This window comes from Crotalus tigris, unplaced genomic scaffold (assembly GCF_016545835.1).
Source record: "Crotalus tigris isolate CLP2741 ecotype Arizona unplaced genomic scaffold, ASM1654583v1 scf7180000019767.335678, whole genome shotgun sequence".
NCBI classification, from domain to species: Eukaryota; Metazoa; Chordata; class Lepidosauria; order Squamata; family Viperidae; genus Crotalus; species Crotalus tigris.
In genome coordinates, this window is record NW_024097702.1 from 4737 (window position 1) to 293094 (window position 288358).

Here is a 288358-nt window from a genome sequence, read left to right on the forward strand (position 1 = left end):
AACACTTTCACCACTATATTACTATGGCTAGGGGTTTCTATAGGGAAGGTGGTCAAAAAAGTCAAAATGGCAGCCAAATCATACAAAGACCCTTTTTAAGTGTATCAGATCTTTCTGTGGATGCCACTGATCCTGGCTTTTGAACCAAAGAGGATCTTTTTTTAAATCCAATTGCTAGCCCAATTTTAAATAGGTTTAGCAACTTGTACATGGTCCAAGATACTCATTCCTGATCTTTATGCTCTATCAATGTATCCAGTGGTAAATTAGGGTGAGATTCACTCCAAATCAGTCACTTTACTTTGAAGCCAAGGGAAGATTTTAATCTAGGATTTTTCTAGTCAGATTTCATGATTGCCTTGGGAAATTTGCACCTGTTCAGGTTCAAGTGAGCATCAAATAATAATACTTCAAAAGTTTCCTGGATGGATAGTGTCATACCATGATTTAAGCACTAGGTGGAGCCAAGCTTGATTATTTATTAATCCGATTCATAGAGCAGCCCATCTCACAAAAAATTCTCTGGGCACTGTACAACAATCATTGTGTATAGATAGTCCTCAGATTATGGCCTCAATTGGGACTGGAATTTTGGTCGTTAGTCATGACAGACATAAATCAAGGCATCCACCTAACCGGATCCAATTTTATAACCATTTATATGGTGGTCATTAAATGAGCCATGCAGACATAAGTTTGAATCTATTCTCCTGAATGGGCTTTTCTTTCCCCAGAAACTGGCAGAAAACAACACAAATCATGAATGTGTGACTATACAGGATGTTGCAATTAATCGTAAATGGGAAATGTGGAATGTGGTCCTGTGGCTGCATGGGGGGGAAAGGAAATGACATTTTATGACAGTCAAAAATGTTTTTTGAGCTATAAAGCATGCTTCTGAAGCTGTGGTAACTCCAAACAGTCGTTAAGTAATCGGTCATAAGTCGAGGACTACCTACAGGTTGGAATGAGAAGGCTTTTGTTGGTTTCGTTCTTGTTTGAGAACGTTTTTCTTCTTCTAGCGCTTTCCTCCAATATGCTGATGTTCTCTTGAGTGTCCTCTTTTTCTACTGTCGAGCGTGCAACAAAATGCAACCACATGGAGAAAAATAATGCGTGGATTTTATTGAGCAGAATATTCATAGAAAAGGATCTGTGACAAAAAGCTAAAATACCAATCTCCTGGTCTCTTCTTCTTTGCTTTGTAGCTTTCTCGCTGCAGTTGCATGCAAAAAACCCAGAGGGCAGAAATTTTCAATTTTAAAAATTCCACTTCCAGTGTGTGCCTTGAATCCAACAGAATTTAACAGAAAACAGAGTTGGAAGGGACCTTAGAGGTCTTCTAGCCCATTCCCCTTTTCATGTAGGAAACTCTATATTATCCCAATCAAATGGCTATCCTTAAAAACCTCCAGTGATGGAGCAGCCATAACTTTTGAAGGCAAGCCATTCCCCTAATTAATTGTTCTAACTGTCAGGAAATTTCTCCTTGATTCTAAGCTGGTTCTCTTCTTGATTAGTTTCTCGTCCTGCCCTCTGGTGCTTTGGAGAATAGTTTGACTCCCTCTTCTTTTCGGCAGCCCATCAAATAGTGGAAGACTGCTATCATGTCCCCCCTCGTCCTTCTCTTCATTAAACTAGACATCCCCAATTCCAGCAACCTTTCCTTATATGTTTTAGCCCAGTCCCCTAATCATCTTGTTGCTCTTCTCTGTACTCTTTCTAGAGCAGTGGTTCTCAACCTTTTTAATGCCGCGACCCCCAACCGGTCGTAAGTCGAGGACTACTCAACTGGTGCAGCACCGTTTGCAGAATGGGACTTTTGGCAGGCTCAGCAGGGCAGAGACAGCCTGGACAATTCCTATTGGCTTTTGAAAGCCAATAGAATTAGACTCTATTCAAGAGAGTCTAATTCTATTGGCTTTCAAAAGCTAATAGAATAAAAAGGAGTAACACAACTAAGGAAAAGGGGAAAAAAATGGCGGACTGCATTGTTTGGCGATCCCCGTGAAATGGTCATTCAAACCCAAATGGGGTCCCGACCCACAGGTTGAGAACCACTGTTCTAGAGCCTCAACATATTTTTTATATTGTGGCAACCAAAACTTAAATCTAAGTTTTAAAATTTAAGCATCATAAAAAACAAAGGGAACAAATTCAGTGCTGAGGAGATTGTGTTAACTCCCTAAGACAAGGTGGGCAACAGGCCAAGGGCTGACCTCCGAAAAATCGATGGATTCAAAACAAACTATTAAAATGCCTGCCATTTCTTTTCAGTTAAAATGTAATTAAGTTAAACACAATCCGTATCATCTTAAAAGGGTGGCCAGTCTTTTCTGAGATTGAAACTAAGCAGGAATAGGGCTGGATGGGAGGCCACAAAGTGATCCCAGTGCTTTAGGCTAGGAGGAGAATTTTTAAAAGGTGCTGGAAGAAGATAGAGGCGACCCGCTTCTATCTTGTGCTAAGAAATCCACGTGGATACATCGATGTAGGAATTTCACAGTTCGTGTTTTGATTTCTTCTGCATTACAAACCTCCTGTTTGCTTTAAACCTGTCCCCTCGGAGTGAGATGGCGGCAAACACATTTAATAAAAAGTAAATGGTTGGAGAAATTTAAATGGGCACCACCAATCTTGAATCTAAGGCTGTCCACCAGACTAACAACTTTGAGGAAAGATACCCATTTTGGGGCAGCTAGATCAGTGCCTCAGCCACTTTAATATGTGTGGACTTCAACTCCCAGTTCCCCCAGCCTGCTTGTACAAATTTCAGTTCCCATAATTCCTCAGCTACCACACCTGATCTTCAACTCCCAGAATTCTACTGGGAGTTGGATTTAGTTGAAATACCTAAATTTCAACTTCCCAGAATTCCGTGGCCAGCATGCATAGACTTGAACGCCCAGAATTCCCCAGGAAGCACATGTGGACTTCAACTCCCAGAATTCAAAGTTGCTCAGGCTGAGAAATATTGAAAAACACTTCTTTCTCCTTGTGCATTTTCTTGTTAGTCAGATTCCTGTGTTTCTTTCCACCTCGATGCTTAATGCAACAAAAACAGCACTCCTTCTCTTCTTCCTACAACCACCCTGCGAGGTAGGCTAGGTTGCGCTTGAGAGACCAAAAGGGCTCTCCAAATATCAGTGAGCTTCCACCACTGCGTCAACATGACCCGCGACTCTTCAACCCCAGTTCCCCCAAAGTAGAGTATGATGGAGCATGTGCTTCCTTCCTCCAGATTCCTTCTTGGGCCCCCACAAACTGGCCCAGTTGCCTGGAAAAGGAAGAACCGCCCCCACCCCCCGGTTCCCTCCGTCTCCCTCTCAGCCAGATCCCCGTTACCTTCAGGACTCGCAGCTGGAAGAAGGAATCATCAAAGCCATGAGAATAGTGACTGTACGGCGCGCACACACGCATACACGTGGGATTCCCCCCTTCTTCCCCACGGGGGGGGGAGTGGATTAGCCCTCAGCCAATTGCCAGGTTCTGGGGCTGCTGGAGGGGGAGGGGGGCGAGACTCTGCGGGTGGGGCCGAAAGCCCCTTGCTAGCAGTTCCTGCCGTGTTATTGGTTCCCATCCTGCTGGTTTAAGGAACCAGAAAGCTTCCTTTCCATCTCACACGCCTGCCTACCCAACCTCTAAGACTCAGAAGCGCTGAGCTTTGGGGGGGGGGGAGAGATGCACCCCCAGAAACCTGGAGGGGCAGCTTGGCTTTGATTCGGAATCTCCAAAGGCGGGAGGAGAGACGCACAGCCACACCTGGGAGAAAGTCAGAATTCTTGCCAAGACTAACCATGAATAAAACCACCATCCTCCACTTTTTCACTGAGGACTGGGATGTCAACTGCAGCCTCTTCGACGCTCTGCAGGAGACCTTGGAGGGTAGGGTGGAAGAAGGGGCGCAGGACAGGGGCGGTGGGGAGAACCCCAGTTTGCAGGGCTTCGGCTTTGCACGCCTGAGAGAGCTGGAATGAATTTATTTTATTTTTTTCCCCTCCCTTCCATGTTTCTCTTCCTCCCGTTCCCTCCTCTTACGGGGCATTAAGGTCCATCCTGTCGGGCCACCACGGACCAGATTGGGACCTGCTGGCCACGGAGCAGCGCCGGGGATCTGGTGGCGCGACCTTGCCCTGAGTTTGTCAACGGAGTGAAGTACAACACCACTCGTGAGTAGCCTGAGACCCTTCCTCATTCGGAGAAGATGAGCCTCCACAACTGCAAAAATGTTTTGCCCATCTCCACCCAAGTTACTTTCCTATATAAATCTCTTCCCCCCCATCCAGATGTGACTTATAATCAGTTGGGTTTCTTGCAAGTTGATGGGACGTACTTAACTTTGGAAGAAAATTAAGGCTGCTGTTAACAATGCAGGAACGTGCATCCTCGTTCCAAATTCTCTCTTTGTATGGGTGTAAATGGGTGTCTTAGGTATTTATGAGTAAACAATGTAAGGGTCCCAATTTCTGTAACGTGTAGAAATCTCTCTGTGAGTTTGTGTGCAAGGCTAACTCTATCTAGAACTCCTTTCACCCGCCCAGACAGCAAATTAGTCCCTGTTTCTCAATATTATGTCTGGTGTGGTTAATCTTCCTTCATTCTGAAGTGGCAAGCTTTGATTGAAAGAGGCCACAGTGCTGTTTCTAGACAAGCTCTTGAATTTCAGCTTTGCATTGCCAAGTGCCTAAATTGTCAGTTTGTATTCTGTATCACACAAATGTAAAAACTAGTTTTATTCGGGGAAGAAAGCCCCCCTCCCATTGAATTTGGATAAAATGACCATCCACAAAGAGAATGAATGTTTAGTTGTACAGGTAATCCTCGATTTACGACCAAAATGGAGCCCAACATTTATGTTGCTAAGTGAGACATTTTGTCAAGTCAGCTTTGCCCCATTTTATGACCTTTCTTGTCTTAGTTGTTAGGTGAATCACTGCAGTTGATAAAATAGTAACCCGGTTGCTAAGTGAATCTGGGTTCCCCATTGATTTTGCTTGTCAGTAGGTCACAAAAAGGGACACAGCAACGGTCGTAAATATGAACCAGTTGCCAAGCACTTGAATTTTGATCACATGACCACAGAAATGCTGCAACAGTTGTAAGTGTGAAAATTGTTCTTAAGTTACTCTTTTCGGTGTCGTCGTAACTTTGAACGGTCACTAAATGATCTGTTGTAAGTCGAGGACCATCTGTACATGTCTGAAAAGAGTGGGGAGAAGTATTTATTTGTGGCTGATACAGATAGTCCTCAACTTACAACTGATCACATATTGATAGTTACGATGGACCATAAAAACAGAATTTATAACCCAGGCTTAAAGGTCACGAGTACAATTTACATTTTTTTTCTAGTTTTTGGCCAAAACCATCCCATAGCGAAGAAAGGGTCTGCTTAACGACTGCAGCTGCCACAAAAAAGGTCTTAAAATCAGGTGCAGTCATGCGATGACCTACTTTACAGCCATCACCACTTAACGACCGAAATTGCCAGCTCAATTACGATTGTAATTCAACTACTTGTATTAGAATTTTTCTAGGGGAATGTTATTTGTGTGTGAAACTTAACATTTATGACATGGGCTGGTGGCAAAGTTGGACAGAAAGGCAGAATCAGGTATTTCTTCCAGGAAGGAAGAATTTCGTGAATAATTGCAGTTTTTCCATGGGACAAAATGAATAAACCAAGCAACATAATTACATAGCTGAGCCTTTAGGGTTCAATTTTTAAAAATCAAAAGGCAAGCGATTCTGGAATCCTTTTTTCTCATTTCCGAGTTACTGAGAAAAAGAGAGTGAAACAGCTTCTCCTTATGGGAAATGATTGTGTATTATTTCACACTGCCAAAACTTTCAAGTGCAGGATCTGAAAATGCATCCTGGTATTTAGCAGAACCCATGAACACCAAAGGCTGGAAATAAACAAGCCACGTTACAGATAGTCCTCGCCTTATAACGACCATTTAAAGTTACAACAGCATTAAAAAAGTGACCTATGACCTTTTTTTACACTTACCACGATTGCAGCATCTCCATCGTCATATGGCCAATGCAGATGCTTGGCAAATGGCTTGTATTTATGACAGTTGCAGGAGTTACGTGATCTCCTTTTACGACCTTCTGACGGGCAAAGTCAATGGGGAAGCCAGATTCACTTAACAACCGTGTTGCTAGCTTAACAACTGCAGTGATTCACTTAACAACTGTGGCAAGAAAGGTCGCAGGATGGGACAGAACTGATTTAACAACTGTCTTGCTTAGCAACAGAAATTTTGGACTCAATTGTGCTGATAGGTTGAGGACTATCTGTAGCTTATGATAGTGAATTCCAAGGGTTTTTTTAAAAAAAATATGTTATATAAAAATATATTTTCTTTTGTCCTGATTCTTCCCAGGGTTCCATTTCATTAGGCTACCTTTGATTGTAATATTTTGGGAAAAGGAAAATAGCTTCTCTTTTTCTACTTTATTCATAACATGCTTAATTTTGCGTGCTTAAATCATGTCCCCGCTCGTTTGCCTCCTTTCCGGACTTTGTTGTTGTTGTTAGTTGCAAAGTCGTGTCCGACCCATTGCGACCCCATGGACAACCTTCCTCCATGTCACAACTTTTTTCATCCTAGAAGAAGCTCTTCCAACCTCTGGATCATCTTAGTTGGCCTCCTCTGAACTGTTTATATCTCCACTTTTAACCCTTTGGGTTGCAGTGACCAGGAGCGTACACAATAGTGGTAGTCCTCGCCTAACGACCTGTCACTTAGCGACCGTTTGAAATTACCACAGACACTCAGTGGTATGAGTTGGTTCTGGAAGTCCATCAGTGGCGTACGTGCACACACAAACACACACACACACACGCACGCACAACATAGCCGTCTTTTTTTACCATTTTCTGGCAAATAGCAAACAGGAGTGCTATTGTTAAGCCTTTGCTTAAGAAATCCAGGATTTGCTTTACCAGTGTGAATGCCTTACTTCCATGGTGATTGCTTATTGACCGCTACATAAAAAGGTCATAAAATAGGGTCAGTCATGTAGGTGCCTCCACTGAACAACGAGCATGACTTACAACAGAAATTTTGAGCTCCATTAATGTCATAAATTGAGGACTACTTATATTCCAAATGCAGGCAGGCAAATTAATTTCTATAAAAGCATTTTTATTTATTAAATTTCTGTGCCACCCAGCTCACCAATAAGGCAGCTCTGGGTGGCTATATGATTATGATATTGATATCTGTGATTATCCTAAGCCTTTTTTTTCTTTCTTAACTCCTTTTTCTGCCTAATTCCACACTCATAAAACAATCTGAGAAATTACAAACCATGCTCACACGCGCGTGCTAATTCTCCAGAGGAAAAAGGGCCCTTTGGAATCTTCTTAAGGGTGAGAATTGGGGTCTGTGTATGTGTTTAAGGATGCTAAGGAACAATTATTCAGGAGGAATTATTCCAAGGGATCTGGACTTGGTCAGAAATATGAATTATATTGCCACACGCTGACCCTAAGACCTCCCCAAATGCTTAATTTAAAATTAATTTTGCAAACAAATATTCAGTGGATATATAATAACTGTGCTATTATATTGTGGCACTGCTTCCATCTCACTGTCTCCCTGAGATTCTCAAAGCCCACTGAACAGAATAACAGAGTTGGAAGGGACATGGGAGGTCATCTAGTCCAACCCCCTGCTCAGGTAGGAGACCCTATACCATTTCAGACAAATGGCTGTCCACAGCTTCTGGAGGCAGGTTGTTCCACTGGTTAATTGTTCTAACTATCAGGAAGTTTCTCCTTAGTTCCAGGTTGCTTTTCTCCTTGATGAGTTTCCATCCGTTGCTTCTTGTCCTGCCTTCAGGTGCTTTGGAGAATAGCTTGACTCCCTCTTCTTTGGGGCAGCCGCTCAAATACTGGAAGACTGCTATAAGATCACCCTTCTTTCCATTAAACTAGACATACCCAATTCCAGCAACCGTTCTTCATATATTTTAGCATCCATTCCCCTAATCATCTTTGTTGCTCTTCTCTGCACTCTTTCCATAGTCTCTACATCTTTTTTACATCGTGGTGACCAAAATTGGATGCTGTATTCCAAGTGTGGCCTTACCAAGGTGTTATAAAATGGTACTAACACTTCATGTGATCTTGATTCTAACTTGAAGGGCCAAAATGCAACATAGGAAAGTTTTCAAGCTTATAATCTGAATTTTGCTGAAACTTCTTTAAACGTACAACTCCATTGATTGTTTCAAGTGAACTTATTCTTTTTTTCTCATTTTTTCCTCTTGGTTAAAATTCCTTTCCTGATTCATGGAATGGATATAATTGACTTCTTAAAGAATAATATCTTATCTTGGCTTCCGATAACCATAGGTTGCTTCCACCGTAAACTTGAAGTCATCTCTCTCCAGTGCAGTTTTGCAAAGGACCTTAAAACAATCTTTTTCTTCATTTTAACCAACCTGGTTTGCCTCTGCATCTTAGTTGGCGACTGGGGCTGATTTAAATAATGGAACTTTGATCCAAGCCAGATCAGAAGCAATGTTTTAATGTCACCTTAGCTCAATAAACTACAGCTGAAATAGTAAACAGGCTGCCTAATTGTTCCTGCAGTCTGTGGAGTTTCATCCCCAGCCAATTTTAGAAAGTAAGGAAAATTCTTAATCCTAAATCCGAGTCAGGAAAAGAAGAAGCATCTGCGCGACATGGTTGAGTAAGATCTGTGATTATCCAGTGTCTTAGCTGGAATGGAGACTAAGATGGAAAGAGGCCACAAAACAGAAATTATTACATTGTTGTTGCAACTATGGAATGCTTCCATAAATCTGTTTGTTTGTAAAATTGCACTAAGTCCAGAGTTTTTTCAACAAAAAAACCCAGAAGGTATTTTTTCCCCAGAGAAACATATTATTGAATTTACACCATATGCTAGAATGAGGTGGTGGATTATGAGCTGTTATGCTGCAGGGGCTGATTGTCTTATGAGCCCATAAAGGGGTTTGATTTGTTCGTGGCTTGTTTTGTTTGGAGAAAGTATGTAATGTGAATGCAGTCGTTGGGATTTATGATTCCAGCAGGGGGCAGCACCTGGCTTACCTTAGAATACAGAATAACAGAGTTGTAGTATGGTCTAGTAGGAGACCCTATATCAGGGTTAGGCCACCTTGGCTCTTTTATGACTCGTGGCCTTCAACTCCCAGAATTCCTGAGCCAGCCATGCTGAGGGGAAAGGGAGAGGTTTCCAAGCTGAGCTATGCTGGCTCAGGAATTCTGGGAGTTGAAGTCCACGAATCATAAAACGGCCTAGGCCTAGGCCAGAGATAGGCAACCTTGGCTCTTTTATGACTTGTGGCCTTCAACTCCCAGAATTCCTGAGCCAGCCATGCTGAGGGGAAAGGGAGAGGTTTCCAAGCTGAGCCATGCTGGCTCAGGAATTCTGGGAGTTGAAGTCCACGAGTCATAAAAGAGCCAAGGTGGCCTACCCCTGGCCTATACCATTTCAAGCAAATGGTTGTCCAATCTCTTCTTAAAAATTTGAACCATTCACAACTTCTGGAGGCAGGTTGTTCCACTGATTAATTGTTCTCAATGTTAGGAAATGTCTCCTTAATGATTGTGGTCGTCAGCACAACCATTTGTTTAATGACTGTTCAAAGTGACAACGGCATTGAAAAAAGTGACATGACTTTTTCACACTTAACAACTCTTGCAGCATCACCAGGGTCACATGATCAAAATTCATATGTTTGGCAACTGACTCATACTTATGACGGTCGCAGTGTCCTATGGTCATGTGATCCCCTTTTGCGACCTTCTGACAAGTAAAGTCAATGGGGAAGCCAGGTTCACTTAACAGCTGTGTTACTATCTTAACAACGGCAGTGATTCACTTAACAAATGTGGCAAGAAAAGTCGTAAAATGGAGCAAAATTCATTTAACAACTGTCTCACTTAGCAACAGAAATTTGGAGTTCAGTTGCGGTCATAAGTAGAGGACTCCCTGTATAGAAATGTAAGTAGAGACATAAGAGAAGATTAAACCATTAGGGCAGCAATGTCTTCCTGATTAAGCCAACCATTAAGAGTGGGCTTGTATGAAAAGCTGAAAAGAGAACATTGTCATTACTTTTCCAAGCTGTCTAAATTAAAATTTGTTTATTTGATGCAGTTTGAGAGGATACAGTTTCGATGGGCCCAGCTATTGAGAATCTGTTGACTGCTAAACCATGCCTTAGATATTTTTATTTTATTTAGCAAGCAGCTATTTTGTTGACCACAAGTGAAAAAATAAACAAGGGAATGTACAATGGTTAAAAAGAAACAAATCACAAAAAGCAGCATTATTTAGTGCAGAACACTAAATGTAAATAAGTCATACTAGCAGCCAGTAAAAATATTGTAGGAGATATCCACATTCAAGGCATAAATTGCTGGGAAAATCCAGAAGAAGGCCTTTAATAGAGGTAAACAAGAATGACGGAAATTTCAACTGAGATGGAGGAGAAGATCACGTTTTACCAACTTTAAGACATGAGGACTTCAATTCCCAGAATCCCCCAGGGAGCACAAGTGGACTTCAATTCCCAGAATCCGCTAGTCAGCATGCTTCCCAGGGAATTTTGGGATTTGAAGTCCACACATCTTAAAGTTGCCACTGATGAGAAATAGTGCTCTAGCAGTATCTAGAAATGTGAACAACATACAGAGGCATTTAATCATGCTTGGTGTACATGTGAAAAAGTGTTAAAAAAATGGATTCAAATGCATACCTTGACACGAAGGATTTTAAAGATTAATATTCAACTAAAGCCAGAACTTTTCCTTCTAGGATCGGTGGATAAATAGAAAAGAGGCAAGGAAAATTATTTCAATATATGATTTTTGTGAAAAGATTCAGCATCACATACCAAGGAGGGATGGTTGGTGAAATTGACAGAACTGGCTGAGATGAACAAATAGACTTTGATCAGAGAAAGGTTATTATTGACATTCCTCAGTGATTTGCGATCTCGTATGGACTTTTTGTGTGAGAAAGAAAATAACTTTGTGATTTATGATTTTGATGATTACAGAGAGAAGGGAGTTAGGATGAAATTGGAGCGATTTTGTTAGAATTGTATATATAACTGCCAAGAAGGGTATTGGAAGGAGTATTTTTATATATGCTTTCCTTTTTTTTATTTTGTTTTTATTTCCTATATGTTCTCTGCAAGCTTCTTACATGTTTGAAGATGCACTTTTTCAACAGCTAATCTACAGTCATGAACTGGGAACGGTTGAAAATTTCCTAAGAAATGATCTCACAAAATCAATGTTTTCGGTATAATACAGATAATCCTTGACCCTATTTTAGCCCAAAATTTCTGTTGCTAAGTGAGACAGTTGTTTAGTGAGTTTTGCCCCACTTTATGACCTGTTTTGCCAAAGTTGTTAAAGGAATCTCTGCAGTTGTTAATAGCACGGTTGTTAAGTGAATCTGGCTTCCCCATTGTCAGAAGGTTGCAAAAGGGGATCACATGACCCCGGGACATGGCGACCGTCATAAATTCGAATCAGTTGCTAAGCATCTGATCATGTAACCATGGGGATGCTGCAACGGTCATAAGTGTGAAAAACGGTCATAAGTCACTTCTTTCAGTGCCTTTGAACTTTGAATGGTCTACCTACCAAATGAACTGTTGTAAATCAAGGACTACCTATATATACTTATTTATTTTATTTATTAAATTTCAGGGTGACTCTGAGCAGCTGTTTCACCCTGTCAGAATCAACTAGGAACTGGGATCACGTATAACAGTAGTTCTCAATTTATGACTGGTCACTTAATTCAAAGATACAATCTGTAGGAACTTATGATCCGGATCCACACTTCTGACAGTTGGCCTCCCCTGCAGTTACGTGACTGCATTTCAGATGCTAGGCAACACAGCAATATTACAACTGTTTGTAGCATCCCACGGTCACATGACCACATTTTACGACTGTTTTGTCGAAAACTTACTCCTTACTTAACTCCTGATTTCTGGCAAAATCACACCACAGTGAACAATGAACTTGCTTAATGACTGCAGTGCTCGCTTGACTGTGGCGTTTGTTTAGCAACCACTATGTTCACACTTACAGCCACCGCAAAACATTATAAAATCATGTTGGTCACATGACCAATCCGTTTTATCACTGTAATGCAGTGGTTCTCAACCTGTGGGTCGGGACCCCATTTGGGGTCGAACAACCATTTCACAGGGGTCACCAAACAACACAGTCCACCATTTTTTTCCCCTTTTCCTTGGCTGTGCTACTCCCTTTTATTCTATTGGCTTTTGGAAACCAATAGAATAGACTCTCTTGAATAGAATCTAATTCTATTGGCTTTCAAAAGCCAATAGGAATTGTCCAGGCTGTCTCTGCCCTGCTGAGCCCGCCAAAAGTCCCATTCTGCAAACGGTGCTGCACCAGTTGAGTAGTCCTCGACTTACGACCGGTTGAGTGTTCTCGACGTACGACCAGTTGTGAGTCGCGGCATTAAAAAGGTTGAGAACCACTGCTGTAATGTCTTATGATGATAATGGACCGACTCCATTATGGTCAGAACTTAAGGTCTAATTTACAATCCAGAGTTTTTCATAATCAATATCTCTACTTTCCATAACTTCTTGAAAAATGCACCAGGATTTTGCTGGATCACGAAGCTGTGCTACTTAGGTGAATTTCATTTTCAAGGGCATCGTTGTGTCATAGTCCTTATTGTTTCCTGGCCTTGAAAAGATGAAATTGTGAATTACGTTGCTAGGTTTTTTTTAACACTTTGGTGGGTTTCTTTTAGATTATCGACTAGCAAAAAAGCATTCATTTCATGTTTTCTCTTGGGCAATCCTTAATAAATACCAAAATCAAATTGCTGCCTAAAAATGTTAGTGATTTTCTCTTTTTCCCTGCCTATAACAATGCAAAACCTCCTAGATAGTTTTTAGGAAATCATTAAAATAGATCTTTTTCCCAAGAAGAGCGTTCAGTAACACTAGCTGCACCTCTTCTTAAGATTTTTCACTCCTTCACTGTGGTTTTTCGCACTTCAAATTGTGCATGGTTCTACTGGGTTGTGACTGGGCTTTAGGTTTACATCTGCAAAATAGAAAGAGCCCAGAAACTCTTATTTCCACTCATAAATATGATTAAAAGGGAGAAGTTTTAGTGAAATGCAGCTCCCTTCACCACAAATAACGCAAAAATTAAAACTAGCAGCTGGTTTTTCGGTTCACCAAATATTCTGTCTTTTAATAAAATTTACTGATAGTTTAGTGATCATTCACAGCACTGAAAAAGGTGGCTTACAATCAGTCTTGCATTGACAATCCCACAGATATGTGATCAAAATTTGGAACTTAGTATTGGTAGCTTACTGGTAGGACGCCTGTATCATTTACCTGTAGTTTAATCTTGGTTTATTGATTCAGCCACAATCAGGTAGATTTAAATGTCAATTAGGAAAGATAGTCTACGGTTACAAAGCAATGAAATTGAAATCAAACTACAGAAGGTATTTTATGTGCACTAGGCCTATATCTCTTATATAAAAATATATAACCCGGAAATATAAGGTCTATTAAAGTTGAGCAGCCAGATCCAGTTGAAAAACTCTTGATGACCACTAGATGGCAGTAAAAGGTTTCTTGTATCTCTCATCTGCGCTCTGATGAGCACTGGAGCTTTGTAGCTTTATTTTATTTTATTATTTTATTTATTATTTTATTTTATTTATTTTACAGGTAGTTCTCAACTTATGACCACAATTAAGCCACAAATTTATGTTGCTAATTGAGAAATTTGTTAAGTGAGTTTTGCTCCATTTTACGACCTTTCTTGCCACATTTATTATGTGAATCACCACAACTGTTAAATTAGTAACACTGCTGTTAAATGAATTGGCTTGCCCGTTGACTGGGACAATACGACCGTCATAAGTGTGAGTCAGTTGTCAAGCATCTATGTATAAATCACATGACCATGGGGATGCTGCAATGGTCATAAGGACTACCTCTATTTGATTTTAAAATTTTAATTTTATTTTTTTGCCACCCCTCTGTTCAAGGTGACTCAGAGCAGCTTACTGTCTCATAATCTTAAAATTATCTCATATCCCTGAGTCCCCAAGAAGAATTTTCTAGACTCCCCACAAGCAGGAGATGGACTCATTCACGTCCTTGGGAGGGGGCATATCTGGCCTTCTATTATAGGTAATCTTGACAACTAGCATGCATGCACAATGGTGGCAGTGTCCCAGGGCCATGTGGTCATCATGTTTGACCTTCCTAGCCGCTTCCACCAAGCAAAGTCAATAAGAGAAGCCAGCTTCGCTTAACAACCCACATGATTCATTTAACAACTGCAGTGATTCAGTTAACAACCATGGGAAAGTAGTTGTGAAATTGGGTGTGGCTCACTTAACAACTGCCTTGTTTAAGAACCAGAACAGAAATTCTAGTCAAGAATTTGTGGTCATAAGTCAAGAACTATCTGTATTAATCGGCTTCTGATTTTGGGCCACCAATTCAACCTACAATATTTACATCTACAAGGAACAAATTTCTATTTTATGGAATTCCACTTGCTGCCTGCCAGTTAGAGGTAGTCCTCAACCTACAACCATTCATTAGTGACAATTTGAACTTACAACAATGCTTTAAAAAATGACTTACAACGCATCTTCACACTTATGACCACTGCAGCATCCCCATGGTCATGTGATCAAAATTCGGGCACTTGGCAGCTGGCATGTACTTAGGACAGTTGTCCTATCCCAGGGTCATGTGATCACCATTTATGATCTTCCCAGCCAACTTCCAGCAAGCAAATAAACTTACAACAAGTCAGTGGGGGAAGCTGGATTCACTTAACAACGGCGTGCTTCATTCAACAACTGCAGTGATTCACTTAAGAACCGTGGCAAAAAACTAAATTGGATGGGGCTCATATAATCACTGCTTTGCTTAGTGTGAGCTTTGAAAACTTCTGGATGTACAAGTTGCTGCCGACGCCTGTCCCACTTGTAGTCATAAGTTGAGGACTGCTTGTGCTTAATTTATCTAGTGAGCATCCTAAAAGCAACTCCAAATTTCCTTCTCGAACTTTTTATTTCATTATCAAAACCTCTTATCAGACAGCTTTATCGAGCTTCAAGGACTAGTTATAAGTCCCTGTCTTCAGCCCCATCATAACTTTGAAATGTCACTGAATGAACAGTCATAACTTGAGGATAAGTGTATTATAAAAACAATATGGAATGATCTTGATGACATTTAAAAAAATGACCATTTTCAAATATATTTTCATACATGGGGGGATTTTTAAGTCAGTTTAAATGTCTCTGTTGTGATGGGTTTGTTTGTGGTTATCCAGAGAAGAACCACTTTTGCCAAATTTTCAGTTATTTAATAATAATAATAATAATAATAATAAACCGCCCCAATAGCAGAGGAACAAAAGATCAACTGCTAATAGACAAAATGATCTTGGAAAACTGCAAGAAAAGGAAGACCAACCTGAATGTGGCATGGATTGACTACAAAAAGGCATTTGACTCTCTGCCACATGATTGGATAATAAAGTGCCTAGAAATAACAGGAGTCAGTAGAAACATCAGAAAATTTGTGCAAAGATCGATGGCACAGTGGAAGACACAGTTGCACATCAATGGTGAGAGACTGGGAGAGGTTAATATCAAGAGAGGAATATTTCAAGGAGATTCATTATCACCATTACTATTTGTTATTGCACTGTTTCCTCTGTCAACAATACTGAATAACTCAGGACATGGCTAGCAAACATCAAAAACATCTGCCAGACTATCCCACCTCCTTTATATGGATGATCTGAAGCTGTATGTAAAAACATCATCTGAAATAGAATCGCTGCTCAACACTGTCCGTATATATAGCCAAGATATTGTAATGGAGTTTGGCTTGGACAAATGTGCCACACTTACTATCTAACAAGGAAAAATAGTGAAAACTGAAGGAATCAAGATGCCCCATGAAAATAACATTAAGAATCTGGATGAGGAAGATTACTACAAATACTTGGGTATCCTTCAAGCTGACAACATCAAGCACACTGAAGTCAAGAAAAAGATTAGAGGTGAATATATCAAAAGAGTGAGGAAGATCTTAAGGTCCAAACTCAATGGAAGAAACACCATAAAGGCAATCAACACCTGGGCAATTCCAGTCATTAGGTACACAGCTGGAATAGTGGACTGGACTCAAGCAGAACTAAAAGCAATGGATAGGAAGACCAGAAAAATAATGACAAGGAATCATGCCCTTCATCCACGCAGTGACATTGTCAGACTTTATCTACCAAGGCAAATAGGTGGGCATGGAATGCTGCAAGTACATCAGATGGTTGAAGAAGAAAAAATGGCTTTGGAAGAATATCTGAAGGACAGTGATGAAGATGCACTGAAATTAGTATATCAGGAAGGCTTACTGACTACTGGAGAGACCAAACTGGCCTACAAGAAAGATCAAATGAAGAACAGAATAGAGGCATGGGAAGACAAAGCACTACATGGCCAGTACATTAAAAAATAGCTGGGAAAGCAGATAATAACAAGACCTGGCAATGGCTAAGAGCAGGAAAATTGAAGAAAGAGACCGAGGGACTAATTCTGGCTGCACAAGACCAAGCCTTAAGGACAAATGCATATAAAGTCAAAATTGAGAAGACAGCAACAGACAGTAAGTGCCGCCTATGCAAAGAAGCTGAAGAAACAGTGGACCACCTGGTAAGCTGCTGCAAGAAGATCGCACAGACTGACTACAAGCAGCGGCATGACAAAGTAGCAACAATGGTGCATTGGAAGATCTGCAAGAAATATCATTTGCCTGTAAGCAAGAACTGGTGGGATCATAAAATAGAGAAAGTCATAGAAAATGATAAAATTAAACTGCTCTGGGACTTCAGAATTGAAACAGACAAGCACCTGCAACATAATACCCCGGACTTAACAATTGTCGATAAGAAAGACAAAAACGTCTGGATAGTGGACGTGGCAGTGCCTGGAGACAGCAGAATAGACAAGAAAGAACTGGAGAAGATAACAAAATACAAAGACCTACAAATAGAAATAGAAAGACTGTGGCAAAGGCAAGCAAGAGTAGTACCAATAGTAATAGACGCTTTGGGTGCAATCCCAAAACAACTGGAGCATCACTTGAACACCATTGGCATTAACAAATTTGCCATTAGTCAATTGCAAAAGGCGGCCTTACTAGGAACTGCTTCCATCCTGCGACGATATCTGTAATATCATCCAACATCCACATCTGCCTATCCCAGGTCCTTGGTAAGGACTCGATAGGTAGACAAAAATGCCAAGTCCAGTCTGAACATCTGGCTGACTTTGCGATGATTAATAACAACAACAATAATAACAATAATAATAAAATTGAAAGTGACCTTGGAGGTCATCTAGTCCAACCCCCTGCTCAGGCAGGAAACCCTATATCATTTTGGACAAATGGCTATCCAGTTTCTTCTTAAAAACTTCCAGTGTTGGAGCATTCACCGCTTCTGGAGGCAGGTTGTTCCACTGGCTAATTGTTCTAACTGTCAGGAAGTTTCTCCTTAGTTCCAGGTTGCTTCTCTCCTTGATTAGTTTCCACCCGTTGCTTCTTGTCCTGCCTTCAGGCGCTTTGGAAAATAGCTTGACTCCCTCTTCTTTGTGGCAGCCCCTGAGATATTGGAATACTGCTATCATGTCCCCCCTCGTCCTTCTCTTCGTTAAACTAGACATACGGTACCCAATTCCAGCAGCCTTTCCTTATATGCTTTAGCCCCCAATCCGCTAATCTTTGTTGCTCTTCTCTGTACTCTTTCTAAAGTCTCAACATCTTTTTTATATCGTGGTGAGCAAAACTGGATGCAGTATTCCAAGTGTGGCCTTACTAAGGCATTGTAAAGTGGTTTTAACACTTCACGTGATCTTGATTCTATCCCTCTGTTAATGCAGCCTAGCACTGTGTTGGGTTTTTTGGCAGCTGTAGCACATGGCTGGCTCATATTTAAATGATTGTCCACTAGGACTCCGAAATCCCTCTAACAGTTGCTACTATTGAGCAAGGTACCCCCTATATTATACCTATATTTTTCTTGCCTAAATGTAGAACCTTACTTTTTTCACCACTGAATTTCATTTTGTTAGATAGCGCCCAGTGTTCAAGTCTGTCCAGATCCTCCTGTATCCTAAGCCTGTTTTCTGGAGTGTTGGCTATTCCTACCAGCTTGGCGTCGTCTGCAAATTTGATGAGTTCCCCATCTATCCCCTCGTCCAAATTGTTGATGAAGATGTTGAAGAGCACTGGGCCCAGAACAGAGCCTTGGGGCACCCCACTACACACTTCCCTCCATGTAAATGTGGTTCCATTGAGGACCACACGCTGAGTATGGCCGGTCAGCCAGCTACGGATCCATCTGGTGGTGATGCTGTCTACCCCACATTTTTCTATCTTATCAAGTAGTAGGTTGTGATCTACTTGGTCAAATGCCTTACCCAAGTTTGAGACGTCCAGTCTCCAAAGCAATGTTTCCCAACCTCAGCTACGTGGACTTCAGTTGCCAGAATCTTCCAACCAGCTGTAGTTGATAGAGAAAGCAAAAGGACGTGAGTTCAGATTCTACCAATTAGAATTTGATAAGTTGACAAATTAAAGAGAAATGGGAGGGGGAAAAAAACCTCTTGAACTCAGTTGTCTATCATTTCCTTCTTGATCAGGGTTTCCACAATTTTTTTTAAGGAAAATTAGTCTGTAGCCTGAAAAAGTTTAAATCCCACTGATTTGGGCTCGGCATGCTGCAGGATTTCATGTCACATTTGCGCATCTAAAGGTACGCGGGCTGTCGCAAGCCCCTCGTGTGTGTTGTGGTGAATGTGCCATTTGCTTCCCTCACAAGGTTAAGCTTCTGTTTACTTTTTTGTTTTACAGTGCTTATTTTAGCATTTACATTATGTACACAATCTGTTCTGAGTGCAATAAATTCGAGGTGCTGTAACAACAACAAAAAAAAAGGCAGACAGGAAAAGCTGCTGGTCATTTCCTAAATTCTTGGGGAAAATAGCAAGTAGAACAGGGAGAAGCAGATGGATCCAAGATTGTAGAATTGTTGTTGCAGAATTTTTTTGGCTTGTCCAGTTAGAAGGGCCAGTGGATGCAAATGCCCTAGGATTAGGCCTAGCCAAAACCCAGTGCAATTTATATCTCAACTGTCTGGCTGTCTTAATAGTTTCCCAGGGTGAAGGAAGGAGTAATCCACAGGGAGAAAAAACTGTGTTTAAATTCAGGGCCGTCTAGGCTGAATAGAGCAGGGCTTTTCAACCTTTTCACCCATTGTACCACTTTTAGGATATGGCAACATCCGAGTACCACCAGTCGCCTAGCAAGGTGTCAAAAACTTGATGACCCCCCCCCCAAAAAAAGGAAAAAAGTGATGAAGACTTACAACAATTCGCTTAGTGACTGTTTGAAGTTACAATGGCGCTCTTCCTCCCGTCCAAGGTTTTCATTGTTGTGAGCATTTCTGTTGAAGATTGGCAGCGGGGATGGGGTGGGGTGTTTGGTTTGTTGGGTGGTTGCAGCAGGTTTTGGTCACTTCACATGACCCTGGGACACTGTGACCATCATAAATATGAATCAGTTGCCAAGAATCTGAATGTAAATCACAAGACCCTGGAGGGGCTGCAGCATTCCAGCTGATCGGCGCTTCTTCTGGGCTCAGCAGAAGCCCCAGGATCAGTGCTGCTTTCCAGCTGATTGTTGCTTCTTCAGGGCTCAGCAGAAGCACCAGGATCAGCGCCGAGCTCCAGCTGGAGCCTGGCGCTGATCCTGGTGCTTCCACTGAACCCTGACAGCCCTGAAGAAGCACTTCCGCTGAGCCCTGAGAGCCCTGCAGCTCCAGCCATCTCTCGCTCAGGCTTGTGCGGTGCTGCCACCGGTTCAGCTCATTCCCCTCCCCACTACTTTTCTAGGATGGTTGTGTACCACCTGCCAGGTGCCAATGTACCACAGATGGTACCTGTACCACTGGTTGAAAAGCCTTGGAATAGAGAACCAAATCATGTTTAAAGCCTGATTTTCCTCAAAACCGTCCAGTTTCATCAGATGAACAAGAAGCTAAGAAAATGGGTGGGTGAGCATGAATGTCCCTAAAATCTGCCTTTGCTTTTTTATTTGAAGAGTTGATAGCCTAATATTTTGCCAGAATGGGGGCTGAAACACTGGATTTATTTCTGTCATCCTTGCTATGTGTTTCAATAAATCAGATTTCCCCCAAACCCGTAAGCTGTATTATAGTCCCCAATTTACAACTAAAACTAGGTGCCAGAATTTCCATTGCTAAGCAAGGCATTTGTGCCTGATTTTATGACCTTTTGTACCTCATGGTTGTAAGTGAATCGCTGCAGTTGTTAAGCGAATCACGTGGTTATTAAGCAAATCCCATTGACTTTGCTTGTTGGAAGCTGGATGAGAAGGTCACAAATAGCGATCACATGACCTCAGGAAATTGCAACCGTCGTAAATGCATGTCGACTGCAATTTGATCATGTGACTTTCAGAGGGAATGTTACGATGGTCGTAAGTACAAGGACCAGTAATCATTTTTTCACTGCCGTTGTAACTTTGAACGGTTGCTAAATGAATGTAAGAACTACTGGCAAATAGCCCATTGATAGAGCTAGCTCTAGAGCAGTGGTTCTCAACCTTTTTAATGCCGTGACCCCCAACCGGTCGTAAGTCGAGGACTACTCAACTGGTGCAGCACCGTTTGAAGAATGGGACTTTTGGCGGGCTCAGCAGGGCAGAGACAGCCTGGACAATTCCTATTGGCTTTTGAAAGCCAATAGAATTAGACTCTATTCAAGAGAGTCTATTCTATTGGCTTTCAAAAGCCAATAGAATAAAAGGGAGTAGCACAACTAAGGAAAAGGGGGAAAAAAATGGCAGACTGCGTTGTTTGGTGACCCCCGCAAAATGGTCGTTTGACCCCAAATGGGGTTCTGACCCATAGGTTGAGAACCACTGCTCTAGATCACTTGATCTCGGAGGTCTGGGTCTTCAGTTCCTCCACATTCAACATTATTCTCCCAAATTTCTAGGTGACTCTCCTTTTGAGTTTTGCACCTCACACGGCTTCCTTACCATTTTGTTAATCACACTCATATTTTGATTTAATTGCTTTTCAGGAACTATGTTCCAGGCACGAGCAAAGAGCCAACATCTTACATTATTCTCTGAAGTATTATTTGCATAAATTGGTTCATTAAAGCGGCACCGAAAGCTGCAAGTAGGGGCTGTGTAGTTGTTCTTTTTTAATTGCTCACTTTCTTTGTTTGGGGGGGGGCGAGAGGATTGCGCCTCTTAATTGGAAACAGCGAAGAACAGGATCAAAGAATGCCACGTTCCCAACAATGAGGAGCTCTTGGAGAGAACATGATTGAAATGCTTTCCTTTGGGATTTTGTGTTGTTGTTGTTGTTATTAAAGTAGCAGTTAAGGTGTTACACAGCTGTAATGGGTGCATTGTAGGAAGATCTGAAGCGCCAGATTGAGGACAGACCATCGTGGGGAAGATCTGCCCTCGTGAATTAAGGCAAATTTATGTGTCTCAGGATAACGTTGCAGGATCCAATCTGGGTCGGTCACTGGGATCAAAGATTTAGTCATCCGAGCTTTTGGAATTGTGCTGGAGCCTGTCTTCAGGGGAGTTCTCTCTAGCCTGTAATCCTGGCTGCTAGAGTTGAGGTTGATCACCAAGTCAATCAATCAATCAATCAATCAATCAATCAATCAATAACTGACTGTGTTCAGCAGGTCAGCGATTCAAATCTCACTGGCTCAAGGTTAACTCAGCCTTCCATCCTTCCGGGGTAGGTAAAATGAGGACCCAGATTGTTGGGGGTAATGTAAATATATATATACATTGCTTACTGGTGTACACCGCTTAGAGAGTGCTTGCACTTAAAGCGGTATATAAGTCTCATAAATAAATAAATAAATCAGTGCAAAGACTCCATCCCTTTGAGAAGACCATAAAGCTAATAAAGGTGGAAGGAAGGACAACCCGCAGGAAGGTAGATAGACTCACAGTAGTGATGAGCGCGCAATTAGAAGAACAACTTGGAGACAGAACCTTCTGAAGAACATCTGGGTGGTCACTAAGAACTGATACCAGTTTGATGACACATAATCAGTCAATCAATCAATGAATGCAAAGATTCATTTCTTTTGATAATGCTGGGAAAAAATGGAAGGAAAGAAGAAGAAGACAACCAACAGGCTGCAATCAGATCAATGTGGGAAAAAATGATCTAGGCCAGTGGTGCCGTTGCCCCAGCCTTGCCTCTCCCCGCAACCCCCTCCTTATCAGCGCCCCCCCCTGGAGGAGAGTCTCCCCTGAGTGTGGCCCACAGTGAGCAGCACAGCCAAGGACATGGCATCATAGACAAGACTCTTCCCTCACACCATCGTGCACAGTTGATGCTGCAGAGCGCGGGCAGAGGGCATGACCGCCATAGCGCTGCTGGGCTGCCTGGGGGATCTGTGGTGGGCCCTGGAGGCAGTGAGTGGCCCTGTGGGGGCGGGGCAGTGGGTGGAGCAGGGGTGGGGCCAGTTTTTGGGCACTTGGTCTCTAAAAGGTTCACCATCACTGATCTAGGCAGTCACCAAGAGCTGATATGAATTTGGTTGGCCCATCACTAAGGAGATTAAGACAGTTTTGCTCCTCGCTGGTGAGAAAGCAGGGAATAAAAGTTTGTTGTTGTTGTTGATAATTGTGAAGTCGTGTCCGACCCATCGCGACCCCATGGACAACGTTCCTCCAGGTCTTCCTGTCCTCTACCATCTTCTGGAGTCCATTTAAGTTCACACCTACTGCTTCAGTGACTCCATCCAGCCATCTCATTCTCTGTCGTCCCTTCTTCTATTGCCCTCAATCTTTCCCAGCATTAGGCCCTTCTCCAGTGAGTCCTTCCTTCTCATTAGGTGGCCAAAGTATTTGAGTTTCAACTTCAGGATCTGGCCTTCTAAAGAGCAGTCAGGGTTGATCTCTTCTAGGACTGACCGGTTTGAACGCCTTGCAGTCCAAGGTACTCGCAGGAGTCTTCTCCAGCACCATAGTTCAAAGGCCTCAATTCTTTGGCGCTCAGCCTTTCTTATGGTCCAACTTTCACAGCCATACATTGCAACTGGGAAAACCATGGCCTGGACTATACGCGCTTTTGTTGGCAGGGTGATGTCTCTGCTTTTTAGTGTGCTGTCTAGATTTGCCATAGCTTTCCTCCGCAGGAGCAAGCGTCTTTTAATTTCTTGGCTGCAGTCCCCATCTGAGGTGATCTTTGAACTCAGAAAAATAAAATCTGTCACTACCTCCATTTCTTCCCCATCTATTTGCCAGGAATGGAGAAGGCCGGATGCCATGATTTGTTACTAAAAGTTGGTTACTGGCTAATCTGCTGGTGAGAAAGTGATTGAAGTGAGAAATAAAAGTTGGTTACTGGCTAACCTGGTGGGGATCAAGGTGAAGCTGGAATCCACCTTGGATGAGATCAGAGGATCAAGAACAAAAATCCGGAGACATTAGAAGGGACACTGCTGCTGAGGAAATCCACTTATGGAAGCAATTAGGAAGGACCTCAGTACATCCTGATGCAACAAACAATATACAGAGCAGGCATTGACTACAAAGAAATGCTCCTATGACTGCACGGAGGGGAGGAAATGACATTTTATGACAGTCGAAAATGTTTTTTGAGCCATAAAACACACTTCTGAAGCTGTCGTAACTCCAAACAGTCGTTAAGTGATCGGTTGTAAGTCGAGGACTTCCTGTAGGTTGGAATGAGAAGGCTTCTGTTGGTTTCGTTCTTGTTTGAGAACGTTTTTCTTCTTCTAGCGCTTTCCTCCAATGTGCTGATGCTCCCTTGAGTGTCCCCTTTTTCCACTGTTGAGTGTGCAACAAAGTGCAACCACGTGGAGAAAAATAATGTGTGGATTTTATTGAGCGGAATATTCATAGAAAAGGATCTGTGACAAAAAGCTAAAATACCAATCTCCTGGTCTCTTCTTCTCTGCTTTGTAGCTTTCTTGCTGCAGTTGCACTGCAAAAAACCCAGAGGGCAGAAATTTTCAATTTTAAAAATTCTACTTCCAATGTGTGCCTTGAATCCAAGAGAATTTAATAGAAAACAAAGTTGGAAGGGACCTTAGAGGTCTTCTAGCCCACCCCCCTTTTCATGCAGGAAACTCTATACTATCCCAGTCAAATGGCTGTCCTTAAAAACCTCCAGTGATGGAGCAGCCACAACTTTCGAAGGCAAGCCATTCCCCTGGTTAATTGTTCTAACTGTCAGGAAATTTCTCCTTAGTTCCAGGTTGCTTCTCTCTTTGATCAGTTTCCATCCTTTGCTTCTTGTCCTGCCTTCAGCTCCTTGGAGAATAGCTTGACTCCCTCTTCTTTGTGGCAGCCCCTGAGATACTGGAACACTACTATCCTGTCCCCCCTCGTCCTTCTCTTCGTTAAAATTTTATGTTATTATGTTATTAATTAATTTTATTTTTCTGGGCTCAAAGATCACCTCAGATGGGGACTGCAGCCAAGAAATTAAAAGACGCTTGCTCCTGGGGAGGAAAGCTATGGCAAATCTAAACAGCATTCTAAAAAGCAGAGACATCACCCTGCCAACAAAAGTGCGTATACTCCAGGCCATGGTTTTCCCAGTTGCAATGTATGGCTGTGAAAGTTGGACCATAAGAAAGGCTGAGCGCAAAAGAATTGAGGCCTTTGAATTATGGTGCTGGAGAAGACTCCTGCGAGTCCCTTGGACTGCAAGGCGTTCAAACCGGTCAGTCCTAGAAGAGATCAACCCCGACTGCTCTTTAGAAGGCCAGATCCTGAAGTTGAAACTCAAGTACTTTTGCCACCTAATGAGAAGGAAGGACTCACTGGAGAAGGGCCTAATGCTGGGAAAGATTGAGGGCAATAGAAGAAGGGGACGACAGAGAATGAGATGGCTGGATGGAGTCACTGAAGCAGTAGGTGTGAATTTAAATGGACTCCAGAAGATGGTAGAGGACAGGAAGACCTGGAGGAACATTGTCCATGGGGTTGCGACGGGTCGGACACGACTTCGCAATTAACAACAACAATGTTATTAATTGGGAAGTCGTGTTCGACCCATCGCAACCCCATGGACAACGTTCCTCCAGGTCTTCCTGTCCTCTATTTATTTATTTATTTATTTATTTATTTATTTATTTTATTTATGAGACTTATATACCGCTTTAAGTACAAGCACTCTCTAAGCGGTGTACATCAGTAAGCAATGTATATATATATTTACATTGCCCCCAACAATCTGGGTCCTCATTTTACCTACCTCGGAAGGATGGAAGGCTGAGTCAACCTTGAGCCGGTGAGATTTGAACCGCTGACCTGCTGAACACAGTCAGGTAAAGTGGCCTGCAGTACTGCACTCTAACTGCTGCGCCACCTCGGCATCTACCATCTTCTGGAGTCCATTTAAGTTTACACCTACTGCTTCAGGGACTCCATCCAGCCACCTCCTTCTCTGTCGTCCCCTTCTTCTATTGCCCTCAATCTTTCCCAGCATTAGGCCCTTCTCCAGTGAGTCCTTCCTTCTCATTAGGTGGCCAAAGTATTTGAGTTTCAACTTCAGGATCTGGCCTTCTAAAGAGCAGTCGGGGTTGATCTCTTCTAGGACTGACCGGTTTGAACGCCTTGCAGTCCAAGGGACTCGCAGGAGTCTTCTCCAGTACCATAGTTCAAAGGCCTCAATTCTTTTGCGCTCAGCCTTTCTTATGGTCCAACTTTCACAGCCATACATTGCAACTGGGAAAACCATGGCCTGGACTATACGCACTTTTGTTGGCAGGGTGATGTCTCTGCTTTTTAGTATGCTGTCTAGATTTGCCATAGCTTTCCTCCCCAGGAGCAAGCGTCTTTTAATTTCTTGGCTGCAGTCCCCATCTCAGGTGATCTTGGAGCCCAGAAAAATAAAATCTGTTACTACCTCCATTTCTTCCCCATCTATTTGCCAGGAATTGAGAGGGCCAGATGCGATGATTTTGGTTTTCTTAATGTTGAGTTTCAAGCCTACTTTTGCATTCTCCTTCTTCACCCGCATCAAGAGGCTCTTTAGTTCCTCTTCACTTTCTGCCATTAGAGTGGTATCATCTGCATATCTTAGGTTGTTGATATTTCTCCCGGCAATCTTAATTCCAACTTTTGATTCATCTAGCTCTGCCTTTCTCATGATGTGCTCTGCATATAAGTTAAATAGGCAGGGCGACAGTATACAGCCTTGCCGGACTCTTTTCCAATTTTGAACCAATCAGTGGTTCCGTGTCCAGTTCTCACTGTTGCTTCTTGACCCGCATATAGGTTTCTCAAGAGACAAATGAGATGGTCTGGTACTCCCATCTCTTTAAGAACTTGCCACAATTTGTTGTGATCCACACAATCAAAGGCTTTTGCATAGTCAATGAAGCAGAAGTAGATGTTTTTCTGGAACTCCCTAGCTTTCTCCATGATCCAGCGTATGTTGGCAATTTGATCTCTAGTTCCTCTGCCTCTTCGAAATCCTGCCTGTACTTCTGGTAGTTCTCGATCCACATACTGCTGGAGTCTAGCTTGTAGGATTTTAAGCATAACTTTACTAGCATGTGAAATGAGTGCAATGGTGCGATAGTTTGAACATTCTTTGGCATTGCCTTTCTTTGGAATTGGAATGTAAACTGACCTTTTCCAATCCTGTGGCCACTGTTGAGTTTTCCAAATTTGCTGGCAAATTGAGTGTAGCACTTTTACTGCATCGTCTTTTAAGATTTTGAATAGCTCAGCTGGAATACTGTCACCTCCACTAGCTTTGTTGTTGCTCAGATTTTCTAAGGCCCATTTCACTTCACATTCTAGGATGTCTGGTTCGAGGTCAGTGACCATCTCATTGTGGTTATCTGGGATGTTAAGCTCATTCTTGTATAGTTCTTCTGTGTAGTTTTGCCATCTCTTCTTAATCTCTTCTGCCTCTGTTAGGTCTCTGCCATTTTGGTCCTTTATCATGCCCATCTTTGCATGAAACGTTCCCTTCATATCTCCAATTTTCTTGAAGAGATCTCTGGTCCTCCCTATTCTGTTGTTTTCTTCTATTTCTTTGCACTGTTCATTTAAGAAGGCATTCTTATCTCTTCTAGCTACTCTCTGGAATTCTGCATTCAATTGGGTGTATCTTTCTCTTTCTCCTTTGCCTTTCGCTTCCCTTCTTTCCTCAGCTATTTGCAAAGCTTCCTCAGACAGCCATTTTGCTTTCTTGCATTTCTTTTTCTTTGGGATGGTTTTAGTTGCTATCTCTTGTACAATGTTGCGAACTTCCATCCATAGTTCTTCAGGCACTCTGTCTATCAGATATAATTCCTTAAATCTATTTATCACCTCTATTGTATATTCATCAGGAATATGATTTAGTTCATACCTGAGTGGCCTAGTGCTTTTCCCTACTTTTTTCAATTTAAGCCTAAATTTTGCAACGAGAAGCTCATGATCTGAGCCACAGTCAGCTCCTGGTCTTGTTTTCACTGACTGTATACAGCTTCTCCATCTTTGGCTGCAGAGCACATAGTCAATCTGATTTCTATGTTGACCGTCTGGTAATGTCCATGTGTAGAGCAGTCTCTTGGGTTGTTGGAAAAGAGTGTTTGTTATGACCATCGTATTCTCTTGACAAAATTCTATTAGCCTGTGCCCTGCTTCATTTTGTACTCCAAGGCCAAACTTGCCTGTTATTCCGGTTATCTTTTGGCTTCCTACCTTAGCATTCCAATCCCCCATGATGATAAGGACATCATTTTTTGGTGTTAATTCTATAAGGTGCTGTAGGGCTTCATAAAACTGGTCAATTTCATTCTCTTCAGCACCAGTGGTTGGGGCATAGATTTGGACTATTGTGATATTGAATGGTTTGCCTTGGATTCGAATTGAGATCATTCTGTCATTTTGGGGATTGTATCCCAGTATTGCTTTTCCTATTCTTTTATGGACTATGAAAGCTACTCCATTTCTTCTGAGGGATTCTTGCCCACAGTAGTATACCTGATGGTCATCTGAGTTAAATTCACCCATTCCTGTCCATTTTAGTTCGCTGATTCCTAAGATGTCGATGTTCAGTCTTGTCATCTCTTGTTTGACTACGTCTAGCTTGCCTTGATTCATGGATCTTACATTCCAGGTTCCTATGGAGAAAAAATCTTTACAGCATCGGACTTTCCTTTCACCACTAGATATATCCATAGCTGAGCGTCCTTTCGGCTTTGGCCCAGTCGCTTCATTCTTTCTGGCGCTACTAGTACTAGCCCTCTGCTCTTCCCCAGTAGCATATTGGACACCATCCGACCTGAGGGGCTCATCTTCCAGGGTCATATCTTTCTGCCTTTTAGTACTGTCCATGGGGTTTTCATGGCAAAGATACTGGAGTGGTTTGCCATTTCCTTCTCCAGTGGATCACATTTTGTCAGAACTCTCTGCTATAACCTGTCCGTCTTGGGTGGCCCTGCACGGCATAGCTTATAGCTTCATTGAGTTACGCAAGCCCCTTCACCATGAGAAGGCAGTAATCCATAAAGGGGTTCGTTAAAATAGACATACCCAATTCTTTCAACCATTCTTCGTATATTTTAGCCTCCAGTCCCCTAATCATCTTTGTTGCTCTTCTCTGTACTCTTTCTAGAGTCTCAAAATCTTTTTTTACATCGTGGTGACCAAAACTGGATGCAGTATTCCAAGTGTGGCCTTACCAAGGCATTGTAAAGTGGTATATTCTTCATAGATTCTTTCAGTGCTTTTTTTTGTAAAAAAAAAAAAAAAAAAAAAAAGGTGCCGGAACTCACACATGTCATACAACCCCCCTTGTCTACCCTACAAGGTTCCTCCAAAAAAGGTGCCAGAACTCCGTTCTGGGCGTTCCATGACAAAAAAAGCCCTGGATTCTTTCCCTTAAAATATTTCCTATTTTGGTTTTGATAAATGGCCACGGGAAAGCAAGAGGCGGAAGTGCTTACTGTGTTCTAAATCTCCTTTTATTTCTCTTGATTGATATTACAATGAAGTGGTTCAATGATTCACTGAAAAACCAGGAAGTAGCTTCTCAAATGTTTTAATTATGATCGGTGTAGATCCCAGCTCATTTCTTTATGGGGAAGGGGTTTTTTTAAAAAAAAAGAAGAAGAAGAGAGAATGAGAAGTAGAAATACAGGGAAATACAATCTGAAATGTTTTAATGAATGCCTTTTATTCATTTGATCGATTGGGACCTTGCGGCTAGAACACATCCTTGAATCATGAGAAAAGCTCAAATTATTCCATTTTATAAGAAAATGAAAGATTGTTCGTTGCTTGAAATACGCAGTCCATCTCCTCTGTTGAATTAGGCTTTTGAGATTTAGACTGCAGTTCTGGAGAGGGAAATGTGCTTTTTTTAAAACACGGATTTCATGACTGCACAGTTTTTATTTACGGAAAAAAATAAAACTAAGGAGAAACTTCCTGACAGTGAGAACAATTAATCAGTGGAACAACCTGCCTCCAGAAGCGGTGAATGCTCCAACACTGGAGACGTTTAAGAAGTGATTGGACAACCATTTGTCTGAAATGGTATAGGGTTTCCTGCCTGAGCAGGGGGTTGGACTAGATGACCTCCAAGGTCACTTCCAATTTTATTATTATTATTGTTATTCTTGTTGTTATTAATCATCGCACAGTCAGCCAGATGTTCAGACTGGATTTGGCATTTTGTCTACCTATCGAGTCTTTACCCAGGACCTGGGATAGGCAGATGTGGATGTTTGATGGTATTACAGATATCGTCGCAGGATGGAAGCAGTTCCTAGTAAGGCCGCCTTTTGCAATTGACTAATAGCGAATTTGTCAATGTCAATGGTGTTCAAGTGGTGCTCCAGTTGTTTTGGGATTGCACCCAAGGAGCCTATGACTATTGGTACTACCCTTGCTTGCTTTTGCCACAGTCTTTCTATTTCTATTTGTAGGTCTTTGTATTTTGTTATCTTCTCCAGTTCTTTCTCTTCTATTCTGCTGTCTCCAGGCACTGCCACATCTACTATCCAGACTTTTTTGTCTTTCTTATCGACAATTGTTAACTCCGGGGTGTTATGTTGCAGGTGCTTTCTATTATTATTATTATTATTTATCATCACACAGTCAGCCAGATGTTCAGACTGGATTTGGCATTTTTACCCATCATGTCCTTCCCAAGGACCTGGGATAGACAAATGTGTTGTTGTTGTTAATATTATTATTATTATTATTAAGTAGCTAATGCAGTACAGGTAGTCCTTGACTTATAACAGTTCATTTAGTGACCATTTGAAATCACAATAGCACTGAAAAAAAAATGACATGACTGTTTTTTACAATTACAACTGTGGCCTCATCTTCATGATCCCATGATCAAAATTCAGATTTTTGGCAACTGACTCATATTTATGATGGTTGCAGTGTCTCAGGGGGAGGTGTCATGTGATCCCCTTTTGCGACCTTCTGACAAGTAAAGTCAATGGGGAAAACCAGATTCACTTAACAATTGTGTTACTAACTTAACAACTGCAGTGTTTCAACTGTTCCCAGAAAGACTGTAAAATGGATCAGAACTCACTTAACAAGTGTTTTGCTTAACAATAGAAACTTTAGGCTCAATTGAGTAGTCCATAAGCTGAGGACTACCTATATTTACTAATCTGGGCAGTCTCTTGATGTATGGACTTCAGCTCCCAGGATTCCCTATTGCTGGAATTCCAAAATCACAAGTTCAGAAGAATGCAGAATGATGGAATAATTGACAGTTATGAAGGATGGAATCTCGGTACCCTTGATCTAGATCAGGGATTTTTTAAACTTGGCAACTTTAGGACTTGTGGACTTCAACTCCCAGAATTCCTCAGCCAGCAAAACAAACTGGCTGAGGAATTCTGGGAGTTGAATTCCACAAGTCTTAAAGTTGTCAAGTTTGAAAGACTTTGGTCTAAAGCAGCGATCCCCAACGTTTCCAGCTTTGAGGACCGACATAGGGAGAGAGGGGATGATTTCACGTGTGCAGAACTCCATTGTACATGTACAATGGGCATATGCCTACACGCAAATGGAGCTGTGGGTGCGCTCGCTCAAGTGGAGCTATATGCATGTGCACATTCCCCCACACTTCCACGGCCCAGTTTGAATGGGCATGGCCCTGTGGTTGTGGACCCCTGGTCTAGAGTACTTTCATAAAAGAAAGGCCAGATTGTACTACATTGTTACGATGGTTTTGGTCTTTATAGTTTGCCAAGGGCCATTGCTACGAAGGTGGGTGCTCTGGAAATCCTTTAAATAAATAAATAAGATTGCATGTGGTTGGGTAGAATGAGATTGACCAGATTTATTAGAGAATAAATCTTAAGAATTGTCACCTGTCATAACAGAGAAATTTCATCCAGCCACCTCATTCTCTGTCGTCCCTTTCTTCTATTGCCCTCCATCTTTCCCAGCATCAGGCCCTTCTCCAGTGTGTCCTTCCTTCTCATTAGGTGGCCAAAGTACATTGAGTCTCAACTTCAGGATCTGGCCTTCTAAAGAGCAGTCAGGGTTGATCTCCTCCAGGACTGACTGCTTTGATCGCCTTGCAGTCCAGGGGACTCGCAGGAGTCTTCTCCAGCACCATAGTTCAAAGGCCTCCATTCTTTGGCACTCAGCCTTTCTTATGGTCCAACTTTCACAGCCATACATTGCAACTGGGGAAACCATAGCCTGGACTATACGCACTTTTGTTGCCAGGGTGATGTCTCTGCTTTTTAGTATGCTGTCTAGATTTGCCATAGCTTTCCTTCCCAGGAGCAAGCGTCTTTTAATTTCTTGGCTGCAGTCCCCATCTGAGATGATCTTGGAGCCCAGGAAGATAAAATCTGTCACTACCTCCATTTCTTCCCCATCTATTTGCCAGGAATTGAGAGGGCCGGATGCCATGATCTTGGTTTTCTTGATGTTGAGTTTCAGGCCCACTTTTGCACTCTCCTTCTTCACCCGCATCAAGAAACTCTTTAGTTCCTCTTCACTCTCTGCCATTAGAGTGATATCATCTGCATATCTTAGGTTGTTGATATTTCTCCCGGCAATCTTAATTCCAGCTTTTATATATACAAATAATATATATAATAATAAAAAATAAGAGATAAATAAGAGATAATAAATAAGAATTATCTCCAATGATGTTGGTTGGAGATTTTCTAGTGTGCTATTTTTGAAGTGATCTGGCCTAGTATATAACTGTATTTTCATTACTTAACTGCCTTTTTAGGTCAGTTCTTTTGGACACTGGAAACATTGTTGACTCTACTCTTCTGGGACAAATTCAAATTTTGGAGGTGTAAAAACAGTATTTCTCAATCTCAGCAACTTTATGAGAGGTTGACTTCAACTCCCAGAATTCTGGGAGTTGAAGTCCATACCACTTAAAATGGCTGAGATTGAGAAATGCTGCTTTAAAAGATTAAAAGAAGCACAGCCTGACCTATTCTTTTCATTTCTCTCCATCATCTCTTTAAAATATTCCTTTTTCTTTGAAAGAGTGAAGTGAACATCTCTCTCCCTCCACATTCAATTTCCAGAATAATAGTTAGCAATCCTTCTCCCATTGTTTCTGCAGAGGTATCTCCGCACTGATAACAAATCTGGCATTTAGTGACATTCTAAAATTACACCTTCAATCAAGGAGATCCTATCTTTCCTAACTGAAGCAACATATCTCTCTGGGTTGTTGACAAGAGATACTTCAGGGGTGCTGATTAGCTGAAAACCTGCATTATATAAGTGGCAAAATTTGAGTTCCAGCTGTCCTGAATTTTCATGAGCCTCTGTTTAATTTCGGCTCTCTACACACGTGCAGACTTCTCTCAGTGGGTGCCACGTGCGTATGTCAATTGGCATTCACCAGGAAGACAAATCACAAAATCACATCTGGCAGTCCAGTTGGTTGTGTTAGAGTTGTTTTCTTCTCTCCTTAATAGACTACGCAACATTGGTAGATGTATAACAGTTAATCCTGTTGGGCCATTACATATCATTTAAGATAGTGTTTTTCAACTTTGGCAACTTTAAAAAGTGTAGACTTCAACTCCCAGTATTCTGCAGCCAGCATGTTGGCCAGGGGATTCTGGGAAGTGAAGTCCACTCATACTGGCTGGGGGATTCTGGATGTTGAGGTTTACACAGTGCTGGCTGGGGAATTCTGAGTGTTGAGGTCCACACAGGCTGGCTGGGGAATTCTGGGAAGTCCACTCATGCTGGCTGAGGGATTTTGGGAAGTGACATCCACTCATGCTGGCTGAGGGATTCTGGATGTTGAGGTTTACATAGTGCTGGCTGAGGAATTCTGGGCACTGAGGTCCACTCATGCTGGCTAGGGAATTCTGGGAAGTGACATCCACTCATACTGGCTGGGGGATTCTGGATGTTGAGGTTTACACCGTGCTGGCTGGTGGATTCTGGGAAGTGAAGTCCACTCATGCTGGATAGGGAATTCTGGATCTTAAGATCTGCACAATGCTGGGGGATTCTGGATGTTGAGATTTACACAAGCTGGCTGGGGGATTTTGGGTGTTGAGATCTACACAATGCTGGCTGGGGGATTCTGGGTGTTGAGATTTACACAAGCTGGCTGGGGGATTCTGGGAAGTGAAGTCCAATCACCTTAAAGTTCCCCAGGTTGTGAAACATTAGTATGAATTGTAAAATTGATACATCCCAAATAAAAAGCGAATAGCTGAAGTTCTTCCTAAATAATCCATTGTCGCCTAGAAGTGCAATATAATCTTCACCCACATAGTGGTTCTCAAAATATTGAATTTTAATCCTTGACTGTGTAAAAGTGCCCAGCTGCTCTCTACCGTCACCTTCGCCATACTGTGACCATCAGCTGGTCTGACGCTTAAAATCATTCAGTGATAGGAATAGCAATGTTATTTTTATTTTTATGATCTTTTGAATTAAGGTACAGATAGTCCGTGACTTACAACAGCTTATTTAGTGACTGTTCAAAGTTACAAAGGCACTGAAAAAAGGGACTTATGACCATTTTTCATACTACGACTGTTGCAGCATCCCCATGGTCATGTGATCAAAATTCAGAAGCTTGGCCACTGACTCGTACTTATGACCGTTGCTGGGATCATGTGATTCCCTTTTGCGACCTTCTGAGGAGCAAATTCAATGGGGAAGCCGGATTCACTTAACAACTGTGTTACAAACTTATCAGCTGTGGGTGATTCACTTAACAACTGTGGCAAGAAAGGTCGTAAAATGAGGCAAAGCTCACTTAACATATGTCTCTCTTAACAATAGAAATGATGGGTTTGATTGTGGTCGTAAGTGGAGGACTACCTGTATTTTCAGGTCAAGAAAAATATCTGGCCAAGGTTTTTGAATTTCTATGATATTATAAAAGGAATAGAAAATCTGAGCTTAAACGAAAATGGGCTAAACCGAAAATCAAATTGGAGGATGCTTCGACTGCAAATTCAGATATGGCCTTGCTTATTGCTCCTATATTAAATGTGATTCCCAGGAATACATTTTAGATTAGTGGTCCCAGCTTGCTATTACAAGAATGAAGGTGAATAACATTTATTTCTGACTTTCTGGCCTTTTTTTCCTGCAAGGAGAATCCATTCCAAGATTAAAGTTATTTTATTATCTGTGCTCGTGTTTGGCCTAGTTTTCTGCTTCTGTAAAAGTATTCATTTCATACACTTTGCAATCCCTTTGGGGAGCATTGCAAGCTTGATTGAATTGTTAAAAGAGGGGGAATTTCATTAAAAGCCAATGGAAATGCAAAATTCACTAAGTAATTGAGCAAAACGGTGACTGCAAGGATTTGATATCCATTGTTTCCACTTTGAACTTTTTCTTGGTCTACCGTTGATTATCTGACCCTGCCCAAAACTTTTGTTGAAAAAAAACAAATAAAACTGAGATGTATTGGAAAATTTGCCTGCCTTGAAGAAGCAAATAAATAGGGAGCATAGAGATGTTGTTGTTGTTGTTAATTGCGAAGTTGTGTCCGACCCATCGCGACCCCATGGACAATGTTCCTCCAGGTCTTCCTGTCCTCTACCATCTTCTGGTGTCCTTTTAAGCTCATGCCTACTGCTTCAGTGACTCCATCCCAGCCACCTCGTTCTCTGTTGTCCCCTTCTTCTCTTGCCCTCCATCTTTCCCAGCATTAGGCTCTTCTCCAGTGAGTCCTTCCTTCTCATGAGGTGGCCAAAGTATTTGAGTTTCAACTTCAGGATCTGGCCTTCTAAAGAGCAGTCGGGGTTGATCTCTTCTAGGACTGATCGGTTTGATCGCCTTGCAGTCCAGGGGACTCGCAAGAGTCTTCTCCAGCACCAGAGTTCAAAGGCCTCCATTCTTTGGCACTCAGCCTTTCTTATGGTCCAACTTTCACAGCCATACATTGCAACTGGGGAAACCATGGCCTGGACTATATGCACTTTTGTTGGCAGGGACCACAGTTGAGCCCAAAATTTCTGTTGCTAAACGAAACATTTGTTAAGTAAGTTTTGCCCCATTTTATGAGCTTTATTGCCACGGTTGTTAAATGAATCCCTGAACTTAATTAAGTTAGGAACATGGTTGTTAAGTGACTCCAGCTTCCCCATTGATTTTGCTTGCTAAAAGGTTTCAAAAAATGACCCTATGACCCCGGGACACAACAATGGTCATAAGTATGAGTCATTTGCCAGGGGTCTGAATTTTGATCACATGGCTGTGGGGATGCTGCAGTGGTTATAAGTATGAAAAAGGTCATAAGTCACTTTTTTCACTGTCTTTGTAACTTTGAATGTTGCAATTTGAGGACCACCTATATATAGTAGTCTTTGTTTAATGACCATTCAAAATTAGGACAGATCTCCCCAGAGCTACTAACACCCCAGTTCCAGAATGCTGAGCGCCACACACATACACACAGTCACGTGATCCCATTTTCAGTATCTGGTACGGTAAATAGTTCACAATTACGCCATTTGCAAAAATGTTTTTTTTTTTTGCTGGTTTCTAATGTATACTTCGTGTTTCTGGCAAAAAAAATACTGCCTCTAATAAAACACGTTTGTTTAATGACCTCAGCATTCACTTAACGACTGTAGCATTTGCTTAGTGACTGCAGTGTTTGCTTAACAACAGCAAAAAGGTTTAATCCATCCGCAAGTATCCATATTCATTCCGTGATTAAAAATTCAATCTTCTTTCCAATTAAGTTCCTTTGAATGAAATACAAACTATTCCACCACCACCCTATCTGTTTAGCTGGAAGTAAATTCTATTTAGAATAGAATAGAATAGAATAGAATAGAATAGAATAGAATAGAATAGAATAGAATAGAATAGAATAGAATAGAATAGAATAGAACAATCTTTATTATCATTGTATAACTCACAACGAAATTAATTGCCATCCACAGCGCACACTACACACAAATAAAAATCACAAATAAGAACACACATTATATACACACCTCCTGCACATTCTATTCACCGTTGCTGCCCCTAATATTGCACCTCGATGTTGCCCTGTGGTATTTAATAAGCACGCATAGGGTTGCATCAACAATATTTTAACAAAGGAGAACTTGCATTGCATTTTTAATTATATATATATATATATATATATATATATATATATATATATATATATATATATATATATATATATATATAAAAAAAATCTGCAACTCTGTGAAATTCAGTGCAAAGTTCTAGAAATATATAGATGTTACTTCTAAGGCCTAGGGCTTAAAACCCAGAGCAAATTCAATTTATCAGGCATGTAATTTTAGTTCAACTGCAATATCCAGCTGGAATTAAGAGTTCTGAGCCATAAAAGTGAAATCAAAGCATGTGGTTTAAAACCCTCTCAAAACCCACCCAAGTGAATAAGAGCGAGGCCTGCAGCTAATGACTTTTGAGAGCACTATCAGCATCCCTGTTAAAGGCATCATTATCATTTTTATTTTATCAGCCTACCTACCACTTTTTTTTTTTTACCCAGGGGTTGTCTTTTATCATAAGGTGGAAAATAATAACATGACAAAAGAAATGCAATAAATAGAATCACTATGGAAACCTATGCCATACCGCAGGTCTTTGGGAAAAGAAAGAAAGAAAAATGCCTTTCTATTCTCCTTTAGTAATCAGCAAGACGGGACAGAACCACGAAACATGGCTAGAATTAAACCCTGTTGGAATTAAAGGCTGGATAATAATACTTGGGGCCCTTAAATCTTAGTATTAAGAGCTGTCGGTCAAAAGCTGGAAAGAGCTCTAGAATTGCACCCTTTCAGTTCTGCTCAGAGGAATACAGGAAATCCTCAGCTTACGACGCCCAACGAGCACATAATTTCCGTTGTTAAGTGAGACATTTGTTAAGTGAGTTTTGCACCATTTTAAGACCTTTTTTTGCCACAGTTATTAAGTGAATCACTGCAGTTGTTAACTTAGTCACACTGTCCTGGTTCCGATAGACGAGATCAGTAAAAAGAACTCCCAAGGCCAGTCGTGGCAAACCTATGGCACAGGTGCCAGAGGTGGCATTCAGAGCCCTCTTTGTGGGCACATGCATCATGCCTCGGAGATGGCAACCGTCCCTCTTCAACCAGCCGCCCGCTAACTCGCCGAGGTCCCACGTGGCTGGATGCATCCCAGCATGGCTGGTTTCCCTCCCCCCCCGTCCTGTCCCTCCTGGCTTCACATGCTCTCCTTTTCCCGGGCACGACCCACTGCATCGCCTCCTCAGCTGTTGGCCGGTCGTCGAGCTCAGGGGCGCTTCTCTGAACTGCTGGTGGTGAGCTGCGGAACCCCAGAGTGCGTTGGTTGAGGGGCTGGCAGGCTATGGCTGCTGACAGACACTGTCATCCCCCATGTGCTCGCTGGCCTCAGTGTGCGGGGACCGATGGTGTCAGGCAGCAGCCGCCCCGGCCCTTGCCTTACCCCATGGCAATGACAACCCCACCCTGCCTCACCTCACCCCACAGGACAAGCCTCCTGCCTACCACCCCACCTGCTAGAGACCCCCTGGATCTCCCCCAACCCTTCCCACCCCCCACAGGCATCCCTCCCCACGAGCAATGTTGAGGTGACCACGCCTACCTTGGCCACACTCACCCAATCTGCCATGACCACGGCCACGCCCACTCAGTGGGCCACGCCCACCTGTCGCCCGACAATAAATAAGTGGGCTTTGGGTTGCAGTTTGAGCATTCGGTCTCTAAAAGGTTCGCCATCACTGCACAAGGCAAAAAAGTTTCCTTAAATAATATATTTATTTGGCTACATAGTATTGGCACGATCAAAAGTGAACCCAAGACTGAAGTTCCCTCCCCAAGGTTACAATGTTACAAAGTTGAACTTCCCACCCCAGTAATATGTCATAAATTACAATCCCCAATTAACTCCTTGCACGGGCTTTCTAACGGAAGCTTCAGCCCACCAAAATGCAACCAGCAATGACTTTGGTTCCCACAGAACAATTTTATTGTTTTGACTAGGCAAAAAAACACTCATTCCCTCTCCCAAATCTGTGGCAACCAAAAACGACTGGAAAATGTCTACAGCCTAATTTGTTTGTAGACTTCACACACACACGCACGCACGCACGCACGCACACACACACATGGTTGCTAAGTGAATCTGGCTTCCCCATTGAGTTTGCTTGTTGGAAGGTCACAAAAGGGGATCACGTGACCCAGGGACATTGCAACCGTCATAAATATGAACCAGTTGCCAAGCATCTGAATTTTGATCACAGGATTATGGGGATGCTGCAAAGGTTGTAACTGTGAAAAATGGTCATAAGTCACATTTTTCAGTTTTGGACGGTCACTAAATAAACTGCTGTAAGTTGAGGACTTACCTGCATTTTTGGTGCAGGGGGAGGGGGCTTCTTGGAAAGATGCATCTGTTTTTTGCAACTTTCAGCCCCCTCCTCTTTTGACCACATTGCACCAGCTTCTGAAAAGGAGCTGGCAAAGTTGAAGAAAGAGACATAAGAAAAATAAAATAAAATTGTACAATTTGCCCATCACCAATCCCCAGCCAAAAAAAAAAGGAAGAAGTCCTATTAAAATGCAAAACTTAGGATCCACATAAGAAAGATAATTCTCTTCTATCTTGACTTTTTTTTTTTTTTTTTTACTGCGGATGGGTCATTAAAGTAGTGTTTCTCTGCTTTGGCAATTGGAAATGCAATTTGAAGATGTTGTGGACTTCAACTCCCAGAATTCCCCAGCCATTATGGCTGTCATAAAAACTGGGATTGATGTCAAGCATTAGTTGAACGATGACCACTCAAGGGTGGTTGAATTGTCTTTCCTGCCATGTTGAAATGCTTCACTCTAGATTAGTATTTCTAAACTTGAAGAAGCATGAACCACAACTCCCAGAATTCCCCAGTCAACTCCCAGAATTCCCCACGGCTGGCTGGGGAATCCTGGGAGATGAAGTCCACACATCTTCAAATTGCCATGGTTGAGAAACACTGCATGAATGGACTGACATATCATGAGAACGTTACCTAGCTGGATGATGAAATATCTACAAGCAATTAACCAAACCCCAAGGAGTCCATAGTAGACTGACTTATATTTTAATAGGGCCACAAGAGTTTTTGTGAAGGCTGTTTTCTAGAAATGACGCTTGATCAGCTTCTTACCAATAAGATCTGGGGTTGAGTATCACATGCATAACTTATGCACTCCTATGAATGGAAGTTTTTAAGAAGAGCTGGACACTCACTTCTAGTCCTTTTTCCCCATTGTACCACTTTTAGGATATGGCAACATCCGAGTACCACCGGTCTCCTTGCAAGGTGTCAAAAACTTGATGACCCCCCCCCAAAAAAGGAAAAAAGTGATAAAGTACAGGTAGTCCTCGACTTACAACAGTTCACTTAGTGACTGTTCGAAGTTACGTGGCACTGAAAAAATTACCCCCCAAGCTACAGCCGAGCAAGACACTTGTCTGCCCACCCAGTGGCGCTCTTCCTCCTGTCCAAGGTTTTCATTGTTGTGAGCATTTCTGTTGAGGATTGGCAATGGGTGGGGTGGGGGGTGTTTGGTTTTTATTCCCCCCGTCTGCTGGGTGGTTGCAGCAGGTTTTGGTCACCTCACATGACCCTCGGACACTGACCGTCATAAATATGAATCAGTTGCCAAGCATCTGAATGTAAATCACAAGACCCTGGAGAGGCTGCAACATTCCAGCTGATCGGCGCTTCTTCTGGGCTCAGCAGAAGCACCAGGATCAGCACCGAGCTCCAGTTGGAGCCTGGTGCTGATCCTGGCACTTCCGCTGAGCCCTGACAGCCCTGCAACTCCAGCCATCTCTCGCTTAGGCTTGTGCGGTGCTGCCACCGGTTCAGCTCATTCCCCTCCCCCGCTACTACTTTTCTAGGATGGTCGCGTACCACCTGCCAGGTGCCAATGTACCACAGGTGGTACCCGTACCACTAGTTGAAAAGCCCTGTTCTAGAGGATAGCACTTAGCACTCATATAATGATGATGATGATGATGATGACGACGACGACACCTAGGATGCTGGTAGCAACCTGTGTCAACCATCAGCGCCAGCCAATTTGAATGTTCAGTTGACTGAGGTTCATGTTTAAATAATAATAATAATTATTATTATTATTAGAGGTCATCTAGTCCAACCCCCTGTTCAGGCAGGAAACCCTATACCATTGCAGACAAATGGCTGTCCAGTCTCTTCTTAAAAACTTCCAGTGTTGGAGCATTCACAGCTTCTGGAGGCAGGTTGTTCCTCTGATTAATTGTTCTGTCAGGAAATTTCTCCTTAGTTCTAGGTTGCTTCTCTCCTTGATTAGTTTCCACCTGTTGCTTCTTGTCCTGCCTTCAGGTGCTTTGGAGAATAGCTTGACTCCCTCTTCTTTGTAGCAGCCCCTGAGATACTGGAACATGTCCCCCCTCGTCCTTCTCTTCGTTAAACTAGACATACCCAATTCTAGCAACCCTTCCTTATATGTTTTAGCCTCCAGTCCCCTAATCATCTTTGTTGCTCTTCTCTGTATTCTTTCTAGAGTCTCAACGTCTTTTTTACATCGTGGTGACCAAAACTGGATGCAGCATCCCAAGTGTTTCATAATGCTTCATAGTGCTTTACAGCCTTCTCTAAGCGGTTTACAGAATCCACCTATTGCCCCCCAGCAATCTGAGTCCACATGTTTGGAAGGATGGCTGGCTGAGTCAGCCTTGAGCTGGTGAGATTCAAACTCCTGGCAGTTGACAAAATTAGGATGTGTTCATTATCTTTGCTACGCTTTGCAGAGGGTTAAGCTAGATGATCCTCATGACCTCTTTCTACAGGTAGTCCTCAAATTACAACAGTGACTGCTTGAAGTTACAATGGCACTGGAAAAGTGGTTGATGAACATTTTTTACACACATGACGATTGCAGCATCCCCAGGGTCACATGATCAGATGTTTGGCAACTGGCTCCTATTTAAGACGGTCGCAATGTCCTGGGGTCGCGTGGTCCCCTTTTGTGACCTTCTGACATGGAATGTCAATGGACAAGCCTGATTCACTTAGCAACCGTGTACTAATTTGACAACTGCAGTGATTCACTTAACAACTGTGGCAAGGTCATAAAATCGGGCAAAATTCACCGAGCAACTGTCTCGCTTAGCAACAGAAATTTGAGACTCCACTGTGGTTATAAGTCAAGGACTATCTGTACTCTGCAGTTCTTTGCATCTGTGGGCCACCAGCCTGCGTTTCATTCTATCTGTTCTGTTAAGAAACAGAACAATGCCTTGATTGTTGACAGCATTGTTATTGGAAGTGCCAAAAGTGCATTGATTAATTAAAATGGTCAGAAAAGTTGACTGGCTCAAAAGGAGAGCTGGCTTGGCATCACTTGCCTTCTGGGCCACTGTATTTTGATGTCCTGTTTAAAAATAAATAACTGTTTTTTGAAATCTGTACGTCCTCATTTGCTGTCTGGGAACGTGAGACCTTTCGCAATGAGACTGTTTCCACATCCTTTTACGGTGAAACTAATCCGTTCTCTTTTTCAGATTAAACTCTTGAGAGCTACATAAGGCATCTCAGGACTTTTTTTTTCTGTATGATTTTTTTTCTAGCTACTAAAAAAAAAATGATATATGACTCAAAAGGCAGTTTATTTCAAAAGGTATGATTTTAGGAATCATAAATCAATTTTCCTTTGGAGGAAAGTTGCTTTTAAAGATTGAGGTAAGACTTTGCAAATATAACTCCCAAATAAAGGAATACAGAATAACAGAGTTGCAAGGGACCTTGGAGGTCATCTAGTCCAGTGGTTCTCAACCTGTGGGTCGGGACCCCATTTGGGTCGAACGACTATTTCACGGGGGTCGCCAAACAACGCAGTCCGCCATTTTTTCCCCCTTTTCCTTAGCTGTGCTTCTCCCTTTTATTCTATTCGCTTTTGAAAGCCAATAGAACAGACTCTCTTGAATAGAGTCTAATTCTATTGGCTTTCAAAAGCCAATAGGAATTGTCCAGGCTGTCTCAGCCCTGCTGAGCCCGCCAAAAGTCCCATTCTGCAAACGGTGCTGCACCAGTTGAGTAGTCTTCGACTTACGACCGGTTGAGTAGTCCTCGACTTATGACCAGTTGAGGGTCACGGCATTAAAAAGGTTGAGAACCACTGATCTAGTCCAACCCCCTGCTCAAGCAGGAAGCCCTATACCATCTCAGAGATATGGTTATAGAATCACTTCATTAAATTCTCCAGGGATGGAGCACACACAACTTTTGGAGGCAGGTTGTTCCATTGGTTAATTATTCTCACTGTCAGGAAGTTTCTCCTTAGTTCCAGGTTGCTTCTCTCTTTGGTTAGTTTCCACCCGTTGCTTCTTGTCCTGCCTTCAGGCGTTTTGGAGAACAGCTTGACTCCCTCTTCTTTGGGGCAGCCCCTCAAATGTTGGAATACTACTATCATGTCATCCCTGGTCCTTCTTTTGATTAAAAAAAATGAATCTCTGTAGTTTAGGGTTGAAATATCCTCTGAGCTTGGCTATTTTCCTGCAGATGTTTCTGATGATGTTACCTGGTTGGGTATTGAGACATCTGCAAGAAAACAACCAAGCTCAGAGAGCATCAAGGACCCCTCATAATTCCCCAAAGTTATAAATACACCTAATCCTCAACTTATAACCAAAACCGAGCCCAAAATTTCTGTCGTTAAGTGAAAGATTTGTTAAGTGAGTTTTGCACCATTTTATGACTGTTCTTGCTACAGTTGTTAAGTGAATCATTGCAGTTTATAAGTTAGTTAATGTAATATGGCTTCCCTGTTGAATTTGCTTGTCAGAAGATCTCAAAGAATGACCACGTGACCCGGGGACACTGCAACCATCATAAATACAAACCAGCTGCCCAGCGTCTGAATTTTGATCACGTGACCATGGGAATCTGCAAAGGTCGTAACTGTGAAAAACGGTCACAAGTCACATTTTTCAGTGCCGTTGTAACTTTGAATGGTCACTAAACAAACTGCTGTAAGTTGAGGACTACTGTACCTATACAAAAATTGGCGGCCAAATGGACAACTTTGATTAATTTTAGTACTGATTCATAACCTCTTTTTGCATGAAACAATAAAATGAATATGCGACACACGGATTTGATGATTAGACAAAGTGGTGAATAGAAAATGAACGTTATACAGATAGTCCTCAAATTACAGTTCGCTAACTGATTGTTCAAAGTGACAGTGGTACTGGAAAAAAGTAATTTTTCCCACTTATGACCATTGCAGTATCCCCTTGGTCACGTGATCAAAATTCAGATGCTTGGCAATTGATTCACATTTATGATGGATGCCAGTGTCCCAGGATCATGCAATCCACTTTTACAACCGTCTGACAAGCAAATGAAGATTCATTTAACAACCGTGTTACTAGCAGTGTGCTGCAGCTGCCAAAAAAGCCAACCACAGTTCTAGGCTGCATAAACAGAGGGACAGAATCAAGATCACGTGATGTGTTAATACCACTTCACGTGGTATTAATACCAGTTTTGGTCACCATGATGTAAAAAAGGTGTTGAGACTCTAGAAAGAGTACAGAGAAGAGCAACAAAGATGATTAGGGGACTGGAGGCTAAAGCATATAAGGAACGGTTGCTAGAATTGGGTAGGTCTAGTTTAATGAAGAGAAGGACGAGGGGGGACATGATAGAAGTGTTCCAATATCTCAGGGGCTGCCCCAAAGAAGAGGGAGTCAAGCTATTCTCCAAAGCGCCTGAAGGCAGGACAAGAAACAACGGATGGAAACTAATGCAGGAGAGAAGCAACCTAGAACTAAGGAGAAACTTCCTGACAGTTAGAACAATTAACCAGTGGAACAACCTGCCTCCAGAAGCTATGAATGCTCCAACACTGGAAGTCTTTAAGAAGTGACTAGACAGCCATATGTCTGAAATGAGCCGGGGGGGGGGGGTTGGACTAGATGACTTATAAGGTCCCTTCCAACATCATTATTGTTTTTATTGTTAACAACAGCTGCAGCAATTCACTTAATAACTGTGGTGAGAAAGGTTGAAAAATGGGGCAAAATTTGCTTAATAGCTGTCTCACTTAGCAGTGTAAATTTTGGGCTCAATTGTCGTAAGTTGAGAACTACCTGTATTGTAAAAACACGACCCCAGTGGAACTACCCATTATGGTCGATGTCATGACGATTGTAAATTAGGTAGGTCATGTGACCAACCAAGATTTTATGATCATTTTTGCGAACGTTATTAAGTGAGCACAGTGGCTATAAAACAAATGTGGTAGTTGTAAAAAGGACCCATTGTTCACTATGGCCTGATTTTGCTGAAAAACAGAAATAATTTCAATTTTTGGCAAAATCAGAAGAAAATGCAGTCATGTGATCGGTGAATATGTGTGAGGCTGTCAGAACTTCGGAACTGTTTATAACTCCTTTTTTTCAGGCAAGTTGTAATTGTGAATGGGCGTAAGTGAAGGACTGCCTATATCAGTGATGGTAAACCTTTTAGAGACCAAGTGCCCAAACTGCAACCCAAAACTCACTTATGTATCGCCAGGTGCCAGGTGGGTGTGCCCCACTTGGCGAGTGCAGCTACAGTGGGCTTGGCAGATTGGGTGGACATGGCCACTGGATGGGTGTGGCTGCAGTAGTCATGGCAGATTGGGTGAGCATGGCCGGAGTGGGCGTGGCCACCTTGATGTTGCTTATGGGGAGGGACACCTGTGGGAGCCGGGCAGTATTGGGGGAGATCCAGGGGATCTCTGGTGGGTGGTATAGTGGGCTCCCCAATGGCGGCTCCAGGCTGGCTGGCCTTAGGCCAGTGATGGCAAACTTTTAGAGACCATCTATGCTGGGGTGATGGCACGTGCCCACAGAGAGGGCTCTGCATGCCGCCTCTGGCACGCATGCCATAGGTTCACCACCACTGGCCTATATCGATATTCCTAACTGGTTTGAGAATGTTTCAAAGGTGCTTTTTCCAAAGGCAACTGGATTGTTTTTTCCTTTGAGAAAGAAGACATTTTGCTTCTCATCTAAGAAGCTTCATCAGTTCTGGCAGGATGGTAGGGGTTGGAAGGATTATATTTTTTGCAGTCATCTGGTCGTTAGTACTCTCTCTGAGAGCCTTTGAGGCCATTTGGAGAACTGTACCCTCAGAATCACTCGAATCAGGGTGCAATTTGTTGTGGAACTTTCTTGGAACTACTGCAAGGGCTGTGTTGTGGACAGGAGACAAGTGGTGTCGTATCCTCCCCCTCTGTTGAGAGAGGGGTGTTCAATTCAGACTCTTAACCCCTCTTTCAAGTCAATGGTCCTCTCTGTCCAGCATGTGGCTAGCTAAACACCGGAGCCTTAAATCTCAAGCTTCCTCTTCAAGGAATCCTAGTTCTTATGAAAGGAAAGGAAAGTGAGCACTGTAGATGATCACGCCAAATATTATACGCTGCTGCTAAATACAGATTTGGTGCACACCATGAGCTGTCAAGTGCACGCTGAGTAAATGATTACAAAAATCATGACTTATTCCTCTTCTTGGTTTCTCTGCCCAATTTCTGTGCTGAGATCTCTCTTCCTGGAGAGAAATTTTCTCTTTAATGCAAAATAAGTCCCTTTGTAGGTTATGCATCATTCAGACCAGAGTTTTCTCAAGCTTGGCAACTGGAAGACCTGTGGACTTCAACTCATGCAGGGCTGGCTGGGGAATTCTGGGAGTTGAAGTCCACAGGTCTTCAGTGGCCAAGCTTGAGAAACACTGATTTAAATGGTGTTTTCCTGACTGTTAGAACAATTAATCAGTAGAACAACCTGCCCCCAGAAGTTGTGAATGCTCCAACACTGGAGGTTTTTAAGAAGAGACTGGACAGCCATTTGTCTGGAATGGTATAGGCCAGTGGTGGCGAACCTATGGCACAGGTGCCAGAGGCGGCACTCAGAGCCCTCTCCGTGGGCATGCACGCCATCGCCCCAGTCCTAGGCCTTCAGCTGGGTTTTATAAAACCTTTTCGCTTTTAGGCCTCCGCCGCCATGTGCAAAAAAAAAAAAAAAGGTTCAATCAATCAGTCAATTTTAACTTCTCAGGGGAAAAAAAAAGATCTTGCAAGGTTGGAATTGATTGATTGAACTTTTTAGTTCCACCCAGTCTGCCGTTACCACCGCAGCCACGCCCACCCAATGAGTCACACCCACCTGGTACTCGACGATGCATAAGTGGGTTTTGGGTTGCAGTTTGGGCACTCGGTCTCTAAAACAGCGTTTCTCAACGTTTGTGTGACGGCGACCCCTGTCACACGGATGCACCGTGCATGCACGGCGGCGCCCCCTGAGGGGGGGAAATGGCGGATCGCATTGTTTGGCGACCCCCGTAAAATGGTCGTTCCACCCCAAATGGGGTCGCGACCCATAGGTTGAGAACCGCTGCTCTAAAAGGTTCGCCATCACTGATATAGGATTTCCTGCCTGAGCAGGGGGTTGGACTAGATGACCTCCAAGGTTCCTTCCAATTCTGTTATTCTGTTCTGTTCTGTTCTGTTCCGTTCCATTCCATTCCATTCCATTCCATTCCATTCCATTCTATCATTCCTCTATTCTATTCTATTCATTTCTATTTCTATTCCTATTCCTATTCTATTCTATTCCTATTTCCTATTCTATTCTATTCTATTCTATTCTATTCTATTCTATTCTATTCTATTCTATTCTATTCTCAGGGGAGATGCATAAAGCACTCCTTACTATCAGATGCCCCTACTTTTTTTTTTTTTATCCTTGCAGACAATTTCTGTAGAATTTGGCCCATCAAGAGGAACCATTCTGATAGTACTTGTAGAAAAGGGGAGGCATGCAAGCTGATTTTATTGCCTTAATGCTGGAAACCTGGACTTGATTTAGAAATAGGTTGTCTTCTGGGAGACAGATTAAGTTCCCAAATTGGCTCTTGCTGTTGAATAAATTGCATATTACAAAACAGCAGCAAACAAAAGGAGCTGATTGAATTACTTCCTCCATCCTCTTTTTGTGGCTGAAGATGTTTGGAGGAGGGAAAAAAAAAACCAGCAACCTCTAAGGAATCTTTACAGAAGGAGAATATCTTAAGAAGAGATCAAAGCTCTGGCTTCTTTGTTAAGGCTTTTTTTGTCCACAAAAAGGATTTGGACTTTTCAGATTGAGCCAGCCAGAAAATCAGAGGGAAGGGAACTTGGAGGTCTTCTAGTCCAGTCCCTGCTCAAACGGGAAACCCGTTTGAGACAAGTGGTTGTCCAATCTCTTTTAAAAACCTCCAGTGATGGAACACCCACAACAGAATAACAGAATAAAACAGAAGAGCAACAGAGGAACAGAATAACAAACAGAATTACAGAATAACAGAAGAATTGGAAGGGATCTTGGCAGGAAACCCTGTACCATTTCAGACAAATGGTTGACCTATCTCTTCTTCAAAAGCCCAGTGTTGGAGCATTCACAATTTCTGGAGGCAAGCCATTGATCAATTGTGCTGTCAGGAAATTTCTCTTAGTTCCAGGTTGCTTCTCTCCTTGATGAGTTTCCATCCGTTGCTTCTTCTCCTGCCTTCAGGTGCTTTGGAGAATAGCTTGATCCCCTCTTCTTTGGGGCAACCTCAAATATTGGAAAACTGCTATCATGTCCCCCCTAGTCCTTCTCTTCATATGACATAATGCAATTCTTGCAACCATTCTTCATATGTTTTAGCCCCTGCCCCCCCAGTGCCCCAATTATCTCTATTACTCTTCTTGGCACTTTTTCCAGAGTCTGAACATCTTTTTCATATCACGGTGATCAAAATTGGATGCAGTATTCCAACACAATTCTTTCTGATTTTCCTTCCCTTTTTTGCTTGTTTCCCTAAGAGATTGCTCCATAATCACGGAGGTTTTTGTAGGCTAAGCAAAGTGTATCCTGTGTCAATGGTTTCAGAGGCATTCCAGCATGGAAATAGTCACATAGGTGGTCCTTGACTTACGACTGGTTGATTAACTATTGTTCAGAGTTATGAGTTATCTGGAAGAAGGTCAAAACACCAGTTCTGACATCCTCAGAATCATGTGACTCCACTCCAGCCACATTTTACTTCCAGATTTCAGCAAAATCACATTATAGTAAAGTTTGGGGAGAGTGCAGAGAAGAGCAACTAAGATGATCAAAGGCCTGGAGACTAAAACATATAGTAGAATGGTTGCAGAAACTGGGTTTGCCTAGTCTAGAGAAAAGAAGAAACAGAGGAGACGTGATAGCAGTATTCCAGTATATGAGGGGCTGCCATAAAGAAGAGTGGGTTCAATTTATTTTCCATAGCACCATAAAGCAAGACAAGAAGCAACAGATGGAAACTAATCAAGGAGGAAAGCAACATAGAACTAAGGAGGAATTTCCTGACAGTGAGAACAATTAATCAGACTTCTGACTTGCCTCCAGAAGTTGTGGGTGCTCCATCACTGGAGGTTTTTAAGAAGAGACTGGACAGCCACTTGTCTGAAATGTTATAGGGTCCCATGCTTGAGTAGGGGGCTGGACTAGAAGATCTCCAAGATCCCTTGCAGTTCTGATTGATTGATTAAACAATGGGTCCTCTTAACTATCTCAGCATTCATGTAATGATCACCATGTTTGCTGAATAACTACCACAAAAGAGATCATAGAATCAGATCAGTGGCTTAATTGACCCAGTTTACAACCATTATGGCATACAACTATAAAGGGCAGGTTCCATTATGGTCATATGTAGAGAACTACTTATAATTCTTTCCACCTGTGTCCTGAATTCCTTGCATGACTGATACGTACAACTCTTCCTTGTACATCTTCTTTGCAAAGTTAAAACTGTTTAATGCATGAAAAGGAGAATTGATGCAGGAGATGGAGAATTTGGTCACCCAAATGTGGCCAAAAATAGACTCCTAGATCTTCCTTCATACCAAGTTACCCTTCTGCAGATAGTCCTCAACTTATGACCACAATTAGCTAACAAATTTATTACTTGTTAGTCTTCTAAGAAGAAAGAAGGCAAACCCCATTGGTAATTTTCTCATTACCATTGGAGCTGTTAAATGAGTTTTGCCCCATTTAATGACCTTTCTTACCACAGTTGTTAAGCAAATCACTGCAGGGTTAAGTTATTAGCAGGGTTGTTAAGTGAATCTGGCTTCCCCAATGAATTTGCTTGTCAGAAGTTTGCAAAAAGGGATCACGTGACCCCGGGACGCTGCAACAGTCATAAATACAAGTCAGTTGCCGAGCATCTGAATTTTGATCATGTGACCACGGCGATGCTGCAATGGTCGTAAGTGTGAAAAACGGTAATTACTTTTTCAGCGCTGTTGTAACTTCAAGGACAGTGCTGTTGTAACCTGGTTGTAAGTCAAGGACTACCTATAGTCCAGTCTGGAGGTGACTTGGACACAAGTGATTGTAGTCAACTTTAGCTCAAGGTTTCAAGATCTGACCTTCACGGAGAGATCAAACCCATCTTGAAATGTGGTTCAGCATCCTTAATGCGTTTTGGGGTTGTGAGGATAGCTCTGTGGGCCGAATGGATGTGAGGATGTCAAGGTTTCCAAAAATGCAGACTTGAACACAGGAGAGAGATGGGAGGTGACCTTGGCAGCAAAGAACTTGCAAGCTACAGAAATAAAGGGGCCTATTCTTTTGAAAAGTCAAGGAAGGAACTGACACGAAGAAAACAATAGATATAAAAAAATATCCTTCGCAATGAAGTGAAGGCTGGAGAGCACTCTAAGGAATTTTTCAGTGGGCACCGGCTGGTTCGAGTTGTCGTTTGCGATTATGAGTTTTATGATAATGTCATGCAAATATCAGGACATTCATTTCCTAGTAATTTATTACTGGTTATTTTTCTGAGAAGAAAGAAGGCAAACCCCACAGGTGGTCCTCTCGTTCCCATTTGAGAGACGGGTACAACTGCAGATTCTGTATATAAATGAAGCTGCAATCTTTTGACCTGCTAATTTTTACAGGGGTTTAATAATAATAATAAAAGTTGGAAGGGACCTTGGAGGTCATCTAGTCCAACCCCCTGCTCAGGCAGGAAACCCTACACCATTTCGGACTAATGGCTGTCCAGTCTCTTCCTAAAAACGTCCGGTGTTGGAGCATTTACCGCTTCTGGAGGCAGGTTGTTCCACTGATTAATTGTTCTCACTTTCAGGAAATTTCTCCTTAGTTCCAGGTTGCTTCTCTCCTTGATTAGTTTCCATCCGTTGCTTCTTGTCCTGCCTTCAGGTGCTTTGGAAAATAGCTTGATTCCCTCTTCTTTATGGCAGCCCCTGAGATATTGGAATACTGCTATCATGTCCCCCCTTGTCCTTCTCTTCGTTAAACTAGACATATCCAATTCTAGCAACCGTTCCTTATATGTTTTAGCCTCCAGTCCCCTAATCATCTTTGTTGCTCTTCTCTGTACTCTTTCTAGAGTCTCAACATCTTTTTTACATCGTGGTGACCAAAACTGGATGCAGTATTCCAAGTGTGGCCTTACCAAGGCATTGAAGAGTGGTATTAATACTTCACGTGATCTTGATTCTATCCCTCTGTTAATGCAGCCTAGCACTGTGTTGGCCTTTTTGGCAGCTGCAGCACACTGCTGGCTCATATTTAAGTGATTGTCTACTAGGACTCCGAGGTCCCTCTCACAGTTACTACTATTGAGCATGGTGCCACCTATGCTGTACTTGTGCATTTGGTTTTTCTTGCCTAAATGTAGAACCTTGTTTTTTTCACCATTGAATTTCATTTTGTTAGTTAGTGCCCAGTGTTCAAGTCTGTCCAAATCCTTCTGTATCTTAAGCCTGTCTTCTGGAGTGTTGGCTATTCCTGCCAGCTTGGTGTCGTCTGCAAATTTGATGAGTTCCCCATCTATCCCTTCATCCAAATCGTTGATGAAGATGTTGAAGAGTACTGGGCCCAGAACAGAGCCCTGGGGCACCCCACTACACACTTCCCTCCATATAGATGCAGTTCCATTGAGGACCACTCGCTGAGTACAGCCGGTCAGCCAGTTACGGATCCATCTGGTGGTGATTCTTTCTACCCCACATTTTTCTATCTTATCAAGTAGTAGGTTGTGATATACTTTATCAAATGCCTTACTGAAGTCCAAGTAAATTATGTCCACAGCATTCCTCTGATCCACTAATTTTGTCACTTGGTCAAAGAATGCAATAAGATTTGTCTGGCATGATCTATTTTTGACAAACCCATGTTGGCTTTTAGTAATGACTTTGTTTGCCTCTAGGTGTTCGTTGATTCGTTGTTTGATTATCTTTTCCAGGATCTTCCCAGGTATTGAGGTCAGGCTGATAGATCTGGAGGGAGAGAGAGAGAGAGACAGACAGACAGACAGACAGATAGATTGGATACATGGATGGATACGGATGGATAGATGGATGGATAGATAGACAGACTTGATAGATTAGATATATAGACAGACAGACTGACTGACTGACTGACTGAATGACTGACAGACAGACAGACAGGATAGATTAGAGAGAGAGAGAGCAATAGACAGACAGATAAGTAGTTAGACAGATTTAAAAGGTTTAACTATGCAAAGAAGGGGACCATATTATGATTATGCATGATTTAAATTATAACTGTCTCTAAGCACTGGCTATTGCCACATCTTGCGCAGATATTCCACTATTAAAATTATGTTTTTATGAGAAAATAGCTTTCATTTTGCTCAAGACAGCCAGAGGAAGCCAAGCTAGATCGCATCCAGCTTCCTTTCAACCAACTGTTTCTCTTTGAGGGTCAACAGCCCCCGGTGCCCCTGGACTGGAAAGGACATTTTTAATGGGCAATGTTAGTCTGCAAGACATTTTGTGGTTTCATCCCCCCAATAAACAAGGTTTACGGCCTTGTTTTCTCAGCTATGCATAACTAAAGTTAAGAACATGTCTCTTCACCTTAATTATGGTGACCAGCTATGAACCCTGGTCAGAAAATAATTGGCACATAGCCCTTAGGTCCTGGTGCTTTCTGCTTCTACATCTCTCAATCATAATTTGATTTGTCCTAAGCGGCTACAATGCAAAATATGTCACAATAATTTAAAATTTACCACTGGGATTCATCTCTTCTTAAACGACTGGCCTTCAGCTGCTGGAATACAGGCAAGTAAGCATCTTTCCCGCCTGCCGGAGATACAGCTAAAGCCCAGAGCTTTGGATTTATTTTCTGGGACTGATAAAATTTGGTTAGTAAGTATGAGCTGCAAATTGGCAAGGAAGGTCCTTTTTGCAGTCAGGGCTAAGGGCCATCTCGAAAACAAGTCAGAGAAGTTTGGGCTTATCAGAATGTCAAAACTGCATCCAGTTTTGGTCACCACACTACAAAAAAGATGTTGAGACTTTGGAAAAAGTGCAGAGCAGAGCAACTAAGATGATTAAATGCCTGGAGACTAAAACCTATGAAGAACAGTTGCAGGAATTGGGTTTGGCCAGTCTAGAGAAAATAAGGACTAGGGGAGACATGATAGCAGTAGTCCAGTATTTGAGGGGCTGCTGCAAAGAAGAGGGGGTCAATTTATTTTCCAAAGCACCAGAAGACAAGAAACAATGGAGGAAAACTAATCAAGGAGAGAAGCAGCTTGGAATAAGAGAAACTTCCTAACACAGTGGTTCTCTTTTTAATGCCGTGACCCCAACCGGTTGTAAGTCGAGGACTTTCCCTGCCCGGGAGCGCCGCGTATGCGTGGTGCCGCCCCCCTGTGCCGGCTGAGGCGTAGCTGGCAAGCGGCAGAGACGGCGCAGGCCGACCACCGGCTGGGCCACCAGCTGGCCCAGCCCAAGGGAGGTAAGGCACCTGCCGGGCCCATGCATGCCAGCAACCCTCCCTGCGCCCACCGGCCTCCCACCTCCCACCCCTGGCCCTCTTTTCCTTACATTTTTAGTAGTTGCTCAGCAGGGAGGGGTGGAAACTTCCAGACAGCTCGCCTTCGCTGCAGACAACTTGCAGCACCGTTTGCAGAATGGGACTTTTGGCGGGCTCAGCAGGGCAGAGACAGCCTGGACCATTCCTATTGGCTTTTGAAAGCCAATAGAATGAGACTCTATTCAAGAGAGTCTATTCTATTGGCTTTCAAAAGCCAATAGAATAAAAGGGAGTAGCACAGCTAAGGAAAAGGGGGGGAAAATGGCGGACTGCATTGTTTGGCGACCCCCGTGAAATGGTCGTTCGACCCCAAATGGGGTCCCGACCCACAGGTTGAGAACCACTGTCCTAACAGTTAACCGGTGGAACAACTTGCTAACAAAAACTGTGGGTGCTTCATCACTGAAGGCTTTTAAGAAGAGACTGGACAGCCACTTTCTGAAATGATATAGGGTTTTTTGCTTGAGTAGGGAGTTGGATTAGAAGACCTCAAAAGTCCCCTCCAGCTCTATTATGTTCTAAGAGATTCTAAGAGTGGATCTGATTAAATCTTGTTTGTTTTACATCGGAAGCTTCTTGGGGTGGACTTTTTTCCCGCAAGAATTGAGATGTTGAGAACGTCAGATCCTGTCACTTGAAATACAGGATTTGAATTACAGCCATTTGTTTAGTGACCATTCAAATGGCACTGAAAAAAGTGATTTATGATCAGGGTTTAAATGAGGTGTCTTTGGTGCCTCAACCTGGAACTACAAATATTGTGCTTTATGGGTATGAACCTATGATCATTTTTTTACACAACTGTGGAGTGTGGTGGTTCATGTTGTTAGGACGCTGGGCTGGAGGCTAGCAAGCTCGCGTTTGAGACCCGGGTGCCTCTGCATGGCAGGGTGAGCTCATGTTCTTCGCTCCAGCTCCTTGATGGGAACGTGAAAGGAGGACCACACAGGCGTCTCTTGGGCAACAGTGATGTCACCAGCTAATCTTTGAACCCGGAAGTGTCTTAAACTGTGCCTCTGACACAAACAGGACTTATAACCGGTGCAACATCCTCATGGTCACATGATCAAAATTTTGCCCACTGACTTGTATTTATGACTTGGGTCATAAGATCTCCTTTTGCGACCTTCTGACAAGCAAAGTCAATGGGGAAGCCAGATTCACTTAACAACCATGTTACACTTCACAACTGCAGGGATTCACTTAACACAGTGGTTCTCAACCTTCCTAATGCCGCGACTCCCAACCATGTGGTTGTAAATCGAGGACTACCTGTATTTCCCTGCGGGCGGGGCAGGAGGAGGTGCGCACGCTCCGCCTCCTCTCCTGCGGCTGGAGCACACGCTGGGCAGGCCAAGGGTGCACGCAGGCCGTCGCCAGCAACCGTCTCGGCCCAGGAGCACCGTGCATACGTGGTGCCGCCCCCTGTGCCGGCCGAGGCGTAGCTGGCAAGCGGCAGCGATGGCGCAGGCCGACCACCGGCTGGGCCACCAGCTTGCCCAGCCCAAGGGAGGTAAGGCACCCGCTGGGCCCCACGCGCAGCAGCAACCCACCCTGCAACCGATGCTGCCCTGCTAGCCTTACCTTGGCCACCGCACGTTTGGTGCGGCGGCAGGCAGGCCCAGGCACTCCTGGGCCACCATGGCACGCGGCAGCAAGGGCGCAGGGCGACCACCAGCTGGGCCACCAGCTGGGCCAGCCCAAGGGAGGTAAGGCACCCGCCGGGCCCCACACGCGCCAGCAACCCTCCCTGCACCCGCTGGCCTCCCACCCCTGGCCCTCTTTTACTTACATTTTTAGTAGTTGCTCAGCAGGGAGGGGTGGAAGCTTCCAGACAGCTCACCTTCGCTGCAGACAACTTGCAGCACCGTTTGCAGAATGGGACTTTTGGCGGGCTCAGCAGGGCAGAGACAGCCTGGACAATTCCTATTGGCTTTTGAAAGCCAATGGAATTAGACTCTATTCAAGAGAGTCTATTCTATTGGCTTTCAAAAGCCAATAGACTAAAAGGGAGTAGCACAGCTAAGGAAAAGGGGGAAAAAATGGCGGACTGCGTTGTTTGGCAACCCCTGTGAAATGGTTGTTCGACCCCAAATGGGGTCCCAACCCACAGGTTGAGAACCGCTGACTTAACAACTGTGGCATGAAAGGTCGTAAAATGGGGGCAAAACTCACCTAACAACTGTCTTGTCTAGCAACAGAAAATTTGGGTTCAGTTGTGGTTGCAAATTGAGGACTACCTGCAACTTACCTGGTCTTTTGCTCCTTAAGTAACATTCAAAACAAGTAGAGTCAATCTATGACTGTAATTGAACCAGGTATTATGATTGTAAGTTGTGCTGGTTGTTAAGCAGGCCACCGCGTGACCATGCCCAATTTTATTACCTTTTATGTGGCAGTCGTTAAGAGATTGCTGAATCCTTCTGTCCCATGACTGCCATTTGCGACCTTCCCAGGTGGTTTGTGACAAGCAAAGTAAATGGGGAGATCAGATTTGCTTAATGACAGCGTGATTCACTTAACAACCACAGGGATTTGCTTAAAACCATGGCAAAAATCGGACACAACTCACTTAAGAATGCTGCATAGCAATGGAAGTAGAACATAGAACATAGAATAACACAGTTGGAAGGGACCTTGGAGGTCATCTAGTCCAACCCCCTGCCCAAGCAGGAGACCAGATGAATGGCTGTCCAATCTCTTCTTGAAAACTTCCAGCGATGGAGCACTCTCAACTTCCGATGCTAAGTTATTCCATTGGTTGATTGCTTTCACTATTAGGAAATTTCTCCTTAGTTCTAGGTTAGTTCTCTGTTTGGTCATAAGTTGAGGACTACTTGAATTTGCTTGTCTGGAATGGCAAAAGAGAAAGCCAGACTGTTCCCATTAGAAACTATATTCTAACTATAAGCATTGATTTCTACTTCACCCCCATTCCACCCTCTGTGGAGAAAATAAATCATTTATTTTCTCTTCCTCAAGAAAAGTCCACCTCCTTCTTGTTCGAATCTGTGTGAATCATAATAAAAATTAGATTACAGATAGTCTGCCTTCAACATGAATATATTCATCACTGAGGAAATGGATTTAAGGCTTTTTATTTTGCTGGCAAAACAAGGTGAGGGGGCCAGATGCTTAAAAATTAATTCCTTAGATGGAAAGAAAAGTCCTGTCACTTAGAAATGGGTTAAACAATTACAACAATTGATACAATTCAATTTTTTAAAATGTCACGATTATCATAATTTTATGCTTGTCTAGTGTGTGTGTGTGTTTGTGTGTGTGTTTGTATGTCTCTGTTTCGCAAAGTCATTACTAAAAGCCAACAAGGGTTTGTCAAAAATAGATCATGCCAGACAAATCTTACTGCATTCTTTGACCAAGTGACAAAATTAGTGGATCAGAGGAATGCTGTGGACATAATTTACTTGGACTTCAGTAAGGCATTTGATAAAGTAGACCACAACCTACTATTTGAAAAGATAGAAAAATGTGGGTTAGACAGCATCACCACCAGATGGATCTGTACTCGGCATGTGGTCCTCAATGGAACCGCATCTACATGGAGGGAAGTGTGTAGTGGGGTGCCCCAGGGCTGTGTTCTGGGCCCAGTGCTCTTCAACATCTTCATCAATGATTTGGACGAGGGGATAGATGGGGAACTCATCAAATTTGCAGACTACACCAAGCTGGCAGGAACAGCCAACACTCCAGAAGACAGGCTTAAGATACAGGAGGATCTGGACAGACTTGAACACTGGGCGCTATCTAACAAAATGAAATTCACTGTTAAAAAAAATAAGGTTCTACCTTTAGGCAAGAAAAACCAAATGTACAGGTATAGTATAGGGGGTACCTTGCTCAACAGTAGTAACTGTGAGAGGGACCTCGGAGTCCTAGTGGACAATCATTTAAATATGAGCCAGTAGTGGGCTGCAGCTGCCAAAAAGGCCAACACAGTGCTAGGCTGCATTAACAGAGGGATAGAATCAAGATCACGTGAAGTATTAATACCACTCTTTAATGTCTTGGTAAGGCCACACTTGGAATGCTGCATCCACTTTTGGTCACCACGATGTAAAAAGGATATTGAGATTCTAGAAAGAGTACAGAGAAGAGGAACAAAGATGATTAGGGGACTGGAGGCTAAAACATATAAGGAACGGAACTGGGTATATAATTGCTGGAATTGGGTATGTCTAGTTTAATGAAGAGAAGCGGGGACATGGTAGCAGTGTTCCAATATCTCAGGGGCTGCCACAAAGAAGAGGGAGTCAAGCTATTCCAAAGCACCTGAAGGCAGGACAAGAAGCAATGGATGGAAACTAACCAAAGAGAGAAGCAATCTAGAACTAAGGAGAAACTTCCTGACAGTTAGAACAATTAGCCAGTGGAACAACCTGCCTCCAGAAGCAGTGAATGCTCCAACACTGGAAGTTTTTAAGAAGAAACTGGACAGCCATTTGTCCGAAATGGTATAGGGTTTCCTGCCTGAGCAGGGGGTTGGACTTGATGACCTCCAAGGTCCCTTCCAACTTTATCATCATCATTATTATGGATCATCGCACAGTCAGCCAGATGTTCAGACTGGATTTGGTATTTTCTCTACCTGTCGAGTCCTTATCAAGGATCTGGGATAGGAAAATGTGGATGTTTGATGGTATTACAGATATCGTCGCAGGATGGAAGCAGTTCCTAGTAAGGCCGCCTTTTGCAATTGACTAATAGTGAATTTGTCAATGCCAATGGTGTTCAAGTGGTGCTCCAGTTGTTTTGGGATTGCACCCAAGGCGCCTATTACTATTGGTACTACCCTTGCTTGCTTTTGCCACAGTATTTCTATTTGTAGGTCTTTGTATTTTGTTATCTTCTCCAGTTCTTTCTCGTCTATTCTGCTGTCTCCAGGCATTGCCACGTCTACTATCCAGACTTTTTTGTCTTTCTTATCGACAATTGTTAAGTCTGGGGTGTTATGTTGCAGGTGCTTGTCTGTTTGAATTCTAAAGTCCCAGAGCAGTTTAATTTTATCATTTTCTATAAAAAAATAGCTGGGAAAGCAGATAGTAACAAGACCTGGCAATGGCTAAGAGCAGGAAAATTGAAGAAAGAGACCGAAGGACTAATTCTGGCTGCACAAGACCAAGCCTTAAGGACAAATGCATATAAAGTCAAAATTGAGAAGACAGCAACAGACAGTAAGTGCCACCTATGCAAAGAAGCTGAAGAAACAGTGGACCACCTGGTAAGCTGCTGCAAGAAGATCACACAGACTGACTACAAGCAGCGGCATGACAAAGTAGCAACAATGGTGCATTGGAAGATCTGCAAAAAATATCATTTGCTTGTAAGAAAAACTGATGGGATCATAAAATATAGAAAGTCATAGAAAATGATAAAATTTAACTGCCCTGGGACGTTATCTCCTTTCCCAGCTATTTTTTTAATGTACTGGCCATGTACATTGAGCCGAGGTGGCGCAGCAGTTAGAGTGCAGTACTGCAGGCCACTTTAGCTGACTGTGTTCAGCAGGTCAGCGGTTCAAATCTCACGGGCTCAAGGTTGACTCAGCCTTCCATCCTTCCGGGGTAGGTAAAACGAGGACCCAGATTGTTGGGGGCAATGTAAATATATATATATATATACATTGCTTACTGGTGTACACCGCTTAGAGAGTGCTTACACTTAAAGAGGTATATAAGTCTCATAAATAAATAAAATAAATAAATAAATAAATGTAGTGCTTTGTTTTCCCATGCCACTATTCTGTTCTTCATTTGGTCTCTCTTGTGGGCCAGTTTGGTTTCTCCAGTAATCAGTAAGCCTTCCTGATATTATACTATTATGGATCATCGCACAGTCAGCCAGATGTTCAGACTGGATTTGGCATTTTGTCTACCTATCGAGTCCTTACCCAGGACCTGGGATAGGCAGATGTGGATGTTTGATGGTATTACAGGTATCGTCGCAGGATGGAAGCAGTTCCTAGTAAGGCCGCCTTTTGCAATTGACTAATAGCGAATTTGTCAATGCCAATGGTGTTCAAGTGGTGCTCCAGTTGTTTTGGGATTGCACCCAAGGAGCCTATGACTATTGGTACTACCCTTGCTTGCTTTTGCCACAGTCTTTCTATTTCTATTTGTAGGTCTTTGTATTTTGTTATCTTCTCCAGTTCTTTCTCTTCTATTCTGCTATCTCCAGGCACTGCCACGTCCACTATCCAGACTTTTTTGTCTTTCTTATCGACAATTGTTAAGTCTGGGGTGTTATGTTGCAGGTGCTTGTCTGTTTGAATTCTGAAGTCCCAGAGCAGTTTAATTTTATCATTTTCTATGACTTTCTCTATTTTATGATCCCACCAGTTTTTGCTTACAGGCAAATGATATTTTTTGCAGATCTTCCAATGCACCATTGTTGCTACTTTGTCATGCCGCTGCTTGTAATCAGTCTGTGCAATCTTCTTGCAACAGCTTACCAAGTGGTCCACTGTTTCTTCAGCTTCTTTGCATAGGCGGCACTTACTGTCTGTTGCTGTCTTCTCAATTTTGACTTTGTATGCATTTGTCCTTAAGGCTTGGTCTTGTGCAGCCAGAATTAGTCCCTCGGTCTCTTTCTTCAATTTTCCTGCTCTTAGCCATTGCCAGGTCTTATTATTATCTGCTTTCCCAGCTATTTTTTTCATGTATTGGCCATGTAGTGCTTTGTCTTCCCATGCCTCTATTCTGTTCTTCATTTGGTCTTTCTTGTAGGCCAGTTTGGTCTCTCCAGTAGTTAGTAAGCCTTCCTGATATACTAATTTCAGTGCATCTTCATCATTGTTCTTCAGATATTCTTCCAAAGCCATTTTTTCTTCTTCAACCATCTGATGTACTTGTAGCATTCCACGCCCACCTATTTGCCTTGGTAGATAAAGTCTATCAATGTCACTGCGTGGATGAAGGGCATGATTCATTGTCATTATTTTTCTGGTCTGCCTATCCATTGCTTTTAGTTCTGCTTGAGTCCAGTCCACTATTCCAGCTGTGTACCTAATGACTGGGATTGCCCAGGTGTTGATTGCCTTTATGGTATTTCCTCCATTGAGTTTGGATTTTAAGATCTTCTTCACTCTCTTGATGTATTCACCTCTAATCTTTTTCTTGACTTCAGTGTGCTTGATGTTGTCAGCTTGAAGGATACCCAAGTATTTGTAGTACTCTTCCTCATCCAGACTCTTAATGTTATTTTCGTGGGGCATCTTGATTCCTTCAGTTTTCACTATTTTTCCTTGTTTGATAGTAAGTGTGGCACATTTGTCCAAGCCAAACTCCATTACAATATCTTGGCTATATATACGGACAGTGTTGAGCAGCGATTCTATTTCAGATGATGTTTTTCCATACAGCTTCAGATCATCCATGTAAAGGAGGTGGGATAGTCTGGCAGATGTTTTTGATGTTTGATAGCCATGTCCTGAGTTATTCAGTATTGTTGACAGAGGAAACAGTGCAATAACAAATAGTAATGGTGATAATGAATCTCCTTGAAATATTCCTCTCTTGATATTAACCTCTCCCAGCCTCTCACCATTGATCTGCAACTGTGTCTTCCATTGTGCCATCGATCTTTGCACAAATTTTCTGATGTTTCTACTGACTCCTGTTATTTCTAGGCACTTTATTATCCAATCATGTGGCAGAGAGTCAAATGCCTTTTTGTAGTCAATCCATGCCACATTCAGGTTGGTCTTCCTTCTCTTGCAGTTTTCCAAGATCATTTTGTCTATTAGGAGTTGATCTTTTGTTCCTCTGCTATTGGGGCGGTTTCCTTTCTGCTCAGGTGGAAAGAGATTGTTTTCAACTAGATGCTGTTGTACTGCATCAGCTACCACACCAGTTAGTAATTTGAAAGTTGTTGGTAAGCAGGTAATTGGCCTGTAGTTACCTGGTGTTGCCCCTTTTGCTGGATTTTTCATTATTAGGTAGGTTTTCCCAGTTGTTAGCCACTTTTCAATTTCTCCTCCTTGTAGTATATTGTTGAATTGTTGGCAATGAGTGGGTGTATAACAGTTAGATGTTTCAACCAAAACCCATGCAGTTCATCTTCACCTGGTGCTGACCAATTTTTGATTTTCTTTGCTCTTTTTTCTACCATTTTTGTTGTTATTACTAGTTCTTTCATTTCAACTTCTGTTTTATTTGCATCCACCTCTTTTAACCAAGCCGCATCCTTGTTGTATTTCTTTGGATTATCCCATATCTGCTTCCAGAACTGCACTGTTTCTTCCTTGTCAGGTACTGACTGATTCCTTGCAGTTTCTCCATTGATGGATTGGTAGAAACGTTTCTGATTGGATTGAAATTGGAGGTTCTGCCTATAGTTTGCAATTCGAGCTTCATATCTACTGACTTTCCTGGCTATAGCTGTTATTTGTTGCTTTATTATTTCCAGTGCTTCCTTGATTTTCCTTGTTTCTAAGTGGTATTTCTTGATTAGGTATTCTTTGATCTTCTTGTTCTTCAGCTTCTTTTCTTTCATCTGTTCTAGCTTGCTTGCATGTGATCTTAACTTGCTGATCTTATTTTCTAGTCTAACCTTCCATTTTTCTGGTGCACTGTTTGTTTGTTTTTCTTCTTTGTTGATTTTGCATCCCAGGTATTCTGTTATAACTGCAGCTGTGCTGTACATTAGTTGGTTTGTTTCTTGCAGTGAATTGGTGCTTATACTTGATATTGCAATATTTGCATCTTTTAATGCTTGTGCTAGCTGTTTCTTTGGAACAAGCTTCAATGCAGGTAGCCTTATTCTGTTGTTTTTGTGCTGTTCTAGATGCTCAGTTATTCTTTGTTTCAATTCTTTTATTTCTTTAGTTAGAGGGTTTTGTTCTTTCTGAGGAAGAGGTGCCTGGTTTCCAAATGAGAACAGTTGTATATCTCTGCTGGATTCCTTCACTGCCAACTCCCCCTGGTTTGCCTCTACATTCTGGATTACTTCTGGTAAGGCTTTGATTTCTTTGCCCTGGGTAAACCTTTGCAGTTCGTCCAATTCTGTTTCTGTGAATACTTTATTTCGTGTTATAAATCGGCGTTGATCTGCTAGTCTCTGTTCTGTTATTTCTGATTCTGGATGTTGTTCTTTCTAGAACTGGTGCATTCGTTTTAGATATCCTCTTCTTGTTGGACTTGATCTGTAGTAACAGATCATTATTTCTTTGTTTTCATCACTGTGTATCTGCGACGGGTAAACACCTTTTCTTCCAGTAGTTCTGCAGCTGCTGGCCCTGGTTGCTCAGCCAACAGTCCTGAGTCCTGTAACCCATTTTTCACCAGATATCCAGGAACTCCAATATCTAGTGCGGACCTTGTTAACCCGGGCGACGTCCGAGCCGGTATGGCATTCTGAAATTTACGTCTCACCATATTTTTTATGGTAGAGACACTCTTTGTCTGACTCCTCTGATGAGACCTGTCCAGTATGGTTGAACCTCTGGCATAGCTCTCATCTTCCTCAGAGTACACAAGCCCCACAACTATTATTATTATTATTATTATTATCATCATCATCATCATCATCATCATCATCACTTGTACAGGTATAGTTTTGATCTCCCCAAATTATATTTTTTCTAACTCTAGATGATTTAGGAAATGTGAACCTTTTACAGTAAATCTAATATTCAAGAAAACAGTTTCTCTGCATTGCTCATGATTATGCATGGCTGGAGAAAATGAAAATGGGCAGAAAAAATGGATTCTATTGAAAGCTGTCTGCAGAAGGATAGACCCTCACAGGAGAGGGTCAAAAAAGGCAAAATGGCATTATAGCAGCACAAACAAAATGTAAGCAGAGAGCTGATGCTGGCTCATTCTCCTTTAAAAGAAAGTATACAGGTCGTCCTTGCTTTACAACCATTCATTTAGTGACCGTTCAAAGTTAACAACAGCACTGGGTCTCATTACACTGTCATACATGTAGTCCTCAACTTATAACCATTCGGAGTTAAAGTGGCATTGAGAAAAGTGACTTACAACCAGTCCTCGCATGTATGACCATTGTAGAATCCTTCCAGTCACATGGTCAAAAATTTGGGTGCTTGGAAACAGACATGTACTTAATGACACTTTCAACATTCTAGAGACATGTGATTGCTGTTTGCAAGCTTCTGACAAGCAAAGTCATGGGAAGCTGCATTCATTTAACGACAGTGTGATCCACTTAACAACCATGGTAAAAAAGATCATAAAATAGGGCATGATTCATTTAACAACCACCTTGATCAGCAATGGAAATTCAGATCCCATTTGCAGTTGTAAGTCAAGGCATATCTTTACATATTTGAGAAATTATCTCAATATGAAGCATGGTGCATTTTCTCCCTGTTTCAGATTTTTGAAATATTGGCTCAAGGTCTTTGCTCACATCCCTTTCCCCCAGTGCATATGTGATCAATGTCACTTTGGCAGAAAATTACAATTATTTTGTCATATTTGCAGCCCCTTGGCAAAGCTTCCGAGTGAGGGCAGGGCTGTTTTTTATATTTCAGACTTTTATTTTGTTTTAAGTCAGAGTTGTGTTATTTTGTTTGGAAGCTGGCTTAATGTTTCTGTTGTGTTTCTTTCCTCCCCTTAGGAAATGCATATCGAGAATGCATGGAAAACGGGACGTGGGCTTTCAAAGTGAATTACACGCAGTGTGAACCAATTCTTGACGAAGAGGTACATTGATCTGCCATTGATTGGTTTTCCTGGCTGGATGGAAGAGGGAGGAGGTGGTGTTCAGGTGGGCTCAAAGACACCAAGATGGATCAAAGCCTTGCCCCTTTTGATCATGTGATTGCACCCATCATCTTCAATTTTTTTCTACACTTTCTAAGCAGGCGCATCTAGAAAGAGAATCAAAATCTATAAGATGCTAGTTGCAGCCTCACATTCAAAATCTTTTGCACCAGACATAAGATAACTTTTACTGCATTTTTTTACTCTGAATACACTGGCACACATTAAAAATAAAAATCTGTTGCCCGCTCTCAAAAGAATATATATATATATATATATATATATATATCCTTGATAGCTGCAAAAATGCAAATCCCGGGTATATTTGTTCAATAACACAAACTTTGATCCCAGGAGAGGTATAAACCAGTTGTTTATTGCTAAAAAGATATTTAAAAACAATAAAAACAACTATTTACAATGTTAAAAGAAACAACTTAGCTTTCGCTGGTCCCCTGCCAGCGTCCTCAGAGTGAGGCTCAGGGTGGGGAGATTCTTTTTATACACCTTGCAGTTAGACCAGCAAGGTGTATAAAAAGATCTCCCCACCCCCTGAGCTTCACTCTGAGGATGTTGGCAGGGGACCAGCGAAAGCTAAGTTGTTTCTTTTAACATTGTAAATAATTGTTTTTATTGTTTTTAAATATCTTTTTAGCAATAAACAACTGGTTTATATCTCTCCTGGAGATTGAAGTTTGTGTTATTGAAATATATATATAACAAGGTCTAGGAGCCGTGCGCAAAGAACACCACATCCATAAATAGCTTCCCCCATCGACTGGAAGTTACCCTGATGCTGACAGCTGCCAGCAAAAGCTTGGTCTTTTATCTCATTAAAACTTTTTTATAGTTTTATAATTTCTTGGTGTTCGTGCATTTTTGCTAGTTAAACATGAGTTTACCCAGGAATCACCTTTTTGTTTTTAGCATTCTTAAAAAATACACACACACACACACACACACACACACACACACAGAGAGTGGGGTTTTTTGTTTTTTTTTGTAAAAAAAAAAGTGCCGGAACTCATACATGTCATACAACCCGTCTTGCCTGCCCTACAAGGCACCAAAAAAGGTGCCGGAACTCCGTTCTGGGCGTTCTATGACAAAAAAACCTCCCTGTATTTGAATACCACAAAGCTGGAAGCAATCATAGAGAGGGTGTGTAGTGTCCCCGACAATCTTGCAGACCCTGCTCAAGCAACATTTATGTGCCATGTCCTGGATGGAAGGGAGGGCATTGCCAATTATCTTTTCAGCCATCCTCACCACTCCCTGTGCCACCTTCCTGTCCGAAGCAGTAATGTTACCAAACCAGACAATAATGCAGGCGGAAGGGGCAGGCACCTTTATGCACGTATACACACAGAGGCAAATGTGGCTGTGTGTATATGCGTGCAAATGGGGCTATAAGCATATGCGCTCCGCAAATGGGGCTGCTAGCACCAGCGCACGGCTCGGCTAGCACCGGCTTGTGCTTCAGCTAGCGCTGGCATGTGGCTCGTGGCTCAGCTAGCCCCGGCACACAGCTTGCAGCTCAACTAGCGCCAGCAAGAGACTTGTGCCTCGGCTAGCACCGGTGAGAGTCTTGTTACTCAACTAGTGCCGGCGAGAGGCTTGCGGCTCAGCTAGCGCCAGCACAAGGAAAGGTGCATGCACACAGATGCACACCCACACTGGCCAGCCACTTACATGGCCCAGTGGCCAAGAAGCCATAGGTTGGGTATCACAACCCATAGGTTGGGGACCTCTGCAATAATGCAATATGACAGGATGCTCTTGATCGTCCCTCTGTGCTTTTCTCATGCGACGCAGAAAATGCAGGCACTGCTGTGCCCGCTTTATGTAAACAATGATGTGCCTTTGATGAGGTGTCTGCACTGAGCATCTTAGGTATGACCGCATCACCTAAGTGCTCCTGCTAGGAACGATGAAAAATAAATTGAACAATTACAATTACACAACAAGGCGAAAATATGTGATTAATATTTATATGTTACTTATACATAAGGATTTAGGTCTATACATATGTTGTATATAGCATGTTTTAAATGTGTGTTATGTATGTATACACTTGAGAGCAAGCAACTCAATTTCATTTTTAATGTGTGCCGTTGTGCCCACAGGGGAAAAAAATGACAATAAAGGTTGTCTAATCTATCTAATGTAATCTAATCAAAAGAAAATGTGAACTTTCTCTTTGGACTTCAAGAGTACAGATCCTACAGTTCTTAAAAAATACTTAGAGGTTGAGATCTGACTTCCCCTGAAAATAATCACCATTTTTATTTTGCACAGCCTGCTGAATCTTTAATTGATTTAATTGAATTAAATTAATCTTTAAATTGATTGCTGGATCTTTAATTGGGCACCACATGAAAAAGAGTTGAGGCTTTGGAAAAAGTGCAGAGAAGAGCAACTAAAATGATTAAAGGCCTGGAGACTAAAACATATGCAGGATTTGGGTATAGCTAGTTTAGAGAGAAAAAAAGGACGGGTGACATGATAACAGTATTCCAGTATCTGAGGGGCTGCCACAAAGGAACTAATTTTCCAAAGCACCAGAGAGCAGGACAAGAAACAATGGATGGAAACTAATCAAGGAGAGAAGCAACTTGGAACTAAGGAGAAACTTCCTAACAGTGAGGACAATTAACCAATGGAATTACTTGTCTCTAGAAGTTGTGAGTGCTCCATCATTGGAGCTTTTTAAGAAGAAACTGGACAGCCACCTGTCTGAAATGGTATAAGGTCTTCTGCTTGAGCAGGGGGCTGGACTAGAAGATCTCCAAGATCCCATCTAATCTGATTGATTGATCTAATATTATATGAATGCAACTACCATATATGCCGGCATATAAGGCGACTTCCGCGAGCGCTAAAATCGGCACCAAAGATGGGGGTCGTCTTATATGCCAAGTTGTCTTATACGCTGGAAATACTGGTAGTTTCCGGTGTATAAGACGACGTTCTAGGAATGCAGCCCGGCAATAAAGATGGGGGTCGTCTTATACGCCGGGTCGCCTTGTACGCCGGCATATACGGTAACTGGGAGAAAGAAAGATACAGAAACATAATGATCCTCATAATCAAAGTTCTCCGAAGTGGTCAGTATCAAACCCTAAGAGTTGATGGGTCTATCGAAGAGGTCAATAAATGGCTGAGGGTCTATGGCAGGGGTCTTCAAACTTGGCCCTTTTATGACGTGGACTTCAACTCCCAGAATTAGCCAGCCAGAGTGCCTGGCTAAGGAATTCTCGGAGTTGAAGTCCACAAGCAGGGGTCTTCAAACTTGGCTCTTTTATGACTTGTGGACTTCAACTCCCAGAATTCCTCAGACAGGCCCGCTGGCTGAGAAATTCTGGGAGATGAAGTCCACAAATCATAAAAGGGCCAAGTCTGAAGACCCTGGTCTATGGGAACAGACTGAACCTGTAACCTTGTAGCTAAAATTCACCAATGTCCAAACAAATACAGGTGGTCCTCAACATACAACTTTACATTTAATACCCGTTCCAAGTTACAAAGACACTGAAAAAGTGACTTATGAATATTTTTTACACTTAACGAACATTACATCATCCCCATGGTCACATGATCAAAGTTTGGCTCCTTGGCAACTGGCATGTACTTATGATGGTTGCAACGTCCCGGGGTCACATGATCCCTTTTGCAACCTTTGACAAGCAAAGTCAATGGGGGAAGCCAGATTCACTTAGCAACCATGTGACTAACTACACAACTGCAGTGATTCACTTAACAACTGTGGCTGGAAAGGTTGTAAAATGGGGCAGAACTCACTTAACAATTGTCTTGTTTAGCAATGGAAATTTTGGACTCAATTGTGGTCATAAATCGAGGACTACCTAAATCAGTCAGTGCTCTTGTTAGCACTCAAACTCAACTGGAAAAAAAATCAAATGATCAAATTTGGGTGCTTAGCAACCGCAGTGTTATTTACGACAATTGCAGCCTTCCAGGTCATGTGATCTCCATTTTGTTTACCTTCTCTGCCGGGTTGATGGACGAAGCTGGACTCACTTAACAACCTTATAATTCACTGCAGTGATTTGCTTAACAACCATAGAAATAAAAGTCATGAAAGTTAGCATAACTGATTTAACAACTATCTTGCTTAAAAACAAAGATCATGGTTCCGGTTGCAGTCATATGTTGAAGAATAGCAGTATATTAAATATTACATTTTTCAAATTTTAAATATTACATCTTTCATTATTATTAATTATTTGTTTGTGGTACCATTAGCTAAAGTAGTATTTATGAAATTATTTTCATGTAACAAAATACGGGGGGGGGGGGTAGGGAACCATCTTAAACTTCGTGAAGGGATCAATGGTATAGCGGGCTAGTTGCATTTTGACTAATCAGCAGGAGATGGTGAGTTTTAGTCCCACTTTAGGCATGAAAACCGGTTGGATAAGTTTGAGCCAACCCCTCTCTTTCAGTCCAGCCCACCTCAAAAGGGTTTTGGTGCGGGGTAAAAGAAGATATTTAACTTATATGCAGAGCACATCATGAGAAAGGCAGGGCTAGATGAAACAAAAGTTGGAATTAAGATTGCCGGGAGAAATATCAACAACCTAAGATATGCAGATGATACTACGCTAATGGCAGAAAGTGAAGAGGAACTAAAGAGCCTCTTGATGCAGGTGAAGGAGGAGAGTGCAAAAGTTGGCTTGAAACTCAACATTAAGAAAACCAAAATCATGGCATCCGGCCCTCTCAATTCCTGGCAAATAGATGGGGAAAAATGGAGGTAGTGACAGATTTTATTTTTCTGGGCTCAAAGATCACCTCAGATGGGGACTGCAGCCAAGAAATTAAAAGACGCTTGCTCCTGGGGAGGAAAGCTATGGCAAATCTAAACAGCATTCTAAAAAGCAGAGACATCACCCTGCCAACAAAAGTGCGTATAGTCCAGGCCATGTTTTTCCCAGTTGCAATGTATGGCTGTGAAAGTTGGACCATAAGAAAGGCTGAGCGCAAAAGAATTGAGGCCTTTGAACTATGGTGCTGGAGAAGACTCCTGCGAGTCCCTTGGACTGCAAGGCGTTCAAACCGGTCAGTCCTAGAAGAGATCAACCCCGACTGCTCTTTAGAAGGCCAGATCCTGAAGTTGAAACTCAAATACTTTGGACACCTAATGAGAAGGAAGGACTCACTGGAGAAGGACCTAATGCTGGGAAAGATTGAGGGCAATAGAAGAAGGGGACGACAGAGAATGAGATGGCTGGATGGAGTCACTGAAGCAGGAGGTGTGAACTTAAATGGACTCCAGAAGATGGTAGAGGACAGGAAGACCTGGAGCAATGGTTCTCAACCTGTGGGTCGGGACCCCATTTGGGGTCGAACGACCATTTCACGGGGGTCGCCAAACAACGCAGTCTGCCATTTTTCCCCCTTTTCCTTAGCTGTGCTACTCCCTTTTATTCTATTGGCTTTTGAAAGCCAATAGAATAGACTCTCTTGAATAGAGTCTAATTCTTTTGGCTTTCAAAAGCCAATAGGAATTGTCCAGGCTGTCTCTGCCCTGCTAAGCCCGCCAAAAGTCCCATTCTACAAACAGTGCTGCACCAGTTAAGTAGTCCGCGACTTACGACCGGTTGAGTAGTCCTCGACTTACGACCAGCTGGGGGTCACGGCATTAAAAAGGTTGAGAACCACTGACCTGGAGGAACGTTGTCCATGGGGTCGCGATGGGTCGGACATGACTTTGCAATTAACAACAAAAAAAGAGGATGAGTGAGGAGTATTATATGTGTTTGCCACTTTTAAGCTCTAGATAGTCCTAAACTTAGGACGACAATTGATCCCAACATTTCTGTTGCTAAGTGAGTTTTGCCCCATTTTACGACCATTTTGCCAGAGTTGCCAAGAGACACACTGTAGTTAATTTAGTAAAATGGTTGTAAAGCGAATCTGTCTTCTCCATTGACTTTGCTTGTCAAAAGGTCACAAAAGGGGATCACACGACCCCGGTACTCTGTGACCGTCATAAGTATGAGTCAGTTGCCAAGCGTCTGAGTTTTGATCACGTGACCATGGGGATACTGCAATGGTCATAAGTGTGGAAAATGGTCACAAGTCACTTTTTTGTTAACTTTGAATAGTTGTTAACTTTGAATAGTTACCAAATGAACTGTTGTAAGTCAAGGACTAGCTGCACATAAGTTAATAAAGGCAGGATAAAAATGTCTAATAATAATTCAGTCAAGGTTATTGAGTGAGCCGAAGAGATTGTGTTGAAGATCTATCTGACAATGAGCAAGTGTGGTCCCCGCGTGGAGATTTCCAGGTTTTTGTGCGGTTTTTCAACCGCACCTGGGGTTGAATCTATTCTTAAATCTCTTTGATTGCATTGTGAGTGTTGCCAAACGTTGAGTGCCTCTTTTCCAAAACCTCTCGTCCCTGGGGTGTTGAATGTCCTCTCCAGCTAGACAGTCCTTAAACTGGAAATGTTCCCAAAAGTTATCTCAGTTTGAAAGGTACTCACGATTTCGTTTGTTAGTTCTTTTGCCCTTCGGATTTGCTAAAAGGGCTTGATAAATATCAAACATGGAATATTCCCTGAGTGTTTTAGAGTTCAGATGCATTTATAGCCAAACAATTGTCAGAAATCTCATCTTTGATTAAAGCTCAGGTTTCTTTTTTCTATTTAGAATGACCTTTTATTGCAGTTTATTAGTTGTTAATCTTAAGAGTTGGCATACATTGCATAAGCTGACTTGTTGCCAGAAAAACTTGTTATCTCTGAATTTTTAAAAGCAGCATTTATTCCCATCCATCTCCTGAATTTGTATAAATATAATTTAATGTCTAGAGACAGAAATAAAGCGTTTCTAGATTATTTTGATGAGGGCACGCATGTTCTCTGTTAACATTCCAACTCTCTGTAACAAAAACATCCATAGAAATGATATGCAAATAGATTGTTACTATTATTATCCAACTCAGACATTCATTTTCCTGGGTAAATTGTGCTTTGTAGCTTATTAGGATCAAAAGCAGAAGGATGCTTCAAAGTGCACGGAGGCACAGATGCAGCTTCCGTCTGCTGCAGTTTTAAAATAGCCATGCCAAATTCAGTGATTGAATGGTTCCTCTTGAGGAACAATTCTGATTGGTGTGTCCAAAGAATCATTAAAGAAATCAACCCATGGATTCTCCCTTGAGGCACAAATGACCAGGCTCAAATTATCCTACTTTGGACACATGACGTGAAGATCCAGTTCTCTGGAGAAGACCTCAAAGCTGAGGAAGGTAGAAGGAAAGAGAAGAAGAGGATAACCAGCAGTAGAGTGAATGGACCCAGTTATGGTTGTGACGATGGTGGAACCCCTGGAAGATCAGAAGAGCCAGTGGTCACTAAGAGTCACCAACTTGATGGCATCCAATTCATTCAATGTAAAGATTTAGCATGCTGAGAAAGACCACGATAGTGGAAAAGATCAAAGGAAAAAGAAGAAGGGGCAACCAAGCAGAAGGTGAATGGACTTACATTGGTTACAGTGGAGATGGGAGGCACCAATGGAATATGTGAAGGATCAGTTGAGAACAGATAATCCAGGGGAAGATTAGTCTATCAGGTTATTAGTGTGGACACATCATGGATAGTGGCTTACCACCAATCAATCAATACAAAGACCTATCTTCCTTGAGAAGCCAATAATACTGGGAAAGATGGAAGAAAAGAGGAAGAGGAGGAGGAGGAGGAGGAGGAGGAGGAGAAGAAGAAGAAGAAGAAGAAGAAGAAGAAGAAGAAGAAGAAGAAGAAGAAGAAGAAGAAGAAGAAGAAGAAGAAGAAGAAGAAGAAGAAGAAGAAGAAGAAGAAGAAGAAGAAGAAGAAGAAGAAGAAGAAGAAGCAGCAGCAGCAGCAGCACCAACATGGTGGCACATAATCATTCAGAATGAAGATCTAACTCTGTAGAAATCCATAATGATGGGAATGTTGGAAGGAAAGAAAAGAAGGGGAAACCAGAAACAAGATGGAACGTGGTGATGGAGACACTGTTGGAAGAGCTGAAAGGCTCAGTTGGGTACAGATCATCTTGGAGAAGGTTTACTTCCAAAATTCAGGAATTGCAAATTCTAAACAAAAAACTTTTGGTGTGAACACTGGCTCAGAAAGATGAAAATAAAAGTCCATTCAAATATGAAAGTAAGTGAATGTAATAATCTGGTTCTCTCACTCAAGACACAAATGACTAAACTCAGATTGTCCTAATTTGGAGAGCCAGCTGTCTGGACAGGGCCCTGATGCTGGGAAAGATGGAAGGAAAGCAAAGACGAGAATGACCAGTGGCAAGATGGATGGACTCAGATACAGTGGCAATGGGGACTCTGTCAGAAGAACTGAAAGACTCAGTTAGATACTGATCATCATGGAGAAGCTCTGCCTTGGTGGTTGGCAAGGGTCAAGGTACTCCTCGACTTACAGCCACAATTGAACCCAAAATTTCTCTTGTTAAGTGAGACGTTTTGCCCCATGTTATTACCTTTCTTGCCATAGTTGTTAAGGGAATCACTAAAGTTGTTAAGTAAGTAACACGGTTGTTAAGTGAATCTGGCTTCCCCATTTGCTTTGCTTCTCAAAAGGTCACAAAAGGGGATCACATGACCCCAGAACATTGCAGCTGTCATAAATGTGAGTCAGTTGCCAAGTGTCTGACTTTTGATCATGGGGATGCTGCAAGGGTCGTAACTGAAAAACTGTCATCAGTCACTTTTTTCAGTAGTTGTAAGTTTGAACAGTCACTAAACAAACTGCTGTAAGGCAAGGACTACCTGTATGCTTGGAAATAATGGAAGGAAAGAGAAGAAGAAGAGAACTAGAAGATGGTGGATGAACTAATTTACATGGTGATGGGGACAGATTGGAGACAAATCATTAGAGGGAAATATCTTTGAGGTCTCTAAGAGTCAAAAACAATTTGATAGCACATCATGCTGGTGACCTTATACAGATAACCCTTGACTTAACAACCATTTATTTAGCAACCAATCCACTCCAACAAAATGGATATCCATGGAACTTTATCAAAAAGTCTTTGACCACTCAACTCAATCCAGCATAACCAACACAAACCCTAGAAAGAATTTCATTGCCATACATCAAGACTATCTCAGACTACTACAACCACAAAAGTTCCGTCAAAACATTCCAGACAACAAGCCAAGAAGAAAAACCAGGAGTCATTTACAACATACAATGTAAGGACTACAACAATCACTATGTAGGACAAACAGGCAGAAGACTGGCAGAACACCAATTAGCAATCAGAAGACACGATGAAAATTCTTTAATTTCACAACATATAGACTCTAGTTTCAATTGGGAAAATGTGACCATCCTAGACTAAGCTAAGCCAAGTCAGGGAATTTCTAGAAGTCTGGCACTCTGGCAAATCAGCCCTCAATAGACACATAGATATTAACAACATCTATAGACTGTGCAAAAGAGACTATCACCCAGCCCAAAAGGGAACAAAAAGACCCAAGAACCTTTGAAACATCTTCAAAGGAAAACAAGAAAGTCTAGTTGCCTCGTGAAATCAAGTAAACAATCAAGGAAACAATACCCCAATCAAGAAACTACCAAAGAAGCCAACAGGCCAACTTAAAAACCTCTAAGACCACCCCAAAAAACACTGACAGGGCAAACCACCAGAATATAAACCAACAGCAAACAGCATTCCTTACCAGCACAGATGATGTTCCCTAGTTGGGTCATGAAACGTCTACAAGAAAACAAACAAGCTCAGAGAGCACCAAGGACCCCCACAGTCCTCCTCCTCCTCCTCCTCCTCCTCCTCCTCCTCCTCCTCCTCCCATTCTCCTTCACTCTGCAAATCTTCCTTCCTTCTAGCACTGATGATGTTCCCTAGCTGGGTCATGAAACGTCTGCAAGAAAACAAGCAAGCTCAGAGAGCACCAAGGACCCCACAGTTGTCCTCCTCCTCCTCTTCCTCCTCCTCCTCCTCTCCCCCCCAGTCTCCTTCACTCTGCAAATCCTCCTTCCTTCTAGCACTGATGATGTTCCCTAGCTGGGTCATGAAACATCTGCAAGAAAACAAGCAAGCTCAGAGAGCACCAAGGACCCCCACAGTCGTCGTCCTCCTCCTCCTCCTCCTCTTCCTCCTCCTCCTCCTCTCCCCCCCCCCAGTCTCCTTCACTCTGCAAATCCTCCTTCCTTCTAGCACTGATGATGTTCCCTAGCTGGGTCATGAAACGTCTCCAAGAAAACAAGCAAGCTCAGAGAGCACCAGGGATCCCTCTAGTCAACTCTGAACTGCAAATATTCTCCTTTATTATTTAGCAACCATTTGAAGTTACTATAGTATTTTAAAAAGTGATTTTACAACTGGTCCTCACACTTATGACAATCACAGCATTTGTAGTCACATGATCAAAATTTGGCCAACATATATTTACACAGTTGCAACATTCTGGGTTGGCGTGATGGCCATTTGTAACCCTCCCAGCCAGCATCCAATAATGGGGGAAGTCAAATTTCACGTAACGATTGCATGATTCATTTCACAACTGTGGCAAAAATACTGTAAAATTATGGATGATGCGTTTAACAACTGCTCTGCGATGAGAACTGTGGTTGTATGTCAAGGACTACCTGTTTAGCTGCAGCACGATCCTAAGAAAAGACACACTTGGTGTGAGAAGACAATTGCTACATGCTTGCCTCAAATATTCCAAAGTACCTTTTTGCCTTTCAACCTGAAATGTTAGTTACCCAGCTCTAATAAATATCCAGTAATGGATAATAATTCATCAGCAGAACATCTGCTTGTTGACTGGTTTTGAAAGCACCAGAGTCACCATTAAAACCTGGGAGGGGGTCTTCCATGCAGATGGCTCCTTTCACAATATGCATTAATTGATTGGAATCACATGTCCTGCTTAAATTGCTCATGGGCAGGATTAGCATCTGGTGCAGAGACGAAAACCCCAATCAACAGTGGAACTGGAGGGCTACTTTTAATCCTTAATGGCTTGGGGATTTTTTTGGGGGGGGGGGTAAGCCTGCTCCCTTCCAGAAAGTGGAAGAAAGAGAGATCCTGGACATAGAGACAAGTGCCTAGAGCAGTGGTTCTCAACCTGTGGGTCGGGACCCCATTTGAGGTCGAATGACCATTTCACGGGGGTCACCAAACCATGCTGTCCACCATTTTTTCCCCTTTTTCCTAGCTGTCCTACTCCCTCTTATTGGTGACCACACCCACTTGGGGGTCACCACAACATGGGGAACTGTATTATGGGGTCACGGCATTAGAAAGGTTGAGAATCACTGGCCTAGAGCAGCCCCACAAAACAGGCTTCTCTAGGCAGTTATTGGAGATAGAGGTGGGTGTAATGGAATTAGGAATATGGGTTATTTGGTCTGCCTTGTCCCCTCTATAATGGCTGCAACCTGGGGCCATAAAATAGATGTCCTTATTTATTTATTTTTTTGCATTAGAGAAGAAAATCTAGGAATACCCCAGAAGAAAAAACTTTGGAATTGTCATGGAGGAGAAAGGATGGATACCAACCAATAGGAGCCCTCCTCATTGGATATGGATAGTCCTGCTTTCTCCCCAGTACTTTCACGCAGATCATTAGAGTGTCACATAGCAAAGTGGGTTAGAATCTGTGAAGAACGGTTGCAGGAATTGGGTATGTCTAGTCTAGAGAAAGAAGCATTAGGGCAGTGGTTCTCAACCTGTGGGTCGGGACCCCATTTGGGGTCAAACGACCATTTCACGGGGGTCGCCAAACAACGCAGTCCGCCATTTTTTCCCCCTTTTCCTTAGCTGTGCTACTCCCTTTTATTCTATTGGCTTTTGAAAGCCAATAGAATAGACTCTCTTGAATAGAGTCTAATTCTATTGGCTTTCAAAAGCCAATAGGAATTGTCCAGGCTGTCTCTGCCCTGCTGAGCCTGCCAAAAGTCCCATTCTGCAAACGGTGCTGCACCAGTTGAGTAGTCCTCGACTTACGACTGGTTGAGTAGTCCTCGACTTATGACCAGTTGGGGGCCGCGGCATTAAAAAGGTTGAGAACCACTGCATTAGGGGATGACATGATAGCAGTCTTCCAGTATCTGAGGGCCTGCCACAAAGAAAAGAGGGAGTCAATCTATCCTCGAAAGCACCTGAAGGCAGGACAAGAAGCATCGGATGGAAACAATCAAGGAGAGACACAACCTGGAACTAAGAAGAAATTTCCTGATAGTTAAAACAATTGATCAGTAGAACAACTTGCTTCCAGAAGTTATGGATGCTCCATCAATGGAGGTTTTTAAGAAGAAATTGTCTGAAATGGTATAGAGTTTGCTGCTTGAGCAGCGGGCTGGACTAGAAGACCTCCAAGGTCCCATCCAACTCTGTAATTCTGTTCTGTTACTTTATTTCATGGTATGTGTGAAAGACCTTGGGAAACTGGACACACAGGTGAGGGAATGGTCAGATAAGAGATAGCAACCCCCAGTCCATGGGTCAGTACCGGGCCACGGCATGCCAGCAATTAATCCACACAAACAAGCAAAGTCCCATCTGTGAGATGCAGACAGCACACAAAACCACACCTGCTCCGGTCCGTGGAAAAACCTCTCTTCATGGAACCGGTCCCTGGAGCCCAAAAGGTTGGGGACCTCTAGCATAGCCCACGGCTGGGCAGTGGGAGGGGCAAGAGGCTTGGAAGACACCCTCTCTAATTTTTTCAGTGGTGAGGGAGATTTGGGGGAGGGAGAAAATTATAAATACCAGTGATAGCGAACCTTTTAGAGACCGAGTGCCCAAACTGCAACCCAAAACCCACTTATTTATTGCCGGGTGCCGGGTGGGCGTGGCCCACTGGATGGGCGTGGCTGTGGTGCTCATGGCAGATTGGGTGGGTGTGGCCAAGATGGGTGTGATCACCTCAATGTTGCTTGTGGGGAGGGACGCCTGTGGAGGCCGGGCAGGGTTGGGGGATCCAGGGGGTCCTGGCAGGTGGGGCGGTGGGCAGGAGGCTCGTCCTGCGGGATGAGGTAAGGCGAGGCAGGACGGGGGTGCCATTATCACAGGGCAAGATGAGGCAGGGGCACACAGAGGCCTGCACACAGAGGCCAGCAAGCGCATGGGTGCTGGGATACATCCAGCCATGTGGGACTTCGGTGAGTTAGTGGGCGACTGGTTGAAGAGGGATGGTTGCCATCTCTGGGGCATGGCGCGCGTGCCCACAGAGAGGGCTCTGAGTGCCGCCTCTGGCACCCGTGCCATAGGTTCGCCACCACTGATATATACTTTCAGTCTTGCAGGATTAATGTCAGCCCTACAAGGTAGACCCAGACAGATGAACTAGTTCTACTTTATTATAAAGCTACATTAATAGAATCTTGCAAGTCTGGAAGTACAATTCCACCCTCCCCACCCACCCACCCCTTTAGCCTCTCTGATAAACTAGAGAGGGTCTTTTCTGCACCTCCTCCCCACCCATTAATACAGCTGGGGATTATGCTGACTCTTATCAGATTATTCCTCTTTGCTGAAATCTTTCTCGCCTATCGTTGCATCTTGATCTGCAGTGCTATATTGACTTGTTCCATAAATATTACATTACATCTCTGTGGATGACCCGCTGTTATTCTATTTTATCTTATACTTAGTTTAATGGAACATAGATATCTGCGTTATCCCAAGATACAGTCTTGCTGAGTGGGCTGCATTTGCACTACTAAATGATTCATAGCCTTGGGAACTTCAGAAACTGTTCAAGGGATTGTGCAATGACAGAAAGAGGAATATTAGGGAGTTCCAGTTAATGCTGGATGGGGAATTCTGGGAGTTGAAATCCATACATCTTAGCGCTGTCAAAAACATTCAATCTTGGAATAGAGCTGGAGGGAACCTTCAAGGTCTTCTAGTCCAGTCCCCTGTTCAATTTGAGAGAAGTCAGGCTCAATCCTGACAAGACCGAGTGGCTTTGGATGTTGCCTTCCAAGGATCATGTCGACTGTCCAGTGTTGACTCTTGCAGGGGAAAATATACCCCCTTTGGAACGGGTTCGCAACTTGGGTGTCCTCCTTGATCCACAGCTGAATTCGGAACATCATTTGACAGCTGTGGCTGGGAAGACCTTTGCACAAGTTCGCCTGTTGCACCAGTTGCGACCCTACCTGGACCAGGAGGCTCTCCTTACAGTCACTCATGCCCTTGTCACCTCACGGCTGGACTACTACAACGCGGTCCACATGGGGCTACCCTTGAAAAGTATTCGGAGACTACAGTTGGCCCAGAATGCAGCCGCGCGAGTGATAGCGGGTGCTCCTCGATACACCCACGTTACACCTATCCTCCGTGAGCTGCACTGGTTGCCTATTGGTCTCCCGGTCCAATTCAAGGTGTTGGTTATTACCTTTAAAGCCCTATATGGCTCAGGGCCAGGCTATTTGCGAGACTGCCTACTACCTCATAGTTCCCTTCGTCCGGTTAGATCCACAGACTAGGCCTCCTTCAGGTCCCGTTGGCCAAGCAGTGCCATTTGGCCGGGCCGCGGAGGAGGGCTTTCTCTATGATGGCGCCCACGTCTTGGAACCAGCTCCCCCGAGATTAGGACCGTTCCCACCATGTTGGTTTTCCGCAAGCTGCTTAAGACCTGGCTTTTCCGGCAGGCCTGAGGTTTATAAAATCTGACCCCTGGATGACTGTAATTTACTGTTCGTTTGTCATGTTTTATGTTGTTTTTATTGTTAGCCGCCCAGAGTCCTACGGGAGTGGGGCGGCTTATAAATTTTAAAAATAAAAAAATAAAATGGCTGTCCAGTCTCTTCTTAAAACCTGCAGGGATAGAGTATCCACAACTTCTGGAGGCAAGCTGTTCCACTGGTTAATTGTCCTCACTGTTAGGAAGTTTCTCCTTAGTTCTAGGTTGCTTCGCTCCTTGATTAGTCCCCTCTCTAAGCAGTTTACACAGTCAGCCTATTACCCCCAACAATTTGGGTCCTCATTTTATCGACCTGGGAAGGACGGAAGGTTGAGTCAATCTTGAGTCCCATTAGGATCGAACTCCTGACTTGTGGGCAGAGTCAGCCTGCAATGTTGCATTCCAGCCACTGCGCCACCAAGGCTGTTAAGTTATTTATTAAGCAAATAACAAGTGTATCATGCAGTTGATAAATGAATCATGCATTTGTTAAGTGAATTCAGCTTCCTCCATTGTTGGAAACCTGTTGGGAGGGTTACAAGTGGTGATCATATGATCTTGTCATGCTTGCAACTTTCATAAAAACATGCTGATTGTCAAGCACCCAAATTTTGATCACATTGATTGTGGGGACATCACTTTTTTTTTAGTGCTGTTGTAACTTCATACAGTTGCTAAACGAATTATTGTAATTCAAGGGCTTACTTGTGTATGCTTTGATGCACTTGCATGAATCCAGAACCTGGTTTAACTCAGTGCATGAATTGTACATGCCGTGCGCAGAGGCTGGTTCTCCTAAGTAGAACAATTTGACAAATGGCAGGAAATACATTTTTTTCCTTTCATTCCAGAAGCCCATGTTTCTCAAAATAAGAAGTAGAAGTATCTCCCACGGGTCAGGCAGTTCTGGTGGGAAATGTGTAGACTGGTGTTTCTCAACCTTGGCAACTAGTGTGGACTTCAACTCCCAGAATTCTCCAGCCAGCAAGCTGGGCTGGATTCCATAAGCAAATTGGCTGGGGAATTCTGGGAGTTGAAGTCCGGATGTCTTAAAATTGCCAAGGTTCAGAAACACTGGGGTAGTCCAAGGATTAGTTCCTCAGTGACACTTTTATTGAAAATCCGTCCTGCCCTCAGAAAGAGCAGTTCTTCCTGGTTAACCAGGTCATGGATCTGTCTTTGCTACGTTCAGACTAATTCACCAAGAAAACAGCCTCAAAAAAAGAACAGACGAGAAAGAGGTCAATTTTGAGATGTTAGGAAGTCAAAATAACAGAATAATGGAAGGTTGCTTGGAGGTCTTCCAGTCCAGCCCCCTGCTCAAGTAGGGGACTCTATACCAGGGGTAGGCCACCTTGGCTCTTTTATGACTCGTGGACTTCAACCCCCAGAATTCCTGAGCCAGCATGACTCAGCTTGAAAACCTCTCCCTTTCCCCTCAGCATGGCTGGCTCAGGAATTCTGGGAGTTGAAGTCCACGAGTCATAAAGCGGCCTAGGCCTAGACCAGGGGTAGGCCACCTTAGCTCTTTTATGACTCGTGGACTTCAACTCCCAGAATTCCTGAGCCAGCCATGCTGAGGAGAAATGGAGAGGTTTCCAAGCTGATCCATGCTGGCTCAGGAATTCTGGGAGTTGAAGTCCACGAGTTGTAAAAGAGCTAAGGTGGCCTACCCCTGCCCTATACCGTTTCAGGTGAAACAGTTGTCCAATCTCTTCTTGAAAACCTCCAGTGTTGGAGCACCCACAACTTCTGGAAGCAAGTCACAATTTTTGTTTTCCAAACCAGGGTTGCAACAGAGCCAGATTCCTCCTTAAATATCTGAAAGTTTTGACCCACTTGAATATATCTGGCCCTGATCAGCTCTGGCTTCCTTTAGTAAGTTACCCATAAGTATCCTTTCCGTTGTTACTTGCCTCTTGGCCGAGCTGAGGATTCTGTGTCTCTTCATTTCGTGGCTTCCACCATTCAATAAATGACACTCTGAAGGGTTAAGGCAGTGGTTCTCAACCTGTGGGTCGGGACCCCATTTGGGGTCAAATAACCATTTCACAGGGGTTGCCAAACAACGCAGTCCGCCATTTTTTCCCCCTTTTCCTTAGCTGTGCTACTCCCTTTTATTCTATTGGCTTTTGAAAGCCAATAGAATAGACTCTCTTGAATAGAGTCAAATTCTATTGGCTTTCAAAAGCCAATAGGAATTGTCCAGGCTGTCTCTGCCCTGCTGAGCCCGCCAAAAGTCCCATTCTGCAAACGGTGCTGCACCAGTTGAGTAGTCCTTGACTTACGACCGGTTGAGTAGTCCTCGACTTACGACCAGTTGGGGGTCGCGGCATTAAAAAGATTGAGAACCGCTGGGTTAAGGAGATAAAGCTCCTGATCTAGGTTAGGATTCTCTTATTCCTTGTTGGATCCTGGCTGGATACAGAAGCCTGGTGGACAAAGCGTGATTGTTGGTGGTACATCTCCTAGTCTTCTTGTTCTACATTTGAAGGGGCTTCTTGAGACCAAGAGGATCAAGTTCTTAGTTTCCAGGTTCTTCTTGATCCAATCCATCAATGGTCTCCATCTGTCCACCTCACACATTCAGACCACCCTCCTCATGAGCTTCACTCTTCTTCTCGGCCCCTAGTTCTGCCCACCTCATGTCCCCAGTAAGAATAATTGCTGTTGACCAACTCATCTCCAGTCTTTTGGTTTTATGGGAGGTCCCATCTTTCCCTTTCTTTCCCCACCAGACCAAGCCTGCTCTCCATTACAAGGTGGCCATGATCATCAACTACTTGGGGCACTGCATTTCTATCGGGGCTCTGATCGTGGCCTTCTTATTGTTCCTCTGCTTGCGGTGAGTAACCCCCTTTTTCATTGAGAGAGTCCCAAGGCTTGATGCCAAGGGCTTGACTGAGCAGGAGTCATTGGGGGGTGACGGGAAACAGCAAAAATGAAATGCGGGTTGCAGATAGCAGTGGAAGGATGTTCCTCTTCCCAGAGATATGGAGGGATGGAAAGATGGATGGAGTGGTAGAGTGGGATGGATGAATGGATGGATAGAGAGAGGGAGGGAAGGAGAGAGGGATGAGCAGAGAGTGGGATGGATAGATGGAGGGAGGGAGGGAGGAAGGGAGGGATGGGCAGAGGGATGGATAGAGCGAAGAAAGGAGGAAGGGATGGGCAGACAGGGATGGATAGATGTACTGAGGATGGATGGGAAGACAGGGATGGGTAGATGGATGGAGGAAGGGAGGGATGGGCAGAGGGGTGGATAGAGCGAAGGAAGAAGGGAGGGATGGCAGACAGGAATGGGTAGATGGATGTAAGTACGCACGTACATACGTACGTATGGATGGATGGATAGAAAGGAGGGAGGGATAGATGGATGGATGGACGGGCAAAGGGATGGAGGGATGGAGGGTGGGAGGGATGGATATACGGGAGGGATGGGCAGACAGAGGAATGATAGATGGATTGAGGATGGATGGGCAGACAGAGAGAGGGATGGATAGAGGGACACACGGATAGCTGGCTTTTGCAAAGCATCAATGGATTGGATCCTCCTGCGGACAGCTGGGTGGAGAGGTTGGACCATGCCTGTTGGCGGGTTTGGTGGGCATGGATCGAAAATGGATTTGAACTGAAAATGAAAAATATTTTTAGACCCAAGTGTACTTTTGTAAATTATATTTTTATTTTCATGCACCCTTCAGAGTCACTGCTTTATGAGATCAGCGGCTTTATCAATAGTTTAAATAAATAAATAAAATAAATAAGTATTTATCCTCAGATTAATCTCTTCTGCAGCTGTAGAGCTGCAATAAGAGCTAGTTGGATCTAGCGATTAATAAACCAGACTAGAAACAGGGAGTTGTAGGCACGAAAGCCAGCTGAATGATTTTCGGCCAATCGCCAGGAGAGAGTGAGTTTTAGTCCCGCCTTAGACATGACAGGCAGCTGAGTAACTTTTGGCCAATCACCAAGAGATGGTGAGTTCTAATCCCACCTTCAGCATGAAAGTCGTAGGGGTGACTTTGGTCCAATCACCCAGTGACTATGAGTTCTAGTCCCGCCTTAGTCATGAAAAACAATTGAGTGACTTTGGGCCAGTCCCTCTCTCTCAGCTAAGCCCACCTCACAGGATTGTTGTTGTGCAGAAAATAGGAAGATGAAGAAGTATTAGAGATATTTGCAATTAGCTTCCATGCCTTAAGGCAGGACTAAAACTCACTGTCTCCTTGTGATTGGCCCAAAGTCATTCAGCCAGTTTTCATGCCTAAAATGGGATTAGAACTCACTTCTAACTTTGTGCTTTAACCACTAGAGCAATCTTCCTTCCTTCCTTCCCTCCCTCCCTCCCTCCCTCCCTCCCTCCTTCCTTCCTTCCTTCCTTCCTTCCTGAAGGAACCATCTGTGCCAGAGAAAAATATTATTTTAGGGACTGATTTGAGATGCTGGGTTTCCCCCCCCCCTCACCTTTGCCTATCTAAAAACTAGCTGGTGAATTTGGAGTGAGCCAGTTAAATATATATCTGTCCTTAAAAATCACATTTTTATGTGTGGGCAGATCAACCATACAATCAAGCAATTTTGCGCAGCCAAGCCATAAAAAAAAGAATTATAATAATACTTTGAGTCTATTTGGAAAGGTTTATTTTTGAAAAGAAAAAAAAATGACAAAAAGAATTTGAGCCCAACTTTCTATTTTTGCTACTGAGTTTGCCTGGCGTAGAATGACCCAAATCAGAAAAGGATACTAAGAGATCATGTTGACCGCAGCTAAACAATAGTCAGCCCTGAATGAATAAAGGCAAAATTTGTCAATAGACATATCCCTAATTAATGTTAAGGTTGGATCAGAAATGTGCTGAGCTGCTTAATGTGACAAGGAGCAGAATCCAACCACATCATTAACAACATGTTTCCGGGGAGTTTTAGAAGCTAAAAAATATTTGAAGAGCAAAGAAAAATATTTCTCCAGCAAGATCACTCAGGTGAGGTTTCCATATCCTAAACCAGTGGTTCTCAACCTTTTTAATACCGCGACCCCCAACCGGTCATAAGTCTAGGACTACCCAACCGGTCGTAAGTTGAGGACTACCCAACCCGTCGTAAGTCAAGGACTTTCACTCCCCGGGAGCGCCGTGCATGCGTGGTGCCGCCCCCTGCGCCGGCCAAGGCATAGCTAGCAAGCGGCAGAGATGGCGCAGGCCGACCACCGGCTGGGCCACCAGCTGGCCCAGCCCAAGGGAGGAAAGGCACCCGCTGGGCCCCACACACACCAGCAACCATCCCTGCGCCCGCCGGCCTCCCACCCCCCACCCCTGGCCCTCTTTTACTTACCTTTAGTAGTTACTCAGCAGGGAGGGATAGAAACTTCCAAACACCTCGCCTTCGCTGCAGACAACTTGCAGCACCGTTTGCAGAATGGGACTTTTGGCGGGCTCAGCAGGGCAGAGACAGCCTGGGCAATTCCTATTGGCTTTTGAAAGCCAATAGAATTAGACTCTATTCAAGAGAGTCTATTCTATTGGCTTTCAAAAGCCAATAGAATAAAAGGCAGTAGCACAGCTAAGGAAAAGGGGAAAAAAATGGCGGACTGCGTTGTTTGGTGACCCCCGTGAAATGGTCGTTCGACCCCAAATGGGGTCCCGACCCACAGGTTGAGAACCGCTGTCCTAAACAGCTGAAGCAGAATAAATAAAAGCCAAGAATGAAATCCTGGGGAAAAATTATGGGGTGTTTTATAAATAAATATTTTATAAATAAATATTTATAAATAAATATTTTATCCCTCATTTATTGCTTTAATAAATAGCTCAAAACAGTGAATTTTCCTAATACTTGTTTCTCCTCCTATTTTTACTATAACATGAAGTTAGGTTGGGGTGGTCCAATGAGAGAGAAGAGAGAATGAGAGAGAATGAGTCAGTCTGCTTTCATGTCTAATGTAGGACTAGAACTCACAGCCTCTTGGTGATTGGTCCAAAGTCACCCAGCCTGCTTTCATGCCTAAGGCAGGACTAGAACTCACTGCCTCCTGGTGATTGGTCCAAAGTCACCCAGCCTGCTTGCAAGCCTAAGGCAGGACTAGAACTCACCATCTCCTGATGATTGATCCAAAGTCACCCAGCCAGCTTTCATGCCTAAAGCAGGACTAGAATTCACCATCTCCTGATGATTGGACCAAAGTCACACCCAGCTGACTTTCATGCTTGCAAGATTAGAATTTGCAGTCTCCTGGTTTCTAGCTTGGTGCCTTCACTACTAGACCAAACAGTTCCTGTTTTATAAGAGAGAATTCGTTGTAATCATATTTTCTCTCCCTCTTAGTGGAAAAAATATAAGTAAAATGCCTCTTCTTATTAAATGCATTATTCACTTTCTCGCTTGGCAATTTCATTTTTCCACTCTTTAAAAAAAAATAGGTGTACATTTCCAAAATCAAAACCTGACCTTTTTTTTTTAATATCCTGGGTTATCCTGGAGTTAATATGCTTGTATCAGTAATGGGCTTTTTGTTCATCAATAATTCTTCATAAAATTACTGGCATCATCTGTGCATCAAGCATGTAAGCTTAAAAGCAGATGCTTCACAACTGCAAGATCAATGAATATTTATCAGGTGGGGAATAATAACTAAATAAGCATCAACACTGCCAAGATTTCAGAACTGTTTTGTATCAAAGATGCATAATTTTTCTCATCCAACAGAAGAGTTTAGCTCTTGGGCTGTTAAGAAATTTAACATCTCTTGCAAACAAGAAAAAAAAACAATAAGCCTTTATTTTAAATTCTGCATTTGGAAGAAGTGTGGCACTTTTTTTTATTTTGCCCTACTTTCTTCTTTACAGCATTGTGTGATCCAATATTGTGCTGTAAGTACATTTTAAATAAATAAGGCAATGAGAACAAAGGAAATTGCAGCAACAATGTAGGAGGAAACTCAGCAGCCAAGAGGTAGAGTTATTAACCGTGATTAAGAAGAGTGGGGGAACAAATGATTCATAGTTCTTAATGAGATCTAGCCACTTAACCAAAGTCTTGAGGCATACAAACAGGAAGAAGGTCAAAGCATCTAAATTTGAGGCCAGGCAAAAGTCAGTTTTAATTGAGCTTCATCTTAGTGGACTAAAGGCAAAGTCAGTTTGCCATTGTTTGGAATAAATAAAATAGACCTCAGCTTACAGCTGTTTATTTAGCAATCGTATGATATTACGACAAAGAAAAACTAGTCCTCGTACTTATAACCGCATCCACAGCACCCCCACAGACCACATAATCAAAATTTGGATATTATTATTATTAATAATAATAATAAAAAACAAATTCACTATTAGTCAATTGCAAAAGGCGGCCTTACTAGGAACTGCTTCCATCCTGCGACGATATCTGTAATACCATCAAACATCCACATTTTCCTATCCCAGGTCCTTGATAAGGACTCGACAGGTAGACAAAATACCAAATCCAGTCTGAACATCTGGCTGACTGTGCGATGATCCATAATAATGATGATGATAAAGTTGGAAGGGACCTTGGAGGTCATCTAGTCCAACCCCTTGCTCAGGCAGGAAACCCTATACCATTTCAGACAAATGACAACCGGCGTGTATTTACAACATGTTGCAACACGTTGGCATCATACGATTGTTTGCTTCCAACAAGCTAAGACAATGGGGGAAAACAGATTCACTTAAAGACTGAATGGTCCACTTAACAACTGCAGTGATTCACTTAACAACCATGGCAGAAAAAGGCAAAATCAGGGGTGACTTATTAACAACCACCTTACTTAGTAACGGAAAGTTTGCTCTCAGTTATGGCCATAACTTGAGGACTGCCTGTTTTTTGAGTGAGGAGATGTAAGTATGTATGTTTCACTAGTTTCTGTGACCCATTGCAAATAACAAAACACAAATAGTCCTCAACTTGCAACGGTTCCTTTAGTGACCATTTGAAGTTACAACGATATTGAAATAATTAACTTAAGACCATTGCAGCATTCCCCACCGTCACGTGATCAAAATTCAGACACTTGGCAACTGACTCATACTTATGACGGTCACAGTGTCCCAGGATTATATGATCCCCTTTTGCGACCTACTGACAATTGGGGAAGCCAGAGTCACTTAACAACCATTTTACTAAGTTAACAACTGTAGGGATTCACTTAATATCTGTGGCAATAAAGGTCGTAAAACGGGGCAAAATTCACTTAAGAAATGTCTCACTTAGCAACAGAAATGTTGGGCTCAACTGTGGTCATAAGTGGAGGGACTATCTGTGTGTTCTAGGAAGGATTTTGAAAAGATTAGGGTTTGTTTTTAATCACTGCCTGAATACCGAGTGAATGGAATGATGGATAACCCTAGATTGCGTCAAGACTAGAATTTCACTTAGCTGCAAGTTCATTTTTGTCGCCAGTGTCCATTTTTTTAACCGCTCTGGCTCACGTTTGTGAGAATGCTCAGCATTCTCCATCATAAGGCCTTTGTCTGCCAAAAATAGGAAATAGAAAAAAAAACAATGAATAGGCTCCTTGGCTGCAAAGCAACTAGATCACCATTTGATCATCAAGGTCATTGACAAATTCACCATCAGTCAATTGCAAAAGCTGGCTTGGTGGGCAGTCCATGACTTACAACCTTCATTTAGGGCAGTGGTCCTCAACCTGTGGGTCGGGACCCCATTTGGGGTCGAACGACCATTTCACGGGGGTCACCAAACAATGCAGTCCGCCATTTTTTCCCCCTTTTCCTTAGCTGTGCTACTCCCTTTTATTCTATTGGCTTTTGAAAGCCAATAGAATAGACTCTCTTGAATAGAGTCTAATTCTATTGGCTTTCAAAAGCCAATAGGAATTGTCCAGGCTGTTTCTGCCCTGCGGAGCCTGCCAAAACTCCCATTCTGCAAACGGTGCTGCACCAGTTGAGTAGTCCTCGACTTACGACTGGTTGAGTAGTCCTTGGCTTACGACCGGTTGGGGGTCACGGCATTAAAAAGGTTGAGAACCACTGATTTAGGGATTGTTTGAAGTTACAACGGCACTGAAAGAAGTGATTTATGACCGTTTTTCACACTCACGACTGTTGCATCATCCCCATGGTCACATAATCAAAATTTGGACACTTGGCAACTGACTCCTATTTATGATGGTCGCAGTGCCCTGGGGTCATGTGATTCCCGTTTTCTGACCTGACAAGCAAAGTCAATGAGGAAGCCAGATTCACTTAACAACCAGGTTTACTAATTTAACAACTGTCATGGTTCTGACAGATGAAACTCTTCAAAAGAACTTCGAGGCATTGTTTACCTTAAAGAATCTTTTATTTGAGAAGCATAATATCGGCACTTACATAGTTGAAGCCAAAATCTGAATTCCCCTCCTCTGAGCACATAGTATCAAAGCACAATTCCCTCCTTCAATTAACAATCATAAATCACATTCCCCAATTAGCTTGAAGCAGCAGCCAATTCTTTATCAGCTCTGAGTTCAGTAACCTTGATTCTCACCCTAGGTTTAGTGTTGTTAAGTCTAGCTGAACTCCCATTCGCATCCCGTCTCCCAGCATCATTTAACTCTAAAAGCAAAAGGGAAAAATGGCTACATTTCCATCTGTTGTCAATGGAAAAACATCCAATGTTAGCAGCATTGACAAACCGCAGTGATTCACATAACTACTTTGCTAGGAAAGGTTGCAAAATGGAGTGATATTCATTTAACAACTTGCTTAGCCACAGAGATTGTTCCTTTAAGCAAGCGTTCAAAATTTGATCACGTGACCATAGGGATGTTGCAACGGTCATAAGAGTGAAAAATGGTCACAAGTCACATTTTTCAGTGCTGTTGTAACTTCAAGTGGTTGCTAAATGAACGGCTGCAAATTGGGGACTACATGTATCACCAGCTGTTTTCCTTTAAGAGCATATCACATTTATGTGCATATATGTGTCAAATGTCAGATTTGTGCACATACAGGATGTGTCAAATCTTAGCACAGCTGCTTTATCAGCTATAAAGCTGCATCAAATGTAATGCTACCTTTTCCTTGTTATAATAACTGTGCTGAAATTACAAGGAATTGCATGTTTCTTTCGAGAAACACAGACAGATCTAAAGCTTAGCTGATTTTTTTTTCTCATTATCCACCCACTTTTAATAATAGCAAAGACAACATCTGTTCTGTATCATGAGAATAATTTCCTGTGGGATTAATTTCCATTACCAACACCCCTGAAATTTATACAGGTAGTCCTTGATTTACGAGCCAAAGGTTCTGTTGCTAAGCAGAACGTTTGTTAAATGAGCTTTGCCTCATTTTACGACCTTTCTTGCCTCCGTTGTTAAGTGAATCATGGAAGTTTTTAAGTTTGTAACACGGTTGTTAAGTGAATCTGGCTTCTCTCTTGACTTTGCTTGTCAGAAAGTCACAAAAGGGGATCACGTGACCCCGGGACACTGCAACCGTCGTAAATATGATCCAGTTGACAAGCATCTGAATTTTGATCACGTGACCACAGGGATGGTGCAGTGGTCATAAGTATGAAAGTCACTTTTTTCAGTGCTACTATAACTTCAAACAGTCACTAAATGAACAGTTATAAGTCATGGGTGCTTTGAACTAGCCTTCCATTCCATAATTTCTAATGTTGGGACTTCAACTCCCAGAATCCCTCAGCCAGTATGATTCCCTATTTCTAGAAAATTCTGGGAACTGAATCTCAAAATCAAGAACTTGCCAAATTGTGGAACATATGTGAAAATCAAGAACTTAACCTAATTCTTCACTGCTAAAAAAGAGAATGCATAAAATTTGCCTCAGTGTAGAACCATTTATTAGCAAATGCTGGTTGCTGTTATTATGCTTCACATCTCCCGTAGGGAAGAAAATGGAATTCTCTGAAAAATTTCCAGCTTGGGTTTGTCCTTCCAAAATTCCTCTTCAATATTTATTTTATTTGTGTTTACTTATTTATTAAAGTGATACAGACTGAACAGGTAGTCCTCAACGTACGACCATAATTGAGCCTAAGGTTTCTGTGGCTCAGCAATACAGTATTAAGTGAGTTTTCCCTCATTTTATGACTTATTTTCCACAGTTATTAAGTGAATCCCTGCAGCTGTTAAGTTAGTGACAGAGTTGTTAAGTGAATTTGACTTCCTCTTTGATTTTGCTTGTCAGAAAGTCGCAGAAGGGGATCACATGACCCTGGGACACTGCAACTGTCATAAATACAAATCAGTTGCCAACCGTCTGAATTTTGATCACATGACCCTGTGGATGCTGCAATGGTCATAACTGTGCGAAACAATCATAAGTCACTTTTCTTTTCAGTGCCATTGTAACTTTGAATAGTCCCTAAACAAACTGTTGTAAGTCAAGGCTACCCATATTTTGTTTTCAGTTGTTGAATGTGTGAACTAAGGAGAAATTTCTTGACAGTCAGAACAATTAATCAGTGGAACAACCTGCCTCCAGAAGCTGTGAATACTCCAACACTGGAAGTTTTTGAGAAGACACTGGGACAGCCATTTGTCTGAAATGGTATAGGGTTTCCTGCCTGAGCAAGGGGTTGGATAGAAAGGTCCCTTTCAACTTTATTATTATTATTATTATTATTATTATTATTATTATTATTATCATCATCATCATCATCATCATCATCATCATCATCATCTCATCCCACTAAGCCTCTTGCATTCTGTAACACAGTGGTTCTCAACCTGTGGGTCGGGACCCATTTGGGGTCAAACGACCATTTCACGGGAGTCGCCAAACAACGCAGTCCGCCATTTTTTCCCCCTTTTCCTTAGCTGTGCTACTCCCTTTTATTCTATTGGCTTTTGAAAGCCAATAGAATAGACTCTCTTGAATAGATTCTAATTCTATTGGCTTTCAAAAGCCAATAGGAATTGTCCAGGCTGTCTCTGCCCTGCTGAGCCCGCCAAAAGTCCCATTCTGCAAATGGTGCTGCACCAGTTGAGTAGTCCTCGACTTACGACCGGTTGAGTAGTCCTCAACTTACGACCAGTTGGGGGTCGCAGCATTAAAAAGGTTGAGAACCACTGCTGTAACATGTTTCGTTTTTTCATTCCGCTCCAAGCAGTTTCTTTTAATATCCAGCCGACTGGAGAATTCTCAGAATTAAAGTTCACACATCTTAAAATTGCTAAGGCTGAGAAACATTCAGTATAACCAGTAGCCTATAAGACGTAGAATTTGCAGAAAGTCTACATTGACGGAGTTTATATCTGAATCTTGAGAAACATAATTTTAATCAATCAGTCAGAATTGAATTGGAAGGGACCTTGGAGGTCTTCTAGTCCAACCTCCTGCTCGAGCAGGAAACCCTATAACACAGGGGTTCTCAACCTTGGCAACTTTAAAACTTGTGGACTTCAACTCCCAGAATTCCTCAGCCAGCAAAGCTGGCTGAGGAATTCTGGGAATTGAAGTCCACAAGTCTTAAAGTTGCCAAGGTTGAGAACCCCTGCTATAACAACTGTAAATGGTTGTCCAAGCTGTTCTTAAAAGCCTCCATGTTGGAGCACTCACAACATCTGGAGGCAGGTTGTTACATTGATTAATTATTCTCACTGTCAGATAATTTCTCTTTAATTCCAGGTTGCTTCTCTCCTTGATTAGTTTCCATCTGTTGCTTCTTATTCTGCCTTCAGGGACTTTGGAGAATAGCTTGACTCCCTCTTCTTTGGGGCAGCCCCTGAGATACTGGAAGACTGCTATTATGTCACCCCTAGTCCTTCTTTTCTCCAATTATCTATACCCAATTCCTGCAATCGTTCTTCCTATGTTTTAGTCTCCAACCCCCTTCATCCTCTTTGTTGCTTTTCTCTGCCCTTTTTCCAAACTGCATTAATGTCTAGAGTTTATTTTAATTGTTTTCTATCTCCTTCTCATCCCTTTTGGTTTTGCATGTATCACTTATTTTTCTTTAACTTTCATGAACAATTAGTGCTTATTTGTCTCTTTCTCATCCTTTTACATTGTGCATGTATTATTTATTCTCAACCAAGAGCAATGAAGATAGCTGATTTCACTTTGGCCATGCAGCTTTGAGTCTTAAGAGTGCTGTTGTATTTATAAACCTGTTTTAAAATGTGCTTCCCTAGCCACCAGCAGTGTTCAGAACGATTTATCTGCGGTTTGTATTGCCGGAGAAATGTTGAAAACATCATTAGAATACAATTTTGGAATCCCCATGATCATACCAGTCACAATATGCCGCTTGCTGTGATACACATAAGTTAAGCGTTTGCCTTTTTGTTTTCATTGCAACATAAATTTTTGTTCTAAAATACTCTTGTCACTGCTGGAGTGGATCTAAATATTCAGTCTTCTGGAGGATGGCAGGATAGAAGGAATGTTCACCTCTTTTGTTGAAAAAAAAAGGATTAAACAAAAGAAAAAGATAAAAAAGTGTTGAGATTCTATAAAGAGTACAGAGAAGAGCAACATTAGGGAACTGAAAACTAAACCCTGTGAAGAACGGTTGCAGGAATTAGGTATAATCTAATGAAAAGAAGGACGAGGGGGGGACATGATAGCAATGTTCCAGTATCTCAGGGGCTGCCACAAAGAAGAGGGAGTCAAGCTATTCTCCAAAGCACCTGAAGGCAGGACAAATAGCAATGGATGGAAACTCATCAAGGAGAGAAGCAGCCTGGAATTAAAAAAAAAACTTCCTGACAGTGAGAACAATTAACCAGTGGAATGACTTGCCTCCAGAAGTTATGGATGCTCCAACACTGGAGGTCTTTAAGAAGAGACTGGGCAGTCACTTGCCTGAGATGGTATAGTCAAGCATCTCCTGCTTGAGCAGGGGGCTGGACTAGAAGACCTCCAAGGTCCCTCCAGACTCTTGTTATTCTGTTAAGACATCAAAACATCTTCTGTGAGATGTTTTATCTCCTTCAGAATAAAGAATGGGGTCGAATTGTGCAATCCAAGCCCTTTGGAGTGAAAGAAATTTTTCTGAAGTTGATAGAGGCAGAATGTTTTCTCAGTGACGGCCATTTTCTTGATTGCATGCTTCAAAATGGCATAGAGCATGCTCAGGTGAATAAAACTGACCAATATATATATACTCATATTTGCCGTTTTTAGGAGTATCCGATGCCTCCGCAACATTATCCATTGGAACTTGATCACGACGTTCATCCTGAGGAACATGATGTGGTTTGTGCTACAGACAATTGACCACAATATCCATGAGAGCAATGAGGTACTACTTCTTCAAGAGATATGGCAGAAATTCAGGTACAGGCAGTCCTTGACTTACAACTGTTCATTTAGTGACCGTTCAAAGTTACAATAGCGCTGGAAAAAGTGACTTCCGACCGCTCCTCGCAGTTACGACCATTGCAGCCTCCCTTTGGTCATGTGATCAGAATTCAGTTGCTTAGCAACCTGCATGTATTTATGACGGTTGCAGTATCATGGGGTCATGTGATTGTCCTTTGTGACCTTCCCAGCAAGCTTCTGACAAAGTCATTGGGGGAAATTGGATTTGCTTAACGACCCCATGAGTCACTTAACAACCCGCTTGCTGACCAATGAAAATTCTGATCAAATTGTGACCATAAAACAAATGTTATACCTGTAGTTGCCTTATGTTGTCCTTAGCACTTCATAAATCAGTCAAAATCGAAGTGGAAAAGAAAACTGCAGATCACTGAATGAGTACAGATAGTCCTCAACTTACAATAATTCATTTAGTGACCATTCAAAGTTACAGCAGTACTGAAAAAAAGGGACTTATGACTGTTTTTCACACGATCATTGCGGCATCCCCCATGGTCATGTGATCAAAATTTAGCCATTTGGCAACTGACTCATATTTATGACGGTTGCAGTGTCCCTACTCAGAGGTAGGCCACCTTGGCTCTTTGATGACTCGTGGACTTCAACTCCCAGAATTCCTGAGCCAGCATGGCTCAGCTTGGAAACCTCTCCCTTTCCCCTCAGCATGGCTGGCTCAGGAATTCTGGGAGTTGAAGTCCACGAGTTATAAAAGAGCCAAGGTTTGCCTACCTCTGGCCTAGGCTGCTTTATGACTCGTGGACTTCAACTCCCAGAATTCCTGAGCCAGCAATGGCTCAGCTTGGAAACCTCTCCCTTTCCCCTCAGCATGGCTGGCTCAGGAATTCTGGGAGTTGAAGTCCACCAGTCATAAAAGAGCCAAGGTGGCCTACCCCTGCGGCCTAGGATCATGCCATCTACTTTTGCAACCTTCTGACAAACAAAGTCAATGGGGAAGCCAGATTCACTTAACAACCGCAATACTCACTTAATAATCCTGCAGGGATTCCCTTAACAAGTGTGGCAAAAAGGTCGTAAAATGTGGGCAAGACTGACTTAATGAATATCTTGCTTAGCAACAGAAATTTTGAGCTCAGTTGTGGTCATAAGTGAAGGACTACCTGTACAAACATAGACACTGCATGATACGAATGGACTAGAATATGTGTCTCCTCAACAGCTTTGGTGTCGCTGCATTACCACCATCTTCAACTACTTTGTGGTGACCAATTTCTTCTGGATGTTTGTTGAGGGTTGCTACCTCCACACGGCCATCGTGATGACCTACTCGACGGACAAGCTGAGGAAATGGACGTTTCTCTTCATCGGCTGGTGTGAGCAGTCCGAAAGCACAACCCGGGGAACTTCACTCTTAGCCAGGCCCTTCCTCAGAAATTTACAAAATTACAGAATAGTAGATCTGTAAGGGATTGTGGAGGTCTTCTGGTCCAACCCTTGCTCAAGCAGGAAATCCTGCTTGATGAGTCAGGGTGGCAACCAGACAGAGAGGGGGGCTGGTTATGGACCTCAGATTCTTTCTTTACAGAGGTCAGAGGGGGCGTCTCTGTGGTCTAGCAATATCAAATAAGGGAGGAAGGGGGGAGGGAGGGAGGAAGGAAGGAAGGAAAGAAAGAAGGAAGGAAGGAAGGAAGGAAAGGAAGGAAGGAAGGAAGGAAGGAAGGAAGGAAGGAAGGAAGGAAGGAAGGAAGGAAGGGAGAGAGGGAGCGAAGGAAGGAGGGAGGGAGGGAGGGAGAGAGGGAAAGACGGGAGGGAGGGAAGGAAGGAAAGAAGGGAGAGGGAGGGAAAGAAGGGAGGGAGGGAGAAAGGAAGGAAGGAAAGAAGGGAGAAAGGGAAGGAAGGAAGGAAAGAAGAGAGGGAAGGAAGGAAAGAAAGAAAGGAGGGAGGGAGAGAAGGGAGGGAAGGAAGGAAGGAAAGAAGGGAGAGGGAAGGAGGGAAAGAAGGGAGGGAAAGGAGAAAGGAAGGAAGGAAAGAAGGGAGAGAGGAAAGGAAGGAAAGAAGAGAGGGAGGGAGGGAAAGAAGGGAGGAAAGAAGGGAGGGAGGGAAGGAAGGAGGGAGGGAGAGAGGGAAAGAAGGGAGGGAGGGAAAGGAGAAAGGAAGAAAGGAAAGAAGGGAGAGAGGGAAGGAAGGAAAGGAGGGAAGGAAGGAAGGAAGGAAGGAAAGAAGGGAGGGAAGGAAAGAAGGGAGGGAAGGAAAGAAGGAAGGAAGGGAGAGAGGGAGGGAGAGGACAGGGAGGGAGGAAGAAAAAAGGAATGTTTTCATGAGTGGATGGATTTAGACAGATGTACAGCAAAGTTTTTATAAAGGAACGGATAGATTGAAGCAAATATCCAAAAGGGTCTATAAAACCTAAACTTTTTAGGAAAGCAAATCTTCTGATGCAGCTCCTTTCTGCTCCTTCAGACTTCTGAAATGGTCCCACCATAGTGGTGAATTTGTGGCAGTTCCCACTCCTTTTTTCCCCATTTTTGAAGGAGCTTCTTAGAACTTCTGTTTTCTTTTCCTGCAGGTATTCCTTGCCCCATTATAATTGCCTGGGCTGTCTGCAAGCTTTATTACGAAAATGAGCAGTAAGTATAAAAATGATCCAGTCCGTTCCCTGTTTTTCTGCAAGCAGCAGGTCTTCGCTTTGGAGGAAGAAACAGTTCAGCAAAAATGAGCTTTGCATCAGAGTAATGACCCAGGCCAGAATATCCCTTTTCAAAATTATTAATTTTGGGGGGGGGGAAACACTCTTGTGGTCTCAGAGGGCTTCACGGATACCTCGAGATCCTGGGAGAAAGATGGAACAGAAAAAATATACAATGAATTCAAACTGAGCCAAGAATGCTTCAGGCAAGTAACCCTTAACTTATGAGTAGAATTTTCATTGCTAAGGAAGGCGTTGCTAAGGAGTAACACTCATTCTATGACCTTTTTTAGCCATGGCTGTTAAACAAATCCTTGAAATTGCTAAGTGAATCATACAGTCGATAAATTAATTTAGGTTGCTTGTCAGAAGCCAGCAAGTAGGGTCGCAAATGGCAACCATGTGACCCCGGATGCTGCAGCTGTCATAAATACATGGCCATTGCCAACCCTTGAATTTTGATCACGGGACGCTACAGCAGTTATTAAATGCAAGGAACAATTGTAAGTCAGTTTTCCAGGGAGGGAGGGAGGAAAGGAGAGGAGGAGGAGAAAGAGAAGATAAGAGGAAGATGGAGAAGATAGGGAGTAGGAGGAGGAGAAGGAGAAAGAGGAGGAGAAAAAGAAAAGAAAGGAAGGAAGGAAAAGAAAGAAAGAGATAGATGAAGAAAGGAACGAAAGAAAGATAAAAAAGGAAGGAAAGAAAGATAGAGAAGGAAAGAAAGAAAGGAAGGAAAGAGAAATAAAGGAAGGAAAGAAAGGAAGGAAGAGAGAAAGAAAGAAAAAGAAAAGAAAGAGAAAGGAAGGAAAGAAAAAGAAAAAGAGATAGAGAAAGGAAAGAAGGAAAGAAAAAAGAAAAGAAAGATAAAGAGAAAAAAGGAAAGGAAAAAAGGGAGGAAAGAAAGAAAAAGAAAGAAAAAGACAGAAAGAAAAAGAGAAAGAAACCAATAGATAAAGAAAGGAAGGAAAGATAGAGAAAGGAAGGAAGGAAAGAAAAAAAAGAGAAAGAAAGGAAGGAAAGATAGAGAAAGAAAGAAAGAAAGAAAGAAAGAAAGAAAGAAAGAAAGAAAGAGAAAGAAAGATAAAGGAAGGAAAGAAAAAAGAAAAGAAAGAAAAAGGAAAGAAAGAGAAAGAAAGAAAGAAAGAAAGAAAGAAAGAAAGAAAGAAAAAGAAAGAAAGAAAGAAAGAAAGAAAGAAAGAAAGAAAGAAAGAAAGAAAGAAAAAGAAAGAAAGATCCCTCATGTGAGGCTCAAAATGAGGCTTCTTCCATGCAAGGCCCAATGAAAGCAAAGTCTCCTGCATCCGTGCAGAGTTCGCTTGACGATATTCTGAGCTTCAGGGAAAGGAGGCACAGAGGAGGCCAAACATGGCATAGAAATACTCCATTCCTGCCTCTTCAGAGTTTCCTGAGGATCAGAGTGAAAAAAATGATGGGGCAGGGTGCCTTGGATTCTGTGAGGTGCCATGAAAGCAGCAATGGAGGTAGGAACAGAAGCAAAGTAGAGGCCAGCTGTGTCTGCCAAAAGAGACCTCCATCAGTCTCATTTGCATAATTAAGCTGAAAAGCAAAACATCCCAAGCATTGCAAAGGTATAACTGAGATAGATAGGTAGGTAGGTAGGTAGGTAGGTAGGTAGGTAGGTAGGTAGGTAGGTAGGTAGAGATAGAGATAGAGATAGAGATAGGTAGGTAGGTAGGTAGGTAGGTAGGTAGATACGGGATTTATACAGCCAGTCCTCAGCTTATGGCCACAATTGAGCCCAAAATTTCTGTTGCTAAGTGAAACATTTATGCGAGTTTGCCCCATTTTATGACCTTTCTTGCCACAGTTGTTAAGTGAATCACTACAGCTGTTAAATTAGTCAAACTGTTGTTAAGTGAATATGGCTTCCCCATTGACTTTGCTTGTCGGAAAGTCACCAAAGGGGATCATGTGACCCCGGGACACTGTGACTGTCGTAAATATGAGTCAATTGCCAAGCGTCTGAATTTTGACCACGTGACCGGTCACCTGAACGTGATTTATGATTTTGCCAGAAAAGCCATTTATTTTGGAATAGATAGGTAGGTAGGTGGATAGATGGATGGATAGATAGATAGATAGATAGATAGATAGATAGATAGATAGATAGATAGATAGATAGATAGATAGATAGATTCAATTACAGTCATAAGTCAAGGACTACTCATATGTGTGTGTGTGTGTGTGTGTGTGTGTGTGTGTGTTTGTATGTGTGTGTAGGTCCATCATACTCTTTCTTCTTAGGACTAGCAGCTAATAATAAATAATAAAAAAGAAGAAAGCAATAGCAAGTCAAAGAAATTTGAAGTAGGAAATAAGAGAGAAGACAAGACAAATAAACTAAATAGAATTTAAATCGATAGCGTTCAGTATGTTTCTCCCGTGTTCACCAAAACTCCTAGCTTATTCGCTGCTTCCTATATTTTTCTCTTTTTTGTCATTTCGTCAGCTCCACTCAGCCATAACCCTCTAAAGCTTGTCCTCTGTCTCATCTGTTCTCTCGTCAATTTGTCTTTCCCCTTGGCTATTTTTTGTTCTCCCTATATTACCTTAATAAATGGTTCTATTTGCAGGTGCTGGTTTGGAAAAGAACCGGGGAAATATATAGATTACATCTATCAAGGACCAGTGATTCTTGTTCTGCTGGTAAGATATTTAGCTCTGAATTTTTTGTTAAGCCATTTTGCGGAATTTCCATCCGTTGCTTCTTCTCCTGCCTTCAGGTGCTTTGGAGAATAGCTTGATCTCCCCTCTTCTTTGGGGCATCCCCTGAGATATTGGGAGACTGGTATCAATATCTACCTAGTCCTAGTCCTTCTTTTCACTAGACTAGACCAGGGATAAGCCACCTTGGCTTTTTTATGACTCGTGGACTTCAACTCCCAGAATTCCTGAGCCAACCTGGCTCAGCTTGGAAACCTCTCTATTTCTACTCAGCATGGCTGCTTCAGGAATTCTGGGAGTTGAAGTCTACGAGTCATAAAAGAGCCAAGGTGGCCTACCCCTGGTTTAGGCCTAGGCCGCTTTATGACTCGTGGACTTCAACTCCCAGAATTCCTGAGCCAGCATGGCTCAGCATGGAAACTTTCCCTTTCCCCTCAGCATGGCTGGCTCAGGAATTCTGGGAGTTGAAGTCCACGAGTCATAAAAGAGCCAAGGTTGCCTACCCCTGGACTAGACATATCCAATTCCTGCAACCATTCATATATTTTAGTCTCCAGTCCCCTGATCATCTTTGTTGCTCTTCTCTGCACCTTTTATAGAGTCTCAACATCTTTTTTTATAATATGGCAACCAAACTGGATGTCGTATTCCAGGTGTGGCCTTACCAAGGCATTATAAAATAGTATGAACACTTCATGTAATCTTGATTCTATCTCTCTGTTAACGCAGCCCAGGATTCCATTGGCTTTTTTTTTCTTTTTTGCTTTTCCTCTCCTGACCCAAAAAAATTCACCTGGAAAATGCCAGGGTCCCTTTGTCTCTCCAAGTTTCTCCAAGCTTCCTTCTTTGTGTGCGCAAAGTGCTGGTTGAAGTCCCCCCCCCCTTCCCATCATCTTTTTCTTGCTTATTCTTCATTTTTTATTGCAAACATTCTGTTATCATGCCACGTTTTTATAGCCTGGCCTTCTAAGCTGAGTCAAATCACAAAGCCCTTTTTTCTGTGCTTTTGAAAGAAGATTAGCATTTTCTTGTGACCTATCCAGGTCTGGATCGGGATTCTTCAATTAGCACCGTTGATTGAAATCAAGTGATGTCTCGGCTTAAAGATAAGGCCCGCAAACAAGCAAGAGGAGAAATTAGATGACTTTTTAAATCAATACTGTGAGGTATTTTCTTCAAGGATAAATATTTGAGCAGGATGCCTCTCCTGTCTGTTAGCTGATCTCAAATAACCCTGTTAAAAGGTGTGAAGTCATCCATCTGTCTTTGCACTGTTTTCCTGTTGTTGTTTTTTGGTTTTTTTTTAATTTCACTGTATATTAAAACTGGCTGTCTGGGAGATTGGCTGCGAGCACAGGTCACCGCTTCCATAGACTGAGAATATTTAATTGGCGTGTTAGTGAAATTTGGCAGGCCTCCTTAGAGGAGGAATAAGGAAAAAAATAAATAAAAAAAAAAAAACAACGTTCAGCTTGGAATGACAGAACAGATCCAATTCGTTTTGTCTCCATTCCTTATAAGAATCCTTTGTGGCTCAAACTGCAGGCAAAACACTGGAGAAAGAGCTGTTTGCAAACAAGGGCGCATCAAGGCTGGCCGCAGAGATTGTGAGGTTGTGCAGCTGGATGAGGTGACTGCTTTGGATATATCCCAGAATGCTCAGCTAGCAGATGAATTGTGGGAAAGGGAGAGCAGAAGAAGGATGACGGCTGAAAAGAAGGACTAGGGGTGGCAGGATAGCAGAATTCCAGTGTTAGTGTGAAGGTTTCGTTCTCCCGGCTTGTGGGTTGGTTTCCAAACGTTTCGGTACCAGGCTAGGGTTAGGGTTTTCAGCGGAGTTTAGGGGGCACCAATGTCGGTGTTTTTCTGCCCACAAGGCTGTGTGTGGTCAGTGGTCTTGTGATGTGAGGGTCACGTCAGGTGAGGGACTTGTGATGGGTTTTGGGGGGGGCTTAGATGTGAGTCACGTCAGGTGAGGGTCTTAATAATAATAATAATAAAGAAATTGGAAGGGAGCTTGGAGGTCATCTAGTCCAATTCCCTGCTCAGGAAGGAAACCCTATACCAGACATGTCAAACACAAGGCCCGGGGGCCAGATGAGGCCTGCGAAGTGGTTTCATGTGGCCCGCAAAGCCATCCTGGAAACAGTGAGGGAACGGCTCCCACTGCCTTGGCCCTGGCCCAGGCCGGCCGGGAGCCAATGTACAATTTTGTGGTGGCCATCTATGCTGAAACGCTTTCAGTCTTAGCTCCACAAGTCTGTGCAGCCCCTGCCGCATCGGCCCCGCCCCTGGGTGCATGCTGGGGAGGTGTCACCCTTTGTGAGGAATGAAGAAATGCACCATCGCCTGGAAGTGGCCAGCAAATGGCCCTCGCCTACTTCACATATCCGGCTTGATGGGCTCTGTGGGAGGGGGTTTGGCAGGCAGCGAGGCGCTCTCCTCACAGCGGCAAGAGGCTGAGCCAGGCGGCGCAAATTCAAAAAGAAATGCGAGGCCACACAGCTCCCAGCCTGCCCGGTTTCAGCAGGCAGCAGGGCGCTCTCCTCACAGCACCAAAAGCTGAGCTGGGTGGCGCAAATCTGATGAGAAGTGCAATGCTGCCTAGCCCCCAGCCTGCCCAGTTTCAGCAGGCAGCAAGGTACAAAGTTGGCGAGCTTCGCACTGCCTGGCTCAACCTCTCACACTGTGAGGAGAGCTCACCGCTGCCTGCTGAAGCCATGCCCACCCAGTAGGCCACACCCACTCCATACACGCCCACCCAGTAGACCGCACCCACCTGGCCACACACCCATGCCCCCCCCCAAGGGCAACCGCAATGCTGATGCGGCTCTCAATGAAATTGAGTTTGACATCCCTGCCCTATACCATTCAGACAAATGGCTGTCCAGTGTTGGAGCGTTCACCGCTTCTGGAGGCAGGTTGTTCCACTGGTTAATTGTTCTAACTGTCAGGAAGTTTCTCCTTAGTTCCAGGTTGCTTCTCTCCTTGATCAGTTTCCATCTTCCATGCTTCTTGTCCTGCCTTCAGGCGCTTTGGAGAATAGCTTGACTCCTTCTTCTTTGAGGCAGCCCCTGAGATATTGGAATACTGCTATCATGTCCCCCCTCACCCTTCTCTTCATTAAACTAGACATACCCAATTTCAGCAGCCTTTCCTTATATGTTTTAGCCTCCAGTCCCCTAATCATCTTTGTTGGTTTTCTCTACACTCTTTGTAGAGTCTCAACATATTTTTTACATCTTGGTGACTAAAACTGGATGTAGAATTCCAAGTGTGGTCTTATGAAGGCATTGTAAAGTGGTATTAACACTTCACGTGATCTTGATTCTATCTCTCTGTTAATGCAGCCCAGCACTGTGTTGGCCTTTTTGGCAGCTGCAGCACACTGCTGGCTCATATTTAAGTGATTGTCCACTAGGACTCCGAGATCCCTCTCACAGTTACTACTATTGAGCAAGGTAGCCCCTATACTATACCTGTGCATTTGGTTTTTCTTGCCTAAATGTAGAACCTTGCTTTTACTTTCTACTCTTGTGATGAGTCTAGTGATGGGTTTTGTGATGGGTTTTGAGGGGGATCAGGCATGGGTCATGTCAGGTGAGGGTCTAACGTGACCCCCCCGACCCATCCCAAGACCCTCACCTGATGTGACCCTTCCATGACTACTGACCACTCAAAGCCCTTATAAGCAGAAGAACACCAACATTGACATTCCCTAAACTCCCCTGAAAATGTTACCCAGCCTGCTAATGAACTGTTTGGAAATCAACCCACAAGCTTGGAGAACAAAGTTCCACCCTCATCCTATATCCCAACTACAGTGTTCCAGTATCTCAAGGGCTGCCACAAAGAAGAGGGAGTAGTCAAGCTATTCTCCAAAGCACCTGAAGGCAGACAAGAAGCAATGGATGGAAACTAACCAAAGAGAGAAGCAACCTAGAACTAAGGAGAAATTTCCTGACAGTTGGAACAATTAACCAGTGGAACAACCTGCCTCCAGAAGCGGTGAATGCTCCAACACTGGAAGTTTTTAAGAAGAGACTGGACAGCCATTTGTCTGAAATGATATATAGTCTCCTGCCTGAGCAGGGGGTCGGACTAGATGACCTCCAAGGTCCCTTCCAGCTTCTGTTGAATTGAAATCCTTGAGTTAAGTGACATACTGGTGCTCCAAAAACACGCCGTTCTGTAATGTGAAGGTGGCATCATGCAAAGTTGACCTTGTTTGTCTTTATGCTTAATTTCGCCCATCCAGTTTAATTACTCCATTTTGCCATATTATGAATGAAATGCAAACAAAGATACAGAGAGTCCTTGACGGACCACAACTGGGTTCAGAATTACCGTTGGTATGCACCCAATTTTTGCAACCATTTTTGCCATATTCGTTAAGTGAAGCATTGCGTTGTTCAGTGAATTGTGCCGTCATTAAGCAAATCTGGATTCTCCCCATTGACTTTTCTTGTCAGAAGCTGCCCGGGAAAGGCTGAAAATGACAACCTGGGACATTGCAGTCATCTTAAATACATGCCAGATGCCAAGGGTCCAAATTTTGATGGCATGACCATGGGGATGTTGTGATGGTGGTGAGCACAATTGTGAGGGGAATTCTGGGAATTGAAGTCCACACCCCTTAAAGTTGCTCAAATTGAAAATCACTGCTCGGGGGTCTTCTCCAATCCCAAAATTCAAAGGAATCAATATTCCTCACAGGCCTGAGTTAAAGTGCATTATATTTGTTTATCTACGTAGTTGGTTAATGTTAGTTAGATTATGATTACTATATTTGTTACCCTGTATTCAGCTCTGGGAAGTGGGGGAGGGGGTAGGGGGAGTGGGGGAGGGTGAGTTTGGGGTATATTTTGTAATTTTTGTAAAACTTTTTAATAAAAAAAATATATTCCTCACAGACTTGTTCTGAGGAAAATAGAGGAAGAAGGCCCAAAGTGTATATTCGCTGCCTTGATTATTTAATGAAAAGTAATAAAAGAGGGAGTTAAAAAATGACTCTAGAGTTTGTGGCTCTCCCACAGTTCATAATATGATGCCCTCAACAGTTATAGGAGGCGGCAGAATAGAATAGTGATGGCGAAACTTTTAGAGACCGAGTGCCCAAACTGCAACCCCAAACCCATTTATTTATTGCCGGGTGGGCGTGGCCCACTGGGTGAGCATGGCTGTGGTGGTCATGGCAGACTGGGTGGGTTTGGCCAAGGTGGGCGTGGTCACCTCAATGTTGCTCGTGGGGAGGGACACCTGTGGGGGCCGGACAGGGTTGGGGGAGATCCAGGGGGTCTCTGGCAGGTGGGACAGTGGGCCGAAGGCTCATCCTGTGGAGTGAGGCGAGACAAGGCGAGGCAGCCATTGTTGCAGGGCAAGGCAAGGCCAGGGTGGCTGCTGCCTGACACCATTGGCCCACGCACACAGAGGCCAGCGAGCGCATAGGGGGCCAACAGTATCCGTCAGGAGCCACAACCTGCCGGCCCCTTGACTGGCACACTCTGGGGCTCTGCAGCCCGCTGCCAGAAGTCGGAAAAGCCACCTCTGAGCTGGATGGACGGCTGACAGCTGAGGTGGCGATGCAGTGGGTTGTGCCCGGGAAAAGGAGAGCATGCGAGGCCAGGAGGGATGGGATGGGGGGAGGGAAACCAGCCATGCTAGGATGCATCCGGCCACCTGGGACCTTGGCGAGTTAGCGGGCAGCTGGTTGAAGAGGGACAGTTTCCATCTCTGGGGCATGGCGCACATGCCCACAGAGAGGGCTCTGAGTTCCGCCTCTGGCAAGCGTGCCATAGGTTCGCCACCACTGATCTAGAAGTTTTCCAAGCAGCTCCTGCCTGTGAAAACCAAGAACTCACCTTATGAGCATAGATAGGTCATTTTCAACTAACAGCTATTCATTTAGTAACCATTTGAAGTTACAACAGCACTGAAAAAAAGTGACTTATGGCCGTTTTTCACACTTACGACCGTTATGGCATCCCCATGATCGTGTGATCAAAATTCAGATGCTTGGCAACTGACTCCTATTTATGACCGTCACAGTGTCCTTGGGATCACGTAATCATTTTTTGCGACTTCCTGACAAGCAAAATCAATGGGGGAAGCCAGATTCACTTAACAACCATTTTACTGACTTAACAACTTCAGCGATTCACTTAACAACTGTGGCAAGAAAAAGTCTCGCAAAACTCACTTATCAGCCTGTCTCACTTAGCAACAGAAATTTTGGGCTCAGTTGTGGTCGTATGTCAAGAACTACCTGTACAGGTAATGCTTGCTTAATGACTGATTACTTAGTGAACATTCTGAGTTATGACTGTGCCACACAGATAACCCTCCCCAAAGTCACATGACTTCAATTCAGGATCACACTGCAGCATTTCCTGGTCATGTGACATGATTTAATGCCTTATTTTTTTTTTTTTGTCAAAAGCTGGCTTTTCCAGCCGGTTTCTACCAAAACACACCCTTAGGAATGGATTGACCTGCTTACCGGCAACTATAATTTCCATCATGCTGAGCAGAGATTACAAGAGGCAGCAACTTATCTGTCCTTGCCATAGTGCAGTGGTTCTCAACCTTTTTAATGCCGCAACCCCCAACCGGTCGTAAGTCGAGGACTACCCAACTGGTCATAAGTCGAGGACTACCCAACCGGTCGTAAGTCGAGGACTACCCAACCGGTCGTAAATCGAGGACTTTCCCTGCCCGGAAGCATCGCGCATGCGCGGTGCTGCCCCCTGCACCGGCCGAGGCGTAGCTGGCAAGGGGCAGCGACGGCGCAGGGCAACCACCGGCTGGGCCACCAGCTGGCCCAGCCCAAGGGAGGTAAGGCACCCGCCGGGCCCCATGCGTGCCAGCAACCCTCCCTGTGCCCGCCGGCCTCCCACCTCCCACCCCTGGCCCTCTTTTACTTACATTTTTAGTAGTTACTCAGCAGGGAGGGTTGGAAACTTCCAGACAGCTCGCCTTCGCTGCAGACAACTTGCAGCACCGTTTGCAGAATGGGACTTTTGGCGGGCTCAGCAGGGCAGAGACAGCCTGGACAATTCCTATTGGCTTTTGAAAGCCAATAGAAGTAGACTCTATTCAAGAGAGTCTATTCTATTGGCTTTCAAAAACCAATAGAATAAAAGGGAGTAGCACAGCTAAGGAAAAGTGGGGGGGGGAAATAATAATAATAATAGTAGTAAAGTTGGAAGGGACCTTGGAGGTCATCTAGTCCAACCCCCTGCTCGGGCAGGAAACCCTACACCATTTCGGACAAATGGCTGTCCAGTCTCTTCTTAAAAACTTCCAGTGTTGGAGCATGTTTTTTTGGCGACCCCCGTGAAATGGTCATTCGACCCCAAATGGGGTCCCGACCCCCAGGTTGAGAACCACTGCCATAGTGCTTATAGTTTTTTTTTGCAAAAAAAACCTTCTCATCCTTTTTAATCTTTGCAGTGATTTAGTAAGATTAGGTGGTTTGAAAGAGAGAGTAACTCAGAAAGCACCGCTGAAATTCACTCCAAGTGGAGATTCAGACCTATTTTGTGGTGTGTCCAAAACAGTATTTTTCTCTTTACTGCTCTCCTCTTTCACTCTGGCAATTCCCCCACTGAAAAGACAGAGGTTAATAATGGTACTTCAGCTCTTGTCAGTTCACAAAAGAGACTTCTGTAGCTACTAGGTGCCTCTGTTTAAGAAACCTAAAGGCATCTTTCTAAAATCATTTTTAAAATAGCTCCTTGATTGCAAAGAACAAGCACGAATATGTTTGTGGTCTTGATTTCCCCACCGACTCCGCTCTTGGGCTGAAGGACATCGCAAGGGCTTCAGAAAATGAGCTTGCACTTGAAACTCAAGGCTTGCAATGTTGCCGGATATTCTTCCCCTAAATCAGCGGCCCCCAACTTCCCGGAACCAGTTTCGTGGAAGACAATTTTTCCATGGACCGGAGGGGTGGTGGTGATGGTTTTGCACGCAACCTACATCCTGTCCATATACAGATGAAGTTTTGCATGCTCACCCATTGCTTTGCGTGGTCCAATTCCTATCGTGTTTTTCCCAAAATAAGACCGGGTCTTATGTTAATTTTTGCTCCAAAAGACATACTAGATCTTATTTTGGGAAAAATACAGTACTAAATGCATCCGTCTGGCTCAGTGGTTCTCAACTTTTTTAATGCTGCGACCCCCAACCGGTCGTAAGTCGAGGACTACTCAACCGGTCGTAAGTCGAGGACTACTCAACTGGTGCAGCACCGTTTGCAGAATGGGACTTTTGGCGGGCTCAGCAGGGCAGAGACAGCCTGGAAAATTCCTATTGGCTTTTGAAAGCCAATAGAATTAGACTCTATTCAAGAGAGTCTATTCTATTGGCTTTCAAAAGCTAATAGAATAAAAGGGCGTAGCACAGCTAAGGAAAAGGGGAAAAAAATGATGGACTGCGTTGTTTGGCGGCCCCGTGAAATGGTCGTTCGACCCCAAATGGGGTCCCGACCCACAGGTTGAGAACCGCTGCTTTAAGAGGAATGGACTTCAATTCCCAGAATTCAATTCCCATTCCCATGACTGGCTGAGGAATTGGGGAAGACGAAATCCACACATTTTGACTAGGGAATTCTGGGAGTTGAAGTCCATGAGTCATAAAAGGGCCAAGGTTGCCTACCTCTGGCCTAGGCCTAGGCTGCTTTATGACTGGTGGACTTCAACTCCCAGAATTCCTGAGCCAGCATGGCTTAGCTTGGAAACTTCTCCCTTTCCCCTCAGCATGGCTGGCTCAGGAATTCTGGGAGTTGAAGTCCACGAGTCATAAAAGAGCCAGGGTTGCCTACCCCTGGTCTAGGCCTAGGCCTACTCTTTCCCAGTATTAGGCTCTTCTCCAGGGAGTTCTTCCTTCTCATTAGGTGGCCAAAGTACTTGAGTTTCAACTTCAGGATCTGGCCTTCTAAAGAGCAATCAGGGCTGATCTCCTCCAGGACTGACCGGTTTGATCCCCTTGCAGTCCAAGGGACTTCTATGCTCATATCTTGCCTCTAAAACTACACTCAGTTTTAGAGTGTACATTTATTATGCTAAGATTGGAAGACAAAGACTGCTTCTGGACATCTGCAGCTGGGAGATGACAAATTGGTGTCATCCAGAAATGGCCTTCCCTTATCTTCAGAGTAGATCTTTCCAATTAGGTAAAAATGGATAGCAGAGGTGCAACGCTTTCTAACTATCAAATAAAATGCAGAAATAATAACGTTGGAGTTGACTGAATCAACATTCAGTATAGTTCCTTGTTCAGATTACAAAACCATGAGGATAATCTGGTATCACTTTAGGCATGAATGCCGGCTGGGTGACTTTGAGCCAGTCATCAGGAGACTGTGAGTTCTAGTCCTGCATCAGGCATGAAAGCCAGCTTGGGTGATTTTGGGCCAATCACCAGGAGACTGTGAGTTCTAGTCCCGCCTCAGGCATGAAAGCCGGCTGGGTGACTTTGGGCCAATCACCAGGAGACTGTGAGTTCTAGTTTCGCCTCAGGCATGAAAGCCGGCTGGGTGACTTTGGGCCAATCACCAGGAGACTGTGAGTTCTAGTTTCGCCTCAGGCATGAAAGCCGGCTGGGTGACTTTGGGCCAATCACCAGGAGACTGTGAGTTCTAGTTTCGCCTCAGGCATGAAAGCCGGCTGGGTGACTTTGGGCCAATCACCAGGAGACTGTGAGTTCTAGTCCCGCCTCAGGCATGAAAGCCGGCTGGGTGACTTTGGGCCAATCACCAGGAGACTGTGAGTTCTAGTCCCGCCTCAGGCATGAAAGCCGGCTGGATGGCTTTGGGTTAATCACCAGGAGACGGTGAGCTCTAGTCCTACTTTAGGCATGGAAGCAACTTGGTGACCTTGGGCAACTCTTTATCAGCCCAGCCCACCTCAAAGGAGTGTTGTTGGAAAAATAGGAGGAGGAAGGAGTATTGGGGGTATTTGCTGCCTTGAGTTACTTATAAAAATAACAAAAGTGGGATATAAATTAATAAATGTCAAGGTTTAAACAGGAGAGTGCCACTCTAGAAGTTGGGAAATCTAGACTGTAGTCTCCCTTCATCCATGGCACACCCTTAGCAGATCTCTCTCTCTCTCTCTCTCTCTCTCTCTCTCTCTCTCTCTCTCTCTCTCTCTCTCTCTCTCTCTCACCCAACCTACTCTGCAGGGTTGTTGTAAAAGAAAGATAACCTGTTTTGAGCTCCTGAGTCAAGGGCCTAAATCTGAATCATTGCATATATGTGTATACATCATAGGCCATCTGCTATGAGTTTCTTCCCTGAGTTTCTTCAAATTGTCTTTGACCTCCTTGTATGTGAACGTAACTCTGTGCCCATTAACACAACTTTTGCAGTTGTCGTCATATCATTGAAAAGCTGCACACCACCAGGGCAGAAGTGAGTTGAAGCTGTGTGGGGATTAATGGAGCTTTTCATTTCAGTGCGCGAGTCAGTTTCACTCTTTGCCTCACAAGGAAAAGGAAACTTGGAATGCTTCACGACCCTTGACTTGCTTATTAGATCCTTCTCTTTTGAGGGCCTGTAAAGGTTCCATCATGCTAATGATTTCTAAGTTTATTAACTTCCTCTGCAGCGGGTGGAGTTTCCTGCTACCTTCAATGAAGTTGTGGTGAGCCCTTCATGGGGGAAGCTGTGTTTGGACCCTTACACAGTAGTCCTTGACTTATACAGACATGTCAGACACAAGGCCCGGAGCCCGGATGCGGCCCGTGAAGTGCTTTCGTGTCGCCCGCGAAGCCATCCTGGAAACAGGCCAGCCGGAGCCAATGTACAATTTTGTGGTGGCCATTTTGGCACTTGCCCGGGTGGACCATGCCTTGGCACTTGCCCCGGTCCCACCCCCTTCTGCCAGAGACCCTCAGATCTGTCCCACTCCTGCCCAGGCCCCCACAAGCACCCTTGACGGGAATTATGTAGAACTGGCCACGCCCACCCAGTAGGCCACACCTACTCCATCCACGGCCACCCAGTAGGCAGCACCCACTCTGGCCACACCCACCCAGCCCCCCCAGGGCAACCGCAGTGCTGATGCAGCCCTCCGTGAAATTGAGTTTGACCCCTGACTTATGACTATTCATTTAGCAACCTTTTGAAGTTAGGACAGCACTGGAAAAAGGGACTGTCCTTGCATTTACAACCTTCCCCGTGGTCATATGATTGCCATTCAGGTGCCTGGCAACTGATGTTCTGGGGTCACATGATCGCTGGCTTCCAACCAGCAAAGTCAATAGCGGAGGCTAAACTTGCTTAACGACCAAGTTGATTCATTTAACAACCAGGGCAAAAAAAAAAGTCCTGAAATCAGGCACGTTCACATGATGACTCTCTTAACAATCACTCTGCTCTGGTCCTAATTAAGATCGTAAGTCAAGGACTACGTGTAGACCAGTGCCGTGTACTTGCTTAGATGTGGTGTTCATCAGGAAATGAGCAGCACCATCGTTTGAGTCCTTTCAGCTATTCCAAAAAACAGAAACAAAGATAGAGAAAAAAGTGTTAAAATTGAAAGTGTTTTCAGCTGTTTCATAATCCTGGGGGAGATGGCCTAATTCAGCAGTCCTCAACCTTTGCAGCTTGGCGGCCGGGCTGGAGGGGGAGAGAGGAACCAGGCCGCGTGAGTGGTGGGCCAGCACACACATACATACACACGCACACACACAGCTTGACTGCAAGATTACCTGCGCACACATGAGTGCTACCCCACAGCTCATGCAAGTCAAGCTGCGCGTGCATGTGCACCAGCCCAGGGCCCGGTTGCAAATAGGCCACAGCCCAGTAGTGGCCCGGGGGTTGAGGACCCTTGTTCTTCCCTTATCTTCAGAGTAGATCTTTCCAATTAGGTAAAAATGGATAGCAGAGGTGCAACGCTTTGTAACTTATCCAAAAAGTAGCAGAATTCAGCCAAAATGCAGAAATAATAATGTTGGAGTTGACTGAATCAACATTCAGTACAGTTCCTTGTTCAGATTACAAAACCATGGGGATAATCTGGTATCACTTTAGGCATAAATGCCGGCTGGATGACTTTGGGCCAGTCACCAGGAGGCTGTGAGTTCTAGTCCTGCCTCAGGCATGAAAGCCGGCTGGGTGATTTTGGGCCAATCACCTAATTGTCCTAATTGACTCTTTATGGTCAACATCTAACATTCAGCCTACACAAGCTTTGATTAGCCCACCCAATGTTTATGCTGATCTGTAGATACCAAATCTAACAAAATAATAGCAATGGTACCAAATCAGCCAGGATCTATCTTAATCCAGCATTTTCTTTCTCTCAATGGCCAGCCAGATGGCCTACAAGCTGTAGATGGAAACTCATATCGTTGATCCTCAGAAGTTGGTATGTCCCTAACTTAGAGGTGATATGGAGTCTTCAAAATCCATAGTCTCCAGTCTTCAAAAGTCATAGTCTTCCATAGAACTATCCTTTGGGAATTTATTTAATTCTTTGTTGGTGAACCATCCAGGGTAGTGGCCACCACCACATTTTGTGATGAATTCCACAGAGGTTTCTTGGCCATGAGGTCCATTTGTTGGGTGGGGAGCAAAAACAATAAGGGAAAAGAGACAAACCTAACATTTTTAAAAAATGGCAATAAGGGAAATGATTGAAATTGGATATAAGAGATATGGAGTATTATGTTTGTCTGTCCATCCATCCATGTGTCCTTCTAAAGCACGGGTGTCAAACTCGATCGTGTCACATGACATATCGTGACGGTTTTTGCCTTTGCGGAGTTGAGGGGGCGTAGCCTATGTGTGACGCATCTGGCCTGCAGGCCACCAATTTGACACCCCTGTTCTAAAGGAAAGGTGGGGTTGTTGTTAATAGTTGTGAAGTCGTGTCCGACCCATCGCGACCCCATGGACAACATTCCTCCAGGCCTTCCTGTCCTCTACAATCTTCTGGAGTCCATTTAAGTTCACACCTACTGCTTCAGTGACTCCATCCAGCCACCTCATTCTCTGCTGTCCCCTTCTTCTATTGCCCTCCATCTTTCCCAGCATCAGGCCCTTCTCCAGTGAGTCCTTCCTTCTCATAGGTGGCCAAAGTACTTGAGTTTCAACTTCAGGATCTGGCCTTCTAAAGAGCAGTCGGGGTTGATCTCCTCTAGGACTGACCGGTTTGATCACCTTGCAGTACTATGGCCCTTATATGACTTGTGGACTTCTACTCCCAGAATTCCTGAGCCGGCATGGCTTACATATTGATCCTAACATCAGCATTCCTAATTAACCCAGAATTTAGGTGGCTGGCTCAGGAATTCTGGGAGCTGAAGTCCACCAGTCATATAAGGAGCGTATTTCCTCACCCCTGATCTAACGTATGCTCTCCATGTTCTCCATCTCTCATAACATCATCCCTTTCATGCTGCAGAGGCAAACACACCCCTTGCTGCAAAGGTTCTGGGGAACTTGGCTGTGCAAGTGTCATTGCGAGCCAGACCTGGATGAGTTCTGAATACTGGATTAATTAGGAATGCTGATGCTCGGATCAGTTTCCCCAGCTGCTTCAGCTGCCAAGTCTTAATTAACGAAGCAGAATGGCTGAACTGTTTCATAGAGGAAGCTGCTATTTGGAAGAACAGCTCCAAGAATAAAGAGTCAGATTGGCAACTTTAATATGGGATTTTGATCACGTGACCGTGGGGATGCTGCAACAGTTGTTAAGTGTCAAAAATTGGTCATAATTTCGTTTCTTTTCAATGCCTTGATAACTTCAAATGGTCACTAAATGAACTGTTGTAAACTGAGGACTATCTTTCTAATCCCTAATCCAGGGGTCTTCAGATTTGGCCCTTTGATGACTTGTGGACTTCAACTCCCAGAATTCCTCAGCCAGCGTGCCTGGCTGAAGAATTCTGGGAGTTGAAGTCCACAAGCAGGGCTCTTCAAACTTGGCCCTTTGATGACTTGTGGATTTCCACTCCCAGAATTCTGGGAGTTGAAGTCCACAAACCATAAAAGGGCCAAGTTTGAAGACCCCTCCCCTAATCCCTGCTTTTACCTAGGCTGCGACGGGCTGAAACTGCTGAAGTTTTTTCAAAGGCAGCCTCACATAAATTGCAGAGATCAAATGTCCACAGCAGAGATGCATGTAAAACATTTTAAAATGTTTTATACAGTTGTTTTTATGGATTGTACATAGAGTCTATGTACAATCCATAAATCCATAGAGACGACTCAAGGTGAGATGGGAGGCATATAAGCTCTATCAATAAAAAAAATAAGTAAGGTAAATAAATATAGTTAATCCTTGACATATAACCGTTTGCCTAGCAACTGTTCAAAGTTACACAGACCTTCCCAGGGCTATTTATGAAGTTTTGACAGCTGACCCATCCCCATTGTCATGTGAACATATTCGGCAACATTTTATCATACTCTGGGCCTATGCACATGATTTACGATGTTTTTTGTAGAAATCAGCATTTATTTCTGGTTTCTAGCAATCAGTGTCAATTATGGACAATTTATTTGCTGAAATAATTCTGCATTGAATTAACAATTGCCACAAAAAGAGTTATAATATTAGGCGCGGTTACATGGTGACCTTAACGACGTATGATTATAAATTCCTTGTAATATCCATTCGCCCTTCAGAGTGCCAATATATTCGTGCCTCAAAAATCAGAATGAATAGGCCTTGATTTTGTCAGCTGTGAAAAGAAATCTTCAGCTATGAAAATAATTTAATTTCAACTTGTGCAGGAAAAGTACCGTTTCATTCGCTCTCCTGAACACAGAGGCACAGAAAGTTTATTCAGTTGCATTAATTCTCTACTGCAGTTCATTGATCTGGTTTTCTCTCTTTTTTTTTTCACAGATAAATTTTGTGTTTCTGTTTAACATAGTTAGGATTCTAATGACAAAATTGAGAGCTTCAACCACCTCAGAAACCATACAGTACAGGTAAGTACAGTATTAAATGAGATTAGACCTTACGTTGCTAAGGGAACTGATTGTTACATGAGTGGTGCCCAATTTTACAACCTTTTTTGCTGTGGTCATAAAGTCAAACACCTCGGTTGTTAGGTTACTCACAAGATAGTTAAACAAATCTGGTTCCTCCCATTGACTTTAGTTGCTAATGGTGATAAAATGACCCTAGGATATTGCAACCATTGTAAATTAATTAGTGAACAATTAATCAGTGGAACAACTTGCCACGAGAAACTGTGAATGCTCCATCACTGGAAGTTTTTAAGAAGAAATTGGACAACCATTTGTCTAAAATGGTATAGGGCCGTGGTGGCGAACCTATGGCACGCATGCCACAGGTGCACGCACGCCATCGCCCCAATCCTAGACCTTCAGCTGGGTTTTATAAAACCTTTTCGCTTTAGACCTTCACCGCCATGTGCAAAAAAAAAAAAAAGGTTCAATCAATTTTAACTTCTTACGGGGAAAAAAAGATCTCGCAAAGTTGGAATTGACTGATTGAACTTTTTAGTCCCACCCAGTCTGCCATTACCACCACAGCCACGCCCACCATATGGGCCACACCCACCTAATGGGCCATGCCCAATCGGCACCCGACAATACATAAGTGGGTTTTGGGTTGCAGTTTGGGCACTCGATCCCTAAAAGGTTCGCCATCACTGGTATAGGGTTTCCTGCCTGAGCAGGGGGCTGGACTAGATGACCTCCCTTCCAATTCTGTTATGCTAAGTAATTCTAAATACATGCCAAGCATCCAAATTTTGATCATGTGACCCTGAGACTGCTGCAACGGTCCTAAGTGTGAGAAATAGTCATAAGTCACCTTTTGAAACTTTGAACGGTCACTAAATGAAGGGTTGTAAGTCAAGGACTATCTCTATGGCATGCTTTGGTTGCCACAGTATAAAAAAGATGTTGAGGCTCTAGGAAGGAATGCAGAGAAGAGGAACAAAGATGATTGGGGGGATGGAGTATAAAACATCCGAAGAACTGTTGCTGGAATTGGGTGTGTCTAGTTTAATAAAGAGAAGGACTAGGGATGGCATAGCAGCAGTCTTCCAATATTTGAGGGGCTCCTACAAAAATGAGGGGATCAAACTATTATCCAAACGGCAATAGCAATAGCACTTAACTGTATATACCGCTTCACAGTGCTTTACAACCCACTCTAAGCGGTGTACATAGTCAGCAGCATGCCCTCAACAATCTGGGTCCTCATTTTACCGACCACAGAAGGATGGAAGGCTGAGTCAACCTTGAGCCAGTCAGGATCGAACTCCTGGCAGTGGGCAGAGTTAGCCTGCAATACTGCATTCTAACCACTGCGCCACCTGAAGGCAGGGCAAGAAGCAACAGAGGGGATTGGAAATATAGTTTGTCTGGATTTTGTCTTTGTGCTGGATTTTGGGCTTGATCTTTGAGTTCTCCTCCACAGGAAGGCAGTCAAAGCAACGTTAGTCCTCCTTCCGCTTCTAGGAATCACCTACATGCTGTTTTTCGTCAACCCAGGAGAAAATGACATTTCCCACATCTTTTTCATCTACTTCAATTCTTTCTTGCAGTCTTTTCAGGTAAGAAACCAGAAGGTTAGTATCAAGATCGTGTCATGCTACCGTTTTAGTAAGGCCACACTTGGAATCCTGCATCCAGTTTTGGTCATCACACTGTAAAAAAAGATGCTGAGACTCTAGAAAGAGTGCAGAGAACATCAGCAAAAACTATTAGAAGACTGAAGGCTAAAACATACAAAGAACGGTTGCAGGAATTGCATTATGTCTACTCTAATGAAAAAAGCCATAGAGGTGACATAATAGCAGTATTTCAATATTTGAGGGGCCACCACAAAAAAGAATGGAGTCAAGCTATTCTCCAAACATCTGAAGGCAGAAGAAGAAGCAACGGATGGAAACTAATCAAGGAAGGAAGCAACCTAGAACTAAGGAGAAACTTCCTGACAGTGAGAACAATCAATCAGTGGAACAACCTGCCTTCAGAAGCGGTGAATGCTCCAACAGTGGAGGTTTACAAGAAGAGATTGGATGGTCATTTGTCTGAAATGGTATAGGGTCTCCTGCTTGAGCAAGGGGTTGGATTAGAAGACTCCCCAAGGTCCCTTCCAACTCTTTTAAGTCTGAAGGAGTAGCTCTCTAATCATGCCAAAATTTAGTTCAGCACTCATGTCAAAAACTGGACGTCTGTATGTAAAAGTCTAGATTATAATTTCTGTTCCTATCATCTATATTTGAAATGCATCACTTAGACTAGTTTCTTGCACCTTAAATACAGCAATAATAATAATAATAATAATGGTGATGATGATGAAGAAGGAGAAGAAGAAGAAGAAGAAGAAGAAGAAGAAGAAGAAGAAGAAGAAGAAGAAGAAGAAGAAGAAGAAGAAGAAGAAGAAGAAGAAGAAGAAGAAGAAGAAGTTGTTGTTGTTGTTGTTGGAAGGGACCTTGGAGGTCATCTAGTCCAACCCCCTGCTCAGGCAGGAAACCCTATACCATTTCAGACAAATGGCTGTCCAGTCTCTTCTTAAAAACTTCCAGTGTTGGAGCATTCACCGCTTCTGGAGGCAGGTTGTTCCATTGGTTAATTGTTCTAACTGTCAGGAAGTTTCTCCTTAGTTCTAGGTTGCTTCTGTTAATAGAGAGTAGAATTATAATTAAAAGAATGCAGGCAAATTCTCAAGCTGGGCTTCTTCACATTTATAGATCAGTGTTTTTCAATCTTAACAAGTTGAAGATTTGTGGATTTCATAGCTAGCTGGGGAAGTCCAGGTATATTCAACATGCCAAGGTTGGGAAATACTGCTATATAGATCATCACTAGATTTTTGCCTAAAATTTGAAATCTCTGAAACTGCCAGGTTGGGGAAGATTAACTATTATACTTATTATGGGCTACATCTTAATATGTAAAAGCTTGCATCTAAATTGCACACAATTACTCTGTTCCTATAAATAATTTCTTTTTTTTATCCTGAAGGGAAAAATAATAATAATTATAATGATGATGATGATGATGATGATGATGATGACAAAAAAGTCTGGATAGTGGACGTGGCAGTGCCTGGAGACAGCAGAATAGACGAGAAAGAACTGGAGAAGATAACAAAATACAAAGACCTACAAATAGAAATAGAAAGACTGTGGCAAAAGCAAGCAAGGGTAGTACCAATAGTAATAGGCTCCTTGGGTGCAATCCCAAAACAACTGGAGCATCACTTGAACACCACTGGCATTGACAAATTCACTATTAGTCAATTGCAAAAGGCGGCCTTACTAGGAACTGCTTCCATCCTGCGACGATATCTCAAATCCCATCAAACATCCACATCTGCCTATCCCAGGTCCTGGGTAAGGACACGATAGGTAGACAAAATGCCAAATCCAGTCTGAACATCTGACTGACTGTGCGATGATTCATAATAATAATAATAATAATAATAATAGTAATAATAGTAATAATAGTAATAATAGTAATAGTAATAATGGAAGGAACCTTGGAGGTCATCTAGTCCAACCCGTTGCTCAGGCAGGAAACTCTATAGTATACCATTTCAGAAAAATGGCTGTCCAGTCTCTTCTTAAAAACTTCCAGTGTTGGAGCATCCATAGTTCTCATGGCAGGTTGTTCCATTGATTACTTGCTCTAACTCTTAATATTAAAATCCACCTCTTAATCTTTCTCTTTTTTTCCTAGGGGTTTTTTGTGTCTGTGTTTTACTGCTTCTTAAATAGTGAGGTAAGTTGCACTATCCTGTTTTTATTAAACCAAAGGGAATTTTTTGTGAAGAAATGAAACCTGTTCCAAATTGCAACAAACAACATGAGAATTATTAGATATATTTATTTTCTAATCACAACAAGAACAGCACTATTAATTTTATGCAGGGAAGAGTAGAGTAGCGTAGCGTAGCGTAGAGTAGAACGGAACGGAATGGAATGGAATAGCATAGCATAGCATAGCACAGAATAGCATAGAATAGAAACTTTATTGTCATTATAAATGCATACATTAAAATGAAAGATAAGTGGGAAATGAGTTATTATCTGCTGTAGGAAAAGGTAGATTTCAGTACGGAGGGCTGATTCCAATGTCTGCCCTCAAATCCACATGTGTGGGATAATTCAATTTCTCTTTTTAATATAAAGATATATTAAATATAACATAAATATTTTAATATCATATTTATATTATTTGTAATGTATCTACATTAAAAGAAAGTGATAGTCTTAATAAAATAATATTTATATAATATTTATTATGATACAAATAATCTTTTATTAAGATTATCATTATGTAAAGTACAAATGGAACGAGAAGGGGGGAGAACTGTGGGATAAAGGGAAAAAGGAATAAGGGAGGGGGGGAAATCATTAGCTTCCAACCTCTTTCAGTGCAGTAAAATACAAAATAAAATTAGAGCCTAAACTTTTTTACTTTTTCATACTTGGTAAATATTAACTATTGCTATAACAACAAAGTAGTCAGCAAAACCTAATGTTGAGCTTTCATTTTTTTTCTATCTTGAGCATAAACTGTAGAAGTGGTTCCTAGAAACAAAATTAGATATATCTTTTTTTCTAATTAAAACAGTTACAGAAAGTACTAGAACAGGGGTAGGCCACCTTGGCTCTTTTATGACTGGTGGACTTCAACTCCCAGAATTCCTGAGCCAGCCATGCTGAGGGGAAAGGGAGAGGTTTCCAAGCTGAGACATGCCGGCTCAGGAATTCTGGGAGTTGAAGTCCACCAGTCATAAAGCGGCCTAGGCCTAGACCAGGGGTAGGCAACCCTGGCTCTTTTATGACTCGTGGACTTCAACTCCCAGAATTCCTGAGCCAGCCATGCTGAGGGGAAAGGGAGAAATTTCCAAGCTGAGACATGCTGGCTCAGGAATTCTGAGAGTTGAAGTCCACCAGTCGTAAAAGAGCCAAGGCTGCCTACCCCTGTACTAGACATACAACAACAATTGAGCCCAAATTTTTCCACTGCTAAGCAAAACATTTGTTAAGTAAATTTTACCCCATTTTACAGCTTTTCTTGCCACAGTTGTTAAGTGAGTAACACAGCTGTTTAGTGAGCCTGGCTTCCTCCCTTCACTTTGCTTGTCAGAAGGTCGCAAAAGGGGATCGCGTGACTCCAGGGAGATTGCAATCGTAATAAGTACATGCCAGTTGCCGAGCATCTGAATTTTGATCACGTGACCATGGAGATGTTGCAAAGGTTATAAATGTGGAAAAAAAATGGTCATAAGTCACTTTTTCCAGTGCTATTGTAGTGGAATGAATGGTCTCCAAGTGTCTTACTAAATATAAGACAAGGATTACTTGTAATTCTCTAGTATAACTCCATCATTTAGGTGGGATTATTTATTTTCTACTAACAGTCCTATTAACTTCAGGAAAATTGACAGTCAGTACTGCGGACTATCTGGCAAATAAGGATGAATTCCAGATCTAGATCTTCATACTTGCTTTAAAGGGTGGCCCTGGGGTTTTTTTGGGGGGGGAGCGGCAGAATCAAGATCACGTGAAGTGTTAATACCACTTTACAATGCCTTGGTAAGGCCACACTTGGAATACTGCATCCAGTTTTGGTCACCACGATGTAAAAAAGATGTTGAGACTCTAGAAAGAGTGCAGAGAAGAGTAACAAAGAGGATTAGGGGACTGGAGGCTAAAACATATAAGGAACGGTTGCTGGAATTGGGTAGGTCTAGTTTAACAAAGAGAAGGACGAGGGGGGACATGATAGCAGTGTTCCAATATCTCAGGGGCTGCCCCAAAGAAGAGGGAGTCAAGCTATTCTCCAAAGCACCTGAAAGCAGGACAAGAAGCAACGGATGGAAACTAATCAAGGAGAGAAACAACCTAGAACTAAGGAGAAACTTGTTAGAACAATTAGCCAGTGGAACAACCTGCCTCCAGAAGCAGTGAATGCTCCAACACTGGAAGTTTTTAAGAAGAGACTGGACGGCCATTTGTCCAAAATGGTATCGGGTTTCCTGTCTGAGCAGGGGGTTGGACTAGATGACCTCCAAGGTCCCTTGCAGCTCTGTTCTATTCTATCTTGGCATCTCCCCAGATCTCTCAAGATTTGGAGGAAAAGGTGGTACGAACAGGAAGTCCTCGACTTACAGCCGTTAGTTTTGTGACCATTGGAAGTTACAGCGACCCCCAAAAAAGTGACTTATGACTTTTTCACACTTACAACCATTGCCACATCCTCATGGTCACATGTTCAAAATTCGGACGCCTGGCAATTGACTCGTATTTATGACGATCGCAGCATCCCGGGGTCACGTGATCCCCTTTTGCCACCTTTTGACAAGCAACGTCGATGGGAGAAGCCAGATTCACTTAGCACAGTGGTTCTCGACCTTTTTAATGCCGTGACCCCTCAACCAGTCGTAAATCGAGGACTACTCAACCGGTCGTAAGTCGAGGACTACTCAATTGGTGCAGCACCGTTTGCAGAATGGGACTTTTGGCGGGCTCAGCAGGGCAGAGACAGCCTGGACAATTCCTGTTGGCTTTTGAAAGCCAATAGAATTAGACTCTATTCAAGAGAGTCTCTTCTATTGGCTTTCAAAAGCCAATAGAATAAAAGGGAGTAGGACAGCTAAGGAAAAGGGGGAAAAAATGGCGGACTGCGTTGTTTGGCGACCCCCGTGAAATGGTTGTTCGACCCCAAATGGGGTCCCGACCCACAGGTTGAGAACCACTGACTTAGCATACTAACTTAACAAGTGCAGGGATTCACTCAGTAACAATTGCAACAATTCAGACTATAACTTCACAAAATTTCTGTCTTGCTTAGCAACAGAAATTTTGGACTCAGTTATGGTCACTAGTCAAGGACTATCTGAACATAGAAATCTGTTGTTTTTTTTAAAAAAAATTAGCAAACCCGAGTATATATCAAAAGGGGAAACTGAAGGAAACTGGATAATTCTGATTTATTTTCACTTGGAGAAGCATCTTTGGATACACCACACCAGACCTCTAACCAGATTCCTCTCTTTTTTTGGGATTTTCCAGGTGCGTTCTGCAGCTAGGAAAAGGTGGCATCGTTGGCAAGATCATCATTCCCTCCGGGTTCGCGTGGCCCGTGCCATGTCCATGCCCACCTCTCCCACCAGGATTAGCTTTCACAGTATAAAACAAACTGCGGCTGTGTGAAGAAGCCCAAAGCCCCTGGAGCACTGTTTCTCAACCTTGGTCCCTTTAAGACTTGTGGACTTCAACTCCCAGAATTCCCCAGCCAGCATGGGAGATGAAGTCCACTCACTCTGGCTAGAGAATTCTGGGAATTGAAATCTATTCATACTGGCTGGGGGATTCTGGGAATTGAAGTACACTCATACTGGCTAGGGATTTCTGGGAGTTGAAGTTCACTCAGTTGCTGGGGGATTCTGGGAGTTGAAGTTCACCCAAGTTAGCTAGGGATTCTGGGAATTGAAGTCCACATATCTTAAAGTTTCCAAAGTTGAGAATCACTGTTCTGGAGAGACCTGTTTTCCCTTGTGGTTTTCTCCCTCCCAATTGAACCTGTATTTTTTTTCCTCGTTTTTAATTCCCAAAAAAAGCAACTTGGGTTTATTTCTCCAGAGAAAACTCTTTGTTTTAATACAATGCTCTTTTTTTCCAAAGAAAATGGAGTTTTTTTTAAAGGGGGCTGTGGGCAGAAACAGAATTGGAGAGGGATATCAGCAAGGAATCTTCCCTTGTTGTCCAAAATCCTAATTTTTTGGCTGGACAGAATCACCAAGTGAGACACTGCAAGGGGAGAATATGTGGCTGGTGGTCAAAAAAGTCAAGATGGTAGCTAGGAAAATGCAACTATGGAGCCCTGCCACTTTTGAAAACCACCATTTACTTTTGATTTACATCCTGCCTTTGTTATGCAACTCAAGGCACCTTAGCTAGCATCCCTTCCTCTGATTTTCCCTATAACAACACCCCTGTGAGGTGAGCTGGGCTGAAAGAAAGAGACTGGCACAAAATTACCCAGCCAGCTTTCGGGCCTAAGGCAGGACTAGAACTCACTGTCTCCTAGTGATTGACCCTAAGTCTCCCAGCCACCTTTCAGGCCTAAAGCAGGATTAGAATTCAGTCTCCTGATGATTAAGTCACCCAGCCATCTTTCAGCCTAAGGCAGGATTAGAATTCAAAGTCTGCTGGTGATTACATTAAGTCACCCAGCCACCTTTCAGCCTAAGGCAGGACTAGAACTCACCGTCTCCTGGTGATTGGCCCAAAGTCACCTGGCTGGTTTTGTGCCTAGGGCAGAACTGGAATTCACAACCTTTCAATTTCTAGACCAGCCGTAACCACTGCACCAAACTCTCATCTCAACCTTTCCCTCCCCCCCCCAGTACCCTAGCCTTTCAAAAAGAACTAATAAAATTATTTATTTATATTGTATTTATGATATAAATTTTCCCCTTTCTCTTTAATCATTTTGTTGAGTCCGTTATTACAAACAAATGACTCACACACACATAAGATGATTCTCGGAGGCCGCCTGGAGAATTTTCTTGGCAAGGCTTTTCAGAGGTGGTTTGCCATTGTCTCCTTTCTAGGGCCAAGGGAGTGACTGGCTCAGACTGGGAGTGACCCAGCTGGCTTTGTGCCCAAAGCAGGACTAGAACTTACTGTCGCCTGGTTTCTAGCCTGGAACCTTTAACTAATGCACCAAACTGGCTTTCCAATTTGTGATTTCCCTTCTACATGTTTCAGGAATTTGGGTTTGTTTGTTAGATTAGTAATAGTAGTAAAGTTGGAAGGGACCTTGGAGGTCATCTAGTCCAACCCCCTGCTCGGGCAGGAAACCCTACACCATTTCGGACAAATGGCTGTCCAGTCTCTTCTTAAAAACTTCCAGTGTTGGAGCATTTACTGCTTCTGGAGGCAAGCTGTTCCACTGATTAATTGTTCTCACTGTCAGGAAGTTTCTCCTTAGTTCTAGGTTGCTTCTCTCCTTGATGAGTTTCCACCCGTTGCTTCTTGCCTTCTTCCTGGATTTGATTAAGCTTATCTTGGTTACTGTGTGCTTTTATTAACCCAGGCCAGTGATGGCGAACCTTTTAGAGACCGAGTGCCCCAAAACTGGCCCCGCCTCCACTCCACCCCCTGCTCCGCCCTCACCCTGTCTGCCTGCAGGGCCACTCACCACCTCCAGGGCCCGCCGCAGATCGCCCAGGCAGCCCAGCAGCGCCATGGCGGCCACGCCCTCTGCCCTCTGCCCGCACCCCGCAACATCAACTGTGCGCAATGGGGCGTGAGGGCAGTCTTGTCTATGCTTCCTGGCTGCCATGTCCTTGGCTGTGCTGCTCTGCATGGACCACGCTTGGGGGTGACTCTCCTTCAGGGGGGCTGCTGGTGAGGAGGGGGTTACAGTGGGAGTCAAGGCTGGGGCAACGGCACATGTGCCACAGAGAGGGCTCCGAATGCCGCCTCTGGCACCCGTGCCATAGGTTCGCCACCAATGACCCAGCCTAAATACAGACAGCATGCAGAAGTCTGCTAATTTGGGGCCCAAAGGAACAGATAAATAAGTACATTTTATTCTACTTTTTATGAATAAAGAATCCGTGTGTCTAGTTTCACACAGCAGGGAAATTATTCTTCAGAAGGCCGTAATACATGCTTATTCAAAAATAAAAAAAAGAAAAAAGTGACAGGGAAATAGGTTTATTGCTTTTTAGGTGAAAAAAGAACACCCGTTTTTTTTTTAGTGGGCATCAGAGTTTAGTTTTATAGATTTTGCTAAGCCATGGTTTATTTGGGTGATTCATACAACCTGCTAATAGAAAAGCTAGAAAACTACATGATGGCTTTGCATGATGTTGAATGAAATATATATGTTGAGTGAAATACATATAGTGTATATATGTGTGTGTGTGTGTGTGCGCACACACACACACACAGACATAATCCTCAACTTACAACCACTTGTTTAGTGACTGTTTGAAATTACAACGATGCTGAAAAAAGTGATTTACAATTAGTCCTCAAACATACGACCATCACGGTCTCCCCACAGCAAAACCATCAAAATTTGGCAACTTAGCAACCAGCAGGTTTGTTTTTTTTATTGAAAATTTTTAAATTTTACAAAACAATACATTTCCCTTCCCCAAGCCCCCCCAACCCCCTATACCCTCCCCTGACCCTCCCAGAGCTGAATACAGGCTTAATTAAAATTTTTCAAAAAATCTTAAAACAGATATAAACCATTAACAAGTCTAAATACATTAATTAAACAAATTATGAAATAGTTAACAATAATATATTTATATATAAAGACAAAAATACAAAAAATAGGAAGAAAAAAAAGAAAAAAAGGAAAGTCTATAAAATCTATAAAATATCTTAAATTTTAAATATAAATTATTGAAAAGCTAAATAATATTTTTTTATATCCAACTTATGTTGTATAAAGTCTATCCATTTTTTCCATACCAAAAAATACTTCTCTTGCGGTTGGTGTTTTAAGAAAGCCGAAATCTTTGCCATTTCCGCCAAATAAGAAACTTTAAAAAACCACTCTTGCAAGGTAGGCAAAGATTCCTTCTTCCAACATTGCCCTACTAACAACCTTGCCGCTGTAATTAAATTTAACATCAATATAGTCTCTTTAGTATCACAATCAGAAACAATACCTAACAAAAACAATTGTGGGGTAAATTTTACCCTTCTTCTAAAAATTCTTTGGATATTCCACCATATCTTAATCCAAAAAGCTTTTATATTTTTACATGACCACCAGATATGATAATAAGTAGCATCCGAACATCCACATCTCCAACATTTAGGCTGTTAAGTCAGGATACATACGAGACATTTTTTGTGGATCAAGATACCATCTATAAAACATTTTATAAAAATTTTCCCTTAAATTTTGGGCTTGTGTAAATTTAACATTCCTCACCCAAATAACTTCCCAAGTATCTAATAAAACCGATTCGTCAAAATTTTGTGCCCATTTGACCATACATTTTTTAACTAATTCTGCTTCTGAATCCAATTTTACTAACACCCCATAGATTCTCTTAATATGGGTTCGTCTTTGATCTTTTATTTGTTTTAATAAATTCTCATCTTCTCTAAGCAAACCCACATTACGATCTATCTTCCCCCTCTCCACTATTTGTCTATAATGAAACCATGAGTAAATAATATTTTCTTGTATTAAATCTTCCAAAGATTTTAATTGCCAGTTTTTACCATCCCATCTAAGTAATTGTACATAAGAAACGCTATCCATCTTAACTCCTCTCCTTATCCCCTCTATCGCATGCCCCGGTATGGCCCATAGTGGAATTTTAAAATCACTTCTATAATATTTCCTCCAAACCCGAAGTAAAGAGATCCTTATAATATGAGATTTAAAAACCCGATCAACCTTTTTATTAAAAATTAGATAGGCATGCCATCCAAAAAGTAAATCCCCACCCTCCAAGAGGAGTATTTCTACATTTGTTAAATTAACCCAATCACTTATTAATGTTAAAACCACAGCATCATAATACAATTTCAAATTCGGTACCTTGAGTCCACCTCTCTCACGAATATCTTGTATAATTTTAAGTTTTACTCTTGGTTTTTTCCCTGCCCAGATAAATTTGTTAATACCTTTTTGCCATTCATTTAAATTAACCTCATTCTTTAAAATAGGTATCATTTGAAATAAAAAAAAGAAACTTTGGCAAAACATTCATTTTAATCGCCGCAATTCTTCCCAAAAGAGATAACTGCAACTTCTCCCAATTTTCCAAATCTCTTTGTATATTGACCCACAGCCTTTCATAATTATTTTTATACAATTTTGCATTAGAAACAGATAAAATAACCCCCAAATATTTTACCTTATTGACAACCTCAAAATCTGTCAAATTAACCAAAATCTGCTTATCCAAATTGGTCATATTCTTAGGCAATATTTTAGTCTTATTGTTATTAATTTTAAAACCCGAAACCTGTCCATACTGATATATCAATTGTAATAACTCTATTACAGAATAAGTAGGTTGAGATAAGGTAACCACCAAGTCATCAGCAAAAGCCCTTAATTTATATTCTTTTTTATTAACTTCTATTCCTTTTATTTGCTGTGATTCTCGAATTTTAATCAGCAATATTTCCAAGGTTAAGACAAACAGCAATGGTGACAATGGACAACCCTTTCTGGTTCCCTTCTCTATTGTAAACACCTCTGACAAACCCCCATTAACTATAAGTTGTGCCGTTTGCTTTTGATAAATAACACCAAGAGCTTGTAAAATTTTTTCTCCAAAGTTCATTTTCTCAATTAATCTTAACATAAATTGCCAATTCAGCTGATCAAAAGCTTTTTCAGCATCTAAAAATATCAATCCTGCAGAAACTTGATTGTTTATATCTAAAAATTCTAATAAGTTAATAATTTGTCTAACATTATTCTTCATGTACCTTCCAGTTATAAAACCCGTTTGATCGGTATGTATTACATGATACAAAACCCTCATAAGCCTGTTAGCTAAATTTTTTGAAAAGATCTTGTAATCTACATTTAAAAGAGATATAGGTCTATAATTCTTTGGTAAAGTAAGATCTTGATCTTCTTTTGGAATCAAAGATATAAAAGCTCTACTTCATGACCGGGGAATCTCTGAACCCTGTAATATATTATTAAAAAGCTCACTTAAAGGTTGAGTCATCTCTTGTACCAAGGTTTTGTAATAAATAGATGTCAAACCATCCGTACCCAGTGCCTTACCTAATTTTAATTCTTTAATTACTATCTCAATTTCCTCACTAGTAATCAAACCATTAATTTCTTTTTTCTGATCTTCTGTTAATTTAGGAAAGTTAGTTTCATTTAAATAATTATCTATATCTGAAACCTGTACTTTAGTACTCATATATAATTTTTGGTAATAATCTAAAAAGGATTTCTTAATCAACTCCTTCTGATATATCAATTTACCATTATAATTTATTTTATCTATAGTTCTCTGTCTCTGCTTCTTTCTCAGTTGATAGGCCAACCATCTCCCTGGTTTGTTAGCATTACAAAATGTATTTTGTTTCATATATAATAAATTAGTTGCTGTTTGATCAGCCATCAACATATTAAATTGTGATTTAAGCAATTTTATAGATTCCTTAACCTTCTCATCTGTAGAATTTAAAATCAAAGCTTTTTCTTTTAATTTAATCTCATCTTCCAACTCCTTACGTTTCTGCATCTGCTTCTGTCTATAAACATTATTCATTTGTATCAAAATCCCCCGCATGTAGGCTTTACCTGCGTCCCAGACCATTGACATTGAAGTTCTCTTATGTATATTTAAAACAAAATAATCCTTTAATTGCTCCTTTAATTTTTGAACATTCTTTTCTTGTCTAAATAAATTTTCATTCATCCTCCACGATCTCCTTTCCTCTTTTTCATCAACCAATTCCATCCAAACTGGACTGTGATCCGTCAATGTCCTGGGAAAAATTTTAACATTCTTTACCCTAAAATATAAATCCGTTGTAATAAAAAAAAATCAATTCTTGAAAAAGATTGATGTCTATCTCAAAAAAAAGTGAAGTCTCTTTCCTCCAAGTTATGTTCACACCAATAATCTCGCAGCTCCCAATCCTCTTTCAAATCAAAAAAAGCTTTAGGTAGTTTAGCCTGTTTAAAGGAAATAGAGGATCCTTTTTTATCTCTTTGTGTATCTAAAACACCATTCCAGTCTCCCATTAGTATAACAGATCTATAATCCAACAAAGTTAATTGTTGATGTAACAGTCTGTAAAATTGTTCCTGTTATTGATTTGGTGCATACAGTCCCACTATAAGTACTTTCTTACCATACAGACCAACTTCAATCATAACATATCTCCCTTGAGGATCAGATTCTACCAAACAGGCTGATAAGTTTTGCTTAACATAAATAACTACTCCCCCTTTTTTCCCAGGAGCAAAAGATACAAAATGAGATCTCGGACAAGCATTAACTAAATATTTTTGATCTTTAGATATAATATGTGTTTCCTGCAAACAAATAATATCATTATTATGTTGCTTTAAATAATGAAAAATTTTCTTTCTCTTTTGAGGGGAATTAAGACCGTTAGCATTCCATGTCAGGAGCTTTACCATTTCTCTTAACCAGAAGCCTGGAGAAGACTGCTTGAAGATCTGCTATTGAGGAATGTGGTGCAGAACTCTTGGGTCTTGCTCCTCCCACAGGCACCGAAGCAAATTTTTGAGAAACTTCTTTAACTTCTTTCTTCTGTTGTTCCTTTTCCTTACGTCTATGTGCTACGCGAGTCATTCTTTGCTCTTTAATCTCTGCTTGTTGCAACCACTCTGCCTGTGACTTTCCAGAATCCATCAATACTACTTCTTCAGACTGCTGTTCTACCTCTTTACCATCCAAGGTTTTCTGCATCATAAGTGATGGTGAGCCTGCTCCCAGGACCGACTTGTAAAACTCATTTGCTTTAGAAACTGTATTAAGTCTATAACGTGTCCCCGCATGGCTCACAACAATACCCATCAGAATCTCCCATCTGAATGGCATCAATCTTTTTTTAAGTTCATTAGCTAAGAAAGCAAACTCTTTTCTCCTTCTTAAAATTTTGGATGGGATCTCCTTTAGAATGATGACATCTTGAGCAGCAATCTGAAACCTCTTATTGTAAAAAGCTTGTATAATTTCATTACGCAGAGATCTCTTCCCAAAATAAATCACCACATCTCTTGGTAAATTTCTTTGCTTTGCAACCCAAGAGTTAACTCTAAATATTTTTGCAACTTCTCTGAGTATTTCCTCTTTCTCTCTATTCAAAATAGCAGCAAAGTCATTTACCACAATCTCTCTCAAGTCTTGCTGCATGTCTTCTTTCAGGCCTCTGATTCTTAAAGCATACTCCATCTCTCTGTACTGAGACATAACAAGTCATCTTGTGAAATTTCCATCTTTTTTTCCATGCCTTCAAATTTATCTTCCAAAATGTCCACCTTATCTGCCACCTCTTCCACTCTAGAATCCAACTTCTCAACCACAGAAGCAAGTCCTGTTAAGGCCATAACTATATCTTGCCTCAAAATAGTATTATTCTGCTCTAAAAGCTCCTTCATTTCCCCTCTGATTTGAGTATTATTCTGCTCTAAAAGCTCCTTCATTTCCCCTCTGATTTGAGCTACAGCATTTCCCATTATATCTTTCATATCTTATACCGTTATTGCTGGCAAAGGAGGAGAGGGTGGTGGTGTAGCTTTAGGTTGTTGTGCCGGTAAGATCGCAGGAGAAGAAGCCACCTTAGGTACTGTAGAAGTTGCTTGCCTCTTTGAAGCCATTTTGAAAAAGAAAAAATCTTGTTTCTTCTTTCCTCCTTCTTTGAAAAAAATAAAAAATCCCTTGAAAGGGAAAAGAAATAACAAAAAGAAAAAAGAAAAAAAATCTTCCCAAAACACAAATCCACCTTAAGAAAAAGTTTAAAGAAAAAAAAAACCATCTAATCCATAACGTTCCGTTTCGCTCACTTTTTTTCAAGAAAAAAACTTTCCAATCGCCATTTTACTTTCACTCTCCACGCAAGAAAAAACGAAGAAAAAAGAGAAAAAGAAAAAGAAATAAAGGTCAACCTTTCAAACTAAAGTCCAAATGAAATCCAATAAGAAAAATCCTTTATCCAACTCTGTCCGCTTTTAAAAATAACTCACCCGGTTCCTTTAAGCGCGGAGGTGGTAGCGGCGTTTTGCTTTGTTCCCGAAGGAACAAAGACAGCTGGGAGGCGGAGGCAACCCGAACTCCGAGGGAGCTCTCTTTTCATCCCCCAAGGAAAAATTCCTGGGGGGTTCAAGAGGCTCTACCTCTATTCAGGTGATACTCCCCTCCCCCCCTTCGCCCGGGAGGGAGGTTTTGAGCCGCGGAACAGCTGGTGCCTGCTGTTCTCCGCGGTTCTCACTCTTTCCCAGGAGGACGGCTACAAAGTAGCCGCCATCACCGACACCAAACCACCGGAAGTCCAGCAACCAGCAGGTTTATGATAGTGTCACCAGGATCACTTTATTGCCGTTTCTGACTTTCCCAGCAGGGTATCTGATAAGCAAAATCAACGGGGGGGGGGGGGGAAGCCAGATTCACTTAACAAGCATATGATTTACTTAACAACCACAGCAAAAAAAGTCATAAAATTGAATGACTCACTTAACAACCATCTTGCTTAGCGACAATTTTCGCTCCAATTTTGGTCATAAGTCAAGGATTAACCGAACTCTCTCTAGCTTGGTTTCTATAATTGATCAGGTTTAGTCAAATATATGCTGAATCCAGTTCTAAGCTCTAAGAGCTGCAGAATAACAGAATAACAGAGATGGAAGGGAACTCTTGAGGTCCTCTAGTCCAGCCCCCTGCTCAAGCAGGAGACCGTATACCAGGCTGGCCCAGGAATTCTGGAAGCTGAAGTCCACGAGTCATAAAAGAGCCAAGTTGCCTATCCCTGCCCTATACCATTTCAGACAAGTGGTTGTCCAGTCTCTTCTTAAAAACCTCCAGTGCTGAAGCACCCACAACATCCTGAGGCAAGCTGTTCCACTGGTTAATTGTCCACACTGTCAGGAAGTTTCTCCTTAGTTCTAACCTGGTTCTCTCCTTGATTAGTCTTCACTGTCGCTTCTTGTCCTGCCTTCATGTAATTGCAAACAAACTTGCAAACACACACATTCATACAAACACATGTGAATGCTGCTGAGGTTTCTGTGATTGTTGGTTTATTTTGCCCTTGCTTAGAGTTACACTCCTGCCACCTTTTTGCATAGTGCAGTAGTTGTGAGCTACTGCAGGGAACAAGATCAGCCCTTAAGAATGCCTTATTTTGGCCAGGTGGACCTGGGCTATGGGTTTGAGTAGAGTGGGTCTTCAGTGACATATTTTGAAAGTTTATGGATCAATTTGTAATTGCCTTGTTTGTGAACAGGGAATCCAGTGTGAGAGTGTGTTGCTGAGATGTTTGTGTACAAACAACAGCCTGCTTGTTTGTTTGTTTTTCGTAGGGATAATGACATTATTTGAGACCAGTCAAAGAATTGGGTCAGGTGGCTTAAGAAGCATTGTTGCACAGGTCAAAAAAGTGAAAATGGGTCTTCAACCTCATGACATAAGCCAGGGTCTCCAGACTTGGCAACTTTTGAGACTTGTGGACTTCAACTCCCAGAATTCCTCAGCCCTCATATAAGCTTGTTTTTCTTGCATACTTCACTTTGCTCATTTAAAGCAAATAGGGCTTTTATGACCTCTTTTCCTGATCAGGGTGACCCTATTTTTAGGGACTATTAGCAGTCTTGAAATAGAAAGGTAGATTTTTAAAAACATCTGCTTTTTCAATATTTCTTGACTCTGTGGACAAAACATAGCTGGCCTTTGGTGAAGGTGATTTATACCTTCAGAAACAAGGTTTTTAGGCTAGACTGCAAATTTGTCTGAATAAATTATGTTAGTGTATAATAGCCCAAATTCCAGCGGAATCTGATTGCCCCTTTTTCAGCTAATTTTTTATTTAAAGGCAGAAATTTTCATCAGACGCATAGTGTGGCTGTCGATTTTTCTCAAACTTGGTCCCTTTAAGGCAGTGGTTCTCAACCTTTTTAATGCCGCGACCCCCAACTGGTCGTAAGTCGAGGACTACTCAACCGGTCGTAAGTCGAGGACTACTCAACTGGTGCAGCACCGTTTGCAGAATGGGACTTTTGGCGGGCTCAGCAAGGCAGAGACAGCCTGGAAAATTCCTACTGGCTTTTGAAAGCCAATAGAATTAGACTCTATTCAAGAGAGGCTATTCTATTGGCTTTCAAAAGCCAATAGAATAAAAGGGAGTAGCACAGCTAAGGAAAAGGGGGGGGGGAAATGGCGGACTGCGTTGTTTGGCGGGTCCCATGAAATGGTCGTTCGACCCCAAATGGGGTCCCGACCCACAGGTTGAGAACCACTGCTTTAAGAGGAATGGACTTCAATTCCCAGAATTCAATTCCCATTCCCATGACTGGCTGAGGAATTGGGGAAGACGAAATCCACACATGTTGACTAGGGAATTCTGGGGGTTGAAGTCCATCTATGCTGGCTAGGGAATTCTGGGAACTGAAGTCCATGCACCTTTTAAGTTGCCAAGTTTGAAAACATGGACTGGTTTGAGGTGAGATTTAAAATGGGAGGGGAAGGAAAAGGGAAAGAGAAAATCTGTGGCTTATAACAGAGTAATTGCTCTCGTTTTTTGAGGCCCAGCCTCAAAAATTTCAGTTTTGTTTTATAAAGGGAAACTTTGTATTAAAAATTACTCAAAATGAAGGAAGGGATGAATGGCAACTTCATTCCAAAAGTTGTGTTACACTGGAATAATCTAGTTAGGCTCTCCGGGAATTTTTATGTGATGTTGAAATACAGTGTAAATATTTTCAATAATAAACACTTCTACATTTCTGGATTTCAAGGTCTGTGTGATTAATTTTGGGAAAGGAAAGGGAACCAATTCGTCAGCCCTTTAGAATTCAGAACAGGGACGCCAATGGGATTCCCCCCCACACACACACACACACACTGGGAATGGTTTAGTATAGGTCTACAAACAATTATGAACCTTCTCGACTAATGAAACTTCTTGGATGATAAGAAACCTCTTCTTCAAATTAAAAACAGTCTAGTTGCTTTCGAAAAAGCACCTTTGAGATAACTATGAGCTGGATGGCTGAGTATCTCCACAGACATTCTCGACCATAGAGTAGAGTAGAAAGAATGGAATGGAGTGGAGTAGAATGAAATGGAAGGGAATAAAATAGAATAAAAACTTTATTGTCACTTTCAATGTACACTAATCAGCATACATTAAAATAAAATTTCATTGCATTCAGCTCTTTAAAAAATACCATTTTGCATATATATCCACATACACATTTATGACACACAGAAACATCACAATCTAGTTCGAATGTATACATATACGTGGCGGGGTAAAAAAAGAATCCTGCGAATTTACAATTCGGATGGCATAAGGAACAAAGCTGTTACAGAATCTAGTAGTTGTGCTATAAATACTTCAAAACCTCCTCCCAGAGTTTTTGCATAACTTTCATTAAATGTGATTGTATGACTGTGTGATGTTACAAATGACATCCACCCCCCTGCTGGTTGTCTCCTTCTTTGTCTTTCCATATTTCCAAACAATACATAGAAATCTGGGTCTTTGTTTTGCTTGATGGGTCATGTTCTGTTAAGTCAGTGTTGAACCTTACCAACCGCATAGATGCACCTAATGATCGATCCCCAATCTAATGCTTCACCTCTTCCGATGATGCCCTTATCACCCCCATAAAAGAGCCGAGGTGCAGCAGTTAGAGTGCAGTACTGCAGGCCACTTTAGCTGACTGTGTTCAGCAGGTCAGCGGTTCAAATCTCACCGGCTCAAGGTTGATTCAGCCTTCCATCCTTCCGAGGTAGGTAAAATGAGGACCCAGATTGTTGGGGGCAATGTAATATATATATATATATATATATATATATATATATATATATATATATATATATATATATATATATATATAGACACACATACATTGCTTACTGGTGTACACCGCTTAGAGAGTGCTTGCACTTAAAGCGGTATATAAGTCTCATAAATAAATAAATAAACAAATAAGGGAGTCCTTGATGCGGGTCTTCTTCCTCTTCTTCTTCTTCTTCCTCTTCTTCTTCTTCTTCTTCTCCTCCTCCTCCTCCTCCTCCTCCTCCTTTCCTTCCACTTTTTCCAGCATCAGAACTTTCTCCAGAAAGCCAGGTCTTTGCATAATGTGCCAAATATTAGATTGGTCATTTGTGCTTGGAGTAAGAACTCTTGAGTCAACTTGTTTGACAATCTCTGAGTTTGTTTTCTTGGCTGTCCATCTATTCTCAGAAGTGTTCTCCGACTCCAACTTCAAGAGCATCGATACTCCTCTCCAGCTTCTTCAAAGTCGAACTTTCCCTTCCACAGAGGGTCACAGGGAATAGAGACAGTCCCCAAGTTACAACCATAACAAAGCCTGCTCTTCATAGCTGTCATAAATCAGATAATCTACATGACTGGTCTGGTCTTATGACTTTGTTTGAACAGTTGTTAAGCAAATAACGCAGTTCTAAAGTTTCCACCAGGCTCATTAAGGAAATACCACACTCATTAAACAAACCAATGCTTTGCTATGAATTGTTTTTACTGAAAACCTGGAAGCAAATGCTGGTTTGTGACAAAATACATAATTGCATAATAAAATGTAATCATATGGTCACAGGGCACTGAATATGCCTGTAAATGCAAGCAGTTGCCCAGTGCCTGAAGACAGTGATGTAACTAGGGCAGTGAGGCGAACTTATGGCACGGGTGCCAGAGGTGGCACTCGGAGCCCTCTCTGTGGGCACACGTGCCGTTGCCCCAGCCTCACCTTCCCCCGTGACCCCCTCCTCTCCAGCAGCCCCCCTGAAAGAGAGTCGCCCCTGAGCGTGGCCCATGTGGAGCATCGCAGCCAAGGACATGGCAGTCAGGCAGCATACACAAGACTCTGCCCTCACACCCCATCGTGCACAGTTGATGCTGAAGGGCACGGGCAGAGGGCGTGACTGCCATAGCGCTGCTGGGCTGCCTGGACAATCTGCGGCGGGCCCTGGAGGCAGTGAGTGGCAGGCGGGACGGGAGATGGGGGGGTGGAGTGGGGGTGGGGCCAGTTTTTGGGCACTTGGTCTCTAAAAGGTCTACCATCACTGAACTAGAGAAAGGCCATTATCAGAACTTCAAATTCTGGTTATGAGGAATATCTTTTAAAACTTTAAACGGTTACTAAGCAGCCAGTCATAAGTTAAGGACTGTTGTGGGAAGTCAGCCCCCTCCCCAGAGAAACAAAATATTTTTGGGAATATTGAAAGGCAAAATATTATATTTCCCCAAAGGATCTTAAAGGCAGAACCCCCCCCTCAAGTCTCTCTGCCCCAAACAGAAACCAGGTCTGCAGAAATGCAGATGTGATAATCTTGTCAGAAAGATTGGAGCCAGGAAGATGGGATTAGAAAGAAAAAGATCCCTAGAATCAACAATCCCTCACACCAAAAAATCCAACACTCATCAGCCACAGCCCCAGGGAAGCAGGATATGACCTTTGGGATATAATAGGATTAACCCACCACCATCAGAATACCAGAAGGGCACACTCAGACTCAGGTCAAAGTTCATGCCACAGGAACATGTTCATGCCAAACAAAAGTCCAAGGAAGTATAAAAACCCGCTCCGTATTACATTTGGTCAGGTGTTTTCCAGAGCCATCTTTCTGTCTGGCTCTCCTCTTCAATAAACTACAACCTTTTTTCTAAAGCAGTCGCCATGTTGTTTATTCCCGGCTTGGACTGAACCCTGATGAACATTTTTCTTTCAACACTATACCATGGCTTACAATATTTAAAACACTGGAGTTGAAAAGAGCTTGAACCACTGGACAGAGCATGAAAAACTTTCCAGAGCATTCTTGATGGTGACAAAAATCACCCTAAATCAAGGTTAGAACCAGGAAGACAATTCTGGGATGCAGCAATATATCCTGTGAGTTTTGATGTGAAAAAGAAAAATCTAAACATGCGAACAAAAGGAGCCATATTGTAATACTTGCTCACCCTAACTAATATATTTCGCAGTCCTAAGGAATGTTTTTTTAAGATCTGGGCATGGATTCAAAACTTTTCTGATAGCAGATTGGTTCCATGTAAAGCGGTAAAAACCATTGTTGGCTGGGGAATTCTGGGAGTTGAAGTCAACAGGCCTTCAAGTTAACAAGTTTGAAAAACTTACTGCTGTAAACCAAATTCTCAGCTGGTAATAGCAGATCTAACAATAGCAACATGAACTTCGGAGTGGCTTAATCTGTGGTTCTCACTGTTCTCACTCCTGGAGAGAGTTAGAAATGGACATTTTTTTTCCATTGGTTCCTAATAAATGCTGCTAGAGTCAGTTTCCTCCCTGCAGGATCTTTTATAACAGCCTCTTCATTCTTTCCTGGAATCTTTTTCAGAGCTTGGCAGAATTTTTATCAGCTGCCAAGGAAAGCGCTGTGTTTAGCTCACCCACGTAAGCCACTAACAGTCATTTACTTTGACTTCGGAGGAAGCTTCTGCAAAACAGTTTACTCATCCCATTTCCCATTGTTCTGGCCTTCATTAAAGGGGAGATTAAAAGCGACGACTTTGCAGTACAATGTGCAAATGACTCCGCTCATCTTGCGGGATTCATTAGCACAACTGGTAACACAGGAAGCGCTTGACTTATAACAGTTCATTTAGTGACCGTTCAAAGTTACAGCAGCACTGCAAAAAAGAGGCTTATGGATGTTATGATCTATGATCAGGTGATCAAAATTCAGATGCTTGGCATACTGACGGCCAGGGCTGTGTCCCAAGGTCACGTGATCCCCTTTTGTGACTTTCGGAAAAGCAAGCTCAAAGGGAAGGCCAGATTCGCTTAACGCCCTTGTTATCTACCTATCAGCTGCAGTGATTCCCTTAATCAATGTGGCAAGAAAGGTTGCAAAATGGGGCAAAATTCAAGTAACAAGTTTCTCACTTAACAGCAGAAATTTTGGGCTCAGTTGTGATCGTAAGTTGAGGACACCCCTGTTTTAGACAATTCATGCCCCATTGGTTTCAGAGATATTTTGTTACCTATACAAACAAAATAACCACAGGCAGGCAGACTGCAGCTTCTGACTTCCTGCTGGCTTCCCCATTGAGCTTCCTTGTGGGAACCTGGCAGAGAGCATCAAAAATCCATCCACCCTTCCTTCCTTCCTTCCTTCCTTCCTTCCCTCCCCCTCCTCTGTCTCCATCCCTCCTTCCTTCCTTCTCCTCTTCTCCTCTAGTATCTTCCCCTGCCATGCCCTCCCCCATCCTCCCCTCCCCTTCCCTTTCCTGCCCTTCCCAGCAAGCACATCAATGGCTGATGGGTAGGGAAGGGAGCAAAGGATTGCAAGACTGGCTGGGAAACTGTCATGGAAGGTTAAAAATGAAGATTATTTATCCACAGCAGCATTACAGCAGCTGAAACAGCCACAACTTTCCCAGAATTTATTCCCTTGGTGTCATGGGTCCTGGATATCCAAACACGTTCTGTATGTTAATCCACTTTGGTTCAAAAATTGTTACCCTATGTTGCATCATTTTGCTCAGTAAAAGATCATGACAATGAGAGTTTTATACACACAGACACACAGAGAGAGACATATATATAGCAATAGCAATAGCATTTAAGATTTATATACCGCTTCATAGTGCTTTACAGCCCTCTCTAAGTGGTTTACAGAGTCAGCATCGTGCTCTCAGCAATCTGGGTCCTCATTTTACCGACCTTGGAAGGATGGAAGGCTGAGTCAACTTTGAGACAGTGGCATCGAACTCCTGGCAATGGGCAGAATTAGCCTGCAATTCTAACCACTGCGCCACCAGGGCTCTTGTAGCATCTGAATTATGATCACATGACCATGAGGATGCTGTAAATGTGAAAAATATTCCTAAGTCTTTTTCCAGTGTCATTGTAAGTTCGAATGATCACTAAACAAACTGTTATAAGTTGAGAACTACTTGTATATATGTACAATAACTGAAATGATTAAAATTAGACCATACAGATAAATGAATAGAGAACACATCACTTGAATATAAAACATTTAAAAAGTGCATCAAAAAGAACCTCATATACACACATATTATCCCCTCTAGTTGAATATTGATTAATATATTGTTGTTGTTGTTAATTGCGAAGTCGTGTCCGACCCCTCGCGACCCCATGGACAATGTTCCTCCAGGTCTTCCTGTCCTCTACCATCTTCTGGAGTCCATTTAAATTCACACCTACTGCTTCAGTGACTCCATCCAGCCATCTCATTCTCTGTCGTCCCCTTCTTCTATTGCCCTCAATCTTTCCCAACATTAGGCTCTTCTCCAGTGAATATTAATATATTAGTACAATATTAATTCCCACCCTTTGCAAAATAATCTTCCCAAAATTGTTAAACTACTGAATCTATTTCCAAATTGTTGGCCTGTCTACTATATGTTACATTAAAGACAAAGTAGTGAAGAACAATAATACTAAAACAAAACAAAATTAAAATTTCAAAACTCTCTGTTAACAAACTGTTACTGAAATCCATAAGTCAGTGTTTCCCAAACTTGACAATTTTAAGGCATGTGGACTTCAACTCCCAGAATTCCACAGCCAGCGTTGCTGGCTGTAGAATTCTGGGAGTTGAAGTCCTCATGCCTTAAAATTGTCAAGTTTGGGAAACACTGCCATAAGTAGAAAGTTTACCACAGCATCTTATCTATCCCAAGTCAATAAAGCTAGTTTTTCTTTCAAAATCGCATTCTCTATTATTGGAGCCTAGTTCAATATTACACTGCTAATTCAACCTTTAACTATGGTTTCTATTTCCCAGCGCTGTATGGATCGATATGATGATAGAAAAGAGCGGGATCAGATCGTATTAGTCGGGCACTCCGTTTTCTATTTACAGCACTAGATTGGTGAAGATTTAGCAGAAGAATGCAGTGCTTTTTCTCAAAAGTTTTCTACCCTTTCTTTGTTCTTTTTCTCCTCCTTTGCTCATATCATAGCTCATTGAGTTCATAAATAAATAAATACTGCAATATGTATCCTTCCATTCAAATCTTCATCCATAAAAGAATATTTAAATAATAATCAGCAAAACCAAAAGCTGGAATAATCAGGTTTTAATAGATTTCTTGAAAAAAAAAGTGGGTTTTTTTTTTCTGATCTTACTCAACAGTGATCAGAATTCACTGGTAGATGATGGTCCTGTAGAAATAATAATATTAATAGCAAGAACACCCAAGAAGCTTTTTCAGCTCTGACTGGATGGTGGGGAATGGAAGGATTTATACTCCTTTGCAGACAGCTGGCCGTTTGCATTCTTTTAGAGAGTCATTGAGGCCACTTGGAGGTTTGCCTGTGTACTCAGGGTCAACTGAGTTGTGCAAATGGGTGTGGAGTCTTCTTGGCTGCAGGATAGTTATCTGCCCAATGTCCCTTCATGGTTGGAGTCAGGCGGAGGATGTTGGGGATGAGTCTGTGTTGTCTGCATCTCAAACTGAAGTGTAGATGGTTCCTGTAGTCTGCCATTTTTTCTGGCAGGGTGTTGAAGGCTGTTCATTCCAAAGTGCACAGCTAAAGGTCTATGGCCGGGGTAGGCAGCCTTTGCTCTTTTATGACTGGTGGACTTCAACTCCCAGAATTCCTGAGCCAGCATGGCTCAGCTTGGAAACTCTCCCTTTCCCCTCAGCATGGCTGGCTCAGGAATTCTGGGAATTGAAGTCCATGAGTCATAAAAGAGCCAAGGTGGCCTACCCCTGGCCAAGAACAAGGGCCTTCAAACTTGACCCTTTTATGTCTTCTGGACTTCATCTCCCAGAATTCCTCAGCCAGCGTACCTGACTGAGGAATTCTGTCCCAAAGATGACCTTGACACAGATAAACTTCCAGGTGGCTTCAATGACCCTCTCAAAGAATGCAAATGACCAGCTGTCTGCAAGGAGTATAAATCCTTCCATTCCCCACCATCCCGTCAGAGCTGAAGAAGCTTCGCAGATGAGAAGTGAAACATCTTCAAAGGAAAACAAAGTCCATTTACCTCTTGAAAAAGCATCTTTGGGACAACCATAACCCGGATGACGGAGACCCTCCATGGACATTTCATTGCCATTTTTTCTTCAAATGGTCTTAAACGAAGCATTACCTGTAAAAGGTTAATCACAGAGATTAAAGGCAGGTGGTGAGCCTTCCAGAGCTAAAAATAGAAAGATATTTAATGAAAGCACAGAAGGAATTTGCAGTACAAGACTCTTCAAATATCATCCTGAGAAAAGTAGGGGCTGCCACAAAGAAGGGGAGGGGGGGTCAACTTATTTTCCAAAGCACTTGAAGGCAGGCCAAGAAACGATGGACATTAATCAAGGAGAGAAGCAACCTGGAATTAAGGAGAAACTTCCTAACAGTGAGGACAATTAACCAGTGGAACAGCTTGCCACCAGAAGTTGTGGGTGCTCCATCACTGGAGGCTTTTAAGAAGAGACTGGATAGCTATTTGTCTGAAATGTTTGGTTGAACAGTGGTTTGGTCTGCAAGGTCCCTTCCAGCTCTATTCTGATCAATTGATTTGTATTTATTCTGAGTAACTACAATACGCCTTCTTTTAAGAACTGAAAAAAAAACATTTGCTGGATTTTTTCTTCCTTTCTTATGCTTTTAATTCCTTTCCACCTGCCAGGAAGCAAGATTATACATTGATGTAAGTCACAAAATTGGTACCAGCTGCATCTTGAAGTCAACAAGTTCTGGATGAACTATAATTATGGCATTACCTTGTCATGTGCTCAGTGGGAGTGGTATATATTTGCTCTGGGGATCCTTGATGCCTTATATAGGAGATGGGGCACAATTCTTTCATTATTGCATCTGCTTTGCCTGTTATCCAACCCAACCCATCTTTCTCACTGCTGAAGTATGAGCTATTTTATTTATTTATTTATTTATGAGATTTATATACCGCTTTAAATGCAAGCACTCTCTAAGCGGTGTACACCAGTAAGCAATGTATATATATATATTTACATTGCCCCCAACAATCTGGGTCCTCATTTTACCTACCCCGGAAGGATGGAAGGCTGAGTCAACCTTGAGCCGGTGAGATTTGAACCGCTGACCTGCTGAACACAGTCAGCTAAAGTGGCCTGCAGTACTGCACTCTAACTGCTGTGCCACCTCGGTTCTTATGTTCTTAAATCTCGACTAAAGGTAATTTGTACTGCTTCATTAAGCCTTAGTAAGGCCACACCCGGAATACTGCATGAAGTTTTGCTCACAGGTTAGAAAAAAAGATGTTGAGACTTAAAAAAAAAAATGCAGAGAAAAGCAACTAAAATGATTAAAGGCCTGGAGACTAAAACCTATGAAGAACAGTTGCAGGAATATGACTAGTCTAGAGAAAAGAAGGACGAGGGGTGACATGATAGCAGTCTTCCAATATGTGAGGGGCTACCCCAAAGAAGAGGGGGTGGACCTATTTTCCAAAGCAACAGAAGGCAAGACAAGAAGCAACGGATGGAAACTAATCAAGGAGAGAAGCAACCTGGAATTAAGGAGAAACTTCCTAACAGTGAGAACAATTAACCAGTGGAACAGCTCGCCTCCAGAAGTTGTGGGTGCTTCATCACTGGAGGTTTTTAAGAAGATACATTTGTTTCAAATAATATAGGGTTTCCTGTTTAATCAGGGGGTTGGACTAGAACAGTGGTTCTCAACCTGTGGGTCAGGACCCCATTTGGGGTCGAACGACCATTTCACGGGGGTCGCCAAACAAGGCTGTCCGCCATTTTTCCCCCCTTTTCTTTGGCCACGCCCTTGGCACCCAGTGATGTATAAGTGGTTGGGGGTCACCACAACATGGGGAACTGTATTATGGGGTCACGGCATTAGAAAGGTTGAGAACCACTGGACTAGAAGATCTCCAAGGTCCCTTACAGCTCTATTCTGATTGATTAATTCTCAACTTACAACCATTCCTTTAGTGACCATTCAAACTTACAACAGCACAGAAAACATGACCTACTACTGGTTCTTGCCCTTACACCATCGCCGCATTCCCACGGTGATGTGATCAAAATTTGGATGCTTGGCAACTGCCATGTATTTATGATAGCTGCAGGATCCTGGGGTCGTATGATTGCCATTTGCAACCCTTCCCAGCAGACTTCTTTTTTTATTATTAGTTTTATTCATTTATAACATAAAAAGTGAAAATACAAAAGCAAATAGTGGGGAACAACAATAGAAAAAGGGAAAACAAAAAATGTGTGGAGAGAGGGAGGGGAAGAAACAGAAGGCATTGACTCTCTGTTGCAGTAAAATCAGACATTAAAATCAAATCTCAACTTTTTCCATTTCTCTAGTAGTATGCACTAGCCCAGGGGTAGGCAACCTTGGCTCTTTTATGACTCGTGGACTTCAACTCCCAGAATTCCTGAGCCAGGGAGAGTTTCCAAGCTGAGCCATGCTGGCTCAGGAATTCTGGGAGTTGAAGTCCACGAGTCATAAAGCTGCCTAGGCCTAGACCAGGGATAGGCCACCTTGGCTCTTTTATGACTGGTGGACTTCAACTCCCAGAATTCCTGAGCCAGCCATGCTGAGGGGAAAGGGAGAGGTTTCCAAGCTGAGCCAGGCTGGCTCAGGAATTCTGGGAGTTGAAGTCCACGAGTCATAAAAGAGCCAAGGTTGCCTACCCCTGCACTAGCCATTTCTGAATCAGCAAATCAGTCTAATCAGTAAAATCATAGTATCATTATTTTCCACCTCAAGCACAAAGTCCAGAAATGGTTTACAAGCGGTTTCCTTCCCAGCTGACTTTTGATAAGCAAAGTCAACGGGGGAAGCTGGACTCATTCAATGATCATGTGATTCATTCAACAGCTGAAATGGTTTGCTTAACAACTGTAGCCAAAAAAAAAAAAGGTCATAGAACCAAGCATGACGTATTTAACAACCACCTTGCATAGCAGTGGAAATTCTGGTTCCAATTGTGGACGTAGGTTGAGGACGTTTGGATATACAGTATTTCCCATCCTAGAGAGCTCAAAAGCACATCTAGCTGATGAATATGTGAAGGGGAAGCCAGCTGTGCATCAGAATGAGGTTGCATTGGACAGGATGCACAAAACATCTTGATGTGGGCCCCCTGCTCATCTGGGACCCCAGGTCCTTCTAGATTCACCAACAAAGCTGGACAATGCTGGATGACATTTCTTTAATACCTGTTGACAAGAATTAGTGAAATTCAATGGTGAAAAAAGTAAGGTTCTACATTTAGGCAAGAAAAACCAAATGTACAGATATAGTATAGGGGGTACCTTGCTCAATAGTAGTAACTGTGAGAGGGATCTTGGAGTCCTAGTAGACAATCACTTAAATGTGAGCCAGCCATGTGCTGCAGCTGCCAAAAAAGCCAACACAGTGTTGGGCTGCATTAACAGAGGGATACAATCAAGATTACGTGAAGTATTAATACCACTCTACAATGCCTTGCATCCAGTTTTGGTCACCACAATGTAAAAAAGATGCTGAGACTCTAGAAAGAGTACAGAGAAGAGCAACAAAGATGATTAGGGGATTGGACGCTAAAACATATAAGGAACGGTTGCTGGAATTGGATATGTCTAGTTTAACGAACAGAAGGACGAGGGGGGATATGATAGCAGTGTTCCAATATCTCAGGGGCTGCCACAAAGAAGAGGGAATCAAGCTATTTTCCAAGGAGCCTGAAGGCAGGACGAGAAGCAACAGATGGAAACTGATCAAGGAGAGAAGCAACTTAGAACTAAGGAGAAACTTCCTGACAGTTAGAACAATTAACCAATGGAACAACCTGCCTCCAGAAGTGGTGAATACTCCAACACTGGAAGTTTTTAAGAAGAGACTGGACAGCCATTTGTCTGAAATGGTGTAGGGTTCCTGCCTGAGCAGGGGGTTGGACTCAATGACCTCCAAGGTCCCTTCCAACATCATCATCATCATCATCATCATCATTATTAATTAGAGCGGGGTCAACCACAAACTCTTCATAGGTTGACCACATATGTCTTCTATACAGACTAGCTAACAAGACCGGAGGTCTTCAAACTTGGCCTTTTTATGACTTGTGGACTTCAACTCCCAGAATTCCTCAGCCAGGTATGCTGGCTGAGGAATTCTGGGAGTTGAAGTCCACAAGTCATGAAGGGGCCATAGTTCCCCCATGCTGGCTGAGGAATTCTGGGAGTTGAAGTCCACAAGTCACAAAAGGGCCAAATTTGAAGACCCCTGGCTTAGATAATTATTCAGCTATGACACCTTGCAAGCTACCTCAGCTGTGATTTACGGCCATAGTTGAGCCCCAAATTTCTATGGTTAAGCGAGACAGCTGTGAGTTTTGCCCCATTTTATGACCTTTCTTGCCTCCGTTGGTAAGTGAATCGCTGCAGTTGTTAAGTTAGTAACATGGTTGTGAAGTGAATCTGGTTTCTCCATTGACTTTGCTTGTCAGAAGATCACAAAAGGGGATCCCTTGATCCTGGGACTGTTGCCAAGCGTCTGAATTTTAATCACGTGACCATGGGGATGCAACAATGGTTGTGTGAAAAATGGCCATACAGCACTTTTTTCACTGCTGAGGTAACTTTGAATGGTCACTAAACAAACTGTTGTAATTCAAGGACTATCTGTACTGGAATCAAGAAAGGTGATGTTTTATTTTTTGCTTGAACCATTGTCGGAGGCCTCTGGACAAGGAAAGCAAAGTTAATCATTAACACAATAAAAAAAAACACCACACTCAGGGATAGACAATCTATATGATAATGAAGTAGAATTAATTAACGACTGGAGTATTATGGGATGACTTTGCTTTGTGCAATTGTCATGTAACTTTTTCCTGTATTGAATTCTGGGAGTTGAGAAATATTGGTCTTGTATAAAAATAACTCAAAAAAAACCAATTTAGAACTGAGGAGAAATTTCCTGTCAATGAAAAGAATTAACCAGTGGAATGATTTTTGCCTCCAGAGGTTGTGGGTGCTCCAACACTGGAGGCTTTTGAGGCGAGACTGGACAGTTATTTGCTGTGGTATAGCTGACAGGCAACCTTGGCTCTTTTATGATTCGTGGACTTCAATTCCCAGAATTCCTGAGCCAGCATGGCTCAGCATGGAAACCTCTCCATTTCTCCTCAGCATGGCTGGCTCAGGAATTCTGGGAGTTGAAGTCCACGAGTCATAAAAGAGCCAAGGTTCCCCACTCCTGACATAGCATCACCTGCTGGTCCAGAGGGTTGGCCTAGAAGACCTCCAAGATCCCTTCCAATTCTATTCTGTATTCCGTGCCTATTTTCCAGTTTGTTTCTTGGACGTGAAATCCACAGAGGTCTTTTTCTGCTTGTGTACAGAAATAAAAGACTTTTGTCATTCCCCAATTCCTGTGTGGATGTTGACTTTTTCCTCATGGGTTCCTATCTAGCCAGCTTCTGGCTGACTAGAGGCCTATCAAAAATGTGAGTGAGGAACTAGCAACATTTTTTGGCTCGTTATTCCCCAAAACTTTCATGAAACAAGCCCACAAACAGGCTTTTTATTTCTCAGTCTTATTTTCAGCAACCTGAGGAATCATGCTGAATTTCTCTTAGTCATCTAACCAGTTGAATTTATTCAGTCAGCGACTTTTCTGGCTAATGAATTGCCAGCATGAATGAAAAGGAACAGGAGAAAAAAGGTGGATCTGCGGAAGGAAGGAAGGAAGGAAGGAAGGAAGGAAGGAAGGAAGGAAGGAAGGAAGGAAGGAAGGAAGGAAGGTTATCTTCAAATGTGGGAGTTTTTTTTGAGCTTCCCTTCTCTGCTTGACTGTCCAATTCTATTTCCCCAAACATTTTTACTAAGCCTTTAATTGGATTCCAACAACCAAGACAGTTTATCATTCTAGGCGGTTGGTGTCATCCATTCAAACCAGTCCTTGAAAGATTTCCATCCAAGGTGGATTTTCTCCCCCTCAGGATTGTTTGGTGGGATGCAAGACTGAGCAACATTCAACTTCTTTCACCGCCAGCAGCTGCAAAGTATTTTCATCCATCTTTCTGAAATAAAATAAAATTTAAAAAAGGAAAGGGCTTCTCTCTAGTTAAGATCCCCAAATGACTTTCTAGGCAAGTGTTTCTCAACCTGGGAACTTTTAAGATGGATGGACTTCAACTCCCAGAATTCTCTGCTGGCTGGGGAATTCTGGGAGTTGAAGTCCAAGAATTGGACTTCAACAAGAATTGGATAAAATTATACATGGAGCAGAAATAAAATTAATTAGCAATGTATACAAATACCTATTGAGATATAAATTGGAAGACGAGGTTGTCAAAGACACAATGATTAGATGGGCAAAAAAATTTGGATATAATATAGAATTGGAGAAATGGGAAAAAATATGGGAAATAAATATAAAATTGACTATGTCGGCGGCATTCAAGGAAAACCAGTTGAAGATGTTTCACAGATGGCATCTTCCACCAGCAAAGCTTGCCAAGATGTTCCAGAACAATTCACCAACATGCTGGAAATGTAAAAAAGTACATGGAACATATTATCATTTATGGTGGACATGCCCAGTTGCAAAAAAATACTGCACTACAATAAGAAAATGGATCGAAGAAATAATAGACCAGCCTATAGACTGGAAACCAGAGATCTTTTTGTTGGGTATTTTAAACAGAAAATATAGTAAAGAAATATGGTACTTAATTTTACATATAATAAAGGCGGCAAGAATAGCATATGCACAGTGCTGGAAAAATGAGAATATACCATCAGAGGAAGAAGTAATAAGAAAAATTCTGTACTGTGCTGAGATGGACAAATTAACAAAAGAGATAAAAGAAAAGGAAGACACAGAGTACTATTTAACATGAAACAAGTGGTATGACTGGTTGGAGACTAGAAATAATAGAGGAGAATAAATATGGAAAGGTCAAAAGTGAAAATATGTGTATAATAATGTATAATAATAATAATATGAATTATTCTTAGTAAGAAGTAGAATATGAAAGAAAAGTATAAATAAGAAACAACGGGGCAATAAGGACAAATATTCTAAAGAAGAATAAGGGGGGAAATGTAAATAATAGAAGATTACTGTTACGTAATTGCTGTTTTAAAAAAGGGGGAGGAGTATATACTGTGTGTGTATGTGTGTTATGTTTTGCTTTGTTTTGTTTTGTTTTGTTGGTTAAAAATAATTTAAAAAGTAGGAAATGCAAAAAATAAATAAAAAATAAAATAAAGTTGCCATGGTTGAGAAACACTGATCTAGACAATTACAGATATTCTTCAACTTGCAGCCATTCAGTTAGTGACTATTCAGACAACCCTGAAAAAAGTGGCTTAAAACTGGTCTTCATATTTACAACCATCATGGACACCTGATCAAAATTTGGGTGCTTGACAATTGGCATGTATTTATGCCAGTTGCACTGTCCTGGCTCATGTGATCGCCACTGGTGACTTTACCAACTAGCTTCTGACAAGCAATATCAATAGGGAAAACTGGATTTACTTTCCAATCACATTGTTGAAAGAAAAGTCTTCATCAGGGTCCAGTCCAAGCCGGGAATAAAAACATGGAGACTGCTTTAGAAAAAAGGTTGTAGTTTATTGAAGAACAGAGCCAGACAGAAAGATGGCTCTGGAAAAAAACTGACCACATGTTGCTGGGAGTGGTGGGTTTTTATACCTTCTTGGGCTTTTGTTTGGAGTTGTTCCTGTGGCATGAACTTTGACCTGAGTCTGAGTGTGCCTTTCTGGTATTCTGATGGTGGTGGGTTAATCCTATTATGTCTCAAAGGTCATATCCTGTCTCCCTGGCGCTGTGGCTGACAACTCTTAGATTTTTGGTGTGAGGGATTGTTGATTCTAGGGATCTTTTTTCCAAATCCCAGCTTCCTGGCTCCAATCTTTCTGACAAGATTATCACATCTGCATTTCTGCAGACCTGGTTTCTGTTTGGGGCAGAGAGACTTGGCGGGGTTTGGTTTCTATATTTTTTAAGACTCCATTATTTCTTTGGGGAAATATATTCTGCCTTTTTAATCTTTCCCAAAATATTTCTTTCTCTGGGTTCTTCCCACATCATGATTCACTTAACAACTGTGGCAAAATGGGGCTTTAAAATTGGGTGTGATTCGCTTAACAACCTCCTTGCTTTGCAACAGAAATTCTGGTCCCATTTGTGGTTTTTAATTGAGGATTACCTGCATGGTAACAGAGTTACTTCTTTCTGCATGGCAGCAAAGATAATTCTGTTCCAAAGATAAGTCAATTTTCAGAACACGAATACTGCAGTCGCTTTTGTCCAGCCCTACATAAATTCCAGCTCCTTCTTAGCCTATTGAGAAGTGTTAAGGGACCTATCTAGCTATAATGATTCCATATTGTTGCTTCTCATCTTCCTTTGATTTATTATAACTGTGCATTTTCAGTGCAAGGTTGCAAACTTTCCATCAGCTTCGTGGAACGGATCTGTCAATTAGAGGCGCTCAGGAGAAAAACAGGATGTATTTTTCCTTAGCAAAAATGAAATATTTCCCCTGTCTGCAAAAAATCTGAGATTGGCATAATAACCCATTAAAATCATCCTTTTTTTGCAGAATGAGTAGGCCCTTGATGGGGAAGCTTCCAAAAATAAAGAGACCAAACACATTGTCAGAACCACTCCATTTTTTAAAAAAAAATTAATCCCTAATTATGGGTTTGGATCAGCTGCCACCAGTTTTCTCCCAGCTGTATCCATTTCAACTGCATGTTTTTCTGATGTGCTGGGTTAGCCTCCCAGAATGCATTGCTCTCGTGGCCAATCCCAGAATTCTTAAGAAGCAGCTAGTTTCTCTCTGGAGATTCAATATAGTCCCAATGTGAGTTTTCTGAATTAAAAAATGCCTTAGTGTGTGTTTATTTAATATAATAGAGAAGTCAGATCTACCTTTGCCAGGTCCCTAGGAAAGAAAGAACCTCAACAGCATTAGAAAGTGATGGGTTCCTTTACTAAGGTTTACTGGTTGCAGTAAAAGCAGACTAGATCTGAAGTTCCCGCACAAAAGGTTACAAACTTTTTTCCTTCATGTCGGCCCTCTCCCCTCGACCAGTTCATCTTTGAACAATGTACGCCACTTAGGTCAGGGGTGTCAAACTGGATGCGTCATGGCAAAACTGTGCCCACCCCAATGGAAAAAAAGTTGCGACACTTCGTGACACATCACATGACATTGCGAGTTTGACACTCCTGACTTAGGTGTTTTGGGAACCGTTGGGATGTTTGGAGCAATTTGCATTCTTTTCCCAAGCTTGAACAGGCTGGTTTCTCACACCTCTTGTTTCTGTCAAACGTGTCATTTCCCCTTCCCGCCAGCTTTTTTTCTCATTTCTACTCTGTACATGCTTATTGCCCATTTCTTCTCCTTCTCCCCATTCTAACAATTGATGGCGGGATGCCAGCAGGATGCCAAGCTGAAGATGGCAGATCTGACAGGAGAAAGGTCTCAAAGGCGCTTTTTCAAAAGGTAACTGGACTTCCTTTGTTTTTGCTTGAAGACATCTTGCTTCTCATCCAAGAAGCTTCTTCGATTTGAGTGGAACTGAACAAAGTGGAACTTCATGGAACTGGAGAAGCTTCTTGGATGAGAGGCAAAATGCCTTCAAGGAAAAACCAAGACAGTCCAATTGCCTTTTGAAAAAGCAGCTTTGAGCCAACCATGACCTAGATCAGTGATGGCGAACCTTTTAGAGACCAAGTGCCCAAAAACTTGCCCCAGCCCCACTCCACCCCCTGCCCTGCCCCCACTCTGCCCCACTCCATCCCCCACCCTGCCTGCCCCCAGGGCCACTCACTGCCTCCAGGGCCCGCCGCAGATCACCCAAGCAGCCCCGCAGCGCCATGGCGGCCACACTCTCTGCCCACGCCCCGCAGCATCAACTGTGCACTATGGGGGGGTGAGAACAGAGTCTTCCCTAGGTTGCCTGGCTGCCATGTCGTTGGCTGTGCTGTTCCGTGTGGGCCATGCTCGGGGGTGACTCTCCTCTAGGGGGGCTGGTGGTGAGGAGGAGGTCACGGGGGGAGGCGAGGTTGGGGCAACGGCACGTGTGCCCGCAGAGAGGGCTCCGAGTGCCGCCTCTGGTACCCGTGCCACAGGTTCGTCACCACTGACCTAGATGATAAGCATGGAGCATTGGTAGTCCTTGACTTACGATCACAATTGAACCCAAAATTTCTTCTGCTAAGCAAGACAATGATAAGTGAGTTTTTGTCCCATTTACCACCTTTCCCGCCCCAGCTGATTGCTGCAATTCTTAAGTTAGTAACATGTTGTTGTTAAGTGAGACTTCCCCATAGACTTTGCTTGTCAGAAGGAGGATCATGTGACCCTGGGGCACTGCAACCGTCGTAAATATGAGTCAGTTGCCAATTGTCCGAATTTTGATCACATGACCATGGGGATTCTGCAATGATCATAAGTATGAACAACAGTCATAAATCACTTTTTTCAGTGCTGCTGTGACTTTGAACAATAATTAAACGAATGTTGTAGATTAAGGACAACTGTATTCTGTTTGGGCCACTCCCTCTGTTTCAGCCCAATCTACATCACAGGGTTGTTGTTATGAGGAAAGTAGGAGATAGAAGTGGTTGGATATGTTTGCCATCTTGAATTGTTTATAAAAATAATAGACAAGATACAAATAAATACAGAAATATTTCTGCATGGATAGATTTGCCAGATGGAGGGGAATATGGATAGTGAAAAGCAGGAATTCTGGGAGTTGAAATCCACAAGTCATAAAAGAGCCAAGGTGGCCTACCCCTGTTCTAAGGCAAGGAAGTATCTATATTGGATGATGTCCCATGAATAACAAATGGGAAAATACAAAGGTCTTCCTTGAATAGGTAGTCCTTGACTTACAATAGTTTGTTTAGTGACTGTTAAAAGTTACAACGGCAGTGTTTTTCACACTTACAACCATTGCAGCTTCCCCCTGATCATGTGATCAAAATCCAGACGCTCGGCAACTGACTCATATTTAGGAAAGTTGCAGTGATAGTACAAGAAGTCCTTGATTTACAACAGTTCATTTAGTGACCGTTCAAAGTTACAGCAGCATTGGAAAAAGAGACTTATGACCGTTTTTCAAAGTTACAACCTATGTTCATGTAATCAGAATTCAGACGCTTCATACTTATGACCACTACTTTGTCCCAAGGTCTTGTGATCCCCTTCTGCGACCATCTGACATGCGAAGTCAATGGGAGAGCCAGATTCACTTAACGTCCTGTTACTCACTTAACAACTGCAATGATTCACTTAACAACTGTGGCAAGAAAGGTCGTAAAATGGGGCAAAACTCACTTAACAAATGTCTCACTTAGCAACATAAATTTTGGGCTCAACTGTGGTCGTACGTTGAGGACAACCTGTACTGCTGTAATCCCTAATTGATGCAGGCAATTCTTGATTTATGATCATAATTGAGCCCGGAATTACAATCCTAAATTGTTGCACAGTCATTAAGCAAGTGTGATCAGACCTGATTTTAAAGCAATTTTTGCAATGGTTCTTAAGGAAACATAATGTTCATTAAGCAAATCCGTTTTCCCCAGGCAGTGTTTTTGGCTGGCAACAAGAAATAAAATGCTGGAAAGTAGTTAAAAAAAAAAAAAGCATTGAATATCATGAGGATATGACAAAGAAGGCTGCAGTCACAAAGATGAGCTGGTGGCCAAGCACACAAAATGTGATCATGTGTTGGGGGAGGGGCAGAACACAACAGAACCCTAATAACTTCAGAATTGAGTTGTAAATAGCCAAGGGGGAATTCATTGTAACTTCAAATGCTTGCTAAGCAATCAGTCATAAATCAAGGACTGATAGCTTGAAACATGCAATCAGATAAAAAAATAGTAAAGAGAAATATGATTCCTCCTCCTCCTCTTCTTCTTCTTCTTCTTCTTGTTCTCCTTCTTCTTCTTCTTCTTCTTCTTCTCCTTCTCCTCCTCCTCCTCTTCTTCTTCTTCTTCTTCTTCTTCTCCTCCTCCTTCTCCTCCTCCTCCACCTCCTCCTCCTCTTCTTCTTCTTCTTCTTCTTCTCCTTCTCCTCCTCCTCCTCCTCCTCCTCCTCCTCTCTCTTCTTCTTCTTCTTCTTCTTCTTCTTCTTCCTCTTCTTCTTCTTCTCCTTCTCCTCCTCCTCCTCCTCTTCTTCTTCTTCTTCTTCTTCTCCTTCTTCTCCTCTTCTTCTTCTTCTTCTTCTTCTTCTTCTTCTTCTTCTTCTTCTTCTTCTTCTTCCTCTTCTTCTTCTTCTTCTCCTTCTCCTCCTCCTCCTCTTCTTCTTCTTCTTCTTCTTCTTCTCCTTCTCCTCCTCCTCTTCTTCTTCTTCTTCTTCTTCTTCTTCTTCTTCTTCTCCTCCTTCTCCTCCTCCTCCTCCACCTCCTCCTCCTCCTCCTCCTCCTCTTCTTCTTCTTCTTCTTCTTCTTCTTCTTCTTCTTCTTCTTCTTCTTCTTCTTCTTCTTCTTCTTTTTCTTCTTTTTCTTCTTTTTCTTCTTCTTCTTCTCCTCCTCCTCCTCCTTCTCCTCCTCCTCCTCCTCCTCCTCTTTTAATCATTTTGAGACTATTAACAAAGGCAAATCATCATAAAAGATTATAAAAATCTCATTGGAAAGAACGCTGAATCCTGGCCCCACATATTTCCAGCTCTGGAGCTGAGACATCTGCATTCCTCCAATTTTTGTTTATTCCCAAAGTTTTCCCATTGGGGTCATTCAACAGACAGTCAACTCCATCAATTTATCTCTCTCCAGGGTTGAGCTTCGGAAGAGTTTGATAAGACAAAAGATGAATAATCAGCATGTCAAGAGCTAAATAAACTCTACATATTTCTCAGCTGAATCAAAAGAAATGGCTGAATTATTTATGATACTCCCTGTTGAGTAGAGAGACTTTCTCTGTGTTTTAATCTATTTTAATGACTGGAGGCTAAAACATATGAAGAAAGGTTGCAGGAATTAGGTTAGTCTCGTTTAATGGAAAGAAGTACTGGGGGGAGGGGGTGACATGGCAATGTTCCAGTATCTCAGGGGCTGCCCCAAAGAAGAGGGAGTCAAGCTATTCTCCAAAGCCTCTGAAGGCAGGAGAAGAAGCAACGGTGCTTCTGCTGAGCCCTGACAGCCCTGCAGCTCCAGCCGTCTCTCGCTCAGGCTTGTGCGGTGCTGCCCCCAGGTCAGCTCATTCCCCTCCCCCACTACCACTTTTCTAGGATGGTCACGTACCACCTGCCAGGTGCCAATGTACCACAGGTGGTACCCGTACCACTGGTTGAAAAGCCCTGCATTAGGGGTCTTCAAACTTGGCCCTTTTATGACTTGTGGACTTCAACTCCCAGAATTCTGGGAGTTGAAGTCCATGAATTATAAAAGGGCCAAGTTTGAAGACTCCTGGTTTACATTGACAACCATTTGTTTAGTGAAGTTTGAAGTTATAACTTATGACCATTTTTCACACTGACCACCAACGAAGCACTCCTACACTCATGAGATCAAAATTTGGGTGTTTGGTAACTGGCATGTATTTATGACGGTTGCCATGTCCCAAGGTCATGTGATCTCCGTTGGTGACCTTCCCAGCCAGCTTCCAGCGAAAGATTCATTGGAGAATGCCAGATTCGCTTAATGGCTGTGTGTTTCACTTAGCAACTGCAATGATTCACTTGGCCACTGTGGCAAAAAAAGTTGTAAAATGAGCCAACACTCACTTAACTTCCTCGCTTAGCAACAGAAATTTTGATGGAGGGGAGAAATAGACCCCCAACTATTTAAAGAAGCAGTAACTCCTCTTTTCCAAAGGCCTGGAGACAAAAACATACGAAGAACAGCTGCGGGACTTGGGTTTGGCTAGTCTAAAGAAAAGAAGGAACAGGGGAGACATGATAGGAGCATTCCAGTATCTGAGGGGCTGCCACAAAAAAGAGGGGGGTCACGTTATTCTCCAAAGCACCCAAAGGCAGGAGAAGAAACAATGGTTGGAAACTGATCAAAGAGAAAAGCAACCTGGAATTAAGGAGAAACTTCCTGACAGTGAGGACAATTAGCCAGTGGAACAGCTTGCCACCAGAAGTTGTGGGCACTCCATCACTGGAAATTTTTAAGAAGAAGCTAGACAGTCACTTGTTTGAGATAGTATAGTTCTCCTGCTTGATCAGGAGGCTGGATTAGAAGGCCTCCAAGGTCTATTCTATTCTATTCTATTCTATTCTATTCTATTCTATTCTATTCTATTCTATTCTATTCTATTCTATCCTATTCTATTCTTCTCTCTCTCTCTCTCTCTCTCTCTCTCTCTCTCTCTCTGGTTCACATAAATCTGAGATGGCTACATGACACCCCAGTTCACCTAATGCATTAAAGCCAAATTAAGAAAATTCCTTTCCCATGTCTACAAATCTCACTGGGGTTAAAAAATTAAGCAAATGCTAATGATCAGGTTTTCCCAAAGCACCCATCCAGAAACCCCCAACTCCATTTTAGCACGGAATGAGATGTTTAAGCATTGACCCTCATAACTGAGACCAAAATTTCAGTTGCTAAGTGAGATAGTTGCTAAGTGAGTTTTGCACCAGACAGTTGTTAAATGAAGCACTGCAGTTGATAAGTTAGTAACACGGTTGTTAAGTGAACCTGCCTTCCCCATTGACTTTGCTTGTCAGAAGGTCGCAAAAGGGGATCACATGACCCCCCCCCCCGAGACACCGCAACCATGATAAATACATGTCAGTGGCCAAGTGTCTGAATTTTAATGTGACCACAGAGATGCTGCAATGGCCCTAAGTGTAAAAAATGGACATAAGTCCCTATTTTACTGAAAACCATTGTAACTTCAAATTGTCACTCAACAAATGGTTTGGAGTCTGCCATGGTATACTGAATGAACCAAGAAGTGACCCGGCTCAGAGGTCTAAAGACTGAATTGTGGTGAATGACCCCTTCCTCAAAATCATGGGATAATTATTTCCACCATCTTCCAAAATTATTAGGGTTGTCTTTTCCGAACTGAAACCTCCAAGTTGCTCACTTAAGGGGCCTTCCCATCTGTTCATCTACAACAATAAGAGGTAAATTATATTCTCATTTTCTCCAGCCCACTTCAAATTAGGTGAGAGGGGGAAAGGGTTTAGCCAGGCATATGACCCCAGAATAGAAGAACTGCATGCAAACTCACGGCACAAGATCGAAGGCGTTCTTATGAATTCCCAGTGATATTAAAAAGGCAGTTATTATATTACCTTTTTTCTTTTGTTCTGCACTGACTGCTTTGAGAGCAGAGGGGGGAAAACAGTTGCTGTAAATGTTCAGAGGAAAAAGAGCCCTTTAAGCAGAGATTTTCCACCAAGAAAGATAAAAAGAAAATAGGAATTTGCGCAAAGGGGCACTTGTTTTTTTGTTGCTAAAATCTTGCGCAAAGGGGCACTTGTTTTTTTGTTGCTAAAATCTTGCTCAGCATCCTCTCCCCTCTATATCTGCTGCTGTTGTTCTGAGCATCTAAGACTACACCTAGTCCTCAACATATGACAATTGAGCCCCAAATTTCTGTTGCTAAGCAAAGCAGTTAAGTGAATTTTGCCCCATTTTATGACCTTTTCTGCCACAACTGCTACGTGAATCACTGCGGTTGTTAAGAATTGTTAAATGAATCTGGCGTTCCCCCCCCCCTTCGACTTTGCTTGTTAGAAGATGACTTAACAGGATCACGTGACCCCGGGACAGTGCAACCGTCATAAATATGAGTCAGTTGCCAAACGTCTGAATTTTGACCACGTGACCATGGGGGAGCTGCAATGGTCGTAAGTGTGAAAAACGGTCCCTTTGTTCAGTGCTGTTGTAACTTTGAACGGTCACTAAATGAACTGTTGTAAATCGACAATTGTGTTAAGCAAATTGCTGCTGTTGTTAAGTGAATTATGCGGTCATTAAGCAAATCTGGATTCCCCTATTGACTTCGTTTATCAGAAGGCTGTCAAAGGGGATCACATGATCCCCGGGACACGGCAATGGTTATGAATTCATTTCCATTCCCAAGATTGCCCAAAGTTTAATCACATGACCACAGTAACTATGAGGCCTGGTCATAAATCACTTTTTTCAACACCATGGTGACTTTCAATGGCTCCTAAAGAAATGGTTGTGAGTCAAGGACTACCTGTTACGTACAATATAATCCTAGTTGGCTGACACTTTTTAAAATTCGTTTGTCCTATTATTTCAAGATTTCATCCTTGAAGGAGACCATAAATAAGGGACAGTTAACCCTCCTGTCATTCTTCCATTTGCTTTTCCTTGGGATTTTACAGAAATACAGGAGTCCTCATTTAGTGACCATTTGAAGTTAAAACAGCACCGGTGATTGGCCTAAAGTCACCCAGCCACCTTTCATGGCTAAAGGAGGCCTCCCCGTCTTCTAGTTCAAACATTTGCACTCAACCTAATTCCCTGAATAGCAAAGCAAGGATGTAATTGAAACTTCCTGCCCTTGTGCGTGTTCGTTGCCTTCATGCAACACCTTCGCTTGTTCCGCGTGGTGCTCCCTCTGATGTACAGACCAGATGAAGGATCTTGGAGTCCTAGTGGATGATGACTTAAACATGAGCCAGCAATGTGCGGCAGCAGCTGAAAAAGCTAAAACAATCCTTGGTTGTATAAACAGATGCATAGAATCAAAATCACATGACGTATTCGTACTGCTTTATAAAGCCTTAGTAAGGCCACGTCTGGATTCCTGCATCCAGTTTTGGTCACCACATTACAAAAAAGATGTTGAGACTTTGGAAAAAGTGCAAAGAAGAGCAACTAAGTTGACTGAAGGCCTGGAGACTAAAACATATCAACAATGCTTGCAGGAACTGGGTATGGCTAGTCTGGAGAAAAGAAGGACTAAAGGTGACATGATAGCAGTATTCCAGTATTTGAGAGGTTGCCCCAAAGAAGAGGGGGATCAACTTATTCTCCAAAGCACAGAAAGCAAGACAAGAAACAACGGATGGAAACTCATCAAGGAGAGAAGCAACCTGGAATTAAGGAGAAACTTCCTGACAGTGAGGACAATTAACCAGTGGAACAACCTGCCTCCAGAAGTGGTGAATGCTCCAACACTGGAAGTTTTTAAGAAAAGACTGGACATTTGAGGGAAAATTTTTATAAAATGTTTTATAGATGGCATCTGGATCCTAAAAAGTTGTCTTGTGTGTACCCGAACCTGCAACCTAAATGTTGGAGATGTGGTTGCTTGGATGCAACCTATTTTCATGTTTGGTGGACTTGTAAAAATATTAAAGCCTTTTAGATTATGATTTGGTGGAACATTCAAAAGGTTTTTAAAAAGAAGATTAAGTTTACTCCCCAGTTATTTCTTTTGGGTATTTTTGTGGATTTTGATGCTAAAGAAACTATTTTAATGTTGAATTTAATAACAGCAGCAAGATTATTGGTGGGTCAATATTGGAAGAAGGATTCTCTGCCTTCTTTAGAAGAATGGGTATTTAAGGTTTCTAATTTAGCAGAAATGGCTAAAATTTCTGCTTATTTAAAGGACCATTCACAAGAGAGAGATGTTATTGTATGGAGAAGATGGATAGAATATGTTCAGAAGAAATATGGAGCTACAAAGTTTCATTTCTTTTATGAGTAATGAATTTGTTTATAAAATTATGATGTTAAAGTTTGAAGAGAGTTAAGGGTTAGTATGATTTTGGTCGTTGTATAATTAGTAAACTTAAATAGATTATGTTTAATATGTTTGTATAACCCTGTACTTGGCTCTGGGAAGTCAGGGGGAGGAGGGGGGAAGGGGGAGGGGGGGTGGGGGGAGGATGGGTTGGAGGTTTAATAGCTCAGATAAGTAGAAATAGTTTTTTTGTATATAATATTGATGTTTTAATTTGGAGAGAGGAATTGCTTGGGCATTTCCCCTGGACTGCATCTGGAGTGAGAAGATAGGAGGAAGGGGAGAAGCAAGTAGGAAGGTTGAGGAGAAGGAGGAGAGGGGGTGAATGAGGAAGAAGAGGGAAAGAGGGAAGTGAGAGAAGAGGATAGAGCAATGCTTCTCAACCTTTCTAATGCCGCGACCCCATAATACAGTTCCCCATGTTGTGGTGACCCCCAACTACTTATACATAACTGGGTGCCAGGGGCGTGGCCAAAGAAAAGGGGAAAAAATGGCGGACTGCGTTGTTTGGCGACCCCCGTGAAATGGTCGTTCGACCCCAAATGGGGTCCCGACCCACAGGTTGAGAACCACTGAGTTAGAGGGTGGATGCGGTTTGGGGGGAAATGGGTGAGCAATACCGAAAGTTGTGTGTATAAATTTATTTTACTCTTTATCTGAAGTATTCTTTATGAATGTAATGTAAAATTGAAAATAAAAAAATTTTTTACAAAAAAAAGAAAAGAAAAGACTGGACAGCCATTTGTGTCACACTGTGTAGGGCAGTGGTTCTCAACCTGTGGGTCGGGACCCCATTTGAGGTCGAACGACCATTTCACGGGGGTCACCAAACAAGGCTGTCCGCCATCTTTCCCCCCTTTCCTTTGGCCACACCCCTGGCACCTGGTGATGTATAAGTGGTTGGGGGTCACCACAACATGGGGAACTGTATTATGGGGTCGCGGCATTAGAAAGGTTGAGAACCACTGGTGTAGGGCCTCCTTCTTAAACAGGGGTTTGGATTAGAATAGGGTGTCAAACTGCCGGCCAGCAGGCCGGATGCGTTATGGCAAAACCGCACCCACCCCATTGCAGGCAATGGAAAAAAAAGGCACAATACGTCGCGACACGTCACGTGACATTGCGAGTTTGACACCCCTGAACTAGAAGATCTCCAAGATCCCTTTCAGCAATATTCTAATTGATGTTAAGTGAGAAAATCTCAACTGCCTACTGATCAGTGTAATAAAATTCATGGGTTTGGTTTACTCTGCGCCCCTTGCTAGCAGATAGTAATAAAGGCACAAATCCCTGCAGATTACAGATTAATTAGCTAATAACATCAACAAGGCCCTCCCCCTTGGTTTACACTTTTCATATAAGTGATCACTCTCAGTTTAATCCTGATAGATGTGAATCAGGATTTGTTTCCCAGCAACTTCCCTTTTCTAGGCCATTGTCTCTAATGAAGACTAAACAATGGAAGGGAATGTGTGTGTGTGTGTGTGTGTGTGTGTGTGTGTAGGTCTTTGGTTATTCGGGTTATGCGTGCCGGAGGAGTGGAGGAGAGAAACGTCCCGAGGAACACAGGAAGAAGAATCAACTCAATAGTGCAGAGGACCCTTTAATTTTGAGAAACACACGTTGCCTATATGACTCAGGAACTAAAGGGAGGGAGGAAGTGGGTGGTTGTGTGGATGTAAGTAAGAGCTATAAGAAAGAATCACTGAAGGCTGTAAGTGAAGCAAGGATTAGTCGGCCTGGACCTGTTACAAGGTCCATGCGTAGAGTTTAGGCGTGGCTATGCTTACAAGCAAGTTTCCTCACTAGCTAGCTTGTATTCTAACAATGATGGCAGGTGCTAGCCATTGAAAGCTAGGTGGATGTAAGTTAGGTGTGGCTATGCTTATAAGCAGGTTTCCTCACTAACTGGCTTGTATCCTGACGATGATGGCAGATGTTAGCCATCGAAAGCTTGATTTTATTTATTAAAACCTTGGTGTTTTATTTCCTGGTGATCGTTTCCTTTTTTACTGAAATGTATGTACCCAGGAATCGCTATTCTTCAATTTTTAATGTAATTTTTAATATATATATATATATATATATATATATATATATATATATATATATATATATATATATATATATATTCTGAGGTTTTCGCGGGTATTTGTATATAGGTCTTTGGTTGTTCGGGTTTTCTCCCGCGTAAAATTGGAAGTGTCTTGGCGACGTTTCGACGAAGTCACATTCGTCATCTTCAGGCTGGTGTTTTCAGCTTCTTGCTTTGAGCAGCAATGTGTGGTCTTAGCTGTTTCTTCCTTTTAACTGCCAGTGGGGGTATGAACTGATTGGATGGGAGCTTGGCTGTGTTCTGATTGGGTGGAGGTGTGTTCTGAATGGTTAGGGGCTTGGCTGTGCTCTGATTGGCTGGGGGAGTGTTCTGTTTGGTTGTGCTCAGGTTAGTCTGAGTTGCAGAGGGGTTTAAGATTTTGGGGTTATGGAGTCGTTTGTCAATAAGGGCGGGTTTCCAAATGGCTGGTAGGCGGGAGGTATCATCTCGCTTGTTCATGCTGTGTGGGCGTTTTTCTATCTCGATGGCTTCTCTGATTATTCTGTTATTAAAATGTTATTAAAATGTTATTAAAATGGCATGGTCCCCTGGTCCAACAACTTAAAGCCACAGGACATGAAATTGACTTCAAAAATACCAGAACCATTGCCAAAAGTGAACATTTTAATAACAGAATAATCAGAGAAGCCATCGAGATAGAAAAACGCCCACACAGCATGAACAAGCGAGATGATACCTCCCGCCTACCAGCCATTTGGAAACCCGCCCTTATTGACAAACGACTCCCTAACCCCAAAATCTTAAACCCCTCTGCAACTCAGACTAACCTGAGCACAACCAAACAGAACACTCCCCCAGCCAATCAGAGCACAGCCAAGCCCCTAACCATTCAGAACACACCTCCACCCAATCAGAACACAGCCAAGCTCCCACCCAATCAGTTCATACCCCCACTGGCAGTTAAAAGGAAGAAACAGCTAAGACCACACATTGCTGCTCAAAGCACGAAGCTGAAAACACCAGCCTGAAGATGACGAATGGGACTTCGTCGAAACGTCGCCAAGACACTTCCAATTTTACGCGGGAGAAAACCCGAACAACCAAAGACTATATATATATATATATATATATATATATATATATATATATATATATACCTTAAGTGTGCACCCTGTCAGCCCAAATATGGGAGAAAGAAATCTATATATATTTCCTTCCATTGTTTAGTCTTCATTAGAGACAATATATATATTATATAATATAATAATGTGTGTATATATATATATGTGTGTGTGTGTGTGTGTGTGTATATATATAAAATTGGAAGTGTCTTGGCGACGTTTCGACGAAGTCCCATTCGTCATCTTCAGGCTGGTGTTTTCAGCTTCGTGCTTCGAGCAGCAAATTATATATATATATATATATATATATATATATATATATATATATAATTATTAAAACAATGATCACCAAGAGAATGCTTTAAGAGAATAAAATTTAATTAATCAACCAAGCTTTAGTCAAAATACATTTGACATCGTCAGGGTTAAATATATATAATAATATATATATTAGATGCCAACTTTCTCTTTCTGGCCTGGCGAAGGGGCAGAAACACATCCTGAATTCCCTGCACCTTTGATTGTCTTAGATTTTCACCTGTTTTTCAGAAATATAAAGAAAGCTCTAGTCACACCTGCGACAACTTTCCCTGCTAATGGGAAATATGTAGTGCTTGAATTAGGACAGTAATTGAGTCCTGCAATTACGGTTGCAAGCTGATAAGTTGTAAAGTGGATCATTATTTGTCCAGACACAATTTTACAAACCTTTTTGAAGTGATCATTACATGAAGCATTATTCACTTCAGAACTGGCATGTAAGTCATTTTTTTAAGGGGACTCATGACTGATTGGATGGATGGATGGATGGATGGATGGATGGATGGATGGATGGATGGATCTATAGCTACTGACAAACCATACTCAACAAGTAATCCTCAATGGCACTACATCCATCTATCAAAGATAGAAGCAACCTGGAAGTATTCCAATATCTCAGGGGCTGCCATAAAGAAGAGGGGGTCAACTTATTCTCCAAAGCACCAGAAAGCAAGACAAGAAACAACGGATGGAAACTGATCAAGGAGAGAAGCAACCTGGAATTAAGGAGAAACTTCCTGACAGCGAGGATAATTAACCAGTGGAACAGCCTGCCTCCAGAAACCGTGGGCGCTCCATCACTGGAGGTTTTTAAGAAGAGACTGGACAGTCACCTGTCTGAAATGATATAGGTTCTCCTGCTTGAGTAGGGGGCTGGACTAGAAGACCTCCAAAGTCCCTTCCAGCTCTATTCTATTCATTCTAATGGTGGTAAGTCAAGGATCACTTTTAAAGAATATCACTCAGTTTTAACACATTTTGACCAACACGGGTGATCCTCGACTTACGATCACAATTGAGTCCAAAATTTCTGTTGCTCAGCAAGTGGTCTTTGGAGACCTCTAGAACAGGGCTTTTCAACCAGTGGTACGGGTACCACCTGTGGTACATTGGCACCTGGCAGGTGATACGCGACCATCCTAGAAAAGTGGTAGTGGGGGAGGGGAATGAGCTGAACTGGTGGCAGCACCGCACAAGCCTGAGCGAGAAATTGCTGGAGCTGCAGGGCTGTCAGGGCTCAGCGGAAGCGCTGGGATCAGTGCCGCTTTCCAGCTGATCAGCGCTTCTTTGGGACTGTTAGGGCTCAGTGGAAGCGCCAGGATCAGCGCCAGGCTCCAACTGGAGCTCGGCACTGATCCTGAAGCTTCTGCCGAGCCCTGAAGAAGCACCAATCAACTGGAAAACAGCTCTGATCCTGGCGCTTCTGCTGAGCCCAGAAGAAGCACCAATCAGCTGGAATGTTGCAGCCTCTCCAGGGTCTTGCGATTTACATTCAGATGCTTGGCAACCGATTCATATTTATGACGGTCACAGTGTCCCAGGGTCAGGTGAAGGGACCAAAACCTTCTGCAATCACCCAGCAGATGGGGGGGGATAAAAACCAAACACCCCCCCACCCCACCCCCGCTGCCAATCCCCAACAAAAATGCTCACAACAATGAAAACCTCGGATAGGAGGGAAAGCGCCACTGGGTGGGCAGGCAGGCGTCTTGCTCGGCTGTGGTTTGAGGGGCACTTTTTTCAGTGCCATTGTAACTTCGAACAGTCACTAAGCAAACTGTTGTAAGTTGAGGACTACCTGTAGTTTATCATTTTTTTCCTTTTTTTTTTTTTTTTGGTCATCAAGTTTTTGACAACTTGCTAGGCGACTGGTGGTATTCGGATGTTGCCATATCCTAAAAGTGGCCCAATGGGTGAAAAGGTTGAAAAGCCCTGGTCTAAAACAGGGCTTTTTCTGTTCTTCTGAATCTGGCAGCCTTTGTTACTGGATGGATCTTTCCGTGTTAGCATTGTGCCACCTAGTGGCCCTCTGAGGAAATGCTCTCTATCTCTTCCCATTCACCAACTTTTCCCCAACACAATTATCGACTTACAACAGTTCGCTTAGTGACCGTTGAAACTACAGCGGCACTCAAAAAAGTGACTGATTGCTTTTCACACTAATGACTCTCACAGCATCCTCGTGGTCACGTGATCAAAATTCGGACATTTGGCAACTGTCTCGCATTTATGACGGTTGCAGTGCCCTGGGATCATGTGAACCCCTTTTGCGACCTTCCGTCAATGGAGAAGCCAGATTTACTTAGCAACTGTGTTACTCACTTAACAACTGCAGGGATTCACTTAACAACTATGGCAAGAAAGATCATAAAATGGGGCAAAACTCACATAACATCTTCTTTCCAAAGATTTGCAGGCTTTCGGAATTTTGAAACAGGTAGTCCTCGACTTATGACCACAATTGACCCCCCCCTCCAAAATTTCTGTTGCTAAGCGATACAGTTGTTAAGTGGCTTTTGCCCCATTTTACAACCTTTCTTGCCACAGTTATTAAATGAATCATTGCAGTTGTTAAGTTAGTAACATGGTTGCTAACAACTGCCTCACGTAGCAACAGAAACTTTGGACTCAATTGTGGTCGTAAGTCGAGGACCACCTGTATGCTCATCTCATGCTATACCACTTTTAAGAAGAACGTGGTTGATTAAACATTTATTTGCAGATTCACACTTCACACTAATCCCCCAGACCTCACTTTCTACGTGATGCTACTACAAAAACAAACCAATCTATTGTGATTGTGCACACCATAGGCCAGTGCTCTTTGTTTCGACCCACCAGCTATTTTGTGGGGAAAAAAACTAACCTTTTACTTGAAATGCGACTCATTCATATCACCAGGGTAAGCAATCTTGGCTTTTTTATGACTTGTGGACTTCAACTCCCAGAATTCCTGAGCCAGCATGGCTCAGCTTGGAAACTCTCCCTTTCCCCTCAGCGTGGTTGGTTCAGGAATTCTGGGAGTTGAAGTCCATGAGTCATAAAGGAGCCTAGGTTGCTTACCCCTGCCTAGCCCAATTCTTACAACTGTGATATCACCTCATGTAATGAAAGTGTGATATATTGGAAGGGAAAGGGCACCTACACGAGATCATAGGGGAAGCAATGTCTTGCGTACTATAACATCATGATGCCAATGATAGGATGATATCATGATGTGCCTGGTATCCTTGTGGCTTTGATCAGAGATCTCTGAGGTTGGGAAATTCATTGAAAAAGATTTGTATATTCTTTTGAGACTTTAGGGAGAGATGTCAAAAAATGCCAAGATGGCGGCCTGGCTCACAGACTCAGCTGCCATCTTTTGACTACTCCCACTCTGCAGATTTCCTTGTACAGGTAACTTTGACCCTTTCACTTAGTGACCGTTCAAAGATACAATGACACTTTTAAAAAGTGACTTAGGACCATTTTTTATACTTACGACCATTGCAGCGTCCCAGCGATCAAAATTCAGACACTTGACAACTGACTCATATTTATGACGGCTGCCGTGTCCCAGGATCACGCGGTTCCCTTTTGTGACCTTCTGACAAGCAAAGTAATTGGGGAAGCTAGATTCACTTAACAGCTGTGTTACTAACTTAACAGCTGCAATGATTCACTTAAGAACTGTGGCAAGAAAGATCGTAAAATGGGACGAAAGTCATATAAGAACTGTCTCACTTAGCAACGGAAATTTTGGGCTCAACTGGGGTCGTAAGCCAAGGGATCAGGATTTAATGGCCAAAATCATTAATGTAACATTGGGAATGCTTAAAAATGTAACTTTTTCATCAGTTCCTCTTTTAACAGTTAGCTAATCTTTAGAAAATAATGATGGCTTTATTACCAATGATTTCTTTTCCCTTAAGACAGCGGTTCTCAACCTATGGGTCGCGACCCCATCTGGGGTCGATCGACCATTTTTCGGGGGTTGCCAAAGAAGGCGATCCGCCATTTTCCCCCCTCAGGGGGGAGTGCCGCGCATGCACACCGTGCATGGGGGCGGCGCCGTGCATGCGCGCTGCACATGGGGGCGCCGCCGCGCATGCACGCCACGCATGGGGGCGCCGCCGCGCATGCGCGCTGCGCATGGGGGCGCCGCCCACATGCACGCCGCGGCGCGCATGCGCAGCACGTTTGTGTGACGGGGGTCGCCGTCACACAAACGTTGAGAACCACTGCCTTAAGACAATAACCTCTGTGTGTACATTTCATAAAAATTAGTCGATGCCTGATTCCTTTTTTGGCACAATGTAGCAAACCAGCATTTTGCTTTATTAAAATATCATTTTGGAACAGAACAACACTTTTTTAAAAATAATAATGGAGCTTATTTAGGCTCTGAAACAATGCCAGGAGCATTTTAAAATGCTGGGCCCTTCCCCCCCCCTTGAAAGAATATCTACAATTATATTTAGCCCTCTAATCAACCTTTAAAAAACAGAAACCTGATTCTAATAGATAATTGCTCTAATTTTCCATTTGGTATTCTTGCAAGTGAGGACTTTTTTTAAAAAAAAGCAAAATCAGAAGCCAATCAAGCCAAATAAAGTGGAAATCACAAAAAGCGTTTTCTGTAATTTATTCGGTTTGATTGTCTTAAACAATTGAATATCTTTTGATATTTGAGCAGCCCTCCGCCATTTTTTTAACACTTCTACCATTCATGGTGGTTTCAAAGTCAGATGGATGTAACCATCTGTCATCTTTGTTCTCCAAAAAAGGATCAAACTGAGGCAAAAAGCATTTCCTTCCAGTTAGGAAACATCGCACCTTAAATGCTGAACAATAGCATGAATCCAAATTATCAAGAGGAACACAGAACAAATTCTAAAGTTGCCCTTAAGTCCATCAGCTATTTCCAAAGCACATTCTTGCAGGTGACATGATAACAGTATTCCATTATTTGATGGGCGACCCAAAAAAAGGGGGTTAATTTATTCTCTATACCAGTGGTTCTCAACCTGTGGGTCGGGACCCCATTTGGGGTCGAACGACCATTTCACGGGGGTCGCCAAACAACGCAGTCCGCCATTTTTCCCCCCTTTTCCTTAGTTGTGCTACTCCCTTTTATTCTATTGGCTTTTGAAAGCCAATAGAATAGACTCTCTTGAATAGGAGTCTAATTCTATTGGCTTTCAAAAGTCAATACGAATTGTCCAGGCTGTCTCTGCCCTGCTGAGCCCGCCAAAAGCTCCAGTCTGCAAACGGGGCTGCACCAGTTGAGTAGTCCTCGACTTACGACCAGTTGAGTAGTCCTCAACTTACGACCGGTTGGGGGTCACGGCATTAAAAAGGTTGAGAACCACTGCTCTAAACTTAAAGCACCTGAAGGCAGGACAAGAAGCAACGGATGGAAACTAATCAAGGAGAGAAGCAACCTGGAACTAAGGAGAAACTTCCTGACAGTGAGAACAATTAACCAGTGGAACAACCTGCCTCCAGAAGCAGTAAATGCTCCAACACTGGAAGTTATTAAGAAGAGACTGGACAACCAATTGTCCGCAGTGGGATAGGATTTCCTGCCTGAGCTGGGGGCTGGACTAGAAGACCTCCAAGGTTCCTTACAACTCTGTTATTCTGTTATCTTTTTGAGAAACAGAAAGTTTCAGAAAACCATTAATCCAGAGAGAGGTGAAGTAAGACTGCCATATGTTTCCATTTTAACAATTCAATTCTTACTAAGATTAATTTATTTTGCTTCCTGTCAATTTGCTAAGAATAAAACCAGCTGTTTTGAGGAGGGACACGGGGTTCATTAAGTCCAAAAGGCAATTTAATTCCATCCACTCGCTTTATTTTGTTTAAGGTTTCCTGCCATCTAACTGCATTTTTCATTCCGTGCCAGATTTCAACTTTGTTATTGCTATTTATTGTGGAAAGCATCCAGACTGAACAATTTCTATTAAGTGCCAGTAAAATCCACCAGCAATTTATTAATCTATAACTAGAAGTAAATTAATTTCAATGAGATCAAACTATGGCTGAGGTAGTCTAAACTATGCTGCTGAATTCTTTAAACAACCAGCTTGGAAAGATTGTGTGTAGCAAGATATTAACTAAATAAATGTAAAAGGCTGTCCTTTGTTCTCATAACATATGTGGTCCTGATCAGAGATGTGTAGAATGTCACATATTAAACTTAACATGGGCCCCATATTATTTTGAGCACGCAGAACAGGGAAGGGTAGGCAGAGGTTGAGGAACTGAGGGCAAACTTTAATGGCCAGAGAAGCAAAAGTGTAGGTAGTTTTCAACACACAACCAAAAATGAGCCCACAATTTTCCATTGCTAAGCGAGACAGTTGTTAAGTAAATTTTGCCCCATTTTACAGCCTTTCTTGCCACAGTTGTTAAGTGAATCCCTGCCGTTGTTAAGTGAGTAAACACGTTTGTTAAATGAGTGTGGCTTCCCCATTGACTTTGCTTATTGTTGCGTCCTGAGCCTGCAAAAGCATGCTCGGGACGTTGCATTGGTCCCGGGCATTCCAAAAGCTGCCCGGGACCAGACTGAGTGGCACCGGCCTTGTGCACATGCGCAGGGCGCGAAAACACCCCGCTACTTTGTTTTGTTTTTGTCTGGGTCTCTGGTCGCTTAAAGAGGCCTGTGTGCCTGTTGCTGTCTGTTCAGTATTGATTAAGGAGAAATAAAGAACTGTTGAACTTCGCCATGTTTCCTCATCATTCGCAAGCGACTGGCGACGAGGATGGGATCCTTTGCAAACTAAAGAAAAATTTTTGAGGACTTACCTAGGAAGTCCTGAAGAGGGAAGACAGCATCTGAATCAGCGTCCCAGCCTGCCAGTATAGCATCACTGGAGGGTGAGCTCGACTAAAAGACCCTTTCCCTAAAAGTTTGCAGAGGAGCAAGTGGTGAAAGAAGCAAGGTCTGATGGCGAAGATTGGTCGTTTGGCTGATTTTGATGTCTCACACCCAGAGAGATGGAACTCCTACGTTGCAAGGGTGGAGAATTACTTCAGAGTAAACCAAATTAAAGAGGATGGCTTGAAAACTCCAACTCTTTTGTGTGTTTGTGGACAGGAAGCGTTTGAAATTGCAGAGAATCTGGTGGCCCCTGCACCTCTGGAATCAGTAATGTATACTGATTTGAAGAAAATGTTAAAGGAACACTTCCAGCCAAAGTTATCTGTTATTGCTTGGAGGCACGCGTTCGAGCAGAGAGACCAGAGGCCGGGTGAATCTGCTGCGGATTTTATTGCGGCCTTAAGGCAAGCAGCCAGACCTTGTGAGTTCAAGGACCTGGAAGAGAGGCTGCAAGATCGCATCGTATGCGGTTTAAGGAACAGAGACTTACAGCAGAAAATTTTTGCTAAAGAAGATGTCTCTACGAGAAGTGACAGCTGAGGAAGCAGCAGGCAGGTCTGTGACAACCATACAGCCCACCAAGAGCCCTCCAGAGTCAGCTACAATTCATTAAGAGGACGCTAGAGAAGAATTGGAAGTGGATCCTGAAGAAGAGGCGGATAGTCTTCACCAGCCAGCTGGAAGGAGGCAGAAGGAACGTCCAGACAAGGCCCCAGCATCTCTTCAATGCCTCGGGTGTGGAGGACGCCACAAGCGAACTGATTGCAGATTCCTCTCCGCCATTTGCAGAGCGTGTGGCAGGCAAGGCCACATTGCATCCATCTGTTTGGGTCGCCAGAAGGTACAACCTTGTGAAGAATTGCGTCTGAAAGGTACCAGGGTCCCCAGCCAACATAGGGTGGGCTTTTGCGCATCGCGCAGGAGTATTTTAAGGACAGGAACACATAAGCCCTTTAAGAAGAAGCTGTCCATCAACTTAAGGCTGCAAGGGGTTCCCTTATCAATGGAATTGGACACTGGGTCTGCTCTCTCCATTATTTCCATTAACACATTCAAAAGGATGTGTAGCTGCAGTGGCCTTCGAGTTAAACTCAGGCCATCCAATCTAATCCTTACAGATTTTCAGAATTCTATGGTATATGTTAAGGGGGAGGCCACTCTTAGAGTACAACATAAGGATTTTGAAGGTCCCCTAGATGTGGTGGTTGTTGGGGGTGAACGTACGAGTTTTATTGGACTCGATTGGTTTGAGGCCCTGGGAATCCAGATCACTGGGCTGCACAATTTGCAAACGTTAAGCCTTACAGAAGTCTGCAAGGAGTTTGCAGATGTGTTTAGTTCAGAGTTAGGATCCTACAAGGGGCCCGCAATTTCACTACAGTTAGACCCAAACATCATGCCCATAAGGGTTAAGCCTAGGAGGGTACCTTTTGCCCTCAAAGGCAAGATTGATGCTGATCTGGACAAACTGCTCTAGCAGGGCATTTTAGAACCTGTGGATTCTAGTCCATGGGAAACCCCCATAGTAACGCCTCTAAAGACTAATAGAGATATACGTATAATGTGCAGACTACAAGTGCACACTGAATAAGGCGTTACGACTGCACGCTTATCCAGTGCCTGTGGTAAGTCACATTCTGGCCTCCCTCAAGGGGGGGGGTGCATTTTTGCAAAGCTTGACTTGGCACAGGCCTATCAACAGCTACCTATTGATGAGGCAGCTGCTGAGGCCTAGACTATTGTAACTCACAGAGGGGCCTTCAAGGTCAAGAGACTGCAATTTGGGGTAAATGTAGCCCCTGGTATATTCCAAAGTGTCATGGAAAGCACACTTCGAGGTATTCCTGGGGTCTGTCCCTACTTTGATGATGTCCTCATTGCTGGGGAATCATCTCAAAATTTAGCAGAGAGATTAAGGGCTGTCTTGCTTCATTTTCGAAGAGCAAGCCTTAAGTTAAAGAAGGACAAGTGTAAGATAGGAGTCACTTCTACTGACTTCTTAGGATTCAGGATAGATGCTCAAGGCATTCAGCCTGCTGAATCTAAATTGCAAGCTATCCAGCAGGCCCCAAGCCCTAAGTCTAAGAGTGAGCTGCAAGCCTTCTTGGGGCTATTAAACTTTTACCATGCATTTCTCCCACATAAAGCTGCAGTAGCAGAGCCATTACACAGGCTCTTAGACAGGCAGGTCTCTTGGCAGTGGACCAAAGTCCATGAAAAGAGTTTCAATGAGTTTGCTCACTTCTAATGCAGTTTTAGCGCATTTCAATGAGCAACTGTCTGTTTGCATCGCATATGATGCATCTCCTTATGGAGTTGGAGCTATACTCAGTCATCTGAAGGCTGATGGGACGCAGGTCCCTGTGGCCTATTATTCAAGGACTCTGTCTTCTGCTGAGCGAAATTACGCTCAGATTGACAGAGAAGCCTTGGCCATAGTGGCTGGCATTAAGAAATTTCATGATTTCTTATACGGCCACCATTTTACGGTCTTTACTGACCATAAGCCTCTGTTGGGGCTGTTTACCACTAACAAACAGACCCCACATATAATTTCTCCTTGTATGCTGAGATGGTCCATTTTCCTGTCAGCATATGACTATACATTGGTCCACAAACCAGGAAAAGAAATGGGTCATGCAGATGGCCTGAGCAGATTACCGTATATTCCGGCGTATAAGGCAACCCAGTGTATAAGATGACCCCTGTCTTTGGTGCCAAGTTGCATGCTTAGAAAGTCGTCTTATATGCCGGAAACTACCGTAATTTCTGGCGTATAAGACGACTCAGCATATAAGACGACCCCCGACTTCAGTGCCGATTTTACTGCTTGCGAAAGTCGTCTTATACGCCGGAAAGTACGGTACCCCTAAACCAAGCAGAGCCAGATCCAGCTCCAGCCATTAATATTCTGCCCATTCAGGAGTTGCCTGAGTCTCCCCTCAACGCTAGGGATGTGGCTGCAGAAACTGCCACTGATCACACGCTTACACGCGTGCTGACATGAGTGTTTTCAGGATGGCCTGACAAGTGCCCAGATACTGAATTCCAAAGCTTCTGGCACAAGAACCATGAGTTTTCCACTTTCAAGGGTTGCCTGTTATGGGGTAGCAGGGTAGTGATTCCAACCTCATTGAGGTCTAGAATCTTGATCTCTCTGCATGAGGGACATCCTGGTATTGTCAGGATGAAAGCGCTTGTGCGCAGCCATCTTTGATGGCCTGGCCTCAATAAAGCCATCGAGGCCCAAGTGCACGGGTGCCAAGTGTGCCAACAGTCCTGGCCTGAAATGCCTCAGGCCCCAGTACATATGTGGGAGGAAACTCAAACTCCATGGTCCAGGGTGCATATAGATTATGCTGGGCCCTTTCAGGGGCAATTCTTCCTGGTGGTTGTTGATAGCCATTCCAATTGGCTAGAGGTTGTTCCTGTGTCCTCCACTACTACTGCCAGGACCATCCAGGTGTTGAGAGGAATTTTTGCATCATACGGTCTTCCAGATGTTCTGGTTTCAGATAATGGCCGTCAATTTACCTCTTCTGAGTTCCAGGCTTTTCTTCAGGCCAATCTGATCTGGCATGCAACATCGGCTCCCTTCCACCCATCCTCCAAAGGACTGGCTGAGAGAATGGTGCGCACCACCAAAGATGCCCTCAAGAAACTGTCTTACGGTAACTGGCATCATAGGTTAGCAGATTTCCTTCTTGCATACCGCACCACACCATGCACTGCCACTGGGAAGAACCCCGTTGAATCCGTTGGGGTCGCTGTCTTATCACTAAATTGGACAGGTTGCATCCAGACCGGGTAGCTGAACAGATGTCACAACCGCGGGCACCTAGGAGACCGGGTGATCCGGTCTGGGCACGGAACTATGGGCCTGGTCATCTCTGGGTCATAGCTGTGGTCTGCAAGGTCTCTGGGCCGCTTTCATATGAAGTCGCCTTGGGAGATGGCCGCGTTCTTTGCAGACACATTGACCAACTGTGTTGGAGACTGGACTCTCACCCTTCCACTCCTGGCTCTGCTCTGGGGGGGGGGAGGAGGAGGACCATAATATGCATTCTGAGGTTCAGTTTCACAGGCCTAACAGGCCATCACTAGCCGCTGCTGAGGCTATTGGGGAGTCATCCCAAGCTTCCGCAAGTGTTCCCAACAGGAAGTCACAGGATAGGGGGTCATCCCACACATTCATAAGTACTCCAGACAGGGAGACTGACCGGGGGTATCCACATAATTCACAAACAACAAGAGAACAAGAATTCCAGCAGGGGCACTGGCCCAATTCCGCAATTGCTCCCAGAAGGAGGTCAACAGGGAAGGGGGTAACCAGGGAGGCGACTCCTGACTCTGGCACTTTCAGCACGTGCTTGGGGGCCACAGAGTACTGGGGCACTTCCGCTACCCAGCACTCTCCATCTGCTGGCCTTGGGTTCGAGGGACAGTGTTCCCAAGAAGGGTCCATTGTGGACCCGGGGACTTCCACCCCTCCAAAGTATGCTGGCTTGGACTTAGAGAGTCCAGCCAGCCAGCAGATGGGCAGGTCAACCAGGTATTTGGGGCAGCAAAGTCCTGGTCTGCCTAGCCTGGTAGGCGAGCAGGTGGGCCAGGCAACCTCACCCGGGTGCCCGGAAAATTTAAGGCAGCCACACACTGGCCTGCCTCGCCTGGTAGGCGAGCAAAGGTGCCAGGCAATCTCTCCTGGCCCTAGGAGGTCGCAGCGGGCCAAGTGCCCACCCAAACATCTTAGACAGTTTGTGAAGTTGCTATCACATTCCAAGGGTGCTGCTTGTAAGGGCCCTAAATAGGATAGATTATTTTGTGTTATTTTTTGATTTTGGATACATTTATTCCCTAACAAGTAGAAAAGGTTTTGCCCGAGGGTAGCCTTGAGTATTTCACATTCCGTGCATTTGATTTGTGGAACTATACAACACTCTCCCAAGGTATGTCGTACTTGTGCGCACGCAGATATGTTCTATCTAGGGGGGAGGGGTGCTGTGTCCTGAGCCTGCAAAAGCAGGCTCAGGACGTTGCATTAGTCCCGGGCATTCCAAAAGCTGCCCGGGACCAGACTGAGTGGCGCCAGCCTTGTGCGCATGCGCAAGGCATGAAAATGCCCCACTATTTTGTTTTGGTTTTGTCCGGGTCTCTGGTCGCTTAAAGAGGCCTGCGTGCCTGTTGCTGTCCATTCAGTATTGATTAAGGAGAAATAAAGAACTGTTGAACTTCGCCATGTTTCCTCACCATTCACAAGCGAACGGAGTATTTTACACTTGTCATAAGGTTGCAAAAGGGGATCACGTGACCCCGGGATGCTGCAACCGTTATAAGTACAAGTCAGTTGTCAAGTGTCTGAAGTTTGATCACTGGGGACGTTGCAATGGTCATAAGTGTGAAAAATGGGCATAAGTCACCTTTTTCAGTGCTGTTGTAACTTTGAATGGTCACTAAATGAACTGTTGTCATTCCCGTAGTTGTCCCCTCTCCGTAGTCCAGCGGTAGGCCACCTTGGCTCTTTTATGAATCGTGGACTTCACTCCCAGAATTCCTGAGCCAGCCATGCTGAGGAGAAATGGAGAGGTTTCCATGCTGAGCCATGTTGACTCGGGAATTCTGGGAGTTGAAGTCCACGAGTCATGAAGGGGGCCAAGGTTGCCTACCTCTGGCCTAGGTCATTCCCATCTACCATTTATGTTCTCTGTTAACATTTACTCATTGAGTGACAATTCAAAATTATGACACTTTGTGGTAGTGCTAAACAAGTGCTACTTGTAACTAAGGTGACCAACTTTTTTACAACAAAAAGGAGGACACGAATAAATTGAAGAAAAAAAATATCGTAAATAAAAGAAACATTGTATTTATTGCAACAATAATACAGAATACACTATAATATGATAAATGCATAATAAAAACATTTGTAACAATAACATTTTATATTATAATTATGCTTACATGCCTATTAATTATTTAAATGAGTACTTTTCCATTGAATGAATATTTTTTGTCAATGTATCATTTTCTAACAATATATTGGAAATATTTGAACAAGAAATATCTTTCATATTGAATTTTATGGCAAGTGCTGCAGCTAGAGTATCAACATTCAATCTTGATTTCTCACTTGTCCAAAAATCTACACGGCTGGATTGCGTGGGGGTGGGCGGCGGAGGCAGGTGTTGTGAGCCAGGCGCTCCAGGACAACCACGTAGGTGCGCAGGGTGAGGTGGTGGCAGAACAAGTCAGCACTGCGTAGACCACCACTTGGCTCGGCCCATGGAAGGTCAACTGCCCGCTGCGCCCCTGCCCACAGCTGCCCCGCCAGCACCGCTGCCCTGCCGTGGAGAGCTGGCCCCGAGGCTCGCAAAGCACCAGCCGAGCCAGCTCTGGCCCTGCAGCCGCCCCCCAACACCACTGCCCACCCTGAATATCCCCGTAGAGCTGGCCCACGGCTCACAAAGGCAAAGCAGCAGCCATGCCGGCTACAGCCCTGCAGCCACCCCCCCCAGCCGCCCCCCAGCACCACCGCTCACCCTGTGCATCCCCGTAGAGCCGGCCCCATGGCTCGCAATGGCAAAGCACCAGCCGCACTGGCTCCAGCCCTGCAGCCGCCCCCTCTAGCCGCCCCCCAGCACCACCGCTCACCCTGTGCATCCCCGTAGAGCCGGCCCCATGGCTCGCAATGGCAAAGCACCAGCCGCACTGGCTCCAGCCCTGCAGCCGCCCCCTCTAGCCGCCCCCCAGCACCACCGACCACCCTGCACATCCCCGTAGAGCCGGCCCCGTGGCTCGCAATGGCAAAGCACCAGCTGCCCCGGCTCTGGCCCTGCAGCCACCCCCCCAGCCGCCCCCCAGCACCACCGCCTACCCTGCACATCCCCGTAGAGCCGGCCCCACAGCTCGCAAAGGCAAAGAACCAGCTGCCCCGGCTCTGGCCCTGCAGCTGCCCCCCCAGCCGCCCCCCCAGCACCATGCCCACCCCGCGCATCACCGTAGAGCTGGCCCCGCGGCTCGCAAAGCACCAGCCATGCTGGCTCCGGCCCTGCAGCCACCCCCGCAGCTGCCCCCCAGCACCACCACCTACACTGTGCATCCCCGTGTAGAACCGAACAGGGAAGATCAAGAGAAACTTACCGCTCCAGTCTCCTCCAGCTATCTGCTGAACTAAGTAGGAGATGGTGTAGTTGGGTAGCAGTGAGGGGTGCAAAGTTCCTGCAACTTGCACGTGCAGAGTTTGCCGCCCGGGTGTTTTGGCGCGCTCAGCAGCAATTCCTATTGGCTTTTGAAAGCACAGCTTTCAATGGAGTAGCACAGATCAGGCAAAAGTTGAAAAAAAACATCAAAAAAAGGTCCCGGAAAGCCTTCTGAGTGTTCTATGAGGGAAAAAAAGCCCTGCAGATAAGTCTTTAAATATAGAAAAAGAGGACATTTTCAAGGGAGGACAGAACTCCCAAAAGGAGGACGGTTTATGGAAAAGGAGGACATTTAGGAGGACACTTTTTGAGGGAGGAGAGAACTCAAAAAAGGAGGACTGTCCTTCCAAAAGGAGGACGGTTGGTCACCTTACTTGTAACAAGTTCGAAGTTCCAGCCATCACGATAGCCCGCAGTCACGTGATCATGATTTGGGTGCTTGGCAATCTGCTCACACTTACAACAGTTGCAGTAGTGACCCTCCCAGTCCAGCTACAGCAACCACTAACCCCATCCCATCTCAGCCTGCTTGCAAGCCATCCAGGACTTGAGGTTTCAGCTCCCCCAGTGACTTTGCCTGTTGGAAGTCGGCAGGGAGCTGTGACGAGGTTCTCACTTAACGACCCGCGATCCTCACTTAACGCCAGCAATGGGGAGTGCCAGCATTGCCGTGGCTAAGTGATGTGACATCGCACTTTACATTGTTTTAGTGAGAGAAATTCCTTATTTTTGTTGTTAACCAAGAACTACCTCTGTGGACCGTTTGTTGAAAAAAGAAAAAAAAATAAATTCGTGGCTTTAATTAAATTTATGGATTTGGAGTGGAAAGAGAAGATGAGAATTAGTTGATAGAAAAAAGAAGGAAGCTATAATTCTCTTTCCTTTCCTTTCCTTTCCTCTCCTTTTTTTCTTCCTCCTTTCTATTTTCTCCTTTCCTTCCTTTCCTTGTTTTCCTCCCACTTTTTTTCTCCTTTTTCCCCCTTCTCTTTTCCTCCCCTCCCTTTTTCTTTAACTTCTTTCTTTTTTAATTTTCTATCTTCTTTTTTGCTTATTTTGTCTTTAATTTTCTTTCTTTTATTGTATTCAAGAACTCAAATAAGTAAATAGGTCTGCAGCACCTTATTTTCTTCCTTCTCTGAGACACCCCCCCCCCCTTAAAAATAGGCTGGCGAGATTGTGATGAGGGTGAGATTGTGTCTGCCTTGCCTGCTCATATCACAATCCCTGGCTGCTTTATGGGCTGTTTGTTTGTTTGTATTAGCCACTCCAATTTAGGGAGCTGATATTCTGTTTGTTGTCCCTTTGCCAATCCACATTCTAACAACCTCTTTCATGTCTTAAAATTTGTTCCTTGTTTTTCCGATTCTTACAGCCAGTCTCCATGGAGGCTGAAAGCTCTAACTCTCTCCACGGAGATGAAAAACAAAAACAATCCTTAATGCAGTTTCAAAACTGTGCGGCAAATGAAAACAAAGGACTCTCCAATAAATATAATTTTACATTCGCCAAAGAAAGCATAAAAATTGTGTAAGATGGAGTCTTCTATCCTCTCTGCCAAAAAAGGGACCCCAAAACTTAGTTCTGGATTTTGTAACTTTAATTAACCAGGATGATTAAAGAGCAATTAGGATGATTAAAGGCCTGGAGACTAAAACATACGAAAACGGTTCCAGGAATTGGGTATGTCTAGCACAGGGGTAGGCCACCTTGGCTCTTCTATGACTCGTGGACTTCAACTCCCAGAATTCCTGAGCCAGCATGGCTCAGCTTGGAAACTCTCCTTTTTTTCTCAGCATGGCTGGCTCAGGAATTCTGAGAATTGAAGTTCACGAGTCATAAAAGAGCCCAGGTTGCCTACCCCTGTCCTGGGCCTAGGCCGCTTTATGACTCGTGGACTTCAACTCCCAGAATTCCTGAGCCAACATGGCTCAGCTTGGAATCCTCTCCCTTTCCCCTCAGCATGGCTGGCTGAGGAATTCTGGGAGTTGAAGTCCACGAGTCATAAAAGAGCCAAGGTGGCCTACCCCTGGCCTAGTCTAATGAAAAGAAGTAGGGGTGACATGATAGCAGTGTTTCAACATTTGAGGGGCGGTCACAAAGAAGAGGGGGGTCAACTTATTTTCTAAAGCACCTGAAGGCAGGACTTGAAAAAATGGATGCAAATTAATCGAGGAGAGAAGCAACCTGGAATTAAGGAGAGACTTCCTAACAGTGAGAATAATTTATTAGTGGAACATCTTTCCTTCAGAAGATGTGGATGCTCCAACCTTGGGGGGTTTTAAAAAGAGATTGGACTGGTCTCAAATTATAAACAGCAGTGGTGGCGAACCTTTTAGAGACCGAGTGCCCAAACTGCAACCCAAAACCCACTTATGTATCGTTGGGTGCCGGGTGGGCATGGCCCATTGGGTGGGCACGGCTGCTGTGCTAACGGCAGAATGGGTGAGATTAAAAAGTTCAATCAGTCAATTCCAACTTTGTGAGATCTTTTTTTTCCCCTGCAAGAAGTTGAAATTGATTGATTGATTGAACCTTTTTTTTTTTTTTTGCATCCGGCAGCGGAGGCCTAAAACGAAAAACTTTTATAAAACCCAGCTGAAGGCCCAGGACTGGGGCGACAGCTCGCGTGCCCACAGAGAGGGCTCTGCGTGCTACCTGTGGCACGCGTGCCATAGGTTAACCACCACGGATATAGGGTCTGCTGCTTGAGTAGGGGGTTGAAGACCTCCAGGGTCCCTTTAAGCTCTATTCTGATTGAATCCCACATTATCTCCCACAAATATACTTGATGCTTAATGCCTCACGGTTCAAGATCAATGTTTTCCATCGTATTAATCATGCCTTTCTATGCTAGGAAAGCATTTTAATTAATCTCCCTCCTAATTTACATGCGGTTTTGTTTATCCTTCTACTGAGATGTATTGATATTAGCGGATGCAAAGACCGTCACAGCAAGCTGAAAAGGCCTCTTTTAATTTTTTTAAAAGCATCATGTGAGGAAGAACGGGATTGATTATTATGAATATCACTGCAAAATTCTCATATTCTATACTGTATTCAACTTACAACCACAGCAGAGATCAAAATTTCTTTCGCTAAGCAACGACAGCTCTTAAGTGAGTTTTGCCTGATTTTGCGACTTTCCTTGTCACAGTTGTTAAGTGATTCACTCCAGGTGTTAAATTAGTAACACGGTTGTTAAGTGAATCTGGCTTCCCCCATTGACTTTGCTTGTCAGAAGTTCGCAAAACGGGATCACGTGACCCCAGGACACTGCGACCATCATAAACATGAGTCAGTTGCCAAGCGTCCAAATTTTGATCACAAGACTGTGAGGATGTTGCAATGGTCATGTGAAAAACAATCATAAATCACTTTTTTCAGTGCCACTGTAATTTTGAACAATCACTAAATAAATTGTTGTAGGACTACAAAATTCTATAAAGTCTGCTATTAATGCCATCAATTCTCACCTTGGATTAGCTTGGGGGGAGTTTGTTTACAACTGGGGAGAATCAGTAGGGGAGAAATAATGATCCAAGCTGGTCTGATCTCCTTTCAGTTATCTTCTGAACATCCCTGCGAGGTAGGCTGGGCTAAAAGGAACCAATTCAAAATAGCCCAGGCAGGATCCATGGCTGAAGTGGGTTCACACCTCAGACTTCCCAGCAGCACAGCAATTGAGTAACCAGGTTATTGAGGTTTGCAGGTGCTGGAGAGACCATGCTGAAGTGTGGCTGTTTCCTGAGGACTAGTCCCCTCAAATTGAATGCTACAAATATTACAACCTTTCATCCTCTTACTTGCCTTAACAAAATAATAAGAGTCAGATTGAATCCCCCTAGTTATATTTTCCATCCCACCAAACATAAAATAACAGAACGTGTGGATGACCTTACTCTCAATCAGAATAAAGCTGGGAGTGAGTTTGGAAGTTGTCTCGTCCAGAAGCCCCCAACATTTTGGGCACTAGGGACCACTTCCGTGGAGAGAGGTTTTTCCATGGACCAGAGAGTGTTTGGTTTTGTGTGCTGCCTACATCCCGCGGATGGGGCTTTGCTTGTTTGTGCGGACCAGTTGCTGGCATGCTGCAGACCGGGGTTTGGGGACCCCTGTTCTGTCCAATTCCCTGCTCAACCAGAAGACCCTATACCAGGGGTAGGCAATCTTGGCTTTTATGACTCATGGACTTCAATTCCCAGAATTCCTGAGCCAGCATAGCTGACTCAGGAATTCTGGGAGTTGAAGTCCATGAGTCATAAAAGAGCCAAGGTTGCCTACTCCTGCCCTATACCATTTCAGACAAATGGTTGTCCAATCTTTTCTTAAACACTTCCAGTGATGGAGCACCCAGAACTTCTGGAAGCAAGTCATTCCACTGATTAATTGTTCTCACTGTCAGGAAGTTTCTCCTTAGTTCCAGGTTGCTTGTCTCCTTGATTAGTTTCCACCCGTTGCTTCTCGTCCTGCCTTCAGGTGCTTTGGAGAATAGCTTGACTCCCTCTTCTTTGGGGCAGCCCCTGAGATACTGGAACACTGCTATCATGTCCCCCCTCGTCCTTCTCTTCATTAAACTAGACATACCCAATTCCAGCAGCCTTTCCTCATATGTTTTAGTCTCCAACCCCCTTCATCCTCTTTGTTGCTCTTCTCTGCGTTCTTTCCAGAATCTCAACATCTTTTTTAATATCCTGGAAACCAAAACTGGATGCAGTGATTCCAGGACTAATTAACCAGCCTGATTAATTAGCGTACCCTCGATTTCAGCCATCCGGAGACGGACCGAGGTTCCCCCAACACGGAGCCTCTCTTTCTATGGGAATCTGGGGGCTGGGGAGGGTCGTGCGGCCAAGAACTACAATTCCCAGGAAGCCCTGCGTCCCGAGCCCGTGCCAATGTCCTGGCATGCCACCGTATTTCTGGAGAAGGCGATTTCCGGGGGTGGGGGAGCGAGATTCCGAAGGGAGACACCCCTTTCCTCGCCCAGGGACGCCCTTTGTACGGATCCTCACGACTGGATCGCCCGTCCGTGGTCCTGCCCGGGGCAAAAGTTGCTTTTCCTTTGTTTAATTCAGCCCTCTCCCCCTGCCCCGTGTCCCAGCGCCTTTCCCGGCGGGGCCGTCTCCCCTCCTGCTGGACATCGCCTGCTTTTGCAAACGAGAGCTCAGCCCGGAAGGATTGCACGGAGCTCGGTAAGGCCGTTTCCACGTCCTTCTCCTACCCACCCGCGTCCGAGTTTGCATTCGTCTCGCCCCTTCAAGCCTTTTGATGAAGCCATTCCGCCCGCGCCCCTCCCCCCCACCCACGATTTTCCTTTGGACGGGACTCAGTTATGGCGCGTTCACACGACATGCCCGACGAAGTAACACGGGATTCCGCCGGTTGTGGGAACGCAGGCATGCGGTGGCAGCGAAGCTGGGCCATAAAGCTAAGGAGCTGGGCTTGCTTGAGCGAGGCCTCCTGAGTGAATACAGCCGGTGTGGCATCTTAGCTGCAGTTTTGCAGATCGTGTGAATCTGTCAAAACCTCTGGGGTTGAGGCTGTGGGAGATATTGCCTCCGAGGCAATACATCTCTGCTGAAACTGAGCAGGTCTCAAACACTGCTGGTGCCCCCTTGGGGTGATAGGATCTGAAGGGGTTCTTCCTTAGGTTGAAGCTAACTCAGATAACAGTTTTGCCCATGTCTTCAAGGGTAGCCCACGGCAGTAGTCAAGGCTGCACTGAAACCATTGGATGAATCATGGCTGCATTCACTGGGCAAAACAGCTATGAGTTGGTTTAACACCTCATGTTTTTCTTTTTTTCTTGTTTTAATCTGTATTAAGAGTGTTTCCATAGAATAAAAGGGAAGGAAGAGAGGGAGGGAGGGAGGGAGGGAGGGAGGGGAAAAGGAAGGAAGGAGAGAGAGGAAAGAGAAGAAGGAAGGAGGAGAGGGAGGGAGAGAGAGAAGGAAGGAAAGAGGAAAGAAGGAAGGAGGAGAGGGAGGGAGAGAAGATGGAGGGAAGGAAATCAAACAGATAAATATTAAGAAATATATGAATAACTTCCAGTCTTCTTCTTAACAGGCCGTTAGAATTGTATTGTTCCTTCTTCCTTGTGAATCTTATACATCCCTTCTATCCTTCATTCAATCCATGTTTTTCTTAAATCTTCAAATCCGGAAATCATTATATCATTTCTTTTCTTTTTCTTTCAGCAAAAAAGTCCATATAAGGTTTCCAGCCTTTCAGACCAGTTTTATTGGAGTTTTTTTTGTTTGGGGGGGAGGGGTTGTTTTTCATTGCATTAATTACAACCCCTAACCTAGGAAAGTATTTTAATTAATCTGCCCCCTTAATGCAGTGCAATATTGTTAACTTCTGGTGAGTTGTAAGATATTAACAGGCACAAAAACAGCTAACAGGAAGCAGATGAACGTATTTTAATATGTTTTCCAAAAGTATGGAAAGAATATAACTTTATTGGATTCACCAAGGAGAACCCCCCCTCCCCTGTCTGTTTCTGCACACCCCACCTCAATGGGTCACTCCCCCATTCTCTAGGCCACGTCCACCAGTCTTCACCAACACTTATATCATGTTTTTTTTTTTTGAAGGTTTAAGTCAAGGGTCTTCAAACTTGGCAACTTTAAGACTTGTGGACTTCAATTCCCAGAATTCCTCAGCTGGCTGAGGAATTCTGGGAGTTGAAGTCCACAAGTCTTAAAGTTGCCAAGTTTGAAGACCCCTGGTTTATGGGAACATGGTTCCAGATGGGAGCATCTACCAGGAAGTAGATGGCAGCCCAAATTATTCAATTATATTCAGGTAGTCCTTATAACAGATCATATAGAGACCATTCAAAGTTGCAACGGCACTGAGAAAAGTGACTTATGACCATTTTCCACACTTATGACCGTTACAGCATCCCCTTGGTCATGTGATCCAAATTCAGACACTTGCCAACTGATTCATATTTATGACGGTTGCAGTGTCCTGGGACCTTCTGATAAGCCCAGTCAATGGGGAAGCCAGATTCACTTAACAGCTGTGTTACTAACATAGCTGTAATGATTCACTTAACAACTGTGGCAAGAGAGTTCGTAAAATGGGACAAAACTCACTTAACAAATGTTTCACTTAGCAACATAAATTTGGGGCTCATATTGTTGTAAGTCAAGGACTATACTTAGTTGTGGCTGCCAGTTTTTGTCCAACTCCCACTGGACTTTTGCCAGATGTTTCTTCCCCCTTCTACCTGGAAAAGAATCAGATATCTTCCAGCTATTACTGAGATTATATCCCTAAATAAACTACAATTGGGTAGTTCTCATCCCATTGACATAACCAGGTTTGGTCCCCATTTGTAATTCTATGCCTGAAATACAAAAGAGAATGCAAGCAAGAAATTAAATTAAAATGGAACAAACCAAAAAAAAAGGCTGCAGATAAACATACTTAAGACATGTTTCTTTCTTTTTTTTTCAATCAAGCAGATAATGGCTAATCTAAGAACATCATCCAAAGAAGTCCATGAGGACTAGCACATCAAGTACATTGACTACAAAAGTGCATCTCCTATCGTAGTGGAAGAATGAAGGTGTTACTGAAAAACCCGAGCCGAAAGCAAAAGAAAAGATTTACTTGAACGAAGTTGAGCAAACTTTGTTTCATTTCTCAAGAAAAAAGGAAGAAAAGAGAAAATTAAGAAATGCATTACAGTGACACATGTAACAAGAGTTTTGGCATTGGGAGATAATCTGCAGATCTATCAAAATAGTTTGCAGGGGGGAAAAATTGTTCCATTGTGCAGTGCCTATGACAGGATCTCTGATAAAAAAAATTGTCTATCTTAAAAAGTGAGCTACTAAGTCTTCCTTTATTCTAAGTTCGAGGTCAGATTCAAAATTCATAAAAGGTCAGACTCTGCATTCTTCAAACACGATGAAAAGGATATTGAGGCAATGTTAATCAGACTTGCTCAGGGGGGAAAAATCTGGATTTGATCTCATCATTACACTTTTCTTCCCAGGAAATTGTTCACATACATGGCTGTGGCAAGAAAAGAGTACCACCAAGTGATGGAACCAACAGGTTAATTCGGTCCCAACCAACACAGAGCAAATCGGAGTTTTCCTTAGGCAATGCCCAAAACTTAGGCGCAAATGGCATCGCAGGAGAGAGATGTTTGGGAAACTGCAGGCAATCCAAAGATGGTTAAAAATTCCTGGGCAATTCAGAATAAAAAGGAAATAGAGACGAGTCCGGAATGGAATCTTTCTATGGAAGACGGTCTGGCTCTGCATTTGGGGTCTCTTGGAAACAAATCCTTGGACGCAGCCGAGCAAAAAAACTCACCAAAGAGATATTCCAATTTTCCTCTCGAATTTCAGTCGGAGGACGAAACAGAGGATATTGCAATACATGCCAGCTGCCTAGCGGGCGCATCCCAGATCAGCATCAAAGAGGAAAACTTAGAACACCCCGAATATGAATGGGCGCTGTGCCAAAACTCTGTCCCGTTTCTGGCTGAAAGGATCAAAAAGGAAGCCAATGCAAACCCCCCACTGAATTCAGAGTTTGGGGAAAATGTGGACGCAGCCTCGATTTTCCTCAAAAGGTGCCCTACTTCCGTGTTTATAAAGCAGGATGGGAGCTTTGCCAAATCCCAGGAAAATATCCCCGTAATGCTGGAAGAGCCGAAAGCAGAGAAGACATTCCCCTGCCCTGTTTGCAGCAAAGAATTCAATCAAAAGTCTAATCTTACTCGGCACCACAAAATCCACACTACCGAAGGGTCGTATAAGTGCAGCAAGTGTGGAGAAAGCTTTCGCATGAATCGGCAACTCCTTCGGCACCAGCGGATGCATCTGAGCGACCCGTTCAAATGCACCGAGTGCGGAAAGAACTTCAGCCGCAGGTCCAATTTGATCAGGCACCAAAGGATCCATACGCGGGAAGCGCCGTACCAGTGTCCCGAGTGCGAGAAAACCTTCAACCAGAAAACCAATCTTTTCAGACACCGGATGATCCATATCCAGATGGGACCTTGCAATTGTACCAAGTGCGGGAAACTTTTCACGCAGAGAAAGAATCTAGTCAAGCATCAGAAGCTGCACCTGAGCGAGGGGGACCAGAAATGCTTCATTTGCGGGAAGCAGTTTCGGCTGAAGAAATACCTCCGGCGACATCAGAAAATCCACAGTCGTGAGATGCCAAATATTCATAAAACTCAGATGGAGTGACCAGGTTTGGCGAGAAGAACTGGAATTACAGACTGGTGGTCCCAAAGGTGCTTTTTCACAAGGCAGCTGAACTTTCTTGTTTTTCTTCGAAGACATTTCGCTCCTCATCCAAGAAGCTTCTTCAGCTCTGGCTGGATGGTGGTGGGGAATGGAAGGATTTATACAGTCAGAGCTGAAGAAGCTTCTTGGATGGAAAGTGAAACGTCTTCAAAGAAAAAATGAGAAAGTCCAGTTGCCTTCTGAAAAAAAGCACCTTTGGGACAACCCTGATCTGGATGACGGAGAATCTCCATAGACATAAAGGCTGGTGGAAAACTCAAAATGGCAGGGCAGGTCGTTCTCGCTTAGCGACTGCCTCTTTTAGTGACCTTTGCAGTTACGACGGGGGAGGAAACAGTAACTTTGCAACCAGTGCTTCCATTTATCACCTTTGCAGGTTTGTAAAGCAAAGAAAACCTGAAGGAAGATCAAAACCACCCTGATGATTTTACTTAGCAATTGCTTCTTTTAACGACTGAGTTGCCAATTATGGTTGCTAAATGAGGACTACTTGTAGGCATACCTGGAGATGCGGACATCCAAGTGAAATATGAAGGTTTCGTATGCTTAAATCACATTTGAAAAAAAATCATGCGGTCTTCCTCCTTGCAGCCATCTGGGACTTAAAGCAGTGTGTTTTCACTGTGTGTATGTGTGCTAATTCACAGGACTAATTTTGTGTGTTCTCCAGGAACACAGAAAGTAGCGCTAGGATGGAATAGAACCTTTGTCATTGTGAATTTTTGCCTGGGCACCCTACAAAGGACACCACCAACTTTGTGGTTGCTAAGATACTTGCCCAAAAAATGGAATTAGGAAAGTTTCTAAATTAATTTCTGTTGGTTACACATCTTGAAACTTCATTCTGCCGAGCAATTTACCTGTTCCTCCTCCACAGCTAACAAAAATTGTGCGAAAAAGGTTATATAAATTTTTTGCACTTGTGTAAGATGTGCAAGATGACTTCAGGATTGTTTTGGGTGGAAAGACACACACATATATAATTTCCTTTAGAGTCTCAGCCCAATGACTGTGATTTAAGAAGCAGGCAGTTCCTATTTCCTGTCATTTCCAGCCAACGTGTCAGGTCATATGGGGGGGGGGAGGGTAAACAGGTAGGATGATCTCATCCTATTTTATTCTAAAGCTGCATTAACAGAATCTTGCAAGTCTGAAAGTGAAAAATCTCCTGCTGTCTTTCTGGTCCCTTCTGAGCCTTCCCCTTGTGCATTATGCAGCTGTGGGCTGCGCCATTTCTTATCTGACCATTTTCTTGGCAATGTTTCTTTGCCCAGTCTCCTACGGACAAATCATGTAACGTGGCTTAACGGTAAAGACAAGGAGATTTTAAAACATCTGGTCCTCTATGACGTTTTACAAGGACCTGAATAAAACTTCCATTTCCATCCTGCTTCCTGAATTATGCAACAAGATTCCTTTTCTGCAACGACAGGTAATCCTCGGCTTGCAATAGTTTTATTTAGTGACCTTTCAAAAGTCACAACGGTACTAAAAAAAAGGGATGGTCGTTTTTCACAGCAGCATCGTCCCCTTGGTCATGTGAATAAAATTCAGACGCTCGGCAACTGACTTGTATTTATGACAGCTGCAGTGTCCCAGGGTGATGTGATCCCCTTTTGCAATCTTCTGACAAGCAAAGTCAATGGGGATGAAGCCCAGAGTCACTTAACATTGTAAGCACAACATAAAAAATAGGGTGAACATCGGCTTGTCCATTCTCTGGTTATGATTCTGTGATTTGATATGATTCTGCAGCTTTTCTGGCAGATCAACAGGGAATTGACTGGCAGTGGCTTTTTTTTTTTCCTGGCACGTTTTTCCTGTTTGGTCTACAAGCCTGGGGATTTGCTGGTGTTGCCATCTGAATATTGGGCAAAGCATGGGATGAACAATAAATAAACTGAATTATCTGTGGCCTCTTTGCTTTAGTCTGTAACGCATCTTAAAAAGTCAAGGTTTTGTTTTTTCCCCCCCAAGTTTGAGTTCAATATCTGGTGTTTCTTATCAATAAAAAAGTGGTCTCTTCTCTCTGTGAACCCCACTCTCTTCTAGCATTGATAATATTACCAAGTTTAGTAATGAAACATCTGTAAGAAAACAACCTCAGTTGTTCTCCTCCTCCTCTTTTCTTTTTCTATTTTCTCCTCCTCCTTTTCCTATCTTCTATTTCACCTCCTCCCACCCTTTCCCGTTGTAGCCTACAGCTCTGCAGTCTCCTAATAGGCTGTCATGTAAGTACAAGTAGTCCTTGACTTACGGCAGTTCATTTAGTGACTGTTCAAAGTGGGAAAAAGGGACACGACCGTTTTTCACATGGACCACTGCAGCATCCCCATGGTCATGTGACCAAAATTCAGACGCTTGGCAATTGACTCACTTTTATGACGGTTATCCCGGGGTCATAGGACCCTCTTTTGCAACCTTCTGACAAGCAAAGTCAGTGGGGAAGCCAGAGTCACTTAACCGCGATCCTAATATGTAACTATGATTTATGACCTAGTACTTACATGTATATTGTGGGTCTATGCAGAGACAAATTCCTTGTGTGTCCAATCAAACTTGGCCAATAAACAATTATTTTTCTTTCTATCTAATAATAATAAAGTTGGAAGGGACCTTGGAGGTCATCTAGTCCAACCCCCTGCTCAGGCAGGAAACCCTACACCATTTCGGACAAATGGCTGTCCAGTCTCTTCTTAAAAACTTCCAGTGTTGGAGCATTGTCTATCTACTATCTATAATTTATCTATCATATCCATATCTATCTATCTATCTAATCCATCTATATCTATCATATCTATCCATCTATATCTATCTTCTATCTATCTCTGTCATCTAATTTTACAATTGCAGTAATTCACTGAAAAACTGGCAAGAAATGTCATAAAATGGGGCAAAGCTCACTTAACTATCTTGCTTAGAAACAGAATTTTTGGACTCAATCGTGGTCGTAAGTCAAGGACTATCTGTACTAGGCAGACCACCTTAGCTACGATGGAATTTGCCATCACCCCCTCAATTTTTCCTCCTGCCTCCCCCCCCCCCATTTAAAATTCAGGACAGACCTCATTAGTTAGCAAGGCCTTAAATCCAGCCAAGACTTATGTTTTGGCTTTACTTGATTTGTAAAATCAGCGGCACAACGGGTTGTTCAGGCTGATGGGAGCAGGTGGGTAGGAAGAAATTGCATATGGATCACAGCTAAGGATGCAAAACTGGGTCACTAATCCAACAGCAGTGGGCACTTTAATCCTTCCTGAGCGAGAGACTAAAAGGAGCCAGGCCTAGTTCCTTTGCTTATGGAAACCGTGGCTTTAAAAATAAAATCCACCTCTATGTAGACTTTGATCCTGTTAAGAGAGGTCAGCCAAAGGATTAACTTGCTCAAAAACATTTTATCTTTTGGGCAGGTGCTGAGAATAAACCTTGGAGGAGATTACCATTAGATTAACACTCGAGAATATTCTCCATAAATAATCGATAAAGAACAAAAAGAATAAAAGTTCTGTGTTGCTGCTAGGAAATTGTGTTTTTTTTCCCCTGCAACGGATACAGATATTTTTTTTATTTAAACTTATTTTCCAGGGTATGGGCTGGAACAGAGTCCTGATCTGATGCCTCCTATTCCAGGCACCTGTAATTATATAGTATGTATTTTTAGTGTTTAGGAAACAAGTGAGCCAAAATCTTATTTTCTCGCAGGATTTCCGCAATTGGAGAGGTGAGATTGCGAGTTCAGGAGGATTGGACACTCCCAAATTATGGGGTACAATTCCAGACGAAGTAGGGCTGTAGGCATGGATGGTGTTTTTTCCCTGGATGGATGAAACTGCTGTTTTTTTTTTTTCCCAAATTTGATCACTGTTAAGATGCGCGGACCTTAAATTCACAAAATTCTCCAACCACAGTAACTCTTGGAATTATGATTAAATAAAGGCAGACTAGTCATGTAAATCAGAGGGGGGTATATACTGTGTCTCTCTGGTTACAGTGTTTGAACGTTTGTAACTATCATTTAATTTAACTTAATATGTCAAGATTCAGACCACTATATTCCACAATGACTCTTGAGTGACTTAGAATTTAAAGAGAATAGAAACCACCTCGTAACATGCAAGATCAAAAGATGAATGGAAAGAAAACAGGAAAGGGAAAGGAAGAGAGGAGGGTGTGAGGAAGGAAGGAGGAGGAAGGAAAGAAAAAGAAAAAAAGGGAAGTGGGTGTGAGAAGGGAAGAAAGGGAGGGAGGGAAGGAAAGAAAAAAAAGAAAAGTGGGTGTGAGGAGGGAAGAAAGGGAGGGAGGGAGGGAGGGAGGGAGGAAAGAAAGAAAAAGAAAGAAAGAAAGAAAGAAAGAAAGAAAGAAAGAAAGAAAGAAAGAAAGAAAGAAAGAAAGAAAGAAAGAAAGAAAGAAAAGGAAGAAAGAACCCAGATGCTGGTTCCCAGGCCACCTGCAGTTCTCAAAAGCTGCGTCTGGCAATGCTTTGTCATGCAGCTTTTGAACCCACTGCCTTTTCCTTTTCCCAAGGATCTTGTTTTTCCACTCCTCTTCGCACTAGCTGCCTTTAGTCTCTGGAGGCCAAGTCTAGGAAAGATTCTGCAATTGCCAATTTGAGGAGAGGGCTTGCAGCAATAGCACTTAGACTTACATACCACCCCACCCCACAGCACTCTTTGGACAGTTTACAAAGGTCAGCCTATTGCCCCTCCCCAACAATCTGGGTCCTCAATTTAACCACCTCGCAAGGATGGAAGGCTGAGTCAACTCTGAGTGGGTCAGGATCGAACTGCTGACAGGCAGGCACTGACCACTGCGCCACCAGGGCGCAGTAAGATTGCTCCCAGGGTGGTGGTTCTCAACCTTTTCTTTACCATGGTCCCCCTTTAAGTGCCTTTTGTGGCCACACACCATGGCCACAAGACCCCCCCAAGATTTAAGATTTAAATTGTAACATTTCTTCAAGTCTTCGTGCCCCCCCCCCCCCGAGATGACATTGCAGCCCCCGAGGGGTCCATAGACCACAGATTGAAAGCCACCATCGTCCCAGGACAAACTCCAAACGGCACCGATCACCTCTTCTGTCTACACAATTTTCAGAGAAGAAAAAATACTGGACGGTTAATGGACAGAAGACCCAGCAAGTAGTTAGACATCCATTGTTCCAATCTGCACATTCCTTGGCTTAGCCCAAGACAGTTAGTTCTCTGCTTACAACTATTTGTTTAGTGACCATTTGAAGTTATAACGGCATTGAAAGAAGTAACTTAGAACTGTTTTTCACACTGATATGACTTTTGCTGCGTCCCTGTGGTCACTGTGATCAGCGGAACCAAGTAATTTATGACTATTTTTCACACAATCATTGTAGTCTCCCCCATGGTCATGTGATCAAACTCCAGAGTCTTGGCAACTGACTTGTATTTATGAAGGTTGTAGTGTCTTGGGGACACATGATCCCCTTTTGCAACTTCTGACAAGCAACTCAATGGGGGAAACCAGGATTCATTTAACAACCGTCTTGCTAAGTTAACAACTGCAGTGATCCACTTAACAACTGTGATAAGAAAGGTGGGGAAAAAGTCACTTAACAAGTCTCTTATTTAGCAATAGAAAGTTGGGGCTCAGTTGTGGTTGTAAGCTGAGGACTACCCATAGTGCAAGACTTTTTGAAAATGATTCCCGAAGTGTTAAAGGGAAGATATTACTGTATGAAGTTGCATTCCCAACAATTTGTTTTCCAGTACAAATAGTCCTCAGCTTATGATCACAATGGAGCTCAACATTTCTGTTGTTCATTGAGACAGTTATTCAGTAAATTTTGCCCCATTTTACAACCTTTCTTGCCAGTTGTTAAGCGAATCACTGCAGTTGTTAAGGTAGTAAGATGGTTGTTAAGTGAGTCTCACTTCCCCATTGACTTTGCTTGTCAGAAGGTCGCAAAAGGGGATCACAGGACCCCCCAGGATACTGCAACTGTCATAAGTACGAGTCAGTTGTCAAGTGCCTGAATTCTGATCACGTGACCACGGAGAGGCTGCAATGGTTGTTAAGTGTGAAAAACAGTCATAAGTCACTTTTTTTTTCAGTGATGCAAGTTTGAATAATCACTAAATGAATTGTTTTAAGTCAAGGACTACCTGTATTATGACACTTTGTCGTTGCTTTCTTCCAGATTTTGCCCTGCTGGTCACGCAACCATCTAACCAGGCAAGATAACAATCTGATATCCGATCGTTTCACTTACTTCAATATTTCTGAAGGCATTTTCACCTAAACACTTAAAGTCAAAGTCAACAATATCTGTTCATGGGTTACTATGTCTTGTATCCTCTATGATAATTTGTAAAACATTGGCATTTTGGCCAGAAATGTTAGGTAAAGAGCCAATAAGTGAACCATGGTCAAATCATGGTTTGTGAAGCATTCTCACATCTTTAACATGGGGGGAAAAAAGAGAAAAAACTGTCTTCTTTTTCCAGAAAGGAAGATTAAAATAATTACTTGAGAAGACTTGGATCTGAGGAGCAGTTGGCTCAACAGTTGGGGAATTTGCCCTGGATATGAATCCAAGCAAAGGCCACCTGTATCTACCTAGCTCAAGGGTAGGCAACCTTGGCTCTTTTATGACTGGTGGACTTCAACTCCCAGAATTCCTGAGCCAGCCATGCTGAGGGGAAAGGGAGAGGTTTCCAAGCTGAGCCATGCTGGCTCAGGAATTCTGGGAGTTGAAGTCCACCAATCATAAAAGAGCCAGGGTAGCCTACCCCTGACCTAGCTGCTCAGAAGAGGGAAATATTCTGAACTTTAAAACAAATAGCAACTTTCTAATTATGAGAAATTGTTTTAAGCAAGTTGTGCCTCCAAGGGACGCAGAAAAGGGGTGAGGGCTAATTCACCTCCTACATCAACTATAGTTTGGCATGGACTCCTTTCAAAATGGAAGTCAGTTTTGGCTCATGCTAGTCCTCGACTTGTGTCCATAATGGAGCCTGGAATTTCTGTCGTAATTCATGATGGTTGTAAGTCAAGGCACCCATTTGACCGACTCAATTTTACAATCTCTTTTGCAGCAACCATTAAGTGAACACCATGGTTGTAAAGAAAAAAATGAGTCATTATGCTGCAGTCACTAAGTGAGTTGATACATTCCTGTGTGTGTTTTCCGCTAGGAAACTGCTGAAAAAGCCAGTCTCCAGCAGAAAATATTCTAAATTACATTATAGGTAGTCCTTGATTTACAACCATTTGTTTAGTGACGGTTCAAGGTTACACTGGTACTGAAAAAAATGACTGATGACCATTTTTCACACTTAAGACCACTGCAGTATCCCCCTGGCCAGGTGTTCAAAGTTCAGATGCTTGGCAACTGGTTTCTATTTATGACGGCCACATGTATCCCCCTTTTGCGACTTCTGACAAGCAAAGTCAATGAGGATTCACTCAACAACTAACTTAACAACTGCAGTGATTCATTTGGCAAAACTCACTTAGCAAATGTCTCTCTTAACAAAGGAAAATTTAGGCTCAATGAAACCACTCTAATGGCAGAAAGTGAAGAGGAATTAAAGAGCCTTTTGATGCAGGTGAAGAAGGAGAGTGCAAAAGTGGGCCTGAAACTCAAAATTAAGAAAACCAAGATCATGGCATCCGGCCCTCTCAATTCCTGGCAAATAGATGGGGAAGGAATGGAGGTAGTGACAGATTTTATCTTCCTGGGCTCCAAGATCACCGCAGATGGGACTGCAGTCAAGAAATTAAAAGACGCTTGCTCCTGGGGAGGAAAGCTATGGCAAATCTAGACAGCATACTAAAAAGCAGAGACATCACCCTGCCAACTAAAGTGCATATAGTCAAGGCCATGGTTTTCCCAGTTGCAATGTATGACTGTGAATGTTGGACCATAAGAAAGGCTGAGCGCCAAAGAATGGAGGCCTTTGAACTATGGTGCTGGAGAAGAGTCCTGCGAGTCCCTTGGACTGCAAGGCGATCAAACCGGTCAGTCCTAGAAGAGATCAACCCTGACTGCTCTTTAGAAGGCCAGATCCTGAAGTTGAAACTCAAATACTTTGGCCACCTAATGAGAAGGAAGACTCACTGGAGAAGGGCCTGATGCTGGGAAAGATTGAGGGCAATAGAAGAAGGAGACGACAGAGGATGAGGTGGCTGGATGGAGTCACTGAAGCAGAAGGCGTGACCTTAAATGGATTCCAGAAGATGGTAGAGGACAGGAAACCCTGGAGGAACATTGTTCATGGGGTTGTGATGGGTCGGACACGACTTCGCAACTAACAACAACTGTGCCCACCCATGGGAGTTCTGTCAGATGTCTCTCCCTCCTGAAGCTGGGAAACAATGTTCTCCAATCCAGATATATCTTCCAGCTAAATTGGGATTACCTCCCAAATAAGTCACAATTATCTGGTTGTCCTCATCCTATTGACATAACCAGGTTTGGTCCCTAGCTGCAATTTTATGCCTGCAATACAAAAGAGAATGTTTGGAGGGAAATAATGTGTGTGTGTGTGTGGGGGGGAAATGGATGAAGCTCACTTAACAACAGTCTTGCTTAGCAATGAAAATTTTGGGCTCATTTGTGGTCATAAATTGAGAACTATCTGTATGTGTTTATGGAATACTGCAACTGGCTTATAAAGGTGAGCCAGTTGCCAAGCACCAAAAATGTGGTTATATGACTGAGCACATGTGTTTGCTCCAGAATCCAAAAGGTCATCTGAATCTTTTTGGGAGTTTGGTCATAATTTTGAACAGTCTCTATGTGAGGGTATAAGCGAGTATATACTTCTGTTCTATTCTGAGAAGGAGCAATTGCAGCTTTCATGGAACTTTAAGCCCTGCAGCGCCATCTGCTGGGAAGGAGGTACTATACACTGAAAAACAAATACACACAGTCCTCCACTTACAAACATAATTGAGCCCAAAATTTTTGTTTGCTAAGTGAGTTTTGTCCCATTTCAGGACCTTTCTTGCCATAGTTCTTAAGTGAATCACTGCAGCTGATACGTTGGTAACCCAGTTGTTAAGTGAATCTGGCTTCCCCATTGACTTTGCTTGTCAAAAGGTGATCACGTGACCCGAGGACGCTGCAACCGTCATAAATATGAGTCAGTTCCAAGGATCTGAATGTTGATCACATGATCTGCTACAAAAGCTGTGTGAAAAACGATCCCAAATCTTTTTTCTTCTTCTTCAGTGCTGCTGTAACTTTGTAAAATTTCACCTGAGAATCTCGTTTTAATGAAAGGCGATGTGGCTCTGCCAGTTAAGAAATTCTGGCATGGAAAGTTCACTTTTTCTACACAGTTAGTCCTCGGCTTACGACTGTAATGGAGAGAGAAGAGACGTGACGTTAAAGACAGCAAGACTTAAGACAACCTGGCATGTTTTCAGCCATTTTAATTGTGGTTATTGGAGATGGGGTGTTAAAATCACGCAGAGCTCAGGGACTGGATAACCAGGGGGTCCCTGGTTGTGCGAACAAAGCCATGTCAAATAATACATGTCATAAAACCTCTATTAACGCGGACAATTAAAAGGGGACTTCATGGCGAGTTTTTCCTTCTAGTCGTTAGCTTCAGACCTCCATGGCCTCCTTCTTGCTTGTCTCCTGTCCCTCGAAGGGAGGATATTTGGTCTCCACATCAGCCCAGGTTATGTTGCCGTTGGCCAGGTCGCCCACCAGGCCTGGCAGCTCTGAGACCTAAAAGGAAGAACAAGAAACATACCGATCAATCCAGGATTGAGTGTCCGTGTCTCTTGAGATTCTCTCAGAATGCTGGAAAGTCATGCCATGGGACTGGCTGCCCAGCAAAGAGATTTGATTGCTGTGGGGTGCGTTTCTCCCCCACAAAGCCAGAGGCAGAACAGCAAATACACACCCGGTGTTTCCCCGAAAATAAGATCGGGTTTGTTTGTTTTTTGCCTCCAAAAGAGGCATCAGGTCAGGGGTAGGCCACCTTGGCTCTTTTATGATTCGTTGACTTCAACTCCCAGAATTCCTGAGCCAGCATGGCTCAGCTTAGAAACCTCTCCATTTCTCCTCAGCATGGCTGGCTCAGGAATTCTGGGAGTTGAAGTCCACCAGTCATAAAAGAGCCAAGGTGGCCTACCCCTGCACCAGGCCTTATTTTCAGGTGGGTATCTTTATACTCAACTCTGACACCGACAGCCTTGCCCAGCCAGGCCACTTCTTCATTGTGCAGCTGCATCCGGGCCTGCGTTTTGCAGTCAGGCCTTTCTGGAAGGCCTATGCAGCTGAGTACCGGGCGATGGATTCCATCTATAGCTCGGTTCTCGACTGCAGTGGCCTTCCAGAAAGGCCTATGACTGAGAAATGCAGGCCTGGCTGCAGAAGACACCACAGAAGAGTGGGCTAGCTTATTTTCGGGGTAGGCCTTATTTTTAGGGAAACGGGATACCACTACCATGAACGAATCCAAAGATGCTTTTCCAAAAGACAACCGGACTTTCTTATTTTTCTCTTTGGGAACGTTTCACTTCTCATCCGAGAAGCTTCTTCAGTTCTAACTTTAGTTCTTCCGTGAGAATTGAAGAAGCCGGTGAGAAGCGAAACGTCTTCAAGGAAAATCAAAGGAAGTCCAGTGGCCTTATAGAAAAGCATCTTTGAGACAACCACGACCTGGATAGACTAAGAATCTCCAGATATTCGCCACCAGAGAAGAGTTCCTCCTGTCCTCAGCAATTCCACCCCAGAGGGTGGTTTTGACCACTCTCCATGGGCCCTTGTTTCCTTTCTGAATTGATCCCTTTCCCTATGTAAGAAAAAAGCCCTGGAGACTTCTAACCTCTCTACAGAAATATCTTTATTTAAACTATTTATAATCCACCTACCACCCAGAACTTGCAGCAGTTTATAACCCATAAAAGAATTAGAAAGAGAAAGATTTGGAATGGTATTTCTCAACCTTGGCAGCTTTAAGACGTGCGGACTTCAACTCCCAGAATTCTCCAGGCAGCGTAGCTGGCTGGGGAATTCTGGGAGTTGAAGTCCACACGTCTTAAAGTTGGTAAGTTTGAAAAATGCCGGTTTGTAGAGATGGATATGGATTCTGTGGGTATGTGTTTGTGTGTGTGACTTTCTTCTCTCTCCACTTTTCATTCCCAAGGACATACTTTTATTTTCTGCAGATTTTACTCCCCCATCCTGTGCAAAAGCTGCCCAGAGTCCACAGTACCTCGGCCCGTATCTGCCGCATGGAGTCGCGATCTCTTAAGGTGGCTGAGTGCGGGGTCTTATTGACCGTGTCAAAGTCAACTGTAATCCCGAATGCCACCCCGATTTCATCCGTCCTCGCATACCGCCGACCGATAGATCCAGAAGAGTCGTCCACTTTGTGGGAGACCCCATTTCTGGTCAGAGCTTCAGCTGGTTAAAAAAAAAAAAAAAAAGTGTGGGCGGATTAATTCCGCCGAAGTGGCGCAGCAGTTAGAGTGCAGTACTGCAGGCCACTTTAGCTGACTGTTCAGCAGGTCAGCGGTTCAAATCTCACCGGCTCAAGGTTGATTCAGCCTTCCATCCTTCCGGGGTAGGTAAAATGAGGACCCAGATTGTTGGGGGCAATGTAAATATATATATACATTGCTTACTGGTGTACACCGCTTAGAGAGTGCTTGCACTTAAAGCGGTATATAAGTCTCATAAATAAATAAATAAATTCATTATTACATGCACAGTCTGTTACTGATTTGTCTAGTCTGAAAAAAACTTTATAAGTAGTCCTTGACATATGACCATTGTTGAGCCTGGAATTATGGCCATTAAGAGGGTCATCATGTGACTATGCCCCGTGTTACAATCTTTTGCGTGAATCGTTGTTGTGGTTAAGTGAACATGTGATCATTAAGCAATGGCATTGTCCATGATGGACAGCTTTTGCTGGAAACAGTTAAGTAAATGCCAGTTTTCAGCAAAAATGTCATTAATTATGGTCAGGTGACTGTCTGATGGTGCAAACAGTCATAAATGTGGGCCGGTTGCTAAGTAATCAACTGATTGTAGTGGCACAGTGATTAGAATGCAGCGTTGCAGACAAACTCTGCCCACTGCCAGCAGTTCGATCCTGACCGGTTCAAGGTTGATCCAGCCTTCCATCTTTTTAAGGTCAGTAAAATGATGACCCAGACCAGTGGTGGTGAACCTACGGCACGGGTGCCAGAGACAGCACTTAGAGCCCTAGGCCTTCAACTGGGTTTTATAAAACCTTTTTGCTTTAGGCCTCTGCTGCCTTGTGCAAAAAAAAAAAGGAAGGTTCAATCAGTCAATTTCAACTTCTCGCGGGAAAAAAAAAGATCTTGCAAAGTTGGAATTGATTGATTGAACTTTTTAATCCCACCTAGTCTGCCATTACCACCGCAGCCACGGCTACCCAGTGGGCCACGCCCACCAAACTGGCCACACCCATCCGGCACCTGACGATGCATTAGTGGGTTTTGGGTTGCAGTTTGGGCACTCGGTCTCTAAAAGATTCGCCACCACTGACCCAGACTGTTGAGGGCGACATGCCGACTCTGTAAATTGCTTAGAGAGGGGATCTAAGCAGTACAAAAGTCTAGGTCAGCGGTTCTCAACCTGTGGGTTGGGACCCCATTTGGGGATGAACGACCATTTCACAGGGGTCACCAAACAATGCAGTCCGCCATTTTCCCCCCCTTTTCCTTAGCTGTGCTACTCCCTTTTATTCTATTGGGTTTTGAAAGCCAATAGAATAGACTCTCTTGAATAGAGTCTAATTCTATTGGCTTTCAAAAGCCAATAGAAATTGTCCAGGCTGTCTCTGCCCTGCTGAGCCCGCCAAAAGTCCCAGTCTGCAAATGGTGCTGCAAGTTGTCTGCAGTGAAGGCGAGCTGTTTGGAAGCTCCCACCTCTCCCTGCTGAGCAACTACTAGAAATGTTAGTAAAAGAGGGCCAGGGGTGGGAGGTGGGAGGCCGGCAGGCGCAGGGAGGGATGCTGGCGCGCGTGGGGCCCGGCGGGTGCCCTATCTCCCTTCGGCTGGGCCAGCTGGTGGCCCAGCCGGTGGTCGGCCTGCGCCATCTCTGCCGCTTGCTAGCTACACCTCAGCCAGCGCAGGGGGTGGCACCACGCATGTGCGGCGCTCCCGGGCAGGGAAAGTCCTCGACTTACGACCAGTTGGGTAGTCCTCGACTTACAACTGGTTGGGTAGTCCTCGACTTACGACCGGTTGGGGGTTGCGGCATTAAAAAGGTTGAGAATCACTGGTCTAGGTGCTATTGCTATTGTGAGGGGCAGTTATTAAGAGCTTTGGTCGTAAATAGCTCTTGGAGAGTTTTGTCGTAACTCTGAATGATCGCTAAACAACTGGTCATAAGGACTATCTGTAAAGGTGAATGTGATACAGATCCCCAAATTGCTGGCTAGAAATCTTAGCTTCTGTAAGTTAAGTACAGCCTTATTTACAGGACGAAATCTTTAGAAAACACAGCCTTTCTCACGTCCCAAAAACACAGCATAAACTGTACATCAGTGGCCCCCTAATCTTTTGGGCAAACTGGGAGAAAGGTTTTTCCATGGACCGGAGCAGGCGTGGTTTTGCCTGCTGCCTGCATCCCACAGATGGGGCTTAGTGCGGTCTGGTTGTTGTTTGTGCGGTCTGGTTGCTGGCATGCCGTAGGCCAGTGCCGGTCCAGAGACCCTGGAGGGTTGGGGATTCCGCAAGCTTTCCCCGAACGGAAACCAAAATAAAAGGCCAAAATATCCCCAAAATCTACTTTGCGTTTCTTAAAGTGAAATGGAAAACGGAAGGACAGCTTATGCCAAGTGGGGAAGCTTTAGCAAGAGGTAGTTGGTGCAGTGACATAGAAGGCACCAGCCCAGCTCCGTTCAAGTTCTCGGTTTTTAGCCCGTGTTCAACAATTTTAATGGTTGTTATATTTATAATTATATATAATTCTGTGTAATATTTATAATTGTATATATAATTCTACACATTCTATATATTTTATTGCATGGGGAGCTACCTGGAATTACTCTGGATAGTGAGATGAGCAACATATAGATTTAATGAATAAGAGATAATAATAAAATCAAATAATAATAAAAAAGAAAGGAAGAGTTTTCAAAACAGTTTCCTCTCCCTCAATGAGGGAGAAGTTGGAAGAGCATAAGGTATAGGCCTCTCATCTTATTTCCTACTCTATGCAGGTCTCTACTACTGGGTAAAACCATAACACAACTTTTAACCATTCGTTTTGTGAGCATGGCAATCACGGACAAAATGTAGACATATGATACTTCCACCCCATACAGGTAGTCCACAACTTACAACCGTTCAAAGTTACAACGGCACTGGAAAAAAAGACTTATGACCATTTTTCACACTTACGACCGTTGCAGCATCCCCATGGTCACGTGATCAAAATTCGGACACTTGGCAACTGGTTCATATTTACGACAGTCGCAGTGTCCCGGGTGGGTCACGTGATCCCCTTCTGAGACCTTCTGACCAGTCAAGGGGGAAGCCAGATTCACTTAACAACCGTGTGACAAACTTGACAACTGCAGTCATTCGCTTAACAAACTGTAGCACGTAAGTTCGTAAAATGGGGCAAGATTTGCTTAGCAAATGTCTCTCTTAGCAACAGAAATTTTGGGATCAACTGTGGCCATTAAGTCAAAGACTACGTGCAAAATCCCCTTTCCAGAAGTGATTCATCCAAACAAATCTTATTTGCAGGGAAGCCTTTTTACTTACAGAGCTCCTTCACGAATGGAATGAATTCCTGGTTCTGACTCAAAGGAAGAACGGAGCACTTGAAAGGAGCCACCACGGCAGGAAAGCTGAAGAACTGGTAGGAAGAGGAAAAACAAGCAGACATTCAGAAAATTAGAGCTGGTAAAGCTGATCTTAGTAGGGCAAATTTAGAACTGGGAGACTTACCCAGTATGAAACATTTTTTTCAAGAAATTTTTATTAAAATATATTATAAAACACCAAAGAAAATAAAGAGGGCGTAGGGCAATGATGGCGAACCATTTAGAGACCGAGTGCCCAAACTGCAACCCAAAACCCACTTATGCATCGTCAGGGGCCGGGTGGGTATGGCCCACTAGGTGGACGTGGCTGCGGTGGTCATGGCAGACTGGGTGGGTGTGGACAAGGTGGGTGTGATCATCTCGATGTTGCTCGTGGGGAGGGACGCCTGTGGGGGCCGGGCAGAGTTGGGGGAGATCCAGGGGGTCTCTGGCAGGTGGGGCGGTGGGCAGGAGGCTCGTCCTGCAGGGTGAGGCGAGGCGAGGCAGGGCAGGGGTGCCATTGTCACTGGGCAAGGTGAGGCAAGGGCCAGGGCAACTGCTGCCTGACACCATCGTCCCCCACACACAGAGGGCAGAGAGCGCATGGGTGCTGGGATGCATCCAGCCATGTGGGACCTCGGCCAGTTAGCGGGCAGCTGGTTGAAGAGGGATGGTTGCCATCTCCAGGGCATGGTGTGCGTGCCCACAGAGAGGGCTCTGAGTGCCGCCTCTGGCATGCGTGCCATAGGTTCACCACCACTGCTGTAGGGGAAAAAATAAAAAGACAGTAACTTCCAACTTTTGTCAGTAAAGTACAATTCTAAATATAATTGTAGCCTTAACTTTTTGCTCTGCATTTCTATACTGTTTTGGTGTAGTGGTTTAGAAACCAAGAGGCAGTGAGTTCCAGTCCCACCTTAGGCATGAAAACCCATGGGGGGGGGGAGGGACTTTGAGCCAATTCCTGATTTCCACTTAGCCAGTGTGGCAAGAAAGGCCGTAAAATGGGAGTAAAACTCACTTAAAAACTGTCTTGCTTAGCAACAGAAATTTTGGGCTATACCGCGGTCGTGAGCTGAGAACCACCTGTAAATCAGAGCTGCCTTATGGCTGCAAGAAATCCTACCGTTCGCTGTTCGTCTCCCTCCCTGACGCGGAATGTGTGCTCAAATATCGTGTACATGATTCTTCCAAGCCCAAACGAAGGTTCGATCACATTGGGGACAATCTCTTCCACTAGAAAACGAGAGACAAAGAAAAACCTGTGGCTCCTGAGTCAGCTCCAGTAAAGAAAGAAACTGCGTAAGTTCCCAGGTTTTTATCATCAGAAAAAAGAAAGAGAGAGAGAGAGAGAGAGACAGAGACAGAGACAAAGGGAAGGGGGTATGAAGAGGAAAGGAAAGGAAAGGAAAGGAAAGGAAAGGAAAGGAAAGGAAAGGAAAGGAAGGTATGAAGAGGGAAGGAAGGAGGAAGGAAGGGACAGAAAGACAAAAAAGGAAGGAAGGAAGGAAGAAAGAAAGGGAGAGAGAAAGAAAGGGAGAAAAAGAAAGAAAGAAAGAAAGAAAGAAAAGGGGGTATGAGGAGGAAAGGAGGAAGGAATAGGAAGGAAGGAAGGAAGGAAGGAAGGAAGGAAGGAAGGAAGGAAGGAAGGAAGGAAGGGACACAAAGACAAAAAATCAAGAAAGGAAAGGAAAGGAAAGGAAGAAAATTTAACAGTCTGATGCCCTCTCAAGATCATTTAATTTGGGGGGGGGGGGCACTTCAGCTGAGATGGCCCTAGTTTCTGAAGAGTGGAGAGGGAAGTAAACTTACCATGCAGGGTTTTCTGGAACCTCTTCACGGCGACCATGTCCTTTGTTACCTGAAAGGTTTTCCCTTCGGTCTCAATCACAAATTCCCTACAAGGAGAGAAAGGGGGTGTCAAAAGGAGGCTTAGATGCTTCTTTCTACCGTGGATCTAAAGGGGCGTTTGGAAGCCTCATCTGGTGCAGGACACGTTAACAGTCCTGGAGGTCCCCCTGAGCAGCTTGTGTGACTGCTGTGTGACTGCTGTGTGGACTGCACTGGTCCAGAAGAGCCTTTTCTGCTGTGGCTCCCCTCCCCCGAACACGGTGTCCCTTGAGGGGAGATCCACCCCCTCCCCTCTTGGCCTTCCAGAGGGGCCTTAACACTGTCATTTAGGTCCCAATGGAGGTGTCCCACTCGGGAACTGGAAGAGCAGATGAGAAGGTCCCATCTCCATCCTGTTTACATATTGCTTTCTTTGTCAATGCGGCTCACATTGAATGTTCTTGCTTTGACAACATATGGAGATGCAGCCTTTTTCTTTCTTATACTTTACTCTTAGAACTAGATGATGCTGGGGGAGGGGGAGGAATGTGATGGGAGTTAGTTAGACATAACAATATTGTAACAAGAGCTGATAAGGCATGGCAGGATGAAGAACTGGGCGGAAAGCCAACATTTCAAACTAATTGGAGACTGATTTATGACAGTTAGTTGTAGGAGGGAATTGTGCTTTGATCTATGTGCTGAGGGGAGGGGAAGTCAGATTTTGGCTTCAACCGTGCGGATGCCATGTTATTTGAATAAAGATTCTTTAAGGTAAACAATGCCTGGAAGTTAGGCTTTTTGTTAATTTCAAAATTAACAAACATTCTTATTGCAGAATGTTTTCATGTTGTTCATGTTTTGATCGTTTATAGAGAATCTCAATCGTTCAGCTCATGGTGCTCCCAAGCAGGCTTTTTCCAAAAGGCAACTGGGCTTTCTTTTGTTTTTTCCTCTGAAAACATTTTGCTTTTCACTCCAGAAGCTTCTTCAATTCATTGATGAGAAGTGAAATGTTTTCAAAGAAAAGAAAAAAAAACCCAATTGCCTTTTGGAAAACGGGATAACGCTTTCCCATTATTTTTTATATTATGCTTTTATGATGCTGCAAAGTTGCCCAGACTAGCTTGCCAGTAAGATGGGCAGAATATATAGTTGGTTAGTAAGTAAATTAATAAATCAACAAACGTGCAACAGGGAGCAGGCGGTGGAGGCTGCAATCCGGGTACTCTGATGCTAAGAGGAAATTTCATCTCCTCAAAAACAGAGAAATTCCGATTTCTTGCACCAAGAAAACCTACGTATCTCTTACAACTGTGGCTTCCACACTCACCAGCTCACTTTTAGGTGGCTGCAAGTTTCTTTACAAGAAGTTTGTAAACTGCTGGTTATTGTGACTGGTTTTATTATGGTTTCTCTGAAAAGCACTCTGAGTCTTCTGAAGAAGGGCAGCTGGGTATCCATCAATAAGTATTGTGAGATAAGAGATTTTTTTTCTTCTTTTTATGACCCTGTAATCCAGTGGTTCTTAATCTTTTTAATGCCGCGACCCCCAACCGGTCGTAAGTCGAGGACTACTCAACTGGTGCAGCACCGTTTGCAGAATGGGACTTTTGGCGGGCTCAGCAGGGCAGAGACAGCCTGGACAATTCCTATTGGCTTTTGAAAGCCAATAGAATTAGACTCTATTCAAGAGAGTCTCTTCTATTGGCTTTCAAAAGCCAATAGAATAAAAGGGAGCAGCACAGCTAAGGGAAAGGGGGAAAAAATGGCGGACTGCGTTGTTTGATGACCCCCGTGAAATGGTCGTTCGACCCCAAATGGGGTCCCAACCCACAGGTTGAGAACCACTGCTGTAGTCCCTTTTTTATGACCCTGTAATCCCTTGAATGGAGCTTGAGCATATGTGGAGTTCGCAGTAGATATTTTCTCTTTGTGCCCTGCCTAGGCTTGAACTCCCAACCTTCTGAGTGGAAGGCAAGAGTCTTCACCTCTAGGCCACCGGCCGCCCTAAGAGAATGAACTCCGTAAAATCACACTGGATTTCAACATTTATTGTGTTTGAATGCTGGGTTTAAAAATCTTGACTCGCACAGCTCCCAAAGAGATTGAGATCTTATCAGGCTCAGCTTACCCTTTTTCGCTGAGCTGTGTCTCCATCTCAGTGATGTAACACTCGTCACAGATGGCAAGATACTCCAGGACCAGCTTGGCGTCCTTCTTGTATGCCTTCCCGATGGCTCCCTTGTTTGCTTCAAACTGAACCACGTTGGCGATCCTGTACGGGTGGCGCTAAGGAATCCGACTGCAGGAGTGTTTGTGCATAGGATGAGGCAGGTAAATGCTTTTTTAACTGGTCTTTCCCACCACTTTCTTTTGCACTTTTACAGGTAGTCCTCAACTTACGATCACAACAGGGAGCAGAACTTCCGTTGCTAAGCAAGGAGGTTGTTAAATGAGTCACGCCCAATTTTACGACTTTCTCTTTAGGCTTTTACAGGTAGCCCTGAATTAACGACTACAACTGGGACCAGAATTTACACTGCTAAGCAAGACAGTTGTTAAGTGAGCTGCTCCAGTTTTAAGACCTTTTTTGCCACGGTTGTTAAGTGAATCAGTTGTTAAGTGAGTTGTTAAGTGAGTCATGTAGCTGTTAAGTGAATCCAAGCTTCCACCATTGAGTTTCTCAGCTTTCATGTGGGTAGCTGGCTGGGAAGGTCACAAATAGTGATCACATGACCCCAGGATACCGCAACCGTCATAAATACACGTCAATCGTCAAATGCCCAAATTTTGATCACACAAGGGCTGGTTGTAAGTTACTTTTTTCAATGCCACTGTAAATCTGAATGATTGCTAAACAAATGGCTGTAAAGGGAGGACTACCTCTCAATATGCAAAACTCTGATTAGGGATTGTAACATTTCTCCCTCTGGACCCGGCTATTCTGCAGCTATTCAAGGGCTTCACAAAATTAACTTTCACATCCAGAAGCAGCTCAAGCTGTCTCTTCTCTGTGCAGTCCTGGAAAACATTTGACAATTTCAACTTAAAAGGACCGGATTAGCCACTCAAGAGGCCACCGGAATTCAAGGAAGCGAGGCAAGATACGACCAAAACTGAGCCTGTAATTTCGGTCGTTAAGTTGTGACAATCATAAAGTTAATCCCCATATGACTGTACCCAATTTCACAATCCTTTTTTTGCATTGGTCATTAAGCACATGTCACGGAGGTTAAGGCAGGGGGTCTTCAAACTGGGCCCTTTTATGACTTGTGGACTTCAACTCCCAGAATTCCTCAGCCAGGCACGCTGGCTGAGGAATTCTGGGAGTTGAAGTCCACAAGTCATAAACAGGCCAAATTTGAAGACCCCTGGGTTAAGGGAACCCACTATGCACTATATAACCTATTTTGTTTTTTTGTTTTTTTAAAAAAGGAAACAGCGATCACATGACTCACAGGATGCTGCAAAGAATTGCAAGTGAGGGTCACTTGTTAAGTGCCTAGTATGCAGTCACGTGACTTGAGGAGGCACCTGATTACCCAAACTATGAATCTCGGCCATAACTAGCTTTTTCAGGGTCTGTTGTAACTTCTAACAGTCCCTAAGCGACCAGCTGTAAATGAAGGACTACTCGTACTGAGATAGTTGGTATCTCATTTCAAGTTTCAAGCTGGCGTCACAGAAAAATCACAGCTCCCAGTTCAGAGCGGTTCCTTGATCTCCCCCTAATTGGCCTCAAAGGCTCGTACAGGTCATCCACACCAAAAGGGATGGAACCCGCCTTAGAAAACAGCCGTGGCTTTATTCCAGAAAAGGATATGGGCTCCTTCAAGGGCTTCTCAGCTACGAGGGGGACTTTGGTGGCTCTGGCGTGGCAGGAGAGGTCATAGCAAGAGCGGTCAGCGCAGCCAACGATTTCAATCCACCCCTGGAAAAGTCAAAAAATGAAGCCTTCGCTTAGACCATAGGTCAGCAACCCACAGCTCCAGAACCGCGTGTGGTTCTTTGAGCCTTCTACTGCAACTTCCAGTCCTCCTCCGCCATTTGCAGAGAGAGAGGGGGGCACTTGCGCTTCCCTTCTCTCTCTCTCTCTCTCTCTGTGTGTGTGTGTGTGTTTGTGTGTGTGTGTGTGTGTGTAAAAAAAGAGAATGGCCTCACGCTGTCCTCCAACAAGCTGACAAACGTATTGGGCGGGGCTCCTCCCTTTGCTGCGTCCCAGCAGGAAGCAGCAGAAAGCAGGAAGCAGCAGCTCTCTCTGTCTCTGTCTCTGTCTCTCTCTCAAACACACACTGAGTGGGGGAAGAGAACTGGCAGACCAAGGGCAGGAGAGAGCCAGCCCAATAAGAATGTGTGTCAGCTTGTCGGAGGACAGCGTGAAGCCAGCTTGCCAGGTGAGCAGAAGATCAGAGAAGGGGGGGGGAGAGAGAGGGGGGAGGGGGGAACTCATGCACAGCAGCCTCTATTTCTTTTTAATTAAACTCTTCAATCAAGTTCCCCCCTCCCCCCGTGCACGTGTGCACAACTTTTGCAGCTCCTAGTGTTTTCTTTTTTCTGGGAAACGGGTCCAAAGTGGCTCTTTGAGTGTTTAAGGTTGCCGACCCCTGGCTTAGACAAATCATGACATTCAAGCTATCCTGCATAGCAGGCCCTTCACCCTGGACTTAAGCTCTAAGAAATGTTTTCATCTTGTTAAATTAATAATAATAATAAAGCACTGGGAAGCACTATATAAGTCTAAGTGCTATTGCTTACGTAGGAAGTTTTGGACTCCGCATCCCAGCAGTCACAGGCGTAGTGAGCCATCTCATTCTCCATGTGCTGCCGGAAACGAAGCTTCTCTGGAGAGATGCCCACTTTGATGAGGTAGAGATAGATGCGGCCAATGAAGTAGCCCAGGACGGAATTGTTGATCACACCCTGGGGAAGCAAAGAGGAACAAAGAGGACAAACACTGTTAAGGAGATATAAAGGGTCAGAAAATTTTCCAAGCCTTCCCTTACCTGAAATCTCTAAGGATCGTGGGCAATGCTATCCCGCAAATTCTTAGCCAGTAGAATACAAAATAATAGAGCTGGAAGGGACCTTGGAGGTCTTCTAGTCCAACTCTCTGCTCAGCAGATGTTATACCATTCTAGACAAGTGGCTATCCAGTCTCTTTTAAAAAACCTCCAGTGATGAAGCACCCACAATGTCTGAAGGCAAGCCATTCCACTAGTTGATTGTTCTCGCTGTCAGAAAATTTCTCCTCAGTTCTTAGGTTGCTTCTCTCCTTGATTAGTTTCCATCCGTTGCTTCTTTGTTCTGCCTTCAGGTGCTTTGGAGAATAGGTGGACTCCCCTCTTCTCTGTGAGAGCCACTCAAGTACTGGAAGACTGCCATCACGTCACCCTAGTCCTAGTCCATGTCACCTAAACACCCCTGCGAAGAGATCTCTGCATTTTCCCTCAAAATTCTGAAATCTCTTCTCAGATACACTTTATGTGGGCTCCTTAAGGCACAATGATTATTGGAATCACAATTATTTTACAACACTGATGTATGGACTTCAACTCCCAGAATTCCCCGCCAGCCATGCTCTTATCTCAGGGGTCTTGAAACTTGGCCCTTTTATGACTTGTGGGCTTCAATTCCTAGAATTCCTCAGCCAGGCATACTGGCTGAGGAATTCTGGGAGTTGAAGCCCGCAAGTCATAAAAGGGACAAGTATGAAGACCCCTGTTGGTGAACTTCAACCCTCAGAATTCTTCAGCCAGACATACTGGCTGAGGAATTCTGGGAGTTGAAGCCCGCAAGTCATAAAAGGGCCAAGCTTGAAGACCCCTGTTCTATCTTAAGTCTGCCAAGCAGCCTTGCCATGGTGTTGCAGCCCAGGTTTTTTTGTTCTTAAACCCCAGCAGAAGATAAAACAGTGACGACTACAGATTATGGGACTTGAAGTCCAACCCCTCAGCAGGAACCGGGTTAAACCCAGCAGCTATAAAGCGAAGAGCTTGGACATTGCCATGAATTCAGGTGTTGTGTATTTCTGATTTCATTCTCCTTCTACCCTGAGTGTAACTAAGAGAGTCAACCAAATTTGTCTTGTGTTCACAAGAACGCCCCAGTGCTTACCTGCTCAACAGCATCCCCCAGACGCATGAGGCGGGCTGGTTGCCCACTGGTCTGGGCTTTGGCAGAATACAAGAGGATATGGAGGTCAGCTACATTCTGAAACTTAGGATGACATTTTTCACTGGGGTCCACAAAATGTTCGATTTCTGCCATCGTGAATTCCCTGAAACACAAAGAGAAACGCTTCAGATTGGAATATCTGTTGATAAAATATGAGCAGATCTTATGGGGATATGGATAATCCTCGATTTACGACTGGCTGCTAAGCGACCGTTTAAAGTTACAACCTGCCTGAATTGGTTCACTTAACAATTGTGGTGATTCACTTAACAGGGGCACACACACACACACACAAAAAAAATAATGACTTTAATTTTTTTTATTGTACACTTGTCCAGAGGTTCAAAAATGTGAAAAATAAAAAGGTTGTAAAATTGGGGATGACAATTTTAAATTTCACTTAACAATCACCTTGCTTAACAACAGAAATTCTGTTCCCAATTCTGATCATAAGTCGAGGACTGCCTGTTTTTTAGGGACTCCTCCTCCCCGTTTATCCCTCCAGGTCCCACCAGGTCCAGCAGTTATGACATACGGTGGTTTGGGTCAACTGAGTTTTGTTTGGCAGGTCCCACTAGTAAGCCTTTTCGGTTGTGGCCCCTGCTTTGTGGGACACCCCCTCTCCCCAAAGCAAGGCTGACATCATCCCTTCTAGCTTTCCAGAGGTCTCTAGAGACCTGATTGGGTCATCAGGTCTGGTGCAGTGATTGATATGGTAGTAATCAATGCCTGCTCTTCATCTGATAGTCATTTGTCTGAAATGGTATAGGGTTTCCTGCCTGAACAGGGGGTTGGACTAGAACAGTGATGGCGAACTTTTTAGGGACCGAGTGCCCCAAAACCAGCCCCTCCCCATCCTGCCTGCTCCGCCCCTTCCCTCCCCCCTGCTCTGCTCCCCCACCCCGCCACCCGCAGGGCCACTCGCCGCCTCCACAGCCCACTGCAGATTGCCCAGGCAGCCCAGCAGCACCATAGCTACGCCCTCCACTCACGCCCCGCAGCATCAACTGTGCACGACGAGGCGCGAGGGTGGAATCTTATCCCTGCTGTTTGGCTGCACTGCTCTGCACAGGCCGCGCCCGTGGGTGACTCTCCTCCAGAGGCGCTGCTGGTGAGGAAGGGGCCACAAGGGGAGGCAGGGCTGGGATGATGGTGCACGTGCCCACAGAGAGGGCTCTGAGCGCTGTCTCTGGCACACGTGCCATAGGACTAGAAGATCTCCACGGTCCCTTCCAACTTTATTATTATTATTATTATTATTATTATTATTATTATTATTATTATTGTGGATCATCGCACAGTCAGTCAGCCAGATGTTCAGACTGGATTTGGCATTTTGTCTACCTATCGAATCCTTACCCAGCACCTGGGATAGGCAGATGTGGATGTTTGATGGTATTACAGATATCGTTGCAGGATGGAAGTAGTTGTTGTTGTTGTTATTGTTATTATTATTATCTAGCATTTTTTAATTTTGTGTCCTTTACCATTTTAATTTTTTTATTAGTACTTGTTTGTACAAGTAGCCCTCAATTTACAACAGTTCATTTAGTGATCATTCAAAGTGTAATAGCACTGACAAAGTGACTGACGACCATTTTTTTCACACTTAATGACTGTCACAGCATCCTGATGGTCACTTGATCAACATTCAGATGCTTGGCAATTGACTCATACTTATGACGGTTGCAGCGTCCCGGGGTCATACGATCCCCTTTTGCAACATTCTGACAAGCAAAGTCAATGGGGAAGCCAGATTCACTTAACAACCGTGTTGCTAACATTAACAACTGCAGTGATTCACTTAACAACTGTGGCAAGAAAAGTCATAAAAATGGGGCTAAACTCATTTAACAAATGTCTCACTTAGCAACAGAAATCTTGGGCTCTGCGGCGGTCATTAAGTCGAGGACTGCCTGTATATTACCTTAGCTTTTGTTGCACACCACTAGAGTTGCTTGATTGTGAGGTGAGTGACTACATAAATATGACGAACCGATAAAGATAAAATAAACAAATCTGTCAAATCCAGTAAGAACCATGTTCCCTCTCACGTTTTTGCCCAAGTTTTCAGAGCAATTACCTGACTCTGATGAGACCTGAGCGAGGGGAGATTTCATTCCGGAAGGAGTTGCCGATTTGAGCAGCAGCGAAAGGCAGCTTGCCTTGGTTGAATTCCAAAAGGCGTTTGAAGTTCAGAAATATGCCCTGTGCGGTTTCCGGCCTCAAATATCTATCGCGAGGGGAAAAAAATGAGTAGAAATAGAAAGCAGGAACACTTATAGCAGCTGTTAGCAAGGTAGCCTCGTTTCCCAAATATATCTCTGTGAAAATTTCTCCTACAATGAGGAAGTAATAGTCAAACAGGTAGCCCTCAAATTACAAGCATTTGTTTAGTGACTGCGTGAAGTTATAAAAGCACTGAAAAAAGCCTTACGGCCGGTTCTGATCCCCACGGTCGCATGATCAAAATTTGGACGCTCGGCAACTGGGTCACATCTATGACAGTCGCAGTGTCCTGAGGTCAGGAAATCCGCTTTCGCGATCTTCTGAGTAGCATGTTATTAACGAGTGAAGTAATTCGCCATAAAATGGGGTAAAACCCACTCTACAGTTGCCTTGTTAAGCAACAGGGAAATTTTGAACTCAGTTGCGGTCGTAAGTTGAGGACTACCTGCAATAACAACTCCTGGTGGAGTTCAGAATAGGATTCCCACTCTCAGTTCACTTTGCCCTGGGTCTCTGGAGCAGGGTCTCTGAGACAAGTGAACTTCAACCTCCAGCATTCCCCCAGACCAGAGGTAGGCCACCTTGGCTCTTTTATGACTCGTGGACTTCAACTCCCAGAATTCCTGAGCCAGCCATGCTGAGGGGAAAGGAGAGGTTTCCAAGCTGAGCCATGTTGGCTCAGGAATTCTGGGAGTTGAAGTCCACAAGTCATAAAGCGGCCTGGGCCTAGGCCAGAGATAGGCCACCTTGCCTCTTTTATGACTCATGGACTTCAACTCCCAGAATTCCTGAGCCAGCCATGCTGAGGGGAAAGGAGAGGTTTCCAAGCTGAGCCATGCTGGCTCAGGAATTCTGGGAGCTGAAGTCCACACGTCATAAAAGAGCCAAGGTGGCCTACCTCTACCCCAGACTATCTGTAACGTACATCCCCAGGGCATTAAGTTTGCTAGATCTTCCCAAATCACAGGAGGAAAATACAAGGCAGAGTTTTGGGAGCTGGCATACCTTGCTGTTTATCTACCTTTCTTTTCTCTTTGGAGGGATGGGTCATCCTGTCCCCCAGAATGAAGCAACGACCCCCAGATCCTCCCTCAAATAAGGAAACTCAACCAGCTGCAAGCACAAATGCAGGAACAAATTCAAATCCAGCAAAATCCAAGCGCCACCCTTTTCATACACCCACATACCCAGGCATGTTTCCTCCTGGACCAATAGAGGTCTTGAACATGAGATTGAAAGACACCGGAGCAGTGAGGTCATTTCCTGTTAGGGGGGACTTCACGTTGTAATTGACAAACAGATCCGCAAGTTGTTCCTGATTGTAGTTGTCCAGCTAGCAGGAAAAAAAAAACAAAAAACAGAAGACAAATCTTATTAACCTAGGAAAATACAAATTGGACTAATACAGGCAGTCCTCAATTTACAAAAGTTCATTTAGTGACCGTTCGGAGTTACAATGACACTGAAAAAGGGGACTTATGGCCATTTTTCACACTTCCGGCCGTTGCGGCATCCCCATGGCTGTGTGATCAAAATTCAGACGCTTGGCAATTGACTCGTATTTATGACGGTTGCAGTATCCCGGGGTCATGTGTCCATATTTTGCAACCTTCTGATAAGCAAAGTCAACAGGGAGAGCCAGATTCATTTAACAAGTGTGTCGCAAACTTAGTAACTGCAGCAATTCACTTAACAACTGTGGCAAGAAAGATCATAAAGTGGGGCAAAACTCATTTAAGAACCGTCTCTCTCAGCAACAAAAATCTTGGGTTCAACTGTGATCCTAGATCAGTGGTGGCGAACCTATGGCACGGGTGCCAGAGGCGGTACTCAGAGCCCTCTCTGTGGGCACAAGCACCATGCCCCAGAGATGGCAACCGTCCCTCTTCAACCAGCCGCCCACTAACTCGCTGAAGTCCCACGTGGCTGGATGCATCCCGGCATGGCTGGTTTCCCTCCCCCCCCCCCCGTCCCGTCCCTCCTGGCCTCACATGCTCTCCTTTTCCCGGGCATAACCCACTGCATCGCCTCCTCAGCTGTTGGCTGGCCGTCCAGCCAGAGGTGGCTTCTCTGAACTGCTGGCGGCGGACTGCGGAACCCCAGCGTGCACCAGTTGAGGGGCCAGTAGGCTGTGGCTGCTGACAGACATCGGCCCCCATGCGCTCGCTGGCCTCTGTGTGCGGAGGCTGATGGTGTCAGGCAGCAGCTGCCCTGGCCCCTGCCTTGCCTAGCCCTGCGACAATGGCACCCCTGCCCTGCCTTGCCTCACTCCACAGGACGAGCCTCCTGCCCGCTGTCCCACCTGTCAGAGACCCCCTGGATCTCTCCCAACCCTGCCCGGCCCCCACCGGTGTCCTCCCCATGAGCAACATCGAGGTGACCACACCCACCTTGGCCACACCCACCCAGTCTGCCATGACCACCACAGCCATGCTCACCCAGTGGGCACGCCCACCTGGCACCCGACGATGCATAAGTGGGTTTTGGGTTGCAGTTTGGGCACTCGGTCTCTAAAAGGTTTGCCATCACTGTCCTAGATCGAGGGGTACTTGTATTATTTATCCTGGTTCTCCTGTTGGAAATTTACCCGTCCATCCCCCCCCCTCCCACGCCCATGAAAAGCAGGGGCCACCGAGTGCTTATTTAACTGACAGAAAAAGCACGAAGCACAGATGGGATCACAATCACATTTTCTGGGGTATGAGAGAGGGTGCACTAAGCCTTTTCTGCCTGCCAGATCGCCGACTGACCTGCGTGATCACGTTCTCCATTTCCATCTTTTTCTCCGCGGCGCATTTCTTGTCCGACATTAGCTTCTGTAAATGAGCTGCAAAAGGAGAGAAGGAAACAGTGTCCATAGGTATTTTTTTCCCTTTTAGTCAATCAATCCAAATACAGCTGGAAGGGACCTTGGAGGTCTTCTAGTCCGACACCCCGCTCAAGCAGGAGACCCTATGCAATTTAAGACAACTGGCTGTCCAGTCTCTTCTTAAAAACCTCCAGTGATGGAGCACCCATAATTTCTGGAGGCAAGCTGTTCCCCTGGTTAATAGTTCTCACTGTCAGGAAGTTTCTCCTTAACTCCAGGCTGCTTCTCTCCTGGATTAGTTTCCATTCATGGTTTTCTTGCCTTGCCTTCTGGTGATTTGGAGAAAAAACAATGGATGGAAACTAATCCAGGAGAGAAGCAGCCTGGAATTAAGGAGAAACTTCCTGACAGTGAGAACAATTTAATCAATGAAACGACTCTGTAATCCCTTGCATCAGGGTACGGTTGGGGCGACTTGAATGGAGATTGAGGATTTACCGGCCGGATGCCCTTCCTGCTGCCTACTGCAGGGTTTGCAGCAGACAATTACTCATTGCTCCCAGAGAAATATCTGCCACTGGCCTGAATCTTGATCATGTGACCATGGGGAGGTTGCAACAGTCATAAGTGTGAAAAACAGTCATAAGTCACTTTTTTTCAGTGCTGCTGTAACTTTGAGCGGTCACTAAACTAACCAGAGAAGCAACCTAGAACTAAGGAGGAATTTCCTGACAGTGAGAACAATTAATCAGTGGAACAACCTGCCTCCAGAAGCAGTAAATGTTCCAACACTGGAAGTTTTTAAGAAGAGACTGGACAGCCATTTGTCCGAAATGGTCTAGGGTTTCCTGCCTGAGCAGGGGGTTGGAATCGATGACCTCCAAGATCCTTTCCATCATCATCATCATCGTCATTCAAATGGTTATAAGTTGGGAACTATCTGTATTGCCTTCCCTTGCAATGCACAGTCATAAGGAAGAACTGGATATGGGCCAAGCCGTGCCCCGCTTCAAGGAAGCTGCTGGTAGTCCTCAATGTACAACCATTCATTTAGCGACTGTTTGACATTATAAGAGTGTGGGAAAAATGAATTCATAAGCGACGCAGCCTCCTCACTCATGTGATCAAAATTCAGGCACTCGGGAACCAGCATATGTTTATGACAGTGACAGCCGGCTGGGAGTCACGTGATCTGCTCTTCGTGGCTAGCCCAACTGGCTTAGGACAAGCAAAGTCAATAGGGAAAGCTGGATTCGCTTAACGACCACATGATTTGTTCAACATCCATACTGATGGCAAAAAGGGTAGTAAAACTGGGCATGATTCACATATCAACCACTCTGCTCAGCCATGAAAAACCTGGTCCCAATAGTGGTCCTAAATAGGGGACTATGTACTTAAGACTACCTCCACCTCCTCTACTTATGATGTCAATTGGGATCAGATTTACGTAAAACTGCCGATCCCACCTTATCGTTAAAAATCATCTAGAGCAGTGGTTCTCAACCTTTCTAATGCCGTGACCTCATAATACAGTTCCCCATATTGTGGTGACCCCCAACCACTTATACATCTCCGGGTGCCAGGGGCGTGGCCAAAGAAAAGGGAAAAAAATGGCGGACAGCCTTGTTTGGCGACCCCCGTGAAATGGTCGTTCGACCCCAAATGGGGTCCCGATCCACAGGTTGAGAACCACTGATCTAGAGGGCAAAAGTCTATAGCAGCATTCCTCGTGTTGTGTAAAAACAAACGCAAAGTGGAAAGAATGCCGTGGAGATAAAATCTGAACGTGGCTACGCTAGACCCATAGATAAAATTAAGCCATTCCTTTGCCAAGGGATTTCTAGCTGGTAGCAGACTGAGTAAGAATGCCTCAACCTTTGCTTCTTAGAATATTAGGTCCACAAAAAGAGTGAGGTCTTATTCATAGTGAGAATCTAGTTGAGATTCCTCACAAGTCAGGATATGAACACATGACTGGACGTTGGCTGAAACAAACTGCAGTTTTTAGTCCTTCTGTTTAGCATCTGTGCTGCCAGTAGCAAGCATCTCCCCTCTGTTCAGAGGTGAAATTTGAAAGGGTTTTCTAACCGTGGCAACTTCAAGATACAGAAACTTCAACTCCCAGAATTCCTATGGTAGTACCTGCCCTTTCGGTCTTTTAGGAAAGGCCTAAAACCTTGGCTGTGCCATTGTAAGTGGGAGCCACAGCAGTAATACCGAACCTTAGCAACGGTGATATTAAATGGATGTATGATTTGTATTCACTGGTTGTGATTTTTGTTAAAGTTTTAATCGTATTCTGGGGATAATTGCTTGCTGCTGGGCTCATTATTATTATTTTTTAATGTTTCTGTGGTTGTTTTAATTGTTATGAGCTACCCAGAATTACATTTGTAATACAGGTGATTATAGAAATTATGTTGTTACTATTATCAGTGGACATTTTGGTAACAGAATTCAGGGATCTGAAATCTACACATTTAGAAATAGCTGCAGTTGGCAAACAATGGTTTAGAACAAGTCAATTATAGCTCCGTTCTTGTAGAACAATATCCACGGCTGCCCAGCTAAGATTCTTACTGTTCCGACCTTTTTGATTTTCTGCAAACCGTTAAAGACTTAATCTTTTAAAATTAAAGATTTAAAGATAAGGATAGTGACTGAGCCCCTTTGGGTTATGGTTCTGTTGTCCAATCAGATGGTGTTTTACCCTTTAATATGCAGGTAGTCCTCGACTTACGGCCACAACTGAAACCAAAATTTATGTTGCTAAGTGAGACATTTGTAAAGCAAGTTTTGCCCCACTGCACGACTTTTCTTGCCCATTTGCTAAGCCAATCACTGCAGCTGTTAAGTGAGTGACGCGTTTGTTAAGCGAATCTGGCTTCCATTGACTTTGCTTGCCAGAAAGTCACAAAATGGGATCACATGACCCCAGGACACTGAAAATGTCATAAATATGAGCCACTTGTCAAGTATTTGAATGTAAATCACGTGACCCTGGGGATGGTGCAACAGTCGTAAGTGTGAAAAATGGTCATAACTCACTTTTTTCAGTGCTGTTGTAACTTCAGTCACTAAATGAACTGTTGTAAGTCAAGGACTACCTGCAGTCTTTTATCCCAAAGGTGCGCTTTTTTTTGAAAGGTAACTGAACTATTTTTCCCCCTAAAGAAGACATTTTGCTTCTCATCCAAGAAGCTTCGTCAGTTCTGACAGGATATTGGGGGGCGATGGAAGGATAGTATTTCTTTGCAATCCTCTGGTCCTTTAGCCCTCTCCCTGAGAGCTCTTGAGGCCACTTGGAGGCTTATCTGTGCCCTCAGGTCACCTGAATCAAGAGTGCAAATGGGGAATGGGGCTGCCTTGTGAAGAGGAGACAGGTGGGGTCATACCCCCTCCCCCTTTGTTAACATAATGTTCACACAAATGACCTCTTTTATCCCTCTTTCCAACCAGCAGTCCTCTCTGCCCAGCATATGGACTTTTCTGTCTTCAAAAACCGTCTTCTTCTTCCTCAAGGGAAAAAACAAAGTCCAGTTGCCTTTTGGGGCAACCATGACCTGGAGCAGGGCTTTTCAACCAGTGGTACGGGTACCACCTGTGGTACATGGGCACCTGGCAGGTGGTACGCGACCATCCTAGAAAAGTAGTAGCGGGGGAGGGGAATGAGCTGAACCAGTGGCAGCACCGCACAAGCCTGAGCGAGAAATCGCTGGAGCTGCAGGGCTGTCAGGGCTCAGTGGAAGCGCCAGGATCAGCACCAGGATCCAGCTGGAAAGCAGCTCTGATCCTGGTGCTTCTGCTGAGCCCAGAAGAAGCGCCGATCAGCTGGAATGTTGCAGCATCTCCAGGTCTTGTGATTTACATTCAGATGCTTGGCAACTGATTCATATTTATGACGGTCACAGTGTCCCAGGGTCATGTGACATGACCAAAACCTGCTGCAAGCAGACGGGGGGAATAAAAACCAAACACCCCCCACCCCACCCCTGCTGCCAATCCTCAACAGAAATGCTCACAACAATGGAAACCTCAGACAGGAGGAAGAGCACCGCTGGGTGGGCAGGCAGGTGTCTTGCTCGGCTGTGGCTTGGGGGGCACTTTTTCAGTGCTATTGTAACTTCGAACAGTCACTAAGCAAACTGATGTAAATCGAAGACTACCTGTACTTTATCACTTTTTTCCTTTTTTTTTGTGGTCATCAAGTTTTTGACACCTTGCTAGGCGACTGGTGGTACTCGGATGTTGCCATATCCTAAAAGTGGTACAATGGGTGAAAAGGTTGAAAAGCCCTGACTTGGAGGACTAAGAATCTCCACAGACATTTGGCTCTTTTAATTTTCATCTGTAAGATGCCAACAGCTGCTGGGAAGTGCAGTGGATGTAAGGACAAGAAGAAGTCACAGACAGGCCCTAAACATCATTGTGATGAAATTAGGTAGAGACAACAAAATAATATAAAGCATACCCTTCAGGAGGTGATCAGCTCGGAAGCATTCTCCGCTTTTTACATCTTTCACCATAAAGTCTGCAAATTTGTCCACATGTCCAGAGGTCCTGCAAGAAAAAATACCAATATTATCCAATGTAGAGTGAATACTAGTAACTTAAGACATTCATTCAGCGACAGATACGTCGACATAGTAAAATGTGACTTGCAGAAGATTCTGGCACTTACAACTGTCACAGTATCCCCACGTCATATAGTCAAAATTAAGTCACTTGGCAATCAAGTGCAGTGTCCTGGAGTCACATAATTGCTGTTTGTAAACCCGCCCGCCCCCCATGGCTTCTGGTGAGCAAAGTCAATGGGGGAAGCCAGATTCACTTAACAACGGTGTGATTCACTTAATGTGATTTTAAGAAGAGACTGGACTGCCATTTGCCTGAAATATTATAGGATTTCCTGCTTGAGCAGGGGGTTGGACTAGATGAAGGGAGCAGCCCTCTCTAGGTTTACAGAGTTAGCCTATTGCTCCTCAGCAATCTGAGTCCTCATTTTACAGACCTGGGAAGGAGAGAAGGCTGAATCAACCTCAAGCTCCATCAGAACTGAACTCTTGGCTGTGGGCAGAGTTAGCCTGCAATAGTGCATTCTAACCACTGCACCACCACAGCTCATAAATCATTTGTCACAGTATTTTGTGACACTGGTTTCTGTATCAACTTATGAAGAGTTTTTGCTAGATCTAGGTGACAGTGACTATACTGGCGTGCATGGGACACCAGGTTGAGGACAGCAGCCTTAGATATTTGTGTATATTATATTAATAAGGAATCTTATATAATAAAGACCCCTGGTGGCGCAGTCGTTAAAATGCAGTATTGCGGGCAAACTCTGTCCATAGCCTGGAATTTGATCCTGACAGGGTTCAAGGTTGACTCAGCCTTCCATCTTTCTGAGGTCAGTAAAATGAGGAGCCAGATTGGGGGCAAAATGCAAATAATGCTTCTACATTGTAAACCATGCACAGAGTGCTATAAAGCACTATGGGGCAGTATATAAGCCTATATCAGAGGTGGCGAACCTATGGTACGGGTGCCAGAGGCGGCACTCGGAGCCCTCTCTGTGGGCACACATCCCATTGCCCCAGTCTCACCTCCCCCATGACCTTCTCACCAGCAGCCCCCCTGGAGGAGACTCGCCCCGGAGCGTGGCCCACGCGGAGCAGTGCAGCCAAGGATATGGCAGCCAGGCAGCGTAGACAAGACTCTGCCCTCACCCCCCATCGCGCACAGTTGATGTTGCGGGGACGGGCAGAGAGCATGACCGCCATGGCACTGCTGGGCTGCCTGGGCGATCTGCAACGGATCCTGGAGGCGGTGAGTGGCCCTGTGGGCAGGCAGGGCGTGGGGTGGGAGCAGGGGCGGAGCAGGGGGTAGAATGGGGGCGGGGCCAGTTTTTGGGCACTCAGTCTCTAAAAGTTTCGCCGTCACTGGCCTATATGCTATTGCTACATTATAATAATCCTCAGAAAAATCTAATGGCAAAAGTAATGTAATTTGATGAGGAACTAAGTATGAAAGAAGGACTGTCAACTTAATGAAGCCACTCCTGGAGAAAATCTATCTAAAGTCAAGAGTTCTTTGATGGCATGCAATCAATCAATCGATTTATGATGTGCAACAGAGGAACTCAGACTGACTCTTGAACTTTTGTGGGAAGGAGGGACAGTAGCTGGAGGAGAAGTGGGAAACAATAGCACTAGCACTTAAGACTTATATGCCACCCAATACTGCTTTACAGCCCTCTCTAAGCGGTTTACAGAGTAAGCCTATTGCCTGATTTATCTACCTTTTAAAAGACATTACATAGCAATAGCACTTAGACTTATATACCGCTTCACCGTGCTTTGCAGCTCTCTCTAGGTTTATAGAGTTAGCCTATTGCCCCCCAGCAATCTGGGTCCTCATTTTACAGACCTCGGAAGGATGGAAGGCTGAGTCAAGCTTCAGTTGGTCAGGATCGCACGCCAGGCTGTGGGCAGTGGAATGCAATACTGCAATACTGCATTCTAACCACTGCACCACTACAGCAGAGGGAGGGAGGGAGGGAGGCAAATTGTACTTCCATGATTCTTCAGGGAAGACAAATTAATATGATTTCTGGACACAGTGCCTAGACATATAACCAGGTTCAAACTTTGCAGTTTTCAGATGATGAATGGGATTTTCAGATTTAGGACTACAGATACTCCTCAATTTACGACCCCAATTTATGTTCTTAAGTGAGAAATTCATTAAGTGAGTTTTGCCCCATTTTATGGCTTTTCTTGTTAAGTGAACCGCTTTAGTTGTTAAATTAGTAATCCGATTGTTAAGTGAATCTGGCTTCCCCAGTGACTTTGCTTGGCAGAAGGTTGCAAAAGGGGATCACGTGACCCTGGGACGCTGCGACTGTCGTAAGTATGAATCGATTGCCAAGTGTCTGAATTTTGGTCACACAAGCATGGGGATACTGCAATTGGTCCTAAGTGTGAAAAAAAAATCACTTTTTTCAATGCTCTTGTAACTTTGAACAGTCGCTAAATGAACTGTTGTAAGTCAAGGACAAAATGTACATCATCTGCTAAATATAAGGACGAATAGTGCCCTGCTGGATCACCAGTTCAGCAGTCTGTTCTCACAGGGGCCCATCAACTGCTCCCAAAGTCCACCGGTCTCCCAGCCGACGGCCTCCCAGTGGGAACCCCATTGCCCTCAAGGCTACTACTAACCATCCTGGTCTCCAGGACTTCCAAGAATAGGTTCAATCCTTTTTTGAAGCCAACTAAACTGGTCACCAGGAGTGAATTCTAAAAGTCATTATATTTCCTTTGGTCGGTCCCAATTCTTCCAGCTTCTCATTTCACTGGGTTTACCTCAGATTGTAATATTTTTTGGAAAAAAGAAAATAGCTTCCCTTTTTCATTTCATCCCTACTCTGCTTAATTTTGTGCGCTTAAATCGGGTCCCTTCTCCTCTGCCTTCTTTCTTCCCACACTTAAAAGGTCCAAATGTCACAACTTTTCCTCCTATAAAAAGTCTTTCAGCCTCTGGATCATCTTAGTTGGCCTCCCCAGAACCAAAGCTACACTTTCAACCCTTTGCGGTGCAGTGACCAGTAAATCACAATTTACTTTTAGACCACACAGATCACATTTTGTAATTATTACTCCCTGAGAAACCGGGTTTGTAGAAAGTGGCAGAAAGAGATGGTCCTAACGAATGTTTGAAGAGACGGAGGATTCAGAAAGCTACGCTTTTACGTCTGGGCTTACTTCAGAACAGCTTCCGGTGTCAGCATGGTACAATCTATCTCAAAAATCTGCTCCTCTTGGATGAAGTGCTGCCTCCAGGCCTGAATTATGTTGTTCTTCAAAGCACAACCCACAGGACCAAAGTCATACAGGCCGCTCACTCCTGCAAGAAACAAAGCCACAAATCCACAAATCCTGTTAACAACATCTGTTCAATATGACAAGGGAGAGAGGGAGGGAGGGAGGGGGGGAGGGAGGAAGAGAAAGAAAGAAAGAAAGAAAGAAAGAAAGAAAGAAAGAAAGAAAGAAAGAAAGAAAGAAAGAAAGAAAGGGGGTGTGAAGAGAGAGGGAGGGAGGAAAAAGAAGAGGAAGAGGGGAATGAGGCAAGGAGGAGGACTAGATAGGAGGGAGAAGACAAGGAAGGGAGGAAGGAAGGACAAGAAGAAAGAGACAGAAGGAAAAGGAGGGAATAGGAAGAAGGGAAGGAGGCAGAAAAGGAGGACATGGCAGGGTGAAGACAAGGCAGATGGAAAAGAAAGAAGAAGGGAGGGAGGGAGGGAGGGAGGGAGGGAAGGAAGGAAGGAAGGAAGGAAGGAAGGAAGGAAGGAAGGAAGGAAGGAAGGAAGGAAGGAAGGAAGGAAGGGAAGGAAGGAGTGTGAAGAGAGAGGGAAGGAGGAAAAAGAAGAGGAAGAGGGGAATGAGGCAAGGAGGAGGACTAGACAGGAGGGAGAAGACAAGGAAGGGAGGAAGGACAAGAAGAAAGACAGAAGGAAGAGCAGGGAATAGGAAGAAGGGAAGGAGGCAGAGAAGGAGGAGATGGCAGGGTAAAGACAAGGCAGGTGGAAAAGAAAGGAAGGAGGGAGGGAGAGAGGGAGGGAAGGAAGGAAGGAAGGAAGGAAGGAAGGAAGGAAGGAAGGAAGGAAGGAAGGAAGGAAGGAAGGAAGGAAGGAAACCACTTTTGGAATCCTAGGAAGTAAAATCAGATTGTCAGAATACAAAACTTGCATCTAGCCTTTACACAGAGAGCTCTATGCTTACTTCAAGCCACAGGTGACAGAGAACTGAGCTTCATTTATTGTTCCTATGAAATTATAACGCTGCAGGTTTATATTATTTCCATCATTCTATAGGTGGCGGAGAAGAAAACCATTCTGTCCCTACGTGCTTCTACCTCTATTCATGGGGAATGAAGTCACTCTTTCTCTCGCACTCTTTCAGATGTCCAGCAGCCCACCTTGATGCTTTAACACAGGGGTTCCCAATCAGGAGTGCTCACAACCCCTGGGGGTGCGAGACCATATTCCAGGGGTTGCAAAAACTTGGGTTTTCAAAATTATAGTGCATATGCATAATTCGTTGCCGTTACTTTTGTAAGGGGTGTAAGAGAATATATCAGAAATGTTCTAGGGGTGCGGGGTATAGAAAAGGTTGGGAACCACTGCTTTAATGCATGGTCTCACTATTTCAATGTTATTTTTTCCCTTTATGTTTATTCATTAAACAAATTTATACAGCTGCCCAACTCACACACAGTGATTTAGGGCAGGGTCAAACATTAAAATAAGTGACTTAAAACATTAAAATAAGATTTTTGCCTTGCTTTGAGCTGGACTGAACGTTAGGATATCTACTGCTAATTAAATATCCCTCGTTCATATACACACTAAATATATTTTTAATAAATGACATGTATGTAATAAAACTGATGGCTAATTACAAGGAAGAATGCCATGCTACTGTATGGAGAGATACAGTACCTCCGTAAATAGAAAAAGCTTGGTCGTAGAAAAATCTTCTTTTCAAAGTATCTTCCATTTTAAGCCTGTCCACAATGTCATCCTTAGGCTGCAGAGCCAGCTCCTAAAAAATAAAACACAGAGAAAGCACGCACAGCCATGATGTTCAGTTATACACTGCATGATCAAAATTCAGATGCTTGGCCACTGGTTCATATTTATGACGGTGGCAGCGTCCCGGGATCCCCTTTTGTGATCTTCTGACAAGCAAAATCAAAGGGGAAGCCAGATTCACTTAACAACCGCATGGCTAACTTCACGACTGCAATGACTTACTTTACAAGTGTGGTAGGAAAGGTCGTAAAATGGGGCAAAATTGAGTTAACAAATGTCTCGCTTAGCCACAGAAATTCTGGGCTCAATTGTGGGTCATAAATAGAGGACCTGTATTTTCAGAAAAGAAGCATAAGGAAGCCGAGTACAAACAGAATACCAGCCAAAATATTGTCTGATCCAGCTAGAAAAAGCAAGGACCTGCTGCTGCTACAATCCCAAATTATAAGGTTGAGCCCAAGGGCCTGACGAAGGTCAGAAAATTTAGTTTCTGCTGTAATTAACTTCAACTCGTCCTTGCATCTGCTACTCTGAAAAACTGGATATTAGTTTTTATACGCAGTCATCAGCACTTGCCAATCTCAACCCCAAAATATAAGAGCTCTGTTGTTGGTCACCATCATGATTAAAATGAAAATAGTGTAACTGTATTTCATTAAAAATGAGGAATTTTGGGGGGAGGTGACTTTGTTGGGGGAACTGAGGAGAAGTGTAGAATCTTGCTGCGTATTTTATCCTGCAGATACGAAGCTCTGAATTAAGATTTTATGGGCAAAATATGCCGTTTATTCTGGATTAAAAAAAGAAAGAAACAGGGATGGGAAGTTTGATTCCAAGACTCACCTTGGCTTCTAGAAGTCTCTTCCGAGCTTTGAGTTCAGCCACAGCTTTGTCGACATCCATCTGAGGAGCCTTCTCATCCTTCAACTTTCGAACAAGCTCTCCCTGGGAAAAAACAATCATTCAGAGGTGAATTTTAGGCCAGGGAACCTTAAATCTTATCTCTTGAGGGCATCAAGTTCAACCTCCTGCTCAGGACAGAAATCTAAATTCAAGGATCTGTGAAGATGGTTGTCTGCTCTAGGCTGAAACACTAGAACAATCCTATAAATTTGGTGTGGGGAAGAAACTGTACAGAGACAGAAAAAAAAAGGAAAATTAAATAGGGCAAGACATGCAGCAAATAAATTTAATATTTTTTTTTAACTTTCTGAAAGAGGTGAAATAGAGTAAAGAGCAAATTATGAAGGTATTTTCATTTTACAAACCAAACACCAGAGCTTGCCTTGAACTTCAGGACACTCACAGGGTGCTGAAAGAATCACGTTTCCTCTTGGAGACACAGGTAGTCCTTGACTTAACAACAGTTCATTTAGTGACCGTTCAAAGTTACAACGGCACTGAAAAATGTGACTTTTCACAGTTACAGAAGCATCCCCACAGTCACGTGATCAAAATTCGGATGCTTGGAAAGTGGTTCATATTTATGACGGTTGCAGTGTCCTCAGGTCATGTGATCCCCTTTTGCAACCTTCTGATAAGCAAAGTCAATGGGGAAGCCAGATTCACTTAACAACTATGTTAGTAACTTATCAACAGCTGTGATTCACTTAACAACTATGGTAAGAAAGGTCGTACAATGGAGCAAAACTCACTTAAAGTATCTCGTGTAACAACAGAAATTTGGTCTCAACTGTGACCGTAAGTCAAGGACTATTCGTACTGAGAGAAAAAAAAGAGATTCTCTCCTTTTTAAAACATCTATACCCATATTTCAGCATAAGAACCCACATTCTATGGATGCACTAATAATAATAACAATAACAATAATGATAATAATAATAGCTTCCGTCCTGCGACGATATCTGTAATACCATCAAACATCCAAATCTGCCTATCCCAGGTCCTTGGTAAGGACTCAATAGGTAGACAAAAATGCCAAGTCCAGTTTGAACATCAGGCTGTACGATGATTAATAATGATGATGATGATGATGATGATGATGATGAAAGAACTGGAAAAGGTAACAAAATACAGTAACAAAATACAAAGACCTACAAATAGAAATAGAAAGATTGTGGCAAAGGCAAGCAAGGGTAGTACCAATAGTAATAGGCGCCTTGGGTGCAATCCCAAAAGAACTGGAGCACCACTTGAATACCATTGGCATTGACAAATTCGCTATTAGTCAATTGCAAAAGGTGGCCTTACTAGGAACTGCTTCCATCCTGCGACGATATCTGTAATACCATCCAACATCCACATCTGCCTATCCCAGGTCCTTGGGAAGGACTCGATAGGTAGACAAAAATGCCAAGTCCAGTCTGAACATCTGGTTGACTGTGATTAATAATAATAATATGAAAGGGACCTTGGAGGTCATCTAGTCTAATAATAATAACAATAATAATAATATAGAAGGGACCTTGGAGGTCATCTAGTCTCACCCCCTGCAAAATGATGCACATTTTGTCACTGGGCTGTTGCACAACAGAATCCAAACCGGATCTGTGATCATTTGGAGTGGCCCATGTGTGAAGTGTTTAAGCAGGACTGGGAAAATCCTGTCTTCAAAGATGATACTCCAGGAAAAGAGTTCAAATTGGTGGCCTGAACCAATAAAAAGCCTGCAAACTATGTGTTGGACTACAACTCCCATCAGTCATCAACAATATTCCAACCCAACCTTGGGCAGAACAGGCTAGGAAAAGCTGCTTATTAACTTCCTGTTTAAAAATGTCTTGTTTTGGGGGGGACAGCTTGATATCTATCTTCATCTGCCAATTTTTCTCTTATGTAAAGAACTGCAGCCATACAGATAGTCCTCTACTTACAACTATTCACTTAGTGAGTGTTCGAAGTTATAATGGCGCCGATGGTCTTTACACATACAGCTGTGTGAAAGCATATCCCCAGTCCTGTCATCAAAATTCAGGTGCTTGGCAACTGGCATGTATTTACAATGGCTGCTAGCGTTTTGGGATCACGTGATCACCACATGTGACTTTCCCAGCTGGCTTCTGAGAAGCCAAATCAACAGGGGAAGCCAGACTCACTTAACAACCACGTGATTGATTTCACGGTCATGGCAAAAATGTTTCTAAACTTGAGCATGACTCACTTAACAACCCCCTTGCTTAGCAATGAAAATTCTGTTCCCATTCGTACTCATGCCTGTACTGCATTCATTAAAAAAATAAAAATCTCTTTTACACCACCCAGTTCTGGTTCCCCAAGCAGAGATGAGCAGGATAGGTAAAAAAGTGAAGACAAAAAAAAATCAAATTTCAGTTGAAAGCTATGGATAAAAAACTGAAAGTGGACAAGGAATTGATTATTTTACAAGATTAGAAAGAGGAGAAGGAGGAGGCAGCTTTGGGAAAAAATGCTGAAAAGAGCAACTAAGTTAATTAAATAAAAGCCTGGAGACTAAAACATATGAAGAAGGGTTGCAAGAACTGGGTATGGCTAGTCTAGAAAAAAGGAGGACGGGAGTGACCTTATATCAGTCTTCCAGTATCTCAGGGGCTGCCCCAAAGAAGAGGGAGTCAAGCTATTCTCCAAAGCGCCTGAAGGCAGGACAAGAAGCAACGGGTGGAAACTAATCAAGGAGAGAAGCAACCTAGAACTAAGGAGAAACTTTCTGATAGTGAGAACAATTAACAACAGGTAATCCTCAATTTACGATCACAATTGGACCTCAAACCTATATGGCTAAGTGAGACATATGTTAAATGAGTTTTGCCCCATTTTATGACCTTTGCTGCCACAGTTGTTAAGTGAATCATTGCAGTTGTTAACTTGGCTGCTAAGTGAATCTCACTTACCCATTGACTTTGCTTGTCAGAAGGTCGCAAAAGATGATCACATGACCCCAGGATACTGCGACCATCATAAACATGAATCAGCTGCCAAGTGTCTGAATTTTGATCACGTGACCATGAGGATGCTGCAATGGTCGTAAGTGTGAAAAACGATCGCAAGTCACTTTTTTCATTGATGTACATTTGAGCGATCGCTAAATGAACTGTTGTAAATTGAGGACTACTTGTAGTGGAACTGCTTGTCTGCAGAAGTTGTGGGTGTTTCATCACTGGAGTTTTTAAAGAAGAGACTAGACAGCCACTTGTCTGTATTGATATAGGGGCAGGAGTCTCCAAACTTGGCCCTTTTATGACTTGTGGGCTTCAACTCCCAGAATTCCTCAGCCAGGCACGCTGGCTGAGGAATTCTGGGAGTTGAAGTCCACAAGTCATAAAAGGGCCAAGTTTGGAGACCCCTCGTATAGGGTCTCCTGCTTGAACAGGGGAATGAACTAAAAACCTTTTCTGACTCTATTCTGATTGAGGATGAGGATGATGTTACCCATTCAGTTGTGTCAGATTCTTGGCAATTCCATGGGCTGGATCTCTCCACAAGAGGGCAACTCCAAATATGATAAATCACAAACCTAACAATGCAAGCGGGGAAAGGAAGAAGTCTCCCAGTTCTCAAGAACTGCCTCTATTTTTAAAAGAAAGCTGCAGTTGCAGGAAAACGTGGCAGGAGGGTGGGAACTTAAGATTTAAAAAAAAGAAGAACATTCAAACAGTTGAAGGAAAAGGGAGGACAAGCATTGCTATTGCAAGAATCAACACTGTAGATCTGCAGTGCTCTTAGTTAAGAGTGAAAGCGAAATAGAAAGGAAGTCCCCAGTTAAGCATATGCCTTTTCAAGGGATATAAGATACTAAGATCTCTTCAAGCAACAGAGAGAGGAGAACTGGGGGGTGAAGAGTGGAGGGAGGATCGCCAGGCACCCCTTCTTCCAGCCCCACATACCGATGTGGCAAATTTTAGGGTAGCTCTGTCCTATATATAAGAAGCAAAAGGATCCGCCCTTTAAACACAGTCCCTTATTGCATCAGGCACCACTGCAGCAGGAAAATATTAACTCATCCCAGCCACGCTGATCTCTAATCAAGAAGATTTCCTGGGTGGAAATCAAAACAGCTCTACTTCCTGTCCCTCTGAAACAAGAAGGCTAACTTTTACAGCAGTGTTTTCTCAACCTTGGCAACTTTTAAAACACACGGACTTCAACTCCCAGAATTTCCCAGCCAGCAGGGGGAATTCTGGGAGTTGAAGTCCACCCCTCTTAAAGTTGCCTCGGTTGAGAAACCCTGCTTTAGAACAAAGGCTGAAAACTTCACTATAAGCATCCCCTTTATTTGACAGGCCAAAATGCCTCTTTTGACAATGTTACATCACATTGTGATTCTTCAATTCCATCCGGGATCAACCTGAATTTTTAAATTTTTCCCTTAACTCAGCAGGAAAAATGCAGGAGTATTTCCATGAAAAAGTCACTGCTCCTTCTTCATAGCTACTTCCAAGCTCTGAACCCAGCTCCTTGGCTTTTTTTTATTTCAACCACTTTTTATAGTTCAGTCAGTTTTGGGAGGTGCAGGATGATTCAGAAGAAGACAAAGCTTATTCCAATTAAGATGCTACCAATCCTGTTCCCTAAAAGACATTCTGATGCATTTTTCCCCCGTGACTTGCTAAGCAAAAAAGTAAGAGGTACATGGGGGAATTCTACAGGAACAAAACTATCCATTTAATTTATAAATCTTGAATAAACAGATCTACAGTCTATAATCCTCAACTTATGAGAGTTCAAACTTACAACAGCCTCAGAAAAAGTGACTTATGACCCATTCTAGAAGTTATGATCGTCACACCACTCCTACAGTCATGTGATTGCAATTCTGGCACTTGGCAACTCGTTTACATTTACAATGGCTACAGCATCCTGTGGTTACTGATTACAATTAGTGACCTTCCCAATCTGACAAGCAAAGTCAGTTGGGAAAGTCGTATTCACTTAATGACTGTGTGATCTATTTAACAACCATGCAAAAATGGTTGTTAAAAGAAATCAGGTCAAGTGACATGATGACTCACTGAACAACCACATCTGATTGAAAATTCCAGTCCCAATTAAAGTCATAAAACAAGGACTACCTTTATAGAACACTTTGCTTAGCTGACAGGTTTGACAGCTGTCAAATAAACAGGCCTTTTAAGAGTGACAATCACCGCTTGAGAGGCTGGATAAGACCTAAAAAGCAGATCTAAGGAAAGGAAAGGAAATTTGCTCGGAAGGGCCTTTTCTCTCACCAAGAAAACAAAAGGCTACCTCAGTGCAATGGATGAAACGTGTGTGCCCCAAAACTTCAAGACACGCACAACTGTGGTGGCACATTTTTGAGGTCAAACCTATGAACTGAAGAAAGGTTGCAGGGAGATCACTTACTGAGAAGACACAGGCACATTACCCACAATATCTTCCAGTGCAAGAAGCCAAATCAGATTATATCCAGGAGCACCAAAAGGGAGCGTTTCATTGGGGCGAGAACATCCCAAATCAACCCTTTCAATAAAAGCCACTGGATTTGCTCTTTGGAAGTTGCACAAAGTGACCCAGATCAATCACTGGGGAGGTGAGATGACCTCAAAAGACAGATAAGGCGTATCTAGAGCTGAGCAACCTCAACACAACAGACCTCAATGATTCAAGGAAGTGCAAGCAAATGGGGAAGAGAAAACAGTGATAAGATTTACTCCCGGCACATGAAGGAAGATTAATGGGGGGGAACATTACCTCAAAGTATCTTGAGGCCAACCTCAAGAAATAAAGTGGTAATTATTTAACTGGAAGTCCCTAAAAGCCTTAAGATCCAGCATCTAAGCAAAGCCCCATCATAAAAATTTAGGGGTTTTTTGGGCAAGAATAAAACATCCAGGAGGTCCTTTGATTCAGAATCTATTTCTCTCAAAACTCATCCAGCAACCTCCCTTAGCATACGGACACATGCCGGACTTCAACTCCCATCTTCCCCAGCCAGGACAGATTGGAGTTGTAGCCATCACATCTTGGAGCGGAAGAAGCCCCTTCACCTAAAGAAAAAGGGCTAAATTAGCTTTTCCTCTCCTGGGACCCATGGGGGACGGGGGAGGGAGGGGTTGGACTACACCCCTCCCATCATCCCCTGCCCCGATTCATGAGTTTTGCAGTCCAAGAGATTTGAGGGGGGGAAGAGAGAGGCGGGGCGAGTCCTATAGATAGGGGAAGGCCGACCTCCGCCTTCCCACCCCAAGATCGGCTGGCACCCCCGAGCCCATCCTCCACAGATGGGATATGTAGTCGAGCGATCGGCGGAATGGCCCGCCAGGCGTCCCTCACCTGCAGCCGCACCGCCTGCCTGAGCGGCGCCAGGAGCGCTTCGGCGGCGGGTCCGTCCATGCTGGCGCCGAGGCCGGGGTCCAGCGGGGTCGGGCGGCGAGGCCGGGGGCTGGCGGAGGAGGAGGAAGAGGAGGAGGGGTGGACCGCGTGAAGCGAGGCACGGGGAAGGAGGGCGGCGAGGAGGCGGGCGCTGCGGCTCCTGCTGCTGCTGCTGCTGCTGAGGCGGCCGATCACGACGCAGAAGCGCCACGGCATGGAGCGGCGCGGCCGAGGGCGGGCGGGCGGGCAGGCCGAGGGGGAGGCGCAGCCCTCCGCATGATGAAATCGCAGGCGGCACCGCCTCGGCCGGCGCAGGGGGCGGCGCCACGCATGCGCGGCGCTCCCGGGCCGAGGCGGTTGCTGGGCGACGGCCCGCGTGCGCCCTCGGCCTCCCCGGCGCGCGCTCCAGCCGCAGGAGAGGAGGCGGAGCGCGCGCGCCAGAGAGAGAGAGAGAGAGAGAGAGAGAGAGAGAGAGAGAGAGAATGAGAGCGAGCAAGCCCCGCCCCTCCTCCTGCCCCCGCCCGCAGGGAAATACAGGTAGTCCTCGACTTACAATCACAAGGGAGCCCCGAATTTCCGTTTGTTAAGTGAGACATTTGCGAAGTGAGTTTGGCCACACTTTTACTGACCTTTCATTGCCTCAGTAACCTGGTTGTTAAGCGAATCTGGCTTCTCCTTTGACTTTGCTTTGTCAAAATTTTGCAAAAAAAAAAAATGATCCCATGACGACACAGCAGTTGCCATTAAAACGACACAGCAATTGCCATTAATTAAAAAAAAAAAGCCTCAGTTGCCAAGGATCTGAGTTTTGATCCTGTGACCGTGAGGGATGCTGCAACAGTCATAAGTGTGGAAAACGGCCGTGCGTCACTTTTTTTCAGGGCCACTGCAACTTGGAACGGTCACTAAATGAACCGTTGCAAGTCGAGGACTTACCTGTAGAGGTTGGGAAAGCTTTTCAAATTCTTACGTGAATCAGCCACTAGGGGCGATCACCCACCATCCTTGAATGTCCATGTGGGAAGGGATCTTGAAGATCCTCTAGCGCAGTGGTTCTCAACCTTTTTAATGCCGCGACCCCCAACTGGTCATAAGTCGAGGACTACTCAACCGGTCGTAAGTCGAGGACTACTCAACTGGTGCAGCACCGTTTGCAGAATGGGACTTTTGGCGGTCTCAGCAGGGCAGAGACAGCCTGGACAATTCCTATTGGCTTTTGAAAGGCAATAGAATTAGACTCTATTCAAGAGAGTCTCTTCTATTGGCTTTCAAAAGCCAATAGAATAAAAGGGAGGAGCACAGCTAAGGAAAAGGGGGAAAAAATGGCAGACTGCTTTGTTTGGCGACCCCAGTGAAATGGTCGTTGGACCCCAAATGGGGTCCCGACCCACAGGTTGAGAACCACTGCTCTAGCTGCCCAGCATTGGGAGAGGGGGGGAAAAGAGGGGATGGTTTTGTGTGAAGGGCAGGTGTGTGCACACGCAGCTTCACTATGGGGCTGTGAATGCTGCAGCCCAGTTGCAAATAGGCCATGGTCCAGTAATGGGCCACAGCCCCCTAGTTGGGGACCGCTGATCTAGCCCAAGGCCCTTCCACCCCTGTCCAGGGCAGACATCCACCCCTGCAGCATTATTTGTTGATTTATTTCACAACCAATGGCTGCTCAACTCAAACAAGTGAGGGAATGTAAGGGAGGGAGAGAGAGAGGAAAGAGAGGAAAGAAGGGAAAGGGAGGAGGGAGAGAAAAAGGGAGGTGGCAGGAGGGAAGAAAGGAGAGAGGGAGGAAGGAAGGAAGGAAGGAAGGAAGGAAGGAAGGAAGGAAGGAAGAAGGCAAAGAGAAAGAAGAGGAAGAAGAAGGGAGAAAGGGAATTGGAGATGGGAAGGAGAAGTTTTATGCATTTCCTGTTATTTTTTCTAAGAATAACAAGGTGTGCACATACAAGCTGAAAAAGAAAGAGAGAGAGAGAGAGAGAGAGAGAGAGAGGGAGGGAGGGAGGGAGGGAGGAAGGAAGGAAGGAAGGAAGGAAGGAAGGAAGGAAGGAAGGAAGGAAGGAAGCCCCAAAGGTGCTTTTTTACAAGGCAACTGGACTTCCTTGTTTTTAATTTGAAGATCTTTCGCAAAACGTCGTCAAAGAAAAAACAAAGTGCAGTTGCCTCGTAAAAAAGCACATTTTATGACGTGGATGGCTGAGAATCTCCCTAGACGCAAAGGAAGGAATTATAGTTCTTATTTTGGGAGAGGTCTTCTTAGATTGCTTCTTGCAAAACCACTCTTTTCCTGGGGAGATTATGCAACTGCAGGTGTGAAACAGACCGTTGTGGCCACAAGATGGCAGCCATCCTCCTTCGGTTGGCTCCACTTCTTTCCCCTTTAGCAAAGCCCCTGTTGACAGTTTCTTCTCTCTGCTGTTTTCTCCCCCAACTGTGATTCTGTTCCCCAAGTCCCCTCTCCCTCCCTCTTCCTGTCCCTCTCTCCCTCTCCCCCTCCCCCTTCTTTTCTTCCTTTTCCCCTCTCCTCTCCCTCTCTCTATCCCTGTCACCCTCCCCTTCTCCCTCCCCTCTCTCCCTCTTCCCCTCCCCTCTCCCCTCTCCCCATTCCCCTGTCCCTCTCTCCCTGTCCCCCTCTCCCTTTCCCTGTCCCTCTGCCCCCCCTGCCCTTCTCCTCCTTCCTTTCCCTCTCTCCCTCTTCCCCTCCCTTTCTCCCTCTCCCCTCCCCTCCCTCTCCCTTTCTCCCCCTCCCCCTCCCTCTTCCTTTCTTCCTCTTCCCCTCTCCCTTTCCCTGTCCCTCTCTCCCTGTCCCCCTCCCCTTCTCCCTCCCCTCTCCCCATTCCCCTGTACCTCTCTCCCTGTCCCCCTCTCCCTTTCCCTGTCCCTCTCTCCCTGTCCCCCTCCCCTTCTCCCTCCCCTCTCCCCATTCCCCTGTCCCTCTCTCCCTGTCCCCCTCTCCCTTTCCCTGTCCCTCTCTCCCTGTCCCCCTCCCCTTCTCCCTCCCCTCTCCCCATTCCCCTGTCCCTCTCTCCCTGTCCCCCTCTCCCTTTCCCTGTCCCTCTCTCCCTGTCCCCCTCCCCTTCTCCCTCCCCTCTCCCTCTCCATCTCTCCCTCCCTTTCTCCCTCTCCCCTCCCTTTCTCCTCCTCCCCTCCCTCTTCCTTTCTTCCTCTTCCCCTCTCCCTTTCCCTCTCCCTCTCTCCCTGTCCCCCTCCCCTCTACCCTCTTCCCTCTCCCCATTCCCCTGTCCCTCTCTCTCCCTCTCCATCTCTCCCTCCTTCTCCCCCTCTCCCTTTCCCCTCCCCCTCCCTCCCTCTCTCTTTCCTAACACACATACACTGTAGTATAGGATATTTGGTTGTGTGAAGTGTGTGTGTGTGTGTTTATACACACATATATATATATACCTCACAGTTGAATCAACTTTCTAAAAATAAGATGATGACTCTTTTTGAATATCAGCCACCAATTCTTTGGAAGGACAGAATGGCTTGTAGTAATGAATGAGTCCTCTGGCACATTAATTTCACCTTGCATAATTCATTGTGCCGGTGCTGCACATTATAAGGGCTGCTATAAGTGATGAAGAAGGATAGAAAGCCATGAAGGATCTAAAAATCTAGGGAAGAATTTGCACTGGTTACCCTACTAGGAAAAGACTGGTAGTTGCAAATTCAATTTCAGGTCCCAGAATTTGGGAACAAAGTGCCTGCCATCTTCTAAGTGTAATAAACCTATTAAAAATAAAACAAATAAATAGCAAAAATGTCTTTACAGGAGGTCCTGAGAGAAAGGTGCAAAACTCACTTAACAAATGAGCAACAGAAATTTGAGGCATAATTGTCATCGTAAGCCGAGGAATACTTGCAGTTAAGGACTTGGAAAGATCAGAATTACTTCTTAATTCTGATTTAAAGCCAACGTCTTTTGAGAAACATTTTTGCATTACAGAAGCTGGCTTCTGGGTTTCTATCAGAGAGGTGAGTTATTCGCAGCTCTCAAGATAGGAAGTTTTAAAGCTGTATGTTTTGGATTGAAAAAACTGAGTGTCCTTCTCATTAAGAGATGTTTGCCAATTATGACTTTCTACAGGAATAGAAAGGAACAGCCCAGGCCTGTTATACCCCCAGATGACATTTTCAGAACTCAAAAATGAAACCATACAAAAATATTGCCAGGAAATTGCCTGGCATCTGATTTGAAGACACCCATGCTTTGAAGTGCATGCTTATTCTGTTCTATATAATTTATACATTTTATGTGTTGGTAATGCAAACTCAAATATTTTTTTATAGGCAAAGGTGTGCAATTACAGGCAAAGGTGTGCAATTAAAATAGTTTGGAGACAAATGTTTTAGCAATGTTTCTCCACCTGGGCAACTTTAAAAGGTGTGGACTTCTACCCCCAGAACACAGGTAGTCCTCAACTTACGACCACAATTCCTATTGCTAAGTGAGACATTTGTTAAGTGAGTTCTGCTCCTGTTACGTGAACCACTGCAGCTGTTAAATTAGTAACACAGTTGTTAAGTGAATCTGGCTTCCCCATTGACTTTGCTTATAGAAGGTCACAAAAAATCCCGGAACATTGCAACCGTCATAAGTACAAGTCAGTTGCCCGCCTAAATGTTGATCATGTGACCATGGGGATGCTGCAATGGTCGTAAGTGTGAAAAATGGTCATAAGTCTTTTTTCAGTATGGTTGTAACTTCGAACAGACACTAAATGAACTGTTGTAAGTCAAGGACTATCTGTACTAGCCAGTCCCTGCATACGAGAGTGACAGAGTTAATTTTGCATGCTGACAATCCCATGCTCAAATCCACAATTTCCCACTGGAGAAATTCCAGCCTGCTAAATTGCTAACTGCTCCGTTAGTCACTGATGATGGTAATCAATTCCAAACAATTCCTGGTTTCTCAGAACAAATTTCTATTTGCTTTCTGTTAGATTACTAGCCCATGGTGCCTCAGCCTTGGCAATCTTAGGATATATATCGATCAACTCCCAGAATTCCTCAGCCAGTCACGCTTTCTGAGGAATTCTGGGAGTTGAAGTCCATACTTCTTAAACTACCAAGGCTAAAAAACACTAGAACAGGGTTAGGCCACCTCGGCTCTTTCATGACTCGTGGACTTCAACTCCCAGAATTCCTGAGCCAGCATGGCTCGGCTTGGAAACCTCTCCCTTTCCCCTCAGCATGGCTGGCTCAGGAATTCTGGGAGTTGAAGTCCACCAGTCATAAAAGAGCCAAGATCCTATAGGCCTAATGACTCGTGGACTTCAACTCCCAGAATTCCTGAGCCAGCATGGCTCAGGGAAACCTCTCCCTTTCCCTCAGCATGGCTGGCTCAGGAATTCTGGGAGTTGAAGTCCACGAGTCATAAAAGAGCCAAGGTGGCCTATCCCTGGTCTAGGCCTAGGCCGCTTTATGACTCGTGGACTTCAACTCTCAGAATTCCTGATCCAGCATGAGGGAAACTTTGGCCCCTTCATGACTCGTAGACTTCAATTCCCAGAATTCCTGAATCAGCCATGCTGAGGAGGAAGGGAGAGGTTTCCATGCTGAGCCATGCTGGCTCAGGAATTCTGGGAGTTGAAGTCCACGAGTCATAAAAGAGCCAAGGTGGCCTACCCCTGCACTAGAATAAAGGGGAAAAAACAAATCAGAGTTTGGATCATGCAAAATTATAATCTGTGTGCTGTATCATCCAGCGCTGAGATGCTCAGATTCAGTTATGTGAGACAATTGTTAAGTGAATTTTGCTCTGTTTTACGCCCTTTCTTGCCACAGTTGCTAAATGAATTACTGCAGTTGTAAATTTAGTAACACAGTTGTAAAGTGAACCTGTCTTCCCTGTTGACTTTGCATGTCAGAGGATCGCAAAAGGGGATCACATGACCGTCATAAATACCAGCCAGTTGCCAAATGTCTGAATTTTGATCACATGACCGTGGAGATGCTGTAATGGCTGTGTGAAAAACGGCCATAAGTCGCTTTTTTCGGTGCATTATATGGTCACTAAACAAACTGTTACAAGTCAAGGACTTACCATCTTGCCATTTTAGCTGATTCTGAGAAAACAAATCATCCTTTTTAAATCTGTTTTGCAAAATGATCCTTGCTCATTTTCTCTGTATGATAAAACCACCCTGTTTTTCTATTCAATCTTTTTTTACCAATTATCAATCCATTCTTAGCTTCTTCTTTTTATCAGCATTCTAACTTTTTAAAATCCTCCTTATTTATTTATTTTGTATTTATTTTGATGCCCCCCCCCCCGGGGTCACATTCTGAATTCTCGCTTCCATGTGGGCAGAATCCTGTTCTTATAAAGACTTCTCACAGTCTTCTGGCAGTCATTCATGGTGACCAAAACTGCATCCAGTTTTGCTTGCTATGATGTAAAAAAGATGTTGAGACTCTAGAAAGAGTGCAGAGAAGAACAACAAAGATGATTAGGGGACTGGAGGCTAAAGCATATAAGGAATGGTTGCTGGAATTGGGTATGTCTAGCTTAATGAAGAGAAGGATGAGAGGGGACATGATAGCAATCTTCCAATATCTCAGGGGTTGCCCCAAAGAAGAAGAAGTCAAGCTATTCTCCAAGGCGCCTGAAGGCAGGACAAGAAACAACAGATGGAAACTAATCAAGGAGAGAAGCAACCTAAGTTTCTAAGAAGAAACTTCCTGACAGTTAGAACAATTAACCAGTGGAACAACCTGCCTCCAGAACTTGTGAATGCTCCAACACTGGAAATTTTTAAGAAGAAATTGGAGAGCATTTGTTTGAAATGGTATAGGATTTCCTGAGCAGGGGGTTGGTCTAGATGACCTCCAAGATCCCTTCCAACATTATTATTGTTGTTGTTATTGTTGTGGTTGTCCCATTAACCTTCCACCAGCCTTCGCCCATCTTAAAATGTCCCTGTCCATTTTCCATTCCTAATAAACGTTTCCCTCCCCCCCCCCCCAAGGCCTGGGAGTCAGCACCTCACACCCTCTAATTTATCCTGTCTGGTAAACATTTCACCAAACAACGCAGATTGCCCCAGTTTGTTGTCATTTCTGCCTAATTTGCAATCATGTGCTCCATTTTGCTGTCAAATGCTATAGCTTTGCTTTGATGCGTTAATGCCCAGATCTCTACTTCATGACTGACTCATGCAATTGTTCGGATTCTTAGGCAGCTGCACAGCATCAGCCTCATAAAAAAGGATCCCTGAATTCATCTCCCGGCTAACCTCTCCACCTCTTTGCCAAGGCATTCAAACCATGGGTTTGCTATCAGACAGAGGGCCCTGATAGTTCAGCGAAGAATTTTAGGTACCAAAATAACAAGTACAGGTAGTTCTCCACTTACGACCACAATTGACCCCAAAATTTCTGTTGTTAAGTGAGACATTTCTTAAGTGAGTTTTGTCCCATGTAACGGCCTTTTTTGCCTCAGTTGTTAAGTGAATCACTGCTGTTGATAAGTTAGTAACCTGGAATCTGGGCTTCCCCATTGACTTTGCTTGTCATAAGGTCACAAAAGGGGATCACATGACCTGGGGACAGAGCAATGGTCATAATCTGAATTTTGATCACATGATCATGGACGCAACTGTGAAAAATGGTCATAAATCCCCTTTTTTCAGTGCTATTGTAACTCTGAACTTTCGCTAAGTGAACTGTTGTAAGGACTAGTTGTACAAAAAAAATAGGTGCAGTGTTTCCACAGAAGGGGCTTAATTCGTGGCAAGTTTAAGATATGTGGAGTTCAATTCCCAGCATTCCACACTGACCACGGAATTCTGGGAGTTGAAGTCCACACATTTTGAACCTGCCAAGGTTGAGAAACACTGTTCAAGAGGGTGTGGTTGTGATGCTGAGTGTACCCCTGGTCTTGTGTTTGGAATCTGATGACACTGAGGACAAGATCTAGTACAGTGGTGGCGAACCTATGGCACGGATGCTAGAGGCAGCACTCAGAGCCCTCTCTGTGGGCACACACGCCGTCGCCCCAGTCCTAGGCCTTCAGCTGGGTTTTATAAAACCTTTTCGCTTTAGGCCTCTGCCGCTGTGTACAAAAAAAAAAAAGGTTCAATCAGTCAATTTCAACTTCTCACACACACAAAAAAAGATCTTGCAAAGTTGGAATTGATTGATTGAACTTTTTAGTCCCACCCAGTCTGCTGTTACCACCGCAGCCACGCCCACCCAATGGGCCACACCCACCCAATGGGCCACACCCACCCAATGGGTCACACCCAGCCAATAGGCCACACCCATCCAGCACCCAATGATGCATAAGTGGGTTTTGGGTTGCAGTTTGGGCACTCGGTCTCCAAAAGGTTCGCCATCACTGATCTAGCACCTTATGGTTTCAGCCGTCCTCATTTTCACTTAAAATTACTTTAGGAATTTAACGGTCATTCAAAAGTATAGCAGCCCTGAAAAAAGTGACTTACATCTATTGCTGGAACTTATGAATGTCCACAGCATCCCCACGGTCATGTGATCAAAATTTGGGCACTTGGCAACTGACATGTATTTATGACCATTGCATCTTGAGCTCACATGACCACCATTTGCGACCTTCCCAGATTCTGACAAGCAAAATTAAAGCCAGATTTGGCTATCATCTGTGACAGAAAAGGTTGTAAAATCAGGCACAGTTCAGTTAACCTTGCTTAGCAATGGAAATTCTTGTTCTAATTGCAGTCATAAGTCGAGGACTTCCTGTACACAGATGTAGCTTCAGATGTTAATATATGAAATAAAATAACGTCCTTCAGTGGTGACACTTCTGTATAGATAGAGGGACACAGCAATACGAAAACAGTTGCTAAGTGAAACAATTGTTAATGAGTTTTGCTTCATTTTACAACCATCCTCGCCACAGTTGTTAAGTGAATCACTGCAGATGTTAAGTTCTCAGAACGTCGCAAAAGGGGGATCATATGACCCTGGGACACCGCAACGGTCATAAACATGAGTCAGTTGCCAAGTGTCTGACTTTTGATCAAGGACACTTACGACTGCAACGGTCATAACTGTGAAAAATGGTCATATGTCACTTTTTTCAGTGCCGTTGTAGTCTTCAAGCAGTCACTGCATGAATGGTTGTAAATTGAGGATTACTTGTGTGAGAAATCTTGTGGTAAATTCATGTCCTCCCCAGATGTTCTTGTTGTTAATGCCAGCCACACAGCTATGCCCACTACTAAAAGAAAAAATCCAAAATTCTCTTTCTTTTTTTAATTGTTTAGCATATTTAAACTTTTGTGTATGGGAGGGGAGAGAAAGTTTACTTCCTTAACACTCAAGAAGATTTTTTTTTTTTTTTACAATTAGCTCCTTTTCTTGAATGGTTTCTCTCTCCCAAAAGGAATAAAACTTTTGATTATGCTGTTGATTGTGTTTTCTATCTGCAGAAAAAGTGCTAATTAGATTTCTTTTTCTTTTAACCAGGGACATGTAGAACATACATTATAGAACAAAAACTCTGTTTGCCCTCAAAGATTCTCTTTAATCTCGTTGAACATTGTCCCAGGAATAAAATGCTAAATCTACAGAGAAATTAATGTATTTCTCGTTTTCATCCTATCCTCAGAATAAAGCTAACATCACTAATAACGCTGAACATCAATGGAAGGGCTGAACAAAAATATCTGATTCTTCTCTCCTACTTCTAAAGCTAGATTGGACAACAGGTTACATATAAAAGTGTTTAACACGATTTTTAAAAAGAAGTTGAATCAGGAATCCCTAATTTACTTATTGTCTCATTCATGTGAATGACAAATGAAAGCTGCTGATTGTCTAAACCAGGGGTAGGCAACCTTGGCTCTTTTATGACTCATGGACTTCAACTCCCAGAATTCCTGAGCCAGCCATGTTGAGGGGAAAGGGAGAGTTTCCAAGCTGAGCCAGGCTGGCTTAGGAATTCTGGGAGTTGAAGTCCACGAGTCATAAAAGAGCCAAGATGGCCTACCTCTGATCTAAACACAGCTAGAAGATTGAGGGAGATGAATTCCTTGGGAGATATAGGTAGGTAGGTAGGTAGGTAGGTAGGTAGGTAGGTAGGTAGGTAGGTAGGTAGGTAGGTAGATAGATAGATAGATAGATAGATAGATAGATAGATAGATAGATAGATACTAAGCAGAGGTAGTCCTCGACTTACAACAGTTCATTTAGTAACTGTTCAAAGTTACAACCGCACTGAAAAAATTAGTATCTTATGACCATATTTCAAACTTACAACCGTTGCAGCATCTTCATTGTCACATGATCAAAATTCAGACACTTGGCAACTGACTCATATTTATGACGGTTGCAGTGTCCAGGGGTCACGTGATCCCCTTTTGCGACCTTCTGACAAGCAAAGTCAATGGGGAAGCCAGAATCACTTAACAACTGTGTGACTAACTTAAGAACTGCAGTGATTCACTTAACAACTGTGGCAAGAAAGGTCATAGCATGGGGCAAAACTCACTTAACCAAAGTCTTGCTTAACAACAGAAATTTTGGGATCAATTGTGGTCGTACGTCAAGGACTACCTGTACAATCCGGCTGTGAGGATTATAAGCAGCTTTACGGAATATTTTTAATTTTAAAAATATTTTATCTGAAAAGAATTGTTGAAGCTTGTATAAAAGAAGAAAATATGTCTTGCTGGAATAAAAGTTTGACTGGTTCTCCTGTGTCACTGAGCAGGTGCTGTTTATTTACAAGATTCATATTCAAGTATTGTAATGTATGTAAGACCCCTTCTCCTATTTTCCTTACAACAATAAGCCTGTGAAGTGGGTTGGGATGAGGGAGAAGGATTGGGCCAAAGTCACCCAGCCAGCTTTCACGCCTAAGGAGGGACTAGAACTCACTGTCTCCTGGTGATGGGCCTCAGGGAAGTCTACCTATTCATAGAAAAGTCCTGAAGATTTCTTGGCAAGATTTTGGATGTGGTCCACCCTCATCTTCTTCCTGAAGGAGAGCAACTGCACTCAAGTCACCCAACTACAGCAGAACTAGAACTCACAGTCTCCTGGTTTTTGAAAGTTGAATCGTGGCAACTGGACCAACTTTGTAAATCTGAGGCGTTTCGTTGCTCAGCCAAGCAATTTTATCAATCAGAGCAAAATTAATTAGGCAGAGAGTCAGAGAGTCATTGAAAAATACCTATTCTTGCTACAAAAAGGTCTCAAATTTACAAAGTTTGGTCCAGTTGGCATGATTCAACTTTTAGACACCTTTGGCCTGGTTGACTGAGTCTTTATTGGCATAATCTCCTGGTTTTTAATCCAGCTCCTTTAGCCACTAGTCCACACTGCTTCTCTCTCAAAATTGCTGTTGGGCAAGGCAACTGATCCACCGGCAATCTATCTATGGGAAGTTTAAGGGCAGGCTGTGTAAATATATATATATATATATATATATATGAAAGAAAGAAGAAGATAGAAAAAAAAGTGAGAAAAGAAAGAAAAAATGGAATAATGGCTTCTTCCATTCTTTCAATCAAGTTATTGCCATCTTCAATTTTCTTTCTTCTTTTTAACTCTTTTTAATCCCCAAATCTATAAGTCTTTAACTCCATCTTTTCTTCTTTCGATGAAAATCAATATAAGGCTTCATTTTTTCTCCCCAAAAAAATACTTTATTTTTTTCTTCCCTGGTCTTTGGCAGTTTTTTAGCTGATTTTGCTATATTTAATTCAACTTCCCAATCTAACCTTCAGCTGTGAGATTTCTAAGTGGTCTCCCATCCCACTGATAACCAGTGGGTCACCTGCTTCATTCTCCTAGATCAGGCAGCTCAGAGAAGAAAAGAATTTATCTACAGGTTGTCCTGTTGTCCTCAACCTACGACCACAACTGAGCCCAAAATTTCCATTGCTAAATAAGACGCTTGTTAAGTGAGATTTTCCCCATTTTATAACCTTTCCTGCCACAGTTATTAAGTGAATCATTGCAGATGTTAAGTTAGTAACTCGGTTGTCAAGTGAATCTGGTTTCCTGTTTGTCAGAAAGTTGCAAAAGATGGCCGCATGATCCTGAGACACGCAACCGTCACAAATACAGGCCAGTTGCCAAACTGCTGAATTTTGATCATATGTCCATGGGGATGCTGCAATGGTTGTAAGTGTAAAAAACAGTCATAAATCACTTTTTTCAGTGCCGTTGTAACTTTGAGTGACCACTAAATGACTAGTTGTAAGTGGGGGACAATTTGTATTATTTTCAAAGAAGGTTTTAGGGATCACAGTGGATCTCATCAGAGGCTGAATGACACAACTGGGGATAAAGACGGTCAGCGGAAAGCAGAAGACAAAATATCCGTGAGGGGGAACGAGGTGGACCAGAATGAGTGCAGAATTTTGTCAAAACAACTCAAGTTCAAAGAGATAACCGTGGTTTAGGGTTTAGGGATGACTCAGAAAACCACTAACTTTATCTGGTCCTCCTGCATAAATATTAGAAAGCATAACTTCCAGAAAATAAAAATCCAAGGCATTCCTGCAGACAGAGGAGAAAACTTAGACAAAATATTTAGAAAGTGACTTCAAAAAATACACTCCTGCAGACTTAACTTTCAAGGATTTGTAAATGTCTCCTTAGGGGTGAACTGTGGTCATTGCTGGGTTTTTTGGGGGGAGGGGACTTTGTTTTTTTAAACCAGCAGAATACGTGCAAAAATTTTGGATTTGATATTTGAGCAAAAAACAAGGGTGTAAAGTTAGTGGAACTTTTCATAGCTTTTATTAGTGATAATATATACAATAAATTCCCCTTTTCATCTTACAGTTGATTAGGGATAAATTGGATAAGGCCGATTTAGGGTCCTGTTTAAAGGTTTGATACTTGTTTTTAAAGTCCTGTTCCATATAGGTAGTCCTCAACTTATAACCATTCATTTAGAGACGGTTCAAAGTTAGGAGGATAAAAAGGAGACTTCATTCTCAAAATCTTTATTTCATCAATTGATTGATTATGTACCATCAAATTGTTTTCGATTCCTAATACAGATAGCCCTCAATTTACAAGAGTTCATTCAGTTACCGTTCAAAGTTACAGTGGCATTGAAAAAAGTGACTTATGACCACTTTTTACCTTTAAAACCATTGCAGCATCCCCATGATCACGTGATCAAATTTCAGACGATGGCAATTGAATAATATATATATATGAATCAACTTAGCACGTTGCAGATTAACATAACTAATGGGCCGATGACATACTCGAGAAGCCGGGCGCAGAGACAGGCAGCTGTATATAAGCAAGCCCCCTAATCACCTAGCATTCTAACTTCGATGACGTCAGTAGTTTGGCTGACGAAAGCTCAGTAACTCTTTTACTTACAGGCTTGTTTATATTAAACGGTCCTGTTTATTTTTATCCTGGTGTTCGTTTTGCATACATTTTTACAGATAGATAGATAGATAGATAGATAGATAGATAGATAGATAGATAGATAGATAGATAGATATAGCCAGCAGTTTAACAAATAAAAGTAAAAAAGAGTCCTTGTGGATTTTTACTCTGCTAGTTGTTGCCAATTTTAGGGGATGCTGCTCATCTCCTTTTCAAGGCCATTGAGCCAATGCTGTCTGAAGACATTTCTGCAGTCATGTAGCCAGCATGTCATGGAGCGCTGTTACTTTCCCACCAAAGTGGTACCTATTTATCTACTCGCATTTGCATGCTCTCAAGCTGCTAAGCTGGCAGGAGCTGGAGCAAGGATGGGAGCTCACCCCATCGCATGGCGCTGGATCTTTAACCTGGGCTGCTGGTCTTCTAGCCAACGCACCCAGCGTCTTAACCGCTGAGCCACCATGCCACCCTCGTACAAATAAAAGTGGAATATAAATTTAATATAGGTAGTCCTAGACTTATGACCACACTTGAAACAGATTTTCCACTGCTGAAAGCAAGGCAAGTGTTAAATGTGTCACACCTGATTTTAAGACCCTTTTTGGCCATAATATTTAGACGAATCGTTACAACTGTTAAGTGAAACAGGCAGTCATTAAGCAAATCTGGCTTCCCCCTTGATTTTGCTTGTCTGAATCTGGCTGGGAAAGCCGCAAGCGGCAATCTTATGACCCCGGAGTGCTGCAGTTGTTATAAATATAAATACACCGTAGCTGCCAATCGCCCAAATTTTGATCATGTAACCTGGAGATACTGTGATGGTTTGGGGACCGATCATCAATCACATTTTTTCAGTGCTGTTCAAACAGTTGCTAAATGAACGATTATGAGTCAAGAAGTACTAATAATTATAATAATTAAAACTAGTCCCAGGAAGCAAAAAAAAAAACCTTTAGTATGAGAGTAAGCTGAAATCTGTCACCTTTGAATGACTCACAAATCCCTTCTCAAGATGAATTGTTTGCAAATGGTATTACAAGGATTCAAAAGCATAAACAGTGTCACATACATTTCACCATAACGTCCTTAAAAAGAGAGAAAATAGTTAATTTCAAGCACAGCAGAAAGAGGTCAGGTTTAAAATGCCATGGCAAAGAAATATCTGCCTAGATTTGTTGAGCAATAAAGAGCCCAAATGTCACTGTCAGAAAACACGAGTAGGCCATTAAAAATCCTGCAGCCAGAAATTCACAAGGGTGTCGTGGTTTTTGATACATTAAACGGGACAGGAAATTTTTACTCAGACAAGCAACTGAAAAGAGAGAATGAGGCATTGTTTGAACACAGAAACTATACAATCTCTGGGGGCAACACAGTTGGAATTTGAATTTCCTTCTGAATGAATAATGGCTGGATTTGGTCAGTGGCCGTGAACATGCTTTGAATGCAGGTCGCCATCATTAAGGTGACCAACTTTTTTACAATGAAAAGGAGGACACAAATAAATTGAAGAAAAAAATATTGTAAAAACTGGCTCGGCCCATGGAAGGTCAACCGCCTGCCGCGGCCTCACCCGCAGCTGCCCCACCAGCACCACTGCCCTGCCACGTAGAGCAGGCCCCGCGGTTCCCAAAGCACCAGCCATGCCAGCTCCGGCCCTGGGGGGCTGTCGACACACCTCACCTGCAGCCACCCCGCCAGCACCTCCGCCCACCCTGCGCAGCCCCGTGTAGAGAGGGCCCCGCGGCTCCCACAGCACGGTATCTTCGGAACTAACTGGAGATGGTGTAGTTGAGTAACAGGCAGGGGTGCTAAGTTCCTGCCAATTCGCCTTCGCTGCAGACAACTTGCATGTGCAGTTTGCCAGTTGTGTGTTTGGCACGCTCAGCAGCAATTCCTATTGGCTTTCGAAAGCCAATAGGGGGAGTAGCACAACTCATGCAAAAGTTGAAAAAAAACCATCAAAAAAAGGTGCCAGAACGCCGTTCTGAGCGTTCTATGAGGGAAAAAAAGCCCTGCAGATTAGTCTTCAAATATTAAAAGGAGGACATGTAGGAGGACACTTCTTGTGGGAGGACAGAACTTACAAAAGGAGGACTGTCCTCCCTAAAGGAGGACGGTTGGTCACCTTACCATCATGCCTTCTTTCATTGTAAAATTATGAATAAAAGAGTTGAAGACAACAAATGAATGAATTCTTCAAGTTATTTCAAATCAACATCGGACACTGATGTTAATGGCTTCTGCTTCTCCTGAAGGTTTAGCAGCTTTCAAAGGGTCAGAGATGGGGAAAAAATGGCAGAACATAACAGTTATAAACTAAGCTGATAGTAGTAACTGTGAGAGGATCTCGGAATCCTAAGTGGACAATCCCTTAAATATGAGCCAGCAGTGTGCTGCAGCTGCCAAAAAGGCCAACACAGTGCTAGGCTGCATTAACAGAGGGATAGAATCAAGATCACGTGAAGTATTAATACCACTCTTCAATGCCTTGGTAAGGCCATACTTGGAATACTGCAGCCACTTTTGGTCACCATGATGTAAAAAAGATGCTGAGATTCTAGAAAGAGTACAGAGAAGAGCAATAAAGATGATTAGGGACTGGAGGCTAAAACATACGAGGAACGGTTGCTGGAATTGGATATGTCTAGTTTAATGAAGAGAAGGACTAGGGGTGACATGATAGCAGTCTTCCAATATCTCAGGGTTGCTACAAAGAAGAGGTAGTCAAGCTATTCTCCAAAGTACCTGAAGGCAGGACAAGAAGCAATGGATGGAAACTGATCACGAAGAGAAGCAACCTGGAACTAAGAAGAAATTTCCTGACAATTAGAACAATTAATCAGTGGAACATCTTGCCTTTAGAAGTTGTGAATGCTCCAACACTAGAAGTTTTTAAGGAGAGATTGGACAATCATTTGTCTGAAATGGTACTATAGGGATTCCTGCCTGTGCAGGGGGTTGGACTAGAAGACCTCTCTCTTCCAATTCTATTATTCTGATATTTCTCAACCTTGGCAATTTTTAGGCCTGTGAACAGAATTCTCATCCATAGCCCTGCTGGTAACCCTGTTTAAACCAGGGTTTTTCAAATAGCGTTCTGTGGAATCCTGGATTTCAATAAAGACTTGATAGGAATTTGTGAGCAATGAAATGGGGGGGGGGATGCATCCCATTTTTCATCACCGTTCTTTTGTCTCTTGATCAGGGCTTCTGGGATCATTGTGCCTTCCTTTTTTCTAACAGATTCCTGCAAATGTTTGGAAATTCCTGGTCTAGACTGCACATGGGATTGTCCAGTATAGTTTACACTTTCCTATCTCTAGCACAGTGTATCTCCACGTCAACAACTTTAAGACGTGTGTGGACGTCCTCTTATTTTGCAAAGCAAGCATCCTGAAATCAACCAAGAAAGAAAAGCTTATCACTTGAAGTAGCTTTATGCTTTTATTTTCCTTATCGTTCAGGCTGAAGTGCTCTTGTTGTTCTGTTATCTGCTATAAGAAATGTTATGGCTTCTTCCAGCGAGGAAAAAAACGGAAGGGGGCCTTTGGAGCAAGATAGGGGATGCATGAATCGGAGGACTGTGGAGTGCTTTTGTTCAAAAAGTGAAAACAAAATTCCTTTCAGAATCTGAAAGATGTGAAGGTGGGTGTAAAGGATCTATCTATGCAATTGCTAAGAATCAACATCAGCTTAATGACCCATACTGGTTGAGGAATTCTGGGAGCTGAAGTCCACCATTTTAAAGTTGACAAGCTTGAGAGGTCCAAATTTCCTCAACATACCGTCCTCCTGATGGAGAAGGAGTTGAAGTTACTAGTCCTCCAGCTAAAAAGATTGAGTAAATTTCACTTCAGCCATGATCAGTTTCACTTCAGCCCACCACACACATCCAAAATACATTGTTCCGAATATTATTTTTCATTATCCATTGTTCTATTACGGTTTAGCTGGAGTTGGGAATTTAAAACATTATAGCCATTTTATTATGGAAAGCTGGAGGTGTGCGCGCGGACTTGTGTTTTAAATATACTTTATTATTCAGTAGCAAGACAGCAAAACTGTTCCTTCTTCCTTTTTTTAATTTTCGAAAGCACACATACCATAGTCAGCCAAGAAAGAAAAGCTTATCACATGAAGTAGCTTTTTTCTTTTACTTCCCTTATCATTCAGGCTGAAGTGCTGTTGTTTTTCTAGACGTATCTTGTCAGTACTATAAAAATGTTGTGGCTTCTATGTGGAAAAAAAAAATAGAAGGAGTAGTTTTGAGGAAGATAGAGGATGCATGAGTCTGAAGGCTATAGAATGTTTTCTTTTAAAAAGTGAAAATATTTTTTTCTTTTAACACCTGAAATATTTGAAGGTGGGTGGAGAAACATCTATCTATGCAATTGCTAAGAGTCAACATCAGCTTAATGCCCCTAATCTGTCAGTCGGTCATTGGAGGTTAAAATCAGCCTGTCTTAGGCCTGCAAAAAAAAGCAAGAAGGGTTAAAACTATGGGGATTTAGTGGGGGGGGGGCTGGGGAAGGTCTGTGTTTCCAGGACAAGGGGGATCCAAAGGAAAGGCTCATAAAATGAAATTACATATAATCCTCAATTTAAAACTATGTTGAGCCCAAAATTTCCATTGCTAAGTGTTATGTCCCGAGCCTTGCAAACGGCTCGGGCGTTTGCAGGCAGTCCCGGGCAGGTGCAAAGCTGCCCGGGACCAGACAGGCTGTCGCCAGCGCCGTGCGCATGCGCGGGTGCTGGCGCGGGAAAAGTAACACAATTACCCGGGAGTTGCCTATATAAGAGGCTGCGAGGCGTTTGGGCGTGCCAGAAGCCATCTACCTGTAAGCTGAACGCTGAATAAAGGAAACTGAGAACTCGAGCTGCTTCTCGTGTCTGCTTTCCCGCCACGGACTCAACACTGGCGACGAAGGTGGGATGCCTTGCACTACCTAGAAAGGAAGAAGTGTAAGCTTACCCAAGGAGTCCTGAGCGGCGGAAAAGAACGGCGTCGACTCGGCAGCTGCCCGCCAATCCGGTGCGCATTCGGGGGTAGGCTGGCTGATAGACCCGTCTCCTGAAGATCTGAAGATGGCGAAAATCGGAAGGCTTTCGGAATTCGACGTCTCACATCCAGAGCGGTGGGAGTCCTACGTATCCAGGATGGAGAATTACTTCAAGGCAAACCAAGTGAGGGAAGAGAGTTGAAGGCTGCCACCCTGCTTTGCGTTTGCGGTCAAGACGCCTTCAAAATCGCAGAAAACCTTGCAGCACCTGCTCCAGTAGAGTCTGTAAGCTACGCAGATCTGAAGAAGCTGCTGAAGGAGCACTTCCACCCCAAGGTGTCCGTCATCGCATGGCGCCACACCTTCGAGCAGAGGGATCAACGGCCCGGTGAGTCAGCCAAAGAATACATCGCCGCATTACGGAAGGCCGCCAAGCACTGCGAGTTCAAGGACCTCGAAGAACGACTGAGGGACCGATTCGTGTGCGGGTTAAGGCATCGAGAGCTACAACAGAGACTTTTCGCTAAGGAAGAATTATCCTTCCAAGATGCCTTAAGGGAAGTCACAGCAGAAGAAGCAGCAGGCGGCGCTGTCAAGAACATGCGGCCGATCAGAAACAGTCCAGAGGGTGCATCCGTGCACCAGGAAGACGTCCAACGGAACTCCGAGGAGGATCCGGATGAGGAAGTCGACCGTCTACACCCCGCGAAGGAAGAAAATCAGAAGGGAAGCTCTCCAGCTCCGCTCAAGTGCATCGGCTGTGGAGGTCGCCACAGGAGAACCGACTGCAAGTTCTGCTCCGCTACCTGCCGGGCATGCGGCAAACAAGGACACATTGCAGCTGTGTGTCTGGGCCGACGAAAGGTACAACCTCAGGAAGAACTGCGCCTGAAAGGTACCAGATTCCCCAGCCAGAATAGGGTAGGGTTTTGCACTTCGCGAAGAAGCATCTTTAGGACAGGCACACACAAGCCCATTAAGAAAAAGTTGTCACTCAAGGTGAAGCTACAAGGGGTTCCATTATCTATGGAACTAGACACAGGGTCTGCCCTTTCCATCATTTCCTTGCATACATTTAGGAAGATTTGTTCCAGTAGTGGGACTAAGGCCAAGTTAAGGCCTTCTGATATTGTATTAACGGATTTTCAAAACTCAAGAGTGTGTGTTAAGGGGGAGGCCACCCTTAATGTACAATACAAGAGTTTTGAAGGTCCACTAGACTTATTAGTAGTAGGGGGTGAACGAACGAGTCTCATAGGACTCGATTGGTTTGAGGCCCTGGGGATACACGTCACAGGACTCAACAGTCTACAAACACTCGACCTACAGGAAGTCTGCAAAGAATTTGCAGATGTTTTCAGCCCCCAGCTGGACACATTCAAAGGACCACCTGTGTCCTTAAAGCTAGACCCCACTGTCACTCCCATTAGAATTAAAGCAAGAAGGGTCCCTTTTGCTTTAAAAAGTAAGATTGACACTGAATTAGACAAACTAATCCAACAGGGAATCCTAGAACCTGTTGATTCCAGTCCTTGGGAGACCCCCATTGTCACGCCTCTAAAGGCAAATGGGGACATTTGCATTTGTGCTGATTACAAATGCACACTCAATAAGGCATTGCAGCAACATGCCTATCCTGTTCCTGTGGTCAGTCACATCCTGGACTCTCTCAAGGGGGGGGCGAGTTTTTGCAAAGCTTGACCTTGCTCAAGCATATCAACAGCTGCCTGTTGATGATGATGCTGCCATAGCTCAGACCATTGGGACCCACAGAGGAGCCTTCAAGGTAAAAAGGCTACAGTTTGGAGTGAATGTCGCTCCTGGGATTTTCCAAAGCGTAATGGAAAACATACTACGAGGTATACCAGGGGTTTGCCCCTACTTTGATGATGTCTTGATTGCAGGAGACTCCACACACATTCTAGCAGAAAGGCTTAGGGCTGTCCTGTTAAGATTCAGGAAATCAGGCCTCAAGCTCAAAAAAGACAAATGCAAGATTGGGGTGCCTTCTACTGAATTTCTGGGGTTCAAAATTGATGCTGCTGGGATTCACCCTGCTGAATCCAAACTAACTGCTATTTTAGAAGCCCCCAGGCCTAAGTCCAAGGCAGAACTTCAGGCCTTCCTAGGCCTCCTGAATTTCTACAATTCTTTTCTTCCACATAAAGCTAGTGTAGCTGAGCCTCTTCACAGGCTACTAGACAAACAAGCTGTGTGGCAGTGGTCACAAGCACATGAGGCTTGCTTTAAAGAAGTCAAGGCCTTGCTCACTTCTAACAGTGTTCTTGCACATTTCAACGAGTCTCTTCCTGTGTGCATCGCTTGTGATGCGTCCCCCTACGGGTTGGAGCTGTCCTGAGTCACCTCAGGTCTGATGGAACTCAGGTTCCTGTTGCATACTACTCCAGAACATTGTCTTCTGCTGAGCGCAACTACGCTCAGATAGACAGGGAGGCTCTGGCCGTTGTTGCTGGAATTAAAAAATTCCACGACTTTCTATATGGCAGGCATTTCACGGTCTTCACTGACCATAAGCCTCTGCTGGGACTGTTTACCACACGTAAGCAGACTCCCCACATCATTTCCCCTAGAATGCTTAGGTGGTCTATTTTTTTGTCTGCATATGATTTTTCCTTATTCCACAAGCCTGGGAAAGACATGGGCCATGCTGATGGCCTCAGTAGGCTGTCTCTGCCAGTAGTAGAAGCTGACCCCGCGCCAGCTGTCAACATTCTATCAATCCAAGCCTTGCCCGAGCTCCCTCTTAGTGCCAGGGATGTTGCCGCTGAAACAGGTACAGATCACACACTTTCACGTGTCCGTTCCTGGGTTTTGTCTGGTTGGCCTGAGCACTGCCCTAGTCCTGAGTTTCAGAGTTTCTGGTCTAAAAGGAACGAGCTGTCCCTTTCTCAGGGTTGTCTGCTTTGGGGGAACAGAGTTGTCATTCCCACCTCAATGAGGACTAGGGTCTTAGAATCCCTCCACGAGGGTCATCCTGGCATTGTTCGTATGAAGGCTCTTGCACGCAGCCACTTGTGGTGGCCTGCTTTAGATAAAGATATTGAGGCTAAGGTGCACGCATGCCACCTGTGCCAACGATCTCGCCCAGAGATGCCCCAAGCTCCTGTGCATAGATGGGAGGAAACACAGTCCCCATGGTCTAGGGTGCACATTGACTACGCTGGGCCCTTTCAGGGCCAGTTCTTCTTGGTCCTTGTTGACAGCCATTCAAAATGGCTTGAGGTTGTGCCTGTCTCATCCACCACCACTGCAAAGACTATTCAGGTACTGAGGGGGATTTTTGCTGCACACGGGCTGCCAGATGTCATTGTGTCCGACAACGGCCCTCAATTCACTTCCTCCGAATTCCAAGCTTTCTTACAGGCAAACCTGATTCGTCATGCCACATCTGCGCCTTTTCACCCGTCCACCAACGGTATGGCTGAACGTATGGTGCGCATCACAAAGGACGCCTTGAAGAGACTCACCTACGGGGACTGGCATCACAGGTTGGCTGACTTTCTCCTTTCTTATCGCACCACACCGTCCACTTCTACAGGGAGAAGCCCAGCTGAACTTCGTGGGGGCGCAAACTTACTACGAAGCTTGACCGGTTGCATCCGGACAGACTGCCTTTATCTACCTCACATCCTAGGGCACCTAGACAACTACTTGTGGGTGCCCCGGTTTGGGCTCGCAATTACGGGCCTGGTCATACATGGGTCCCCGCTTCTATTTCCAGGGTCACAGGTCCTCTCTCCTACGAGGTAGCCCTGGACAACGGTCGTGTCCTGCGTCGGCACATCGACCAACTCCGCCCTCGGCGGGACTTTTCAGATGAGACTCCTGGGTCTTTTCCAGGGGGGGAGGGGGACCCTTTGGAGCAAAGGGAAGGGCACGAGTTGCTGCCCATCTCCACTGATGGAGCTACAAACGGCCCATCCCAGGGTTCCGCGAGAGCTCTGAACAAGAATTCTATGAGCCTACCTAATTACCAGGCATCCACGCCTACTCCAGCCAGGGAGTCACCCCGGGGGCATACTCACTTTCCATACACATCACACAGCACTCCAGTCACGGAGGAAACCCGGGAGCATCCCAACAAATCATTCCCTGCAAGAGAGCTGGCACACAATCCCCAAAGTTGGCCTGACCTTACCCCAAATCCTAGAGGGTCAAACATACAGGGAGGTGGTCGAGGAACCAAGTCCCGACTACAACACCTCTAGCCCAAATCAGGGAGTTACTGAGTTTTGGGAAAGTATAGAAACCCACACACGCCCGGACACAGAACGGGGTTCAGGGAATGGACAGCCTCCTGACAGGTCTTGGACTGACCAAGGAGGTTCTACAGAGACGCCCAGCAGTGGCTATCACTTCAAGGGACCCGAGGGTCTACAGCTAGGTAGGTCAACCAGGTCGCATAGTAACAGAAGCCCTGGCCTGACGAGCCCGGTGGGCAAGCAAGCAGGCCAGGCATCGGGGCACAGTCCTTGGAAGGCACCAAGGCAAAATAAGGAGAACAAGCTCACATCTCCCTTCAGTCAGGGAACTTCTGCTAGTAACCCAGAGCTGAGAAGGTCACAGAGGGCAAAGAAATCTCCTAAGTACCTAGAGGATTACATAACATTGCTGGCCAGGCAAAGGCCAGTGAACAGTGGGAGCACTGGGGAGCAGAACGTTGTATAGAATAAATGTTGTATGTTGGTAGTAGTTTTAGCCCGGGGGAAAGGGGTGTTATGTCCCGAGCCTTGCAAAGCTGCCCGGGACCAGACAGGCTGTCGCCAGCGCCGTGCGCATGCGCGGGTGCTGGCGCGGGAAAAGTAACACAATTACCCGGGAGTTGCCTATATAAGAGGCTGCGAGGCGTTTGGGCGTGCCAGAAGCCATCTACCTGTAAGCTGAACGCTGAATAAAGGAAACTGAGAACTCCAGCTGCTTCTCGTGTCTGCTTTCCCGCCACGGACTCAACACTAAGCAAGACGTTTGTTTGGTGAGTTTTGCCCCATTTTACAGCTGCAAGTAGCTGAAAATATGGGTCAGTTACTAACAGACATTATTCACATGATCTCGGGACACAGCGACTGTCATTCATCTGAACCAGTTGCCAAGTGCCTAATTTTGATAATGTGACCATGGGGATGTTGCATTGGTCGTAGGTGTGAAATACAGGCATAACTCATTTTTTGCAGTGCCGTTTTAACTTTTAACTGTATTCTAAAGAACTAGTTGTGCCTTGTTCATTGAAAGTGCTTTGTGTATGGCTGTTTTCCAGGCTTATGAGTTTGTGAGTTTTTAACCATAATCCGAACTTGGGAGCACAAGTGTAACACCCTTCCCTCCCCCATATGTTGGAAAGAAGGAACATGTTTCTCTAAACTCTCTGTGACACACAGTGCTGCCCAAAACACAAACAAAACACAATTTATGAACATTTTCCATAAGCCCCAAGAGCTGACATTATGCCTCAAGGAGCAAGGAAGGCTTGCGATGTCTCTGAGTAATTCACAGTTATTCTTCCTGTGCAGAAGACCTCAGGCTCCAGTTTAATATCATTATGTTTTCATTCTCCAACGCTTTCCAACTGGCTGATCCATGGAGGTTTCCTTGGACTTCAGAAACTGCCAGGCAAATAGACCGCATTCGACCCAACCTATTTTTAGTGATCTTTGCAGTTTTACGCATTTCCTATTCTTCTTTCTAAGAAAAACAACTTGTGTACTCATACAAGGAAAAGAAAGAAGGAAGAAAGGAAAGAAAGAAAGAAAGAAAGAAAAGGAAAGAAAGAAGGAAGGAAGGAATGAAAGAGAAGGAAGAAAAGAAAACAAAAGAAAGAAAGAGAGAGAGAGAGAGAGAAAGAAAGAGAAAGAAAGAGAGAGAGAGAGAAAGAGAAAGAAAGAGAAAGAAATGAAAGGAAGGAAGGAAGGAAGGAAGGAAGGAAGGAAGGAAGGAAGGAAGGAAGGAGGGAGGGAGGGAGGGAGGGAGGGAGGGAGGGAGGGAGGGAGGGAAGGAAGGAAGGAAGGAAAGAAGGAGAAGGCAAAGAGATAGGAAGGAGAAGGGAGAAGGGGAGAAGATTAGAAATGCATCAAATGCAAAGACATCTTTTTCAGAATCTGGAGCTATGTGCCACTCATCTATTGGGAGACAGCCATCTTGACATCCACACAGGTCATGAGATAGTTTCAAAAATATTGTGAATTATGGTTTCATTTTTGAAGATTATAAATTTTCCATAATATTTGACCGACACAATTTCAGAAAACTAAGTGACTCTGAACAGTTTACAATAAAAACATGACAGAATAAATCCACATCATTAATGAAAAAATAGCAGTGGGCATAACGTTTAACAGTTCTGGAAGCCTAAGCAGGAACCTAAACAATGTGCTAGAAATTTCTCCAAGTCAACTTTAGATTTGGTTTATTTTAAAAAAAAATTATTACGGCTGCCCAACTCACTCTCAGTGACTCCAGCAGGCTTACAAGATAAAAATTTAGATTATATAGGAGGGAATGCAAATGAATTCTTTGCTGAATTCTAGCCTCTCCTGCTCGCGCAGGGAGTTGGACTAGATCAGGGGTGTCAAACTCAATTTCACTGAGGGCCGCATCAGCATTGCGGTTGCCCTTGGGGGGGCTGGGTGGGTGTGGCCAAAGTGGGTGCAGCCTACTGGGTGGGCGTGGATGGAGTGGGTGTGGCCTACTGGGTGGGTGTGGCCAGTTCTACATCCTTCGCTTCAAGGGGTGCCTATGGGCGGCCTGGGCAGGAGTGGGACAGATCTGAGGGTCTCTGGCAGAAGGGGGTGGGACTGGGGCAAGTGCCAAGGCATGGTCCACCAGGGCAAGTGCCAAGATGGCCACCACAAAATTGTACATTGGCTCCCAGCCGGCCTGGGCCAGGGACAAGGCAGCGGGGGCCGTTCCCTCACTGTTTTGAGGATGGCTTTGCGGGCCACATGAAACGACTTCGCGGGCCGCATCTGGCCTTATGTTTGACATGTCTGGATTAGATGATCTCCAAGGTCCCTTCCAACTCTGTTCTTCTGTATATGTGGTTAGAAGTCTTCAGAATCCGAATCTGAATGTTAGAAATTTGCATTTCATAAACAATGACAAGGAAATAAACCCACAGTAACAATGAGAGTGAGTCATCTTCTCAGCTGGGGATACAGCTGAGGTGACAGCCCTTCAGATGTTAACAGATTATAATTCCCTCAACGTTGGCTGTGTCATAGAATTATGCCTAAAACGGGAGTTACCTATAAAAATAATGTATTATTATTTTATACTTATTATTAGTATAAAGTACTAATTTTATACTAACAGGCAGGATAAAAATCTAATAAATAAAATAAATAAGGCAAAGCCTGCTCTTCTGGGCTTGCCTTCTGACATCAGACACAAGAATGGAAGATGCGTGTCGTGATCTCGTGATGCCAATATAGGCAGTCCTCGACTTACGGCCACAATTGAGCCCAAAGTTTCTGTTGCTAAGCAAGACAGTTGTTAAGTGAGTTTTGCCCCATTTTATGACCTTTCTTGCCACCGTTATTAAGTGAATCACTGTAGTGGATAAATTAGGTTCCTTCTGTGGGTTGGGATGTCTTTCATCTGGCCTATTCTGAATTTTTCCTCCTATCTCCCAAGTCCTTCCCACACGCCATTACATCACTGCAGCTATTGTCAACCCACAGATGCACCAACAACTTCTTGAGTGCCACAGTTTCATGATGTGGCCTTCATCTCATTCCGAGCCCGTGAGCAAGATAGGAGTTTTAGTCATCTTTAGTTGTCCTTTTGTTCAAAGTGTCTTTTCCTGCTCATTCTGACATCATCCAAATGGAGGCACAAGGTGTGTGAAATTTATCACCCCTTATCTTGGAAAGAAGCCAATGGATTGGCAAGGACGAGGAACAGGGATAGTCAAGGCATGGGAGGGAATGGGTGCCACAACATTTATGGAATTTTGTTTTCTGCTAACTCAAGAAGAATAGAATAGAATAGAATAGAATAGAATAGAATAGAATAGAATAGAATAGAATAGAATAGAATAGAATAATAAAATTGGAAGGGATCTTGGAGATCTTCTAGTTCCGTGGTGGCAAACCTATGGCATGCGTGCCACAGGCGGCACACAGAGCCGTCTCTGGTGGCACGCGAGCCATTGCTGGGCTGAGCTGTTCCCTCCTCTTCTCTGCACATGCGCAGCTCTCTGCGCATGCGCAATCTGGGAATAGGCGAGAGGCTATAAAAGGAGCAACTTTTGGCGGAAGCAGATAGCGAGCGAGCGAGCACAAGTCGGAGCGGACAGCGAGTGAGCACGAGCCGACAGCTCAGTGGCCACACACCCACTCAGTGGCCATGCCCACCCAGAACCCAGCAATGCATAAGTGGGTTTTGGGTTGTAGTTTGGGCACTCAGTCTCTAAAAGGTTCGCCACCACTGTTCTAGTCCAACCCCCTGCTCAGGCAGGAAATCCAGTGGTGGGATTCAGCCTGTTTAAACCAGTTTGGTAGGACCGGTAGCTAATTTTTTGTTGCCCAGGCCCAGAAGAGACTTCCAGAAGCAGCAGCCACACAAAGAACCAGTTGTTCACATATCTGAATCTTACCACTGAGGAAATCCTATACCATTTTGGACAAACGGTTGTCCAGTCTCTTAAAAATTTCCATTGTTGGAGCATTCACAACTTCTGGAGGCAGGTTGTTCCACTGGTTAATTGTTATAACTGTCAGGAAATTTCTCCTTAGTTCTAGGTTGCTTCTCTCCTTGGTTAGTTTCCATCCATTGCTTCTCGTCCTGCCTTCAGGGGCTTGACTCCCTCTTCTTTGGGGTAGCCCCTGAGATATTGGAACGCTGCTATCATGTCACCCCTGATCCTTCTCTTTATTAAACTAGACATACCCAATTCCAGCAACCATTCCTTGTATGTTTTAGCCTCAAGCCCCCTGATCATCTTTGTTGCTCTTCTCTGCACTCTTTAGTCTGGTTGTAGGATATATTCTTGTCGGAGGCTAGTCTGCTCTGTTGCGTTCCCTGTAGCTACCTATGGTTGTGAAAGTTCTACCTTAAATAATCAAAACAGGAAGAAAATCAACAGTGCTGTAGAAGGCTGCTGCGTATTCCTTGGACAGCAAAGGTGAACTAACAAGCAAACATTGGAGCACAGAACACCAGACATGTCCCTGAAAGACAAAATCACGAAACTGCCTCTTGCTTACTTTGGCCTTGGTATGCAGGAGAATTCACGAGAGAAAGCAATTGTTGGGAAAAGTCACTGGTAAAAGGAAACCAGGTCATCAGAGAACCTGGTGGCTGGACACCATCAGGCTGACCCCAGCCAGAGCATAGAACAACTCAAAGAGCAGGGCAAGATGGGAAGATGTGGAGAGACCAGGCCCACAGAGCCGCCAAGCATCGGACTCAACTGAACTGATATCATCATCATCATCATCATCACCATTATCACCATTATGATCATCATCGCTTCATCAAACACGTCCCCTACAGCCTGCATCTTTTGGCATTGCATTTCCCAGAATTATTCCTGCAGAGGTGAGAAAATAGGTCCATGTTCAGTTTGCACAAGACCTTTGGCAAACAAACACTCATTAAACCAATGAACTAGAAAATGGATGCAGCTACTGCCAGGTGGCTTGAGCTGGAAAAAATAAAATAAAAACAGTGCGCAGGAGAAATTATTCAGGCGTAGGCATTTGATGGAAATTTTCAGGGCTTCGGTCTAAATTGCTACTTGGCATCAGAAAACAATCCACACGCAATCTGCATTGATAGAGCAGCAAGGCTTACCGACTCACAGAAGCGTCAGCCGCAATAATAACTGGCTTTGTCTTTCACAAAAAGTTGTGCAAGCTGAGAGCTCAGGTCTCCTATGGCCTCCAGCCCACCTTCCACCTTGGACACTGTCCTCAAAGCACCTCCGAAGGTTTCCATGCAACTTGCAAAGTTTAATGCAAAACAGGGGAGAGGATTTCACAGTCAGTCTGCATCAGAGAAAGGCCAGTGAGCTGGGTGACTTTTAAAGTTCACTATTTCATGCAGTTTGCATTTTGATTGTTTGTTCATTTGTGTGTTTATTTATTTTGGTCACCACATTACAAAACAAGAGAAAGGGGACTTTGGAAAAAGTGCAAAAAAGAGCAGCCGGGATGATTAAGGGCCTGGAGACTAAAACATATGAAGAATAGTTGTAGGATTTGGATATGGCCAGTCTAGAGGGGGAAAAAAGGACTAGGGGTGACATGATAACAATATTCCAATATTTGAGGGGTTCCCCCAAAGAAGAGGGAGTCAAGTTATTCTCCAAAGCACCTGAAGGCAGGATAAGAAGCAATGGATGGAAACTAATCAAGGAGAGAAGGAACCTAGAACTAAGGAGAAACTTGACAGCCAGAAAAATTAACCAATGGAACAACCTGCCTCCAGAAGTTGTGAATGTTCCAACACTGGAAGTCTTTAAGAATAGATTGGACAGCCATTTGTCTGAAATGGTATAGGGCAGTGATGGAGAACCTTTTATTTTTATTTTTTAATAAAAAAATTTATTTTCCATTTATTCAACATATACAACAAAATTCACCTTACAAAATCACTAAAAAAATCATTACTACCAAAGTCATTACTAAAAGCCAACATAGGTTTGTCAAAAATAGATCATGCCAGACAAATCTTATTACATTCTTTGACCAAGTGACAAAATTAGTGGATCAGAGGAATGCTGTAGACATAATTTACTTGGACTTCAGTAAGGCATTTGATAAAGTAGATCACAACCTACTACTTGATAAGATAGAAAAATGTGGGGTAGACAGAACCACCACCAGATGGATCTGTAGCTGGCTGACCAGCCGTACTCAGCGTGTGGTCCTCAATGGAACTGCATCTATATGGAGGAAAGTGTGTAGTGGGGTGCCCCAGGGCTCTGTTCTGGGCCCAGTGCTCTTCAACATCTTCATCAACAATTTGGACGAAGGGATAGATGGGGAACTCATCAAATTTGCAGACGACACCAAGCTGGCAGGAATAGCCAACACTCCAGAAGACAGGCTTAAGATACAGAAGGATCTGGACAGAGTTGAACACTGGGCACTAACTAACAAAATGAAATTCAATGGTGAAAAAAGCAAGGTTCTAGATTTAGGCAAGAAAAGCCAAATGTACGGGTATAGTATAGGTGGCACCATGCTCAATAGTAGTAACTGTGAGAGGGACCTCGGAGTCTAGTAGACAATCACCTAAATATGAGCCAGCAGCGTGCTGCAGCTGCCAAAAAGGCCAACACAGTGCTAGGCTGCATTAACAGAGGGATAGAATCAAGATCAAGTGAAGTATTAATGCCACTCTACAATGCCTTGGTAAGGCCACACTTGGAATACTGCATCCAGTTTTGGTCACCACGATGTAAAAAAGATGTTGAGACTCTAGAACACAGGTCGGCAACCTGCAGCTCTGGAGCCGCATGCGGCTCTTTGAGCCTTCCCCTGTGGCTCCCAGCCTCTTCTGCCTTTGCAGAGAGAGAGAGACAGAGAGAGGCAATTGCGCTTCCATGCTTCAATCTCTCTCTCTCTGTGTGTGTGTGGTGTGTGTGTGTGGGGTGTGGGGGGTGTGTGTGTGTGTGTGTGTGTGTGTGTGTGTGTGTGTGTGTGTGTGTGTGTGTGTGTGTGTGTGTGTGTGTGTGTGTGTGTGTGTAAAAGAGAGAGTGTACTCACATGTTCTCCGAGGAGCTGAAAAGCTTCCTGGGCGGAGCTGCTCCCTTTGCTGCGTCTCTGCAGGAAGCAGGAAGGGCAGGAGAGAGCTAGCTAGCCCAGCTAAGCTGACTCAGGAATTCTGGGAGTTGAAGTCCATGAGTCATAAAAGAGAAGAGGTTGTCTACCCCTGATCTTGTTGGACAACAGCTTGAAGCTTGCCAGGCGAGCAGCAGATAGGAGAGGGGGGGGGAGAAAGAGAGAGAGGAGAGAGAGAGAGAGAGAGAGAGAGATCCTTTTGACATCTAAAATGAAGATAACATTGCATATATCCTTTTTTTAACCTGTGTGTGTATGTGTGTGTGTGTGTGTGTATGTATGTATGTATGTGTATATATATATATATATATACATACATACATACATACATATACATATATACACACACACACACACACACAAATACCCCCACACACACAAACACACACACCTATAATAAAGATAAAAAAGGATATATGCAGTGTTATCTTCATTTTAGATATCAAAAGGGTTTTGCGGCTCCCAGTGTTTTGTTTTTGGTGGGAAACGGGTCCAAGTGGCTCTTTAAGTGTTTTGGGTTGCCTACCCCTGCTCTAGAAAGAGTACAGAGAAGAGCAACAAAGATGATTAGGGGACTGGAGGCTAAAACATATAAAGAACAGTTGCTAGAATTGGGTATGTCTAGTTTAATGAAGAGAAGGACAAGGGGGGACATGATAGCAGTATTCCAGTATCTCAGGGGCTGCCATAAAGAAGAGGGAATTAAGCTGTTTTCCAAAGCACCTGAAGGCAGGACAAGGAGCAACGGATGGAAACCAACCAAAGAGAGAAGCAACCTAGAACTAAGGAGAAACTTCCTGACAGTGAGAACAATTAACCAGTGGAACAATCTGCCTCCAGAAGCGGTGAATGCTCCAATACTGGAAGTTTTTAAGAAGAGACTGGACAGCCATTTGTCCGAAATGGTGTAGGGTTTCCTGCCTGAGCAGGGGGTTGGACTAGATGACCTCCAAGGTCCCTTCCAACTTTATTATTATTATTATTATTATTATTATTATTATTATTATTAACCATAACCATAGGTGCCCCTTGCTCCTTCCCCCCATGCTGCATCCACCCTCTCTAATACCTTCCCTACTTCCCTCCTCTTTCTCTCCTCCCCTCCTACTCTCTTCCCCTCCCCTTCTCCTCTTACCATCCTACTTCCTCCCTTCACCTTCCTCCCCTCTCATCCCTCTCAAATACAGGAATGCAGAGTAGGGGAAATGCCCAAGCAGCACCTCTCCATAAGTTACCATATCTATTTTATCCTATTCTAGCTATTTACCCACCCACTCACCCACCCACCCACCCTCAACCCCCACCTCACTTCCCAGAGCAGAGTACAGGGTTATTAATAACAAAATTAACAATATACAATAAAAAAAGAAAAAGAAAAAAGAAAAGGAAAGAAAGAAAGAAAAATCATACTTAGCCCTTAACTCCCCTTAAATTACATCATCATAAACAAATCTCTTATAAAATATTTACTATAAAATTTACTCATAAAATAAATGAAACTTTATAGTCCCATACTTCTTCTGAATATAATTTATCCATCTTCTCCATACAATAATATATCTTTCTTGTGTATGATCCTTTAAATAAGCAGAAATTTTTGCCATTTCTGCAAAATTAGAAACGTTAAATATCCATTCTTCTAAAGTAGGCAACGAATCTTTCTTCCAATATGAACCTACTAGTAACCTTGCTGCAATTAATAAATTCAACATTAAAATAGTTTCTTTATCATCTAAATCCACAAAAATACCCAATGGGAATAATTGAGGAGTAAACTTTATCTTCCTTTTAAAAATCTTTTGAATGTTCCACCAAATCATAATCCAAAAAGCCTTTACCTTTTTACAATTCCACCAAATGTGAAAATATGTCGCATCCATATTACCACATCTCCAACATTAGGGTTGTAAATTTAGAGTACATACAAGATAATTTTTTAGGATCTAAATGCCACCTATAAAGCATTTTATAAAAATTTTCCCTCAAATTTTGGGCTTGTGTAAATTTAACATTTCTGATCCAAATTATCTCCCATAAATCCAATGGGATTGGTTCCTGGATATTCTGAGCCCATTTGATCATACAGTCTTTAACCAATTCTGTTTCCGAATCTAGTTCTAGTAAAGCATTATAAATTCTTTTTATATGAGCCTGATTCTGATCTTTAACCTGAATTACCAAATTTTCATCTTCTAATGTTATTCCCTTTTTCTTATCTACAGTCCACCTATTCACTATTTGTAAATATTGAAACCATGACTGTAAAATATTTTCTTGCCTTAATACATCTAAAGAGTTTAAATGCCAGTCCAAACCTGACCAAATTAATAATTCTTTATACGAATTTTTTTCAAAATTCATCCCCTTAGAAATTCCCTCAATTGCGTGTCCAGGAATCCCCCAGATAGGTATTTTATAGTTTAACCTATAATAATACTTTTTCCAAACTCGAAGTAGAGCATTCCTCAAAATATGTGATTTAAAACCCCGGTCAACTTTCTTGTTAAAAATTAAATATGCATGCCAACCATACATTAAATCCCACCCTTCAAGAACAAGAATATTCTTATTTGTTAAATTAAGCCAATCACTTATCCATGTTAAGGTGGCTGCATCATAATATAATTTCAGATTAGGTGCTTTAAGTCCTCCTCTTTCTCGGGCATCTTGCAAAATCTTAAACTTAACCCTTGGTTTCTTCCCAGCCCAAATAAATTTATTGATACTTTCTGCCATTCCTCCAAATTTACATCTTTTTTTAAAATAGGGGTATCATCTGAAACAAGAAAAGAAACTTTGGTGGAACATTCATTTTTACAGCTGAAATTCTCCCCAACAATGACAATTGCAATTTTTTCCAGTCATTTAAGTCCTTTTGTACTTTTGCCCATAATAATTCATAATTATTCTTATACAATTTTCCATTTGAAGCCGTTAAATATACTCCTAAATATTTAACCTTTTTCACCATCTGAAAACCTATAGATTTAACTAAACTTTCCTTATCATTAACTGACATATTCTTAGATAATATCTTAGTCTTGTGATTACTAACTTTAAAACCAGAAACTTTCCCATACTGTGTTATAAGTTCTAATAGACAATCAACCGCTCAAGTCAGTTGTTCCAAAATTAAAACCAAATCATCCGCAAAGGCCCGCAATTTATACTCATTCTTTTTTATCTTTATACCCTTGAGTACCATTGATTCTCGAATCTGAATCAACAAAATCTCCAATGTTAAAACAAATAACAATGGAGATAATGGACATCCTTGTCTTGTTCCCTTTTCAATATTAAAAGTCTCAGTCAGTCCCCCATTGACAACAATTTGAGCAGATTGTTGCTGATATATAGCTTTAAGCACATGTAAAAAGAAGATGGAGTCAAGCTATTCCAAAGCACCTGAAGGCAGGATAAGAAGCAATGGATGGAAACTAATCAAGGAGAGAAGCAACCTAGAACTAAGGAGAAACTTCTTGACAGTGAGAACAATTAACCAGTGGAACAACCTGCCTCCAGAAGTTGTGAATGTTCCAACACTGGAAGTCTTTAAGAAGAGATTGGACAGCCATTTGTCTGAAATAGTATAGGGCGAACCTTTTAGAGACGGAGTGCCCAAACTGCAACCCAAAACCCACTTATGTATCGTCAGGTGCTGGGTGGATGTGGCCCATTGGGTGGGCATGGCTGCAGTGGTAACTGCAGATTGGGTGGGACTAAAACGTTCAATCAAACAATTCCAACTTTGCAAGATCTTTTTTTTCCCCGCAAGAAATTGATTGATTGATTGATTGATTGAACCTTTTTTTTTTTGCACACGGCGGTGAAGGCCTAAAGCAAAACGGTTTTATAAAACCCAGCTGAACGCCTAGGACTGGGGTGATGGTGCGCATGCCCACAGAGAGGGCTCTGAGTGCCGCCTCTGGCACCCGTGCCATAGGTTCTCCACCATGGGTATAGGGTTTCCTGCCTGAGCAGGGGGTTGGACTATATGACCTCCAAGATCCCTTCCAACTTTATTATTATTATTATTAAGTTGTTCACTGATTAATTGTTCTCACTGTCAGGAAATTCCTCCTTAGTTCTAGGTTCACCTCATGTACATATTCTGGAGAGTTCTGTGAGGAGGGAGGGGTTTCAGCAGAAGTCCAAAAGTTTTGAAGGATAAACCTTTGGTCCGTGTCACCGACTCAGATTAGACCAGTGGTTCTCAACCTGTGGGTCGGGACCCCATTTGGGGTCAAACGACCATTTCGCCAAACAACGCAGTCCGCCATTTTTTCCCCCTTTTCCTTAGCTGTGCTACTCCCTTTTATTCTATTGGCTTTTGAAAGCCAATAGAATAGACTCTCTTGAATAGAGCCTAATTCTATTGGCTTTCAAAAGCCAATAGGAATTGTCCGGGCTGTCTCTGCCCTGCTGAGCCCGCCAAAAGTCCCATTCTGCAAACGGTGCTGCACCAGTTGAGTAGTCCTCGACTTACGACCGGTTGAGTAGTCCTCGCCTTACGACCGGTTGGGGGTCGCAGCATTAAAAAGGTTGAGAACCACTGGATTAGATCCTTTGTTTATTTTTCTGTCCTTCATAGGAGAAGAAAGAGCCTAAAGCTAGACCCATTCAGCATTTTGTGTCGCAAAATGGCCAATTGTAGTGCATATGGAAAGCTCACAATTTCCAGATTGTCATCAGCAATTTCACGCAGCTACTTTTCAGCAAACAGCATTTAAGTCCTGCTGTCTTGTTGAAGGAGCATCACATATTAGTAATTCAGAGGCTGTTCCTTCTCCTTTTAAGACCATCCAACTGGCTGCCATCCACAACAGCGCAATTCTGCAGTTGAGTTGTGCACAGTGTGCAAAACACAGCCTTCTGATAGGAACTCCCAGGCATTTAGTTTCAATACTGGTAGTCCTCAACTTACGACCAAAATTTCTGTTTCTAAGTGAAATATTTGTTAAATGCGTTTTGTTCCATTTTACGACTTTTTTGCCAAAGTTGTTAAGTGAATCACTGCAGTTGGCAAATTAATTAACACGGTTGTTAAGTGAAACTGGCTTCCCCACTGACTTTGCTTGTCAGAAGATCCCAAAGGGGATTACATGATCCTGGGACACTGCAACCGTCATAAATACGAGTCAGTTGCCAAGCGTCTGAATTTTGATCAGATGCTTGGGGGTGTTATGATGGTCATAAGTGTGAAAAATGATCATCGGTCACTTTTTTCAGTGACATTGTAACTTTGAATGGCCGCTAAATGAACTGTTTTAAGTCGAGGACTACCTGTATAAGCATTGAAATCCACAAGGCTGTTGGAAAACTAATTGCATCGAATTTTCTTCCCGAGTGGGCCCAAAATATGTGCAACAAACTGAGTAGAATCCTATTTAGGAGACGCTCCCTGCAATAAGCGTGTTTTTTATTTTGTTGTCAAGATACATCACTGCAGTTGAGGAATGTGCGACAAGCACATTTGAACCATCTAAAAATACCTCCCTGGGCAGAATGCTTAATAGGCATCCTTCCCACTTGGCAGGACATAAACTGGAGCAAGGAAAGGAAAAGCTTTTGACTATATGGGGCTGTTTCTCCACAACAATTTTCCAAAGCCCCTGAAGGCAGGACAAGGAGCAACCGGTGGAAACTAATCAAGGAGAGAAGCAACCTGGAACTAAGGAGAAACTTCCTGACAGTGAGAACAATTAACCAGTGGAACAATCTGCCTCCAGAAGCAGTGAATGCTCCAACACTGGAAGTTTTTAAGAGAGACTGGACAGCCATTTGTCCGGAATGGTATAGGGTTTCCTGACTGAGCAGGGGGTTGAACTAGATGACCTCCAAGATCCCTTCCAACTTTATCATTATTATTATTATTATTAATCAGCTGTGAATGTAGCTTACAAGACACGTAGTCCTCCGCTTACAGTCCCAGATGCAACTATCATAAGTCATTGCGGTTGTAAAGCAGGTCATCACGTGATTTTACCACCATTTAACCATGGTTGCTAAGTGAATCATATGGGAGAGAATTCCAACAAGCTAAGTCATCCGGGGGGAAATCTGGATTCACTTAACAATCCGGCAATTCACTTAAATAAGCGTGGCAAAAAAAAAAAGTGGACTCAATGACTGCATCGCTTAATGGCGGAAGATCTGGTCCCAGTTATGGAATGCCTGTAATTCTTAAGCTTTGAGAAAAGGCTTGAATTGCCCTGAAATACTAGCATTTGCAGAGTATTTTAGAAGAGACTAATATTGATAGTAAGGGTGATAATCATTATTATAAATATTATAATCACTCCTATCAGTATTATCAATACGGTATCATCGCCCTCATCTTTGAGATCAAACAGCACACCATCCCACTTAAGGAGTGCCAGGGAAAATTTCAGACTAGGTATAGAAATAAAAAGAACAGCAACACTCATTTTTAATTTGATTAGGTTTGGTACATTATCCAGATGTGGTTGAGTTCAAAACCCATTGAGTTTGTACTCCTTTCGCTTTCCTGTGGTTTTCATTTGCGCACATGACTTATTTTGATGGGAATCCCCTTGTTCTCAACAATTGTGTTGTTTAGTTTGTCTCTCTCTCTTGTTTTTTTTTTTTTTTTTTTAGAAAAAGAAACTTTATCAGTTCCAGGAATTCACAGACAATTTGTTCCAAGAAGAGAGGAAATCTGGATTGATCTTACAGTATTGTATTTATATCTTTAGTTTTTATTCAGCTTTATCTTTTTAATATTGTAAGCCGCCCAGAGTTACCATCTGGTAATATTTTCCACTAGCAAATTTTACAAACAAACAAATACTTAGATTTTAGAATTAAAAGCAAGCCTTTGATAGCAAAAAAGGGATATAGAGGTAATCCTTGACTTAGGACCAAAATTGAGCCCAATGTTTCTGTTGCTAAGTGAAACATTTGTTAAGTGAATTTTGCCCCATTTTACAACCTTTCTTGCCACAGTTGTTAAGTGAATCACTACAATTGTTAAGTTAACAACATGGTTGTTAAGTGAATCTGGCTTCCCCCATTTGACTTTGCTTGTCAGAAGGTCACAAAAGGTGATCACATGACCCTCCGGGATGCTGAGACCATCATAAATAGGAGTCAGTTGCCAAGTGTCTGAGTTTTCATCATGTGACCACGAGGACTCTGTGACAGTTGTAAGTGTGAAAAATGGTCATAAGACATGTGGCAGTGCCTGGAGATAGCAGAATAGAAGAGAAAGAACTGGAGAAGATAACAAAATACAAAGACCTACAAATAGAAATAGAAAGACTGTGGCAAAAGCAAGCAAGGGTAATACCAATAGTGATAGCCTCCTTGGGTGCAATCCCAAAACAACTGAGCACCACTTGAACACCATTGGCATTGACAAATTCACTATTAGTCAATTGCAAAAGGTGGCCTTACTAGGAACTGCTTCCATCCTGCGACGATATCTGTAATACCATCAAACATCCACATCTGCCTATCCCAGGTCCTGGGTAGGGACTCGATAGGTAGACAAAATGCCAAATCCAGTCTGAACATCTGGCTGACTGTGCGATGATCCATAATAATAATAATAATAGTAGTAGTAGTAGTAGCAGCATTGACAAATTCGCTATTAGTCAATTCCAAAAGGCGGGTTTACTAGGAACTGCTTCCATCCTGCGACGATATCTGTAATACCATCAAACATCCACATCTGCCTATCCCAGGTCCTGGGTAAGGACTCGATAGGTAGACAAAATGCCAAATCCAGTCTGAACATCTGGCTGACTGTGCAATGATCCATAATAGTAGCAGTAGTAGTAGTAGTAGTAGTACTACTACTAGTAGTAGTAGTAGTAATATTAATAGTAATAGAGTTGGAAGGGACCTTAGAGGTCTTCTAGTTCAACCCCCTGCTCAGGCAGGAAACCCTATAGCATTTCAGACAGGTGATTGTCCAGTCTCTTCTTAAAAACTTCCAGTGTTGGAGCATTTACTGCTTCTGGAGGCAGGTTGTTCCACTGGTTAATTGTTCTAACTGTCAGGAAGTTTCTCCTTAGTTCTAGGTTGCTTCTCTCCTTGATTAGTTTCCATCCATTGCTTCTTGTCCTGCCCTCAGGCGCTTTGGAGAATAGCTTGACTCCCTCTTCTTTGGGGCAGCCCCTGAGATATTGGAACAGTGCAAGTCAAGTGAAGTGGAAAGGAAGGGAAGGGGGGAGAGGGAGGGGGGGGAAAAGGAAAGGGAAGGGAAAGGGGAGGGAAGAGGATGGAAGGGGAAAGAAGGAAAGGAAAGGAAGCAGAGGGGAGGGGAGGAAAAGGAAGCGGAAGGGAGGGAAAGGAAAGGAACTTGAAAGGATGGACAATTCCTTCACAACATAACTTTGTCTAAATTTCCATCGGTACTTTCATCAATATTTGTCAATAGGAATACTTTCGAGATTTCCTAATATATTTTAATTACATGAGTCAACCCTTAAGTCAATTCAGAAATGCCTGTTGGGATGGGCAATGGGTTTAAATGTCATTTTTCAGTATAATTTGTCCAGGTTTGGGGAAGCACTGACTTAAGGTTTCTGTGTCAGATACTGTTAAGTAGGCATTCACAGAGCCCATCACTTGCCTCCATCTTGCTGGTTCAAACGGACAAAGAGAAACTCAGGTCATCCTTGACTTGCAATCACAGTTGGGACCAGAATTCCCATTGTTCAGCAAGATGGTTGTTAAGTGAGTCATGCCGAATTTTATGACCTTTCTGCCATAGTTATTAACCGAATCGTCACAGCTGTTAAGTTGATCAGGCTGCTGTTAAGCGAATCCAACTTCCCCCATTGTCTTTGCTAGCTGGGAAGGTTGCAAATAGGGATCACGTCAGACACACACACACACACACACACACACACACACACAGAGAGGATGTTGCAACCGTTGTAAATACATGGCAGTTACCGAGCTCCCAATTTTGATCACATCACTGTGGCGGATGCTGCAGCGGTTGTAAGTGCGTGGACTGGTTGTAAGCACTTTTTTCAGTGGTGTTGTAACTTCAAACGGTCACAGAACAAATAGTTGTAAGTTAAGCACTAACTATAGAGTGAATCTGTTCTGGACCAGAAAATCAGGTGGGTTTGTGCAAGCACAGGTATATTGGAGTTTAGAGATGGGAGTTTGGGGGAGGGGCTTACAGAAGCTCCGCCCTTCTCTTCTGTTAGCTCAGGGAAATAATTGGCCTTAGCGAAAATAATTCCAGTCCTAACAGATTCTGTTCTCAAGCTGCCAGATAGATTTCTTTTACTCTGAGTACAGGTGGTTCTCAACTTACGACCACAATCGAGCCCAAGATTTCTGTTGCTAAGCGATAGAGTCGTTAAATGAGTTTTGCCCCATTTTACGACCTTTCTTGCCACAGTTGTTAACTGAATCACTGCAATTGTTAATAACATGGTTGTTAAGTGAATCTGACCTCCCCATTGATTTTGCTTGCCAGAAGTTCACAAAAAGTGATCCCAGGACATTGCAACCGTCATAAATATGAGTCAGTTGCCAAGCGTCTGAATTTTGATCACGTGACCATGAGGATGGTAAGGGTGAAAAACAGTGCACTGCGCTTATTAAATTAGTAACACGGTTGTTAAGTGAAACTGGCTTCCCTGTTGACTTTTCCTGTCAGGAGGTCGCAAAAGGTAGATCACGTGACACCCGGGACACTGCAACTGTCATAAATATGAGTCAGTTGCCGAGCGACTGAATTTTGATCATGTAACTATAGGGATGCTATAACTGTTGTAAGTGTGAAAAACGGTCATAAATCATTTTTTTTCAGCCGATGTTGTAACTTCGAACGGCCACTAAATGACTTGTTGTAAATCGAGGGCTACCTGTAATAACTTCCTCCTGGTTTACAGGATCCCCAATTCAAGAACACGGAGAAATCCTGGGCTGCAAATTGCCAAATCCCCTTGAAAGACCCCTGCCCTACAAGTAGTGGTGGGATTCAGCCATTTTGCACCACTTTGGCAGAACCGGTAGCTAATTTTTTTGTTGCCCAGGCCCAGAATGGACTTCCGGAAGCGGCATCCACACAGAGAACCGGCTGTTCACCTATTTCAGGAGTAGGCAACCTCGTGGACTTCAACTCCCAGAATTCCTGAGCCAGCATGGCTCAGCTTGGAAACTCTCCCTTTCTCCTCAGCATGGCTGGCTCAGGAATTCTGGGAGTTGAAGTCCACGAGTCATAAAAGAGCCAAGGTGGCCTACCTCTGGCCTAGGCCACTTTATGATTCGTAGACTTCAACTCCCAGAATTCCTGAGCCAGCATGGCTCAGCTTGGAAACCTCTCTCTTTCCCTTCAGCATGGCTGGCTCAGGAATTCTGGGAGTTGAAGTCCACGAGTCATAAAAGAGCCAAGGTGGCCTACCCTTGACCTATTTGAATCCCACCACTGCCTACGCAGGGAAAGATGGCTGCCTTCTTTCAGCTTCTTTGGAGTTCCACCCCAAAGAGTTGCCCTCCCCAGTCTAAAAAGCACCGTATGGAATCTGTGATTATGATGCTATGATTTGCTGGCTTCCACGAGATGCCACAGCTAAAAGGCAAAACATAAATCCTTTCCCACTGGAATGAATAATGGGGCTGAGACCATCAAGAGGATGGCGAGAGGCCAAATTAGCCTCCTTATCTCTGGAGGAGGCTGCAGCCGAGAATTCCTGTAGCCTAACGTGTTATGAGAATGGATGAGAAGAGAAGGGCATCCACGAATAATGAAGTGCAGAGGTCTATTTTCCAGGCCAAGCAGAGCAAGGTGAATGGTTGGCGGAGACATTAAAGGCATTCCCAGGTAGATAGGCGCAAAGAGGATGCCGTAACCCTGAGCTGCATGGTCTTTGCCAAAGCAGGAAAATGAATGGCAGCGTTTGCACAGAGAATGGCCTTGCTCTGCAAAATTACATTACGGGAAAGTGGGAGGCCCGCACAAAGTTTGCTCTCTTTGAAACTCAGCCGTTCTTTCCAGAACAGGCATTTTGGGGGGGGGGGGAACCCAAAAATAGGAATAGGAATTTGATGTAGATATTTATTTCTCTACAGTTAGTCCTCGGCTTACAACAGTTCACTTAGTGGCAGTTCAAAGGCAGTAAAAAAAAAAGTGACTTATGACCATTTTTCACACAACCGTTGCAGCATCCCCATGATCACGTGATCAAAATTCCAAGGCTTGGCAACTGGCTTGTATTTATGATGGTTGTAGTGTCCTGGGGTTACGTGGTCTCCTTTTGCAACCTTCTGACAAGCAAACTCAATGGGGAAACCGTGTTACTAATTTAACAAACGTGGCAAGAAAAATCGTGAAATGGGACAAAACTCTCTTAAATTTCTCACTTAGCAACATAAATTTTGGGCTCAATTGCGGTCGTAAGTTGAGGACTACCTGTGTTTATTTAGCACAGTGGTTCTCAACCTTTTTAATGCCGCGACCCCCCAACTGGTCATACGTCGAGGACTACTCAACCGGTCGTAAGTCGAGGACTACTCAACTGGTGCAGCACCGTTTGCAGAATGGGACTTTTGGCGGGCTCATCAGGGCAGAGACAGCCTGGACAATTCTTATTGGCTTTTGAAAGCCAATAGAATTAGACTCTATTCAAGAGAGTCTATTCTATTGGCTTTCAAAAGCCAATAGAATAAAAGGGAGTAGCACAGCTAAGGAAAAGGGGAAGAAAATGGCGGACTGCGTTGTTTGGCGACCCCCGTGAAATGGTCGTTCAACCCCAAATGGGGTCCCGACCCACAGGTTGAGAACCACTGATTTAGCATGAAGAAGACAAGGCACAGCCTATTGTTGGTTCTGATTTTGCAAATCTTTCTTCTACAGCACCATCTATCAACCTTTGCAACTTTCAGATGGGTGGGGTTCAACTCCCAGAATTCCGCAGCCAGCTTACTGTCTAACAAAATGAAATTCCATGTAGCAAAAAGTAAGGTTTTACAGTTAGGCAAAAAAAACCCAAATGTACAGGTACAGATTGGGTGAAAGAGCAGTAACCAAGAGTGCTAAGTGGACAATCACTTAAATATGAGCCAGCCGTGTGCCAAAATAGCCAGCGCAATCCTAGGTTGCATCAACAGAGAGATAGAATCAAGATTACATCAAGTATTAATACCATTTTATGAAGCCTTAGTAAGACCACACTTGCAATACTGATACAGTTTTGGTCACCACAATACAAAAAAAGATGTTGAGACTCTGGAAAGAGTGCAAAGAAGAGCAACAAAGATGATCAGGGGACTGAAGGCTAAAACATGTAAAGAATAATGCTGGAATTGGGTTTGTCTAGTCCAGGGGTCTTCAAATTTGGCCCTTTTATGACTTGTGGACTTCAACTCCCAGAATTCCTCAGCCAGGCACGCTGGCTGAGGAATTCTGGGAATTGAAGTCTACAAGTCATAAAAGGGCTAAGTTTGAAGACCCCTGGTCTAGTCTAATGAAGAGAAGGACGAAGGGTGACATGATAGCAGTCTTCCAGTATCTCAGGGGCTGCCCCAAAGAAGAGGGAGTCAAGTTGTTCTCCAAAGCACTTGAAGGCAGGACAAGAAGCAGCAGATGGAAACTAATCAAGGAGAGAATCAACCTGGATCTAAGGAGAAATTTTCTAGTGGTGGGAATAATTAACCAGTGGAACAACTTGTCTCCAGAAGTAGTGGGTGCTCCATCACTGGAGGCTTCTAAGAAGAGATTGGACAGCCACTTGTCTAGAAATAGGGCTTCCTGCTTGAGCAGGAGGTTGGACTAGAAGACCTCCAAGGTCCCTTCCAACTCTGTTTGGATAATAATGAAACATCTGCAAGAAAACAAGCAAGCTCAACGCTCAATAGGAAACATTTTTTAAAAAGTAATAATGATGGGAAAGCAGGAGAAGAGAGGGATTGAAAAACTTCCCCTGCTGAATTTTCTTGCTGGATGCAGAAATCAGTTTCGCTGGATTTCTGTAGGATCCAAAGGGAACCAATGGGTTAATCCTCCCTGACCAGTGATTTATATCTTTTAAGATTTGCGCATTTTGCAATGAGCATACCTCAAGTTTTTCCATGAAGCTGACAATGCAGTTGCTTTGGAAAAGAATTAATTCCACAGTACAATGTTGTCGGAGGGTTTTTTTTCCAGAACAAACCAGTTCAGGATCTCATTCCAGGACTTGTGCTGTCCAGCTTCCCAATGGTCTCAAAGATCCAATGGTGGTAAAAATAAGCAGTAAAAATCCACACCGTAGAAGAAGTCCAAATTAGTTTTTCCGTTCTTTTTCAGCAATGCGTGGGAAAAATTATTTCTCCTTGTTCTCTTTCCCCTAAAAACAAATTTGTTTATTCTCTTTTCCCTATTTTCAAATTATGGCACAGGCAACAGGAGGAGAAAGAAATGGCGGTAACTGCAAATATTTTTCTTTCTCAGATCTGGCCAGATGTTTCTACATCTGCTTGATGGAATCAGGAAACCCCTTCTCCAGAAATTGAGGGGAGTTTTTGCCTCATTAAAGGGACAACAGGTAGCGGTATTCATTTCCTGTTTCTGGAATTCTTTCCAACTTTGTCACTGTTGTGATTTCAAGCCCAGCACTGTGTGTCCCACACTTTGAATGATTTTAGATTTGCACTCACCTCATGAGCAACTTTTCCTATAAAGCAGAGGTTCTCAACCATTTAATGCTGCGACCCCCCCCCACCGGTCGTAAGTCGAGGACTACTCAACCGGTCGTAAGTCGAGGACTACTCAACTGGTGCAGCCCCGTTTGCAGACTGGAGCTTTTGGCGGGCTCAGCAGGGCAGAGACAGCCTGGACAATTCCTATTGGCTTTTGAAAGCCAATAGAATTAGACTCTATTCAAGAGAGCCTATTCTATTGGCTTTCAAAAGCCAATAGAATAAAAGGGAGTAGCACAGCTAAGGAAAAGGGGGGGGGGAAATGGCGGACAGCCTTGTTTGGCGACCCTCGTGAAATGGTCGTTCAACCCCAAATGGGGTCCCGACCCACAGGTTGAGAACCACTGGTATAAAGGTTTCTTTACATGTTCCCGAAAAACTTGGGATTATTTTGAGATGGCTGAAGGATACAAAATATCTTTTGATACTCAAGTCTGCAAATAAAATAGATAGTCCTCATTTACAACTGATTGCTTAGTGACTGTTTGAACTTACAACAGAACCCCCAGCGATATATTTATACAAAATACAGAATAACAGGGTTGGAAAGGACCTTGGAGGTCATCTAGTTCAACCTCCTGCTCAGGCAGGTAACCCTATACCATTTCGGACAAATGGCTGTCCAGTCTCTTCTTAAAAACTTCCAGTGTTGGAGCATTCACCACTTCTGGAGGCAGGTTGTTCCACTGGTTAATTGTTCTCACTGTCAGGAAGTTTCTCCTTAGTTCTAGGTTGCTTCTCTGTCCTTGATTAGTTTCCACCCGTTGCTTCTTGTCCTGCCTTCAGAGGCTTTGGAGAATAGCTTGACTTCCTCTTCTTTGGGGCAGCCCCTGAGATACTGGAACACTGCTATCACATTACCCATAGTCCTAGCCCATGTCACCCCAACTCACTTGGGAAGAGATTTCTGCATTTCCCCTCAAAATTCTGAAATATCTTCTCAAATATCCAAATCATGGCTGTTTCAAAGGTGCTTTTTTTAACAGACAACTGGACTTTATTTGTTTTTGCTTGAATTTGTTTCACTTCTCATCCAAGAAGCTTCTTTAGCTCTGGAGCTCAGAGCTGAAGAAGCTTCTTGGATGAGAAATGAAGTGTCTTCAAAGAAAAACAAGAAAGTCCAGTTGCCTCATGAAAAAAAGGACCTTTAGGAGTCTTCTCAAATACTCTTTAGGTGGGCTCCACGATGATTATTGGAATCATGATTATTTTTTCCTCCGTGTTTCTCAACCGAGGCACCTTTAAGATGTGTGGACTTCAACTCCCAGAATTCCCCAGCCTGCCATGCTCTAGCTCAGGGGTCTCCAAACTTGGCCTTTTTATGACTTGTGGACTTCAACTCCCAGAATTCCTCAGGCAGGCATGCTGGTTGAGGAATTCTGGGAGTTAAAGTCTACAAGTCATAAAAGGGCCAAGTTTGAAGACCCCTGCTTGTGGACTTCAACTCCCAGAATTCCTCAGGCAGGCATGCTGGCTGAGGAATTCTGGGAGTTGAAGCCCACAAGTCATAATAAAAGGGCCTAGTTTGAAGACCCCTGTTCTATCTTAAGCCTGCCAAGCAGCCTTGCCAATGTGTTGCAGCCCAGGTTTTTCTGTACTTAAACCCCTGCGGAAGATAAACAGTGATGGCTACAGATTATGGGACTTGAAGTCCAACTCCTCAGCAGGAATTGGGTGCTTGGCAACTGGCCCGAATTTATGGCTACATTTAGTCTTCGACATACAACCAGAATTGAGCCCAAAATTTCTGTTATTAAGTGAGACACTTGTTAAGTGAGTTTTGCCCCACTTTATGACCTTTTGTGCCACAGTTGTTAAGTGAATCACTGCAGTTGATTAGCTAGTAACCTGGTTGTTAAGTGAATCTGGCTTCCCCATTGACTTTGCTTGTCAGAAGGTCGCAAAAGGGGATCACATGATCCCGGGACACGGCAACCGTCATAAATATGAACCAATGGCCAAGCATCCAAATTTTGATCACGTGATCTTGGGGATGCTACAAAGGTTATAATTGTGAAAAACGTTCATATGTCTCTTTTTTTTTTAGTACCATTGTAACTTTGGTCAGTAAATGAAAGATTGTAAGTCAAGGACTATCTGGATTGGTATTTCATAGGGTTTTTGTTTCAGGGGATAGAACAGTGGTTCTCAACCTGTGGGTCAGGACCCCATTTGGGGTTGAACGACCATTTCACGGGGGTCGCCACACAACGCAGTCCGACATTTTCCCCCCCTTTTCCTTAGCTGTGCTCCTCCCTTTTATTCTATTGGCTTTTGAAAGCCAATAGAATAGTCTCTCTTGGATAGAGTCTAATTCTATTGGCTTTCAAAAGCCAATAGGAATTGTCCAGGCTGTCTCTGCCCTGCTGAGCCCGCCAAAAGTCCCATTCTGCAAACGGTGCTGCACCAGTTGAGTAGTCCTCGACTTACGACGGGTTGGGGGTCGCGGCATTAAAAAGGTTGAGAACCACTGGGCTAGAAGAAGCATTGCAGTGGTATAGCTTTAAAAAATGAAGGTGATGGCAGCCATAACACTACAATCAAAGCTCCAACTATTTTTTTGTGGGTGTCACCTCAGGGTGGGATTCAGCCAGTTTGCACCACTTTGGTAGCACCGGCAGCTAATTTTTTGTTGCCCAGGCCCAGAATGGACTTCTGGAAGCGGCATTCACCTATTTGAATCCCACCACTGGTGTCACCCGTAAAGCCAATTTGAAAAACTAAGGAATTTGTTCAGTGTGTATAATCCTCCACACAAAAAAGTCCGCATAAGGGAATTCACGAATAGCTCAGAGAGAAATCCATTTTATTCTTCATGGTTTTCATCCTGAATGACTTTCTCACTTGTATTTTTTTTTAAAGGAAATGTAAAGAACACCTGCAGAATGCCAAATGCAAGCATTTAATCTGAGAATTAAAATTTTGATTTCCAACTTTCCCATTAAAAACTTGTCCTGACGCCAACATTTGGGTGATACAGAGTCGTCTAAATTATGGAAACGCCAGTTAAGAACTCAAATAGGAACAGTCCATTTTGCCTGACAGCGGAACTACATTTCTTATTTTTTCCTTGGCCCAAACCCAAGAGATTGAAAAGCAAACAACGCCAGCAGTATACGAGCATGAAACAAACAATTAAGCTGACACGGTGTGCAGAAATCACTAATTACCAAGTTTTCCAGCACAGGTTAAGAAAAGCTGATGGCAAAAGGCATCTGTTACTGTGCCTTTTTTTCCATGCCACCTAAGCTTGAGTTAATGATCTGTTAAGCTGCCCTGAGAAAATAATTAAAAATTGCATAACAAGATATTTTATTAATGGCCTATTTGGGACAGATAGCTTTGGAAGCATTTGCATATTCTCTTGCAATCAGCCGTCCAGCTTGCTGCTATCTTAATAATGGAGGCAGACGCAGCTGTGCAAAGCCCAGATACATTTTATAAAAAAGAAAATAAAACCCGTGAAACAAAACAAACTGTCTAATCTCTTGTTTATCCAAGGCTTCCAGCCAAGAGTCACTTTACATAGAGAGCTGCCCATGACATCAACTAGAGGGTTGCCGTACAGTAGTCCTCAAGTTACAATCACAACTGAGCCCAAAGTTTCTGTCGTTAAGCGAGGCTGTTGTTAAGTGAGTTTTGCCCCATTTTACAAACTTTCTTGCCACAGATGCTAAGTGAATCACTGCAGCAGTTCAGTTCATAACGTGGTTGTTAAGTGAATCTCGTTTCTCCATTGACTTTGCTTGCCAGAAGATCACGTGACTCCAGGAAACTGCAGCCGTCGTAAATATGAATCAGTTGCCAAGTGTCTCAGTTTTGATCCTGTGACCAAGGGGATGCTGCAATGGTTGTAAAGTGTGATTTCAGTGCCATCTTAACTTCGGTCACTAAATGAAAGGTTGTAAGTTGAGGACTGCATATCTTGGTCACTTTTTGCAAAGTCAGTGGGGAAGCCAGATTCGCTTAACAATTATGTTAGTAACTCAACAGCTGCAGTGATTCCCTTAACTGTGGCAAAAAAAGGTTGTAAAATGAGGCAAAATTCACTTAAACAACTGTCTCACTCAGCAAAAGAAATTTTGGGCTTTGTTGTGGTTGTAAGTCGAGGACTCCCTGTACTGCACAAATCAGAAAGAGGGCTGAGAAAGTATCTACAGACCCTTCACATCCTGGACATAATCTATTTCAACCTTTCCCCTCAGCGTTGCTGGCTGTGGAATTCTGGGAGTTGAAGTCCTCATGCCTTAAAATTGTCAAGTTTGGGAAACACTGCTATATAGCATTGCAAGCCAAAATAACTAGGCATAAAGACAGTTTTTCCCCGGTGCCATCACTCTGCTGAACACTTAATTCCCACAGCACTCTCTCATATCTCCTATTTCCTACTAGCTTCTCCTATCGGTTTCTTACGATTTATCAGTTTTTGTTTATCATGACCTATGAACTGTTACTTGCTCTTTATAAGTACACTGAGCACTTCTGCACTGGAGACAAATTCCTTGGGTGTTCAACTACACTTGGCCAATAAAGAATTCTATATTCTATTCTATTCTATTCTATTCTATTCTATTCTATTCTATTCTATTCTATTCTGTTCTGTTCTGTTCTGTTCTGTTCTGTTTTGTTCTGTTCTTTTCTATTCTATTCTATTCTATTCTTTTTCTGTTCTATTCTGTTCTGTTCTTATTCTTTTCTTTTCTGTTCTTTTCTATCCTATCCTATCCTATCCTATCCTATCCAATTCTATCCTATCCTATCCTATCCTATCCTATCCTACGGTGGTGTTTGGAAAGTTTCCTGCAATTTAATTGTATAGAAATGCAGACAATTTACGGGTATGGTGTTTACTTATCATATCCTGGGGGAGGGAAAGGTAAAAAGCCTATAAAGCTGAAATCCAAACAGAACAAGATTTACTGGAATTATAAATCAATGGCCACCTTTCCATAAAATGGGGAGGGGGGAACTATATAAGTGAGGTGGGAACAAGCACTCATGGGACAGAGAGGAAGGAGGACATTATGGGTATTATTGCATGAGAAAAGAATTCATTTTCACCGAGGTTTATTATTTTATTTTATTTGATTTATTATTTTATTATTTTATTGTTTTGTTTTGTTTTATTATTTTATTTTATTTTATTTTATTAAAAAATATTTCCCATCCTGGGCAGTCTCCAGAGATATGGACTTCAGATCTCAGAATTCTGCCAGGATGACTGGGGTTAAGAATTCTGGGAATTGAAGTCCACGTATCTGGAGTACATTGGGTCCACAAGCTATTCAAAACTACAGACTTCAACTGGTTTGTTTAGTGACCGTTCAATATTACAATGGCACTGGAAAATGTGGCTTATGACCGTTTTTCACACGACCTTTGCAGCATCCCCATGATCGTGTGAATAAAATTCAGATGCTTGGCAACTGGTTCATATTTATGACCGTTGCAGTGTCCCAAGGTCACGTGATTCCCCTTTTGCGACCTTCTGACAAGCAAAGTCAATGGGGAAGCCAGATCCATTTAACAACCATGTTACTAACCTATCAACTGCAGTGATTCACTTAACAACTGTGGCACGAAATATCATAAAGTGGGGCAAAACTCAACCAATGTCTTGCTTAGCAATGGAAATATTGAGGTCAATTGTGGTTGTAATTCAAGGACTATCTGTCTGGGGGGGAATAAAAATAATAATGAATAGAGTAGAATAAATAGAGTAGAGTAGAGTAGAGTAGAGTAGAGTAGAGTAGAGAATATGGAACAAACAGAACAGAATAGAGAAATTGGAATGGAATAGAACAGAATACAATAGAATACAATGGAATACAATACAATACAATACAATACAATACAATACAATACAATAGAACAGTGGTGGCGAACCTACGGCACGAGTGCCAGATGCGGCACTCACAGCCCTCTCTGTGGGCACGCACGCCATTGCCCAGCCCCACCTCTCCCCATGACCCCCTCACCAGCAGCCCCCCAGAGGAGAGTCGCTCCTGGGTGCGGCCCGCATGGAACAGCACAGCCAAGGAAATAGCAGCCGGGCAGACTTTAACAAGACTCCGCCCTCGTGCCCCATCGCGTGCAGATGATACGGGGTGCAGGCGGAGGGCATGGCCACCCTGGTGCTGCTGGGCCAGCATGGCGATCTGCAGTGGGCCATGGAGATAGTGAATGGCCCTGCGGAAGGACGGGGGCGGTTTTGGGGCACTCAGTCTCTAAAAGGTTCGCCATCACTGGAATAGAACAGAACAGAATAGAAAATATGGAACAGAACAGAATAGAGAAATAGGAATAGAATAAGTAGAGTAGAGTAGAGAATATGGAACAAAACAGAACAGAATAGAGAAATTGGAATAGAATAGAATAGAATAGAATAGAATAGAATAGAATAGAATAGAATAGAATAGAATAGAATAGAACAGAACAGAACAGAATAGAATGCAATGCAATGCAATGCAATGCAATACAATACATAATACATATAAAATTCGAAATAAAATAAAATAAAAAATCATAGGATTTGCTATTACTCATCTGTGTCTTAGCTTTTATCTTTTGTTTGATATTCGGATATCCTTGGGAACCCGCCACGTACACAAACAGAGGAACCTTTGATCTTGACTTTGTTGACTGCATTCTGTAGACACTCCTCAAGGGAGGAAAAAAACCACCTCTTTCAGGCTAACAGGCAGCCATTGTCCCGAAAGGTCTTCTTTAAAAGGTCTGGATTTCAAACAGATATATGAAAGCAAGCAAGAAATCCTTGAAAGATGCAGCTAAGGTGACACCTGCAAAGTATGCTAATATAGGTAGTCCTCGACTTCCAACAGTTCATTGAGTGACTGTTCAAATTTACAACGGCACTGAAAAAGGTGATTTAGACTGTTTTTCACAGATGCAGCCTTTACAGCATCCCCACGATCATGTAATCAAAATTCAGACACTTGGCAACTGGTCCATACTTATGACGATTGCAGTGTCCCGCAGTCACGTGATCCCCTTTTGCGACCTTCTGACAAGCATAGTCAGGGCGGGAAGCCTGATTCACTTAACAGCCAGATTACTAACTTAGCAACAACTGTGGCAAGGGAGGTCGTAAAATGAGGCAAAATTCACTTAACAACTGTCTCACTTAACAACAGAAATGTTGGGGTCAGTTGCATCATAAATTGAGGACTTCCTGTCATCTTCACCTTAGGATGGGCCGCTTAGCAACTATTCAGAGTTATGACAGACTTCCAAAAGCTACTTATGGCCCAGTTTCGAAGGTCTGATGTCCGCAACTGTGGTCACATGACTGCCTATTTGCCACTTGGTCTGAATTTATGGCAGTTTGCAACATCCCAGTTTTCGGTGGTCAATGGTGGTCATAAACTGAAGACCATCTGTATTAATTTGGAGTTGATACACACGAGAAAAATCCCAAGCAACATTATCGGGACTTACAATCATGAGTTAAGGTGGAGTTTCTTAGAAGCACTTATTCCCATAACTGGTCATTGTGTTTCAACTCTGCTACTTCTGATTCCATTGCATACTATAGTTTCTCAGGAATCCAGACTTGTGCGGCTGAACGTTGAGGTCATGCCACAAACCTCCTAGTGTATAAACAGAGAGCAGCCCCCCGCCAGCTCCGATGATGTTACCTAGTCAAATAACGAAATATCTGCAAGTATACAACCAAACTCAGAGAGCACCAAGACCCTTCAGTTCAACCCTAAACTGACAATGATTCTCTTCTATTAGCTTTCTGTGTTCTGCTTTCCCTATCTTGAACTCACCAGGCCCTGCTGGTTTATCACATAGCAATGTCAGGAAAAAAAAAAAAAAAATTTCCCATCTGCTACTGGACAAAATTCCATCTTTTCCTAAAGAACACAGTTTCTACCACAGTGGTTCTCAACCTGTGGGTCGGGACCCCATTTGGGGTCGAATGACCATTTTACGGGGGTCGCCAAACAACGCAGTCCGCCATTTTTTCCCCCTTTTCCTTAGCTGTGCTCCTCCCTTTTATTCTATTGGCTTTTGAAAGCCAATAGAATAGACTCTCTTGAATAGAGTCTAATTCTATTGGCTTTCAAAAGCCAGTAGGAATTGTCCAGGCTGTCTCTGCCCTGCTGAGCCCGCCAAAAGTCCCATTCTGCAAACGGTGCTGCACCAGTTGAGTAGTCCTCGACTTACGACCGGTTGGGGGTCACGGCATTAAAAAGGTTGAGAACCACTGTTCTACCAGGAGCAAGCTTGCCATGAAATGGGCAGTCTCATAGGCCAGAGGTCCCCAACCTTTTGGGCACCAGGGACCAGTTCCACGGAAAGAGGTTTTTCCGCGGACCGGAGGGTGCGTGGTTTTGTGTGCTGCCTGCATCTCGCAGACGGGGCTTTGGTTGTTTGTGCGGACTGGTTGCTGGCATGCCATGGCTCGGTACTGGATCACAGACCGGAGGTTGAGGACCCTGCCATAGGCTGCATAAAGGAATTATGATTTAAACAGGAATAGATTCAGGCTGACACTGATCCCAAAGAAGATTGAGCACATTACACACTCAAGGCACAAGGAACCAGACTCAAATTATAAGCAGCCCTCGACTTACAACCACAATTGGGATCAGAATTTCCGTTGCTAAGCAATGTGGTTGTTAAGTGAATCGCTCCCAATTTTATAACCTTTTTTGCCACATTTTAAGCAAAACACTGCACTTATTAGGTCTAATCACGTGGTTGTTAAGCAAATATGGCTTCCTCCATTCACAAGACCCTAGGACACAGCAACAGTTATAAATACATGTCGATTGCCAAATGCCCAAATTCTTTTTTTTTTAATTTAAAAAGTTTTATTGAAAGTTACAAAATAAACCCATTTGCCCTCCCCCCAACCCCCACCCCCGGACTTCCCGGAGCCAAATACAAGGTATTACAAACATATTAAACATAATCTAATTAAGTTAACAAATATATTAATTATAAGCTAAACAAGTTTAACAATTTATACAACAATTAAAATCATACTTAAACCTTAACTCCCTTTAAACCTTAATAACATGTCATAAACAAATCAGTTTATAGTCAATTGTTATATAATAAAAAAATTAATTTAAATATTATTAATAATACTTATTATTTAATCATAAAATAAGTGGAACTTTTCAGTTCCATATTTAATCTTAATATAATCTATCCATCTTCTCCATACCATAATATATCTCTTCAGCCAGATTTACCCTTCTGAGATTCGAGCCTGGGCTGTGTGCATGTTAGGCAGCTATATTAACCTCTAGGCCAGTGGTTCTCAACCTTTTTAATGCCGCGACCCACAACCGGTCGTAAGTCGAGGACTACTCAACTGGTGCAGCACCATTTGCAGAATGGGACTTTTGGAGGGCTCAGCAGGGCAGAGACAGCCTGGACAATTCCTATTGGCTTTTGAAAGCCAATAGAATTAGACTCTATTCAAGAGAGTCTATTCTATGGGCTTTCAAAAGCCAATAGAATAAAAGGGAGTAGCACAGCTAAGGAAAAGGGGGAAAAAATGGCAGACTGCGTTGTTTGGCGACCCCCGTGAAATGGTCGTTCGACCCCAAATGGGGTCCCGACCCACAGGTTGAGAACCACTGCTCTAGGCCACAGGCTCCCAAGTGCCTAAATTCTGATCGCATGACTATGGGCATGTAGTGACAATTATAAGCACAATTGTAAGTCATTTTTTACCGGGCTGTTTTAATTTTACAGAGCTATTTTAATTCTAAGCATAAGATTGTAAATTGAGGATTACGATATCCTGGACACATTATGCAATAATCCAGCTCTCTAGAGAAGACTGATGCTGGGAAAGGTGGATGGAAGGAAACAAAAGAGAGGTTTTGTTTATTTTTATTTATTAAATGTTTATGCTGTCCATCTCCCCTAGATAGTGACTCTACATGATGATCAGCAGCAAAGCGGAAGGAGTCAGCTACTGAATTGAACTGAATACTTTATTTGGCTAAGTGTGATTAGACACACAAGGAATTTGTCACAAAGAATTTGCTAAGGTGGTAAAAGGATCTGAAGTACTGCTATCTTGTTACTCAACTGCTTTGAAACTAATCAAAGAGAAAACCAATCTGGAAGTAAAGGAGAAATTTTCTAATAGTTAGAACAATGGAGTGTCTTGCCTCCAGAAGTTGTGGGTGCTCCAACACTGGAGCTTTTTAACAAGAGACTGGATAGTCACTTGTCTGAAATGGTATAGGGCAGTGATTCTCAACCTTTTTAATGCCGGGACCCCCAACCGGTCGTAAGTTGAGGACTACTCAACCGGTCGTAAGTCGAGGACTACTCAACTGGTGCAGCACCGTTTGCAGAATGGGACTTTTGGTGGGCTCAGCAGGGCAGAGACAGCCTGGACAATTCCTATTGGCTTTTGAAAGCCAATAGAATTAGACTCTATTCAAGAGAGTCTATTCTATTGGCTTTCAAAAACTAGTAGAATAAAAGGGAGTAGCACAGCTAAGGAAAAGGGGGGAAAAATGGTGGACTGCGTTGTTTGGCGACCCCCGTGAAATGGTCATTCGACCCCAAATGGGGTCCCAACCCACAGGTTGAGAACCACTGGTATAGGGTCTCCTGCCTGAGCAGCGGGTTGAAGACTTCCAAGATTTCTTCTGACTCTGTTATTCTGTTATTCATTGAATTTGGTATTCAATGCATTTTGACGTGAAAATTTCATCGTGGTACTCATTGTTTGTTTGGAACACAATACACAAATTAAAACTTGTCACTGTCGACTGCCTTGTGACTCACTACATTATTGCTTATGGAAAAAAATTGTTCAGTGATCATCGTTTTTGATATTCATAGCCCACCTTGGAACCAATTAATGATGAGTATTGAGGTACAAGGTTGTGCAAGAGAAGAGCTGGCAGAGCTGGGGAGAGCGGAGTTAAATGCATCATCACTTTAGAATCATTGCATTCCCACAGGCAGTCCGAGTTCAACTCCTCCCAAATTCTGTAGACCCTGATCTGACATCAGTTTAATGCTGAACTTTAGTTGATCAGATTCTAGCGTATAGCAGCGGTCCCCAACCTTTCCAGCTCTGTGGACCAGTACCGGCAGCGGCAGGGGAAGGAAGGGAGAGAGTGCACGGTTTTCTGTGAGCTTTGCACACTTGTGCCTGTTGCTCACACAAGTGGAGCTGCTCTTGCAAGTGCACTCATGCACCACTTATGCAGCCTGGTACTAGGGCCGTGACCCGGGTGGTTGGGGACTCCTGGCATATAGGATTGAATAAATCTTCTATGGTGCAAACTTATGAATGTTCCTGATTCTTTGTGCCTGTTAGGTTGGGGATAGCTTGTCATGGAGAAAACATATCTATATGTTTGTTAAGAGTCAACGTTTATCTGATGGCACACAATCAGTCATCAATCAATTTGTGATTAGGTTATTACCTTCTTTTTTGAGACATAAGAGAGTCTACTTAGGATTGTGGCGGGATGAAACTTTGAAAAACAAACAAACAAACAAACCAGGACGAATTTATATACTGCTAAAACTCTTGTCTCTGTTTGATTGCTTATAACCTTCAGTTAGATAAAAAGGTGCATCGTAGGGCAAAAGGTTTTGAATCAACATACCTCAAATGAACTAACGTACAGAATGTGCCTAAAATCCAGGAGTCGTGACTCCTGTGGGATTGGCAAAGTTGTGGCTGCTTCAATGCTGCCACAAAGCTATATCACTGCACTTAGCCACAGTCTTGTGATCATCATTTCCACCCACCCTGCCATCTTCCTAGAACAGCAGTTCTCAACCTGTGGGTCGGAACCCCATTTGGGGTTGAGCGACCATTTCACGGGGGTCGTCAAACAACGCAGTCCGCCATTTTTTCCCCCTTTTCCTTAGCTGTGCTACTCCCTTTTATTCTATTGGCTTTTGAAAGCCAATAGAATAGACTCTCTTGAATAGAGTCTAATTCTATTGGCTTTCAAAAGCCCATAGGCATTGTCCAGGCTGTCTCTGCCCTGCTGAGCCCGCCAAAAGTCCCATTCTGCAAACGGTGCTGCAAGTTGTCTGCAGCGAAGGCAAGCTGTCTGGAAGTTTCCACCCCTCCCTGCTGAGCAACTACTAAAAATGTAAGTAAAAGAGGGCCAGGGGTGGGAGGTGGGAGGCCGGCGGGCGCAGGGAGGGTTGCTGGAGCGCGTGGGGCCCAGCGGGTGCCTTTCCTCCCTTGGGCTGGTCCAGCTGGTCAGGTGGTCGGCCTGCTCCGTCTCTGCCGCTTGCCAGCTACACCTCGGCCGGCGCAGGGGGTGGCACTACGCATGCGCAGCGCTCCCAGGCAGGGAAAGTCCTCGACTTATGACCGGTTGGGTAGTCCTCGACTTATGACCGGTGGGGATCACGGCATTAAAAAGGTTGAGAACCACTGTCTTAGAAGGAAAGTCGATGGAGAAGCCAGCAGGAGGTCAAAAGTTCTTTCCAACTCCCACTGCAGGGTCATTGTGTTCCTCTGTGTACATAACAAATATTTCTGACATGATGACCCAAAAGTTCACTCGTTATCTGGTAAACAACAAAACCAAAGGAGGTGAAATTTCTTTAGAATTGCCCCATTCAAATGTCACTCTGAAGGCAAATTCCTCAGGTTAAGGTTAGTAATATCATCTCTATGATCTAGTATGGAAATTTAAAACTTAAAAATTTTGCTCCATGGAAAATTCCTCTAGATAGGACTCAGCTCCTCTAACTGAGCAATCCATTTTCAGCAAGAGTTGGGTAGAAAATATCCAGTATTCTGCATTTACGTTACATACATTCAAATCCTTAATGATTAAAGTTCCTAGTATATTTCTTCACAACCACACTAATCTGCAAGTACAGGTAGTCCTTGACTTACAACAGCTCATTTAGTGACTGTTCAAAGTTACAACAGCAATGAAAAAAGCGAGTTATGACCGTTTTTCATAGTTACACCTTTGCCGCATCCCCATGGTCACGTGATCAAAATTCAGATGCTTGGCAACTGGTTTATACTTATGACCATTGCAGTGTCCCAAGGTCACGTGATTCCCTTTTGCAAACATCTGGCAATGGGGAAGCCGGATTCACTTAACAACCAGGTTACTAACTTATCAACTGCAGTGATTCACTTAACGAGTGTGGCAGGAATGTCGTAAAATGGGGCAAAACTCACTTTAAAAATGTCTCACTTAACAACAGAAATTTTGAGCTCAATTGTGGTCATTAAGTGAAGGGGTACCCCTAGTTCTCGGATTGTGATGGTAATCCTCGGGCTACATCTTTTGTTAGGACATTGCCAGTTTCCAATAGCACCAAATGTCTACAACTAAGAATGGTGGTGCAGTGCAGCTTCTGATGCGTTTCCCCCTCATGTTGAAGGATATTATGCAAGGACGTATTTCAAATAATAAATATACATCCAGTAAATCCCTATGGAAATTGTTGTTGTTAGTTGCGAAGTCGTGTCCGACCCATTGTGACCCCATGGACAACGTTCCTCCAGGCCTTCCTGTCCTCTGCCATCTTCTGGAGTCCATTTAAGTTCACACCTAAATGCTTCAGTGACTCCATCCAGCCACTTCATTCTCTGTCATCCCCTTCTTCTACGGAGATAGATCAGTGTTTCTCAAGCTCAGCAACTTTAAGATGGGTGGACTTCAACTCCCAGAATCCCCCAGCCAGCATGATTGGCTGGAGAATTCTGGGAGTTAGAGTCCACCCTTCCTAAAGTTGCTGAGGTTGAGAAACACTGATCTATCTCCATAGGGATTCACCTGGATGTATATATAGATCAGGGGTCTTCAAACCTGGCCCTTTTATGACTTGTGGATTCAACTCCCAGAATTCCTCAGCCAGCCTCCATTTTGTTTGTTAGATTTAAGACAGGGGTCTTCAAACGGCCCTTTTACGACTTGTGGACTTCAACTCTCAGAATTCCTCAGCCAGGCATGCTGGCTGAGGAATTCTGGGAGTTGAAGTCCATAAATCATAAAAGGGCAACTTTTGAAGATCCCTGATATAGATAATGCACTTGCTTTGTTCCCTTGGTCTAAAATCCTTCCACTGTAGTTGTTAAAAGGACTGTGAATTTGGAAAGAAATTGGTAACACAGGGATTGGGTAATGAAAAAAAAGGATGAAGGGTGACATGATAGCAGTGTTCCAATAATATTTGAGGGGCTGCCACAAAGAAGAGGGAGTCAAGCTATTCCAAAGCGCCTGAAGGCCGGACAAGAGGCAACGGATGGAAACTAAGAAAGGAGAGAAGCAACCTAGAACTAAGGAGAAACTTCCTGACCGTGAGAACAATAAAGGACTTGCCTCCAGAGGTTGTGGATGCTTCATCACTGGAGGTTTCCAAGAAGAGATTGAACAACTGTTTATCCAGAATGGTATATGGTCTCCTGCTTGAGCAAGGGGTTATACTAGTGAGGGAAGTTAGCCCCCCCAGAAGGAAATATTAAAAAAGAAAATATATTTTTCACCAAAAGTATTTTTTTTTGAAAAGCAGAAACCAAACCTGGCCCCAAATTTCTTTGCCCAAGCAAGAGCTAGCCTCACAGAAATGCAGATATATGACCATCAGGAAGGTTGGAGCCAGGGAACTCAAGTCAAAGGAACTCTTAAGCGTCATTAGCCCAGCCCCAGGGAAGCAGGAGATGACTTTTGGGATATAATAGGACTAACCCATTACCATCAAGTATACCATAGAGGCACACCTAGATCAGGTCAGAATATGTGACACAGGAAATAGCCTCAAAGTTCAGGACACAGGAACAGGAAACTATTCCCAACAAAAGGCTAGAGGGGATATAAAAACCTACAACACCATGTGCTCAGCCCTTCTCTCCTCTGCTCTTTCCTGAAGAACCATCTTTCTGCTTCTTCAATAAACTGTAACCTTCTTCCCAAAGCAGTCGCCATGCTTGCTTATTTATTCCCAGCTTGGATGAACCAGGATGAAGACTTTACTTCTAACACTAGAAAACATCTAAGGTCTCTTTCAACTCTTATTTTTTAAAAAAGTTGCTGGGGTGAAAAACACTGATATAGATGGAGGACTTTCTTTGTTCCCTATGCCTAAAATCCTTGAATTAGAATTGTTAAGGATTGTGACTAGAAAGACCAAACCAATAATTGGCCAAATTCCTGCAGCGATCACAATAAAAACCAGCAAATTAAGAAGGGCAGTTTATGCAACTGAACTGATTGATTTATGCCCTTGTTGCTTTTCGCGGGTAGAGGAATCTGCAGCTGCACTTAAACGCTTTCATCCTGAATTGCATTCCTTCTCTGTCTTTGCCCTATCACCCTTCTTCGCTCTCTTCCTTTGCTCTCTTCCCACCACGCCAATTATCTCCTCCCTGCGTTCGGCATTCTGCCTTGTGCCTCCACTTCCTACAAGGAGAACCTCTTTAATTAAAACGTCCCCGAGAAAGGCATTTTATAATAGCCAATTAAGTTCTGGCAAAGAGAGGAACTTCAGTTAATGGGTAGAGCGATGTGGGAGGATGGTATCGAAAAACTGATCTGTTCCAGTGAAATGCTCAGAGGAGCCTCCATCATTTTTGGCAGGGGGTTGAAGACGACACAGCTTCCTTTATCTGCAACTCATCAGGATGCTCAGATGAGACGGACTTGAAAGCTGATAAGAACTCTGGGAGTTGAAGTCCACATTCCTGGAAATTCCCTAGTTGAGAAGAGCTGATATCTACATTTCACATATTGATAGGTCACTGTGATAGATGATGGGGAGGGAGAAAAAGGAATAAATAACAGAATAACAATAGAGTTGGAACGGACCTTGGTGATCTTCTAACTCAGCCTCTCCTCTGGCAGGAGACCCTGTACCATTTCAGACAAATGATTGTTCAATCAAGATGGACAGTATTTAGTATTTAATATTTATTTGTTATGTATATGTAGGGCTGTGGATCTATAATAATAATAATAA

The 288358-nt window shown here is 43.4% G+C and overlaps 3 protein-coding genes across 4 annotated transcripts; 2 read left to right on the plus strand and 1 right to left on the minus strand.

Moving 5' to 3' along the window:
- The first annotated feature begins 3780 nt into the window (after nucleotides 1–3780).
- CRHR2 (corticotropin releasing hormone receptor 2) lies at nucleotides 3781–120961 on the plus strand. The gene is made up of 12 exons (XM_039364508.1): nucleotides 3781–3885; nucleotides 4050–4169; nucleotides 64177–64262; nucleotides 81761–81867; nucleotides 93143–93260; nucleotides 94518–94671; nucleotides 95865–95925; nucleotides 98579–98651; nucleotides 113534–113619; nucleotides 115085–115220; nucleotides 117355–117396; nucleotides 120699–120961. The coding sequence occupies exons 1-12, from the start codon at nucleotides 3798–3800 to the stop codon at nucleotides 120837–120839; spliced, it is 1212 nt and encodes a 403-aa protein (XP_039220442.1). The 5' UTR covers nucleotides 3781–3797; the 3' UTR covers nucleotides 120840–120961.
- A 58580-nt stretch (nucleotides 120962–179541) lies between these two features.
- On the plus strand, nucleotides 179542–183985 carry LOC120317700 (zinc finger protein 501-like). Of its 2 annotated transcripts, none has more exons than XM_039364506.1 (2): nucleotides 179542–179795; nucleotides 182076–183985. In XM_039364506.1, exon 2 carries the CDS (start codon nucleotides 182748–182750, stop codon nucleotides 183825–183827), a length of 1080 nt encoding a protein of 359 aa, XP_039220440.1. In that variant the 5' UTR covers nucleotides 179542–179795; nucleotides 182076–182747; the 3' UTR covers nucleotides 183828–183985. The 2 variants fall into 2 exon arrangements, with proteins under 2 accessions (XP_039220440.1, XP_039220441.1); XM_039364507.1 differs by having other exon boundaries at nucleotides 182079–183985.
- Nucleotides 183986–193280: 9295 nt separating this feature from the next.
- GARS1 (glycyl-tRNA synthetase 1) lies at nucleotides 193281–228819 on the minus strand. Its single transcript, XM_039364503.1, has 17 exons — nucleotides 228541–228819; nucleotides 222157–222258; nucleotides 221221–221323; nucleotides 219485–219626; nucleotides 216193–216281; nucleotides 211660–211736; nucleotides 210097–210242; nucleotides 208764–208913; nucleotides 206621–206783; nucleotides 205262–205426; nucleotides 204330–204437; nucleotides 202638–202783; nucleotides 200486–200571; nucleotides 199800–199909; nucleotides 198633–198726; nucleotides 195098–195288; nucleotides 193281–193602 (listed from the first exon to the last, which is right to left on the minus strand). The coding sequence occupies exons 1-17, from the start codon at nucleotides 228793–228795 to the stop codon at nucleotides 193477–193479; spliced, it is 2253 nt and encodes a 750-aa protein (XP_039220437.1). The 5' UTR covers nucleotides 228796–228819; the 3' UTR covers nucleotides 193281–193476.
- Nucleotides 228820–288358: the final 59539 nt, after the last annotated feature.

What these genes read in the sequence shown, in the direction of transcription:
- CRHR2 (XM_039364508.1), top strand. Translation starts at nt 3,798, where the DNA reads ATGAATAAAACCACCATCCTCCACTTTTTCACTGAGGACTGGGATGTC. An exon ending in AGTGAAGTACAACACCACTC is followed by an intron (nt 4,170 to 64,176) that starts GTGAGTAGCCTG and finishes TCCTCCCCTTAG; the next exon opens with GAAATGCATATCGAGAATGC. An exon ending in CTTTATTACGAAAATGAGCA is followed by an intron (nt 95,926 to 98,578) that starts GTAAGTATAAAA and finishes TTCTATTTGCAG; the next exon opens with GTGCTGGTTTGGAAAAGAAC.
- LOC120317700 (XM_039364506.1), top strand. Translation starts at nt 182,748, where the DNA reads ATGGCATCGCAGGAGAGAGATGTTTGGGAAACTGCAGGCAATCCAAAG.
- GARS1 (XM_039364503.1), bottom strand. Translation starts at nt 228,795, where the DNA reads ATGCCGTGGCGCTTCTGCGTCGTGATCGGCCGCCTCAGCAGCAGCAGC. An exon ending in TGGAGAACGTGATCACGCAG is followed by an intron (nt 210,243 to 211,659) that starts GTCAGTCGGCGA and finishes TTTTCCTGCTAG; the next exon opens with CTGGACAACTACAATCAGGA. An exon ending in GTTCCAGAAAACCCTGCATG is followed by an intron (nt 199,910 to 200,485) that starts GTAAGTTTACTT and finishes CTCGTTTTCTAG; the next exon opens with TGGAAGAGATTGTCCCCAAT.